General features: G+C 39.8%; 8 protein-coding genes across 11 annotated transcripts in view; 5 read left to right on the forward strand and 3 right to left on the reverse strand.

Moving 5' to 3' along the window:
• The first annotated feature begins 809 nt into the window (after positions 1-809).
• phc2b (polyhomeotic homolog 2b (Drosophila)) lies at positions 810-47,086 on the forward strand. Of its 2 annotated transcripts, none has more exons than XM_051948290.1 (15): positions 810-976; positions 11,102-11,444; positions 13,215-13,376; positions 13,522-13,599; positions 13,905-14,066; positions 15,086-15,220; positions 15,531-15,825; positions 27,171-27,472; positions 28,932-29,127; positions 35,061-35,269; positions 37,169-37,298; positions 42,032-42,134; positions 42,237-42,351; positions 43,485-43,803; positions 44,289-47,086. In XM_051948290.1, exons 2-15 carry the CDS (start codon positions 11,160-11,162, stop codon positions 44,441-44,443), a joined length of 2,646 nt encoding a protein of 881 aa, XP_051804250.1. In that variant the 5' UTR covers positions 810-976; positions 11,102-11,159; the 3' UTR covers positions 44,444-47,086. The 2 variants fall into 2 exon arrangements, with proteins under 2 accessions (XP_051804250.1, XP_051804249.1); XM_051948289.1 differs by lacking the exon at positions 810-976 and adding an exon at positions 6,945-7,147.
• Positions 47,087-47,213: 127 nt separating this feature from the next.
• On the forward strand, positions 47,214-58,654 carry LOC110962063 (T-complex protein 11-like protein 1). The gene is made up of 10 exons (XM_022209926.2): positions 47,214-48,318; positions 49,995-50,085; positions 50,210-50,339; positions 50,447-50,567; positions 51,431-51,651; positions 52,655-52,791; positions 54,728-54,909; positions 55,873-56,054; positions 56,498-56,670; positions 58,110-58,654. The coding sequence occupies exons 2-10, from the start codon at positions 50,007-50,009 to the stop codon at positions 58,340-58,342; spliced, it is 1,458 nt and encodes a 485-aa protein (XP_022065618.2). The 5' UTR covers positions 47,214-48,318; positions 49,995-50,006; the 3' UTR covers positions 58,343-58,654.
• A 3,413-nt stretch (positions 58,655-62,067) lies between these two features.
• Positions 62,068-143,189, reverse strand: anks1ab (ankyrin repeat and sterile alpha motif domain containing 1Ab). 2 transcript variants are annotated; one of them, XM_022209922.2, is made up of 14 exons: positions 142,658-143,189; positions 107,501-107,573; positions 99,171-99,286; positions 93,129-93,227; positions 89,558-89,704; positions 86,994-87,101; positions 86,045-86,215; positions 80,788-80,925; positions 78,258-78,329; positions 77,900-77,983; positions 77,686-77,823; positions 71,233-71,409; positions 66,813-66,911; positions 62,068-62,718 (listed from the first exon to the last, which is right to left on the reverse strand). In XM_022209922.2, exons 1-14 carry the CDS (start codon positions 142,949-142,951, stop codon positions 62,680-62,682), a joined length of 1,755 nt encoding a protein of 584 aa, XP_022065614.1. In that variant the 5' UTR covers positions 142,952-143,189; the 3' UTR covers positions 62,068-62,679. The 2 variants fall into 2 exon arrangements, with proteins under 2 accessions (XP_022065614.1, XP_051804269.1); XM_051948309.1 differs by lacking the exons at positions 107,501-107,573; positions 142,658-143,189 and adding an exon at positions 99,976-101,229.
• Positions 143,190-165,427: 22,238 nt separating this feature from the next.
• snrpc (small nuclear ribonucleoprotein polypeptide C) lies at positions 165,428-171,557 on the reverse strand. The gene is made up of 6 exons (XM_022209930.2): positions 171,458-171,557; positions 170,202-170,244; positions 169,990-170,098; positions 168,946-169,005; positions 167,805-167,909; positions 165,428-165,937 (listed from the first exon to the last, which is right to left on the reverse strand). The coding sequence occupies exons 1-6, from the start codon at positions 171,463-171,465 to the stop codon at positions 165,816-165,818; spliced, it is 447 nt and encodes a 148-aa protein (XP_022065622.1). The 5' UTR covers positions 171,466-171,557; the 3' UTR covers positions 165,428-165,815.
• A 3,452-nt stretch (positions 171,558-175,009) lies between these two features.
• On the forward strand, positions 175,010-188,807 carry ilrun (inflammation and lipid regulator with UBA-like and NBR1-like domains). Its single transcript, XM_022209919.2, has 5 exons — positions 175,010-175,316; positions 180,531-180,685; positions 180,815-181,012; positions 181,258-181,562; positions 185,599-188,807. The coding sequence occupies exons 1-5, from the start codon at positions 175,159-175,161 to the stop codon at positions 185,632-185,634; spliced, it is 852 nt and encodes a 283-aa protein (XP_022065611.1). The 5' UTR covers positions 175,010-175,158; the 3' UTR covers positions 185,635-188,807.
• Positions 188,808-218,660: 29,853 nt separating this feature from the next.
• LOC110954540 (SAM pointed domain-containing Ets transcription factor) lies at positions 218,661-223,933 on the forward strand. Its single transcript, XM_022199124.2, has 6 exons — positions 218,661-218,784; positions 219,000-219,444; positions 220,165-220,362; positions 220,549-220,596; positions 220,909-221,043; positions 222,293-223,933. Exons 1-6 carry the CDS (start codon positions 218,782-218,784, stop codon positions 222,469-222,471), a joined length of 1,008 nt encoding a protein of 335 aa, XP_022054816.1. The 5' UTR covers positions 218,661-218,781; the 3' UTR covers positions 222,472-223,933.
• Positions 223,934-227,188: 3,255 nt separating this feature from the next.
• Positions 227,189-281,102, reverse strand: pacsin1b (protein kinase C and casein kinase substrate in neurons 1b). 2 transcript variants are annotated; one of them, XM_022199132.2, is made up of 10 exons: positions 280,960-281,102; positions 244,125-244,254; positions 235,973-236,129; positions 235,320-235,555; positions 233,854-234,009; positions 232,578-232,753; positions 232,378-232,498; positions 231,105-231,226; positions 230,601-230,797; positions 227,189-230,203 (listed from the first exon to the last, which is right to left on the reverse strand). In XM_022199132.2, the coding sequence occupies exons 2-10, from the start codon at positions 244,182-244,184 to the stop codon at positions 230,094-230,096; spliced, it is 1,335 nt and encodes a 444-aa protein (XP_022054824.1). In that variant the 5' UTR covers positions 244,185-244,254; positions 280,960-281,102; the 3' UTR covers positions 227,189-230,093. The 2 variants fall into 2 exon arrangements, with proteins under 2 accessions (XP_022054824.1, XP_022054823.1); XM_022199131.2 differs by lacking the exon at positions 280,960-281,102 and adding an exon at positions 251,106-251,300.
• Positions 281,103-286,575: 5,473 nt separating this feature from the next.
• Positions 286,576-288,358, forward strand: part of rps10 (ribosomal protein S10) — a 4,739-nt gene continuing 2,956 nt past the window's right edge. Inside the window, 2 exon segments of the mRNA XM_022199133.2 lie at positions 286,576-286,689; positions 287,138-287,287. Coding sequence (XP_022054825.2) covers positions 287,138-287,287 — 150 coding nt within the window. The 5' untranslated portion in view covers positions 286,576-286,689.

Here is a 288,358-nt window from a genome sequence, read left to right on the forward strand (position 1 = left end):
AACAATTCTGCAAAAAAGGGTGAGCCAAAACCTTTCCACAGAGATGTGAAAGATTTATTGCCAATTACAGAAAACGACTGATTTCAGTTGTTGCTGCTAAGGGTGGAATATCCAGTTATTAGGTTTAGGGGGCAATTACTTTTGATACAGGGCCAGGTAGCTTTGAATACTAATTTTTTCCATAATAAATAAAATCATCATTTATAAAATGCATTTTGTGTTGACTTTATGTATTGCAAATTTCCTGCCTGTGGGATAAAAAAGGCTTATCTTAATTTTTTTTCACAGAAATACCAGAGAAATGTTAACTTTGGGCAACATACTACTTCAGAATGCTGAGCGAAAATGCTCCACACTTACAAGTGAGACAGTATGAAAGCTGCTAAAGTTGCAATCAGTTGAAGGACACTTGAACAAAACCCTGAATTTCTACTCTCCAGGGCTCCAGGGGCTTCAGGGGCTCCAGGACTGCTGCTTTCTGGGTCCTGAACTCTGATTTTGAAGTGATGCACAATATTTTTAAAGCTCTGCCCTGGAGTCTTTGTAATTTGTAATTTGTATTAATGTCTCTGAGCTGCACTGTGAAAAGCACAGTTTTAGTGGAGCTACAGAGCAAACAGCACAGAGCAAGGGTTAAAGGCTGCTGTTGTTACCATGGAGATCAGGACAGTGGTCACCACTTGACAGGCGCATGGAGGAGGGAGGAGTGGGGGCTGTTGATTGACAGGGAAAGGGGCGGGGCCATACAATCACACTGGCTTCTCATTGGCCAGCTTTGCGTCACGTTGTCAGTTTGGAATGCAAATGAAAAAGAGTGGCTTCGGCCCACCTCGACTGCGCTCCGCCGCCGCCGCCGCTCTGCTCCGAGCCTGTTGGGCGCAGCGAGCCACCGTCCAGAAATGGTGTAGGATATCAGGAGCAACACCGAGGAAGAGCGGCTAGAAAGAGGAGCAAGACTTCGAGCTTCACGAAGACGGTAAGGCGACGTATACTTTGCTTATCGAGGTGTCACGGTCGGTAAGAGGGTCATGTTGATGTTTGTGTGCGTCGGAACGCGTGAGGTTCATCGGTCGCACAAGCTAACGTTTCCACGGGGCCCCAAAGCAGCAGCAAGCAGCAGCATTTGTTTCTAGCTTGCTTGCTAACATTGGTGTTAGTTTAACGACTAAGTTTAGTTTGCAAAGCCTGTAAACATATAGAGTTACAAAATAGCATAATGGTGAAGGACAACAACCCTAAAGGAACTAACATTAGCCGCTTTTGTAATGGAATTCAGTGCCTGCAGGAGTGGTAAAAACTAGCCATCTTCAATGAAAATTAGCCCAAGAACGAAACGTTTAAATGTAACCCTCTGGGCCGCAGTAACGTCCTCTCTTGTTAGCTTTGCGTCATTACTTCAAAAATGTTGGCTAAAGTTAACTAGGAGCTTACTTGAGGAACTTTAGCACCATTGGTCATGACCAATGAACTTTGGCACAGAGGAGGAGCTAGTTATTTTGACAAGTGAAGGTCATCACTGAGAATGGCCCCTCGAAGTAGTACCACCCAGAGATGGGTAAACTACTTGCTTAATCCCAAAGGGAAATGGCAGTGATACAGCAGCCACTCCACGTGAATCACAAAACCAGTAGGGCAATAAATAAACAATGCATATAAATGCTAAATACAGTATCTGTTGAGTTTCTATATATACAAAATCTGTGTATTCAGATAACTTTTTTCTTTTATGACTAAGCAGATTTTTACCTCAGAGTTGCTCTAAATGGAAATCTACCCAAAACAAAACAACCACCATGATCTGTCCAAAAAATCACAAGTGAGTGGGTTTCACCAAACATCTGCAAAGCCAGGGAACTTTCCTCACTGCAGTTGTAGCTGCTAGTTTTCAGCTATTGTTATTAGTCAATTTAACTGGACACAGTTTTCACATGTGTCGATTTTCTATTTAACTATGTTAATCATTTTTCAAAAGGTCAGGCAGTTAATGAAAAGAGTATGTTGTCATTAACTTACTTTGGTTTAAAGGTTATTGTGTGCTTAATTAGGAAGCATTCTGTAAAGCTAATTAGATAAGACAGTGACTTCATAAGGTGGTATACAATAGGGTGAAACAAATGAGTGGTCTAAACCTGTAAGGGACTGCACGGCAACACCAGGAATTTCAAAATGTAGCAAATGTTTAGCTTGCAATGAATCTTGTGTTTATCTTTCCTTGCCTATGTTACTATTCTTCAGATAAAGCCAGTTTTGCCCATAGATACCTCTGCTCCCGAGCACTTAATGGTTGGCTATGGTGCACACCTCCTCTTCATGATCTGCACTTAGGAGGGTCGGATTATACTCAGTAATTTGCTTATTTTAAGAATATAAAGCAGCAGCTGGCTCAGCATAGAAGCTCGTAGATTTTCTTTAAGGCTACTGAGGTTAATTGCAGAGAGATGGATGGTTTATCTGCTTAAAAGCATGGAAAGCTGTTATTATGGAATAGAATGATTCCTTTTAAAACCTGAGATCCCATACCCAGAAAAAATCTGCCAGGTGTAATTGCTTCCATTCTTAGTCCTGACACTTGATCTGATGCAGTAAGCGGTTATTCAAATTTATTGTTCTGTGCTATTTATGCAAGTGTTATGAAAAGGCTGATTTGTTTATTTCACAAGAGAAGGAGAGCCACACATCGTTCCCATGTTTTGTTTAGACGTGATCATTTACATGTGAGATGGCCCCAGTGCTACCTCAGCTAGACCCACTTTACAGTCACTTGCTTCTTGTACCATCTTCAAGTGGAGATAATCATGATTACTCTAGCTGATGTATTTAATCTGCATGAAATTTAACTGAACAAAATTCAACTTATCTTTTTCTGATGCAAAAATGGTATACCTAGGTTTGACTCACCAGATGTGTTTAAGGTGCTTCTGACAGCAACAGCTAGTCTCTTCCATTTGTAGTCACAAACATTTTAGCAGTAAGTGTGCATTATATCAGAAACTACTTACTGAAAATTAGTAATGTCATCCATATGAAGATCATAGTTGAAATGATAGGCTGATTTCATAGGTAGTTCTTTAATTTTGTGAGTATTTTAGTCTTTTTAGAAATGGCATTTATGCTTAGATGTCTTGAAGTTGTTTCTCCACATCTATCTACGCCCTTGGAGCATAAAAAGCTTGGTGTTAATCACTGATGGTCAGCACGATACATAGACAATCTTTTTAAATGTCCACCTGATGAAATACAAGAACAGATGTTTAAAAAAAAATCACATTTTCTACTCACAAGGCAAAGTAGTTTGCTTATGTCCATGAGTGATTGTAGGGACTTGGAAACTGTAGTATAGTTTTTCAGTACAGGCATATTTAAAGCAGGGATTTTTAGACATATTTATCTGCACCAACCTGCACCTGGCAGTGCTAAGAATGTATCTGTGAGTCTGATGATCTGAGTCATTTTACTTTTAGATTGAAATAGTAACTGTCAAAAATCTGCCAACACATCTCACAACATATCAGAGAAGGTCAAAGGCTGCTGCAATTCAGCATCTATTTAAGGGACCAGACTTACATTATTAGGTTGACATTTGTGTCCTATTTAATATGTTTCACAGTGTAAGAATGTATCATTGCTTTGTGTCAGAGTGTAGCATCCTTGTTTTGAGAATGCAATGTACAAATAAAAAGAGAGATTTTCATATTTTTTTAAGCTCATAAAATCACAAGTCTGTGTCATTCTGGCCACAGTAATCTAGTCCATAAAGGTAATAAAGGAAAAACACGCGGTTAAGCTCCCCAAACTACGTGAAAATTATGAGTTCAGTGAGCAAGGGGCTTCTCCATTATCCTTTGGATAAGTTGTGCTTTTGATGTCTAGCCAGTCCACTGCTGGCGTTGATACAAATTTAAAGAAGTTGTTTCAGATGAAGGCAGTGCAGTACTACATTTCTGTGTGCTGCTGCTCATCCTAGCTCATACCTGACCTATTTTTTTTTTTCTCTTGCTGTAAAAGACGCCTGAGAGCGATACCTTGGAGACTGCTTTGATTGAAAAGTCTGGATTGAAGCATATTGCTAATCTGTAAGCTTTGCCAGAACTATTTAAGTGTGGTATTTATAGATCAGAGGGAGAATCTTTCATTCCTCAGTACTCTGTCTCTGTGCCGTTTGTTCTGCCTCTCTCGGGTTTATTTTGAGAGGTATTAACAATTCAAGCAATTTTACTAGCAACTAATGGAGCATTTTGCACCTTACAGGCTAAGGCCACACTAAATGAGACTAAACAGAAAAAGGGCAGGGGCCCCTCGGGAGAGTCAAGTGAAAGTGTTTTGTATCTTCACAGCATGAGGCTACATGTACTGGAATCTCACACACGCTCAACACACTTAACCTGGAAAGTAGCCAGAGTCTCTTTGTGCTAGTCTACTCAGCTGTGGAAGGCAAGGTCCGACTGAGTCAGATGGCTCAATTACGGGTAGCCGACCAATCTTGCCTCGGGATCAGAGGGTATCTCTGTCTTACACAATGGTATTGCCCTGCTTACTCTGTTTGGACAAGACCTATTGACAATCAGCAGCCTCGGGGGATGATCCAACCATCACCAAAGAGTCCTCTAAGGAAATGCTGCTGTGTAGAGCGCAGGATCTAAAATCTGACTTTAGTATTTGGAATTCATCGGCCAGCCTCTCTCAATATTAGACAGCATGGATTATTGTCTGTTAAGATTTCAATATTTCAGACTGAATAGTTCAACTTATTGAGCACAGTTGAACTGGAATTTATATTTTACATCATTAAATAATCCAATGAAAAATTAGTTCCACAGTTTTTTTCCATGTTCAACAGTTCCGTCTTTAGATTGTTTGTTTTCTCTGGCCAACAAGTCAAATAACCAAAAAAAACTCAGGTTACATTAATGCACAACAGAAAAAAACAGCTAAGGATCCCATTTAAGATGCTTGAACTACAGAGTAAAAGACTTAGAAGAGTATTTACTTGTCAAAATTAAGTAATTCTCTGTTAATCCTTGCATAAATAAAAGATGACAAGCCTTCCCCTCAGAGTGTGTTTTTTCTGAAAACATCTTAACCATCTTGAACTCTGTCCATAAAAATTAATCAGTCTGGTAGGCAGATGCTACATGTCCCTTGTGTGAAATAAGTAGGCACTCCTTACAAAAACATAATTGAAGACGGACATAGACAAGCTCAGTCAATGAATATGTTCAAACCTTTAAGGCATGAGCTGATTTGCTGTTTTAAGGAACTGTTACATTAAATGAATTGTCTGGGGTTTTTTTTGTCCATATCGTTCAGCAGTTCATAACTTGCTGTTTTGTCATTTCAAACTTTAATGATGACTCCTAATAAGTATGGATTCTTTCGAGATGTTCAAACATAATTTTAAGTGCATTGCCTGGTAAAGTCTTTGATGTAAGAATCCTAAAACAAGGCTCATATGATGCTTAGATCATTTATTTTTATACTGCTCCTCAGAAGAGCTTGTTAGGCATCAGTGTTCTTGAAATTGATAATGAGCTTCAATGTCCTTTGAGCAAAAGGCGGGGTTTGTTTGATTGAAGCCCAGAGCTGGACCACCCTTTAACCCTCCCTACCTAGCAAATTCTTTGTTTATGATTGCAGTTTGGAGTCTCTGACTTTCAGATCTTGAGGTCCATCATCAAATGGCTCGTATTAAATTGTGCCACCCCATCCTTGGTCTTTCCTTCTTGGTTTGACACCCCCCCCCCCCCCCCCCCCCCCCCCCCCCCGCTGCATGGCTCTCTTAGCCAAGTGTGAGGCTCTAGGCTTGCATTTCTGGCTGCACCGCCAGCTAATCTATATGCTAATGAGAAGATAATAATCAATGAGGTTCACGCATGGTTGGCCCCAATCAATACCACATTGCGCCAGCAAACGACTCAAATGGCTACATTTCATACAGCCAGACAGTTGGGTGGCGTGTTAATGTGGTGGGGCAGACTTTAAGTATGCTATTATCCTCTGGTTATATCTAGCCTATTCCACATAAATGAATTTTCCTGTCATTAAAGAGAGGTTTGGATTCAGTGGCAAAGCTATCCCATTTCACTTTTATGAGGGCTTTGCAATTTTCTGTTCTTGTTGTTTTGCATTTCATTTCCATAACTGCTTTGAATAGGTGGTTTGTTGCTTTCCTGCTGTGATTTGGGCTGCCATGTCTCTCATTTATTCTGATTTATATCATTACTTGTGTTTGTGATTTTTATGGTGCCATTTTAAGCAAGATTGGGGTAAATTTTGTTAAATATTTTGCTTACCTCATAGAACAGGGTAGTTACCTGATCATGTTTGTTTTTTTTAACTCTCTAACCTTAGTGTCGGTCTTGTCATAAAATTGATGGTGATTACTGTCCTGCTAGTAAGATGATTGGCTAGATATTCAGTCTGAATACAAGCCATTGCTCCAGTCCTTACCCAAATGTTATGATACAAAATGGCCCACGTCAAGCTGCTTGCTATTTGTGGAAATGGCACTTCATATAAATGGTTTAATACCTGTGTTGTGAATCTGCAGTAAAAATTGAGGTGCCGAAATGGAAATGTAGCCTTTAGTTACAAACTGTCAAGATCTAGTCTAAGCAAAATAAAAAGTGCCATTTATGGGCTGTCTTTTTAATATACCTTATTTTCTTGGATTTCTAGCTGTTCAAAAATAATTTAGGTGATAATTATTACATTCTATGTTAAAGGGGTTTATACATCTTTAAAAAATTCAGTATTCAGGCAGCATCAGAGGGGGAGGGGAAAAACAGAGTAAAATCATTACCATCATCTTCATTAGAGAGGATCCTGTTGTCCAATCAGCATGCCGCTCTACACGGGGATTCCATAAGCACCCCGTTGGCTGTCGCTAGGATACCACATAATCAGGAGGCAGGCCGTGGCCTGGTTGGTGGACTCCGGTGTTGATGCTGGGACGACGAGCTCGCTGTGTGTTGGGGGTAGACAAGAGGGTCTGGGGGCTTGGATACAGCACAGAAACACCCTTGTACACGCTCACTCAGTCAGCCAGCCACTCAGTTAGACAAAGAGCAGCAGCATCCTGCAGGAGGACAGCACGCTCCCGGGGGATGGGGCATCATACCCCTGCATCGCGGTGGGGGTGTCGGAAGAGGTAGGAGCACCAGGGTTTGGGGGCTTTGTCTCAGCAGCAGAGTATCCCCCCGCCATACACACACACACACACACACACACACACACACACACACACACACACACACACACGCAAAGACAAACATACACACAGGCACACATTTCTCAGTGGATCTTCTGGCTGTTAAAGCCATTATCACACATCAATCGATTTGTGCAGCGGACAAATGCATTCTTGAGGTATTTTTAATGTGGGTCATGAGAGTTGTCCTATATGCGGACAGCAGGATAGACACTGATGGAAGCTCCTGCACTTCTTTGCTGTGATGTAAGCTCTATAGAGACAGTCAGTCTGTCTGACAGTCTCTTAACAGCTCTCATCGTCCTGCTGGCTATGGAGATCCTCTAGACACAAATCTGACAGTCAGTTCTTGTGTTCTTATAATGCCAACATGGATAGATCAATATGTTGTCTTGTTAGTGGCACAAAGAGTTGAAATTGTGTAGTTATGGTCTTGAGTAGCTCTTTGCAATGTATTGCAGGCTGCTGGTGCTTCTTTGATGTGCTCCTAAACACACTTTTCTACTCTTCATGGATATTTGGCTTTTCCTGAAATCAATTCAAAGCCAGATTGTAGACATGGATGTGGAAGTAGGACTTAGGACTGGAGTGGGGGTGTTCTTCATTGCACCTCTTTACTGATGGATGGGTGACTCCTCTCAGAGAGACAGGGGTTGAAGGCATCATTACCAGAGGGGATTCCCTCCCCTCTCCACACATAGGGAGGCAATGGGAAGCAGACCTTGGGATGTAGGCTAATGACAGCATACAGGCAGGCAGGCTTTGGCAGCAGTGCTGCTTTGTTTACAACCAGAAACCCACTTTGCCTCACTGGATTTGAGCCACAATTCTTCAGATAGACAATTTTAAATAATTTATTTTACAATACTGCTGACTGTAAAATAAATTACTTCACATTAGTTTGTATAACTATTATCGATAAATTTTCTGTCTTTTTAGTCATGTAATGTCACTGAGATTTGGCAGGGTTTGCTTTTCAGTCTAGTTTTATTTGTGCTATTCCTTTATTTGTGTAATTCCATCTAATTATACCTGAGATTTTTACTCTTAGATTTGTCCGGTTTTGTGTTTAACCTTTTTTTTAAAATTTTATTTTCTTTTACTTATTGAAAATTCTATTGCTTAATTTGGCTGTTCTTGCCACTCTTACAGAGACATACATCTTAAGTTTTTATTTGAACTCTTTCAATTCTGCAAACCAAAGTCAAACCTAAATTCCATCTTTGTGCACACTGATTTGTTTACTCAAGCATTTTAGACCTATTTGCGGCTGTTCTGTTTTGCCATTTTAAGGAATAGCATATGGTTTAGTGAGATTGCAGTTTGTTTCCAAGTCTCCTTTGTAGCTAAGTGGGCTATAGAGCTTTTCTTTGGCTGCTAATCCGTTCAAAAGAATAATGAGGAGGAGGAGGAAATAGCTTAAGAATTGTGGCATGGTGGCGGCATTGCTTCTTATTTAATTACTTCCATCACACCCTCTTTCCACTCCAACCCATTTAAAGTCCTCAACCTGCTCACTCAACCTTCACCCCTCACTTGCTCTCTTTCACTTACTGCCACCATAGCTTAATGTGAATTACCTTTTAACCTCAAGGCTAGAAATTCCATACCTTGTTTTGGTCTCTTTTTTTCAGCTCCAGCACACACTGATTAATCCCACCTCCTTATTTATACATTGAGGTTCTTCTCTTGTTCTGTTCAAGCTCAGTTTAATTTAAGTCTTCAGAACTTTATACATCCATCTTCTGAAGCTTTGTCTTTTTGCACCCATCAAGCAATGATGCTTTCTCTCCTCCCATCTTCGTCACATCTTTTCACTTGCCATGCTGAAACCCCCTCCATCTCATCTGCCTGCATATCTCTGAACCTTTTCCCCCTGTGCTAATGGATAGCAGAGCATCAGGGGACCAATCTGAAAAAGGCTTTTACAGAAGAGGCCTAAATCATACGTTCTTATGCTCATGACTGACGAGAAGAAATAGATTTGGAAATGTGAGATACATTACGGGATAGAAATGTGATTTTAAAATTGGCTAAGTACTGCTACAATATAGTGTATTCTAAACAAGTAAGTGTATTTTAGACTCACTTATATTGAAGTTGAATGACAGGGTTTTTTGCTCATGGTTTGGTTTTAATCTTGTTAGCCTTCCCAGTTAACTTTTACCAAATGCGTATTCTTGTTTACATTAAATTTCCATTGGCTTAGATGTAATTTCGTGTGGCCACTAATGTCATCCTGCTCTTGCATTGTTTGTGTGTTTCTCTAACCAAACATATTTCAACACATTATACAACCTTTCAGATCCTGAGTTAGTCTGTGATCTTAAAGCAGCACAAAGATTGTTCATCTGAGCAGACACTTCAGTTTAGATTTGTTATTCCTGTTTTATTTGTTGGTGAAAGAAGAAAAGAATCATTCATTTTCTGTTGTGCAGGATGACGGCATATCTTTCTCTGGGAAAGCAGAGGTGTAATTTAAGCAGGTTGACTTGCGTGAACTCCTGGTTGACGGTATACTTATTTCAGGACTTGTACATATACAGTAATTTCAACTTGGCTCAACTTATAAAATGCATCTAAGTTAGCAGCTTAATTACAACACAAGAAAATGGATTTATTCATGATTTGGAGCAGAAACAACAGACAGCTTTGAAATATACTTTATTATACTTTATTTATTAATATATTTTACATCCTAGCAAAAGACAATATATTAAGGTATTTAAACCAACAATAACAAAATACAAGTAAGTTAAGCTACTGAAACATACCTTAGTGTTCCCATGTTGGTGTGTTTCAAAACGGGCGCTCGGTGTAAGAAACACCAGTTTTGTCTGATTTACCAGACAGATTGATCAGCTTGAAAAGGATCCAGATTTCAGATGCTTTTGTTGTCCATCTTTAAAGCATGCCCTCTGTTATTTCAATTTCAGTTAAATACACCACCAGCTATGATTTTTTTCACTTCAGTGTTTTTACAGCTGCAAATAATGATTACTTTTAAAATGCAATTCTATGCCAGAGTCAGAGACATCTTGAAATGTCCTGTTTATTTTAATAAAAAACACTACTATATGTCCTTAGGAATGATGAATGAATTATCAAAATTGTTTTGCAAATACTTCTTGTCAGGAATCTCTTCCATGATTGTGAAATATATGCAGTTCTTTATTCATTCAAATGCTTTAAGGGTTCAGCTAACAATTAATCACGTTATTAACTAAGATGGAGATTATTTTTGTTGGATGACTGACTAATCATTTGGTCTCTACAATCAGAAAATAGCAACAAACTCCCATTATATTTTCCATAAGTCCAAGTTGAAATGTTGAAATTTGAGGCACTCCTCCAAAAGCATCAAATATTCACATCTAAATAGTTGCTATTGGTCAAACGTTGGCATTTTTGCTAAATTAACACGACATTAAAGTTGATGCCAGTTATTTTGAATTATCAGTTGAAAAAGACTCTGCTTCCCGGCAGTATAAATTACAAATCTGAATCAGCTGTATTTATTTTTGGGTCTTTTCATTTTAGTTACAAAAACTTTGACAGACTGATGGACAACTTTGCATTTGCTCATTTAAAAGGGCCTATGGTACAATATTAGGCCAAAATGATTTATCTCTAATGCTCGCAGTCATTTTTGCTTTCACCAGCTAATTACTTCGTTAATATTTTATGTGCATTACTGGTCCTCCATTTACTTTACTTCTGCTGTTTCTGATCTGCAGTGTTCAGATGTACTTAAGCTTCTTTTACTCAATTCTGCTGCTTTTTTGCTTGTATGTGAGAAACCTGAAACTCATTTCTTCAGTGTCTGTTCAAAGAAAGTTTATGGTGTCCCCTTTTTCTCATGTACTCTACTTTTTTTCTCTCTCTCTCTTCAAGGCACAGGAGAGCTATTCAGAAGAGCCGGGGGTCAAAGGTGAGACGAGCAGAGGGCACCATGGAGAGTGAGCCGGGGGCCCCTGCTTCCACTGCCAGCAGTGCCGGCACCACCACCACCACCACCTCCTCCTCCTCCTCCTCCGGCACCACGGCTGTCATCAGTAGTAGTACCTCTAACACTACTGCTGCTACTACTTCCACCACCTCCACTAGCAATAGTAATAGTAGTAGCAGCAATAGTAGTAACACTAGTAGTAGTTCCAGTAGTACTACTGCAGCAGGAAGACAGGCAGTGCCTCAGATATCTGTTTACAGTGGGATACCTGACCGACAAACGGTGCAGGTGAGTGTCTTAGTCTTGTATTGAAATTGTTCAGAGCCTGATACAAAGTTCAAGCATGTGTGTGTGTGATGTAGTGATGCACATAGGTTAGCATACTTTCTTTGCTCTGCCGCCCTCTGTTGGTGTTTAAAAAGCCACGTGCAACTTTCTAGTGTAAAATTATGTTTGATGGTCTGTCTTACACCTGGAAGTAATTCAGTGAAATAAGAGGCATTTGTCATCCTGATGAAGGAAACTCAAATGGGTCGTCATTTCACAGGATCTGTCCAAGCTGAAGGAAAGAATGCTTTCTGTGCTTTAGTGGTCTTGACCCTTTAACCCCAGGATAAGCCTCTACACAGGCTTAGTCTCTCTGAATAAGGTCCACTCAACTTTTAGTGGTGATGCTTTGACAGCAAGGTTATTGTTATATTGAGCCCTTCTTTTCTTGCACTTGACTCAATAACAATTAAAAGGCAAACACTACTGTCACCAAACAGCCCTCTGAGCATTTATGGTCAGTGAGCACTTAATATATGCAAGTATTCCACCTCTGCTAATTTTACCGTCATTCTGTGAGGTGTGGGTCCGGATGGTTTGTGACACCATGGATCACAGGTCAACATCCTCTCTAGTTACTTGGCAACATGGCAGAGGGCAATTGCAGAGGTGAAGGGTGAGAAGAGCTGTTAGTAATTGCAGCGGTTTAGCTTAAAGTTTTCTGGTTGACACTGAGCGACTCTGTTCTATTATCTGTGTGTTTGTGCTGATCACAGGTTTAAAACACTAACTAGTTGTTTATATTCTGGATCCGATGATCGTGACACTTAATTTGCAATGATGTAATAGACTCATACTTAATACAAAGTGATTCCACTGCAGTTAACTGGTACTGGATATGTTTTGCAGCTGACAACGTTTTTTTTTATTATGGATTAATTAAGAAAACAGTCAATTGGTTCTGTGAAACACCAGGACATGACAAGTTCACATTTTCAACCACAAGGTCTTCAAATGTCTTTTTTTGGTCCCAACAAACACTTCATCATTTTTCAGTTCGTCATGATAAGAGAAAAGGAAATAATACGGTAATAATTTTTAATAATCAAAAAGCTTGCATTATTAAAGTGTCACATTGTGCTCGGAACATTGCAGATCCATTTTTCTTTCGACTAGCTATATGATCAGCCAGCTGAAGTTTATCACCTATTTAAGCTTTAAATAAAATTGAAACTGAAGAATACAAAATATAGTAAAGTTTTTTTTGTCAGTTTTATTTATTCTGCCACACAAATGGTAGTAACCATGATGACAAAGAATAAAATGCTGCTCATTATGTATGGTTTTCAAAGTTTCTGGGTTAGTCTGTGTTTGGTGTTTTCGGATTAATTTTGTGGAAACATGCCCAAGTAACTGAAACTACGCATGACCTCAGTAACAACTTTTCCTTCATCCTAAAGTGTTAGTGCTGATGCTAGCTTCATTTGCCTTCAATTGCCTCTTCTCTTTCTCCTGGCAGCTTCTTTGACAACACGTTTTATACTTGTTATTTTTTATTGTTATTATTTTATTGAGTGGTAAAGTCTGAGGTAGCACTGGCATTTTAAAATGTGCGGATATATTATATGTGTAATTTCAGGCAGCATTGTAGAATGTAGTTTGACATTTATTTTAGTGTAAATGATGTGGATGGCTTCAAGCAAATGTGCAATGGGAGAATGGAGCAGAGAAATGAATCACCCACTCATTTAAATTTAAAACTTAACTCTCAACCATCTTTTAAATTTGCAGGTATTTCAGCAGGCGTTACACAGACAGCCTAACACAGCAGCACAGTACCTGCAGCAGATGTATGCTGCTCAGCAGCAGCATTTGATGTTACAAACTGCAGCCCTCCAGCAGCAGCACAGCCTCAGCACAGCTCAGCTCCAGAGCCTGGCTGCTGTACAGCAGGTCAGCAAACAATCAACACGTGTAATTCATTCTCACAGTTTACAAATAAGGATTTCCATCATTGTTGACCTGCTACAAGACATGTTTCAGAATTTGTACATTACTCTCTCTCGTACCTTCCTGTCTCTCTTCTGACTTGTGATAGGCCAGTATTGCTGCTGGACGACAAAGCTCTTCACAAAATGGCACTTCATCTCAGCAAACAGGATCTACTCAGGCTACGGTAAGTTCAGTTTTGAGTGTTGAGTCTGCCTCCTTGAAAGCCTGTTTAAGTTATCTTTTCCCAATTAGAATGTCCAGGAATTAAGCTGATTTTAGCACCAGGATCCTAGCAGCTCTGTCCGCTTTGCTCTTTCTCTATTACATAATTTGGAGAGATTGTACTTTGTCATGATAACACATTTAGTAGTAAAAATGTTAGGAAATGAAGGGTGTTTTACATCTGATGTTAAGAAGAATCTGGTGTATAAATATCCTTGGAGGTTTAGAAATGTATAAGCTAGTTTTGCTGTTCATTTCTTCCCATAGATTAATCTGACCACCTCTCCAGCAGCAGCTCAGCTGATCAGCCGGGCCCAGAACATCAGTTCCACTCCCACAAGTATTTCCCAGCAGGCTGTTCTACTGGGTAGCCCATCCAACCCCACTCTCACAGCCAGCCAGGCACAGATGTACCTGCGTGCACAGATGGTGAGACTGCAGACACAAGAAGTATAGCTACTGGCACATTAACATGAGTGTGCATGTATGCATAAACACAGGCACACTCATATGCTGCTTGAATAAATAAGTGCAGTCCAACACAAATTCTGTCCCCTGAAGGCTTAGTGTGTGTTTTGGGCTTGGTGTGTGTGCATGCCATAGTAAATGGTTGCTTTATTTTCATCTTGTCCCCAGAGTAGGTGGTCAGGATAATCTGTCAAGCCCCAGAGGATTCATTACCAGCACAGAATGCCATGTCTTGAATGTGCATGAATGCTCAGAGAACATTTTTGGAGGTCACGGGTGTTCACTCTCCTAAGGTCCAGTTGTTTTAAAAAAAGAGTTGCTGGAGGAATACAAGGGGCCTATTTGGTACAGCTGGTTGTGGGTAACTTTTCGCTTTAAATTTGCTGTCATTTGTGCAGCTGGCATACAGACTGTTCCTGCCATCTCATTTTGACAAAGTACATAGCATTGTCACATGTCAGTAGTGATTGTAGCAGGCAGAAAAACACATTTGTCAGTTTACAGTAAATTGCCATGGACTAACCTTTGGTATCGTTTTCTGAGGGTATATTTGTGAATATTATTAGCAATATTTCCACAGATGTACAGCTTATTTCTATGCATTAATTTTAATTTACAGTTTTTTTACACGTACATTTATTGCAGGTTAAAAACATTGTAAATATATAATTACACTATAACTGTTGTCAGTATTTTCATTTGTATAGATACTTAAAAAATAAAAATTGAACATAACTGTATGTTACTCTGTTGTGACACAAATGCAAGACCTTTTTTAAAAGCTTTTTTAATACACCAGTTCACTTTATCCCATGTCTGTCTAAATGATATTGTGATATGTTATGTTTTGATTTTTTGGCCTTTGTACTATTATTTTCTTCACCTGCGATATTGGGGATCAGAGAAGACTCCAATCCAAGAAGCATTTGTCTTGCTCATTCAGTTCTCCTTTTTAATCTTTCCTATGTGGTACTTTCTAGGCACAGCAAAGTAACCTGGTGCAGGTGGCCAGGAGCCTGGGTCGGGCTGTTCCTCTGTCCCCACAGCTCATCTTCACTCCAGCCGCCACAGTGACAGCTGTCCAATCAGAGAGCTCTACGCAGGCCTCCTCACAGGTCGGTTCAGCAACATTTAACACTAAAAATATCATGACAATCTTTCATCTAACATTAGCAGCCTTGTCTGGATCTCTCTGGTAAATAAAAATTTCAACATGAAGTGGCATTCAGTATGCCAATAATGAAGTAAAAAATAAAAACATAACTGCCATATAATAACAGCTTTAAAAAACTTTATTGGTTTTCCATTTAAAGCATTGTGAAGTTCAACTTTGTTAATTTTGTAATGAACACGGTTTTGACAAACCTATATAAATGTACTTGCGAATCGGTCTGTGTCAACATCCGTATTTTTGTCTCCCTGAAGAATCAGGTCCAGAATCTGGCTATCCGCGGCCAGCAGGGGGCAACCACGTCCTCCTCACAGACTCAGACCCTGCAGGCTCTCAGTCTGAAGCAGAACCCTGTGCCCATTCAGCCTGCCTCACTGATGAAGAATCCCAGCCAAGGGACCCAGGCCACCACAGTGGGGAAGGCCAGCTCCTCCGAAAGCCCCTCTGAAGGAGGGAAGAAAGGAGACAGTGCAGCAGTCACAGAAGTCCGCGCTATCAACATGAGCCGCAGTGTCACAGCTGTCAGCGCTCAGCCTCTGATTGCTCCAGGTAGGTGGAGCTTGCATTTCCACAATGTCAAACCATCTAACAGATTCAGTGACCTCTGTCAGACAAAGATTATGTATTGGTAATCGGAATATGAAATCTGAAAGAAGTAGCTACTTAATAGGTTAGTGATTTGACAGGAATGTGCAAATATCTTGATAAATAGTTCCAACCAAAGTAATAAGGGTTTTGACTTTTCTTCCTATTTTATAGTACACTGGATGTTTATAGTATTATTTTTTTCATCACCAGTGAATTAATATAGAAAACAATCTTCCATCTAGTCAGTAATGATAATTTTTATTTGCAGACCTAATGAGTGTCAGATTTAGTCTCTCACCAAATTTGAATGCAACACCAAATTACCATTCCCAGACTTATTGAGCTTTGTTGAATGTACAGGTTGTCATAAAACAAGGTTGCTTGATAATTCAATATCTACAGTGAGTCTTGAAAATGCTGTAAAATCAAAAAATTGCTGATAAGAATTGGTAACTTTAAGCCTTTGATATGGTGCTATGCATTGTATTGTCAGTTGGTTGGTGCACTGCTTTGGCTCAGACGGAAATATCTCAACAGCTGGATGACATAAAATTTTGTACAAACATTCATGGCCCCTAGAGGATCAAAGTTCATGACTTTGGTGAACCTCTGACTTGCCCTCTAATACCACTTAAGACACATGTCTTCGTTGCCTGTTAAACGTCTTCTTCTCTGTTTTCAAATCTGTTTCTCAACACTTTCTGTGTAAGCACAGATGGAGCGCTGTTCGGTTCTTGAGCTGCTCTGGTAACATGTGGCTCATGCTATAATGTCTGTGTGGACGCTGTGTTTTCCACCACACGGGTTGCAGAGAAAGTGGTCTGTATGTCAAATGTAAACAGTCCACATTTTTAGAGGGTTTGTATTATTTCTGTGCAGACACTGACACTCAGTGTTCCATAGGATGTTTGTTTTATTTTTGTGGGCAGATAAGTTAAACAGCCAAATTGCCAGCCAGCTGCTGCATGCTTCGTTTTTTTTTGACAGATGTACATTTCAAACTTTAAAATAGATTTGGGGTTTCAGGCAGCAGACATGTATACAGTAGAAATGTGCTCTTGTCTTTTATAGTGAGATTAGATGAGAAAAACTTTAACAGTTTGCACTTTTAATAGCTTTTTTCCTAGGTGTTGCTGTGACATGTCAAGGCCTGAATCATGAATCCATTCACTCACTAAAGGGGTGAAACCAGCCGTATTAAGGACAGTGTGTGTGGATTGTCTGGAACAGTGTAGTTGCTCTGTGAGCTAGAAGCTGTGAAGTGTACATTGCCATGCAAGAGTGTTTTCAAGCCACTTACTGCGTAATTGAAAATCAGCAGCTGTTTTTCTTCCTTTTTGTTTGAATGATTATGAATGAGCCAGCAGTACAAGATGATTACATTGAATTTTGTCTAGTTTGTTTGCAGGATAAGCCTCTTCAAATGTATTTCCTCGGTCTGCAGAGGTTCCTGATAAAACATCACATTTCACAAAATAATTTCTGTGTTTACATATACCATATCCTCGTATATGTGCATTACTATAAACCTTTTATACATACAATGCTGTATTAATGAATGGTGTTGTCTGCTTATTCGTGTGTGTATGTGTATGTGTGTATGTGTGTGTTTGGGCTTGTGTGTATGTGAAGGAGGGGAGTAAGGATTATTTCAGCGTGTCAGTGCACAACTGTGTTTTGCTTTGTTTCAGTAATGGATTCACATAAAATGAAAGGGAGGATAGAAGCTGAAAATCTGGCAGCATGCTGTCTGGCAAAAAATTAACATGGGTTGCCATAGCAGCAGGCCACGAGGGACAGGTGTGCACATGAAATGCTAGGGAGTTAATACACTGTGGATCAGGAGGAGGAGAGACTGTATGGCTGGCTGATGGGATTCTGATTAGGATAAAAGCTTCAGTTCAGCTTGACTGAGACTGGGTCATTATGCACTTTCATTTCCGGGCTGAAATCACAAAACCTTATATGTTGACAAGTCATTGTGTTTTGTAAATCCTACATTTGATGAGCTACTTTGATGCTTAATAATGTGTTATGGCTAATAGAAAAGACAAAATTATTTTTATAGCTGCAGGAAAATGAAAATTTTGCTTGTGGTTTGTGTTGGTTTGTGATTTTACACCCTTTTTATGTCCTTGTTTTTATAGCAGAATGCTTTAGATATAGGCTCTAGATTCCTGACTGATTTGCGCATGTCTGATAGTTTTGGTGTTGCTAAAATATTGAATTTTTCATTTTGATAATTGTGCTTGCAGTAAAATCTAATGACAAAACATTTTTAAATTGCACTCTGAGTCAGATTTACCACATTATTGACTCATTCATTTGCTCACACCGTTTATACTGCTGTCACAGACAAGTGTAATTTAGAGGCACTTGAGTATTTCCACTTTATGAAACTTAATACTTTAATCCTGGTGCATGTGAGAGTAAAATGTCAAGAGGTTGTTGATTGTTTTTTCACTCTGCTATATTTATCTCACGCCTTTGTTTGCTGTGTCAGAATAGGATTTTTACATAGCAAAACATTTTACATTATAGAATATTTACAGTTCTAATCAGCTCCAGAACTGGCTACAACAACAAATACTGATAGAATTAATCAATGGTAACTTTATGTTAATACTGTATGGACTATTAAAAGGCATTTTAATTTTTCTACTCAATGTACATTTTTTGCTGCAAAGACTGTGCTTTTTGTATTTCCACAGTGAAGCATAACTTCCTGGGCTTAAGCTAAAGGTCTTAATACTTCTACCACAGTTTGAAGACCTGATAAAATTTAGGTTTTCCTTCCACAAGCCACAAACTCAATCACTATATAATTAGGATGAAATAATGAATCTTGTGTGTGTTTTTAATCCAACTCCCCTTATTCTTGTTGTAATTACTCAACAGAAACTAGTCGGACCCAAGCGAAGGACAAAAATGGCGGAGGAGTGATTTTTTTTTTGTGCTTGCTATTTTTGGCCGTCGTGTTTCATCTGATCGAGCTACGTTTCTGTTTCTGTGAATATCACAAACAGCAGCACTTTCACTTGAATAGGAATAGGGCAGGAAATAAATTTTTAGCCTTCTGGCTTTGTCTACTGAGTGTCTGTCATCACTAGAGCCAGCACTTTACTATGAAACCACAGCAGGGAACCCCCAAAAGCACCACGCTCACAGATTCAAAGAACAGATCTGCGCATGATGTCTTTGTCTTGGAATAGTCATGTAGCTACTAGCAACAGTATCAGCTGCCAGCTTCACTTGGAGAAAATGACACCAAACCTTGGAAACACAACTTCTATACATTAGTAGTTTTAATAGTTCACTACACGTCTCTTTTTAATTGTTTATTAAAAATTACACTCAGTATTTTACTTAATCTCCTTAAGTTGATCTGAAAACATAACAGCACTGTGTATTGTACCACTATCAGAGTCTTGAGATTTGGTTTTCTCCCTGAGGGTCTGTCATTGTGTTTAGACTGAGGAACAAGAGATAGATCTTTATTTTAACAAAACCAACCAAGAACTGTATCTACTATTTTTCTAATTTCCTCACTTTGAAGTGAAGAAAGACGGCATAAGGCCGGCTGTTGCTGTGTTGTTGTAGATTGGAATGTGCTTCATAAAAGTAAGCCAAAGTGGCAGCCAGTGTGAATGTGGAAACTCTGGGATTTTCCAGGGCCTGGTGCTTCAAACGCTGAGAGAAATGTACACTGTCCTCAATCTCAAGACATTGCACAACAATTCACAGATAACATAAGAGGCCTTCGAACACTCAGGGGGAGTGGAGGCCACTGCCACATGCTGAATTGTATGATTTGCATGTGTATATATGTGCGTGGGCATGGATTCTGAGTCATTCCAGTCCTTAATCTCTAAGCCTTGAGGGGGAATAGCTTTTAAATGAATTTCCCTGTCTTCCTCCTCTTCCAAGACTTCTCTCTGTTCCTCATTAGGGCCTTGAGAAAGTTGTCAAGAATCACGGGGAGGGTTGGTCATATCCGGTGTGTACTGATTCAGAAATCCCCCTCCTTTGCTCGTACTGGGGTTGGGAATCTAATGTTTTAGTGAGCTTTTGCTTAAACGTGGTGTTAGTCAATTACAGAATAATTCTTGATGCATGTTGACCCCCAGAAAGCACGCATACAACACCAAAATCATCATCATCCACTGTGGAAAAACATTAAAAAGGTCAAGTGGATTTATTTTACCTACACTGTGTATGCAAAAAGGTTACACTCAGGACCTTAGACACAAAAATGGCCTAGTGAAACAGATTGAAACTGCTATTTTTGATCCCCCTGCTATTACATTATGAAATCTATGCATTCTGTGCTATTAGTCTTTCATGCTGGAGCTTAGGCCTCAGAATTTTCATTTGTACAAATTTCTACCATGTTGTCATTTTTTTTTCATATTTGGCAAATTAAGCAAATACAGCCTTTGTTTGTTTTTTGCTTCCTGCTATATTATAGAGCACTGCAGGCCAATGGAATAATTATTTACAACTAAAATGGTGTGGGGATGTTGCAGGGATGTGTGTACTGCAAAATTTGTGTGTTTATGTGTACATTTGGAGAGGTGAAATTCTAATGTATTGAAGATCACAAATCATACCCTGCTGTCTTTGTCTTCTGTCTCTCTGTCACACACATTTATATACCCCTTTATCACCTTATCCACTCACACACACGTATTAACATGCACATGCACACTCAGTTCTCACTCAGGGAAATTCAAGACTATTTGTACTACTTCTGGTAGTCGACTACTTCTATTCATGTGCTAACATAACTGCACAACGGTTTTCTAATCATCAATGAGCCTTTCAACACCATTAGCTAACACAATGTAGCATCAGAACACAGGAGTGATGGTTGCTGGAAATGAGCTTCTGTAACCCTATGGAGATGTTCCATTAGAATCAGCCATTTACAGCTAGAATAATCATTTGCTACATTGACAATGTCCAGATTGTATTTGTGATTAATTTAATGTTATCTTCATTGAAAAAAATTAGGACATTTCCAAGTGGCCCCTTTTGAATGGTAGTGTGTAGGGTGAGGGTGTGATGGGGGTTTGTACATCTTTGTGGGTGCTTTTGTGCCCATATGCAGATGTTTGTGGCCACATGTCCATATGAGCTGATAGCTAGTGGTTACAGCTGTGTGTTTTTTTAGTCGCTCTGCTTTGTACAGAGATTATGTTTGAGCTTGACCTTGATAAGGATCTGAACAATTTCTCCATAAGATATGCACACATACAAAGGTCCATACATGCCCACAAATGCTCTCCTTCAAGTAATAAAACTGGGGTTTCTTGCAACGCTTCAAAGATACACCTGCTGTGAACTTTTTTTTATAGAAAGTATGGTAATTCATGTTTGTGTGTGTTTTAGAGGGTCAAATATTAGTTTTTTTTTTTTTGGATTAAGACTGATAGTAGTTAAAGATAAATCAATCACTTAAAGTGAGAAATATTTGTATATGACATGTTTTCTTGACATTTTTGTCTTAAATGTCTTGAATGTGAGTCTTTATAAAATCTGATCCAACGTAGAAAATAATATTGCATCAGAATTAATGTTGGTGCTAATCATTGGCACATCCCAGACAGTGTATAGATAATTAATCATTTCTTTTCTTTTTTTAAATTAAGAACAGCAATGTTGTCATGCACACAACTTGTGTTTAAAGGGTTAAAATCCTGTAATAAATAAATAAATAAAAATTAATAGTTGCGATCAGGGCTGACAGAATGAAAGAAATAAGTAATTAAAAATTTAAAAACAAACATTATTTAAATAACCTTTTTTGACAGTATTCTTGACGTGGATTTTTGTCCTTAAGGACCTCTGCGTGGCATTTTTAAATTGATGCCTAAAGGTTAACCATGCTTAGTGAAATAAATGTGCATGTATGCAATTGATGGAACACCTCTTTAACCAACATCATCCTCAAGCATCCTTCTTCCATTTTAATGTTACTTGTGTTCCTTGAAAAAATCAAACTGAGTTTCCACTTTTCAGCTTTCAGTTATTTTACTCTGTCATGTAGATGGATATCTGGTGAGGTGTAATAGTTCACTTAAGTGTATTCTTAATAGCTAAGCTTGCAAATACATTATTGAGCATGGAAATATAAGTTTGAAAAAACAATTTCAAGTTCCAATCCAGGGCATTTTGCCAAATTAGCAAGGTAGATCTGGCTGTGATGATGTTGACCACTTTGGTCCCAACTGCTCCTCCAGAGCCACCATGAGGCTGATATTTACCTCCGCCAAAGAGGTTATGTGACACCCGGCGTTTGTCTGTCTTTTAGCAAGATAACTCAAAAACGCCTGGGCAGATTCACATGAAATTTTGAGGGGATGTAGACTATGGTAAGAGGAAGAGCTGATTTAATTTTGGTGGCAATCCGGAAAGGATCCTGGATTCTGGATCACTTTGAATTTTTTAGAATGTTTTAGTATGTGGTCCAAAATATGACAAAAACATCATAGGTTAGTATGTCGTCCAACGAATTGTAACAAGGTGTCCAGATAGCTCAACTGGTTAAGAAGGTGATTTGTAAACAGAACTGTGTCAGAGATGCAGGTTCAATTCCAGCTCATGATCCTTTACTGCATGGGTTTCCTGTTTTCCTCTCTATCCTTGGCGGAGGTCTGCACTCTCTGAGTGCTTTTCTAGTTGTGGTTTTGAGTCCGCTCAACAAATATTAAATAGATTGCCATGGAATTAGGTGCACACATTCATGTTTGCCGTCAGATGAGTTGTAATATTTTGGGGAAACTTAACTTTCTTACGAAGTTTGCCCAGTAATTTGATGTGCCCCAAAACTAAAGACTTTCTTATTAGCTATAGCTTTACTTTGTGCTGTGCTTAGTGCTAATGGCCATGGTAAACGTTAAACCTGCTACACATCACCATGTGAGAATAACGTCAGCATTTTGCTAGTACAGACTCACTGAGCTGAGAACATGGCAGAAGAGCCTCAGCCTTGTTCTTTCATGGATATTTTTATCCATCACACATGGGGGACAACTGAGCAAAGCACATTTCCTAAAGAAGACCGCACGATTCGATTTCCAGTTTTGGAAAAATTTATTGTGGAACATAATGTTGGATTGTTTTAGCACTGCTTGCCAAATTAACTAACGGTATGACGTTGTTAGCTCTCTTCATCTGTAATTTTGTGGTCACTCTGCTCAAGCATAGATACTCTTCAATTTTAAAAACACATGACTGCTGACTAAAATTCAGATTTACCCTCTAAGACCCAAATATTGAAAAAAATTGCAATAAATAAATAAAACTTAAAAAATATAAGTTGTATTTATTTATTGCAATTTTTTCAATATTTGGGTCTTAGAGGGTAAATCTGAATTTTAGTCAGCAGTCATGTGTTTTTAAAATTGAAGAGTGTGTGTGCATATGTATATTTATATATAAGTACGCTGATGTATTTTTGCAACATTGGGTTTTACAGGGTTAAAGAGTTTTGTGGCATGATTGATGATAGATGTTATTGTCTTTTGTATGGCTTGTTTGAAATCCTTTCCAAGTCTGAATCATCATGTAGGCTAGCACTGTTAAATTATCATTCAACTGGCTGTATCCATCCATCTTTGGTTCATATTTATTCTACTCTGAATATTGTAAATATTAACTAAAGGTCTTCTTGCCACTGTGCCACAGCTAACCAAAGTTTCACTCAGAGGGTTCCACTGTGTCTCACCATGTGAGAAAGAAAACACTTTTCAGCAGATTCTGTAGCATTAAAGGTACTAATGACATGTGAACTCTGCTGGATAGATACATCTATATTTTCAACGGCAGCGCACAGACTGTGGTTAGAGCCTCGCAGGGAAACTCTGAAACCAGATGGAGCCTATTCCACACAAAACATCATGAAAAGAACTGGAGGAGGAGGGTGTGATGAGGGGGATTTGAGACAAACGCTGATGCACTTGGCAGTTTTCCATTCTGGGATTTTGGTTTATTACCATCACCAAATGCACTTCAATGTTCACATGGGTCATACAGCAGGAGTACTTGGGGGTAACTCTTCTCTTGACTGGATTTTTGTAAGGTTGAGTCTGTGCTCTTATTATTGAAGTTGTTAGAGATCAGTGAGGTGGGAGAAAGGCTGGAACCGACTGACTCAACATTAACTCTATAAAGGGTGTCATGGACAGTTGGCTCTGCATGCTTGTTCTTGGGGCATTTCTAACATTAGCCTAGCCTCTGGCTACTTCTGCTGAACACTCTCCCACTCACACGCTCCCACAATACAAGATTGATGTGCTGTGTCTTTGGTTTCAGGGAAAGTTATGACCTCAGGATGTCTTTTTACCCAGAGCAGCCCTGACAGGTGGTGACAGGCCATTTTGAAACGATTTGTGAGTAATGGTACAGCCAAAACTGCCACAGTGTGCCTTTTTCTGTGCACCTTTCAACAAGCTCTTCATATTACATCCTGTCAACAAGGAACACACAGGTGAAGGCAATGCTACAAAACAAGCTCTTTTGTGCAGATGTCTACAATTTCATTGTTTATGAGCTGGCTGGTGCAGTAGACATGATATCCAGAGTTTGGACAGTTGTGAGATCACATGAAAAAAATTGTGTTTTTTATTTGTAGCAAGTTGTAGTTCACTTTGTAAAGAAATATCCGAATTATCTTACAGAAGATGGTAATGATAGATTTGTGGCATAAAATGTTAAACATCTAATTTTTGTGTACACAAGAACAGCAAATAATGATTGCTTTTCTTATCAGGTTGTGTGACATATATATATATATATATATATATATATATATATATGTATATGTATGTATGTATGTGTATACACACGTGGACAAAATTGTTGGTACCCCTCAGTTAAAGAAGGAAAAACCCACAATTCTCACTGAAATCACTTGAAACTCACAAAAGTAACAATAAATAGAAATTTATTGAAAATTAAATAATCAAAAACAGCCATTACTTTTGAATTGTTGATTAACATAATTATTTAAAAAAACAAACTAATGAAATAGGGCTGGACAAAAATGATGGTACCCATAACTTAATATTTTGTTGCACAACCTTTTGAGGCAATCACTGCAATTAAACGATTTCTGTATTTGTCAATGAGCGTTCTGCAGCTGTCAACAGGTATTTTGGCCCACTCCTCATGAGCAAACAGCTCCAGTTGTCTCAGGTTTGATGGGTGTCTTCTCCAAATGGCATGTTTCAGCTCCTTCCACATATGTTCAATGGGATTCAGATCTGGGCTCATAGAAGGCCACTTTAGAATAGTCCAACGCTTTTCTCTCAGCCATTCTTGGGTGTTTTTGGCTGTGTGTTTTGGATCGTTGTCCTGTTGGAAGACCCATGACCTGCGACTGAGACCAAGCTTTCTGACACTAGGCAGCACATTTCTCTCCAGAATGCCTTGATAGTCTTCAGATTTCATCGTACCTTGCACACTTTCAAGACACCCTGTGCCAGATGCAGCAAAGCAGCCCCAAAACATTACTGAGCCTCCTCCATGTTTCACCGTAGGGACAGTGTTCTTTTCTTCGTATGCTTGGTTTTTGAGTCTATGAACATAGAGTTGATGTGCCTTACCAAAAAGCTCCAGTTTGGTCTCATCTGTCCAAAGGACATTCTCCCAGAAGCTTTGTGGCTTGTCAACATGCATTTTTGCAAATTCCAGTCTGGCTTTTTTATGAGTTTTTTTCAGCAGTGGTGTCCTCCTTGGTCGTCTCCCATGAAGTCCACTTTGGCTCAAACAACGACGAATGGTGCGATCTGACACTGATGTACCTTGGCCTTGGAGTTCACCTTTAATTTCTTTGGAGGTTGCTCTGGGCTCTTTGGATACAATTCCAACGATCCGTCTCTTCAATTTGTCATCAATTTTCCTCTTGCGGCCACGTCCAGGGAGGTTGGCTACTGTCCCGTGGGTCTTGAACTTCTGAATAATATGAGCCACTGTTGTCACAGGAACTTCAAGCTGTTTAGAGATGGTCTTATAGCCTTTACCTTTAAGATGTTTGTCTATAATTTTTTTTCGGATGTCCTGGGACAATTCTCTCCTTCGCTTTCTGTTGTCCATGTTCAGTGTGGTACACACCTTTTCACCAAACAGCAGGGTGACTACTTGTCTCCCTTTAAATAGGCAGACTGACTGATTATGAGTTTGGAAACACCTGTGATGTCAATTAAATGACACACCTGAGTTAATCATGTCACTCTGGTCAAATAGTTTTCAATCTTTTATAGAGGTACCATCATTTTTGTCCAGGCCTGTTTCATTAGTTTGTTTTTTTAAATAATTATGTTAATCAACAATTCAAAAGTAATGGCTGTTTTTGATTATTTAATTTTCAATAAATTTTTATTTATTGTTACTTTTGTGAGTTTCAAGTGATTTCAGTGAGAATTGTGGGTTTTTCCTTCTTTAACTGAGGGGTACCAACAATTTTGTCCACGTGTGTATATCATGGTAGAGACTGCGATTTCGTAGAATTGGAGTTTCTACTGGTAGAGATTGCGATCGCAATCTCTACCAGTAGAAACTCCAATCCTACCAGTAGAGATTTGTCAGGGCTAAGGTTAGACTTTTAAGGTTAGGGTCAGGGCAGGGGTCAGATTTAAAGGTCAGGGTTAGTTAAGGTTAGGGTCAGGGGTCAGATTTAAAGACTCCAATCGCAATCTCTACTGGTAGAAACTCCAATTCTATCAAATCGCAGTCTCTACCCTGACATATATATATATATATATATATATATATATATATATATATATATATGTGTATATATATTCCAATGATTTTAGTTTTTATCTTTGCAAAGAAAGGTGAAAAACTTCTTTACAATTTTTCAGGAGCTCAAGGTGCTGTCAAATACACTGGTGAATGAAGAAATAATCTATTTGTATTGCAGAAGCTGGAACAGAGTTTTCTCTCAGACAAAGCAAGTTGCACATTTAGCCAATAGTATCCCCACTAGTGACTTCAGTATCAGAGGTGGCTAAAATTGGCTGTTACCAAACTTTAGTTCCAACTAAAGTAAAATCAAATAATACCTGTTTTACATTGCAGACATTCAAGAATTAAATAGTACTTAATGTCAGTCTGACACATTGGTTTCCTCTTTTTACCTACAAACATCTGTGGTTGCAGTAACAACAATGAGCAGAGATTTGCACACCATAGTGTACTGGCAGCCACCTCGATGTTTGGCCTTGATGAGTTGCTACTGAAGTGTTGAGGTTAGTGGACACCACAGTTGATTGATTTCGTCTCTGTTGTTCTCATTACAGCATACGCGCAGATTCAGCCTCATTCATTGGTTCAGCAGCACAAGCAGCAGCAGTTTGTGGTCCAGCAGAGCCAAGGTTCCCAAAGGACAACGGGCCAGTTGCTGCAGACGGCCTCCATTCAGCCGTCACAGCACCCTATCCCTGTGCTGCCCAAACCTGGTCCACACCAGCCTCACACACCCAGCCAGCAGGCCACTATCTTCCACTCCACCATCAGCCCTCACGCCCTACACTCCTCCCTCAACCATGCCAAAGCTCAGCCCGTCCAGCTCACTGCCATCAACCTACAAATACAGCCAACGGTATGTACAGATGCACACAACAATGTCTTAAACAAAAGGCCTTGATCAGCAATGGAACATTTTCAAAGCTTCTTTTATCTGCATTGTTTGCATCCATGACATGGTAGATAGCAGTCTTTTAGCTTTTGGCGGCTCTTGCTACGTTTCTTCTGCCTGTGGATTAGTAATGAAACCATTTCAGGGCTCTATCATGTCTCTCACACATGTGCTTGCAAATTCAAAGATCATGTAAATAGCTCAGAAACATTTAGAGGTCGAACAGTCCACACTCGCCATTATTTAAAAGCAGAATTATTTGTTTTAATACTTAGCTGATTTAGATCATTCACATTTATTCTGATAAAGGAAAATATTTGACCATTCTCTTGAATATACTTTCCACCTTTCTCATACCACTATACTACAGCTATAGAGAGATATCCCTCTTACAGTATCGTGCTGCACATTATCCATTGTAGATGTTTCAAAATGATGTAATACATGTGAGTACCGTAATTTCTGGACTATTGAGCGCACCTGAATATAAGCTGCACCCACTCAATTTAAAAAGAAAAGATTTTGTACATATATAAGCCGCACCTGTCTATAAGCTGCAGGTGTCCACATTGTAACATGAGATATTTGCACAGAGGTTTTTTTTTAAACTTTGAATTAAATATATGCTTTTTTCCGAACAGTGCCTGTAACACGGCAGTAAAACGCAGTGAGTCAGTTCTTCACTCTGCCGACTCCAATGTCTCACCATTGATTCATTGATGCCAAGCTTCCATGCAGCAGCTCTATTTTCTTCTTCAACAGGCAGATCGATTGCCTTTAATTTGAAAGCTGTGTCATATGCATTTCTTTGTGTGGCCTTGATGATGAAGGTGTGTGCATGAAATGCAAAATGACTGATCTGAAGAATTTGAACAGTTTCATTGGTTCACTGTGACCTGTTTGGTAATTTTATTGGTCTGATGTGACGAGGCTAAATGTATTGACAGTATGAAGCTCGCCCGAAAAAAATCTGTACATTAGCCGCATCATTGTATAAGCCGCAGGGTTCAAAGCATGAGAAAAAAGTAGCAGCTTATAGTCTGGAAAGTATGGCAATTTGTTGTCTTCTCGTGTCTAAAGTAACAGATTTCTGTTGTCTCTGACATCCTGACTTTTTCTGTTCTTGTACACATCCTTAATTTTAAAGAACAGCAAAAAAAAAAACCTCTGTCTCAAGAACACCCACAGTCTGCGTTTCTCCTCCAAGACATACATGGGAAAAAAACACAGGAATCTTCTGAGTTTGGGATTATTGGTGTAATATTTTCCCACTGGTGTGATATTTTCCAAGCCTAATGGTTTTCACTTTTGGAGTCACTGACATTAAAAACACTAACAGTCCCTGATGGGTGTTTTCATTTCTGTATCAAATATGCTTTCTTATGTCTGCCCTTCTGTCTTTTGTTCCTGATGCATATATTAGGCCTCTCGAATGATTCAGGACAGTAAAGATAAGCCAACCTCACTTGTGGTCAGAGAGACAGGCCAGACTCCCTCCACACAGCAGCAGCAGCAGCAGCAGCAGCAGCAACAGCAACCCACACCTTCTCCATCACAACCCTCCAAGCCTGTAGAGCAGCCCAAGGTCGACCCAGCCACACCAGCTGTTCAGCCACAAGGTAATGACTTGGCAGGAATTTCCAAGCTCCTAAACTGCTCTCTGCGAGATACTCACTTTTTGGGACAAGGGGATTGGTAGCAGTTAAAAATTGTATTAGTTACAACTTGTCACCTCCACAAAATTTAACTTCTCTCCTTAGGTTGGCTTCCACCTGTGTAAATCTTAGGTGGAGGAAAAGAAAACTTAATGCCTACTCTAATTTGTATTTCAGCACATGCTGTGTCAGCACCTTATTTAGTACTACTGTACTTTGTCAATTATCACTTTGTTGTTGTGTCTATGATTCCCTTGTGTTGGGCTCTAGACCCTCAACTGATACCCACAACTTAGGAAAACATTGGAGACATAGTATTATTTAAATATTATTGAATTTATAGGAACGTTTACAGAGCGACTGCTGTAATACGGCACGCCACTGGCTACCCCAGGCATGAAAGATGCACGTAAATGATGCGTATTTGCTGATTAGATCCATGCTGCAAACGTAAAAATAGATTGGTGTTGTATTTATAACTTTTCTATAAGTTGTGCTTGGCCTTTTGACATGGAAATGACTTATGAAGTGCATGTTTTTTAAACGAAACTAACAATATATAGGTAATGACAATTTTTTTCAAACAAAGCCTCCACTTTGGTGTTTTTATGACCCTGGTAGCATTTATTCTGCCAGTATCAGACATCGGCCACTTTATTCCTTCTGTCTTCTGTGGCTATCAAGTTAGCTTACATTACAGTCATTGAAAAAACGTTTCACAGCGCTGTGCTAGAACCAGAAACTATAGATAGTGATCTTAAAATGAAAGCTCAGCGTCTTTTTTTTTTTTTTTTTTTCCACAGCCTTTTGGCTTATGTGCACTGCAGGTGTAATGCAGTAAATTCATTGTTCAATGTAGCCAAAGCAATAGATAGGAAATGTAGAGAGAAAGGGCAGCAATGACAGAAGTCCTGGGAGTGACGTGGGTATGCTAGGGGCATTTTAGCCTACATGGTAAACACCCTTACCACTTAGCCATTAGGTTGCTGGGGGCGGGAGGTTTCTATCTGACATTCTAGCCTGCAGTTTGAACAGACCATAAATCCAGCTTTACTTCTATTCACAACAATCAAAAAGACATTCATTGTTTAAATATGTATAAGCGGTTACCTCCAGAAGACAGTGGACCCATTTGGCACATGTTGTAGTTCTGTTGGAGTTTGTAACATTGACCTGGCCAACATATGTTTTGTCCACTCCTGTTCTACATACATTAAGTGGGCAAAAAAGTAGAATAAGGTCACATCCCACAATTCATGGTCTTTTAATTGTCAAACTTGAGAAATATGACAGAAGAATTTATTACGTGGCTGTTCTATTTGATTGCATGAAATTGCACAATAGTACGAGCTCATAAATGGGTAATTCATTGTTTTAGCACTAAGCTGGCACACAGGTGTGCTGCCTTTCACATTTATGTTTGAACTTGGGGCATTTTACACCAAAAGGATTTGGAGTCATTTACAGAGGCAGCTGTGAGTGTTTCAGTTTTATAAACACACATGACTGTTTATTGACATTTCCCATTTAATGAGGATGAGACCGGTGACCTTTACAGTCCAATAAACAATGTCTGAGGCTTTCTTGTGTAATAAACCTTTATGACAGCTGATTGGAAGAATCCGAGTTTGTAGACCTTACAAACCTAATTTTCATATTTAAGTAACAAAATGTGGATAGACTCTGAAGTCTTACATGTATAATCCAGTCAAGATGCTTTAGCTGTATGTATTAAGAAAAGCCCAGAAATGTTGCAGTGTCAGTAAAATGTATTTTAGCATGGCTATATTTTATGCTTAATGTGCAAATTTTGTCAGCTAGGTGATTAAGCTAGGTGATTTTTCCTTGCTTTCTCACCCCTCCCTCTTCTCCCATCCCTCCCCCTTGCCCTCTTCTGTCCTTCTCAACCCGCCCGGCCAGCAGGCAGATGGGTCCCCCCTATTTAGAGCCGGGTTCTGCTCGAGGTTTCTTCCCTGTTAAAAGGGTGTTTTTCCTTGCCACTGTCGCCTTTGGGCTTGCTCTGGGGGTCAGGCATATGGGTTCTGTAAAGCGTCTTGAGACGATTTGACTGTAATTGACGCTATATAAATAAAATTGAATTGAATTGAATTAAGATAAAAGGTTGACAGTTTTAAGATACTTGGAGAGGATGAGTATCCAGCAGCTATACTCTGAATCCATTTCTGTGCTCACATTTCCTCTTTTAGGGTTGGTAATAGTCCTAATAATATGCATCTAATGAAATGAGCTGTTATGTAAACCACAAATGGGGCAGTGAGTTGGGTGTGATCTGCAGAGCAAAGAACTCTTTTGGTAATCTCCTGGCTACAGGGTCTGCTAAAGATATGCCCCTAATTTCATTTTGTGTATTTCAGAAACATCTCATTTCAGGAGGACGCATCCAGACAACAGCTACTTTACATGTTGCTTATTGTGCATTTAAAGTTAAAAGCTACAAATATTATCTACACTGCATTTATAAAACAAGCTTTCTGTTCGCTCTGTACTAAGAGATATACAGAAAAACTGTATGCTGCCTTAAAAGTGTTTTAAAAGTGTATAAAAAGAGGAGTGGGCGTTGTACAGTGGGTACGGAAATAAATTTGCAAAAATTTCTACATTTCTGTTTTTTTCTGTCAAGATGGGGTGCTGAGTGTACATTAATGAGAAATAAAATGAACTTTTTTGATTTTGGCAAATGGCTGCAATGACACAGAGAGTGAAAAATTTCAAGGGGTCTGAATACTTTGCGTACCCACTGTATTGATGGCACACTGGAGCTGCAGCTTACCTGTGTTTTTTGAAATAATTTAAAGAATATATGCAAAACTCTATGTTCTTTTAAGGTTTTTTGGAGTGTCGGGAAATTCAACATATACAATCGAAACCCTTTTTGAAATAAATGTCATTTTTTTGTATCTTGTAGAGGGAGTGGTTTTATGGAGGCATACATGTCTTGGAGATCCACACCTATCACCCAATAGGAAAAGCCATGCAATTTGTAGGATCAATTAATGAAAGTAACATGTTATAGATAACATGTTTGGGGGGAAAAAACACTTAATATGTAGTATACATTTGGTGTATTTGTCTGGCATAGTCTCATTGAACTGATTTAGCTTTACATCAGTTACGTATGTTGGCATCAGCCAGTTATAATGAATTAATCTGAGGCGCTCGTGTATTGTCTGAAGATGAGTTGCAGCACTGGTGGATTTCCACTTCTCTGCCAAAATTGCGGTTTCCAGATCTTTGTTCCAAAGCGGGTAGCTTATATTGTGAGCTCTCAGATGAGCAAGATGTGAGTGTATTGTAGAATTCAGATATGATGCTCTCTAAAAACTGTCCTTGTTATCAGTGTTTCAATGAAGTGACTTTCAGGGTTTAGTATGTATTTTGTTTTGATTTGCTTTTACAAAGCTTCTAAGTGTAGGAATTTTTAGAAAAGTATTTTCTGTTCAGATTAAACTTGTGCTCCAGTTGTTCAAAATACATCATAATATCATAATTTCAAAGCTAAAATTCCAGCAGGTTTTAAATGTAACATCGTCTCTCTTGGTGTAAAAAAAAAATCCATACTGGGCTGTATTGTGATAAGAGAATCTGGTTCTTCTAGATGTTTTCTTACATCATATGAGCTTTTAATAATCGTGTCTAATTATTGGGTTGCTGGTCTGTCTTTGTAGATTTTTCACTGTGTCTGAGTACTGGTACCTGTGAAGAGGGAGTCTCAGTTTCCATTTCTGTCCAGTAAGGACTATCTTTTGTTGAGAAGTAAAACATGACGAGACATTTTAAGTTAAAATTGCATCAGAGAATGTAACCAGTCACAGAATAGCTGCAAATTATGTTTCCAACAAATATGGCAAAGTCTGAAGTTTTGCTTTGCAGCTTAAGTTATGAGATGATGGCATAACAAATGTAGCGATGGATAGACGGACTGGAGAGTAGTTTGTTTGCAACATTACTCAAAAAAAGACTAATGGATTTGGATGAAATTTTCAAGGAAGGTCAAAAATGACACAAGGACCAATTGATTAGATCTTAGCAGTGATGCGCCTTATAATCTGGATCCCCAGCTTTATTGAAGATTTCTGTGTGAGATAGCGGCACAGCATCACTGTAACCATGACAACAAGTGAACACTACATCACCTGATTCTGATTCTGCTACAAATCCACAGCTGCAGCTTATCAGGACTTATCCTTCAGAAATGATACTACGACTGAGCAGCCTTGACGGAGTACTGTGCTGTCTGAGTGCTTTTCTTGATTATTTTACTTTTTTTGGTGGATTGTTTCTTTTAATGACAGCACATCTACTTGAATGAAAATATTGTACAAAAACAATTCCACCCATCACTAGTTTGAGGGAACACTGAAGCCTGTTTTTTCATGACGATTGTTAGTTTGAGGAAACAAAAATCAGAACCAGAAAATCCATGTAATATACAGACGTTGTGCATAAGTTGAGAGCACTGAGGGGCTCCTGTCTGGTCGAGGTCCCTCTTAAATCCCATTTACAGCCCTGCTGAAAACATGCCTGCTGGTGATGTGAATTAATATTGTGTCATGGCTAAACTGGCCGCGGTCGCTGGGAGTAAAATACGACATTTCGGTAGCTGACTTAAAGCTGTAGGCTCTGTTCACTTCAGTGTGACTCTGGCTTGAGGCTAATGGTCGAAACATGTTGATGAGCTGCGGCAGCCTGAGGAGGATCAGGGCTGTGGGAGGAAACAGGGAGGCGGACCTTGTTGAAAGCTTTTCATTTAGGGCTGTGAAGCGGCGCTGCAGCCTGAAGCAGCTCAGAGCAGCAGCAGATCGGTGCGTGTCCGTCTGTTTGTCTGTGCGTGTGTGTGTGTGTGTGTCTGTGTGTGTCGGATCATTAGAACAACAAACAAAACGCACATGTTTTCTTTGTGAACACAGCGAAAGTTGCGCGGTAAGAAAACTCTTCTTTTTAACATTCACGGCTTTAAGATGACAAAGCATGGCGGCTTATTGTTTACTTTCGCTTTTGAGGGTTTGTAGTAGCATAGCCGAGGCGTACTTATGATGGTAGAATCGATCACACACAGATTTGGGTGTGTTGTGTGTTGTTGGCCATCACTGTGTGGGTTTGTCACTTACCTTGTTCAGGTGTTGTTGCACCGTCGACAGCTTAAACGTTTTTAAATGAGCGACAGGCAAATGGATGACCTAGTAAGAAGGTTTACATGGAGATAGCAATAATGTGACAATTATGTGTTTAGTTTACATAATATAACGGAATATGCACATATTTCTTAATATCTGACACTTTTTCAAACCTTTATTGTCTCGCAAATAAAAACAAAAGATAAAGATTTGCCTTCGAGATATATGGCTTTAATCATTAGTTGATCTATGTATACACAGAATTTCAGCAAATGTATTGATTCATCCACTGCAGACTCCAAAGTATAGCTGATATCTTTAAATGTTTTGTTTTTGTCACCTTAATGTCTCACCTCTCTAAATATTGTTTTTTTTTTAAATCCGATACAACAAAGAAAAGATGTTTGTCATTTCTACTTCAAAATGTACTTAAACAGTGAATGTGGAGCTGCTGTTTATTTTTATTCACTGATAATTTTTCTTAGTCTGTAAGTCAGCAATAGTTTTCCTATAATATGTTACTAAATAGCAGGAAGAAACACTTACTATATGTTGCTGGAATTGGCCTATTCAAACTGCAACTATCCAGAAGTATTCAGCTTGCCATCACATATACCAAGGGATGCATCAAATATTCAGTTTTGACAAGCTGAAACCAGAGAATATGCTTCCTTTTTGTCTTTAAATATGACTGAAATGATTTATGAATTCCAGTTCTGACAGCCCCTTGTATATTAACTGGATTCATTTCTTGGTTTGAAGGGGGCTCAGCCAAGAGGCCAAGTGCGGCACAGGGGACCCCACCTCCAGCCATGACCTCAGGAAATGAGAGTGAGACGCCCACTGTGACGGGGAGCACACCACAAAATGGTGAGAACAAACCGCCCCAGGCCATCGTCAAGCCCCAGGTCCTCACACATGTCATCGAAGGCTTTGTCATCCAGGAGGGCGCTGAGCCGTTCCCTGTGTGCGTAAGTACCCCATCTCTGCTGTGCAGGCAGAGTAACATGATAAACAACCGAGCGCCGCCACACTCTCCAGTGTACACGTCTGCAGGGAGCTGTCAGCAGGCAAACACAAACTTTCTGGTACTGCTAGTAGTGACAGCTTGCAGCCTCTGTTTGATTCAGTCATTAATTACAGGTAGATCCGACTCCAGCAGTGAAAGAATACAGATGGATGAATGTATGTGTGTAATGAGCATAACGATGCTTCTTTAATCTGAGCCATCTCCTTTTAAAGTTGATGCCCTATTATCTGATTTTGTTCAAAGAGTAGATCTGTAAGCCTGACTTAACATTTATGTCTTCCCATCTGTATTAATCATTGGAAAAAAAAAGTGTTAAGACTGAACAACACAATGACATGTGCTTGTTGTCAATTCTCCACTTTGAGCTCTCTGCCTCCTACTGGACATATGGTGTAAATACTCGCTGTTATTGCATACATAAAGAGCTGAACAAGCACACAGCATTGGATGCTGACAAACATAATCTAAGAATGCAGTGTTTGTATTTTAAAGATGTCAGAATGATTCACTGAGTTAAGGACGATTGTTATTCATTAAACATTACAGTTCTTCTAGTAATTGCTTAGGTCTTCTTCTTATGAAACACTAAACATTTTAGGTACTATTTTCTTGATTTTCTTAAACAATCCAGAGTTTTTAAAATTTTTATAGTTCCAAATGTTTGCCTAATTTAATAGTTGACTAATTGTTACAGCACTATTAAAGGGGAACTTCGTTTTTTTTCAACCTGGGGTCTGTTCTCATATGTCATTTCATACATGTGAGTGATGGAGAAACTAATTTTCGACATAGCTCCAGTATTTAGCCAGGCAGTCAGCTTAGCAGCTCAGCTAGCGAAAAGTATGGGGCAAGTGGGCCCCCCCGTGTCAAAGTCCACCCTAACGTGCTTTTTTTCCCACACTGACCGGCTCAGATAGTCTCAACAAGTGTCCCACAACATACTAGAGATGAGAAGTGAACGAAAACCTCCGCATTACCTGGCGATCGCTCTTTGTTGTGGTCTGTATCCAAAGCTCAGGACACTAGAAAGCAAATCTCGTTCTGAAATCGCGCGATAGCTCGCGCCAAAGCCGGTGTTTTTTTCTGGTGTTTTTTTGTGTCAATTATGGGAAAAAAAGCACGTTAGGGTGGACTTTGGCGCGGGGGTTCCACTTGCCCCATATTTTTCGCTAGCTGAGCTGTCACTCAGCTTGTACACAAAATAGCGTGAAGCTAAAACAGAACACCAAGCAGCAGTGACTCAGTATTTTGGGGCATCTTCAGACAATACAAGCATCTCTGGGTGAGGTTAACGGAGTAGCCTGCAGGAGCTCACAGCACCCAGAGCAGCATAAAGCATTGAAGGTATTGACATCAAGCACTTGCTGAGCAGACTATCACTAATGATAATCTGTGACCGTTCTTGACTGGCCCAGCAAGAGCCCTGACCTAAGTGTGCCGTTTTTTCTCCACCACCTGCATTGTACAATACATGGCAGATCCATGTATTGTACAATGCAGGTGGTGGAGAAAAAACGGCACACACCGAGATACACCTGCTAAATGTGCAACCAGTGTACATGAACAGTTTCACTTGACAGATTTTTAGTGGCATGTGTGACCAAAATGGTCGCACTCAGGACCCCTGCTTTGTTTAAGCCTGTAAATGGATACTAAATTATCCAGGATATGTAGTCGTAGTAGTTATGCTCTTTGCTTTGTTGTTGTTGCTGCTGTTATTTTTAATTGTAGCTATTCAAATACAGTCAATTATGTTGTCTTTATTCACATTCTTTCTTATTCCTGGAGGTCGTAGCCCTTCATTTTGGTACATAAGGTAATATTTTGTACCTCACACCAGGTGGAGCGTCTGCCCATTCTCATTGACAGCCCAAAGAAGCTGGATCATCAGCTCTCCTCAGACCCCGACAAAACGCCGGTCAGCAATGCAGCAAACACAGACTCTGAGCCCGAGGACATAACCCAGCCAGGTGAGACAAACCAGACTCAAGTGCAACTAGACGAGCCCCCAGTAGATGGCAGAACCATGCCTATGCATGATACTCTGTATCAATTTTGATCATCCTATGTATATCCCTTCCTACTTGATCTGCTGACCTGTAACTCCACAACTGAGCAGGGGACCTTAGACTGATCTTCAGTGCCAAGTTTGATTATCCTGACTTCAGCACTTGCAGAGATATCTGACCAGACATACGTACATGCCCACATACATACTTACCCAGCCAGATACTGCACCGAATGCAGTAACCCCGCTGATGTACGTCAGGCGTGGTTAATAAGTTGTATATACTTGTTTGTTTAGCTTTGTCCTGTTCAGAAAGCACATTGCCGCGCTTTCTCTCCACATTCTTTTTCTCCATCGCCAATGAATTGATAGTGTATGAAACTGCGACATAGCCATGAATCAGTCTCATAATGTGGATAGGTCCGTTTACAAATTCATGGTTGCTGCACAGAGCCTCTGTGATAAATGATGACCAGAGCCAGTTCTGCTCACACCAAGGATGCTCTCAGTGTAACGAAATTGGACTGCATATCTTAACCAAACCACTAAAAATGTGTATCGCTTTGTTTTTTTCTCCTTAATTTAAAGGCAGCCTGCTGAATAGTGTTAACGTCATTGTTTTTGTTTTCCTAAACTTTTATTTAGAACGGTGGGGTATAAATATAATATATTGGTACAGTAAGACGAAAAAAAAAATAAATATATATATATATATATATATACTATGCTTGCACTAGGAATTTGAAATGAAGAGCCACTGTGGCTCACTCATAAGAATAACAATGAGCCACAACGGGGCGGCATGGCTCAGTGGGTAGAGTGGCCGTCTTGCAACCGGAGGGTTGCCGGTTCGATCCTCGGCCCGTCCTGCTCATGTCGAGGTGTCCCTGAGCAAGACACCTAACCCCTAATTGCTCCTGATGGGTCGTGGTTAGCACCTTGCATGGCAGCTTCCGCCATCAGTGTGTGAATGGGTGAATGTGACGTATAATGTAAAGTGCTTTGGGTACCTTGCAGGTATAGTAAAGCGCTATATAAATACAGACCATTTACAAAAAGCCACAAATTTCTGTGTCAGTGATAGTGGAAAAAATGGAGTCTTGTAGGCTGGTTTGCTTCATGCTGCAATTAAAGTATTTAAAAACATATATGTGAATGTTCGGGATGGGGTGGGGGGTTTGCCCCACACACAACGTGAAATGTTTAAGTCTCAGTCCTGAATATAAATATCATCACTGTGAGTCTATATCATTTTTGCTAAACTTTCAGATCCAAATTTAATGTTATTTTTGTAAAAACAGGCAGTCAGGGGTGAAGACACATTCCCATGTATATATGCATTTGGCCATTTAACAACCTGTAACTGAAACATGTTCATGATCAAAACTTTTTGACCCATAAGAATATTAATTTCATGTCCAATTTACCTTCTTTTCCTCCTATGTCCAATTCTTCAACCCTCACTATGTACCGTATCTCACAACTGTAGCATAAACTCAACAAAAACCTCCTCTTTCTCGCTTTTCCTGATTGCAAATGACTCGCCTTGTGGCACACTGTTCAGAGATTTCATGCAGTAAAAATAGCATGCTTTTCTGTGATTGGCCGAGAGCGGGTCATGACCCGGGCACGTGATCAAGATTCGGGTGGCTCCGACCATTTCCGACGCCTGCCGAGAGAAAAAGTTTGTTTTTCTTATATTATCGCTCGGCCGTTTCGAAGAAAAGTAAGTCATTATTTGCTTTTTACAAGAAAAATAGAGCGCCACTGTGGCTCACATGGTTCAGAATGACTGCGCCATCCAGCAAAACGGTGCGCCAATGGCACTGTGGCAGTCGGCTAGCCCAAGCCTATATATATATATATATATATATATATATATATATATATATACACACACACACACACATAGTGGGTACGGAAAGTATTCAGACCCCTTGGAATTTTTCACTCTCTGTGTCATTGCAGCCATTTGCCAAAATCAAAAAAGTTAATTTTATTTCTCATTAATGTACACTCAGCACCCCATCTTGACAGAAAAAAACTGAAATGTAGATTTTTTTTTGCAAATTTATTAAAAAAGAAAAACTGAAATATCACATGGGCATAAGTATTCAGACCCTGTGCTCAGTATTGAGTAGAAGCACACTTTTCAGCTAGTACAGCCATGAGTCTTCTTGGGAATGACGCAACAAGTTTTTCACACCTGGATTTGGGGATCCTCTGCCATTCTTCCTTTCAGATCCTCTCCAGTTCTGTCAGGTTGGATGGTGAACGTTGGTGGACAGCCATTTTGAGGTCTCTCCAGAGATGCTCAATTGGGTTTAGGTCAGGGCTCTTGCTGGGCCAGTCAAGAACGGTCACAGAGTTGTTCTGAAGCCACTCCTTTGTTATTTTAGCTGTGTGCTTAGGGTCATTGTCCTGTTGAAAGCTGAACCTTCAGCCCAGTCTGAGGTCCTGAGCACTCTGGAAGAGGTTTTCCTCCAGGATATCTCTGTACTTGGCCGCATTCATCCTTCCTTCAATTGCAACCAGTCGTCCTGTCCCTGCAGCTGAAAAACACCCCCACAACATGATGCTCCCACCACCATGTTTCACTGTAGGGATTGTATTGGGCAGGGGATGAGCAGTGCCTGGTTTTCTCCACACATACCGCTTAGAATTAACACCAAAAAGTTCAATCTTGGTCTCATCAGACCCGAGAATCTTATTTCTCATAGTCTGGGAGTCCTTCATGTGTTTTTTGGCAAACTCTATGCGGGCTTTCATGTGTCTTGCACTGAGGAGAGGCTTCCGTCGGGCCACTCTGCCATAAAGCCCCGACTGGTGGAGGGCTGCAGTGATAGTTGACTTTGTGGAACTTTCTCCTATCTCCCGACTGCATCTCTGGAGCTCAGCCACAGTGATCTTTGGGTTCTTCTTTACCTCTCTCACCAAGGCTCTTCTCCCACCATTGCTCAGTTTGGCTGGACGGCCAGGTCTAGGAAGAGTTGTGGTCGTCCCAAACTTCTTCCATTTGAGGATTATGGAGCACAGTGGCCTTTTTGATTTTGGCAAATGGCTGCAATGACACAGAGAGTGAAAAATTTCAAGGGGTCTGAATACTTTCCGTAGTGTGTGTGTGTGTGTGTGTGTGTGTGTGTGTACCAGTGCACATTCTATATTTGACTGTATTGACAAATTGTATTTTAAAACAAACAGAAATAGTACCAGATAACCTCAGGCCTAAAGATGGTACATTATAAGCACTGGAAGCACCCACCTAAACCCAAAGCACACACACACACTCTATGCCTCACTTTGAAGGGGCAGATGCCATTAGATATATATATTTCTGCATGGAATTTGCATGTTCTCCCAGTGCATGCATGGGTTTTCTCCGGCTTCCTCCCACAGTCCAAAAACATATTGAGGTTAATTAGTGATTCTAAATTGTCCATAGGTGTGAGTGTGATTGTTTTTCTGTATATGTATCCCTGTGATAGACTGGTGACCTCTCCAGGGTGTCCCCTGCCTTCGCCCTAACTCAACTGGGATAGACTCCAGCCCTTCAACGTCCCTAAATGAGGATTATGCTGTGTATAGATAACACTGGGGAACACTCATTTTGTTGCATTTAAAAAAAGACTTTTCTATAGTCCATTTGAGTGTGCTGATTTCAAATCTGACGTCGGTTTTTGTCCGCAAGCTACAGATTTTATGCAATTTGACATTTTTATTTATTTTTTAATGTAAATGAACACACTTTAGACTGCGTTTTGAACTGTCTAAAAAGAGTCTCCATTCAGCAGTAAGGTACACCCAGTTCTTTGAGAAGCCCTGGGATGTCATGGCAGTAAACAAACTGTCTGTCTTCTGAAAAGAAGGTCACAAAAAGCTGGTCACGCTTTCTGAAATATGATTCTTTAACAGAGTGATCAACAAGATTTCTGCCTTGTAATCTTGATGCCAAAAGCTCTGCTGCTTTCTTTGAAAGACCTAAATCCCACACTAAATCATTCAGTTCAGCCTAGGGAAGAGGTTTACGCAAGTTCACATTTGTACCATTTCATTAACCTCAAATTGCATACAAACTAGAGCTTGTAGAGAAAAACTAATTTCAGATTTGAAATCGGCGCCTAAAACTCCTTCAGAATCAGTTAAAAATAACCAATGCAACTCAGAGTTACTGAAAAAGTGTTCCCCTGTGTAATGAATGGATGCTTTTACATACATTGGCTTGCTGCTGTCAAAAAATGTACACACACACAGTGGAACAGACCAAGAGTATTCTTTAGTGTCTCTGATAGTTGGTTGATACATGTTCTGCTAAATAAGGCCATTTTTGTGCCTATTCTAAAAAAACATTTCAAAAACAGGTTAAAAAGGTAGAACACAAAAATTTGTGAGTGTTTGTGTTTGACTACTTGGTGCACAAAAAAACAGACTTTGTGAAGAAGATCTACACACTGAGTCTCAACCCCTTCCATCTCCGGAGCAGATATGACAATTTAAAACTGCGTAATAAATCAGTTAGATGATCTACAGCTTAATTTTATGGATATTAACGATATTGAATATACAGATTATTACATGTCCTTCTATTTCAGTCATTTGGTCAGAGGGGATGTCAGTTTTCAAAGAATGAGGGTGTCATTTCAGAAGAAAATCTCATGTTTAGAGTGTCTCGTGTTTACGTTTCTTCCTCTCTCACAGAAAAAGAAGAACCCAAGCTGACGTGCGAATACTGCGGCTGGGTCGACTTTGCCTACACGTTCAAGGGCACTAAAAGGTTCTGCTCAATGGTTTGTGCAAAGCGGTGAGTCACCTTGTTTGTTTTTTATTCCCTTTCATGTGAAAAAATTTGCAGTTGATCGTAATAAAAAGGAAAGCTCTAAAAATAGTGGACGTTTCTGAACAGATACAACGTGGGCTGTACGAAGCGGATAGGACTCTTTCGTCCAGAGAGGAACAAACCAGCAAGTCGCTGGCGTCGAAAATCTCAGGGCCGCTCGAATATAGAGGCGAAAAAGCAGGTACAGAAACGCACTCACACTGCTTCACTGGTGTAAAAGTTCCTCAAACATTTTACCTCTCATCAGATAGTGCTTCCGCTGCACATTTTATACCTCACACTTTTCACGCCTCATGCTTTTTAATGAAGTTGAGCATAATTTGTGTGAGGCTGATCATCTCCCTCTGTCTTTAAAGGGTCATTAAGTGCTTTATGATCTCTGTCAACCTTTATTGGCGACCAGTAGGAAAGCAAAAACCATTAGAGGAGAGTTTCTGCCAGCTGCAGATGCTATATAGATATTAAAAGCAACTGGATTAACTGTTTTTAACTATTTTTTTCCCAAATCAAAGACAACTTTTACTTTTTTTAATCGATATTGTGTAGTTAACAGAAATCTGTGGAAAAATGTCTATTACGCCTGAGTAAATAAGACGTCAAACTATCTATTGAGCCTTTTTGAAAAAATGTCAAGATATGCATGTTTAAGTTGCTTTTAGCTGCTTCTACGGAGTTCCTATGTTTTAAATTATATTTTAAAAATTGATCTTGCAAGCTGGTATCCTGTTTTGTGTTGGTTTTTAAAATATTTTATATTTCTTTTGTTCTAAAATCTGTGTTGCCTGTTTTAAGTCTATCCTTTTTTGCTCACATTTTGTTGTTGCTTGTCTTACAAAATGTACATCACTTTGGTCCACTTTAGTCTTTGGAAAATGAGCTTTAAAAACAAACTTCCTTTTATTCAATATATCGCAATAATGAATACATAATGATGATGATGATGACATAATGAATACGTTGTGCAAACATTTTTTCTCGGTATCTGCAGGTATGTAATATTTTAATGGATGGGTCTGGAACCTCCAGTGGGGGGTGCTTTTGTCTCATGTTTGTATCAATAAGTGAGTTTTATAATTCGGTGGGTTCAGCACCTGACAAAGTAATCTTCAAGGCATTGGTATCGATCCAATAACCCTATCAACTCCCTACAGGTGTATTAGAGTCATTTGAAGCTATTGTACAGTATAAATCTTATTTATTGCCCCTTTAATCTTTGCTATGACGAATACAATGTCCCAGCAGTGTTTTACTGATGAACCATCACTTTCTCAAATACCATGTCTTGACGTCATTCCTGAATATTTTGCTTTCCAGAAGCTGTCCCCTTCACCACAGCAGACTCAAGGCGGTTCAGTATCGTCGCCACATCCCTCACAGCCCAGTCAGGAGGAGTCCAGCCCCTGCTCAGACATGTCCAGCTATGAGGAGGCACCATCTCCCCTGTCAGCAGCCAGTTCAGGACCCCTGGCTCCTGCTCCGGCTCCAGCTCCTGTCCACCGTCAGCCGAGCAGAGCCTCAGACCAGGAGAGCTGCAGTGGGAGAGACGCACCATCACTCTGTCAGCGCTTCTTACCCAATGACCCCACCAAGTGGAATGTGGAAGAAGTTTATGGGTTCATCCGTTCACTGCCAGGTCAGCAGGGTTTTTTAAGGAAGCCTAATAAAGCTCTACATCGACGCTACCATTAACAAGTTTGAGGTCACTTAGAAATGTCCTTATTTTTGAAAGAAAAGCAGTTTTGTTCAATTAAGATAACATTAAATAAATCAGAAATACAGTCTAGACATTGTTCATGTGGTAAATGACTATTCTAGCTGGAAACAGATGATTTTTGATGGAATATCTCCATAGGGGTACAGAGGAACATTTCCAGCAACCATCACTCCTGTGTTCTAATGCTACATTGTGTTAGCTCATGGTGTTGAAAGGCTCATTGATGATTAGAAAACCCTTGTGCAATTATTTTGGCACATTATTATTTTGGCACAAGAGTGAATTTTCATGGAAAAACTTGCCTGGGTGACCCCAAACTTTTTGAACGGTAGTGTACATCTGTTTATTGCACGAGTACTGCTTCACTGTGATTCACTGCATTGGTTCCTCTGCTCCTCACGTAGGCTGTCAGGGGATAGCAGATGAGTTTCGCTCTCAGGAGATCGATGGACAGGCCCTGCTCCTGTTAAAGGAGGACCACCTGATGAGCACCATGAACATTAAGCTGGGACCTGCACTCAAGATCTTTGCACGCATCAACATGCTCAAAGATTCTTAGCAGGAAAGTGTGTGCATGTGTGTGTGTGTGTGTGTGTGTGTGTAGAGCATAGCGCTGACAGCACAGGATACTGACTGCACTATGACCCAGCCTTATCCGCACTACTGTACCGATTCCTTTGATACAGAATTTCTCTCAAGCTTGTCTTGATCCTATAAACACATCATACTTGCCTGCATCAGTCCAGTCACTGTTTGACCAGTCATACACTACCAGTCAGAAGTTTGGACACACCTTCTCATTCAATTTAATTATTTTCTACATTGTAGATTATTACTGAAAACATCCAAACTATAAAGGAATACATATGGAATTATGTTGTAAACAAAAAAGTGTTCATCTTCAGTATTCATCTACAATGTAACACAAATAACTAAATAAAAAGCATTGAATGAGAAGGTGTGTCCAAACTTTTGACTGGTAGTGTATGTAGGGCTCTTGGTTATTTCTTTCTAATTGCCCTTCAAGCACTTTGGTCATACTGGCCTGCAAAGTGATCAGGAAGCTGTTAGTTTGTGTTTACATGCACCCACAGGTGTTTATCAGAAACAATAGCTGTGTTTCCATAGCGTAAATTTATGCACATTTGAATGTATCATATTAGAAAAGGTTCACTTAAACAATGCTTCCTTAGAGTGATGTTTGTCTTCTTCAAAAAAGACTAACACACTTCACAGGAGATGGAAACACCTTTTTTTGAATCATTTCAGACACAGCAAACATTTAATTCATAGGACTAATGTTCTATGTTATATAAACTGAGATGAAAGAATTGCACCTTGCACAATTTAACAAAATTCCAGAAGAATTCTCTCCGTTTGTCTGTTATGGATGACTGAAGTGACGGGTTTTGTTTGTTTCTTCTTTAAGGTATTTTAGTGGTTGGTAAATGGAGCCTATACCACTGCTTTCGATGACACTATACAGCCAAGTTCATTCACGTCAAAGCACTTAATAGAAACAAGTCTAAACTGCTTCAAATTTGCACACCAATTCTGTGGAAACATGCCAAATGAAATATGTAAAAGAACTTCTACAAAAGCCATGCAAAAGTTACACTCAGTATCAACCAGTTGAGCTGTATGTCTTATGTGGATAAGAAATGATGCACGTTGATGCCGTTGTACATGCATGCAGAACATGCATGAAACTGCTGTTGGATCCGCCAGACTGTCTCGTTAAATGCTTTTCAGTGGGGAATAGAAAGTAAAGAGATAAAAGGAAATGAAGGGAGAGGGATGGGACCAACATGATGCAAAAAGGTTGTGATTTATGGGTAGGCCTTGCTTTATTATAACTCCACATTGTTAAATAATAATGAATCTGACCAACAAGTGAAAAGGTCACCTTATTTTTGCTCCTCCTGCCATCTCAAGCTTACTGTCAGAAAGATACAAGTTGCCCTTTTATCTGCAAGGGAAAAGCCCTACACAACGGCATTGCTTTCCTTGACCTGAGACATTATCATCATCCATTATCTGTTTTATCTGTTCGGATCTGATCGCATTGCGGCAGAATTGAGATAACAAGATTGCTTATTAATACCAGATGTAGACGCCAAAGGCCCTTATCAAATGTCATTGTTGAGATAACACATCTAGGTGCCAATTCTGGGATAACATAATTCCACATGTTAAGGGGCTCTTGGATTCAGTCTGAGGAAAAAGAAAATCTCTGTAAGAAGTTATTCTGACAAAGTGTAGAAAATGCTGGTGAGAGAACAAACTGTACTGAGTTCTCTACCTGTTCAGTGGTGCAAGGTTGGGTCACACTGCAACCGTCGGTGCTGAATTGAGGCATTACAACAACCTGAGTGAAGTCTGAATCTAGTATATTATTAGACATGTTTTTTGTACAGTTTTGTTAGCGTGTGAATGAGAGAGAGATTGCCGTGTGTGTGCCTGGGAACAGAAGATTGCATTCATTAATTTTGCTCATTTTTATTCAGAAGATGTTCCTTTTTCCTTTTCTCTGAAGAAGGCTCTCGCAGCTCTGGAATACAAAGCTGAAATGCAGAGAAACAGTCAAAGCAGCTTCTTTTGGGACATTGATTTTTTCCTTTCACTTGCCAGTTTTCTCCTATACATTTAAACTGCTTCCAAATGATTTTTTGGTGGCGTTTTCAGAATGATTTACTAAAATATGACATTGATTTCTTGTGTCTGTGTCATAAGAGGACACCAAGTTATCTGAGGAACAATTTGGATCTGCTGCTCTCTCTACACAGCCCTGTTCTGAGCACTAATTTTCTTTTTGCTTTAATGTTATGAAACGCCCCAGCTAAACTGAAAAATGTATGTGGCATTTGTGAAGCAATGCAAAAAAGTTTGTATGTAAATAGCAACAACCAACAAGAGAGGAAAAACCGCAGTGAGTCTGTCATTTCTTTAAGTTATCCCTGTTATTTTAAAACAGAAGTTTAATGGTGTTCGATATTTTGAAATATGCAAATGTATAAAATATCATTGGCCTGGGAGTTGCTTTTGTTAATGTCTTTGTTTTCTAATGGAAAGATGATCTTATCTATTTGTGTTTTGTGGGTGTCATGGAAAGTCGACTTTTTTAGATGATGGTTTGTTAAATGCTTGTATTTATCAGAACAGTTTGTTACACATTTTGCAGTTATAAATAATTTGCAATACAGTCCTGTCTTGAGATATCTTTTATGTGTCTGTGTGGGGTGGGAAAGTTATTTTAATTGTTTATAGGAGATATTTAGAATTGATTACAATCATGGATTGTGCCAAATCGCAATGTGACGCAAACCTTCAACGAACAAGAGCTTTGTAAGCTTTCAGGATTGTGGTGCAGATTACGCTGTATATTTTTTATGGCCACTGTTCACTATTTGAAATTGCTATAATCTCCACCACTGTGCCTTCTTTAAGGTTTGTAGGGAAATAAAAATCCCAAACCTAAAGATAAGTTTATAAAAGTATACAAGAAAAAACTACAGCAGATTTGAGAATCAGTGTTTGACATTATTATTGACATATGGCTGACCAATAAAGGAAATCCAGACTGAATGTGGAAAGGGGAATATAAATTCAAACAAAACTACAGAAATGTAACAATTTTAAAAATGACAAAGTTGAAATTTTTCAATGTACAAAGTTATCAACGTACAAACCAGAATACATCTGTTCCACAATAGTTTCTGAAAGGGTAGATCTTTATAAAGCAATTTTGTTATCCAACATCACAGGCAATTATTTAAAGTAAAAAAAAAAAAAACACAATGTAAGAGATTAACTAGTTCAACTAACAATTATGAGCAGTGACTCCCAGTAAACAACAGTGTGACATTGAAAAATGCGCTTCAGTTCAGTATATCCGGAATATCGGTGCCATCTCGAAGTCTCTGCTTTTTAGGAAGCGAGACATTTCCAGCTGCCACGTATAATTCTGTTTTACACAATGGATTTTGTATAGAAACGCACTGGCTACTTTCCTTTTTTTTTTCTTTTTAACAATGAAAACAAGGAACAGGTGGAGTGAGTTTTGTTTCTAACGACAAGCGGAGAGCTGCAGAAAGTCACAGTAGGTACACGCCCATTGTTTTGATTTGAGAACGGGCCTAACCAAACTAATCACCGCCCCTTTCTTTACTTAATTTTAAAAAATGAATAAAATTTCACCATTTATTGCATTTATAGGTACATTTCGTGTCATAACACAGCTGGATATTGAAGTTTGTAATCGTGTTCACATGTTAAAGTTTGTAGTTTTTAAAGCCCCCCCCCCATATCTCAGTAGGAATGGTTTAGCCCAGGTTTGAACTTTTGAAGGTGGTTTTTAAACGGCAGAAACAAACCGACGACTTAAATGTTTCGTCTGTTGTAGTCAAAACAAAGTAATTTCAATACCAGCACAAAGTAAGTTCAATTTTTTTCAATTTTCATTATATTGCACGTTTACGCTTCTGTTAAAAAATATGTATATATTATGTGAGCATTTTTTTTGTGCTAATTTTACGCGTTGTAAATATATGTATGTTAGCTTCTTTTTTTTTTTTTTAGCGGTGGAAAGTATTCCAGTACTACACTAAAGTATAATTTAGATACACTAACGTTCAAAAGTTTGGGCTCACCTTCACAATTCCATGTTTGCCGTGAAAACTCACATTTTTATTCGTGTGCAAGCATAATTGCACAAGGGTTTTGTAATCATCAATTATCCTTTTAACACCATTAGCTAACACAATGTAGCATTGGAACACAGGACAGGAGTGATGGTTACTGGAAATGTTCCTCTGTAGACATGCCTTTAAAATCAGCTGTTTCCAGCTAGAATAGTCATTCACCACACTGACAATGTCGAGACTGTATTTCTGATTCATTCAATGTTATTTTCTTTGAAAATACTGCTTTTCTTGAAAAAAAAATCTTTCTAAGTGACTCCAAACTTTTAAACTACAATTTCCATTTTCAGTTACTCCAGGTCAACTCAGTTACAAATAGGTGTAGCATTTGTTTTCTCTGTATCAATTTTTATTAAAAAGAAAAGTTACTTTGCAAATTCAAATATGCACCAAATTAATAAGCTGATTCGTGGGTTAAAATGAGCTTTATTGTTCCAGGAGGATCTAACCATCATCATTTACAGTCATTGAAATAATATTATAACCCAGTAATACACAGTATTCTGACATTGGCTGTTCTGCATAATGAGTAATTTGACTTTTAATTCTTTAAATGTTTATTTTGATCAGTTGTAACATTATTTATATATTTTAAATAGCATAATGTTATGTTAAATTTTGTTGTACTTGTATAATGACAAAGGCTTTTTATTGTAATATATAGCCGGTAGACGGTTATTTTAGATGGTAAAATTCATCTTTTCTGGTCACTTTAACAAACTCAAATAGAGTGCTGGTTAATTCAGATTCCCTTCAAGGCTGCAAGTAATTATTTTCAATTTGTATTAAAAATTACCAAAATAACTGATTATCGTTTGACAAACAGTCTCTTCTGTAAATTGAATGTATTAATTGAATTTTTAATTTTAATTTTTTTGTACTTGTACTGTAAATGCATTGTGACATCAATCAGAATCAGAATCAGAATCACTTTATTCATCCCCGAAGGGAAATTCAGTTGTCAGGGTTCTTGTCTGTTTAGTTTTGAATTGAATAGCCTGACTGCTGATGGCAAGAAAGATTTCCTAAATCTTTCGGTCTTGCAGCGCAGGGATAGGAGCCGTCCACTGATGTTTCGTTGTTCATTGAGGCAGATGTGAAGTGGATGATCCATGTTTGTCAGAATGGCCTCCATCTTGCTCAGTGTCCGTCTCTCCACCTCATCCTCCAATGTGTTCAATCTGATTCCAACCACAGAGCCAGCTTTTTTATTCAGTTTGTTCAGACGCCTTGCATCCTTCTGTTTTATGCTGCCTCCCCAGCAGACTGCAGCATAAACAGGACACTTGCTACCACAGACTGATAAAACATCTGCAGCATCTTACTGCAGATGTCTAGTGATTGAAGAATCAAGATCAAGAAATAAAGTTCCCAGGTTTACCACTTTAATGTGTGATTTAACTATTGTAGACTGTTGCTGAAATGTCAAATCAGAGAGAGGAGGCCGCTGATGACTCCCTCACTGACCTTCCCTGTCTGGAAAAACTCAACTCTCCTACAGGTATGGAGCTTCATTATGGCCGTTATTGTTTTCAGGCACGTTCAGGGACCATTTGTAATTGAATTATTACCATGGTGGCAGTTTTAATTATCTGTGGGTGTGTGTGTCCTGTCTGTGGTGTCAGGGAGCCCACCCACTGCCTCATTATCCAGTCTGATGGAGCTGGAAAATTGTGTTTCCAACCTGAGCCTTGCACATGAGATACTAGTGAACCGAGACTTCTGCTTCAAACCCAGGAGCCCTCCCACAGGCAGGCAAGAGAAACACTTCGGCACAGCTTAAAGTGACCTTGGTTATTCCTCAATTAAGTGAGAGTCTAGACTCTTTTGAGCTGTCTTTTAAAATGTTTGTCCTCATTTAGCCTGGAAGGCAGAGTGACAGAGGTCGTTCACCGGGCGTTTTGGGACAGTCTTCAGGAGCAGCTGAGCAGTGATCCTCCAAACTACAGTCATGCTACCATACTGCTGCAGGAGGTCAAAACTGTAAGTACTGACCCCATACCTCCACTTTGAAGATCAAAACCGAATAACAGTCGAAAATAACCAGTCAAAAGCTTGGACACACCTTCTCATTCAATGCTTTTTATTTATTTGTACTATTTTCTACATTGTAGGTTATTACTGAAGATTTACACATTTTTGTTTACAACATAATCCCATATGTATTCTTTTAGTTTTAATAGTTTTTTTTATAGTTTTAATGTCTTCAGTATGAATCTACAATGTAGAAAATTATGAAATATAAAGCATTGATGTTGTTTTCGAATTATTGACTAGTAGTGTATTTTTTTAATTTACTACTTTAAGAATTAGTCCTTAATTTGTCAGAAAATCTAAAATCCCAAATTCAGTTCTTCAAATACCTTTTATTCTACCAAAACAAAACTCGAAGATAACTTTTTTTTTACAGCAATATCATACTGAGAAAAATCAGCACAACCTAAGATTTGATTTTGGTTTTTTTGTTGGATATGTGACTCAAATATTTTTTAAATCATCAACATATTATCTAACTCTCTATTTCAAAAATAATAATAAACCAAATCTCTAAGTGAGAGACAGAAAAATAAATAAATTTAACATTTTTTGTGTATGGTTGTGGTAACTGGTCAAACTAGCCCAAATCCAGTGATTGAACTGCCAGTGGAGAAAACTATGTGGTAAAAACATCAAGGTTTTTCTTTTTCAACATAAGGTCGAGTTTTTCCTGATGCTGATAATAAGATGTGTCAAACATTATGGGACTGAGCTTCTATATATTTTTCAAAGCATGTAGATAAAAGAAAGGATGAAATAGAAATTTCCAAACACAAACTACAATAAAAACAGCTTTTGTTTCCCGTTAGATGCTTCAATCCCTGCTCATGCCCGGTCATGTCCAACTACGGTCTCAGCTGGATGAGGTGCTGGACATGGAGCTGATCCAGCAGGAGGTCGATCACGGAGCTCTGGACCTCCACAGGCTGGCAGGATTCATCATCAACACCATGGCGTCTTTATGTGCTCCTGTGCGTGACCCAGAGGTCCGAGCACTGCGGGACCTTAAGGAACCTGTGGAGCTCCTGAGGTAGCACGGCTTTTACAGATTAGGCTTATGTCCAACATGGGCTCAGTAAACCCAAGTGATTTGACCCATGTATTTCATCCTGCATTTAAACAAGTCCAGAGTATGCAGCCAGCTGCATTTCTCTATTGGTATCACTGCTTACCAACATTATTGCAACAAATCTCATGTAAATCAAATCTACATTTGAGGAGTGACCAAGAAGTTCCAATACTGTGCCTATAAAAAAGGACATAATATGGCCACCTTAGACAGAGGTTTCCTTGTGCACTCATACACTGCTCCCAGTGCCCTCAGTCTCTTGGACTGCAGGAAGGTGCATCAGGTCAGTAGTGTGACAAAAAGCATGTTTGTTATTTAGTTTGAATTTCATTTGATTGTGAATTCATCTACCAGGGTGTACAGTTCATGTTCTTCTGTAACTTCTTGAAGTGCACTAATACAAGCATTGCTCTCTACCCGTTCTACTCACCAAATGTGGCTGCCCTCTCTGATTTCGTTCCTCTTCTTCAAAATCAAATTAAAGTTGAAGGGCCGCCCCTTTGACACAATAGAGGAGATTGAGTGCACTTTTCACACTGTGCTGGACATGCTAACAGAAGGAGGCTTCTCGGGAGCAATCCAGATGTAGCAGCTGTGCTTGGGGTGGTGTATCACTGCAGAAGAAGACTAGTTTGAAGGAGATGGCTGTGAAATACCAGTTATATTTAGTTTTTCCTTGTTATAGGCAAGGAATCTGACCTTTTTGTTTGCACCTCGTATACATTTGCTCATCAATTTTCTACTGAGAAGTGAAGTTTTAATCAAAGTTCAATGCATCTTTTGTTAGCGTGAAAATGTTCACTTTCACATTCATACCTGCAGTTACCTCTGATTAAAACTGAAGTAAGTGATCATGCTTTTCTTATCGTTGCTGCTCAACTTCTGCAAAAACTCATAAAGGCTAAATTAGTGCATGTTTCCTGAAACTTTTTAGGCAATATTATAATAAAAGCTCTTCCCTCAGGGAGATCTTCCAGGTCCTGGGGCTCATGAAGACCGACATGGTTAACTTCACTATCCAAAGTCTGAGGCCTCATCTCATGCAGCAGGCTGTGCAGTACGAGAGAGCCAAATTCCAGCAGATCCTGGAGAACCAGCCAGGTGAGGAGGGGTTTAATTCCAGAGTGCTTCAATCTCCAACCTTTCTTACAGCGTGAGCGCGATCAATGATAAAAGTGACTTTGAGAGTGTATCATTTATGTTCAGTGGATATTTCAGTTTTCAATTAAATAAATTCTGACCCTTGTCACTCGAAAGCGCCATCCAACCATTTTTCAGCCTCTCGTAAATGAGGTAAGGAGCAGAACAACCAATCACTGAACTCTGGCTTTTTTGGCTCAGATATTCTTTCTAAGTAGAGCTGACTAATCATAGTTACTGGCACAGTGACAGGCCACTGGTGCTGACGTAGTCATGTTAAGTGGGGACACTAAATATCCTCATGAGAACTTCAGATAGTATTTTTTTCTGAAAAGTCACTGTCCTGAAGCATGTATTTTGTTATCGAAATAATTAAGGAAATTAGTAGAGTTGGAAAGGCTGAAACCATTAATTACTTTTGTTACCAATTAATCTAAGTATTTATTTGCTTCATTGTTTTGTCTGTTAAAAATTTCTCGTTATTTTTTCAATCATGAGTCCAGAGCATAGAGACGTTCAATTTATAAATACTGACAATTTAAGAAGCTGAAACCAGAGAAGTTTCTGCTAAAGGAAACTGTAGAATATTAGGCATTTTGTTAAAAAAATTACTTAAACATAATCAAATATCCAACCTGTTGCGGATAATTGTCTGTCACTGACTTATTGATTAACCATGTCTCCTAAGTTATTTGTCTTAACTTTGAACAGAAACTTTTAATTGCTGGAGTTAGAATCAATAAAGTATGCTGCAAACACCATTTAACTGGTTTTCTTCCTATACTCTACCATCAGACTCTTAAATCCTCATTACTTATCTCTGTTGAAGAAAACATAGTGTTGACACTGTGGCTCCTCTGGTAAATCCAGTGACACTACTTCTATCTTGTGTATTTGTAAGGAAAAAATGTCAAACAGTATTTTTATTTTAAATACGTTAAGCACATATTAGATTTTAGGACAATGAGGACACTGTATTGTGCACTTATATTGCCCTGTATTAGTTACTGTGTGGAAGTTTGGGGAAACACTTATAAAAGTAACATAAAACTACTGTACCTCCTACAGAAGAGAGCAATCAGGATTATTAATAGAGCAGATTATCGGGAGCACACAAATACGCAATTTTTTGACTCTAGATTATTGAAGTGGCAGGAATTACTTCAGTTACATACATTATTAGTTATGTTCAAAGTCAAAAGCAAAGCTTTACCAATAGCAATACAAAACTTATTTGTCTGTACTTCAGAGGAGATTGACCATAGAAGGAAAGGTCACTTTAAAAAGCCATATGCACGAACCACATTAAAACGGATGTGTGTCAGTAGTGGGTGTTAAACTCTGGAACTCTCTTTATGATGAATTTAAGGATCGTACAAATATATTTTATCTAAAGAAAGTCTTTAAAGACAGAACAATGAGATTATATGCAAGAGCATAGGTGTTATGTTTGATTTGTTTTTTTATTTTGTGCCTAAATTTGGACTGTTCATTCAGGTACCTATGATTTAGAAAAGAAAAGATGTCCTGTACAGTTTTGTAAGCTGACAGTTGTAAGTGTTGTTTGTTTTGTATTTCGTGGAAGGGTAATTTTGCTTGTTTGTGTTTTCTTCTTTTTTTTTTTAAATTATCTTTGAATGTATTTTGTGTGGATTGCTTGAATATATTTACTTAGTCATGTGAGCCATCCAGCAAGGCTATCTTTAGTTGATAAGGGGCAGGAAATATAAGATTTTCTTCAGCCTGCTCCTTTTCGAGCAGGGGTGTGTATGGCATATCATGTGTGTATGACTGGTCATCTGATGATCATAAAATGTGTATTTCTGTGCTACACATCCTTGACGAAATAAATTTGAATTGAATTGAATATTTCTTGTATTTTGTGTATTTTCCTCAGCTTCTCTGGACAATACTGCCGCTTGGCTTCAGGCAGCAGTGTCAGAAGAGGCGTCGGCATTCACAGTTCAGTCTGATTCCTCCGGTCCTGACAGCCGAGGTCCTCTCAGTGCCACCGCTGTCCTCAACCGGGCCTACATGCATCTGCTCCACTGGGACCCACAGGACCAGAAATATCCCGAGGTCAGCGGCAGCCTTAAAAATTACTTCTCACTGAGCCTTTCATTACGCCAAGTGATATTTTATTGATTATGAGGGAATATTTAGTTTCCCTACGCACTCCTGCTCACTCTGCTGCATGTTAAAGCATCTGACAACACATTAGAGCTCTTGTAAAACAGCGGCTCCAAACCTTTTTTTATCAGATGTACCCACCCAGGCTTGTCGAATGAACTCAAATACTCATTAATCAACATGTGGAAACGCTTCAAACGTCTTCAGTTTAAGTGATTTTAAGCCTCACAGTACAGCAGTGTTTTAACACCAGTGATTTGGTCAAGTTTGTATTTGTGTGCAGCCCTTTGAAATAACTGAAGCTACATTTTTCGACCATTTAGCATTACTATAGCTGTCTATTTTAACGTTTTATCAACTCTGCTCTTTTGAGACATTGATTCAACAGTTTATGTATGCATTTTGGCGAACTAAATACCAAATATCAATTGATTTAGAAAAAAAGTTCAACAATTTAGCCATTAGGTTCAGCTAAATATTTGAATGATTTATCCATTTAATTTAACAACAAAAACACAGATTTATCCATTAGTATTAACTGACTAGATAAGCCTTTTTTCCATTAGGTCTAGCATATTATTTTAGTGACTTTTGTAGGGAGAATGTCTTTTACACATTGTTTTTAGCATGTTTTACCCTTTTATCCATTACTTTTAGCTAACTGGCTTCAACTGACCATATAAATTTTACTTTCTTTTTTTAATTCATAGAGCAAACTATAACTTGTATTTTTTCTGTTTGGTCGAACTTCTCTGCCGTCTTTCACATACCTTGTGCTACCTGCAGAATCATCCCGTTTGCGAGTCACACATACAGTATCAGCTGCTGGTTTTCTTTGGAAAGGTTCATTTTTCGGCTTTGAATTCCTGGTGATTATCTGCATGACATATGACCCTGACCTGCCCTCCACAGACTGTGCTGATGGACCAAGCCCGCCTGGACGCTCTGGGCCAGCGGCTCCAGATGCTGGTTCTGGAGGCGTCCGTGCTGCTCCTGACCAACGCTCAGTGTGGGGGCGTCGTTTTCACCCTGCAGGGGTTTGTAGGTAAACTCAGGCAGTCCGTCACTGCTCTGCTGGAGGGCAGTCACACCAGGTAAGAGGAGGATGTGGTGAAGCATGTACTGGCTGTCATGGGGAACAGGTATTGTATGAGAAGGAACCCAATGGAGGTGACAGCTGGCAACTAGCTTGTCAGAACAGATCCAGCTAACCTCATTCTTTCTGTTCAAGAGAAGCCCCATCATGATTAGTGCATAAATGTGGAACAGCAGCTTGTGATATTCAAGGCCTGCTCACACTGTGGCCAAAGCTGCAATAAAATGTAGCACAGGCTGTTTCTTGCTTTTAATCACTGTTATTAAAATGTCATTTTAAGCTAAATGCCTATTGAGAGAACTACATGTCATTCCTCCAGCGAGTTCCATGACTCTTTACTGGGCACTCTGTGGAAATGGATAAATTCACAGGACTGTGACTCAGTACACATCCAATGAAGCCTGTTGTTAACTGGTGCATTTCTGGTTTCTGGTATTGCAGTGAAGCTGACCTGAAAGAGGCCCTGTCAGGTGTTGGGGAGACGGTAGTGCAGCAGGTGACCGAAGCTCTGAGCGCCCAGGGAGCAGCAGCACTGCCTCAGGAGAACCAGGACCTGCTGAAGGGACAAATATCCGACCTGTGGAAGCACAACAACTCTGTTCGCACGCTTACAGGTCAGCTATGAACCTAAGAGTAGAACAGAAGAACAAATAGGGAGGAATGACACAAATCCACACATTAGATTCAGGTTTTCAAGTCTTTATTTGTGGATGCTGATGACTTTTTGTTTTAGGTGTGGTTTTAAAAAAAAAAAAACAACAGACATTTATGGTTGACAGAAAAAGCTACTTGGAAAAAAGTGTATAGCCTGGGTTTAGCCTGTAAAAATGTCTCATTTGGAGATCCACCATTTTCAGTGGATAAATGAAACATGACTTTCTACGGATTGTTTTCATTATCAATTCATTTCACCCTTTTTTCTTGAATAGAATATTTTATCATAGCTTCACAAAGGTTGTATTTAAACCCTTATATAGCCCATTTTTCTAACCAGCTCAAAATCAATAAAATGTTCTCCTATCAAATGTGACATCAAGGATGCAGATCATAGATTTGATGATTTGGGGGGACACAATGTAATGCATTCAATTTGAAAAAATACTTCAATAACTGGTTAGCAAAATCACACTATATATATTTGTATTTCTGTACAACTGCTTCAACTGCTTATATTGTAATATTTATAATAGGGGTCAACTAATTATTGGGCAGGCTGATTATCAGAGCTGACATTCTGCATTTTTACGATTATTGTTACTGTTATTTTGCTTTAGCCAATTCCCAACAAAATAAATTTATGTAACCCTTTGATTCACAACATGGGTCAAGAGATACCTATTTTTCATTGAATATGGGTCACTGTTGGCCCATGTTATGCATCAAAGGGTGAACAAAAAGTTACTCTGGCCCTGATGTAGCCGCCTCTCTATCTATAATCACCACTCTGTGGTGTCGAACAATGTCCCACCCACAGCGTTATCTATTATCTGATTAGTCATAAGTCACAAGTAACAGTTTATCAGCACTGAAGGATAAATGTTGAAAAGTCCTCTTTTAATTAAATGCATGTAAATAAAGATTTGTTTTGGAGTTTTTGTCATTCCAAATTCTGACAAACAGGAATTTCACTTTTTAATAGCACATATCGGCCTTGAAAAGTAATACTGGTTGACCCCTTATTTATAACGTAATTTATGAACTGTTTAAGCTGTAAAGCACAAATGGGACAACGATTTTATGATTGTGTTTTAGAGAATTTATTGCTGCATGATGTCGCGTGCAACAGCTAACCAAATCAGATAACATCAGGCAGATAAAAACAAATACCTTTCGAGTACAACCCGGAAAAATCTGTCTATTAAGAAAGGTTAGTATATTTTACTCTGTAAAAGGGTGACATTTGGAGCACACCACATTTCTATCCAACAGGAGAAAGGTGCATTCTGATGCCAATGAGTTTGGGTTATCTTTGTCCATGTGGATGCTTTTAAACTTGGATGTGTGCTGGTGCAGAGCGCTGACTTCTCTCCCTCCCTCTCTTCATCAAACATAGGAGAAAGAGTACAGGGCTTCCTTCGGGCCATGCTGCAGGGCGGCCCCGCTAAAAGGAGTCCAGAGCTGTCTGCTCCCCTCAGGCTGGTGAGTGCTGAGCTAGCTGAGCTGGGGACGGCCTTTGGGCGAATCGTCCATTTCAACCGAACAGTCTTTGGTCCCTTCTATGCACCCATCCTCAGGAAACTGCTGTTCCCACCAGGAGAGGCTGAGGCTGAGGAGGACTCACGCTGAGGGGGATCTAGACAGCCAATGGTCACCTGAACATCAGCTGCAATTTTATTTTAAATGGGTAGCTTTAAAATGTAAATACAGTGGATTAAAATGTTTAAGGGAAACTTAGAAATTGACGTTTACAGTCTCCAAAAAAAGGATTTTTTTTTAGAAGTTAGGACAAAAAATCCAAATCAAAGCATTAGGCATGAATAATTATTAAAGTGCATTCTAACTGCAAACACGTGTATGCAAAACATTGAAAGTAGCCATGTGGAAAAAACAAATAATAGTTTCCACCTTTAATGAGAAAATCCAATATCAGTCCCATTTACTCCTAACAAGAGACTGACTGTGATTCTGAAATGTTTTTCATAAACCAAAGAAAATATGCTAACAATTTGTAAATAATGCTTAAGCTTTAATAAGTTGGTTATGTTTATGTTGATAGATGTTTATGTGTGACTTACCAAAGACAGTGAGCACTTTTATATTGATTGCTTTGCCTTTTTTGTTGTTTTTTTTTTTTGCACCTTTGATTATAAACCAAAAATATACTCCAGCGTTTCCCTGCAGCTGTTGGTGTTAGTGGGGAGGATAGGGCAGTATGCAGAACTCTATTTGTAAAGCAATCCCTAAGTGGTTCATTTTCACTGTTCTCCAGCCACTAAAACATTACAGACCAAATCAAGACAAATAGATGGATTCAAAATTCTAAAAGAAATCACCTCTGTGAATTTCAGTAATTTGACTTTGTTAAAAAATCGAATTTTAGTTTGTTTTAAAAATTATTATTACAATGAATAATAGGGTTCAGATGATGTAGTTAACGTGTGTTAAGCATCACGTTATATTACTGAAAAAAAGAAGAACCTATTTGGTTTTGGAGAAGAAATAGTTTTCAGTTTATTTACAAGCTGGGCTGTAGCTGCAGCTATGAAATGCCAGCGCTGTGTTACATTTGGATTATTGCTCGTACAGTTTCAGGAAGCCATTTGTATCTATTTATTTTCCACACATTATGAACATCATTTATCAGAGTCTTGCTCATATTGTCTAATTTACTGCAGCGAACATCACATTTTGTCAGTGTTGCGTGGTAATAACTGCATTACAAAAATAATTGAGAGTTATGCAAATGAGACGTTCACTGTGGTGGATCGCTCAACACAAAGTTTCAAGAGTCAAGACTTGCATTTGTCAAGCAAGTTTCAAGAGTCAGTTGGCATACTGTCATGTATGGAAATAGTGGGGCGGCACAATGCTGGAAAACAAATTACCGTAATATTTAGCTTTTCTGTGATCACAATGTTTTTTACAAGACAAGTTAAATAATTTGAAAAAATAATGAATTACTCTACAATGATTGGGGAGATTTTGTAAGGCAGTGTATCTCCATAGAAAATAATCCATAATTTTTTAAAAAGCTGAAAAATGATTTTCATGTTGTGATACAATCCTGTTAATGTACAGATATGTCTTTAAGTAAGACTAAAGGTTCTTCTTTACCTGAACTCGAAGCGTTTTCTAAATGCAATATTTGAATAAAATTGTGCCCGGAGCACCTCACTTGCTAAACATCTGCTTATCTGTGGATATTACAATGTAATGTAGCACCTCACATGCAGACTGTGGTAGCAGTTAGCTAGGTAGCTGTACAGAGGGAAGCCTCAAGTCTCCACTCAGTTGCTCAGACAGGTGTGCAACCAAAGTTGACAAAGACAAATCTAAATAGGGTGTTCTAATAGCAGATTTACCAACATTGAAACCCAGAGAATTTATCTGGACTGTTTTCTAAAGCAGTGCATGCATTTTAATATCACAACTGATCGTGTTATTTTATTTGTCTGAAACTAAAATTGTGATTATGATGATTATTCGAGTACTTGTGCAGCCCCACATGTGATGTTGCATCTCCTTTTTGCACCCAAATCTTCCTTTCTGATGTATCTCTCCTTTTCCTCGGTCATTTTACTGCGTACCTGCTGCAGTCTTCATGCCAACTAACTCCATGTCTTGTAATAAAGTAAAAATATCTGTATCCAAGGGCCCTCAAATCGGATTAAATAATGCGCTACCAGACAGACTTCTCCTTTGGAGCACTCATGGAAAATAAGACCTGTGCATGTTTTCTTTGTGTCAGGCAGCACAAACAAGTCTTAGAATGAAGTGTTAAATTTTCTTACTTTACATCAGACTTCCCGCAGTGTGACTAGTGTACATACTGACACTGCAGTGTCTGTGTTGAAACAATATACCGTGCTGCTCTAATGAATAGACACAAATCGTTACCTGGAATGTAGCTAAAAGACCACATTTCTAAAATGCTGTAACATAATTACTCTGCCAGGGAACACGGCAGAGTTATGTGACGATCGCCGTTGGTTTGTCTGTCTGTTCACAACATTACTCAAAAACAAATTAACAGATTGACATGAAATTATCAGGGAAGGTCAGAAATGATACAAGGATCAAGTGATTAGATTTTGGCAGTGATGCGGCTTATAGTCTGGATGCACGGATTTGTTAAAGATTTCTGTATTGCCAGATAGTAGCACGACATCACTGTAACTATGACAAGTGAACAACAGCTGAATGCTGACAATCACATGATTGTGATCCTACTACAGATTGACCACTGCAGACTTATCAAGACTTATCCATTGGAAATGATACAAGGAGCAACTGATTAAATTGTGGGGGTGTTTCCAAGTCCCATCAATTCCTGCCACCCGCTACATATTTAGGTCACACAATTCGGTATCTGTACACATGCATAACACACATCTGTGCTCAGTGCAATGTCAGTTTGTTTGTGGGTTCATTTATATTAACCGGCCACATTCTATGTTGCTGTGATTTCTGATCATCAATAACTAATAAAAAAAATGCTGCATTTCTGACAATGCCATATGGGGGAATGAACAGCCTTGGCAGAGTACTGCGCTCTCTGAATGCTTTTCTAGTTTTAAAATTTTTATTCATTAATGCTAAACCATGCAAAAACATATGTGATGCTCCTTGAACTTTTAGTGGCTTTGCTACAGGTCCAAGGAGAACAGATGAGAAGTAACAGAGCTGCACATTTTGTAAAAGATCAATGTCCTGTGAGTTTAGCAGCATACCAGCTGATGTCCTGATGTTTCCAGACACAAAGAAACTATAAAGATTTCAACTTGTTTTCCAAACTGCTGCTTAATCTAGGAGTCAAAAATGTCTTTTTACACTTAGTAGGGCACAAGAGAAATAACAACATGCCCCTGTGTATACAAGTGTAACATAATGTAAAGTATTCTTCTAAACAAAGGGGCATTAATTAAGCGAGACTTGTCAGTTCCCGTTACCCTTTTTGTTTGTTTAGAAGAGCTGCAGTTTGCAAAATGTGTTAAAAATCAGTTTTTAATCACAGATTAAACCAATGTTTCCTTTGTAGGCCCCTGGGAAATATCAACAATTACAGCACAGTAACAGCAATGTGTGATTTTCAAACATCAACAGGCACTCAAATGTTCAGCTCTGTGACTTAAAATGAATAAAATACATGAGAGGCACAAACTGGCGCTGATCGTTTGTTTAGATTAGAAGTTGAACCACCCACTAATCTCTTCAGCTGGGGAAACACTGAAAGTATAATTGTACAATAATTACCATGTTGTTATATTTGTCACTTTAAATTTTAAACAGCTGGTGTAACATTTGTGTTTTTAACTACTCAGCCATATAAAAAATCAATGCTGACAACAGACTTGAGAGGGATTCTTTAGTCTTTGTATTATTTAATTTCATTAATATAATATTGCTTTGAAATTTGAAACAGTATCACATTTTCATTGACAAACCATACTCTGTCCACAAACATGGGCAAAGCATTGTATGCTGGTACAGTTTTTCTTTTTTCTCTACATTTTGTTGCCCTTTAATAATTCCCACAGTTACTATCTTCAGTAGACCTGAATCAATAGAAATGCTCATTAATGGTCTATATCATTAATGGTCTACAGTGCTATAACATTACAGTACCTACATGACAAGATCAGAAAGTCACATGGAAGCCAGGAAATAGACTTGACCTTTCTGACTGACCTTTCTCAAGACAGGAGTGATACACAGGTCCTGTGTAGCCAGTGATGTGGGTCCACAGGTTACCTTTTCGTCTGTGTGTTGGGATTCATCTCAGGGGCAGTGGAGGAGCAAGGGGATATACAGAGTGAGATCTAAATGTCAGAATAGCGCTGGTTGGCCCTGCACATTGCGTCAGGCTTACCTCTCAGTTTCTCTCTCTACCTCTTTTCCACTGCTCTGCCCACTAACTCAACACACGCAAATAAAGCCACTCACATCAGCTGCTCCCCTTCAACTCACAGCTTGGTATCCGGAAACTTGAACGCTGGGGCGAGCTACACAAGGAAAACACCAATGTTAAAAAGACCGGTACATGCACAGCCATATCATGCCACCAAAACTTGCTTTAAATAGCTGCTGCTCATTAAAGTGTAATGCTTTTATATTATGCATCCATTCTAGAGCAGGTTGTCTTGGTGACACACAAAATGGAAGAACATACGTGACAAAAATGTTGGAGGAATGACGACAATGGCAAAATGTCGGGATGGGGATGAATCGCTTGTATTGGCGTGTAACGAAGAGGGGAGGGAACATAAAAAGCGAATGGCAGATGAGTGAGAGGAGACGAGACACTGCTACAGTACATACAAAGACTGCTCAGGCCAAGTGCATCAAAGGGTACAGAACACAAAAAACACTGCCAACATGCATCATCAGTGGAAGCTAACAGTTAACAGTCAGAACAGAGTGGCAACGACACAGCCACGGTACCGCACACAGACCAGTTACATCTTAACAGTCTCCAGACACACTGTCTTCTGGAGAGGAGCTCAATCCCTCACTTCTCCTGCAGCACACAGAAACAAGGACAGTGGCCAGTGATGTAACGGTAACACTCCAAACTCCCATGAGGACAGACAGAAACAAGGCGTACAGCACGCACGGTAGGCAGTGCACACAGGGGGAGAACCCACAGGTATGTGTCGACTCCACGGCGAGCATTTTTTTAATCACAGTGCAGAAGGAAAATCCTTTACAAAAAAAATGGTGTCATGTTCTCAGCATAACAAATCCATTCGCATTAACACGACACCAGAGCAACGTTTAGATTTGGCTCTTTTAATGGAGTGGAATTAAATCTTTTCACTGCTGTTTACTTTCAAGTGACATACTTTGCGTGTACTGTACCTAATTCTCAATTGGTGTGGAACAGCGTGGAAACCTACCCATGTAATCATGATAATAAGATGCTATGTAGGGAAAGGTGCACTAAATTGTGCTCGGGGCTCATTAAAACACTCGCTAAATTAAATCTCTTTGAAAGTGTTTTTTTTAGTTTTAGATTACCAAAATTGTGAAATGTGAAACCAATGACAGTACACCTTTTTTTTTGTTGTTGTTTTTTTTGCCTCTGGTTGTAATAATGTCGGGATACTGCTTGATCCCTTCTCATTGTGTCCCAAAGTGTTTCAGTTTGCCCCGTCTATCAAAAAGTATCACAAAATGCACTAATGTCCCGTTTGCACCATAAGAAAAGAAAACAAGGTTTTAAAAGGGATAGTGCCATGTTTTTTTAACACAGTGTTTCTTTTTTTTCTTTAAATTGACAAGAAGATGTTGTGATTTACAGGCTCTCAGTGCTACCATGAATGCTGAGAGGCACTGGGCAGTACAAGGCCAGAGCAAAGACTCATCCTGACAAACCTGTACCATCTTTAGAACAACGTCATTCAGCCAGTCACAGTCAATTTAATACACCAGGAAATCAAAAGTGTTTTTTTTTAAGTCTTTTAGAAGCAGGGTGGAGGCGTGCAGTTGTTGGGTGTTTGTGTTCAGAGGAGGTCAGGGGAAGGTGTTTTTTTTTCTTCTTTTTTTAGTTGATTACAGATAACCGAAATATAGTAGGGCTGTTGTCCTCCCATGTGTGAGTGTACGAGGTCTCAGTTCTTGGTCCGTTTAGAGTTCAGACATCAATGATAAGATTTGTGACCGATCCATTGTGGTCTTACTATGAGTACTGTACAAATGCGTAGAAAAAAAAGGTTGTTTGCTGCATGTTGCTGTTTGTCTTTCATTGATTAATTGTCCTTCTTGCATCCCATGCTAGCAAAGCAGCCTCCTCATAGTGCCTCACAGTGGTAGATGCCTGGTAAGACAGGACAGGCTACAGATGGAGAAAGAAAAAAATTAAAACTGTCTTGATGCAAAACAAACAAACAATTAAGTAAATTAAGAATAAAAAAGAAGCTAAAAAAAACAAACAAAAAAATCCTAGTTTTGTATTTTACAGATTTGGAATCTTAAATTTGTTAAAGGTGAAGTTAAACATTTTGGGGAATAGGCATATTTGGTTTCTAGCTGAAAATTATGTGAGAAGATTAATAGCAAACTCACATCTGTGTAATTATGAAGCCGCTGGCTGGTCTGGCTCCATCTGAAGGCAACAAAACCAGCACCTTTAAAGCTCTCTGACTGACATGTCTTGTTTGCTTAATCCACAGAAAACCGAAACATAAAAATGACAAATCGCACTTCAAGACATGGTTGTGTGCCAGACTAATCCAAACTTGTCAATTTTAAGAAATGGCCAGTAACCAGAAAAATAATGAAGATGCAACTCTGGGAAACAGTGTAACAGTGATTTGATGGTTTTAGACTTGTTTAAGAGATGCCGCTTGTCATATTTTGTCATTTTCACATTTATTACACAGACATGAGAGTGGTATCAACATTATGTAATATATGATATCTATCTATCTCTCCGCAAGAAATTTGACAATCATATTTCCCAAAATGTCAAACTGGTCATTTAACATTTAACACACTGACACCTTCAGTATTACATAAAACTGTCGTTTACTCAATATAACATAAATTTAACATTTCTGGAAGTACTTCAACTTGCTGTTAGGTCAAACCAGTGTGGAGTCTAGATAAAGAGCAAAATATAAAAAAAAAATAAACATGCTTGTTTGCCTGTGGAGAATCAATTTTACAAAATGGCTTGAAAGAGGAAGAATAATAAGATGTAACCTCTGGGAGCTATCGGGGATTTGGAGGCAGATGCAAGTTGTCAGGATGAGGAGGATGAGGAGGAAGAGGCAGTTTGGTTGAGAGAGCAGGGCCACTGTAAAATGAGATCAGTCCGGGATCATCCGTTCCAGGGCTCCGCCATTGGCTGCAGCAGCAACAGGCGAGGGAGGCTGCCGGGGGATGTTGGGGGAGGCACGGGGGAGCCGCAGGAGTGTTTGTCATGGCAGGTAGGAAGTTGGTGTGGGTCGCTGGGGCAGGGCAAAGGAGGGTGCAGGAGTAGGCAGCCCTGAGGGATGCTATACCATCACAGTGAGAAGGCACGGGGCTCACATGTATATATGTGTGAGTGTTTGTGTGTGAGAGAGATAAATAGAGAACCAGATGCAGAGTAGGGGAGGGGGGGGGGGGCGGCTGTGGGGATCCGGCCTCAGAATATGGTGGTCTCGTACTTGGTGCTGACGGGGCGCCTGTTGGAGTCCCGCTGGTCCAAGAGCCAGGTGGTGCTGCCCAGGGAGTGCATGTCGGCGTCCATCTCCAGGGGTCGATCTGCCGAGGGGGAGGGAGGGAGGAGGGACGAGAGGAGGGCGTGAGACGTGCGGCAGTGGAGGCCATTGCGCCACACTGACAAGTCCTCAGCTCACACACGTGCATGTGGATTAGAGGTACAGTCCAGTGATCATGTTATAATCACAGACACTCAGGGCTCAATCCACAGAATGGATGATGTCTGACAGAAAACACACTCTGAAAGCCGCAGCAGTAAACCAAAGATACCAACCTCTGGGAGTTAAAAGATAAGCTGATTAGAAGTTCAACAGCAGCGTACGTGCTCTACACCCGTGGCTAGTTTCATAGCATGAACAGTCAAGACACACAGTTCTACTTACATTATCCTAAATAATTTACTTACAAATACAAAATATGAATGTTAAGTAGCTAAAAAGGTGTTTGATTTTAAAATTCCCTACTTATGGATGACCCCTTCAGTTCAATATGTCTCAAAAGTATACAAAAACATGAGAAGCTGTTGAAAACCATCCAACAGAGACAACCTCAACCATCATGTTAATGCCGCGATGGAATAAACCCTCACTGGCACAATTTAGCCAACAGTCTTCATATAGAGAAGGTAGATCCCATCAAGAAACCTTCTTCCTTAAATGAACTGGAGCTAGTTGCATTTTAAACTCTGAAATGAAAGATGACGATGCGCGATGGGAAAGTAAAAAGGGATGAGGAGAACGTTGATGTCTGAATATTAAGAACCACAAAACGAGGAGACCAAGTGCACTGCGGCACGCCGGCAACAGGGAAAAAGAAACTGGGGAGGGATCGGTGTGTAAGCAGATGTATGATGATTGAGGATTAAATAGAGGAAAGGAAAGAGAAGGACCTGGACTCCAGGGCTAACAGAGTGCAACGGGAGGAAGGAAGGACGGTGGGTGGTACAGGTGTGACAGTGACAGCAGCGGCATTCGAGCAGAGGGGCACCCTGTGAAGCAGGAGGACCAAGAAGACAAGAACAAAGATATGTTAAAAAAAGAAGAGAGGAGAGGGACAGAGCATTTCAGTGCACTGAATGGACAGTGAGGAATTCCAGTAGGCAGTTCATTACCTGGTTTTAAAATTCAACACATTCTTTCACTTGTGTTGACTATTTACGAACCTTTTCCCCAGATAGTGACAGATCATGACGCAGCAGCTGCAGCTACGTAGGTATTTCTACGTATGTTTGAAGTAGTGCTTGCAGTAAGCATTTTTTAGGGTGAAGTGTGTAAAGAACTGGTTACACAGTGTGTTAATTTGTGGTTAGCATGGCTGGTTAACTAGGTTATTAGCTACAATAACAACATAACCTAATTCCAAACCAAGGAGCATAGTGTACATAATCGTGAGGCTGCAGGTTCCAAACAGTTCATGCATTTAAACATATTTACTCAGACAAAGAACGCAGCGGAGTTATGTGATGATTGGCTTACATTTGTCTGTATGCAACGTTACTCAAAACGGATTTAGATTAAATTTTAAGGGAAGGTCAGAAATTAACACAAGTAGGGCCCGACGGACATGATTTTTTTGAGGCAATGTGGATTCTAGTATTTGGCAGAAAAAAATTCTGATAACCGATTAATTTAAAAATCAGCTGACGGAGTGATGACTAGTGGGGGCGGCATAGCTCAATGGGTAGAGTGGCTGTCTTATAACCGGAGGGTTTCCGGTTCGATCCTCGACCCATTCTGCTCATGTTGAGGTGTCCCTGAGCAAGACACCTAACCCCTAATTGCTCCTGATGGGGTCGTGGTTAGTGCCTTGCATGGCAGCTTCCGCCATCAGTGTGTGAACGTGACATATCATTTAAAGCGCTTTGGGTACCTTGCAGGTATAGTAAAGCGCTATATAAATACAGACCAGACTCTCAAATATTTTGTACACTTATGTTATTTCTGCAATTACTACAGGCTTTTAAGCTGTTAGCTAATGCTATGGCAAGGTTGACTTAACCACAGCGATGTTATTGCTAACATAGACAGGGAGTAACTGAAGCTAGGTTAGCATAACTGTAGCAATGCAACATAAATGAAAAGCATGACCGATGCAACGAAGCACACGTCACTTGTCATGACACATGGCAAAGAAAGTTAAACTGAAACGGGAGACATGTTGAGCCATTGTTAATTTCACAACGTCGTTATAAACGTACCTGTCGGCAAGCTCCGCTCAGCCCACTCCTGTAATGGTGCCTGATTGTAACTGCTGCTATACCTTAGGACTGAACAGAGTCAGAGCTCCATGTATTGGACAAATGGGGTGTGGACATCATTCTGCGCGACTCCACACTTAACAGAATTTACTGTTTTATGAGAAATTAAAAATATATCAGCGTTTAATCATGATGATTATTTTGAAAAGGGCTATAATCGGTCAATTTAATCGGCTGGCCGATAAATTGGTTGGGCCCTAGACACAAGAACCAATTGATTAGATTTTGGCAGTGATGCAGCTTATAGTCTGAATCCATGAATTTGTTAAAGATTTCTGTATCATTGCCAGATAGTGGCACGGGTGTCACTGTGACTATGACTACAAGTGAACACTACGTCAGTTGATGAGTAAATGATTGCAAATCCTACTCCAAATCGCCTGCTGCGGACTTATCAGGAATTATCCGTCGGAAATTATACAACAACGGAGCAGCCTTGGTGGAGTACTCTCTGAGTGCTTTTCTTGTTAAATATAGTAACCAAGAAGTGCATTTAGGTCTGACACTGTACCAAAACAAAGAAAGCCCTTAGTCGTAGTTACAGTGAACACCGTGCTGTGCTATCTTGCAATGATACAGAAATCTGTAACAAATGCGTGGATCCAGACTATAAGCCGCATAACAGCCAAAATCTAATCACTTGGTCTTTGTGTCATTTCTGACCTTTCCTGAAAGTTTCATTCAAATCTGTTATTCCATTTTTGAATAATGTTGTGCACGGACAAACGGACAAACAAAAGTACGCCGATCGTCACATAACTCCTCCACGTTCCTTGGCGGAAGTAATAAGGCATACATGGAAAATATTTAGTTGTTGATCAAAGTAAAATCCAGAGAATTAATTCCACATACTCTGTGATAAATCAGTCAGTTCTCTATTGGATACATTACCAACAATCTAAACCAGACTTTGCAGCGAATAAGAACAAAGTGTCCAAACATATTTATGCATTTTCTGCCTTAGCAACTGAATACATTTAGGTAAATGATAGTTTGCCTTCTGATACTGTGCAACTCTGTTCAGTAGGACTACCATGTGCTGCTCATGTTTGCAGGTACACATTCCCTCAGCTGAAAATCTACATCGCTCATCAAGAAAATCATCCAGGACCAGAATTGTTGAAACAGTGGCGCTCTTACAGTCGACCAGAACCTCCTCGAGAGTCGGTTAGCTGTGCAGCATAAGATACCATGGTGATCTAGCAGATTACTGAAAATTCGTTTTAAGCCTCACTTAAATAATGATTAATATTTTTAAATCAATTCAGGGTTACAGAGCCTATTGTAAATGAGTACTCATGTTATACATCTACATGGCAGACATGATTGTGTTTATAACTCTAGCCAAGAATTCATGACAGTATTGAGTTAAAAAAAACACGACAATTAGTCATCAACATAAAAGCTTTTTCTCATTACGTTAAACTGCAGTGTGGGATGTAGTCTCCCCCTTCTGACAGAGTAATTGCACAAACACTGTCAACACATGCTTGGAACATGTCTTTTTTTAAAAACGTCTTCCTCTAAATGCTGAGTTTCTTTTTAAAACTGCTGCTACAGTTGGGCCGTTCTTCGCTTAGGCAAATTGATGATAAATTCCGACCGGTGCAGGAATGTCACAGGCGCAGCAGATTTACCTGATGCTGCTCAGCTTAATTAACATTGCTGAAACTCATTTGGTAAGGGCCTAATGTAATGACATTTATTTATATGTGAAAGGCCTGCTCTCTAGTTTTTAAACAAAAGTCTGATTCTATTTTTCGTATTCCTACTTATGCTGTGCAATGTATTGATTCGTGCTACACTGTTAGGAATATCGGTTTTCTTCATTTCCACATCTTGTACATGCATCATCAGTTCGTGAAGCAGCTCACTTCTCCCGTTCTGTCAGCACAGCCTCATGTATGTAGCCATCAGTGCATAATTAAAGACCCCATTGCAGTTTTTTTGTTGTTTAAAACGAGTCAGTGCACCAATTATAAAGTCAGCCAGAGAAGCTTTTAAAAAATACAACTCTGGGGCCTAACATTCGCTTAATTAACTCGATAGTTACAGTTGATAAAATCTGCCCCAGTTGGCAAAATGGACCGTCGGTGGCTATAAATGGAACGCCCGCATTTGTCTACTTCTGTCTGAAAGCAAGGACAATTGGTTTTGTTTTTTTTGTTTTTTTTTTAATGGCACAAATCTGTCACTGCTATCCCTGTAAACTGCATATGGGCCCTGAAAGAAGGGAAATTTGACAGATATAACAACTGTAACTACAGCGGACGGGCTTAGCAACTGTCAATCGCTCCTTGGGGAAAATGTATTTAAAAAAAACTGTATGGCTGTCACTGTTCCTGTTTAAACCAACATTTTTCTGGCAATGAACAGCATTAAAACAAATTGCAGTTGACAGAAATAACCCCCCTCTCATCTAAAACTTAAACAAGCAGCCAGGAACTCATTATGCAGCTCTGTGATTACTCCATATATTATCCGTACAGGCAGGTAGTAAAACAAAGTGATTTGTGTCTATGTAAGCATGTGGTCCAGCAGTGGTGTGTGTGTGCTGCCAGCTGTGCAGCTCTCTCAGGTGACAGTGATCACTGAATGCTTATTATACGCTTGCCTGAGAGGTCAACGCATCGCTCAGGGTGAACATTTACGCAACACACTCAATCAGAAGTGAGGAGGCAGCGGGTGGGTCTAACTGAGGCCTCAGAAACGTCCCAGAGGAAATCACACACACCCGTCTGGAAGCAACAAATAAAACTACTATGTTTCAAATATGCACAAATGGAAAATCTCTCCTTTACCAGAGTGACTCACAGAGTTGAGGGGGCGGGCGAGATTAAATTGGAAGCAAAGTAATGACTCATCACTTTCTACTACACACAGCAAATCTTCCTTTCGTAGGTGGTCCGCTGGGGCTTCAGCGGCGGAGAAAAAGTTGGTCACGAGGTCTGCGTACGTTTTCTGAATTATGACTCCACAACAGCGTGTTTCGGCCCTCCCCGCACACTCACATTCACCATGTCATTCTGAGGGTTTGTAAGGTGGTACTCACTGCTGATCTTCGCATGCTGCTCCACGACTGAGACACAGGGCGGCTGGTTTTGGTTTCTATGACCTCTGAGGGAAGAGATGAAGCGGGGATATATTGTCTCGCCCTGGACTGAATCGCCATCTGATAAGCCACCTCAAACGCCTGTCCCAGTGTGAGGATGATCTCATACGTCTGTGTCTGTGTGGATTTGAAAACAAAGAAAGAAAAGGTTTAAAAAGTGTTGATCAAATCAGTAGATACTAAGTAGATCTTAGCAATAAAAACAAGTGACACAAAAAACATCTCCTCAGGGGGCGCTAGTGAGCAGGCAAATGGAGTAGGCTTTGTTTTGTCAAGCTCTGCTGAAACGTACTTTTTAAAGTCATAATTAGGCACTTTATGACCACAATAGACTTTCTTATACTGTTCTGAGTTTTATGTCTGTCATCCGGTTGCATTACCGCTCCATATTTTGCTGCTCTAATGGCCAACAACTTACGGAAATACAAATTCACCAGAGGATCCTCTTCCACTGGGCCTAAAGCCTCGGCCTCGAGTACCTCATCTGATGCTAGCGGACCGGCATCTCCCCAACCTGACCAACAGGTGAATATGGCAGACGTGAAAGCTGAAATACTTGACTCGTTGAAAAAAGACATTAATGTGCTGCTCAGGTCGGAGTTGAAAACCGTACTTGTTGAGGAACTTGAAGCAGTTAGACACGACCTACAAGCAGTGAAATCAGAGGTTGCTAACAGCACCGCTACAATTCGCTCTGACCTGGACACACGATGAAAACAACCATATCTGAAATGGAGCGGGGTCTGTCATCATGCTCGGACGATGTGACCTCACTGCAAACTAAAGTGGGTAAGCTCGAGACCGAAGTAACACTCTTAAAGAAAATGCCTCGACATTGAAGGAAGGATGAGACGCTCTAATATTCGGATCCTGAACGTCCCGGAGACCCCCAGTTCAAGCACCCCCATCTGCTGTTTCCAGCCTGCTGAAAAAAGTACTGAATATCGACAAAAACATTCTGGTCAACAGTTCTCAAAGGTGGTCCCAGGCGAAGAGATCAGATAACCCCGCGTCATAGTGGCGAAGTTACACTATCATCAGGACTGTGTGGAGGTTCTTTGTCATGCTCGAGAAGCTGAGCCTCTTCAGCTCAACGGGGCTCCCATCTACATCTTTCCGGATTACCCCCTGAGCGTAGTGCAAGCCAGGTCTGCATTTACGGAGGTCAGACGACTGCTTCGAGGACGGGCAACATCCGCTATGGGCTCTCTACCCGGCGAGACTACGAGTCACACACAATGGTCTGAGAGGCAAGTTTCTAAACCGGAGGAAGCCCTGACTTATGTGAAAACTAAAATTCTGACAGAGTCAACATAAATCTGAACCAAGTGTGAGTAAGAGGGACCTGTTCATCATGTAATCCCTGTTGATGCTGTTATTATTCCTGGTAAGTAGTAAATACACACAGCAACTGATGTGACAGGGACTCGGGACGACGATGCTGTTATGTCTTGGTTGGCATAGATTATTGCTAACTTAGATAATGCCAGAAAATATTAAAATATCAAAAGGAACAGTATAAGATACTTACAGGTAACACTATGAGGCTTGAGTATAGATTTTTCTGTGAATTACTTTACTATTGTCTCCAATATCTCAGGATACTTGATTATAAACTTTTGGATACATTACTTGACTTATCATTGGTATCTGATTTTTGTTTACATTAACCTAAGATATACATTTTTTTTTATTTTAGGATTCTCACAATAATGCTCTATGTAAATAGTGTAAATCTCAGTTTAAATTTACACAGCTCTTTAGGTTATAACTGCCTCAAATCCTTAAAGGAGTTTGTTGATTCTTGGAACTGAAAAAATGTTCCTTAAGTGGATATGTTCATATGTATTCATATTAATGTGTTATTCAATGTGCCTTTAATAAGACATTCAGGGTTCTCACCAGGATTTTTTTCAGCGTAACGGCAGGTCCTCCCGCACGAGCATGCACGCACGCAATAGACGGGAACGGGTCAATCGACAGGAAAGTACGGCTGAGGTGGGGGAGACATAAATTAACCTAGATAGGCACCCAGTCGATAAAAACAACACACATGGTGTTATCTGTCAAAATAACAGCGCAGCGGTCCTAATCACAGTGTTAACCCTTCCCTGTTCGGCCCCGACCGTGGTCAGGAAGCCCGGGTTAACCCCCTTCACTTCCTCAGAGGGTAGAGGCAAAGACACAGGAACCCAGCCGTATCGAAGAACACTGCAGCCTTTATTGTCTATCAACAGTGGCTGAACCGCACAGTACCGCCAACCCAGCAACTACATCTTCTCTCTCCTCTACCGAACGACTGCCATCTGTCTCGCTCGCGCTGCATTCAAGGTCACTGGCACAGCGCTTAGAAACTGTCCCTTCTTACCATTATATCCACGATCAAACAGGGTTCAAAATCGTCAGTCCTACTCTAACATACGCCACTTACTTGATCCCACTCCAGCTGACACCCAGAGATATTAATAACTCTTGACGCGAGAAAGCATTTGATCGAGTGAGTGGGATTATTCTTTCTACACCCTCAAACAATTCGGCTTCGGTCCAAAATTTATCTCCTGGATAAGAGTGTTATACTCCTCTCCAACAGCAGCGTCCTTACAAATAATAGCCTCTCTGCTTATTTTCCACTTCTGCGCGGTACAAGACAGGGTTGTCCGCTGTCGCCTCTGTTATTTGCTCTAGCAGTTTGAGCCACTGGCAGTTGCAATACGGGGTGAAATGGGCATAAAGGGAATATGGCGAAATGGTTCTGAACATAGGATATCCCTTTATGCTGACGATATACTTTTATTTTTATCTGATCCTTTGAATAGTCTGCCAACTACACTTCATAACATGGGAGAGTTTGGTAAAATATCGGGGTTCAAAGTTAATTTTCAAAAAAGTGAGATTATGCGAGTCAATGCCGCCGCTAAATCACTTAATCTCGACCATTTTTCCCTCAAAGTAAATACACATAAGTTCAAATATTTTAGGAATTTGGGTAACACATAAATTCAAAGACATTTTTTAAAGCTAATTTTCCCCCATTATTATGCCAATTAAGACAAGATTTGAATCGCTGGAGCCTGTTACCTTATCGCTAGGAGGTAAAATTAATGCAATCAAATGAATGTGCTGCCCAAATTTTGTACGTTTTCAGAGTATCTCTGTATTTTTATCAAAATCTTTTTTCACGGCAATAGATAAATCAATATCAGAGTTTATCTGGAGCATAAAAACCCTAGGATACGTAAAAAATATGCTACAGCGCAATCGCCAAAATGGCAGATTTTCCCTTCCCAACTTTCAATATTATTATTGGGCCGCCAATATAAGGAACATACTTTACTGGAAAGAATCCCCAGAGGCGACCAAGTTCCCCTAAATGGTTACAATTAGAAAACTTGTCCTGTGACTCTACTTCTTTAAGAGCCTTGCTCAATACAAAACTTCCCTCATCTGAACCTATAGTTAAACACTCTTCAAACCCAATAGTAAAGAACTTTTTCAAGATATGGGCTCAATTTAGGAGATTTTTCTCACTGAGACATATTTCAATCTATACACCCATAACGAAAAACCATCTATTTCCACCATCAACCATGGACAGAGCATTTGATATCTGGGTTAAAGCAGGAATTATTACATTAGAAAATCTGTTTATCAACAATACTTTTATGTCTTTTGAAAAAATTTATATCTAAGTTTAAGCTCCCCCACCCACATTTCTATAGATATCTTCAGATTCGTAACTTCATATCATCTTCCATCTCTTCTTTTCCATACAAACCGTCTAGCTCTCTCCTAGACTCTATTCTGAAACTCAATCCATCCTCAAAAGGGTCCATTGGGCTAATCTATTCCTTAATTACTTCTCATGACTTGAAACCTCTGACTCAGCTAAAAAGTTGTTGGGAAGAAGAACTGGGAATGAAGTTTTCTGAAAAAGTCTGGGAAGAAGCTTTAGGAAAAGTACATTCCTCTTCTGTTTGCTTAAGACACGCTGTGATTCAATTCAAGGTTTTGCATCGCCTCCACTGGTCCAAAGTCAGGTTATGTAAAATGCTTCCTGATCTCGATCCCATATGTGACAGATGTCGACAGGCACCAGGCACCCTCTCACATATGTTCTGGTTTTGCCCAAAACTAGACAACTTTTGGAAATTGATATTTACAACGTTTGCAGATGTCTTGAAAATCTCCTTAAAACTTTCTCCTATAATTGCAATTTTTGGAGTTACACCCCCTGACTTACATCTGAGCCGTCAGGCAAAAATTACAATAGCCTTTGGTTCTCTCCTTGCACGTCGACTGATATTGTTTAAATGGAAAGAGAAATATCCTCCAACTTTCAAATCCTGGATAAATGATATGGTTCAACATTTGACGTTTGAAAAAATACGTTTCACTATGAGAGGCAGTGCCCAGAACTTTTATGCCATCTGGAAACCTTTCTTATCATATATAGAAAAAATGGAAGCTAAGGATATTATAAATTAGATCTGACGACCCCACAAATACTGATACTGTAGGCTCTTATTTACTACTTATCTATTTATTTTTAAATTTTTAAAACATTTTTAATTTTTTTATTATTTATTTTTTATTTTTATCTATTTTTTTTATTTATTTATTTTCTAAATCCCCTTTTTGATTATTTTATTTTTTATATGTATATGGGTGTACATGTGTATATATATATATATATATATATATATATATATATATATATATATATATATATATATATATATATATATAGATTAATTGACTCATAATCTGTGAACCCCCCTTTTTTTCCCCCCACTAAATGTAACGGTACAATTGGAAATGGGCTCTGCTGGAGCTAAGGAGGGTGGGGACTGTGGCTGGGTGGGGATTGTCATTGTTCAATGTTGAGACATTACTGATGTCTATGTCTGTTATTGTATAACTGTTTAAAAAAACAATAAAAAACCCCATCTCCTCAGAGGCTGTCTGTCTTTTACAGTTGACTTGAACAAACACAATTACTGTTTATTGTGTGCCTAACAAACCATTTCATTTCTCCAACAAGCTTTAGGAAGAGCTTAATGCTTGCACAAACATGACTAAACACCTGGTGTCAGTTGGATTACGTTGCTTGGACTATAAAAATCAATTGCACACAGTCACTTTAATGACTTTTGAATCGGTTACAGTATTTGTTTTCAACAATCTGTTGCGCATCACATGGAAAGCATTTTCTAGTGTGCAAAAGTGCTGCTCTTCACATTTTGAGGATAATTACTTTGTGTAATTATCCACTGGCTCTTGTTTGAACATAACACATTTCCTGACAAAGGGAATATTAACTGACATTCTGTGGATGGAGCAGCTGTGTTAAACACAAATCACTGAGGATTAAATTGTTGTGCTCTGGCCTTGTCATTGCCTTTATCAATGGAGTTCAGTTAAAATTGTTAATTCCCTGCAGTCAAATGCGGCGCCACAGTGGTCCATCCACCCAATAGAAGACATTGTCGTTGACCTTTGTGCACATGGTGCGACACAAATGACAATATAATCTGTGCCTGTACATGGAAATGCCACACATAGCGGGAGGGAGACTTCAATCAGGCCATCTGATGAGCCAATCAAGACAATAATGGCCACAGGATGCTGCATGCTGCTTTAACTGCCAGATGCATGACATCCCACAAAGGACACTGCTGAAAAATCTGCAGAAGTTGTCGATGAATTTTTGTTAAAAAGCACATGGTGTAAGCTTTTTTTGTTGAGACTTTTTACGATAGACTTGCATTAGTTATTTCATTTATTTATTAATTTATTAAATCAGGGACCATGCAATTATCATGGGACTCATAGAAGCAATGCATTACATATAGACTGTGTAGCATAGAGCCAATTTGCAACTCCCGTCCCTGGTTGGGCTTTTAAGTAAAAGTAGTCAAAGGACCAACAACACAAATAAAAACAGCACAGACAACATAAAAAACCTATAACCCCCACCCACGCACACACAAACACACACAATGACACAATCCACAGACAGTCTTATAGAAGTCATAGGTGGGAACATTCTTGGTTTTCTTTCAGCCAAAACTTCACTTTTGCTGTAAAAGTTTTTAAATCTGCTATCCTGTTAATGTCATTTGGTAATGTGTTCCAGATGTGACAGCCTTTAATTGAAAAGGCTGTCTGTCCAAATGTAGTTTTGCGGTAAGCTATTTTGCAATTGTTGTTGGTGGATCTTCTGGTGACCCCCCGTCCTGTCTTTGGATGAATCCACAGAGTGGCTGTGGCACTGATTTATTGAGGCATTTAAAGATTAGTTTGATGAAGCAAAGATCTATGAAGCTTTCAAATTTCAAAAAATAGTATTTTTTTAAAAGCAAGACAATGACGCCACCGAACTGGTTTACTCACCACTTCCACAGTGCTGAAGACGTGACAGAAGTGGTGGCCACTCTTCAGATCCTTGGTGATGTACGCAAACGTGCAGAGGTCATCTGGGTCTTGTGCGGCACATGAGATGTTCCTGATCTCGTGCTCTGCAACTATAGTCTGATGGAGGCAGAAATAAAGTGAGCGTAAACTGGAAATCAACCACAAATGCAGAATGAAAATGTGAACAGATTACCTTCGTGGCTGCATCAATGAACTTGACTCCTCTATAGGTAATGGAAAGTATGACAACTGGGCCCTTTCTTGAATCCTTTGATTTCTAGAATGGATGTAATTTATTTGTTTTTAATGAGAGGTACATATAAAAAAAAACCCACAATGGTTCATTTACTATCAATGTGACAGTGACTCTACTGATTGTCAGGTGTGTATTACAGATAAGTGTTTCTTCTGTCGCTGTGTTATTTAATGTCTGACATTTATTTGCTGAGATTTATTAATTTCTACAATCAACAAAACAGTTTTCAACTGTTCCTTTAAAGGTCAGAGCAAATAACATTAGAAAAAAAGAAAGGTTTTTCAGTAATGCTTACTCTAATTTTAGCACAGGCATCTTGTGTGGACTCAATCCCTCGTAGATCCCTGATTATCATTGATCCTAGGTACTAGGAGAAAGAATCAAAACACAATTTATAGCACAATTTCAACATTAGTATTGACGGAACTGAAGAGAACAGAAACACAAAATACTGTAAATAAAATGTCTTCGTTGTTGTATTTCTTGGTAAGTAGACATGCTTAATATTGTTGTATTTCAGTCCATCTGTATCGTACACTACCATTCAAAAGTTTGGGGTCACTTAGAAATGTCCGTGTTTTTGAAAGAAAAGCAGTTTTTTTCTATGAAGATAACATTACATTAATCAGAAATACAGTCTAGACATTTTTTAATGTGGTAAATGACTATTCTAGCTGGAAATGGCTGATTTTTCAGTCCCTCCAGGAATTCGCGATGTTGCGATCGCGCAAATTCACGCGAAATCAACCAATCTTCGCGAATTTTGCGCGGCCTTGCAATTTTGTCCAATCACTGCAACTTTCCTGCAATTTTGGGCCACCTCCCGTGAGTTCCACCAATCAGAGCAGTCCCCAGCGCAAACCTAATGCACGTACGTCACCGAATTCACTTCCTTGTTTATGGTTTGAAGATGCAGACATGTGCGATACAATCTCTCAATTACCAACAAAAATTACTGCTGAAGGCCATGATAAACAATTAATTCACTGATGTTCTTCACCAAAGCGGAGCGAAACTGTTTTACACCCGTGCAATACTGTGGTGGAATACAAAAAAGAAAAAAAAATTATCGACTGATACACTTAAAAAAACACGAAACATATTAGAACGGCTGAAATGATCATAAAACGGACCACATAAATCACCATGATGGAAACTGTTGCATCCAGATCCGTTAGAGCACTGAAAGAATAAAGGTAAATTAGATTATTTATTCTCCCTAAGAACACGGCGGAGTTATGTGACGATCAGCGCCTGTGAATCCTTCCTCTGTTACCACCATCACTCAAAAACAGACTCAGGGATTTAAATGAAGTTTTCAGGGTCGGTCCGAAATGACACAAGGACCAAGTAATTAGACTTCGGCAGTAATACGGCTTAAAGTTTGGATCCACGGATTTGTTAAGGATTTCCCATTGAGGTAGCGGCACAGCGTCTCATAGCGGCACGGTAACCATGGCAACAAGTGAACGCTACACAGTGGCCCGCTGACGATCACATGATTGTTATCCTACAACAAATCTACCGCTGTGGACGTATTGGAAATGATACAAGGAACAACTGATTAAATTGTGGGGGTGTCTCTGAGTCCCATCAATTCCCGTCGCCGGCTACATATTTAGGCCACATGATTCGGTATGTACACATGCAGAAGGAGGACTGCCCTCTCTCAGTGCTGTTCGTGTTAGTTGACATGACAAGCCGTGAGCGTGTGTGTGTGAACACGTGTGTGCCAGGATGTGAAATTAACTTTTTAAGCCACTGACAGATATGTCCGAATATGATTCATTCAATAGTAAATTACCATTTTGTGCCACAAATCTACCAACCACGTCATGTTAAACCAGTATCTGGCTGCTGCTAATTTCCCACCGTGGTGTGCCAGCTTTTGTGGAAATGGGTTGGAACGCAAAATAATTAATTTCAGAATAAATATTGTCAATTACAGTGTTGAAACATGTTCTACAAGCTGGAAAAAATGCAGCTTTTTAGCAGTTGTCACTGTCTCCCGCAATTTCATCACAATAAATAAGCTTAAAACATCGCAACTTTCATCACAATTTTTTAGAAAAGCTGCTGCGAATTCAGGCATTTTCAGCCGCAACAATCACGAACAATGCCTGTGAAATCCTGGAAGGACTGATTTTTAATGGAATATCTCCATAGGGGTAAAGAGGAACATTTCCAGCAACCATCACTCCTGTGTTCTAATGCTACATTGTGTTAGCTAATGGTGCTGTGAAAGGCTCATTGATGACTGGAAAACCCTTGTGCAATTATGTTAGCACATGAATAAAAGTGTGAGCTTTCACGGAAAACAGGAAATTGCCTAGGTGACCCCAAACTTTTGAATGATAGTGTTTGTAAACAGTGAGAGACTGAGGACACCTTCATCGCTGACCTTGTAGTTGGCCTCTGCACTGGACAGATCAAGACAGGTGCACCCTGCCGATCTGAGCGTCTGGCCAAGTACAACCAGCTTCTCAGGATTGAGGAGGAGCTCGGCGCCATGGCCCATTTTGCCGGCCTGAACTTCAGGCACCCCATCTGAGCGGATTCTTCCTGTTTGGGTCTCGGTGTTGTTCATTGCTCATAAATAATACTCCTTCATCTGTCATCTGTTTTTATGTGGCATTGTTTGTTATGTTCTCTGTTTTTGTTTTACTTTCTTCTGTACTGCTGCTGTTTTTTAGATGTTGACAGTGCACTTTGAGCTCTTGCACCTTTTTTTCCGATGTGTTTTTATACTGCAAATGGCAAATAAACTTGAACTTGAACTTGAGTATATTTCTGCAGATGTGTAGAGGACGGTGGAAGTGACTTACTGTGGCCTCGTACCCGCAGGAGTCCAGGATCAGTTTCTCAGGCTGGTGATGCCAGGCGGACACCGTGGCATAGGTAGCAGATTGGCTTGGTGGCCGGAGGTTCAATCGAGAATCTTTGTGTCGTTCACTGTGTCTGTCCTGCAGAGATACAAAAAGAAGAGACTAAACTAAGATGTGTGGCATGAAACAAATAAAATCCTTCTGTACCGCAGTAAACTCCCACCTTCTGTTTGGCTCTTGTTTTTCCTACAAATCTACATTTCACTCAGTATATACAATCAAGGTAAAACACTGGTGTTTCATGCTACAATTTATAACTACACAGACTCTAAGGACTAATTTGTGGTTTCTTAGTCAGGCTGCTGAGTTAGAAGACTACTGACTGCATTATTAAGAAGTTAACCAAAGTCTGTCTGGTCAGCAATTTAATGTAAGTCCTTTTTGATATGCTGGTAGGCTTATAAATATTCATGCATGCCTTTCGGTCAACATATGCCAGCCTCAGCTCTTTCAATAAATCATCTGTTGAAGGAAAATATCCTTATGATAAGGATTCATAAGGTTTTAGGGAAATGACAAGTATTGATTTTACATATCACGGTCCCTCAGCGGTGCAATGTTTTCCTTCTCTGCGGACGCTCCTCGGCATTTTCTCTTTGACCTCAGTGAGTCAGAAACCAGGCACGCCAGCTTGACTGTTTGTGTCGTAGTTTGACCTTTAATAAATGCTACAATTTGATCACTGAGTTATTCTTAGTCCATCCCCTTGCAGAAAAAAAAAAAAGAAATTCAAGGAGACCGAACTGAATTCATGAGAGTCGACAACAATCAAAAACAGCTGCAGGGCAGGGCAATAATTCAATAGGGTCATGTTTTGACTTTTCAGTCCAAATAAATGATTCTATTGGGGGGGGGGGGTTGTTTAAAAAATAACCATTCATGAACATATTTGCAATTTTCATTATTGTCACCAAATTTTCCCTGATGTTATGCATAGAAAATCTGTCTCACTGTTTTGCATGTATTTTCCATATTCTACAATGGAGCAATGGAGAGTGCTCCATTCTACAAGTTTGAAACTTGAATGAATTCATCCAAATCAAGCTGCCCTCATGGGTGTTTAGCTGAGCTTAGCTGGCCAAACTTGAGAAAATCTTAATTATATGTAATACACTGGGGTTTTCCATCCTGAAGAAGCAGTGCTCGGCTTTAAAATATTATTTTTCCACACAGCATCTGAGAGACAAAATATTTTCTGCAAACTCAATTAAATAGTTCAGAAGAAACAGAGAAAACGCCTCAGAGAAATTTGTTTTTTTGGCAGACAATATGAAAATCCAATATTCCTATCACTCAATCTTAAATACTGCTTTTCTTCTTCTTTTATTTCGGCTTCTCCCTTCAGGGGTCGCCACAGCGAATCACTTGCCTCCATCTAACCCTGTCTTCTGCATCCTCTTCTCTCACACCAACTACCTTCATGTCCTCTTTAACCACATCCATAAACCTCCTCTTTGGTCTTCCTGTAGCCCTCCTGCCTGGCAGTGGGAAACTCAGCATCCTTCTACCAATATATTCACTCTCTCTCCTCTGGACATGTCCGAACCATCTCAGTCTGGCCTCTCTGACTTTATCTCCAAAGCCTCCAACATGTGCTGTCCCTCTGATGTACTCATTCCTGATCCTATCCATCCTGGTCACTCCCAAAGAGAACCTCAGCATCTTCAGTTCTGCTACCTCCAGCTCTGTCTCCTGTCTTTTCCTCAGGGACACTGTCTCCAGACCAAACAACATGGCTGGTCTCACCACAGTTTTGTAAACCTTTCCTTTCATTTTAGCTGAAACTCTTCTATCACACATCACACCTGACACTTTTCTCCAGGCGTTCCAGCCTGCCTGTAAACGCTTCTTCACCTCTTTTCCACACTCTCCATTGCTCTGAACTGTTGACCCTAAGTACTTAAAATCCTCCACCTTCTTGATCTCTTCTCCCTGTAACCTCACTCTTCCACTTGGGTCCCTCTCATTCACACACAGATACTCCGTCTTGCTGCGGCTAACCTTCATTCCTCTCCTTTCCAGGGCAAACCTCCACGCCTCTAGCTTCTCCTCCACCTGTTCCCTGCTCTCATTACAGATCACAATGTCATCTGAAAACATCATGGAGACTCCTGTCTAACCTCGTCTGTCATCCTGTCCATCACCATAGCAAACAAGAAGGGGCTCAGAGCTGATCCCTGATATAGTCCCATTTCCACCTTGAACTCCTCTGTCACACCTACAGCACACCTCACCACTGTCTTACAGTCCTCATGCATGTCTTGCACCACTCTAACATACTTCTCTGCCACTCCAGGTGGCCAGTCAGAAATTCTACTGCTACCTCTCCGAGACACTTCCATACCTCCACAGGTATATCATCAGGACCAAGTGCCTTTCCACTCTTCATCCTCTTCAATGCCCTCCTCACTTCATCCTTACTAATCTTTGCTACTTCCTGGTCCACAACACTCACCTCTTCTACTCTTCGTTCTCTCTCATTTTCCTCATTCATCAACTCTTCAAAGTACTCTTTCCATCTTCCCATCACACTATTGGCACCTGTCAACACACTTCCATCATTATCCTTTATCACCCTAACCTGCTGCACGTCCTTCCCATCTCTGTCCCTCTGCCTTGCCAACCTATACAGGTCAGTCTCTCCCTCCTTACTGTCCAACCTAGCATACAAGTCATCGTAAGCCCCTTGTTTGGCCTTTGCCACCTCTACTTTCACCTTACGCTGCATCTCCCTGTACTCCTGTCTACTCTCTTCAGTCCTCTCAGCGTCCCACTTCTTCTTAGCTAACCTCTTTCTCTGGATCCACTCCTGCACCTCCTCATTCCACCACCAAGTCTCCTTATCTCCTTTCCTACCAGATGACACACCAAGTACTCTCCGACCTGTCTCCCTGATCACATTTGCTGTAGTTGTCCAGTCATCTGGAAGCACCTCCTGACCATCCAAAGCCTTTCTCAACTCTTTCCTGAAAGTTACACAACACTCTTCCTTTTTCAGCTTCCACCATTTGGTCCTCTGCTCTGCCTTTGCCCTCTTCATCTTCTTCACCACCAGGTTCATCCTACACACCACCATCCTATGCTGTCTGGCTACACTCACCTACCACTACTTTGCAGTCACTGATCTCCTTCAGATTACACCGTCTACACAAGATGTAGTCTACCTGTGTGCTCCTACCTCCACTCTTATAGGTCACCCTATGTTCCTGCCTCTTCTGGAAGAAAGTATTCACTACAGCCATTTCCATCCTTTTTTGCAAAGTTAACCACCATCTGTCCTTCTGCGTTCCTCTCCTGGATACCAAACCTGCCCATGACCTCCTCATCATCTCTGTTTCCTGCACCAACATGTCCATTGAAGTCTGCACCAATGACAACTCTCTCACTTCTAGGGATGCTCTGCATCACTTCATCAAGGTCCAACCAGAATTTCTTCTTCTCCTCCAGCTCACATCCTACCTGTGGAGCCTACCCACTAACAACATTGAACATCACACCTTCGATTTCTTCAGGCTCATCACTTGATCTGGCACTCTTTTTTACCTCCAGGACATTCCTAACAAACTCCTCCTTCAAGATAACTCCTACTCCATTTCGCTTCCTATCTACACCATGATAGAACAACTTGAACCCTGCTCCTAAACTTCTAGCTTTACTACCTTTCCACCTGGTCTCCTGGACACACAGTATGTCCACCTTCCTTCTCTGCATCATGTCAACCAGCTCTCTACCTGTTCCTGTCATAGTTCCAACATTCAAAGTCCCTAACAGTGAAAAGCCTTTCAGGTCGCGCAGGGTGCGATGCTGAGACTCATCTTTTTGGCCGCTCTCGCGGGGCTCAGTCGGGCCAGTGATGTGCTTGACTACACGGATGACGATTTCGAAAGCAAAATTGGAGACCATGACCTCGCACTTGTGGAATTTTTTGCCCCTTGGTGTGGCATCGTACCTGGGTTAGAGTTCAGATGTATTTAAGAAGCCAGAAAAGATAAAAAGAAAAAAAAAAGTACATCGATTCTTCAGTCATTTCAGTTTCTTCGTCGAATTCAGACCAATTGTTGAAAGCTTCTGATGAATAAGAAGACTCCCAGTCGGTCCTCTGAGCGTTCTCCTCGTCTTCGCAGTGACTCTCAGCTGAATCCTCAATAACATCTTTATGTTTTTTCATAAAATGGTTCCTCCACAGGCTTGGTGTTCCTCTTCTCTCTCTTCCTACGAACACACCTTCCTCCCCTCCTTCTTCGACCAACAGTCGTCCATTTTCCACCAGCACCCTGTAGGTCAACAGCACCGATGGCAGTCATTGTTAACCCGGGCCTCGACCGATCCGGTATGGAAGTCATACATTTGATTGGCGTGTTTGATTTGGCCAAAGTTTTACGTTGGATGCCCTTCCTGACACAACCCTCTGTATTTATCCGGGCTTACGACCGGCACAATAAGACACTGGCTTGTGTCCCCTTGCGGCTACATTTTAAATACTGCTTTTCTATTTCTGCCCTTTTTTGGGGATCAAATCAGATTCAACTGTCGTCAATTGACTCTGCACACTTCAATTTAATTCAGACTGCAGTTTTTCATCCAGATCAGCTCTGCATCTGAAAAACCAGATATCCTAAGGCAGTGGTGTCAAACTCATTTTAGTTCAGGGGCCACATACACCTCAATTTGATCTCAACTGGGTCAGACTAGTAAAATCAAAGCACAATAACCTATAAATAACCAACACTCCAAATTTTTCCCTTTAAGTGCAAAAAAGTACAATTCTGAAAATGTTCACATTTAATCAACTTTTATTACCAAACATTGTGAATAACCTGAAATTGTAATCTAATTAATGATAATATAATTATAAAATAAAATAAGTGAAATTTCAACAACATTATATCTCAGTTATCATTTACACATTACAGCTTTCATATCACAGTTTATCTACAATAGCACAAAACATTTAGCATCAGGTATTTGAAGCTGAGCGATACAGTATTATGCTGATCAAAAAACTTATCAAGATCTAGAAATGATTTAAAATATATCTTCTCTGTCTTCTCTGTAATTTTTAGACTGTGCAAAGTTGTCCAACATTCCAGATTGGAGCCTGTGGCGGGCCGATTTTGGCCCATGGGCTGTATGTTTGCACCACTGTCCTAAGGCATCTAAGTTTTTGCAGCATCAAGTAAAAGCAGGTGGAACTTACTACAGAGCGTGGCCTCTCGCTATAAGAACGCAGAGATACGCTACAGTCTTGGTCGACTCCTCTCCGCCTTCGGTCCGACTCTGTCAGGGGCAGGAGCATATCCATGGAGCGACTGGTGTAGGGATCCATCTGACTGAGAGGAGATGTGGTCTGGGACAGGAGGTCATGGAACTGACACACACACACACACACACACACACACACACACACACACACACACACACACACACACACACACACACACACACACACACACACACAGTCACAAACACAGAGAAACATGCCACAGATTAATGATTTGACAGCACTGTCTACACGGGCTGGCTTCCCCTGATCTACATCCAAGCCTAATCCTCGACAAAAGGGCCTCTTCCGTGGAGATTCTCCATTCTTTTTAGCCCAGTTTAATCTGCCTGGGAAATCAGCCCTGAGTATTTAACTGTTGTGAACATAATGATATTGAAGAATCTCATTCCAAAATTAGACATCCGCTGCTGAAAGAAAAGGATCCATTTTCTCACATAATGATGTTGGCATAGAAGTGCGGCTCACCGGTCATGCTGGTTAACTTTGCCCTTAAGCTCTGTTTTGACTGTTCAGTTAAAAAAATAACGGAGTAATCGTGAAGCTCGGCTAAAATATAACAACACATACAAACAAATATGAAGTTTAAAAAAACACACACACATTGTGTTAAAGGGCATTAGTGAAACTAAATCTGTGTTATATTAAGGGCATGTGCAGAGCCATCGTAATTGTGCACATTAAGCATATCTCATCTACAACCCAGATTAGCACTGACAGTATAGTACACTTCAGTGGTTAAACAGTAGCTTTTAAAAACAACGTCCTTGGATTTTAGTGTATTTTACACACTGCTACTGTCACAAAACACTAAAGATCTTATAATGAATGTGAACTTTATCAGTTTCTACACTTCCAGTCTTACCATAATTGGGGACAGACGCCGGGACTTAGATGGAGCCTCTTCATAGGGTCTCTCTGCTAATGAGGCAATGATCCTCTTCCGGTGGCCCAGAGGACCAATCTTAATAACCTAGAGAGGACAACGTCAGAGCACAAGTTTGAGACTTTCCACCGCAGCCTCAAATCTGAATCTCATGCACAAGGACGTATCTGGACTAAGCTAATAGAGATACATCCAAAATACACTGACACAGAGTTGGTGGCATTGCACCCCCTCACTGGCAAGCATTCACAGGCAAACAGAAATGACTCTCGTCAATAATTCAGCCTCAATCTGTTTTGCCGTAAGCTTCAAGTACAGCACTGTCTCCTTCTTGGGACACTCTATAATTCACAATCCATTTTTGGACATAGTGCTTAAGAAACACAGATGACTTTACCAATTTATGAGGCAATGAGATGTAATATGCAAACAAGCAAATGACTTTCAGGTAACTGTGCAGCATAAATCCATTTCATTTGTCAAAATTTAAATGTGTTTGAAATTTACAGTACAGTAACACTGCAACAGGACCATCCAAACTGTCTCTGTGTCTGTTTACAAAGGATATTTCAGCTAATGTGTCAAAATCCTCACAGGAAGAACCATAGGTTAATTGTATGTAGGTAAAACTCATTATCTTAATACTGTACATTTGCATAATTGGCTATTAACATTCTTGCTCATCCAGTAAAGGTGGATGTTGAGTGATTAATGATACATCTGCAATTATGTTGCCGGCACAAAATATTCCATAATAGGCTCATATGATTCTCTGTCTGAGGGCTTTAATTATTTATTCAGTGAGAGTCAGAGGCAGAAGAGGCAACTGGTCTGTACGCTGGATTTCTGGTGCTGTTTAAATGATCGTTTTGCCCAGAATCCCAGTGAGACCAGTATGCATGAGGCATGTAAAATCAGAAAAAAATTTAAATAGTAACAAAGGACCTTGGAATTTTATGGGAATGTAAACCAGCTCATTGATCATCAAGATGCTGCTTTCTATAAGAGGATGTAGGAAACACAGATATAATGGGCAGTGAGTCCTGCTAAGATGCTCAGAGGCGATTCTGCTACTCTGCACACGGAGAGGAATGCTTCCTGCACTCACAACCTTCTTTCTGCATCGCAGTCTTGTGGACACCGTCCCTCACACTGCTGTAGACAGGCAGCTTGGCTGCTGCTTTTCTGTTGCTGCCGCTACTGCAGCTGTTGCTGGTTTCCGCTGTTTAACCACCACTGCCTTCATATTTATCGCAACCAGCAGTCACGCAGTAATAATTGGGAAAAATATGAAGCGCGCTCAACCTCAGCTCCCACAGTGCTCGCCATTATTTCTTATAAGTTATGTTGGATGCTCTACTGCTGTTTTTTAACAGTCTGTTGGAACTCTTCCACCAAGACTGATGAGATCTGCATTTAGTCAAAAACAGCAAATATGTGCACCATGAATTAACCACGGGCTGCATAGTAGTGGTTAGCACTTTCGCCTTGCAGCAAGAAGAACCCCGGTTCAAATCCCGGCCTGGGCCTGGGATCTTTCTGCATGGAGTTTGCATGTTCTCCAGTGCATGCGTGGGTTTTCTCCGGGTACTCCGGCTTCCTCCCACAGTTCGAAAATATGCTGAGGTTAATTGATTACTCTAAATTGCCCGTAGGTGTGAATGTGAGTGTGATTATTTGTCTGTATATGTAGCCCTGTGACAGACTGGTGACCTGTCCAGGGTGTCCCCTTGCCTTCGCCCGAGTCAGCTGGGATAGACTCCAGCACCCCCCGCGACCCTAGTGAGGATAAAGCGGTGTATAGATAATGGATGGATGGATGGAATTAACCACGTATAAACATCAAATGGATGCTTGTGAAGTTACTGTTGCTCAGTACTTTCAGCCTAGTTTAAACTTGTGACTCTTAGAAACTACATCACTGGTCAATCACAGCGAGATTTTCCTTCTCAGATTGCTCCATATTTTTCATGTTTAGCAGCCAGATGAACCTACTTGATCAAATATTTCACACTAAATTTAAAAAAATAGTTTAAAAAAAGCCAAAGAAACAATATAATAATGTGTTTTTCTTCCCTGTTCTGTGCATGTTAGGAACCTACTGGGAAAACATCACAGCACACATCACCAGATCAACACCTGCACATATGTTGAAGAAGACCGGGAGATGCATGTAACCTCAGCAGTTTTTTGTTTAATTTATGACTAATTATCATAACATTTTACACTATTTCCATAATTATAAAAACAAATTACATATTTCCCTGTCATTAGTCACCAAGCCTTATCTGTCAGTTTTCTACTAATTACGGAGTGATTTTCAAAATGTTTCTGCTATAGTTTTATGCAAATGCTTCCAGCACTTCTCTGACATTTCAGCACTGCATTGTTAAGTGCTTCTTAACCTCAAACCCGAGCCACAAATCAAGGTGGCCTTGTCATAGAGGAGAGCAGTCTGTGAGTTCCGGTTAACAATGTAACTGAATTCAAAGCTGATGACTACACATATCCACACTAGATAGTAGCAATCAATGGCTTCTTACATTGACAATCTCCAGCTCCCACAGGTTTTTAACACACTCCAGTGTGCGGTAGCCACTTGAGAGGAAGTTGGGCAGATATTCGTGCAGGCCGAGGACGTCCAGCCAGGAGGCGAGAGATGTGCTGCCATCACAGCCCAGCGCTTTTACCTGCAGAGACACACATATGTAAGTAGGCAAGGACTCTACCTTAAACCTTAAAATCTCTGAACTCCAAAACAGCAGGTTTATAAGGCATGTAATCTTTAAAAAAAAAATTACAAAACTGCACCAATTATCAGTCAGAAATAGGGATGTAACGGTACATGTATTCGTACCGAAACGTTTGGTACAGGCCCGTTCGGCCGTTCGGCAGTTTCCAGTGAACAACAGGATGTGATGGACCGTTATTCTCCTGCCGGCGCTTCATGGCTAATGCTAGCAACAACGAGAAGAAGCTAGAGCTGGAAGACGCTCTGATGTCATTAAAATCACCCGTTTGGGATCACTTCGGTTTCCCGGTGAAGTACGAAAAAGTAAAAAAACAAGTGGACAAGACAAAAGCCGTATGCCGACACTGTGAAGCAGTCCTCAACTATGCATCCAGCAACACGTCAAACTTAAGACACACATTTGAAAAAGTACCATCCAAGCGTAACTATCCCCGCTGCTAGGAAAAAACAGCAAACTGTACGAACAATGCTCCCAACATCATTTCATCAAACCCTGCCTAGCAATTCAGAACGGAATAAAGCAATAACCAAGTCTTGGTGTTTTCATAGCAGCAGATCTACGGCCATACTCCGTTGTTGAGAATCGAGGTTTAAAACTTAAGATGAATGTCAGCTTACGCTATCTTTACATTACTGCTGTGCTCTTTGCTATAGATAAATGACTATATTGTGTGTGTTTTTTTTTAGCCTACTAGTATATTTATGCTGGTAAACAAGAGCCTAAACTAAATGGTGTTGTTTTTTTTAAAAAAAAGCAGTTACATTAAAATATATTTCCTATTTTAGGCATAGACTGTATACGACTGTGGACGTAGCATCTGGCTCCAGAATTGAAGTCCACCCGGAAGTGTCAAAAACTTGCAATATCCTGCCGTCCGCTAGGGTTGGCTCCAAAAAGCTTTTGCTCCATCGACCCCAATTCATTTTTGGAAAAAATAAAATATGATAGACTGATTTTCTACAGCTCAGGATTTTTTTCCTGTTAGTTTTCATGGTCAAAATGAGAGATCAGGTGGCCGATCTTAAAATAAATCAATACTGAATTTTAAATACAGTGAACCCTGGCTATAACGCGGTTCACCTTTCACGGCTTCGCTGTTTCACGGATTTTTTTAGTGCAGTTTTTTAAGCTTTTTTAAACAGTTCGTTGTGTTCTGCATCCTGATTGGCTAAGGGACACTGACCAATGTGAACAGTCTCCGCGCCTCGTCTCCTCTTTCATACACGCCAGCGCTGCCTGCTTTGGAGCGCTGGATAATTTCTCTCCTTGGTCTCCATGTAGTGAGACACCCTGAAAGACGGAGCCGACGGAGCAGCCTTATTCTTTTCCCCCGCCGTCAACCGGACAGTGGACGTGGTCCCCAGCCGTCTCTGGCCACCGCAGCCGCGCTCCCCAGGAGAAGAGCGCCGGTGCGAGCCTTTCCCACCCCCGACTGCTCCAATTGATTCAGCCGGCCCGCTCTCTGAGGCAAGAGTACCGCCGCGGCGTCCACCTGGCTGCAGCTGCAGCGCTCCCCCAAGTGCAGTATTGTATAATAACTGTTAAAAAAATAAAGCTGACTACTTCACGGATTTCGCCTATCACGGGTTCTTTTTGGAACGTAACCCCCGCGATAAACGAGGGTTCACTGTAAATCGTTAAAGTTGGCGGAGCCAGGGGGCGTGGCTATACTTGATAGACAGCAACAGAAGCCTCTGCGGTAAAACGTGGGCGGGATAAGAGAGTTCTCAGCCAATCCTGCCCCTAGTTGCTCTCCGGTCCAGTCTGTTTGATGACGCTTTTTACGTCACTGGCTCCAAAAAATCCAAAACGGCGACCAGGAAATAGCAAAATCCGGGCTTCATTTTCTCGCCGTTGAAACCAATGGGTGACGTCACGGTTAGTTTACGCCTGATTTTAGGTGATAGAGCCCCGTTAAGAAGTTCCTTCTCATCCACACTTCAGCCAGACAGTCATACCAGCTCTTGTACCAGCTCAGGTTATTCTTTTTTTCATTTTCCCCTTAGCTGAGAACTGAACCGTGACTTCCGTACCGAAATATGTACTGAACTGTGATTTTTGTGTACCATTACACCCCTAGTCAGAAACTATAAAAACAGAGAAATCTAAACTTGACAGTAACAATATTCGATCAGAATCCCATTGTTTTCTATATGCCTCATTTACAAATTCTCCTAAATGAAATAATTTGCAATAGACTCTGTGTTTCTCAGTTCAACCAAGTAGCTATGACACACTCAGCTGCAACCAACAGTCACATGATAAAAATGTACTATGTGGCTGAACTGCAGGCAGAAAACAGAGAGAGACGACAGGAGAGAGTATGAGGAAAGTGAAACATGATCGAAAAATAAATGCAGCATGGCTCAAAAATGATAAACAGAGGAACAAGCTGTCAGTAAGTTGTTGAACGATACATTCCACAACATGAAATATCTTACTGGAGCTAATGTGCAGAGTCATGTAGAAAACATCAAGTAGTTCTAAAAATGTAAAACAAGCATAATATGAGCATAATTTTTCTTCCCAGTCATGGTAACACCTGGGGGCCCTTGGAAACATTTTGTACTTTTAATTTCAGTTTTTATTTTTGGTGGGAAAAAAAATCTAAGAAATTCAACTTTTTTTTCTGACTTTTTTCTAATTCATGGCATCATAACTTTGTTACACTGCACAGAAGCCATTTCTCAGTTCCCTCTCCTTCTGGCCATGGTTCAGTTGTTTCCACTGAGCTGCAGGACTTTCACTGCAGTAAAAAATGAGCCCACAGTGGGTTGAATGTGACAGGGAAAAACACAAAACAAACAGAAAAATAAGTGTGTGGAGATCAGAGGGTTAAAATAGGAATGTATACATTAATTTCCGTTTTAATTCTGCCTCACTGAAGCTCATGTCAGTCAATGTCTTTTTAATTAAGAATAATCAATAAATGTTTTCCTTACTCCTGCTACACTTTCCACGGCTACAACACAAATTCAGACTTTACATTGACAATTAAGTTAGACCAATCTATATTTACCCATTTTACATAAAGTATTAATGTTTTACTTCTATTTTTAAATAAACCAGTTTTATTACTTTCATGCAATTTTGATTTTCTTTTATTTCAGTTCACTTTGTGGCCTCAAAGCATTTACTGTGTTTCATATGAGGAGGGATTTTATTTCGGCTCTAATGAACCATAGTTCAGGCGAGTAATATGGCATTTGTATTTAGCAATCCAAAGCACTTTTCGCTTTATTCATCAATTTTTAGCTCACCTGTCATTGTTTGTAAAGAACTTGGATTCATGCTTTGTTTATGAGATGCTGTCAGTCACTGTTCTTTCTCGGTGCTGAGGATAACTTATGACGATAATTACCTTGGGCAAGCTGCGTGCTGCGTGGAGGATTTTCTTTCGGTGTCCTGGGTCAGTGATCCCGATGTCTCTGAGATCCTGGTCCTCCATCACGTTACTTCCCTGCATGGGCACAGACACAAGAGAGACACACAAATAAACACATTCACACACAGGCACACACACAGACATGGTCATCAGACAGGCATGCGTGCGAACAACCACATGCACGGAGACAAAGCACAATATGGGCATAGAGCACAAGAGCTTGGAATACAGAAAAAGCTCATTCACACGCTCACAAAAGACTCAGTCGGGTCAATAAAAGTATCATGACTTGTTCTACTACAATCTAACTGCCCAGCTGAAATTGTAGCTGTACAAATACACACTTGCTTTTATCACACACAACATGCGCACACACACAGAATACGCACATCTCTGACACAAGCAGTAACAACAGAGTGGGAGGACAATAGAGTCAAATAAATTGTGCATGCCAAGAGTAATCAATCTGATCTGGTGCGACTCAGAGGGAACAAAGCCTTCATAGCTGCAGCAGCATCTACGTGATCACTTTGCTGCTGTTGTTTCATTGAGGGGCACTAAAGAAATTAAACTATTTCATCACAATTTGCAGCTATTCTGCCATTTCGGACAAAGAAACGACTAACAATTACTGGTGCCTACATCCTGATATCTTGGCCGAAAACTCGATCCTTTCCTATTTCATGTCGATGTTCATACTCATTCACGGCTCCAGTTGCTTTGTCATCTTATTCAGGTTTACGGGCAGGAATAAAGACACGAGGAGAGCCACGAAAATGTTGAGCTAAGCGTTTTCCCCTGTGGACTGCTGCAGATTGATTCTTCCTGGCCAAGAATGTTAAAATGTTCTGTAGTCTTTACTCAATCTGCTCTCACTGGAGCAGTTTCAGAGCACAATGCAGCAGTATTCTCAGGCCTGTATCAGGGTGCAGCTGGGAGATTACTCACTGATCGCTAGAATAAAGGTCAAAATGAAGCATGGTCTGATGTAAGGGAGGCCCAAAATAGATTCTCCACGTTTATTAACACAGTCTGAAGTTTGATGATGCCTCGGGAGACTCTGCAAACTTATTATTTCATGCTGCATTTGAAACATGTGACGGGAATGTATGGTTCAGTTCTTACATAGCTTATGAGCTATGGTAGTTTGATTTAATCTGATACGACTTGCAGATGTAGCCATGGTAGAAGTCCTTCATCTCACTAAATGCACTCAGTTAAGGCAACAGTGAATTAGAATTGCTCTATTGCTCTGCCCTCAGAGGAATTGTTTATAAAAAATCTAATTTTGTTACTTTTTTCAAAAGTCAGTGGGCATAATAATGAACTTGCGGAGAGGAGAGTGGAAAAAAAAGGTTCATGTGTTTCAATATGTATGTTCGGCTCCACATTATAACACATGAAAAAGAAGGGGCTGCAGAGTCTGATGCAATATTAATGCAGGGGAGATGCAATGTAAATGCATGATGGGAAATTTGTAAGATATTCTGCACTAGACAATTTGCATCATTTCCACATTACTTTGGACATCAAAGCAACAAAGCAGAATGCGATTAAAAAAGAAAAATAAATTGTGTGGAATTTTTGACTGTAATAAAATGTGTGGGCATGAAGGCCAAAGAGAATGAAAGCTACGGGCGCCCCACTTCTGGTAGCATGAAAGAAGCACAAATGATAATCGTCGTGTAAAAATTATGAGAATGGGCACACAGCTGTTCATAATTTATGATCCCTCAAAAGCTGCATCTCAGAGCAATCATCACATGGGGAGAGGCCTGCCGACTCATGTGAGTGCCTGCTCTCTTGCTCTGGTGGGCGGGCCTGAGGAAACTTTCCAAGCAGCACTGTATGTCTTCAGCCATGACAGCGGTGGTTTGTAGGTACAGTATGGCTCACATGCTGCCACTGGCAGAATTAGACTGAGGAGGGTTTTCTGCCAATCTTACAAAGGACACAACCTGCTTTGGGTTTGCTCCGATCTTGTTTCATGTGGAGTAAGTCGCCGACATGGCTAACTCCTCCGTATGCTCTTACATAAATGTATGCAGACATGACACTGAACTCGCAATGAGTCACAGCGCTGCCCTCTGTTGATCAGTTTACTCGTCTTCGCAATGAATCCCACAATGAGTCGTGATATTCAAGTTCAGTCAGACTGATCACATGTGAAGCGAATCTGGCACAATCTAAAAGGGCACAGTATTAAACATTCACAAAGTCTGCCTGACTACGCTGACCTTTCCCTTGTTTGCAACCTCCACATCCTTGTAAATATCCAAGGGTAATTTGCCTTGTGAAGCTAATGATTTATTTCCCTGATGTGTCAAGTCCAACAGACACATCAGCTGTGGCATGAAAATGAGCATCAGAATGCCTAATGACCCACAGTCGTTACCACATACATTCGCAAAGCTTGATCAAAACATGGGTCTTTAAACCCAGTCAGACAAGAAGCTGCTTTACTGTCTTTATCACTACTCGAGATAACTGTACAGTTTGGGGCCATATAAATTTATCATGAGGGAAGAGAAACTGAGTATAGTAGCCCATTCTTTAATATCGCTAGATGTATCAGGCTGCCTGCTGATCATGTAACACATCAACAGGAAGGACTGACTCATGGCAACATTTGATTTATAGGATTCTTTCATCAATTTAATGAAGCACTCTTTAAATCACACATTAATTTACTAGATTTGCAAAAAAAAAAAAACATAATTCCAATTCCATCTATGAATCTAATTCTTCGTTACAATTAATTAAAATTGTATGTGTCCGATATATATCATTATTGCAATATACTTTGATATTCACATACAACGATAAATGAATTTTGAAAGATATAAGAAATGTTGGTTTTTTAGATTAATTACATAGCCACACATTTTCATAACTTTGCAATTTTTTAGAATAGTAACCACGATATGTACCATGGATCGGTTGGTTGTTCCAATAGTGGCCCTACACAATGAGTCAGGTGTTGCTTGTGGTGTGACTACTCACATTAAATCCAGTTTCTTTCAGTATAACTATAAAATTCAGGTTTCAGCTTTGGACTAGCTTCACTGAGTCATGGTGGACCACCAGCTAAGTTTTAGAGCCACACATCTGATGTTACTTTACATAAAAAGTTTATCTATGAGTCACATGCAGTAACGCACAGGGATTTAAAATTTGTAAAATCCGAGAACTACTTAAGAACAGGAATTGACTTTCAACTGATACCTAAGTTGAGGTATTTGAGGGAATAATTTTATCAACACTCCTAATATTTGATGGGCAGAACCCTTTATAGTTGAGAAATAACTTTCCCATAATTGGACAAATAGCATTTTTAAATCTCTATGTTTCTAATGATCTCAAATTTATCTTGAGATTATCTGCTCACTGCATTTTCAATACAAGAATACTATTGTATCGGCATTAATACTGGTAAATACATTCTAAGCGACTTATGGTCTAGTGATAATCCATATCACCCACTTTCTACTGTCCTCCGTGCTCTAAGCACATACATTACGACTCTTGTAGCCTCGGTGTCATCTCATGCACTAATATAAATCTGAGTCTAAAGCTTGTATCTGCAGACATCTCATCATAGGAGCATCAATGCTCTTAAGTACTCCCATTATATTGTGACTCATGCCATCCAGAAAGAAAACAAACTGAGAGCAGCACTTCTCAACTGGAACGCATTGTGAATACAATCACTTCTTCTGAGCGTACTGGTCTCACTTAACTGAGCTCAGCTATCACAAACAGATGTAACACACCACTGATCAGCCACAACATTAAACCACTGACTGGTGAACTGAATAACGTTGATTATTCGTTACAATGCACATTTCAAGGGTGAGCTATAACAGGCAAGCAAGTGAGCAGTAAATTCTGATGTTCATGTGTTGGAAGCAGGGAAACTGGGCAATTGTGGTGATCTGTGTGACTTTGACAAGGGTCAAATTATGATGGATAGACAGCTGGAGATGCTGCATCTCCATAAAGGCAGATCTGCTGAAGTATTCCCAGTATGCAGTGGTTAGTACACACCAAAGTATCAAAGGAAGGACAACTGTGACCAGTAAACGGGGTCATAACTCCTAAGGCTCACTGATGTGCATGGGGAGCGAAGGCTGGCACGTGTTTGGATTCCACAAAAAGCTACTATAGCTAAATTGCTTAAAAAATATAGAATGATAGAAAGACATCAGATCACACAGGGCATGACAGCTGGCTGCGTACGGCGCTGAGGAGCCATTAGAACAGTCAGCGTTCCGCTAAGCAATGTCCTCTGCTGAAAGCCCTTATAATATGCAGACGAGTATCAGCATGCCATGAAGCAACTGAGAAGGTGGCCTAGTCTGAATAATCACATTTCTTTACATCTCTAGGACATATGTGTCATTTACCTGGGAAAAGATGGCAGGGACTGTGGGAAGAAAGCACATCTGTGGAGCAGTGGGTTGCTCTGGGTTGATTTTCTTGTGCTCCTTACATCAATAAGCATTTTACTTTAACACGTCTGCCTTCCTAAATCGTTGCGGACCATATGTACCACTTCATGACAACAGTATTCCATAATAGCAGTATCCTCTCTTGGCAGCATAATGCTCCCTGCCACTGCAGAAATTGTTCAGTAATGGTTTTAGGAGATGGCAAACAGCTTCAAGGTGTTGGACTTGGCATCCAAATTCCCAGATCTCAATCTGATCAAGCATTTGTGGGATTGCTGTGAAAACAAGCCTGATCCAAGGAGGTCCCACCTGGCAACTCAGTTCAATTCTATTTATATAGCACCAATTCACAACATGAGGTCATCTCAGGACAGGATCTGCTGCTAACGTCTTGGTGCCTGATCCACACGACACTTTCAGTGGTCTGTGGAGTCCAGACATCGCAGGTCAGAATGAAACTACACAGTTTTATTCTGTGGTTTAATGTTGTGGCTGACTGCTGTATAACCCATTGTGTAATGCAGTTCAGTGGTCTGAAAATGTCCACATTTACCCTTTGGCCTACTTATTTACCAGTGCACAGCCATGTTTCAGAGAAACATGACCAGTGGATGGAAAATGTAATGTTCTACAATCACTGCCAAATGCAACATCGAGTTCCTTGCAATGTTCTTTACAAAGATACATGATAATGCTTTAGTCAGATTGTGGACGTCTATCGAGCTGCAGTTAAATTAATTTATTAATGTGCAATCAGACTGAGGCAATTCAAAAATGCAAAACACTGATTCGCTGAGATCATGTTTTTTTAAACTCCATGATGGGAAATTATGTGGATATATACTTACTGGCTAAATAATAAATTTAGAACCAAAATAACATCTGCATGCAAACATGTGTTATTAAATTTTATATCCACGAGCATGCGTATATAAATGCAGCATTAGAGCATGTTGCTGCAGTGTAATCATACATGGTAGTTATTGCAAGACTGTCTCATAAGTACCACAAGCACAGTGCAGAGCATAACGGGAGAGGGATTTCGTGAGATTCTGCAAGCAACCATGCAAAGAGTATTTGAGTAAACCACAGAGTGCTTAAATTGAGGGATGTTTTTTTGGGTCATCTGACTAAACCTACACAGAGGTTAAAGTCCCAGGATCTGTAAATCAGGAGGATCAATACCAGGGGAGAGGAGGTAACTGCAGGAATGTACAGTAAATGAGATAGCATATTGGGAATACTGGGAAAAAGTTAATGGGTTTTGGTTGGCATTTGTCTTGCTACTGGTGACAGGCCATACTCTTTAAAAGGATCCAGCGAGTGCTCATAAATCTTAGCGGGCCATGCACTGCACCTAGGTGAAGAGCGTTATGAAGGGAGAAGAAAGTGAGGAAGCAAAATAGGGGAATGAGGGTGGGGGAGGTGGAGCTATAAAGAGACAAGCAGAGGGTGAGAGAGCAGAGTGGTGACACAAAAAGACAAATGTAGCTAGGCTGACACAAGGAGAGACAGGGTGATGTAAAGTGGAAGCGACCCCTGAGATGACATGCTGCAGGTGACTCACCATGAATCGTAGGTCGTCAAAACCATTGAGCAGGAACTTGCTCTCGTACTGCGGCAGCCCCACGTGCTCCAGCCACTCTCCCACCGGCTGGTCCAGGGCTTTACCACAGGCCCCATCTGCCGAGAGAGGAAGCGCTTCAGCAGGGAGAAGCCGTTCAGCCGGTAGCAGCGGCACTCAGAGGACGACACATGGCATTGCCACATCATCCTCGGCCAGCAGAGGCAGAGCGAGTGCAGCAGCACCAGGCAGGGTGGGGGGGAGACAGGGTCCAGGCGGGGGTGAGGGGCTCCCACATACAGGCGGGGGCCCGGCTAAACTCAAAACACAGGAGGAGGGTAGGAAGTGCTGCAGGCACCACTCGAGCCCTGCAGGGGACTGACTAGGCTAATATACACCCACTGGTGTTAGTGTGACTGACTGGAAATGTCAGGCGAGGTGGAGGTAGTGCAGGGAAAGAAGCCCATCCTGAAGCTTGGTATTGTTAGTTATGTTGGACTGAGCCACTATGGCATCTTCCAACAAACAGGGCTCACTAAACATTCCTTTAGTGAGCAGATGAGCAAGTGTAAAAGCAAGTGTCTAGCTAATCCAAATAAACATAACAATACTGAACACTAATTTTTCAGGTTGAGGGAAAATGGAAATTATTTATCACTAAATTAGACATTTTCATAAATCACACATTATTTACTCTGCTAAAAAATATCCCCGTCATTTATTCTAAAATCAGTAATTACTCCATCAGACGTAACACAGAAATATTCAGTTCCCCCAAAATGAATTTGTCAGGGTTTTCACCACATACTTGTAAAGCTCTGGCTGAGTCCCATGGCTTCATTGGTCAACCTCTTGAGAGCTAGGACAAGGCTCATACAATGAAGGTAGCAGCATTCTAAAGTACTGTTGAGGTACTCATGTTATTTTTGATCAAGGAATACACATTGCTTAAATCATATTTCGTCCTTACTCCAGAGCCACACGGAGTACGGTCAGGTAGACATATTGTAAATCCTACATCAAAGAAACGTTGGCTTAGGATTTCCACAGTGTGCTGATTCCAAACTCCTCAATTCATAATCAAATCCAAGTATATATTCCTTGATAAAGCTCCAGGTAAGCTGTCTGCCAGTGGAAAAAGGCTCTGTGTCCTTGGTGGTGCCAGCGCTCCCGGTGCTGCCCAGCATTCACACTCTTCAGCAGGCTGCTGGCTGTGCGGCTCCGTCAGAGAACGTGCTTCTCATCTCTCAAAGCAGTAAAATCCAGGTTCAGATCCAGCAGACGGGCAGGTGAGCCTCTTGACTCTGAGAGCAAGGATCACTGCAAGACCTCAGCGCAGGTTAAGCTAGCTCCCTCCTAATGCAGACGCCCCCTGCTCCCACCCCAGCCCACCTGGCTCTTCTCCTCGCTGGGTACAGCTAGCAGCTCCTGTGCTCAGGGCAGAGGTTTGCTGCATCCCCTGCCTGTCTGAGACATGCAGGCAGCGCAGATGCAGTCACAGCAGCTGCTCCTGGCTCACACGCGCTACCCCTCACTGCACACAGGGCATAACGTCCTGACGCCGGCTACTTCAACACAGCAGACCACGGATGTGCCTCAGCCTCAGCCACTGCTGCCACATCCTTCCTGCATCCACGACAGGCAACAGACTCAGTGATCATCCCCCCCCCCCTTTCATCTGAGCAAATCCCTCAAGCTCTTCTTTTTAACTCCCCCCCACCCCTCTCCTTGCTCTCTCTGCTTTTCTTTCTCTCGCTCTCGATCTCATAGCCACATTCCCGTACAGTTTGATCGCACTGCAGGGCTGCCGTATGCTGCCTGATGAAGTGGGGTGCTGCTCCACGTAACCACCTCTCCCTCTCTCTCCCACTATATCAATTCCCCTCCCTCTGCTGCTCTTTCTCTCTCTCCCTCCCTGGCTTGCACTCTCCCTCACTCTGTCTCGCTCCTTTGCCTCTCAAACACACAGAAAAATGCAAACACTCCTTCTCCCTCTTCGTCTGCCTCTCTTTCCCCTTTTCCTCTCCTATCTCGCCCCCCTTTATTTCTGATACAAACGCACACACGCTCACCAGTTTGGTGTCTCCTTAACCTACCTCTCCCCTTCTCTCCCTCCACTGCACTGATTAGAATTGCACAGAAACACTCTGATCTTGCCAGCGCAGAAAGGACACTACCATCAGACGAGAGGAACTGAGAGCCCAAAATCACAGTCTTTTTTTCTATATGTGTGTGTGCAAAGAATGATTTGAGGGTAAAGGAATAACGGAACCTCCATCATGTTCTGCAGGAGCAACTGCAGGTTTTTTTTTAGTTTTATTTTGGCTAACAAAGAATCTCCTCAAACCTCTGCTTATTACCAGAAGGCTTTAATTCATTTACATCTTACTTTGATGATAGGACAAGGGGGGGCAGCATTGATTCAAGTCAGCAGAGTCTGTAATACACTTGTACAGGAGGACAGAGAAGAGAAGAGAAAAGAGAAGAGAAGAGAAGAGAAGAGAAGAGAAGAGAAGAGAAGAGAAGAGAAGAGAAGAGAAGAGAAGAGAAGAGAAGTCTTCCAGGCCTGTCTCATCTCCATCTCGTCCAGTTATGCAGCATGACAGAAAAGAGGCAAATTCCATTATGTAGTTCCAGATGCTCATGTCACGTCAACCATTTTCAGCGCACAACAGAGGCTACTTACAGGAAAAGCCTGGATAAGCACGTGAGATGATATAAAATTCAGATAGTCTCAGGGTAAAAGAAAAAGAACACTACACAGCACCATTTTACTCTTGCACCCACCTATGCAGTTCTGCTGCCTACTGCGTCCAACACTGGTGTTATCTGGGTACAGCTGCAGGCAGAGTGTAATTATGCAGCCTTTTCAAGTTGCTTGCAATCACCTCACATATTCCCAAACGGGTAGTCAGCTAGTCAGTGAGGCAGTCAGGGCAAGGAGAAGCGGTGACAACAGAAAAGAGGTAAAGTGAAGGGCTATTGATTGAACCCCCTCTGTAATTGGCCACCTATACCCCTGTTGCTCTGACGTTAACAATCAGGTAAAGGCCAGGTCAGATCTCTATGAGCCGTCAATCATCCGCAAGGACCGGCGCTCATCATTCGTTATCAGGAGGAGAGGCTGCTATCAGATTTGCTCTGACTGAGGAGAAGAATGATGGAAAGGGGGAAGGAGAGAATGAGCAAGAGGCAGATAAGACACAGAAGAAGACTAATAGAGGAGGAGGCGATGAAACATATGGGCGAGATAAGATGGTAATAGGAAGTAAGAAGGATTGAAGTGGACTAATTATGATTCACTACAAGATCCCACAACTCCTCCTCCTCCTTCTTTATTCTTTCCTCCTGAGCCTCATACCAAACTCAGCTTTTACACCACAAGATTCAGACAAAGAGTGTTAAAAATACCAGCCACCCCACCCAATTACTTCCATTCATTTGGTACAAACAGTAACACCTCCCACGATAGCAGGACCTAATTACAGACTGACAGACAGTATCCAATGCTCCTTCGTTCGTGGGGCTGGGGGGGGGACTGGGTCACTGTCTTATCCCCTGTTAAATAGGCCAAGCTGTCAAATCTATCCATGTGGGTTTCTGTTCTGTGTGAGCACTGCAAGGTCTAGACTTGGCTCCATGATGTGCCCAGAAAGGCCTATTTATTAAGGAGCAAGGTTGAGGTTGTGCCCAGATAAAGTCGTACCTCTTTATCAGAGCAGAAGGAGAAGCAGTAGCTCCTTGTCAACACACCCAAGCACTGGAGAAAATGAGTCGCAAAGCTGAATTAATTCAGGGAAACTGAAGGCGGACTCTTTTCCTTTGAACGTCAGCGTGCCTGTACACAAACCGAGTCGATGCCTCCTGTGTGCTGCTAGCTGGGCTCGTTCTCTCTGCTCCCTCTCTTGTTTTAAGCTCATTTACTCAGTTGCTCTCGTAGCACACAATCGACACACGTTTGATGGACACACAACACCAACAACCTCATCCTTGAGCAGGTGCAAAATTGCATGAAAATGTTTTTGATAGCCACCAACGTCTGATGTTCTGAAATCTGAACCAGAAGATGAACTGACCACTCCTGACTTTCAATACGAGAGGGACAGTGGGGCTATACAAGGAAAACTCAAAATACACAAAACAGGGATAGAGATAAGGTTTTCCTGGTTCTGTCACAATAAAAATATAAAAGTAGGATGAAGATTTACAATTTAGGTTTCCATCTTTGTGTAATCCCTCTTCTCCTGTGCATCTCCCCTCCTCTCTCAGTCTCCCTCCCTCTCCTGGTGATTATTCTGAAGGGTACCTGTTTGTTCCCTTTTATCACATTGTGGGAATGAAAAGAAATATGACCTCTTTACTGAGAGACACATACAAAAACAGCAACAAAAGCATCCTCACAACCTCCAGAACTACTTGTGCACAATCTCTGATTAAAATCGGAGCAGCAACTGCATGACTCAGCTGAATCTGGGACACTTTCAGCATGCCATCCCTCAAACGGGGACTATAAATAGCACACACCTATAAGTGTGGAAAAAAAGGAAAACAAACACCATGTTTCCTCTTACGTAATGTGGAATAACTTCAGGTCTTAATTGTTTGGATAGCAATTAATCTAAGAATGCTCAGTGAGCTGGAAGTCCACTTACAATTAAAATCATAAATTAACGCTGCAGTGGACACCAGCTTTGTTTAAAATGTGGCTCCATTTGGTCTAAAACAGCATCAGTGAATATATTATTATGTAATATGGTGAATGAGGTAATGATAGCTGACAATTCTTTTAATTTTTTTCATGATTTTTTCATAATTTCTCAATTTAGATATGTTCCCTCCTTAAATGTATTTTAGTATTTTGAGTGTCTCTATAAATTTGTAGGGTGATGTGCATTTTGTTTCTGAAAGGTGATATAATTAAAATTCTTTCTTTTTATTGTTACTATGTACTTCTATGATACAACCTTTTATTCTTGAGGCCAAAAGACATCAGTTTTCTTCAGGCTTCTTCTCTGCATGAAACTTGGTGACAAAAACAGAAATGTAGATTCAGATGACCTTTGGAAATAAAGAGCTACTAAAATATCAAACATGGCCATATAATTACATTTTTTTAACATTGTCAGTCTTTGAATTTAAAAAAAGATGAGAAGATGTGATGTCAGAAATTATACAGTGTCCCTGGTCCCAGAGCTGGATGCTTCAGATCTGCGGTCGATGTTCCACCAGCTGGTCCAGTCTCCACCATGTCCACTGTGGGATGCTGCTGCTGACCATCCTCCAGCCCTCTGCTTCCAACTCCCCTTTTTCCACCACTCAACTCTGCATCACCTTCACTATACTTGTTATGCTAACTTACATACTATTTGAATTTTACTGCTAGCTATATATGGAGTATGTTTAATATCAGAGCCGTACATCATAAGAGTAAACTATGAGTCAGTTTTCAATGTTAGCTTATACTTTGTTTGTGTCACATATCTTGTCATATATGTATCCAAATGTGTGTTGTACTTTCCTTGCTTTCCCACCCCTCCCTCTCCTCCCATCCCTCTCCCTTGCCCTCCTCTGTCCTTCTCAACCCGCCTGACCAGCAGGCAGATGGGTCCCCCCTATATACACACGTGGACAAAATTGTTGGTACCCCTCAGTTAAAGAAGGAAAAACCCACAATTCTCACTGAAATCACTTGAAACTCACAAAAGTAACAATAAATAAAAATTTATTGAAAATTAAATAATCAATAACAGCCATTACTTTTGAATTGTTGATTAACATAATTATTTAAAAAAACAAACTAATGAAACAGGCCTGGACAAAAATGATGGTACCTCTATAAAAGATTGAAAACTATTTGACCAGAGTGACATGATTAACTCAGGTGTGTCATTTAATTGACATCACAGGTGTTTCCAAACTCATAATCAGTCAGTCTGCCTATTTAAAGGGAGACAAGTAGTCACCCTGCTGTTTGGTGAAAAGGTGTGTACCACACTGAACATGGACAACAGAAAGCGAAGGAGAGAATTGTCCCAGGACATCCGAAAAAAAATTATAGACAAACATCTTAAAGGTAAAGGCTATAAGACCATCTCTAAACAGCTTGAAGTTCCTGTGACAACAGTGGCTCATATTATTCAGAAGTTCAAGACCCACGGGACAGTAGCCAACCTCCCTGGACGTGGCCGCAAGAGGAAAATTGATGACAAATTGAAGAGACGGATCGTTGGAATTGTATCCAAAGAGCCCAGAGCAACCTCCAAAGAAATTAAAGGTGAACTCCAAGGCCAAGGTACATCAGTGTCAGATCGCACCATTCGTCGTTGTTTGAGCCAAAGTGGACTTCGTGGGAGACGACCAAGGAGGACACCACTGCTGAAAAAAAGTCATAAAAAAGCCAGACTGGAATTTGCAAAAATGCATGTTGACAAGCCACAAAGCTTCTGGGAGAATGTCCTTTGGACAGATGAGACCAAACTGGAGCTTTTTGGTAAGGCACATCAACTCTATGTTCATAGACTCAAAAACCAAGCATACGAAGAAAAGAACACTGTCCCTACGGTGAAACATGGAGGAGGCTCAGTAATGTTTTGGGGCTGCTTTGCTGCATCTGGCACAGGGTGTCTTGAAAGTGTGCAAGGTACGATGAAATCTGAAGACTATCAAGGCATTCTGGAGAGAAATGTGCTGCCTAGTGTCAGAAAGCTTGGTCTCAGTCGCAGGTCATGGGTCTTCCAACAGGACAACGATCCAAAACACACAGCCAAAAACACCCAAGAATGGCTGAGAGAAAAGCGTTGGACTATTCTAAAGTGGCCTTCTATGAGCCCAGATCTGAATCCCATTGAACATATGTGGAAGGAGCTGAAACATGCCATTTGGAGAAGACACCCATCAAACCTGAGACAACTGGAGCTGTTTGCTCATGAGGAGTGGGCCAAAATACCTGTTGACAGCTGCAGAACGCTCATTGACAAATACAGAAATCGTTTAATTGCAGTGATTGCCTCAAAAGGTTGTGCAACAAAATATTAAGTTATGGGTACCATCGTTTTTGTCCAGCCCTATTTCATTAGTTTGTTTTTTTTAAATAATTATGTTAATCAACAATTCAAAAGTGATGGCTGATTTTGATTATTTAATTTTCAATAAATTTTTATTTATTGTTACTTTTGTGAGTTTCAAGTGATTTCAGTGAGAATTGTGGGTTTTTCCTTCTTTAACTGAGGGGTACCAACAATTTTGTCCACGTGTGTAGAGCCGGGTTCTGCTCGAGGTTTCTTCCCTGTTAAAAGGGTGTTTTCCATGTCACTGTCGCCTTTGGGCTTGATCTGGGGGCCAGGCATATGGGTTCTGTAAAGCGTCTTGAGATGATTTGACTGTAATTGACGCTATATAAATAAAACTGAATTGAATTGAATTGAATACAGTAATTACCTGATGACACATGAAAAGTTAAATTGAGCTACAGCATTAAGTCCTAATTCATGTAAAGTCCAATGTCTTTTTTTTAACCTCCAGCACCCATCCTAACATTTTATCAATCACAATTATTTTACTGTTTCTGCACTGGTTGGTGATACACCGTGCTGTGGTCAGCAGATGCGGGTAGCCTACAAAGCATGCTGCGCATAAGTAATGAAAATTTTATCTAAATAAATGTGATGAGACATGTAAAAAGCAGCCCTTTGCTTTGAAAAGCTATTCCACAGTCCTCTATGATGAACCTCCTTATGGCAGAGTATCTAATGGAGGTAGGTTTACACTGTATCAGCTCAGGAGTGTTATCTAAACAAACTGAGCTGATGCCAGCTGGCTTCTCCCTCTGCACTGCCTGAAGGACACTTGATGAAGCGTACTATCAATTGAAGCCCTATTGAGATATACAGTAGCTCGAGTAAAAAATACGACAGCACGGGGAATTTAGAATCAGATTTCCCTTAAAGTAGAAACCTTGTGCGCAACAAATAGCAACGCATGTGCCAAACAAATGTCAGCTTGAATTTCTGGGAAGTTTCTGTAAGAACAGTAAGACTAACCGCTAGATAGCAGCTCTTAGAAAACAGTTGCATGTTTGGTTGCTGCAAATGTTACATATAATTCCTGTTCAATAAACTCTAAAGGAGTGTCATCAATGCAGCACCAAGGGCAATTTAGAGTTAGATGAATGGATAATGAATGAAGACTCACTTAATCCCCTGAGCCAGTTGTCACTTTAAATTATCCAAATAATAAATTACACACCACATAGTTACATCTTCGGGGGGAAAAAAAACCATAGTCCACAAATAAAGTCTGTTACCATGACTTCAAAACAGATTTTGAAGTATTACCTGCACTTGGTGTGGGCTGTCTGTTTTTGGATGTTTCAATCCCTGCTCCAATCAAGTTCATAATCTTCTCAATCTGTGAAAGAGAACAAGCATGAAAAATCACCTTGCATTTTATTAACATATCAACACATTTTGCATTAAAGTAAAGCATCCATTAAACTCCCATCTAACCCTCCTCCATGCTGCCAAACCAATTGTAAAACAGGACGACTGAATGAGTGGAACTGGACGAGAAGCTTGGAGTGTGTGCTGCTGCTGCTGCTGCTGCTGCTGGGAGTGTTGGGAAGAAGGCGGGCTGCTTTGCAGTGATGGATTACAAGCAACAGTCCAACGTGGACAGCAATTCAATGACTAATCCACCACTCAGCGAAAACACAGCTGGCTGATAAGGTGAATTACAATCTAGAATCTCCAGAAACTCTAAATTATTGTTGCCCACAGGGCATCCTATAACCGTGTCGAAGCTATACAAACTGCACCTCAGGAGATTGAGATCTGCTTCAGACTGTTTCACAGGGAGTATTAGATTTGTCCTCTCAGAACTGTATTATTTAGGCTTCACAGAATACAGCAATAGCTTACTGCAAGGTTAACTGTGCACAATGCTGCATGCAGGAGATTACAGAGCAGCTCGGAGAAGAGTTGTTTTGGGGCTTAGAGCCAAAAATGTTTATTTAAGAAAAACTGTGACATTCCAGAGCCAAAATACATCTCTTGGTTGTTTGTTTGCTTTGGTTTATTTTGCTGAATAACTGAACAGCAGCTGAAAATTGCAATAAAGTGCTTTTGTGGGCTAGATGTGCTATGTGCCATCAGATTCTCATAGGTGATACATGAAATGCAAGCAGAACCAGCTATAAGCATAATAATATGTTTTTCATTCCAGTAGGAATGGATATACACAGACAGATTAGATCGGTATCTGCCCCAGTGTTGACCTTATTATTATCTGAGTGGATTGGATGCTGGCAGGGGCATGACTGGTCCACAAGCTGGACTTCCACAATCTCACAAAAGTTACAATAAAATTCAAAATTAAAGCAACTGAGGGCAAAATATCCTGCCTTGCAATGTTTCTCACAATGCATAATACTAGGTAATGCCTGAGTCTTCTAAACACTACACCCAGAGTTTGTAACGCAGGGTTTCTGCTACATACCAATCAGCCAAAACATTAAAACACTACTTCGACGCTGTGTAGGAGCTCCTGGTACTACCAAAACAGCTCATCCCAACAGATCACCACAAATGGCCTTTGTGCCAGACGTTTCCTTATCCTAAAAGAGAGATTTTTCTTCCCCCAGTCACTCAGTAATTGTTGGATTCCTCTCTATAATATAATATTGTAAAGTCTTTGGTGTACGCCATTGATCTCAGAGTTGTCCCCTCGCATATATAGCGTGATAGGCAGCTGGGGACAGATCGCAGCCACACTACAACATCCCTGGAGCAAAAAACATAAGGACCTTGCTCAAGGGCCCAACAGTTGTGGTGCTGGGGCTTGAACCCCCAACCTTTGGTAGCCAATCAGTCTGTGGGCCAAGGCCTTATCTGCTGAACTGCTACTATCTGCTTCTTACTATGTGAAACACCCTGAGATGACTTGTAGGGGGCCTCCACAGATCAGACTTGTTTTTCCAGCACATCCCATAGATGCTTAAATTGGACTGAGATCTGGGGAATTTGGAGGCCAAGTCAACATTCTGTGAGAGCATTATCCTGCTAAGAGACACCACTGCCATTAGGGAATACAATTACCATGAAGATGTGTACGTAGTCTGCAACATTGTTTATGTAGGGAGTACAAGTCAAACTGGCGTGCACATGAACATCAGGACCCAAGGTTTCCCAGCAGAACTTTACCCAGAGCATCACACTGCCTCTGCCAGCTTGCCTTCTTCCCAGAGTGCATCCATCACCTGCAGGATGAACTATGGGACAACGACGCTGTGGACACACATGATCCCAGTCACCAACATGATGTAAAACAAAACCAGGCCATCTTCAGCCATTGCACCATGGTCCAGTCTTGACATTTGGATTCACTGTAGGTGCCGTTGAAGATGGACAGGGATAACTATGGCCCCTCCATCTCTAGCTCCTGCTCTAGCTACAGTCGCTCTGCTGTGGAATCAAACCACAAAGGTCAGCTACATGCATCAGTGAGCCTTCAGCACCTATGGCCCCTGTTTACCATTTACTACTAACTACTGTGTACTGGGAACACTCAGGAAGAACTACCATTTTGCTGCCTAAAATATCCCAACCCTTTGACATATGTCATTGTAACCAAAATAATCAATGTTTTTCACTGCATCCCTAAGTGGTTATAATACAGTGGCTGATTGGTCCATGTCAGACCTGTTTGTCACAGCTGAGCTCAGTTATAAGTGACACCAGTGAGCTCATAGACAAAGTGGTTGTTTTGGAATTTTAATATAGTGTATTTGCCATTTTTTTTATTTTATAAAATTAATTAAATAAATAAATAAATACATTTCAGAGTGTGCCAGTCTGTGTTTTTTCGTACTGACAGTATGCAGGATTTTGAATGCCTTAACTGAACTACAGACAATTAGTCCTGGTAGGGACAAATCTGATTTAATTCATCCCCTTTCAAAGCCACAATTTATTACAAACAAAAGCCAGAAATACAACAGAGTTGAGATGGTCTCTAATGTTTTCTCTTTTCTCAAACATTCAAAAAGAAGAACTGCACTTATTGATTTTATTCAGTGCAGTGGGGACAGACATTTTATGTGTGGAGCCAATGTCATATTTCTTCAGTATAAAAATACACAGTGGTGTATTTATAGGTCATGATTTTCCTACTCAACCAAACAGTCTGGGACTTAAATGTACTGGATATTTGAATAATAATCACTCTCATCACTGGCTAAGTGTTGGCATTTGTCTACAGAGAGCCACGCTATTTGCTGACACTTCATGCTTCAAGGACAATAAAACCTAATGTACAGAACAAATGAACCATTCACTCCATTGTACAGAAAACAGACTATACATATTAAAAGCAATCAGTATTCTTTGGCTACAGAGCTGGGCCTGACCTCCCTGAGACTCTGACCAAAATTCTGCTAAGGGCCCTACCTGATCAGTGAGACATGTAAACCATTTCTCATTGCCACAACTTCACACCTGACTCCCCAGTAGTCCCACTACAAACCTCTCTCCTTTGAAACAGCTTGCTCCATGTCTTGGTTAAAGAACAAGTATACCTATATAGGACACAATGAGCTTCCCACTAACAATATGTAGTGTGTATAATATTTGTTTTATAGAATCTTTGGATACAGTTATTATAAAATGTATCCATAATTCTTGAAAAATTTTCCTCCCTTGTTGCTTTTATCTACTGCATTGAATCATGATCTATTTAATTTGGCTTTTTTGATGAGAATTTACAGAAAGAGTCTTTCATGTCAAAGTGAAAACAGATTCACTTAATTCTATACAGGTGCAGCCAATTGGTGTTGCAAATTACATAGCTAGTCAAAAGGGGATCATCTGAGTCCAGTAAATGTGTCTCTAGTGCTTGTAGTATAAAGACAATAACTTGAGACAGTCACTGATGAGTTGGTACTCTTGGCTGCAGCAACACCATAAAGACAAAAGAACACTCCTAGCATCTAGGTGAAAAGAATACTGAAAAGCACAAATGAGAGGATGAATACATGAAAATTTTGAAGTCACTGAACATCCTGTCGTATGTTCATAATAAATCTTAACTAGTCTTTGGCAGAAGGCATGTGGGTGACACTGCAGTCAATTGGAAGGGGGTTCTTTGGTCTGACGAGACCAAAACTAAGTTTTTTTTGTCCATTACACTAGATGCTTAGTTTGTTTTTCACCAAACATTGCGCATCATTACAAACACACCATTCCCACCTTGAAGCAAGGTGGTGGCAGCACCACAATGTGAAAAAATATTCTCGGCATCAGGCTCGAGAGGGCTTGCAAAGGTAGAGGGTAAAATGAATATATAGAAATATCCTGGTGGACAACTGATACTGCAAATGAGCTGCTACTTGGTAGAAGATCTGCATTCCAGCAAGACAATTAGCTGAAGCATACATGAAAGCCACACAGAAAGGGTTATATACAACAACTTGAATGTTCTGGAGTGGCCGAGTCAGAGACTAGACCTCAGCCTGACTGAAGATCTGTGGCTGAACTTGAAAAGGGCTGTTCACTTATAATAATCCCTTTGCAACCTGACAGTAGTGCAAAGAAGACTGAGGTAAAACTGCAGTGTCTGGATGTACTAGGCTGACTGAGACCTATCAGCTCAATGCTTTAATTTCGACCAAAGGTGCATCAGCTAAACACTAGACCAAAGCAGGTCTAGTGTAATCACTGTAATCACAATGTAATGTAATCACTTATTTTAATTAATTGACATCACTTTATAGAAATCTTTTTTCATTTTGATGTGAAAGAATCTTTTTTAAAGGCAAATTAAATGGACCTCGATTCAATGTTTCACAGCAACAAAATGGAAAAACTTCAGATAAGACTGAATACATTTAATGGTAACTCTAGGTGAATGTTTGCATTAACATAAATAGGAAATTATAGAAAACATTTTTTGTACTATAGCTTGGCTGAATATTTAAAAAGGTATTATTTACTGAGAGGTGGGCATCCACATTGTGCACAATCATTGCATTGTTTTAAAACTATGCATATCTACAAGGAGAGCTTCACAGTCATACATTGTCTGAACTGGTGCCCACAGCGGTTGATGCACATACATTTAAATGCCTGTTTACCAACAGAGCCGTTATCTTTTCCGATCTGCATTTTATAAACACCATTGCCCGTTGGCGTTGTTGTGTTTCACTCTGACTTTTGTCAAGCGCAAAGTCACAGAACACAGCCCCAGAAGTGGCTGGCAAGCAAGACAGACACAGATAGACCAAGAGATGCAGAGCCCAGCTAGTTTAGGAGACAGACAGATTAGTGAGAGATGCACTGCAAGCTTGCACATCAACTTAATACTGCTATTATTTGCTGACATCAAAGTTGGAGAGGAGAGTTGTAAACACTGACATGCCTCCCATTTTGACATGAGTGGGAGTCAAGGTCCTTGCATAATTGTCTGGGGCCTACGCAACTTGCCAAGCGAGTGTATGGAGCCACCCAGCTCTGTTCAGATACTGTAGAGAAAAGTGTAGCTCTAAGTACGTGTTTTGACAACTTTAAGCAAGCCAATTAGCAAACGAGGGTCACCAAACTATTGCAGACCTAAATTTAGAATCACTGGATTAGTGTATTCAAAATCAGCAATGAAAATTTTTGCAAGCCTGAAAAACTGATTCTGCTTTCACCAGTGACACCAGAGACACAGTCAGGCTTATTTGATGTAATATTTAGTGTTTGAAAAAGCCCTATGCACTTTGCTAGTGGCATCAACACTGTGGAAAAGCCTTGATTCGTTTGGAAGTCAGGCACATGGGATGCATGGCATATGCCTCCAGCAATACAGACCTCACATTACTCTTTGAATTAACCCAGTTACATTCTATATCACATACACACACACACACACACACACACACACACACACACACACACACACACACACACACACACACACACACACACACACACACACACACACACACACACACACACACACACATACACACACACAAAGAGGGACAGCATCACGTCTAAGCTTAAGTGCACCTTTAATAAAACCTGTCTTCAAAAATGCTTCTTCCGAGAAAAACAGCTTCATCATAGGCAAACTGCTGTAATGTTACACAACTTCATGCACATATTTCTTTATAAAAAAAGAAAAGTTGCCATCAAAGATGTCAACGTACAGAACTGTGCAAAAGTTGTAGGCGCTAAGAGAATAGAGAGAATAGTTTCTAAATCAGCAGTAGTTTATCAATTAATTTCACAAAAAGTGAGCTAAAAAAAGAAATCTATATTTGCTATGATTACACATTGACTTGAAAATCGCATTCATTCTCCTAGGTACATTTGTACACAGTGCTGTTAAGCAGGCAGGTTGTTCCAAGATTCTTGGAGAACTTGCCTCAGTTCTGTTGTGGCTTTAGTCTGACTCAGTTACTCCTGTCTCTTCATGTAATCCTAGACTGACTCACTGATAAGATCAGGACTTTATTTTTTTGACTCCAGTTCAGTATTTGGTGTTGGAATGAATTTGGAATTGATTATACTCCTCTCTGATGATGCTGCGTGAAGCACTAGTCTCACATAGCCAGACTGATTCAGCACAGCCTTTGCATAATAAAGATGCCTTTAATGAACAGAATCACCATTTGAAAATCTTTTATCTCTTGGTGATATAAAATGGTAAGCCTACATAATTCTTAAAGCCTGCATCAGATTTAATGTTTAAGTGTTTTTACATGATTTATCTTGCATCATGTCTTTCTTTCAAGTTTATTTGAAAAAGGACAGCTTGCAGTTACATTAAAAAGATGGCTGCACCAGATTTAGCATCATGCTAATTTCCATCTGTAGCCATTGGTCCATAAAAAACAAGTGTAAAGGAAAAAAATCAATTCTTTTTCTTTTTTTTTTTGTCTGTATATCCGCTCACAAATGACACCAACCACCCATGGTGTCATTACTTACGCTTCATGCAATTTCTTTCTTCTTTGTGACTGTGACCATCACCTGCCCTCATGGCAAATTAACCTATCATGTTTATTTCAAACTGTTTCCTACATTATGCCATTGAGGGTTGTGCACACCCAAGTGAAACGTAAAACAAACAGGACAGACAGAAAAGTGAGGCATAGACAGTGTTCTGAGAGAAAAGGTACATTCTATTTATTTGTGCTCTTTAATTCACACCTTGAAACCAGTTACAAATCTAAGACCCTTCACAAACCCCAGATACGACAAAATCCCAACAGGCTCAATCATGAAGATGTCAGGAGGCCACAGGAAGGATAGATGAAGCAGAGTGAGATCCACAGACACTAACCCAGCAACCTCCACTGACTCAGCGCCCGGAGGAACAAACTCTATTGAGTTTTGGTAGGTGCCGGTGTGGTGGGTCTGGCATGCATGAAAACCTCCACCAAAAGGAGGGAGCTGTCTCCTCCAGCCGAAGGAGGCCCACACCGCCCCCCCCCCGCAGGAGCTACCGAGTGGACAGCCAGCCCAGGAACCCGGAGCGACCCCCCCCCCCCCCCAACACAGCCAGAGCCCCAAGGCCCGCGCAGCAGAACGGGCCATAGCAGACCCCCACGGCGCCCAAACGGGCCCACAGCCCCACCTCCCCCACGACCACCCGCCCCCCACCACCCACCACCCGACCCCCCCCGGCCCCCAGACCCCCGCCAACCGCCAACCGTTGGATTGGAAGGCGGCGTCAATTTGGCCTTTATGACCAGCTTATGGTTGAATTGAGAAATGAATTTTATACCCCCCGCTGTGTACGCTCCTCATACGTTAGGCTGACGTTCCGCATACATTTCTCATACGTCGGAGGTACGCTGATATACATTACTCATACGTCGGTATACGTCCAACTCAAATACACATCACATCACATACACTGACATATGCTATGCATACGCTACTCATACGCTACTCATACGCTGACGGTAGGCTTGGCTCACGTTACTCTAACGGTCATTAACCGAAAATCGACCTCATATGCTGAAAAGTTGTGTGTATAAACAATTTTTCGAAATATTCGATACGTTCCTCATACGCTGGCTCTGTACTCTAGAGTGTGACAGGGCCTTAACATAGGCTGTCACTGTTTTTTGGTTGTGCTACTGACTCCCACAGTTTTCCCCCCTTGCCTCCTAAACTGTAAATTTAAAAGTTTTTCAATAGTAGTTGTATGAGGTACTTGGCCATAGAGTCCTGCTAATGAATGTCAGATGGGATCAGGAGTAAAATACACAGATTTTAGCTGCATTAAAGCATCACTTTAAGTGTATGCCATGTTGAGAGCACTTTCACCACTTAACCTCGACAGCAGACGACTCTTTCTGTTGGAGAACTGATACTGTGCCAGCGCTCTCTACACAGCCACCAGACTCCATTGACAAAAACTGTAATTTTACCTTCCAGAACGCAGAACTTGTTAGTCTACTTCTACCCCAAGTTAAGTTGTTTATGTTACGTACGTGATTTTGGTATTTTAACACATTAGTTAAAGCATCTAAGTCAGAAATACTGTGTTCTGTATGGTTAAATAACTGTTTTTGTAAGTAGAGTCTGGTGGCTTTGAAGAGCGCGAGGTAGTGGTTTGCCAACTGTGATCTACAGCAAGTAATACGCTAACGATGGATAAGTACCTCATACAGCCCCACTTTAAATATTCCCACCTAACACTTTGACTGTTGGTTAAGAAGAAAATGGCTGAAGTTCACACATTTCGAAACCTGCTGACCAATCAGAGCAGATTGGGCTTTCTGAGAGAGAGACGACTAGTTACCATGTTTCTTTAATCTAAACCACAAAATAATGTACCAAGGAGCAAATCCACTAAACTATACTTTGGTTGTTGTACCAAACAACATCAAACAAACAAGATACAATACATCAGCTGGTGAGCTTTAGACATACTGGTAGGCAGATTTTATGGAGATTGCGTTAAGTGGCTTTGGGCTCTAGCTTCAGACTGAATGTGTATCTACACATTGAGAGTAGCATAAATTTAAACACAGAGGGGAAAAATGAACAGGCTCATTTAAAAAAGTGCCAAACTATTCACTGACATCTGTTTAGTACTTGCTGTTCACATCACTGCACTTCTGTAACAATAGGGAGCTACACAGATGTGCACAAACTAAAGCAAATGGGTAAACAGTAACTGTACTTTCACTATATATCTATGAAAATGAGTTAAGCATTGTTCTGTCCTTACTGGTATTGCATTAAAAATGAAAAGGTCCAGCTACCCTGACCTGGTAGTCTGCACTCAGTGAGAATTCATTTGATTCAAAGTGCACTTTTTAGAAAATGTCTGAGAGCAGGATAGAAATAATCATGTAAGAAGATCTATTCACACAGAGATGTAATTGATAATGCTGCTATGAAGTGCATGGGGCTCTGAGTGGACTGTATCATTAAATCAGTAGTGCTCAACTGAGGACTTAGTATTACATCCTGCAGTGATTTACATGTTAATACAGGTTGATCTGCTTCTCAATTCCTGCACATGCTGCAAAACTTATCCAATTGATGTCACCTTTTCATGCTCAAGTGTTGCAGTGAAAAAGATCTGACAGTGAAAGTGAAATTGTTTTGCTTCTTTCCCATGCAAATCAACCAGCTGACAGAATTTTTGTGATCCGTTCATGTCCTTGGCACTTGTCTTATTCTGCGTTGCCTCTAGACATTATTGCTTGATCCTCTCAAACTTGAAACAAGCATGTATCTAAAGAAACACCACATTCCTTTAAATATGAATTATTTAAAAGTGGCAAGTTAAGCCTTTTGACATTCCCTGGAGTTCTTATGTTTTGTCCAGGAGCCTGACAACAGCTCTTCTAAAGTCTGGACTTCATTTAATCTTAGAGCACAGGTCAGATCATTTCATTTAAATCATTCATACTCTCCTCTAACTTCCTCTCTGATATTAGGAAAGGGAATTTGTGTTCATTTGTAGATTGATAGTAAAAAATCATATGACCACACCTGTGAGTGCAGAGGAGGCAGAGCAAACAGTCACACATTTCTCCAAGTTTATCTTCTGTTTGTTCAAGGAGTGTGTAAAACTCAACTTGAGAAAGATATTGAGTAAAAATAATCTAAAATCTGTGGCAGTCTCTTGGTTATATGTCCTCTGCTATGCTTGTGTGTGCATGCATGTGTGCGTGCGTGCGTGTTTGTGCATGTGTGTGTGCGTGTGTGTGTGTGTGTGTGTGTGTCTGTGTCTGTATGTGCACGCGTGTGTGGCAGGAGGAATCCATAAAAATCACTATAAAATCAAGATTTATGCAGCGTCCCTGCTCTGCATCATGCTCCACATAATTAGATGTAATTGTTTTCTGAGATTATCAAAACATAGGCAATAATTTTGCGTGGCTTATCAGCAAAAGGGATATATTGTGCATCCCTGTGACTTTTATCATTTTGCAGACAAACTATAAGACCGAATCGCTGACTTGAATCAATGTGGCATCGACATGTTGGAGACTGTCCTTGTTAGTTTTGAGAGAGCTCCATATTAGCCAGGAGTCAGCCAATTTTATCCAGAATGAGTCAGCCGGAGTGAGTTCCTCTACAATCCTTATTATACCTACACTTACACACGTGGACAAAATTGTTGGTACCCCTCAGTTAAAGAAGGAAAAACCCACAATTCTCACTGAAATCACTTGAAACTCACAAAAGTAACAATAAATAAAAATTTATTGAAAATTAAATAATCAAAAACAGCCATTACTTTTGAATTGTTGATTAACATAATTATTTAAAAAAACAAACTAATGAAACAGGCCTGGACAAAAATGATGGTACCTCTATAAAAGATTGAAAACTATTTGACCAGAGTGACATGATTAACTCAGGTGTGTCATTTAATTGACATCACAGGTGTTTCCAAACTCATAATCAGTCAGTCTGCCTATTTAAAGGGAGACAAGTAGTCACCCTGCTGTTTGGTGAAAAGGTGTGTACCACACTGAACATGGACAACAGAAAGCGAAGGAGAGAATTGTCCCAGGACATCCGAAAAAAAATGATAGACAAACATCTTAAAGGTAAAGGCTATAAGACCATCTCTAAACAGCTTGAAGTTCCTGTGACAACAGTGGCTCATATTATTCAGAAGTTCAAGACCCACGGGACAGTAGCCAACCTCCCTGGACGTGGCCGCAAGAGGAAAATTGATGACAAATTGAAGAGACGGATCGTTGGAATTGTATCCAAAGAGCCCAGAGCAACCTCCAAAGAAATTAAAGGTGAACTCCAAGGCCAAGGTACATCAGTGTCAGATCGCACCATTCGTCGTTGTTTGAGCCAAAGTGGACTTCGTGGGAGACGACCAAGGAGGACACCACTGCTGAAAAAAACTCATAAAAAAGCCAGACTGGAATTTGCAAAAATGCATGTTGACAAGCCACAAAGCTTCTGGGAGAATGTCCTTTGGACAGATGAGACCAAACTGGAGCTTTTTGGTAAGGCACATCAACTCTATGTTCATAGACTCAAAAACCAAGCATACGAAGAAAAGAACACTGTCCCTACGGTGAAACATGGAGGAGGCTCAGTAATGTTTTGGGGCTGCTTTGCTGCATCTGGCACAGGGTGTCTTGAAAGTGTGCAAGGTACGATGAAATCTGAAGACTATCAAGGCATTCTGGAGAGAAATGTGCTGCCTAGTGTCAGAAAGCTTGGTCTCAGTCGCAGATCATGGGTCTTCCAACAGGACAACGATCCAAAACACACAGCCGAAAACACCCAAGAATGGCTGAGAGAAAAGCGTTGGACTATTCTAAAGTGGCCTTCTATGAGCCCAGATCTGAATCCCATTGAACATATGTGGAAGGAGCTGAAACATGCCATTTGGAGAAGACACCCATCAAACCTGAGACAACTGGAGCTGTTTGCTCATGAGGAGTGGGCCAAAATACCTGTTGACAGCTGCAGAACGCTCATTGACAAATACAGAAATGGTTTAATTGCAGTGATTGCCTCAAAAGGTTGTGCAACAAAATATTAAGTTATGGGTACCATCATTTTTGTCCAGCCCTATTTCATTAGTTTGTTTTTTTAAAATAATTATGTTAATCAACAATTCAAAAGTGATGGCTGATTTTGATTATTTAATTTTCAATAAATTTTTATTTATTGTTACTTTTGTGAGTTTCAAGTGATTTCAGTGAGAATTGTGGGTTTTTCCTTCTTTAACTGAGGGGTAACAACAATTTTGTCCACGTGTGTATTTTGTGCATCACTGCCCCTGAAAAATATACAGAATGTTTGCATATGTGGGATCATTCCAGGAGAAAAAAAATTAAATCCTCAAATACTGACTACAAAGCAGGAGATAGAATATTTTAATGTAATTAGAATTAATTGGGCTTATAGCTTTTGCCCATAAGGGTCTGGTTGCTGTTAAGTTGAATTGCTGTCGGACCTGCTCAGCTTTTGGTTCTGAGGATTTACTCATCAGTTCTACACATATAATTTAATTTAAACCCCAAAATTTCCCTGTAAGGTGAAATGTTTGCTGCTATGAAACAGCCCAGAGAAGAAATCAAGTCTTATGATTCCAACACAATTATACATTAAAATAACTGCAAAAGACAGTCAATAGAACAAATTCCAGTGTACGGTATCAACAAGTGACTTATGGGGCTAAAACTTGTAGAACAGCTCCCTCAGCTATAGGCTTTGAAGAACACAACTGCAAAACAGATCAATAAAATAAACAAATACAGTAGAATGCTGTGGTAAAGAGGATGAGGTAGCCATATAATGCTCTGAGGTACTCCACAGTGGGTAACTCCAATGCATGTGTAGAAACTATTCCATAATAAATACTAATATACACCCCCTGTCAAAAGTTTTAGGACACTTTCTCATTCAAATAAAGTAGAACCTGTCCTACAACTTTTGACAGGGGGTGTATTTCATCACATGAATGTGATCAGGGCAGGACTCTGATCATACGTGTAAAGTTTCAGGCAGATTGGAGCATGTTCAGGGCATTTACACAGCATTTTAAATTTCATGGCGAAGGATCAAAATTCCAGAGGCCGCCATGGACACACCCTTTGACTTTTGAAAAAGATTTTAATAACTTTGAATCATTAAGGCCTCCTGTATATACTGGCTGGATTTGAGGTGAATTGAAGTTTCCCCCCAGGAGGAGTTCGCTCTAGAAAAAAATGAAAAATGGGCAAAATCTGACATTCAACGCAAAATAGCTCACTTCCTGTTGGGTTTGAAATGTGGCTGTCACTGACTTTTTTGTTCAGTCTGATGTGCTGCATATGTGTAGCAAATTTGGTAGATACACCCCCTGTTAAAAGTTGTAGGACAGGTTCTACTTTATTTGAATGAGAAAGTGTCCTAAAATTTTTGACGGGGTGTATACAGTAGAGACGTCCTACGAATGTGGTGTGCTTGGTTCTCTGTCTCTCTCTGTGGCACTGTGCTAGACTGGTAATCTGTCCAGGGTGTCCCCTGCCTTCTCCCAGAGTCAGCTGGGATAGACTACAGCCCCTACAGCCCCTACAGAGGATACACTTGTCAATAGAAAATGGATGGATGGAGATGTTCTAATCCCATCTAAAAGACTGGTATTGGATCATCTAAAACAAAGCTTTCATGTGCAGTGTTCACCTCAGCTCTATAGCTGTGCTCTACAGTGTATGTGATTGAATATTGTAGTATGTGAATCGGAAGAACTATTTGGTCACACTGGTTAGTCCTCCTCTGTTCCTCATTAGCAAAATATTCAGGTTCTGTCGGGAGGTCACATCAGCTGCTAAATTTGCAGCAAATCCATGAATAACATGAAGCAAACTATTGTTGTAGCAACTCTGTTTGTTTTGGGGCCGAGCAACAAAATAATGACAATATGCACCGGAAACAGTAACTTGAACAATAGCTAGTTTTACTTAGATGCATTAAAGGTAAATAGTCCACAGCTATGTAGCACTTTTTTAAAAAAAATCTTAGGCTCCAAAGAGATGTATTTCTTATTTACTCACATAAAGAGGTGGTAAGGTGCTTGTCTTAATTATAGCCTTAATATACAGTAAGTGTAGTAATTGGCATCTTGCCCAAGGATCCTTCAACACTTGGAGAACCCTGGGGCGGAACTGTTAACATTGGACCACCTGCTCTACCAGCTGAGCACCAGCCACCACATTATTTGCCAATTGCTAAGACAGCACAGCACATGACAGTATATAACGAAAATGCTTATTTGAATGAACAAACCCCTGGCATGATCCCTTCTTGGCTCATGACTGTCTATCATATCTCTTGATGATGCAGTTCCCTGTGGCTGCCATGCAGGTCTCCTGAGGTACATTATTCTGTACCCAAAGACCTCCTCTTATTACAGCCCTGTGTTTGTCACTACCTCCACCTAAGCAACGTCCGCACAAACCTCAGCAAGATCCTGGTACCTCTTCCGGCCGTTCACTCAGAGGCTTTATCCCAACACAATGCAGCAACTTTACTTGCTTTCTTTATGTAACATGAATGAAAGAGAGACCATTCCTTTATCCTTATTTCTTTTCATTTATGTGTGAAAATTTAAATACTATCGTGTTGAATGTGTCTTTTGTTACTGTGTTGACAGCAGTCTGACTTGCCGGATGCAGGATGCAGGTATAAGCCCACCATTGGCAGCTCATGTCGCTTTATCCCTCTCCTGCTGCTATCTGCATCCAGCAACCTATCGCACTGAAAATGAAAGTTATGCCAAGGATTTGGATCATGCAGTAAGGCAGCTCTCCTAGTTTGTTTGTTTTTTTCCGGTGGATTATCTATTTTAATCACTGTGCCCTATCTGCATGAAATTCCATCATCACTATTTTTAAGCAAGCACCAAACCTGGATCCTTTGATTAGTCTCCACGAAGAATGTGATTGTTTTAAAGAAATACAAACAAGCCAGAGCGTTTATCTTCTTATAGCAAAATGATAGCGAGGTGCAGCCAGACCATTATGTTCTGCAGAATATACTGGCAATGTGAGACTATGATAACATTAAAAGCATTGAACGTGTACCTTGATAAATATGCTTAAGTAGTTAACTTCAAATTAAACCTTTTTTTCTCTGGGTCTGTATGAAAAATAGGTCATTATGCATGATCAATAATTAGCAATATTGATGGAGGTGAAGCGTTTTATTCTGATAAATTTTTCATCGTCCAGCCCTTGTTTGCATGCTCTCTGCCATCTCGACTCTACCAAAGACTGTGTTTGTGGTAAAAGAAACATGACTGTAACATGTCTGTACAACTGGGAACAGACTGTGAGATGAGCGTGTCTATAGTCACAACGACCACAACAAAATGATAAATGCTCTTCACATTATGTCATTTTCCAAAGTCAAATTCTTCTTGTACAACTTCAATCATAACTTATCAATTTTAATTAGGTCTATAAATTTAACAGTTTTGAACCAAGTCATCAAAGTAGTTTGAATAAGTGGCCTATAAAAAATATATATATGTCAAATTTAGACTATTACAGTTTACTTTTAGCATTTGTATGAATGTAAGTATCAAATCAGTCTGTGTATAGGAGATACCAAACATTAAAAAAAAGTTTGATAGAGACATCGCTACCATTCTGTTTGCTTGTCTTTGTCATTTTTGGACAGTTAGAATATACTCAGTGGCTATACATTGTGGACAAACATGACTCCATTAAGTTTCACAGACACACGGCAAACAATTTAGGTTCTTTTCTGTTTTACAGTTTTTTTTCTGACACTGTTAGCTTCCATAAATTTCCAAGCTTTGAGCTGTTTTTATAATTCATTGCGGGCTGCATGGTGGGGCAACAGTCTTTATCAGTGCACAAATGAAAATCTAAGCAATGTTAGTACTAGTATATGTGACAATATTGAATTTTATCACTCTTCCAGTGTGGAAAAAGCAGTAACGTATGAAATTAGGACACAGGATATGTTTTTGGGATGTTTACTAATTCAGCAAATATGTGATAAATTCATGTTGTGTGTGTGTTTTTAATTCAGCTTGTAATCTTTTTTTTGCATATCATTGCTTCTCTTCATCCCTTTCCTGTCTAGTAAACTACATACTAGCTAATACGATAGAGATAATTTGAAATAATCTTAAACAACATGCTTTAGAGATACAGAATACATTATTGTTCATTGAGCCAGCGAGTACTGCGCATAAATGATGGCTGCGAGCCCAAAACAGAAGAGATAATGGAAATGATGGCTGGGTATAATAGACTAACCAAAAAGGCGCTGCTGCTTCACTGGCGCTGGTCTGGAAACAGGATTACCGCCTCAGTATCACTGTCAATAAAGACAGATGGGCCAGTAGCTCCACAGTATACAAGACCCAGATCACATAATTCTATCCAGCAGTGCTTGTGATTTGGATTGATTTTTATTTATTTGACAGCTTTGGAGCCACATAGCATAAATAAAGCCGGCAAGAATCGTACCAGACAAGTCAGGAGGGCCTTCAAGGAGTAGGCTATTTGAAATGAAGGGAGGTATTCTGACATGTGAACAGCTTTCTTTCGTGCATGATTTTGTCAACGTTACAGGAAGCTCTGTGGAACAAATTTAGAATTTTTGTTATCATGCAAAGAAGTGTATAAGATCCAAAAGTTAATCTGAGAAAGACAGCATTTATTTAGTATTTCTATAAAGACTTTGTTATTGAGTCATGGTGTAGTCATGGATATTGGTCACGATGTGACAGTCATGCATTCCAGTATCCATACTACTGTACTATATAGTATGTCAGAAAAATATTTAGTATGTCCAAACACATAGTTTGTCAAATGCAGAATGAGAAAAATACCAGGATGTTACATCCCGTTGAATTTTGTAGCGTCCAGTTTGCATGTTTTTCTGGCCATTCTCTTACATTGTCTCACTTGAGTAAAGCTTGAGTAACTGAGAGCCTGCGGACAGATGACGTCTCATTTTGCACTACAGACTGCAGCAGTCAAAGGTTAGGTCACAATAATATGATGAAATAACATGCCCCAAGTGTACACATACTGCATCAGTACAGTACGTTGTATGGTTTGCTGTAGTACGCACTGGTGTGTAATTTTCTGGGTACTCTGTCCATGACCACATAAAGGATAAAACTGGCCTTAATATTGACATTACATTTTGAAATGTCAATCTATGTTTTTTTGTTACCTATCTAAAAATATGTAGCACGCAACTGATTTCATTGGCAGAACATTCAAACTGTATGCATCTAAAATATAAAAGAACTGAGGAAGGTTAAACAACCAGAGGTAGCCATTCCTAGTTAATAAAAACGTCGACACCATCTCATATGAGTATTGTCATGGTCTATGGGTTTTGGTTTGTAGTTTTGTTTTGTTTGATTCATTCCTGTGTTTTCTTCATCTGTGTCTCCTGTAATTCCTTGTTTGTGTTTCCCTTTTTTTGTCTCTTTGTTTCATGTCCCTTTTCACTTAATTCCTATTTAATTTTGAAATAGCCATTTCTTCTTTTGATCATTCTAATGAGTTTCACCTCTGTCTCGTGAGCCACCTGTGTCTTGTCTCCCCAATCAGTTATGAATGTATAAATAGTGTTGTCTTTTCCTTCCTGTTTAGTCACTGGTTTGCTACCCTTGTGTTGCCAGGTTTTCCTCATGTTCCTCGTCTGACTGTGGTTTCTGCATTTCCTTTTCTGAAACCTGATGTGTTATTTTATTTCTTGCTTCAGTGTGCTCCTGTGCCTTAGTTGCTTTTGATGTTTGCCAGCTCATTGTACTTTTTGATTAATTTGAATTTTAGTTACCATTTGTGCCATTTTTGGGATTAAAGCTCCCCTTCTGATTTCTACATCCTGTTTCTGTTGTCTGCATTTGATTCCTCCGCCAGCATCCTCCCTGAAAGCTATATTTTATTTAAAGTAATGTTACAATACCTCAGTTGCATACACCAAAGCAGACCAAACCTCTTGTTTTCTGATTAACTAAATAAGCCAAACTTCTAAAATATATCAGTTTAATGAGCCAAAACATATTTTTTCTACCAAGACTACACAAATGACTAGATTTGTGACTCATAATAGGAAATATTTGACCAAGAAAGTAGCAAGAAAGTCAAAATATCTTTCCAAGCATTTGATGACAGTACTTGACAGTGGTACAGATGCATTTAATCATCACTCTAGGTTCAGTATTCAGCCCCAGACATTAACCTAGGGCACCAATGTTTAAACTTGAATATCCTCTATTTATTGTCAAAACAATACAAGGCTGCCAATAACTGCTGTTTCGCAAATGTGTTCCATCTCAAAAAATGTTCAGTGACCAGTGATTTCCAAATGCAAAGCAGCTAACATTTCATAATAATTCACAAAAGAAAAGCAGCTGCTATTTTATCGCGAAGTTACTTATTAACTGCAATTTACTTAATGAAAAGCATCAGTCAGTCTGACAACAGCTGGTGATTACCAAAAAAACAGATATCTCTGAAATTAAACAAACATTTAAAAATGTCCTCCTTCCCTGAGAAACACACACACAATCATTTATAAGTGATGAAACTACAAAACCACCAAGACTGTCCCTTAAAATTTAATCCCCCAAATTGCCATTTTTAAACAGGCAAGCCCACATTTTCCCCAGAACACAACAGATTTAGTTCTTGGACATTTGGAATAAAGCAGTAAACAGTGGGTTTAAACCACTAAGGAGTCTCTTGTGTTCCACCTGTTGAGAAATTTTACAGAACACACGGCAGGTGAAGTAGGCCTGTGCCTCCTCCACCCAGCCCCCACCAGCACCCCCACTCTCATATTCATGTACCACATCTGTCTAACCAGATCTTGGGATGTGTTCACTCTGCTGTAGCTTTCTATATGAATTATGAACCAGCTTACACATACTTTAAAAATAGTCCCTTTTCATCAGGTGAAATAACCAAAAAGAAAATGCTTTTGTACGTTAATTCTTTTCCATTTTAAGTGTGGCCAATTGAATTTCACAATCATATTATTTATCAATTATATTAGGTGCTACTTTATATCTTTTTCCACACTGTAAGTACATACACACGTGGACAAAATTGTTGGTACCCCTCAGTTAAAGAAGGAAAAACCCACAATTCTCACTGAAATCACTTGAAACTCACAAAAGTAACAATAAATACAAATTTATTGAAAATTAAATAATCAAAATCAGCCATCACTTTTGAATTGTTGATTAACATAATTATTTAAAAAAACAAACTAATGAAATAGGGCTGGACAAAAATGATGGTACCCATAACTTAATATTTTGTTGCACAACCTTTTGAGGCAATCACTGCAATTAAACCATTTCTGTATTTGTCAATGAGCGTTCTGCAGCTGTCAACAGGTATTTTGGCCCACTCCTCATGAGCAAACAGCTCCAGTTGTCTCAGGTTTGATGGGTGTCTTCTCCAAATGCCATGTTTCAGCTCCTTCCACATATGTTCAATGGGATTCAGATCTGGGCTCATAGAAGGCCACTTTAGAATAGTCCAACGCTTTTCTCTCAGCCATTCTTGGGTGTTTTTGGCTGTGTGTTTTGGATGGTTGTCCTGTTGGAAGACCCATGACCTGCGACTGAGACCAAGCTTTCTGACACTAGGCAGCACATTTCTCTCCAGAATGCCTCGATAGTCTTCAGATTTCATCGTACCTTGCACGCTTTCAAGACACCCTGTGCCAGATGCAGCAAAGCAGCCCCAAAACATTACTGAGCCTCCTCCATGTTTCACCGTAGGGACAGTGTTCTTTTCTTCGTATGCTTGGTTTTTGAGTCTATGAACATAGAGTTGATGTGCCTTACCAAAAAGCTCCAGTTTGGTCTCATCTGTCCAAAGGACATTCTCCCAGAAGCTTTGTGGCTTGTCAACATGCATTTTTGCAAATTCCAGTCTGGCTTTTTTATGAGTTTTTTTCAGCAGTGGTGTCCTCCTTGGTCGTCTCCCATGAAGTCCACTTTGGCTCAAACAACAACGAATGGTGCGATCTGACACTGATGTACCTTGGCCTTGGAGTTCACCTTTAATTTCTTTGGAGGTTGCTCTGGGCTCTTTGGATACAATTCCAACGATCCGTCTCTTCAATTTGTCATCAATTTTCCTCTTGCGGCCACGTCCAGGGAGGTTGGCTACTGTCCCGTGGGTCTTGAACTTCTGAATAATATGAGCCACTGTTGTCACAGGAACTTCAAGCTGTTTAGAGATGGTCTTATAGCCTTTACCTTTAAGATGTTTGTCTATAATTTTTTTTGGATGTCCTGGGACAATTCTCTCCTTCGCTTTCTGTTGTCCATGTTCAGTGTGGTACACACCTTTTCACCAAACAGCAGGGTGACTACTTGTCTCCCTTTAAATAGGCAGACTGACTGATTATGAGTTTGGAAACACCTGTGATGTCAATTAAATGACACACCTGAGTTAATCATGTCACTCTGGTCAAATAGTTTTCAATCTTTTATAGAGGTACCATCATTTTTGTCCAGGCCTGTTTCATTAGTTTGTTTTTTTAAATAATTATGTTAATCAACAATTCAAAAGTAATGGCTGTTTTTGATTATTTAATTTTCAATAAATTTTTATTTATTGTTACTTTTGTGAGTTTCAAGTGATTTCAGTGAGAAATGTGGGTTTTTCCTTCTTTAACTGAGGGGTACCAACAATTTTGTCCACGTGTGTATGTACAAATACTCACATAAATAAGGATTTCAATAGATCAGAAAAGTAATTAAAATATAGGTATTTTAACTCAACATCAAAATCTACCTGTTATGTAAAACCACAGCCATTAGCAAATGGAGAAGAGCTGAAAATCTTGCATGTGTAAAGACCTAAAGAGTACCGCTGGGAAATTCAGAGTACGCACACAAATCAAGCCACTCAAGCATCTGTAACATGTGGCTGTGTTAACCTTTGCCTTTTCAGTACTGAACAGATGCAGTGAAGACGTCAATCACCTTTATTATAAATGCCATTTCTGTCCTGAGTAACACATGGAATGGCCACCGAAATGAAAATTCTTATATAATGTAAAGCTATTTCTGGCACTGCTCTAAGAGGAAAAGGAGGAATCCACATTAAAATACATGAACTTACATGTGAAGTGAGAATAGTGCTGGTGTAACTTCCATCCATGGATCCACTTTGTTGTTTGGTGCTAGCATATAGACCCTTTAATGACCCACGTCACGAATGACGTCACAGCTTTAGCTGGAGGCAAAAGAGGAAGCCCGCGGCCGTGACCGAAAGGCGAAAGACTGAGGGACTAGGCTCTATCAACTTTTCTAAAATGTCGTCCTGCTGTGTTTTTGGATGCCAGAATAGGAGGAATGACATTGGCGAACGCAAATTAAAGTTTTATAGAATTCCACCGAACACTCGTGCTCAGAGGGAACGAAGACAGTTGTGGTTAAATGCACTGAGGCGAAAAGACTGGACAGAGACAATCAGCTGCAGTCAATTCCAGCCATTTTCAGTACAAAAAAATCGCTAATATTCTATTTGTAAATAAAAAAATATTCAATTCAATTCAATTCAGTTCAGCTTTATTCCAGACACTGGGTCCAAATACACACACCATAAGAACAAGGACACAACAAGACACAGAAAAAATACAATCAAAAACAATAACCCGTTAAATATGACGAGAAATACAGGGAATATTGGACGAGCATCGTGAGGTGCATTTCCTTGAAAATGACCGATTCGTGGATTATATACCGACTTCAAGACATGTTTTGGACAAAATAGTTTACTGGCTTGTGTCGTCTGGATGTCCAAGGTTGGATTATGGCCGTTTTTTGTGGAATATTTTCATCTGTGTGTAGTAATGAACCCGGAAATGTGAGTCGCGCTGTGTACGTTGAAGCCGTGTACAGAGAACGGATGGATGGATATTAGTTGTTTGTCGGACAAATGTGTTTATATTACCCGCTGTGGTAATCACATCTGAAAGTGGTTTATACCAGCGGATTCATGAGACTCTAAGCTTTCCATCGGCGTATAGTGTTTATATAATCGCGTTTGCAGCCTTCGGACATTCTTTAAATTCCTATGCAAATTAGTAGGTGTACCGCCGGTGGTACACTTAAGTTTAACGGGTTAAAAATGCTCGAGTTTGCAGCGTAAACTCCCAGCGCAAACTATATACTCCCAGTCCCGCTTGACTTCTCCCTCCGCTTTTGCCTCCAGCATAAGCCCCGCCCACAAAAAACGTCACAATGTTTGTAAACAAATAAAGGGTCTATAGTGTATGGGTCCTATTTCTGTAGTTAACTGCCCAAATGTTGATGGCCGCAACAAAATATTTCAATAGGGGAAATGAAATAGCTACATTTATAAGTCTACTATTGATAATAACGTTTTGATTTAAAGGCAAAATTGAGAATTTGGCTTAATATTAGGGCTGCAACAACGAATCAATAAAATTGATAATAATCGATTATTAAAAGCGTTGGCAACGAACTGCATTATTGATTCGTTGTGTCGCGCGATTCATACGTCACTCGCCATGTCGGGGGGTCGTCTACCTCACCTGCAGAACGAGTTGAACAGAACGAGGTGGAGGCAGAGCGGAGGAGGTATTTTCAAAGGAAGAGTAAATTCAACAAATGAAACATGACCAGCACGGAGAAAACAGTTTGACCGAAGTCCTCAAAAGTGTGGGAGCATTTCACGCTTCACAAATCAAAGACATGCTGCGTGTCCACTACATGCGAATGCACGCATCTGAAAATCGCACTGCTGACGGGTGGTCACGAGCGGGCCACTACGTGGTCACGTGACCGCGCTTTCAGCTTGACCGTCCGGTAGACGAGTCTGATAAACACAGCGGCTCGGCCGCAAACTCTCTCTATTATTTCGAAAACACTTCAGGGAAAAGTATTTCTAAAGCATTTGAGGCGAGAAATAATCTGTGCAGCAGCTGAACCTGTCCTGGTTTTAGTTCACCGATGATTAGTTTAGATGTTGAAGGACAAGTCGAGTCTACTTTATGCAAATGAGCTGCAGGTAAACACACCGGATTGCAGCTGGAAACGCACTAACCGGACCAGCATGCCACATGCAGTGTGTCGCATCTAGTGGACACGCACCTTAAGTCACTGCATTATCCTACATTTGATCCATTTTAAAGTGAGGAAACGTAATATCAGTCTCTCTGGTAGCTTGTCTGATGGGTTTGCTTATTAACTGATTAATGACAGATGGGGCGTGTGTGACTGTGAGAGATACGTTTTATTTCACTTTCATCAGCTTAAGCAGGGTTTGAATATGCATTACAAATAAATGTAACTTGCACACTATAGTGGTAATAATTTGAAGATTAACCCTCAAGTTTTAATTTTCTGACACTATCTGAGTGAAGACACTGGTCTGTGTTGGAGTGAGGCAGGATGAATTGCATTGATAGGCTTCATGATGAGAAAGATATCATGTACACCACAGCAAGCAGCTGTCTGACGGAGCATCCTCACTAAGATGGTCACTGACGTGAGGCCTCTGTTGATGGTTGAAGACGAAGACTTCACTACAATGATCTTATTTTCTCTGTCATTCCAAATCTTCTTTTTCTGAATAAAGAGGCGGAAATTAAAAATGTTTTTTTTTATCCGAGTCATCGATTAATCTAAAAAAACTAACCAGCCGATTAATCGATTATTAAAATAATCGTTAGTTGCAGCCCTACTTAATATTTCTAGATGTGTGCTACTGTAACATTAAATAGTTAATGGTGTGGTGGAGTCACAGTCTTTGAATGGAATGCATTAATGTCTGCAAGATGCAGTGAGTGTTTCAATTTCCAGGTTATCTGCTATGATGTATGGCGTGTCATTTATTTTCTAGATGCTCTGATAAGTTCATTGACATTAACCCTTTTAAAAGCACAATTTAAAACAGAAAAACATAGCTAGTCTGGCTGCTTCCAAGCAGGGGCAAAGGTATTGCAGAGAACAACTGATTTTACCAACTGTGGCCTCGAGAGTCCATAATTCAACGCAGGTGTTGTGTTTCATTTCATGCAATGTATGCATGTTTTAATGAGGTCATACTTGGTACTGATTGTCCTATATTTCTGACCTTCACAATATGCAGAGGCATAAAGGTGCATGCCCACGAGATCTGTTTGTTCCCGCATGTAAACGTATCGCATCTGAAAATCGCACTTATAGTGGGTGGTCACTAGCAGGCCACAACATTGTCACATGACAGCGCTGGAGCTTCAGCGGGGCGCTACATGGTCATGTGACCATGCTTTCAGCCTGACAGTCCAGCAGACGTCTACAAACTTTCCCTTTTATTTTGAAACATCCATCCATCCATCCATCCATTTTCTATACCTCGCTTTATCCTCACTAGGGTCACGGTGGGGCTGGAGCCTATCCCAGCTGACTCGGGCGAAGGCAGGGGACACCCTGGACAGGTCGCCAGTCTGTCACAGGGCTACATATACAGACAATCACTCTCGCATTCACACCTACGGGCAATTTAGAGTAATCAATTAACCTCAGCATATTTTTGGACTGTGGGAGGAAGCTAGAGTACCCGGAGAAAACCCACACATGCACAGGGAGAACATGCAAACTCCATGCAGAAAGATCCCGGGAAAGCTGGGACACGAACCAGGGATCTTCTTGCTGCAAGGCGAAAGTGCTAACCACTACATCACTGTGCAGCCCTATTTTGAAACACTGCAGCAAAAAGTATTTCTAAAAGCATTTGAGGCAAGAAATAAGCTGTGCAGTAGCTGAATCTGTCTTTGTTTTAATTCACAGAAGGCTAGTTTAGACATTTGAGGAAAGTTTCGCGATGTGTGGGATCTCCACATGCCACACTGAATTTGCACAAAGTAGAAGTCAAGTCTACTTTATGCAAATTAGCTGTGGCCCGCTCCAGGTAAACGCACCGGATCGCAGCTGGACACGCACCACAACTGGACCACCATGCAACATGCGGTGCATTTCCAGCTGTGATCCGGTGTGTTGAAGAAGGCATTAGTTAATAAAAATGCCTCATCTCCTTTGTGACAGTAGGTCAACTTATTTCAGCAAAGTCTGCATTTGGGGGTAAAGCTTTGAGAATTGCCTTCAGATTTCAATGAGGTGAGTTTGATTGTTTTGATTGTTTAACCAGCTGTCGTGGCTCCGCCCCTCTCCATATTCATACTTTAGTGGCCGTGCATTTCACATGGGGCCTTTCTTGGCATCCTCCCTGAATCAAACAGGATCTTACTTAATACACTCATTATGACGCCTCGGCTATGGAAACGATAAATTAAAATGCATGAAATTATACAGAAAGGAAGTACAACAGGACGTTGTATTGCAGACAGGTATCTCATGTCATGAGAAAGAATTCCTTCAGTAAACCAAGAAATCCATCCATCCATTCTCTATACACCGCTTTATCCTCACTAGGGTTGGGGGGGTGCTGGACCCTATCTCAGCTGACTCGGGCAAAGGCAGGGGACACCCTGGACAGGTCGCCAGTCTGTCACAGGGCTACATATACAGACGAACAGTCACATTCACATTCACACCTACGGGCAATTTAACATCAATTAACCTCAGCATATTTTTGGACTGTGGGAGGAAGCCGGAGTGCCCAGAGAAAACCCACGCAAGCACAGGGAGAACATGCAAACTCCATGCAGAAAGATCCCGGCCCAGGCTGGGATTTGAACTGGGGATCTTCTTGCTGCAAGGCAAAAGTGCTAACCACTATACCACTGTGCAGTCCCCCGAAAAATGTCCTAATGCTGAAATTAATATATTCTAATATCCTTTTTTTATATCCTCTTCACTGCTACCACAGCTACGCACCTTTGCCATATACATCACATCTAGCAGGAGCGTCAATATTCATCCAATACATATATAATTCATTTAACTCACCAAAACTTGTGAATAATTTAACACAAAATCCATCCTCCTGTCCTTCATCATGAAGAGTTTAATGCGTTTCAGTTCCAACAATAAGTCCCGATAAGGTCTTTTTGCCATCGAGGCTAATGGTGAAAATCGAGTCTGTCCAGTCTATTTCTGGCGTAAGTTGAGCCAAGGGAAGCGCTCATAGTTACTAAGCTGAAAGTGACAGACAAAGCCTTTTCCTGGCTGGTGGCTTGCTAGCTTTGAGGTTGGCCGGCCTTTAATCACAATGCCGAGGTTTTCTTGGAAAGTACGCCTTGAAAATTGCTTTCTAAGTATATCTGCAACCAAATCAATATCTTCTCCTCCTGCAGCCATTGTGGGTTAAAAAAAACAGCCATTAATACTTTTATGATAAAGTTTTTGCTTGTGCAGGCTACAGACAGGAATTGCTAGCTTAGACTAAGCTCTTTGACCATCCAATCAGAGGACGCGAAGATGCTGACATAATCGTACGTCTGCTAGGTGGCATCAAAGTCATCAGCTCGAAATGTGATTAATTAAAGCAACAGCTTTATTACAAACTATTTTGTTCTGAAGGCCTCCAGACAGATTTCTTTGACCCTGGCAACGTATGATGGCTGAAATATGGTTGGAGAAGAGCATTAATATGCTGGAAGCGCCACAGCCCAGAGACACACTGTGAAATGCAGACAATAGACTATTGGGAATAATGTAAATAGATAAATGGGAAAATATTAAAATGTAAGTTATTGATTCTGATAGCACTTAGGCTGGCGGAGAAGGCCCTGCTGGCCATGACAGCCCACCACTGAAACTTACAAAACTGGTACATCTAGGTTTCCTTCATGCATTTGAAACATTTATCTAATTTATATACAAAACACATGTATTTAAATGTATTTTTTTCAATGTTAGCTTATACTTTGTTTGTGTCACATATCCTGTCATGCATGTATCCAAATGTGTGTTGTGTTTTCCTTGCTTTCCCACCCCTCTCCCTCTTCTCCCATCCCTCCCCCTTGCCCTCCTCTGTCCCTCTCAACCCGCCCGGCCAGCAGGCAGATGGGTCCCCCCTATATAGAGCCGGGTTCTGCTCGAGGTTTCTTCCCTGTTAAAAGGGTGTTTTCCTTGCCACTGTCGCCTTTGGGCTTGCTCTGGGGGTCAGGCATATGGGTTCTGTAAAGCGTCTTGAGACAATCTGACTGTAATTGACGCTATATAAATAAAATTGAATTGAATTGAATTGAATTAAATCATTGTGCTAATGCATTAATTTTGCACTAATTAGGTATGTGATTGTTTGTTTATCATCATGTTACCTCCAAAATCTTCCAGACATGTTAATATTAAACTTACTTTAGAAAGTAGGTGCTCAAACTACATTTAAAGAATTATATTCTAATAGATAATAGATGTGGCCCCAGGGACAAACAGTTTTCAGTGAGTCCCTAATGACCTCACTTAAACATGTCAGTTTCATCATTTCTTTAGAAAACCTGCCAGTACTCTAATTGAAATATTCTGATAATGAAATATACTCCACTGACAGAAAATAATTTAGCAAAAATTTTTTTAGAATATTGTGTCAGTGCTAGTTCCTGAAAATTTACTCAGTAATGTAAACTAATTTCCCAACTTTTTGATGGTAAACTACATGTCTTTTTGGTTGGACAAAAAAGAAAAAAAAAAGGATATTAGAATATATTAATTTCAGCATTAGGAAATTTTTCGGGGGGCTGCACAGTGGTGTACTGGTTAGTACTTTCGCCTTGCAGCAAGAAGATCTCCGGTTCAAATCCCAGCCTGGGCCTGGGATCTTTCTGCATGGAGTTTGCATGTTCTCCCTGTGCATGCGTGGGTTTTCTCCAGGTACTCCGGCTTCCTCCCACAGTCCAAAAACATGCTGAGGTTAATTGATTACTCTAAAATGCCCGTAGGTGTGAATGTGATTGTGTGTCTGCATATGTAGCCCTGCGACAGACTGGTGACCTGTCCAGGGTGTCCCCTGCCTTCGCCCGAGTCAGCTGGGATAGGGTCCAGCACCCCCCCCCCCCCCCCAATAAATGTGTGATTAATCAAATTACCCTGATGTCATATCTCAGCTGGAAATCCAGCTTTGCTTTCACGAGCCTACATTAAACGGTAATGCAGGAGGCGCATCCAGGTCCCAGTCACATGTCAAAAGAATGATTTACTAATCCAACAAAAGCTGACAGGACAGATAGAGGACATCATAATGCACCATCATAAATTTGAACCAGCAGACAGGCATCAGCACTCATCATGCAGACATGCTGAGGGTGAATGTGGTATAACTCTTTAAGGTTTCCTACTGAGCATTTTCCTAAATTAAAGTTTTATTTAATTAAACCAAAGATAAATCCAGAAGGAGTCAAACAAGTTCAAGCAACCCATAGTAATGTTCCATATTCACTCCTTTTTACAGCAAACACATTTAATAATATAAAGTCCTGCCCAAATAGTCCATCAGACCATTTTTGCTCTGCATTCAGTAGTGTCATAAAAAAAAAAAAAACAATAGAGGCTGTCTCTTCACATCAGCCAGCTCTTCTCTAAGTTTTAAATAGTTTTAAATAGAATACCAAGTGCTTTCACTGCAATAGGAAACTAAAACACGGTGAGCAGTTGCATAAGCTGTCACAAGTAATAAAACCAAAAATGTATACGTACCACTGTTAATGTCAATGGAGTTTAAAGGTTATGCTTCAACTCATACATTCCTTTTCATAATAACATCATCTGAATGCCAGCATTTGCACTGAGTAGTTGGGCTGTCTGTGTGTTCATGTCCTGGCATAGGAGTGTTTTTATGTATTTGACCTGAAGCCCAGACTCCCTCCGAGCCTCGTGTGTCATTTTACTGTTTTAATGTTTAATGTTGGGGTTGAATGCTGCAGGAGATACAGTGGCTCCAAAAAGTATTTGGACAGTTAAAGAGGCATAAAACGAGCCTGAGGTGTTTGAGGTTATTTCAAAAAATCTTATGCGAACATATGGGTAACTGATTTTATACCTTTTGGAAGTTAGTTGAAAGACGGATGAAATGAGTTCAGTGAAAAGGCCAAGCATTGCCACTCAGTTCAATAAAAGAGCAAAAACTCAATCCTTCATTCTTCACAGTAGGATGTATAGTCAAAAACTAGAATAAGACCTAAAACAAATTGGACTACATGATTGTGAATGAAACTAAGAAAAACAGATAAGAAACAGCAGCAAAACTGGCGAGAACTGCGAAATGCAACTCAAAACAGCTGAGGGACAGTAATATGACAGAACTTATTGGTCTTCAAGAAAGAGACAGCTTGGATTAAATATTCAAAAGAATGTGTAAAGAAAGACAGAAGCTTTTGGAAACATGTTATTTTCATAACATCAGCCTATATGGATCTAATAGCAGAAAGCCAAAGGAAAAATTTCAGTCAGACTGCGCTAAGAGTACAATAAAGCAGCAAAGTGACTGCAGGACAGGACTATTTTTCTAAAAATGGTGAAAGTCAACTCATATTTACTGGTAAAAACATAAACCTTGAAGTGTACAAGAAAGACATTTGCATTGAGAAAGGTCTAAGCATTCTCAATGCAAAACTTTCTCATTTTGCACCGAGAAAGCTTTGGATGCAACTTTCAGCAGGGTGATGATTCAAAGCATAGTTGACCCTTCAGAACCAAGGTCTAAATAGCATAGAGCACCTAGAGGGTGCTATGGAGAAGTGATGGTCTGGTCTGAACAAACTGAAAGCTCTGCAATGAGAAAGCTTAAGATCACAGCACTCACAGAAAGTGGTGAATTTCATGTCCAGATGTCATCAGGTAATTTTGGAAACTAACAGACAGTAGAAATAGTGTTGAAAAACTGTGAATATGAACCTTATAGTGAAGCCTCAACTGGATATCCAAAAGACAGCAGAAGCCCCAGGACATTTCCTGGTGTCCTGAGGGTCTGTTTGATAGTCCGCTGATGACATTCTCACTAGGTGAAAGTCAGTAGAAAAGTAAAGGTGGAGCAGAGAGGAGGAGTCTTAAAATAAGTGGCATGTTTGCCAGTAAAGAATCGGGTTAGTCTACAGTGCAATTGGCTATCAATATAAAACACTACATATCGGCTACCACTGCAATCTTCCTACCTACCTAGTTGGCTAAGGTAACATTTACAGCTTATATTAAGCTTTGTATTATACTTAGTGAGGTAAGTTAAATTTTATTGTCTCATTTTTCCACTTTGGTGCGGTGTGATTTATGGAGACAGAAATAAACATGTGTGTTATACTAAGACTGCTGTGGTGTATCGTGTTTACTGAAAGTGAAGTGCAGAATCACAGACACAGTCAAGACTCAAATTTCTGGCCTTAACTCTCATCCCAGTCCACCCCTGATGTCCAAATATATATTTGTGTTTATGCTGAACCATCTAATTTTTGTTTTACCATTTAAAACTTATCAAACTTCTTTTTGTTAAGTGTTTTTCCTTCTGATAGTGCTGCTTTTCTTTAATATAAATTCCACATGCTTTGACATTGCATTGATTTTCAGTCATCCAGGTCATAGTAGTCCTAAGTGCTTCATTAGAAGGCAAATGGAATTCTCATTTTGGTTCTTGAAAGCCTTTCCCCTCTCACTCAAGAAACTTCCTCAGAAGTGAAACCTTTCCTCAGTTTCCTGAGCTCTGAGAAAAATTCCTCGATTAGATTTCATTTTGACAACTTGTTTTCTAATGCAAAAAGATTATATGCATTTTCAAGTATGGCTTATGGGTCTAAATATGCTTTGAGGCCACTGGATACACACAAGTGGAGTCAGTTTTTGCCTTCACCCACATCCCCATACCCACATCCCCAACCCAAACAAATCCCTTGAAATGTGGAAGACAAACAGACAATCAGGAACAGCTGCAAAACAGGATGCCCTTGAGAACAGGACACCCCACCCAACATGGCCTGAATAAACAGTCCTGTCAGAGAGCAGAGGGTGGAGCAAAGAGCAGCCACAGGGCACTGAGAAGTGAAAAAACACAGCTACGCAAATCCCAAGTACAAGTTCAAGATGTCTGTGTTCTTTGAGGTGACACACTGATGCCCCTGTTGTAAGTGAACATGCTCATAACATACTGTATGAGCCTCTTATGTGAGCGTACACTGAGAAGGGCTATGGACAAGATTACATAAGTGTAGTCCTGTATAAGTCCAAATTTTGAGATGCACACTATCAGTCAAAAGTTTGGACACACCTTCTCATTTAATGGTTTTCCTTTATTTGCATGACTATTTACATTGTAGATTCTCACTGAAGGCATCAAAACTAGGAATGAACACACATGGAATTATGTAGTAAACAAAAAAGTGTGAAATAAGTCAAAGCGGATGGGATGGCATGTTGCTGCAGGATGCTGTGGCAGCCATGCTGATTCAGTGTGCCTTCATTTTTGAATAAATCCCAAACAGAGTCACCAGCAAAGTAACGCCACACCATCACACCTCCTCCTCCATGCTTCACGCCGGGAACCATTCATGTAGAGACCATCCCTTCACCTCTTCTCGGATGCACCAAGACTCGGCGGGTGGAACCAAATATCTCAAATTTGGACTCATCAGACCAAACCACAGAGAATGTACAAGGTAAAGAGTCATGAAAATAAAGAAAAAACATTAAATAGAAGATGTCCCCAAACTTTTTACTGGTAGTGTCGTTGAGTCCACGCAGGCTTGAAGCTGAATCAAGATCATGACAAATAAAGCAAAGTAATGTCGTCCTACTGTCAGACGCAGTTAATGAACCTGGATAGAATTTCTTTTTCTGCTCCTTGCATAGAACCAAGATATAAAAGGGACAAAAATCAAAGCACATGTTGAAGTACAAAAAGTTAAAAAAAAAACCTTCAGTATTGAGCTCAGTTGACATGCTGTGAACTTTTTCTGAGTTAGGTATCCATAACTATAAAGGCTTTTGAACTTTGAGGAAGTAGTGGGGATTTTTGGTTGCTTGTTTGTTTTATGGAGGAGGGGTAGGATTGACTTCATTTTTAATTAATTAATTAATCGGTAAGGGGCCATGTACAACATTAAACATACATGTTACGGTTTGATGCATTGTACCTGAGTGAGCCTAAGGCTAATTCTAATCTGCTGTCCGCTGGGAAGTCACAATTAAAACAACACTGAGAAAACTAGACAGACAAGACGAAACACACTGTGCAAATTATACATAGTCATACGTCAAACACACAGATGCACGCGTGCACACATATAAACACACACATGCACTTTGTCAGCACCATGAGTATGTTAGAGAAATGAAACACCACGATATCTAAGAATAGAGCAAAAATAAACAGTTACGAGTCAAGTAAAACATATAGATTAAACTCTATGTATATTCGACAAGAAACCAGAAGATCAGTGTCACTGTAATGTCCTAAAAAATACAATTTTCTTAATTTGGGCAAATTTCTCTTTTGCTCGTATGCTTGTCTGATGTTTAAAGGAATTCATCATTTTGCCTGCCCTCCTCTTAGAGGGTGTCTGGTCCACCCAGGCAGTGGCAATGCAAGTGGGACTGGAGCATCTAATAGAGGTGACTGGATACCACAGTTCACAAAGACTACTTTTGGTCAATACGCATTCTCAGCTCAAGCTGTGATGAAATGGAATTCATAACCACAAACATCAGAGTCTCAGGAAGCTTTGCCTCAGAATTTGGCTGAAGTCAGCACAAAATTCTCACCACCAATGATATACCAACACTAGCTGTCACGGCTCCCTTCTCACCCCCGTCCTTCCCACCTGACCTCCCCAATACCCTTTTCCCATCTGGTTCTTCCTCCCTCTCCTGTTCCTCTGCCCTGTCTGTCTTGCCTGTCTCCCATCCGCTCCTCTGCCCTGTCTCTCCCCCTACAGCTCGGTGCCTGAGTGGAGTCGAGCTTCCCAGCTGACTCCACTCAGGCAATCAACCACCTCCACGGCTCCCGGACAGCTGAGAGACATCACGCTGATTAATCACCCCTGCAATAAGAACCGGCTCATCCTTCCGCTCCTGGCCAGATTGTTGAACAAGAACCATGCAGTTCAGTTTGCTCTCTAGCCTCTTACAAGATCTGTTTTGAGTTCCTGCCTTGTTTTCTCACATTGTTTTCTCCTGCCTCCACACAGTCAGCTGTCCGGGATCCCCACCGTCCTCCTTCCCCTCCGGCTCTCCCCAGACCAGTCATCACCGGTTTCCCCTTCCTGGACCCCCCGTTTCTGCCTGGACCCCCACTCCTGCCTGGACCCCCACTCCTGCCTGGACCCCCACTCCTACTTGGACCCCTTCTGTCCCTGCCTGGAACCGCCCGCTCCTGCACCCTGGTTTTCCCCCACTGAGCCACCATTTCACCCCCAGCAATAAAACACTTTCATTCCAACCAGCCTTGGTAGTGTGCCTCTCTGCTCGGGTCCAACCAGCTCAGTTCGTGACACTAGCTGTATTTACTGTCTTAACTGATGGACTTCTGGCTTTTTTGTTGTTGTTTTATGTTGTGTATTTATGGTTCAGTGGGTGGTTATTGTGTCCTGCCCAGTGACAACAGATGTGAATTAGCTGCTAGCTAGCAATTACTTTTAGTTGTGTGCTGTCACTATAAACACTAAAATGAGAGACAAATGTACAGTCCCTGACAAAAGTCTTGTCGCATAAGGATATAGTAACCTAAATTGGCATATAACTTTATGTCTAATCAATCAGTTCTCACAAAAATGGTTCATTTTAATGTCAAGGGCTTTCACATTAATAAGTGGGTGCAAATTGAACCCGTCATAAAGTGTCCTGATGTTCACGTCTTGGTAAAGCCCAAAACAACGGTTTTTGCAAGGACAAAAGTCTTGTCATGTCTTTAAATGATTCAACTAATCACATATAAGAAGTTCACCTGTGACAAATACTGTAACTGACACATTCCCAGGTGTGTAAAAAAAAGAAACACAAGACACAAGACCCAAATATAATCTAGAGGGCTTTGTCATTCATATGAGCCATTTCTGATTCCAATTGATCAAGTACAAGTCCAGTTGTTATTTGTTGTTCCTACAACTTAAGAGAAGCGACAAGACTTTTGTCAGGGACTGTAGAGTCACTAGGAACCCAGTTGCATTTAGTGTATCACACATATATCTCAGCACTTGGCTTGTGCTACTTTGTTTTATGACTGAAGTAGTGTTTCATTGCTTGCTTGCTGTATTGCAAGAATTAGCATAAATTTGCCCTGAACTTGCATTATTTACTACCTTGTGAAACAGAATATTTATGTACATCTATGAAAACAATGAAAACAAATTGTCCACATATTTGTGCATGTTGCAACTTCCGAAGCAGCCAGTGTCACTCTGTTGGCCTCAGTTGAAGCCAACAGAGCCAAAGCCAGGATTTTAGAAAGACTAAGATCATTAGTCCACTTTCAACACTAGCTGTATTTATCTATCATCAACATACTTTCCTAAAATGCATGAAACAAGTGATGGCACTGACCAGTCATGTTCTTGGCTTGAGGGAGTCAAGCTGAATAATGAATGAATACAAGAATAGATGATCTTTGGTTGCACTGGCAGCTAAATATTCATTCAGGTACAAAGTTAAAATAAATCGGATCATTTTTTTTATTTCCACAGAAATCAGCTGCAAGCAAAAATGTCTGTTGGGTCTGGCGAGATATTGCATTGTGCCAAAGTTTAGCCTGATATGTGAAGAAGATCCTATAAATATTATGATTGGGATTGGGATTAGCACTAGGCACAAAGTGTCAGAAATGTTTCATGTGGCTGTGGGCATTTTAAATAAAACGGCATTGTTTTGCTTTCAAGCTGTATAATTTAATATGTTATCAACCATTGTCTCCATTGTCTCCAACTATTTAAGTTGTGGTAGCAAAGGATTATTCATTTCAGTGTCTTTGCAGCGCTTTAGGGTGTAGGCTACTGCACTGACACTCCAAAATGCTCAGAAATCACAAGTTAAAGCTTTTGGGGATAATGGAGAGAGTGAGGGGTGGAGAATTGCTCATAGTGGTAGATGGCGCAAGATGGAGCAAAGGAGCCAGAAGAGTGCAGGAGGAGACAGTATAAGCGTGGGTTGGCCCCAGAGACATGTACTGAGTGGATGTGGAATGACAGCACAAGCCCAATTAGTCTTGGATGCCAGGACTGCTACAGGGAGGTCGGTGCAAGTGATCAAGCCATTCATGCATTCAAGCACTCGCCCGGAGGCATTCTCAGCCGACAGCCTGGATAAAGTTACTCTATCACTGCTTCTGCTGGACTCCTGATCACTCTCATACTGCTGCCTCTACCCCCCCCCCCCCCCCCTCCTGAAATGTGCTGCCTCGCCCGCTCCCATTAATCTTTTTCTCACACATCCTGAGTTGCTTCTCTTATCCGTCTGCCTTTCTTTTTCTCGCATATTCACACTCGCTAGCACACTCTCTCTTAAGGATATTAACACACTCCACCTAAAAGCCTGCCCATGCTTTAACAGTGACAGTGCACTCCCTCCGTCCTCCACACCCTCCCACTTGTTTCCCATCCCCAGAGTTTGAGTATTACCTCATCCCACTCAGAGGCAAAGGAAGGCATGCGCTCCATGGATGGTTGCCCAGAGCTGCAGTTAGACATAGACCCACTGCGGCCAGCCAGACTTCCATCCTCCTCCCCAAGTGGTGACGCCAACAAGTCAGAGTCCGACTTGGACAAGCTTCGAATCAGTCCAAGGTCTATAGGTCTAACTTTGACCACTGCTGCTGATGCAGGCTCAGCTGAAACTCCGCTCGAGTCCGTCGTGTCAGGATTTGGATTCTGGATCACCTTGGCAGGGTCGGCATCCGGCGTGCACTCTGCCATTGTTTTGGAGCTGCCAAATGCAGCTCAGAGTCCTCAGTCTCCTGCAGTGTTCTGACTTGTTCAGTCAGTCAGTCCAAAGAGCGATCCAGAGTCTTTGTGGAGCTTTTAAACTTGTAGTTGTGGAACAGTAGTACTGAAAGATACAGATTTATGAAATATGAATACGGTAGACTCACAGAATCTTTCTACGCAGCAACTAACTCAAAGTCACACAGAGGTCTCTTGTTTGGGTGTGAAATGCAGCATGTAAGTGAGAGGCTTGGTGTGCATAGAAACAATCATCATGGTCCACCCACTAGTTGTATCCTGTTGCCCTCCCCTTAGTGACTGGCTGCCTTCTTTGAAACTCCTACACTTTCTCCTGTCCACAGAGGGGTTTTGTCGTCAGGTCAAGTATGACGTGTTCTCATTCAAAGTCTAATAAAGAATATTCCCAGAGGAATCTGAGAGTGTAAACCACGATTTGATGGAGCAAGAAAATGAATGCTTGTATGCATGTGCACATACACACTCACAGATACATTGAATTTTATCTTAAGATTGCCTGATGCTAAAGAAAATTGAGAAATTCATCACTATTAGCCAAAAAAAGTCTTCATCACTGCATGCTCTTACCTGCTGCCATGGTTCTTTCCTTCCTTCCTTCCCTGTGTTTCTGTCTGTCCTGCTCTGAGGTTGTTTTCAGAGTCTTCAGGAGGACTGGTTTATCCCGTAGTGAGGATCAGAGGACGGGAGGATCCCAAACCCTGGCCTTATTCAGACTGACAGCTGGGGTAATCAGGTTACTGACGCACTGGGTGGCTGCTCCATTTTAAAGGAGGGAGAGTCGGGATTCCTCCTTTGCTGGCTGTGTCTATGATGTGTGTATGTATGTGTGTGTGAGAGCAAGAGTCATACTAAGTTGAGCTTACTTTTGTTATTGCAAAGCAGACAAGGCACCAATTTTATTTTTAGACCTTTATGGAGCCGGTTTGAACTCCCAGTGAAATTTCTGTCATCAATTCGATCAGTGTGACTTTGGATGATACAGTGATTTATATGCACTTATACCTAAAACAGTCTTGGCCGGACTTTGCATAGTGACCATGAAGATGTTGCTATGGATGCCTATTTTTCTTATTAGAGAAATCTCCTTGTCTCTACTAGACTTCATAGGGGACACCATGGACAGGTCACCAGTCTATCAGAGGGATACATACAGAGACAAACAAGCACATTCACATTCACACCTACCATCGATTAAGAATTACCTAATAAAAGCATGTTGTTTGACTGTGGGAGGGAGCTGGAGTACCAGGAGATAACCCATGCATGCACAGGGAGAACATGCAAACTCCATGCAGAAAGATCCCTGGTTTGGGCCGGGGATGCGAAACAGGAATCTTCTGTCTGCTTGGTGACAGTGCTAACCACCAATTCACAGTGCAGGCCTTCTGGGATACATTTGAGTACAAATATCCTAATGAATTCATTTACCAAAAAATAAATACCACTGTGTTTTTATTTTGGTCTGTGACTTAAGCCACATGTACCAGAGGTTAAAAAAAAAATCAAGATAAGAAATGCTGATGATATGGCAGGTATGTAGAAAAGATCTCATACACTCTATGCTATTTATGTCTCCTCTCAAAGGGAGCTGACAAAAGAGTCTCTTGTGAGGCATCCTTAGTATTCACAGGCAACTGTAGCCGTGCACACCACCTCTGTGCTCTGCGCCCTGCACCCTCAATCAGCCAAGTTCCTTGCATGCTCACCTCTTCCCTGTGGGCAGTGCTGGTATATGTGCATGACAGAAAAGATAACATCCTTGGCTCACCAAGTAGGGCTCATACCGCCACACACTGCTTAGGCTGGCAATAACAAAGCCACATCTAATGAAACATGCTGAATTGCACATTTAATGATCTCTATGATGGTGATGAGGATATAACAGTTTAAGTTATCCCCATTTTCTCTGCCATTTTAAACAATGGAGGCTCTGGAATACAACATGTTTCAAGATAATGATGTCTTCATGGCATATTAGAGCGACTAAAATAAAACATGCATCCCCTCCTTCAGCTGGCTGGATGCTGAGCCTCAGGCTGAAGACAGTGGTGACTCATGAACACTCTTCTCTAACAAAGACATGCACACTGTGCAAGTCACAGAGAGACAGCACATACAGTAAACACACATGCTGGGGTGCAATGATTTCCTGCACACAGAGTTTGTGCGCACAGGCTTTGTGCCACTAAATTGTTTAGGCTCCATGACACATGAACGTTTTTTCAGGATTTTTCTGTCTGTGACGTCCACTCCACCTGCCGTATGTGTCTCCAGGTAACTGACATTTTAATAACACTGCACAAGTCCCAATAACACTTTTCTCACCACTCCAGCTTATAAATCATCGTTCTTCTCTGCAATTTGGTGCCCTGCAGTTCCCACCTAATCAACCAACATTACAGAGACAGAGAATGAGGCCACTGGGTAAAGATCTAACAAAGTTAATCAACCTCGGAAGCGATTACCTTCAGATTGGCTTCAAAACAAGTAGTGCAAATCAGCCTCTCATGAACGGCATAAAATATGCTGTACAGTTGTCTATATGTCTGAGAATCTACAGACCCAAGTGACAGATCCTTCAGTGAAATCTCACTGCACTCTGATTAGCTTGTTCTCCTTGGAGAGTTTCACAGGGCATTAACCCGAGAGTCACGGACAAAAATGCTCTGAGGCTGACCTTTGAGGTCATCTGTTCCCCGAGCCAGCAGGGGTGTCATTCATCCATTTTCAGAGCCCCAAAATGTGGAAATACATACTATTTATCACTGGACTAGCAGAGCAACCAAAGAAATAATACTAGATCAAGTTCTGTACAGGCCAACACAACAACATATTGCATATACACTTGAAAATAAACCCCTAATTTAGATCTTTACCAAGGGAGTTACAGTAATGTTTTTGGCCGTTATTGTAGAGCTATCAAGAACAGGTGTCTCCCTTTGAAACAACGCTGTTCAAATATTTCTTCACTGTAAAAGACACTTCAAAGTCAAGGGATGAGATGAATCACTTCAAATAAAGGCAACAGCAAAACTACCTGCTGTTAGCTCAGAATGGCTAAAGATGTGGCTTCTGTGAAAGCTTTCCAGCAGACAAGAACAGAGCTGACCTCTCAGCAGGGAAATGGGAGGGCAAGTGTGCATGGCTGAGTGAAGACGTAGTGCTGGATATCCGTCAGCATTAGGGAAGGAGAGGGAGCAAAAGAGACACTGGAGGGTAGAGACACAATCTTTTCTCAGCGTCTAACTGGGTTTAGTCGGTAATCTCATTGGGTTATTCTGAGAATTTCCTCAAATACTCACATATCAGTAGCACCTGAAACATCTGTAGACTATGGGAAAATTGACAAGAGGTTCCCCACAGTAAAATGATCCAACAATTTTCTACTGGTGTACAGTGGTTTACTGACATTTTAGCGAGAGTAACTGCATGGCTCAGCAAAAAGAGTTTATATTATCATAAAATCTGATACAGATTCAACCATGATTGACATTTATCAGCAGGACAAGCCAGTTTTCTCTTGTTATCTCAATACATACAATAAGGTAACGAGCAAGAACATCTGCAAACATGACACTCACTGATAGAACTCATTCTACATCTGGAGACCAGAAATACACAACTCAGGGAATAAGTGGACAGGATCAATCTGAACTGAAAATATTTCACTGCAGCGACTATAATTTGAAGGACTTGGATCATGAAATAGACCCAGACAACAATTTCTTCTCCACCTGCAGCAACAATTACCACTACTACACTGAAGAACAGTACAACCAGAACATTAAATCCAAGGACAAATTATCAATTATCCATTTCAACAGCAGAACCCTGTATGCAAACTTCAATAACATAAAGGAATTTTTACAGAAATTTTCACACCCATTTAACATAATTGCTGTATCTGAAACTGGATAAACACGGAAAAAGGCATTGACTTTGAGCTTGAGGGTTATGAACTGAAGTACAACAATAGACAAACTAAAAGTGGAGGAGGTGTGGCAATACATGTGGATAAAATGCTGGATTTTAAAGTTCTGGACAGCATGATGACTGTGGTAGAGAACCTATTAGAATGCATAACAATCAAGATCAGCAATGGAAGGAATAAGAATATTTGCATTAGCTGTATATACAGGACACCAGGATCAAGGATTGACATTTTCAAGGACTGGATGGAGGGCATGTTTTCAAATAAGGGTAACAAAACTGTATTCATATGTGGAGACTTCAATATTGATCTGTTAAATCCCAACAGCCATAAAATCATAGATGAATTTGTCAATACAATGTACAGTTTGAGCCTGTTTCCAAAAATCACCAGACCCAGCAGAATTACATCCCATTGTGCCACTCTAATAGACAATATCTTCACCAATGACATTGACAATAACACAGTGGGTGGACTTTTAATCAGTGATATCAGTGATCACCTGCCTGTTTTCACAGTATACGATAATATTTTCAGAAAAAACAAACCAAACAAACAAATACAGTACAGACGAGTAAGGACACAGGAATCCATCAGTGCACTAAAGAACGACCTACTGGCACAGAACTGGGGGATGATATACCAACAGAAAGACACTGATAGTGCATATGAAATATTCTTGGAAACTTTTAGGTACTATACGATAAACACTGTCGAATCAAAGAATATAATAGAAATTTTAAATATACTAACTGTCCATGGATCACAAAGGGATTACAAAATGCCTGCAAAAAGAAAAATAAACTATACAGGGATTTCATAAGACAAAGAAATAAAGAGGCAGAAAATAAATACAAAACGTATAAAAATAAGTTAACTCATATTATAAGGAAAAGTAAAAAAGAGTATTTTGGGAAAATACTTGAAGATAACAAAATAATATTAAAGGAATATGGAATATACTGAACAGTATTATAAGAAATAGCACTAGGCTAACACTGTTTCCTCGGTATTTTATTGATAAAGATAACGAACTTGATAATACGGAGGACATAGCAAACAAATTTAACAATTTCTTTGTAAATGTTGGACCTGGGCTGCTCAGTGGTGTACTGGTTAGCACTTTCGCCTTGCAGCAAGAACATCCCTGGTTCGAATCCCGGGGTGGGCCTGGGATCTTTCTGCATGGAGTTTGCATGTTCTCCCTGTGCATGTGTGGGTTTTCTCTGGGCACTCCGGCTTCCTCCCACAGTCCAAAAATATGCTGAGGTTAATTGAGTACTCTAAATTGCCCGTAGGTGTGATTGTTCGTCTATTTATGTAGCCCTGCGACAGACTGGCGACCTGTCCTGGGTGTCCCCTGCCTTCACTCGAGTCAGCTGGGATAGGCTCCAGCACCCCCTGTGACCCTAGTGAGGATAAAGGGGTGTATAGAGGATGGATGGATGTTGGACCTCACTTAGCAGCAAGCATCTCAGATCCAGGAACAGCTGGGGAAAAACCTGAAAGAATGCTAGAGGGAAATTCCAGCTCAATGTTTCTTACACCAGTGGATGAGAAATAAATATTGGATATTGTTAAAGAATGTAAAAATAAAAAATCTACTGATGTGAATGACATTGATATGACATTAGTGAAAAAAGTCATTGAGGGGATTTCAAAACCTTTAGCATACATCTGTAACTTATCATTCCAAACTGGTTCATTTCCAAACAAAATGAAAAGAGCAAAGGTAATACCTCTATACAAAACTGGGAACAAACACCACTTCACAAACTACAGGCCTGTCTCACTACTTCCACAATTCTCCAAAATATTAGAAAAACTATTTAACAACAGATTGGATTCATTTTTAGAGAAGCACAATTTATTCAGTGACAGCCAGTATGGATTCAGATCTAACAGATCAACATCATTAGCAATCTTAGAATCAATCGAGGAGATCACAAATGCTATAAACAAACAAACAAAAAATGCAGTGGGGTTATTCATTGATCTGAAAAAAGCTTTTGACACAATAAATCATGATATGTTAATCAATAAACTGGAAAGGTATGGTATCAAGGGTGTTGCATTAAAATGGATTACAAGCTACTTGAGACAGAGACAGCAGTTTGTGAAGTTGGGTAATGTTAGTTCAGCATGTTTGGACATTTTTTGTGGCGTCCCCCAGGGGTCAGTGTTAGGACCAAAACTTTTCATACTATATATAAATGATATCTGTAAAGTTTCCAAGTGGTTTAAGTTAATCCTATTTGCAGATGATGCAAATATTTTCTGCTCTGGTGAAAATTTAGATAAATTATTAGAAGATATTACTGCAGAAATGAGAATATTGAAAATATGGTTTGATAGAAACAAATTATCACTAAATTTAAATACGACAAAAGTAATGATATTTGGTAACTGCAGAATAAATTCACATGTACAAATCGAGATAGATGGAGTGCAAATAGAAAGAGTTTCTCAGCATAAATTCCTTGGGGTAACAATAGATGAAAAGATTAACTGGAAATCACATATTAAACATGTACACAACAAAATGTCGAAAAGTATCTCAGTGTTATATAAAGCAAAACAGGTACTGGATCAGAAGTCACTCCACATTCTTTACTGTTCACTAGTCTTACCGTACTTAAACTACTGTGTAGAGGTTTGGGGCAATAATTACAAGAGTTCGTTACATTCATTATTCATTCTCCAAAAAAGGGCAATAAGGATAATTCACAAGGTCGGGTATCTGGAGCACACCAACTTATTATTCTTACAGTCAAAATTATTCAAAATCACAGATTTGGTGGGATATCACACAGCACAAATAATGCACAAGGCCCAAAATAAAATACTACCAGGAAATATTTTAAATTTTTTTAGTAGTCGAGATGTGAGATATGATTTAAGAAGAAAATGCAACTTCAAAACGTGTAGTGCCCGAACCACCAGGAAAAGATTTTGTGTTTCAGTCTGTGGAGTCAGACTGTGGAATAGTATGAATGTGGAGTTGAAGAAATGTACAAGTATAAACCAGTTTAAAATACGGTATAAAAACATGATTTTTGCACGATATAAAGAGGAAGAGGGGCTTGACTTATGCCAGGTGTTTACAGGAGTTATGGTTTATGTTGTTAATTAGTTAATTGGTAACTAAGGATGAATTGCTGATTGGTTTCTAGTTCATTTCTCTTTAGTATGAGGTTATGTGTATGTGCATGTATGTATGTACACACACACACACACACACACACATATATATATATATATGTGTGTGTGTGTGTGTGTGTGTGTGTATGAATGCTTATATGTACATAGGTGTATGTAGGTGTTGATGTGTGTGTGTGTGTGTGTGTATGTATGACTATATATAAACGTGTGTATATGTGTATTTATTTAAACATGGATATGGGTGTATATATTTATAGAGATAAATATAAATAGATAGTATTATATTACTTTATTGTATCTTACATGTGTAAATATAAATTGAATGTTGTATTATTAAATTTTAGGAAGCTGGAAATTATCAATCAATAGTTTATGGAAAAGGGGTGGGATTAAATAAGTGTTTGCTCACTTCTTCTCACTCCTTTTCGAATATGTAGATCTAGTCCAGAAGTGTGGCAAAATTTTTCTTCTTCATGAAATTGTTTTGTATGCCTGTGTATGGATATGTATGTATAGGAGTCTTGGGTATGCATGTCTATATGTATTTGTATGTATGTGTATGCATATGCAGTATATATATGGACATATAATATCCATTCTTTGCTCACCTGATACTCGTGTTTACATATTCGAAATAAATATCTCAATCAAAAAACTCAATCAATAATAGAAGACATTCATTGTCCTGTGGTGATGAACCAAAAAAAAATTGATCTTTCCAACGATTATACTTGCACAAACATTAGGTTCATTTGTGCGGTTGTAAGTTGACAGCTTTTGAAAGTGACAGCTTTGTTTATCTGTTTTTTTATTGTATTTTGCCCAGTATCTTGGTATATGTTCCATTTTTTGCAAAACTAGTGATATTCCCATTAACATCAGTTGTAGATATAGGCCTATGCAATGCTAAACTAAAATTGTAAACATGTTGCCGTTGTCATGCTAGCATACCAAACATGCAACTCTATGCATGTTCTTCTGCTTATACAAGGATGGGTCATAGACACACCCTTGCTACCAAGTTTCTCCTGGTGGATCCCGAGGCTTTCCCAGGCCAGATGAGATATATAATCCCACCAGGGATTTCCGGGAGTGCCCAGAAGTCCCAACTGGATGTGCCCAGGAAAATGCTAAAGGAAGTCACCCAGGAGGCTTCCCAATCAGACATCCAAAAGACTTTAAATGGCTCCTTTCGATGCAAAGGAGCAGTGACTCTACTCTAAGCTCCCTCTGGATGTCTGAGCTCCTCACCCGATCTCTGAGGCTAAGCCCAGCCACCCGATGGAGGAAACTAAATTTGGCTGCTAATATCTGCAATGTCAGTCTTTTGGTCATTACCCAGAGCTCATGATCAACAGCCATGTAATCCGAAACTACAAGCTCAGAAATATATCGATAGGCATCAAATGCCTTTGAATAAGGTGCATTGTTGTGACAAAGTAAAACACTGAGAGAAATCCATCCTCAGCAGGATAGTCTTCCTGCCATGAATTCTCACTTCCACAAAATTCACTGATGTTATTACAGCATTCATATGGCATCCTTTTCAAAGGCAAAAGTATATTTTTGGTCTGGTGCGATAAGGGATTCGTTCTTTTCCATTACACTGCACAGCATCACGTGCCACAACAAATGCTGCCAGCCACATAAGGACAAAGATAAAATTAACAGATAAATTTAACATGCTTGGAAAGATCAGAATCAAAGCGCACCACAGAGTCCAACTGTAGTTCCTTCATTCGTATATAAGATGAGAAATGATGGCATGATACCCTGGGTGAAAGGGGGAGGGGTGTGTGGATGCAGATGTGTGTTCACCTGCAGTGCATTCACGTATGGATGCATGCACATGTGTTTATGGCTGCACATGTGAATGTGAGTGTGTGTGTGTGTGTGTGTGTGTGTGTGTGTGTGTGTGTGTGTGTGTGTGTGTGTGTGTGTGTGTGTGTGTGTGTGTGTTTGCATGCAGGAATAGATGTTTGTGTTGAAGCCAGAGGCATGCAGAGCTTCCTGTGTTAGGTGAATGCTCTCAGTGAAAACAATGGGCACAGCTCCATGTTTCTGAATCTCCCATCAGGGGGTTCATGATGACAATGGTCACTGACAGATTAAACACATTCCCTTTTTTATTGCAGTTGACTCAGAATACCGTAGTTAAAAAAGAAAAATAGAAAAGAAACACCGCAAATTTTCAATTATATCCAGTGGCTAGCAATCCACAATGTCTTATGAATGGTGAGAGAATGAAAGAAAGACATTCAAATTCAGAGGGAACAAAGGACAAGGGGAAAATTGAGGATGTAGGAGGGATGCAGAGAGACACAGAGGAGAGCAGGTCGAGCAAAAATGAGAAGCAGGGTAATTAATCCACAGATAATGCTGACGGTTCACAGCCAGGTCACTTTCAGTGTAACACCACCATAATAGCTGCCCTTGACAAGTTCAATATCCTACGAGCACCGGAGATGTATGTCCAAATGATAGTAATGATATTGGCAGTCATGAATCAATCAGACATGCTCAATATATTCAACTCGGCGTCAAGACATTTATTCTCAGGGAAGCAATAATGTAAGACAATCCGCTTCCATTATGAGCCGGCTCACACAGCACTTTAAGAAAGATTAAGAATGTAAGTTCAGAATAGAGACATTAATCACTGTTGATAGTTGAAGAAAAATCCATTTATAAAATAAAAGTTTGCACATGCTCAAGGCACAAAATAATACAGGAACATCTTTCTGCTGTCGCATCCCTTCTTGATGAACCCTAGTCTAGACCGGCTTGAAAAACTATAGTGCTATTGCTAAATCTGCCCTCATCTTTAGATACACAGTGCTCACCCAAAGGCTTTTAGCCATTTTTAACTTCTGAACATCAAAGATTTTTTAGAGAGTAGAAGAATTTTCCCCTTCCTTAAAAATAGACTCTGCCCTTGACTCTATATTGAGCACATTTTTAGAAGCAATTTTACTTGTTGCTGAAGTAAAAGGCAACACAGCACTTCAGTATTCAGCCCTAGCTTTCTGTCATGTTTTTTTGGCAGATTTTAAAGATAACATTATAGGATTTTTTTTGCCTAAACCTTGATTCACCTCGTTGTACTTATTTTTAGAAAGAGAAAATGCTCTTATTGTATTGTGCTCATGAAATCCGTTGTCCTCTTGGAAAGCTTACTCGGTAATAACTGCAAATGCAGAAATTAACAACTCCTCAGAGAAGCCTGTCTCAACAACAAGAACACTGTAATGGCAGTAAAAACTCAGCAATTCCCACAAAATGAATAAAGCTGTATCTAGAAATCATTCGACTTTTCTTCAAAAGCATAGAATATGTTCATTTAGCAGTGAGCTGATTATCCAACTCAAATCGTCAGCAAAAGACAGAAGGAAGCAAAGCAAGAACAATACTCCAGAGTGCAGAGCGGTCTCTCATCTACTTTGATAAAGACAGGTTTAGCTCATTTCTAACAAGAGCCGAGTCCTTGTATTAAACACCATTACATGCATGAGTGAGATGGCAACAGATGATGGGTTTTTCAATTCCACCTTGGGCGCGTATTGACTGACAGAAGGAAACAACAGAAATTTCTATAGCAGAGATAAGCAGACAGACACTAGATTGCAAAGACAGCTTCCCGATAGAAACCATTTAGGATACTTCAGGGAGCTGTGTGTGCGCCTCCAAGGCTGGAAAAAAAGCGATTTGTGAAATTTCTCTCTTCTTTGCTGGTAATCTTCCATAATCACTGTGGGGAAAAAGTGCAGATTTGGCACCTTCACTTTTCATCTTGTGCGTTCATGTACAAGTGAAAAGGACTGTACTGGAGGGCCTTAAGATTGTTCATGCTCCAGATGAGAAAGAAGATGAGCAGGAGGGCCTTTACGTGTGCACAGTGCACACGCACGACTGTTGAAACTCACAAGTCCATGCTATGACTCTTTCTATTGCTCATTGTTATTTCCAGCATGTTGGCAGAAAGGAGTAGCTGCACAGGAAAAAGGGTTTTGAGATTTCAGGCGGGCTGGCAGAATGCATAACAGATAAAACATTTGTAAGGGCATTATTTTGTGCATTTGACAGCTATTTTATGACTTCTCTCTCTCTCCCTCTCTCTCTCTCTTTATTAGCTTAAATACACAATAAATAACAGTTTTGTTGGGACAGTTGCATCACAACTTGCTACATTAGCTTACCCAGAAACGTGTTGACAGAATTTAGGTACTGTCTCATTTAGCAATATGAAATAACAAAAATATCACCAAAATGTAATCTCATCGACACTGATGTTTTTTCAATCACTTCATTACAGATAACACCACCAAACAAGTTTGACCTTTAGCTAAGGCTAGCGGGTAAAGCTAATTTTCACATGATGAAGCCAGAGTACAGCAGATTTGTTTTGTTTATAGCTTTGATTTTGCAGCTATTGCAAATCTTACACAATATTTTCACAAAAAGTAACCATTTGCATGAAGCAGTATATTTTAGAAGGGAAAAAAGCAATTTTACCAAATATATAGCTAATGCTTTTTGACTTTTTAGGGCCCACAACATGCTATAGCAAGTTTTTATTATCTTTTTTTTTTTTTAAATAATGCATAATTTTCATTTATTGCTCAAACAAATAATCAACTTTCAGTCAGTGGTATTTTCCATCTTAAAAAAATTGTACATGGGTGAATGTGACATATCATGTAAAGCGCTTTGGATAAAAGCGCTATATAAATACAACCATTTACCATTTTAACCATTTACCATTTACATGCTTATTTTTTTTTGTATACACTACCATTCAAGAGTTAGGTTCACCCAGACAATTTCATGTTTTCCATGACAATGCACTTTCATTCATGTGCTAACATAACTGCACATGGGTTTTCTAATCATCTATTAGCCTTTCAACACCATTAGCTAACACAATGTAGCATTAGAACACAGGAGTGATGGTTGCTGGAAATGGGCCTCTGTACCCCTATGTACATGTCTCCCTACAGTCCGTGTGTGTGTGTGTGTGTGTGTGAGAGTGTGTGTATGTAGGTGTATATGTATGTACATACCCAGGGTGGGAGGGAAAGATTTTCTTGTTTTTATGTCAGTGTTTTTAATTCAATGTTTTTAATGTTGTAAAGCACTTTGTGGTGCAATTTCATTGTACGAAAAGTGCGGATGGATGGATGATTGATTGATGTAGATATTCCATTAAAAATCAGCCGTTTCCAGTCAGAATAGTCATTTGCCACACTAACGATGTATAGAATATATTTCTGATTAATTTAATGGTTTCTTCATTGAAAAAAAAAATTTCTTTCAAAAATAAGGACATTTCTAAGTGACCCCAAACTTTTGAACAGTAATATAAAGCCAAGACAACTGGGCCAAGACAAAAGCGTGATAGCACAAAATAAGGTGAGATAAACGAGAACATCATATGAACACAGGGGCAGATTGTGCTTTAGACCAAAAAAAAGAAAAGCAAAATTTAAAAAAAAAGAAGCCAGGAAATAAGATTTTCTTGCAGCAAAGATGATAAGAGTGGCAAAAAATAATCTTGTGATGGCACTCACGGACACTCTTCAGAGGCAGACATTTGCCACTACTTTTACACACGTGGACAAAATTGTTGGTACCCCTCAGTTAAAGAAGGAAAAACCCACAATTCTCACTGAAATCACTTGAAACTCACAAAAGTAACAATAAATAAAAATTTCTTGAAAATTAAATAATCGAAAACAGCCATTACTTTTGAATTGTTGATTAACATAATTATTTAAAAAAACAAACTAATGAAACAGGCCTGGACAAAAATGATGGTACCTCTATAAAAGATTGAAAACTATTTGACCAGAGTGACATGATTAACTCAGGTGTGTCATTTAATTGACATCACAGGTGTTTCCAAACTCATAATCAGTCAGTCTGCCTATTTAAAGGGAGACAAGTAGTCACCCTGCTGTTTGGTGAAAAGGTGTGTACCACACTGAACATGGACAACAGAAAGCGAAGGAGAGAATTGTCCCAGGACATCCGAAAAAAAATGATAGACAAACATCTTAAAGGTAAAGGCTATAAGACCATCTCTAAACAGCTTGAAGTTCCTGTGACAACAGTGGCTCATATTATTCAGAAGTTCAAGACCCACGGGACAGTAGCCAACCTCCCTGGACGTGGCCGCAAGAGGAAAATTGATGACAAATTGAAGAGACGGATCGTTGGAATTGTATCCAAAGAGCCCAGAGCAACCTCCAAAGAAATTAAAGGTGAACTCCAAGGCCAAGGTACATCAGTGTCAGATCGCACCATTCGTCGTTGTTTGAGCCAAAGTGGACTTCATGGGAGACGACCAAGGAGGACACCACTGCTGAAAAAAACTCATAAAAAAGCCAGACTGGAATTTGCAAAAATGCATGTTGACAAGCCACAAAGCTTCTGGGAGAATGTCCTTTGGACAGATGAGACCAAACTGGAGCTTTTTGGTAAGGCACATCAACTCTATGTTCATAGACTCAAAAACCAAGCATACGAAGAAAAGAACACTGTCCCTACGGTGAAACATGGAGGAGGCTCAGTAATGTTTTGGGGCTGCTTTGCTGCATCTGGCACAGGGTGTCTTGAAAGTGTGCAAGGTACGATGAAATCTGAAGACTATCAAGGCATTCTGGAGAGAAATGTGCTGCCTAGTGTCAGAAAGCTTGGTCTCAGTCGCAGGTCATGGGTCTTCCAACAGGACAACGATCCAAAACACACAGCCAAAAACACCCGGGGGGGGGGGACCTGGGTGCCGGTGCCTCCGGCGGGCATAGCCTGGAGCTCCTCCCAGTGTGGACGACCCAAAGGAAGCGTTTCCCACAATCGTCAGTGTCTTGCCATGTCTCCCCATAGCCAGTGATAAGAGTGGGTGTGTGTCTGTTTGTGTGCTTGTGCAGTTGTGCGCCTATATGGAGGAGGGTGTCTTTTTGTTTTTAATGTTTTTAAATGTTGTACAGCACTTTGCATTACATTCTTTGTATGAAAAGTGCTCTATAAATAAAGTTTGATTGATTGATTGATTGATTGATTGATTGATTGATTGATTGATTGATTGAAACAATGAGGCAAAACTATTATTACCTACAATAAAAACAATGGCTAATTTAGATGGTAATCATTTTGTAAATCAAGCATTTGATCAACAAATAATCTAACCTCAAGCTCCATTTAGTAGCCGCTTTCGACTCCATCTAAAGTATTGTTATCTGCTGCAGATACGTATTTGTAGATGTTTACATCCCATGTTTTATAAGAACTTAGTACAACAGTTACTTAAAACTGAGCATCAAAGTTTAGCCAAGGACACAGAGACTGGCTGACAGAGATCAGGTGATGTAATCAAAAGCCCCAGGACAGCTTTTGCTGCCATTTGTGGAAGTACTTTAAAGCTCACACGATTTGTGTATAGAAATCTTAAGAGGCTAGTCATGCCAGCCACCTGCAGATGTGATGAAGCTGGAGACCGGAAACAAGACAGAGCGCAAGGTCTAGTTTCAGTGTAATTATAATTTTAACATTGACCGATGTAGGTAAAAGTTATTTTAGTTATGCTGCTAAATAATAGTTTCCTTTGGGTCTGACATAATTGAGTGAAATCAAAAATGTCTGACAGATCAGCTGGGTGGTTTTCCATGCATTCAAAGTTTAAAATCCTTTAAAATTAATTTTGACTTATTAGTAATGTCCCTTTATTCTCACTAATAGTTGTAACTGTATCAATGCATTGTTGAGTGTCCAGCAGTGGCCTGTCCTTTTGACTTTACGAAACTCAACTTTAAAATACAAAATACTCTGTATGCAAATGGGAGCAGATGAATATTTAACATGGTTATTTATAAAAACATGGCAATGGTCAGCACAGTGGAGCAGGTGAAGGAGAATCACTGTCATTGTCCGCAGAGTGTACAGCTGGCCGGTGGCAGAGCTGCTGTGGGGCTGGCTAAAGACAGTTCATACTGAAGTATGGCAGCTAACAATGTTATCTGCGCACAAAATGTTCACCCAATGGCAGCCAGTGACTAGTTCTTACAGTCACATTTAGATATTTAATTGAATGTTTGCTGTCATTTTGCCCAAGGACACCTTGGCAGGACACACAGGCTGTTAGGAGTTATTGAATATTTTCAATACAGTGGAGTAAAACTCACCACTCTTCATCTGCCACCCAAGTGTGCTACATTGTGCCATCAGTTAATCAATCCTGGAGGGAAAAGAAATAATAATTCCATCTTTCTTCCTGCTCACTGACAAGACCCACTAATCAAATTAGTCATAATTGAATCTGATTTGATGTCATTCATTTGCTAACCACCCAGGCGTTGCATTTCAACATCTCTGTGGAATGGAAGAATTCACTGTGATCTGGAAGTGAGTCTTCATTTTAAGGGTGAAAATTGCAACAAAAAGTTGGCAGAAAATGTGACCGCACACTTTAAGGTAAAACAGCTGTGTTTTCTACAACAGGTTAGTGAGAAATCTCTACGCAGGCATTGCTTTGTTTTCTCGGGTGCTGTGGTGTAATACGTCTGTATCAGTCCGTAGGCCCATGGGAGCCCCTGCTGGCCAACACAACCACTGTTTGAAACAAGCAGACTCAAGAGGCTCTCCCTACGGCCAAGGAAAATGGATATTGATCTGGAGCCATGACTAAATGGATTAAATTACAGAGTAGTGGTGGTAGCAGGGAAGCAGAGAGAAAGAGACAAGAAGGAGGAAGAGGAGAGGACATAGAAGAGATGGGAGGGAGAGACAAAAGGAAAGAGGAAAGGAAGAGACGGGATATTGAGAGAGTCAACCAAAATCTTTTCCTTGCAGACTGCTTTTCTTTCTTCCCGATTCTTTTAATCAGTAGGCCACCCAGCAGCTCTGTGCAATCATCCGCTGCATGCCATACACCCGAGCACCCTCCTGGTCTTCATGCAGTTATGAGCCAATTGGCTTTGGAGGAATTGCTAGTCAGGGGATTATCATTTTCCATTCAACCAAGGCTGTTGAGTGGTAAGAATGCCAACTGCATGCTGGGAGCAAAAGAAGATGCATCATCATGAATACAGAACTCAAATGATCCTGCAGAGAGTCTGGGCGGATCCAGCCAGCCGTCAGTCACAGTCAGACCAGTTTGGTCTAAACAGTTAATCAATCATCAGTCTTTCCTGAACCCCTCTGCTTCGCGGCCTTGCTGGTGGGTCTTGGGTGAGGTGGGGTTGTTTGTGTGTGTGTGTGTGTGTGTGTGTGTGTGTGGTCAGGTGCTGGCTATACTTGTGGGGACCAAATGTCCCCACAACTGGAGGAAAACCGAAAACAATGTCACTTGTGGGGACCTCATTTCGGTCCCCACAAGTTCAAACAGTGTTTTCTTGACCATGTTGTTGTTACTGAAAAAAGTAAAAGTGCAAAAACGTTTCTTTAGGGTTAGCCATTGTTTTGGTCTGGGTTAAGGTTAGGGTTAGGGTAAGGGTTAGGGGTTAGGTATGAATGGGAGTCAATGGTATGTCCCCACAATGATAGAAAAACATAGTGTGTGTGTGTGTGTGTGTGTGTGTGTGTGTGTGTGTGTGTGTGTGTGTGTGTGTGTGTGTGTGTGCGCACGCATGTTCGTGTGTGTGGGGGATTTCTAAGTGAATCTCCTGTGAGCTCTGTGTGTTGATATTCATGACATTAATGCATCCACTTGACAGGAATATCAAAGAGGTGAGTGGGAACTGCACAGTACAAATGAAAAAGTTCGGAAAACCTGTAATTTTGCTGTGACGAATTTCAATTGAATATTACATCTCAAAATTTTTACTCTACCAAGGAATGCAGCGAAGTTATGTGACGATAGGCGTATGTTTGTCCTTCTGTGAATCTATCTGTCTGTGCACATTACTCAAATACGGATTAACGGATTTGGATGAAATTTCCATTGAAGGTAAGACATTATGCAAGGACCACCATATTAGATTTTGGCAGTGATGCGGCTTATGGTCTAGATCCATGGCTTTGTTAAGGATTTCTGTATCATTGCGAGATCAACTTAACTATGACTACAAGTGAAAACTACGTGATCTGTGTTCAGTGCAAAGTCATTTTTTATTAAAGATTTCATCTGTCTGAAATGATGCAAAGACCGAGCAGCCTTGGCGGAGTCAATTTACTGTCCGGGGTCAAATCAGGCCAGCGATAAGGTGCTGGCGGACCCACTAACCGCTACAGGCCTTTAAAGTTCATTCAGTATCTGATGAATATTACTGTTCGTTTATTAACTGGCCCCTGACTGTCCGTCTTTTTGCAAAAGTGGACCCTAAGCAAAATGAACTGAGTATCCCTGGCTTAGTGACTTGAAGAAACTAGAATAAATATCCTCATATTAACCAGCCTCTAGTAATGAATCCACAGAGATTTTAAACCCTGACTCTACACCTCCCCTCAGCTCTACAGAGCTTCATAGCAGCTTTACCTCATCGTTTTCAGCTGCTTTCAGCTTTAAAAAGCTTTATAAACCCATTGTGAACTACTACTGCTTAGCACCAAATGGCAAATTTAATAAGGAAAATCTTCATTTATACACATGAAGCATTCACCCTGAAGGTAATTTCTTGGTTATCAGTGATGTTCAACATGCCATGCAGATGTTAAATATCAGAGACGGCTGGTATAAATGGGCTAACAGGGCTAAGCCCTCCCAGGCCAACACAAAAAAGATGAGAAAATTATTTTTTAAATAACTTACAACAGATAGTTTTAAGTTTAGGTGAAACCAAAGGTAGCAACAGCACCAATCAGTCAAAAGAAAAACATAGAATATCTCTAAATGGGCTTATTTTTTACAGCCCCAGCAGATACAGTCTGCTTTCATTCATTTCGTTCTTGTAAGTGATTGACAGGTGTCATGTCACGCCACCGTGATTTACTGATCATTTGGGCTAACTTCAGTCAGTCCACAGGCCACTGATTTTTGACCAATAGCAGCGAGTTGACGCAGCAGTGCTGCTATTTGTGCCAGAGTTGGGAAGGAGGGAGAAAAGTTTAAGCTATGGCGGGCGTTAGCATGAAGGAGGTGGATTATTTGCTTTCTTGTCCATTTACCTCAATGTCTTTGGAGAAAAAGCTGGAAGTTAAGAGACTGGGATCACATCGGCCAAACAATGTTCAAGTAACTCAACGGGACAAATGACAAAATCGTAAGTTTTGCATTTCTCAGAAAGGACTGGCTCACGGCAAGTGTAGCTAAGAATTCACTTTTCTGTTTCCCATGCTTACTTTTAGGAGGAGATACCGCATGGACTCAACAAGGAATTGTGGATTTGAAACATTTGTCGGACAAAATTAGAAAACATGAATGCAGCACAAGTCACATCGGAAACAGCGTCAAGCTGTCCATGTTAGGAAAAGTTAACATCGCCTGTCAGCTGGATGAGGGCCACCGCATGGCAGTACAGAGGCACAATGAGCTGATGAAAAAAATAGACATTCACTATCAAGGATTGTGGACTGTATTAAATTTTGTGGAGCACACGAGCTAGCTTTACAGGGGTCTGACAAATCCCTCACTTCAACCCAACGCAGCGTATTTCTGGACCTGGTTGACCAATTTTCTCTTTTAGACAGCCAGTTAGCAGATCACCTGTCAAACACACAAGTTGCAAAGCACACGTCCAAGACTAGCCAAAACGAGTTGCTTGATTGTATGTTAGCTGTTTATGAACAAAAAGTGACTGATGAAATATCGCAGATGGCATTTGTGGCTGTGCAAGCTGATGAGACAACCGATGTGGCACGTGTATCTCTCTCTCTCTCTCTCTCTCTCTCTCTGTGTGTGTGTGTGTGTGTGTGTGTGTGTGTGTGTGTGTGTGTGTGTGAGTGAGTGAGTGAGTGAGTGAGAGAGTATTGATGTAGAGCACTAAAAAAGTATAGTGTACCTGTAATTGATGTAACTGTGTGGATCATAGGTGATGTTGCTTTTGCAGCTGTGTTAACCATTTAATCAGTATTATGCATTTGTTAGCCCACCCAACAAATTTCACCACCAGCCACCACTGTTAAATATGTAAGATCAGGCATGTAAGGAGCTTCACTTCATGACAGATACAGTATTGCTGTGTATTCTACATTCTAAATATGACTACTACAATTGTTTTCATTGTTTTGTACCATTTCCATTGTACTGTATATTACATAATTTGATGTTGCAGGTTTAATGTCAAGCAATTCAATAATAATATATAATGTGATGTCATAACATCAGTGTAATGCCTGTATTGTCAATTCAACATTTCCTTTGAGACAATAAAATATCTTACCTTATCATACAATTTACTTAAAGATAACTGAACACACTGTTAAACAAGAAAACGACTTGAAATCCTGAACTCTTAGTTAAGAAACATGCAGTTATCAAGTCAATTTCATGAGGTTACTTTAACTTGAATTTAGTTTTAAATCAACAAACACATGAATTAAGCTCAAATCAAATACTAAGTTGATTCAACCATGCATTTAAGTCAGTCGAATGACCTTTAGAGAACAATCAGCTGGAAATTTGCAAATTCCTCGTTTCATTCACTGAACTCGCGATTATAATGCAGAATCAGAGAAATTAAACAGATAATCTAATTAGACTTGGTTTTAAACGGAAAACCCAGAAAATTAATCATAAAAGCTGAGTTGTCTTAATATTACTGATTTTCATCAAGCAGACACGTCTGAAATAACATAAACATGAACTTCAAAAGCTTGTGTTTGACAAATACCAAGTGCCAAACACAAGTAAACAGATATTTCTGACTTGTAATGAATTCCAGCTAAAGACTGTATGTCATCAGATTTTTACTCACTTGTGTTGCAGCAGGAGGTCCATTTGAAATTGCAGCTCAAGCTCTTATTCATCATACAACACTATAAGTCAGCGATTTCACTGTGTATGAAATAGTGCCAGTAATGGAACCAGCATGCTGTTTCCCCCAAAGGTTACTTCTTATGCAATTGTTGAAAATATCTGAGAATAACAGTTTTTGTAGATTCTAATCTTACTCATTTAACTTTTAAAATCTCTCTCTAAACCCTGTAGTGGATGTTCACGAGCGGTTTCCCCTCCTGTAAGATTCATTAGAATACAGATTTCTCATGATTTCCTCAACTCCTGAGCTCTAATCATAAACACTTTTCACCACTCCACTTCATTCCCTTCAGGGCAATGCTCCACTTCACGGCGAGATTGAATATTCATAAAGACTCTTCAGATTTCAGATGACACACGGGCATCCGCCTATGCTCAACATATGCATAAAATGTGCATTAACATGGTTTTATTTCTGTCTCACTGATGTGGACAGTGGATGTTTATAGGACCTTTAATGGAATCCATCCCTTAGAGTGGCCAACAGATTGCATGTAATCTACCAAAGTCTCTTTGAAGATCATAGTTTACAGCATGCATGACTGACAGCTCCCAAAACTTATCTGATGTGGTGCACAGCACTGTAACAGTTTGTATCGTCTTTGCAGTGCTTTCCCTCCCATACGCAAATATATAAATTGGCAAACACAGCGTGAAGCATATGGCTATTGCCCCCAACAAATTTGTTTCTTTTTTATATGTGGCCTAGAAATTTCCTAAACCATAAAGCTACAAATATGTCCTCTGGGAGCAGGAGATACAAAGAAATTTGACAGTCCAGGGAAGCACATAATCAGTCACTGCACATCATTCCAGTGTCTTGGTTCTAATTGCGAAGCATTCTAACTCTCTAGCTCCATCTGTTGAGACGTTTTCATAACTATCGGCAGATTCTTGTGATTACAGACACAGAAGTTACAGGGCAGAGGAGAGGCAGTGAATTCTTGCAAGGCACTGTAGATACAAACGTCAGCTAAGATAATGATTCACGAGCTGCTGCAGATTCTTATGTAAGAGCTGCACTTCTTCAACCATGCTTGACCGAGTAAACTAATTAGGGCCGGGTCAACTTTCTCATTTGTCTAGTGGAACAAGATTAGAAATCTCCATCTGGTTTCTGTACCTGCTTGTAATATATAGGGTCATACCAGATGAAGTTACACGCTGCACAAGTCATACATCTATCACAGGGCACCTCACACTCCTAACAAACACATTACCACCTGCGGGCTGAGAGGACATGTCACTTCCACTCAGGGACACTCCGGATGGCAGGGTTGGGTTCAAACCAAGGACCTTTATGCCATTCTGTGACAGTGCCAACTCCAAAACACTCAACTTGTTTCACAGTTTCAGTCCTGTGTTTTACTCATTCTGTTTAAAACTATCAGGGAACATTTTGTGGATTTCATAGCAGGACTTAATTCTGAATTTCAAAAGCAGAACGGGTACAATTCCGGGCGCATTTTGTTCACATAGATTGTATTCCACTTATGAATATAGTGTTTTTTTTCTCCTTCTTGGGGCTCAGATATATTTTTGCGTGATGCGTGTAGGTTTAAAGACATATCCCACATGCTAGAATATAGTCAACAGCATTGAGCTACCAGCTACAAGCTTTAATTTCAAAACTGCAGCAGCCAAATCACTTCCAGAAATCCATGTCTAAGCAGATACGCTGTCACTTAATAGAGCTATGTAAAATCTGGCAGCAGAAAGTTGCATTTAACAACATTAACATTAATGTGGATCCGTGTTGTTTGCCAGTCACTATTTTTCTAGCTCCTCTAACTCCTAGTGGAAATACTGGGCTATTAAGCTACTAAATGCTCTACTCGGGTCAACAGCTAGTTGCTAAATTTGCTGCACAGTGAAGTTTTCAAGCTTTTACATACAAAAAAAACCCCCAACCAGCTGAAGACATTAAAATGCTGTGTAGAGCTGATAGAATCTGTAGTGAAGTAATGTAGTGTGCCTGTGAGTTTGTCACTGCTTTGCCTTGTTAAATGTATTTTAAAGGGATTAAGGAACATTACGGTTACAAACTGCATTTATTAACATAGAAAAATATAATACAATTCTATGGAAAAATTAGGAAGACTGAAACAACAGAATTCTCCAATGATTTTGTCAACCCACACAGATGTTTTCACTTCCACTGCCTGATTAGAGCTCTTCTCAGGACTGTGTGCATGCGTGTACATACTGGGTTGGATTAACATCATCTTCTCTTTGCAAGTGATAGCTTACCCTGTAATCACTGTTATTGGTACATTAGGTTTATGACTTCACATCATTTAAAGCTGTGCTCCAGAGAGCTTCAGTCTGACTAGAGGTCTAATCAGCCAGAATAATTAAAAACACCACTGTTAGTGCAGAGCCTGAAACCTTAAATAAGCCGTTGATACGAACTGAAATCCAAATTAAACCAGTTTAAATCACCGTTTTATTTTTTCAAACCAATGCAAAAAAAAACATTTGGAACCTAAAAACACAGGAAAAATATAGTAACAAATATCGTCAAATCAAACACACTCTTTCAGTGTGTGGGCTGAACAGTATGCTAGAGAAGACATAAGGGATATGAAATTAATTCAAATGAGGTGAAGAGTAATAAATACCAGAACATACAAGCAATTATACAAAAGTGGCATAATTACAATCAGGGACTTATGTTCCAGGTTGGACAGAAGTTGACTAGATGTTAAAAATTTGCACTGATAAATCCAAGACTTTAACCAATTGTCTTCACTAGACAGTGTCTGTTCATGGCAATAAAAAAAAAAAAAAAACATATGCAGAGAATCCACTTCGCCTTATCTGTCCGGTCGCATCATGCCCGGCCTCACTGGCATCATCATTGGTCGAGGGTGACGCATCATGTGTGGCGGTCCTGGCATCATCTGCATGGGTCCTCCCATTGGTGGCCTCATGCCTCCTAAATGTCACAGTGATGGGAGACGCAGGCTAGGTACTGATTTCTGACAACAGCCTTACATCAAGAAACACATCGGTATATTTAAAACATTAAATCTGGGTGGGAACTTACATTGTTATCAGATATTAACTGTTCCAGTGTAACATGGAGATACCTGTGCACTCTGACTTGTTTTCTTATGGTAATTAGGGTTTCAACTAACAATGAGCAGCAGGTAACAGTAAATACTATACTTTTTCTTGAATGGATTTCAACAATCTGCTAAACCATATTCTATTTATTACTCCACCAAGGAATGGCAGAGTTATGTGATGATTGGCTTACGTTTGTCCGTCTCTTTAAAACATTACTCTGAACGGATCAATGTTCTACCAGCTGGTCCCGTCTCCATCATGTCCACTGTGGGATGCTGCTGCTGGCCTTCCTCCAGCCCTCTGCTTCCAATTCCCTTTTTCCACCACTCAACTCTGCATCGCCTTCACTATACTTGTTATGCTAACTTACATACTGTTTTAATTTTACTGCTAGCTATATATGGAGTATGTTTAATGTCAGAGCCGTACATCATAAGAGTAAATTATGAGTCAGTTTTCAATGTTAGCTTATACTTTGTCTGTGTCACATATCCTGTCATGCATGTATCCAAATGTGTGTTGTGTTTTCCTTGCTTTCCCACCCCTCCCTCTTCTCCCATCCCTCTCCCTTGCCCTCCTCTGTCCCTCTCAACCCGCCCGGCCAGCAGGCAGATGGGTCCTCCCTATATAGAGCCGGTTTCTGCTCGAGGTTTCTTCCCTGTTAAAAGGGTGTTTTCCTTGCCACTGTCGCCTTTGGGCTTGCTCTGGGGGTCAGGCATATGGGTTTTGTAAAGCGTCTTGAGACGATTTGACTGTAATTGACGCTATATAAATAAAATTGAATTGAATTGAATTGAATCAATGGCTTGAATAAAATTTTCAGAAAAGGTCAGAAATGGCACAAGGACCAAGTGATTAGATTTTGGCAGTGATGCAGCTTATAGTCTGGATCCATGGACTTGTTAAAGATTTCTGTATCATTGTGAGATAGCGGCATGGCATTACTGTAACTATGACAACAAGTGAACACTACATCAGCTGCCTGCTGACGATCACATGATTGTGATCCTACTACAAATCCACCACTGTGGACTTATCAGGACATATCCATCGGAAATGAGACAAGGAACAATTGCTTAAATTGTGGGGGTGTTTCCGAGTCCCATCAATTCCCACCGCCTGCTACATATTTAGGTGACGCGATTCGGTATCCGTACATCACGTACACACACCTGTGCTCAGTGCAAGGTCATTCTGTTTGTGGGTACATCTATAATAAATGGGCACATTCTATGCCTTGATTTCAGCCACAATTTCTTTCAAGATTGCAGCCGTCGGAAATGATACGACTGAGCCTGGCAGAGTACTGTGCTCTCCGAGTGCTTTTCTTGTCGACTAATAGTGTCACAACAAGAGCACAATATGATATAAACAAAAAATATATTACTTTAAGAAACCTTAGGAAATGAAGGTGGCAACTACTATCGCTGTCTAGACTATTTCATTCATGAGAAAAACAAATGGGGAACAGAAATATTCTTTTAATCACATTATTACGGATAGGAAGGAGAATTAAAGGACATCACAAACTGCATACAAACAAATCAAAACCCTGAGGTCAACAGCCTGCTTTCTACATGTGACTACTGCTGACTGAATTAACACAAACTTGTCTGATGTGAGGCTATATATCTGAAATGTCTAAAAAACTAAAAACATTCAGTTTCTACAACCAATTTCATTCATGTTCCAGTTACACAAAATAGGCATCAGCGAGGCCTTATGTGTCTTACCAGGCCCACCGGGCATCATCCCATGAGGTGGAGGTCCCATCATGGGCATCATTGGAGGACCTCCCATGGGGGGTGTTGGCAGCATACCTGGACGAGGAGGACCACCTGTAGTACAAACAGCAAATATTAGTGTGCAGGTCAAACTATGTACATTAATTATCAGGTTCATGTTCATTTACAGTGAATTACAATATTTTGAGAGCTCAATAAGCAGTTATTTCTGACAGAACTAACTGTGTAAATTGTCAGGTGTCAACAAAAATCACATAAACACCAAGTAGGCGACCTTTGCTAACACTAGCACAGCCTCTTGGGAGTGTGGCTCAGCATGCATGTCCACTCTGTTCCTGTGGGTTAGCTTTGTGGTTGTAATTTGACATATGAAATATTTTAGCATTTTTTGCCCAATATATCTCAGTGCTCTATTTGTTGTCTAACTTAGAAATTCAAAGTACCAGAAGCAAGGACTCTTACAAAACTTAGAAATGCTACTAATTTGCATCCAGTGGACATGCTGAATACAACTTAAATCTCTTCTTTGCTTTAGTTAATGACATATTACAGCACAGATGGTTGCTACATATCGTCCTGCAGGAATGTTCAGTTTCACATTTTTATTGGCTGCTTATTCTAATGAATTGCACTTCAATAGAGCTTTAAATACGGAAGTAGTCTGACTGTATTTCCTATATACACTACCATTCAAAAGTCTGGAGTCACTTAGAAATGTTTTTATTTCTGAAAGAAAAGCAGTTTTTTTCAGTGAAGATAACGTTAAATGAATCACAAATGCAGTCTAGACATTGTTAATGTGGTAAATGACTATTCTAGCTGGAAACGGCTGATTTTTAATGGGATATCTCCATAGGGGTACAGAGGAACATTTCCAGTAACCATCACTTCTGTGTTCTAATGCTACATTGTGCTAGCTAACAGAGTTGAATGGCTAATTTATAACTAGAAAACACTTGTGCAGTTATGTTAGCACATGAAAAAGTCTGAGTTCTCATGGAAAACATGAAACTGTCTGGATGACTCCAAACTTTATAAACCAAAGTGTAAAAATAAATGTAACTATAAAAAGCCAGGACTTATGGTTGGTTAATTAAATTGCTACAGAGCTGAAAGACGATGGACTCACCTGGGGGAGGGCCACCAGGGAACGGTGTGGGAGGAATCTTTCCCTGCTGAAACGCGGCCGCTGTTGGGAGAAAAGACGACACATTAACAAACACAAAATCAAGCAAATATTTCGCGTAGAGTATGAATCACGTACAGAACACAATCTTGTCATTGCCGTTTTGTGTTTGTTAAGAATTAACTGAAGTGTGTTTCATATTCAGTATATGAAATGCAAACAACACATTGGGTCTTTCTAACCTTTCACAACATTGTATAAAATGTGGGATGCAATGCTCTTGTCTGCTGCAGCTCTAGGTTTTGAAACAGGGTGCAAAAGGAATGTGATTGACAATAAGCAAGGACAGTGTAGGATAATTTACACTGTAATACAACACATGCCTACACAGTGGACAACACTACACATTAGCTTTGCATCTTGTGTGGATTAGTGGTTTGTAATCTCAGAGGGGGCCAAGTAAGCTGGTGTATAAAGTGCACTGTTTAAGCAGAGAGCTTGGGTATCCCACACACGTGCAAAAGCATGCCTTGTGTGGGATATGCAACTGGCTTTTACTGTCCACATCTAACAGGCTACTAAAAATGGAAAAGAAAAAAAGCTTGTAGTGCCCACATTCAGAGTGTGAACGGTTGACTGCACAACCAAACAAATCATCATCAGTATGATACTGCCACTACAGATTGCATTCATGAAAGGGTGGGCGATCTGGTGATCTTTGAATCTTTCAATCTAGCACATGATTTGCTTTTCAGAGGAATCGAGCAGATCATTTCATTAAATAAATAACAGCACTGTCCAAACTTCACTACTCCCCATGAAGTAAGCAGAAGCTTTATTGGTTGTGACACAATTAGGACGATGCTCATTGGATGCACTTTGCATCTTTGATGTGCAATTTATTTTGTAAACAGAAGGGAGCAAAGCAGACAAAGAGTAGCAGTGAGCAGCTCAACATCCCCAAAGATGTAGGGCTAAGACATCCCTACACCAAACCAAGCAGTAATTTTAGTCTTTACACAGGACACCAAGACGGATTTTGCTTACTTGTTTTATCAATCAGGCTCTGAGCCTGCTCCTCCATCCATTTCTGGTAGTAATCTTTCACATTTTCTTTGTGTTTTCGGCCACTGCAGTGGGTCTTCCTCACCGACGGCTGAAACAGAAACAGAATAAAATTACAGATATTTAACAGAAGCAAATAAAACAGAATTTTTTCATGCTTTTAAATAATTTGATTTGATACAAACACAACTTACCGAATCATGTGTGAGATAGGTGTCACAGTAGTCACAGTAAAACCTGTGAAATGTGAAGACCGAGGTTAACACAAAAAAATCCTGATCCACAGCAGCAGAGGTTTTCAAACAACAACACTTTAAAACAAGCAAAATATAATACAAATGAGTGAAGCCATCATTACCTCCTGACTAAATATTCTCTTCAAAATACTCATAGAAATGCATTTTAGTTAGGAATGAGTTCTGTGCAAGTATGCCTACATTGTGCCAAAAGTCCAGCAAGACAATTCATTGTCTGACTTGAAAGGTTGATATCTCATACAGAAAAGTTTACTCTTCTGCAGAAAATATTTACCCACGACAATTCACAATCCTGTAAGTTTTAGTTGCACATCTGTTTAATTGTAATTAATTTTCTGTAAAATGTCACTTGTGATTTTTTGACTTACAGTTAACAACTAGTGAAAAGTAATAATTAAATGACTACATTTTATATTTAAAAAAAACAAAGCAACTCATGATGTTGTTGGTATCATGTCTCTGATCTTCTCACTTTATTTACTACTTATTTTATTGGGATGCGTTGATCTTGGCAGCTGCAGTCACTTAATAACATTTTGGTCCCAGTTAGGACGTTGAACCTGGAGGTAAAAATGGTGTTACTGTGCGTTAAGAAACAAAACTGCTTATGCATTTATCACTAAGTACCACTAAAATACAATCTTGTCTTAATCAGGGAAAATGCTGAGCGCACACTTAGCAATTTCTTCAAACCAAAAAGGGTGACAATGTTGGTTAAACGTGGATAAGGTCTTAAAATATTGAAATAAAAGATATTTTCAACAAACTAACGGAGAAAGCTCAATCTGCTGAAAAAGACCATGAGTTACGGTCGAAAACTCCCTAACAAACGATCACTTTAAATTAGAATTTAAGATGTTTTATCAACCACATTATAATTCAAATCATAAAATGTTACATTACTCCTGGCTCATTAACTCTAGATAACAAAAACTGTGAATATCAAAGAGCTACGATTGCCCTGTGCGCCAATTTGACGTGGTAAACGTTTAAATCGAGGTTCACTCCAGTGAATAGACAGAGCCCAAACAAAGCTCCCGGCGTACATTTGAAAACGACTCGGTTTAATACATTTTTTTCCAGATTTTGACCTTCCGCCCGTCGCAACTTAATACAACTATAAACGATTATTAACGTTATTGAAATAACAGAGTGAAAGATTTAGCAATATCAATAAATACATCTAAACTTACTTAGGCATGTTTCACAGCGACCCCAGCCGAGAGAGCGCGATTCCGGTGTTCCCAATGAAGGTTCCGACCAGATATGAAGACGAACTCACAGATGGTTCCGCCTCACCGTCAGCTTACTGAAAATTGGACGAAGAAAAAACATGGTCTCAAATGACAGTTTAAAGTGAAATTTTGCTCTTGTCAAATTAAAAACATCAACTATTTTAGGTAAATCTTTCATGATTACTTAATTTGTTGTTTAAACAGTCCAAAATTTTAAGTAAAACGGTGCAGTTTGCAATACCTCAGTACAACAATAATTAATCAACAACTACCGTATATGACATCTTTAGATATTATTTTTAAAAGCAATCTATCTTTGCAACTTTTGTGCTCCAGCGTTTTTGTCAAAATGTACTGAAAGTAAATACAAAAGCACTATTTGGTCAGCAGAGAGGTCTTTTGTTGGATTAATATATTACTGAGCTGTTATTACTGTTCTATTATTAAGAAAACATCATTTTAATGTTGTAGTTAGTTGAAGTGAACTGTATTTTAATTTAGTTTTATATATTGTATAACCATATATAGTGTTTATTCATTTCTCAAAGTCACCAAATATGTCAATACAAGTACAATGTCTCATACTATTAGGTAGTAAATATACATCACCTTCTACCACTGCATCACACATGGTTATTAAATCATGCAAATCGACAATTATCCAATTCAGCAACATGAAGATCCCGGTTCAATAATAAACAAATATGTACTTGTATTTGAATACAAGTCTTCATTTATGCATATCCATCGCAAAAAAAAAAAAAAAACTGACAAAAAGTATCCTTGACCAGTTCGTGTTTAATTCCTTTGACAGTAAATTACTGTAAATAGAAAATGCATCAAAAATGGTTGTCATAAACCCACAGTTGATAATTCCAACAGTAGTGTACATTTCTTTGAAAAAAAAACCAACAAAAACACGATTCATTCAGGTCTGCTTATACAATAATAAAAAAAACAGATGAAAATGAAAGATACAGTTTTAATTCTTTTTTTTCTGTTATATACACATTTTAAAACAGACATCTTCAAACATGACATTAACCAGTTGCAATAATTTAGTTATTTTGAGAATATGAATGATTTTTTAAAGTTAATTACATCAAGTAACTGTGAGAAAGCATTAATCATGACTGAAATGTTTCTTTTTTCCCTGTAGCTATAAAGCCTTTTATTTTCAGTTATAGTCATGGGAGCATAGTAGTCCAAAAAAGCGCAACATATATAAAAATGCATTTTAGTAATTCAGTATCAGGTTTACAAGTTGTGCAAATAATACATTCAATATTGTATATTAGCAAATCCATATAATAGTAAGCTGCAAAATGCAACTTGGATGTCATTCATGAACAAAAACATTAATTATCTGAACCCGAGGCTGAAGGCTGTGAATCTGCAACACATTATATATCTTATATCTTAAGAAGATCATCGTGAGCATACTAACATACAGTACATATGCATGTCATGTGCAGTTGTCAATTTGTTAGGTAGAGTGTAATAAATAAGCTTGCAAAGAAATTTTACCTTCATAAGGAACATATTTGGTAGTTCTTTTTGGTTTGTTTTTAAGATCATAGCAAATCTAACAAATCAACAACTTGATTTGTTAGGTTTGTTACTCACTGTTTAAGTGACACAAGTTCAGGGACTATCAGACTGTGAGTACATCCATCCAACCCTCCATCTGTTAGGAAAAATACGGACAAGTTTATATATTAATACATTTATACTTTATAATTCATGATTTATTAACATGAAATTTTATTTTAGCCTGATCTGTTAAACTGTGTGATAATTGTTGTTGTGGCCTTTATATACTGGATAAAGAGTGAAGTGTTTAAGATGTATCAGGCTGAGCTAGCGTTTCAGACATATAGAGGACCTTGAAATGAAAGTGGAGATGAACGAGACCATGCTTCCCTCACAATCTGAAGGAGAGAAATGAGGAGTGCAACAGGGTGGGGGTGTGCTGGGGAGGAAGATTTCTTGTATATTTATTTGTGAAGACACTGAGACTGCCTCAGTGCAGATGTAATCCATTGTCTGTACTCCTTGCTGCAAGTAAACGATTAGAAAGACTTCAAAGCCTCACTGAGTTTTGATTTTGTGTCGGGAAATTATGTGGTACGAACTAACAGCGAAAATACAGTCTTTGTCTTACAGAAATAATTTCCTGACACTATCCATCCATTGTCTATACACCACTTGGTCCTCATCAGGGTCATGAGGAGCTGGAGTCTATCCCAGCTGACTTAAGGCGAAGGCAGGGGATACCCTAGAGAGGTCACCATTTTATCACAGGGCTACATATACAGAAACAATCACACTCACATTCACACTTACGGACAATTTAGAATCACTGTGAGTACAATCATATTTACTGAAGGAGAATGCCAATTTAACAGAAAAATCAACAGTGGTCGGCCAGTTGATTAAAATTGGCAAATTTTTTAAAACAGTTTCTACTCCGACCATCTCTGATTTGAATATTTTGTAGCCGAAAATATGTATATTTATAAAGACATTTGTGATGTTAGCTTGATATATCAAATACTTTCTGAAATGCACATTTTTTCAAATTACCCTTCAACATGCTTTGAGCAAATTACAATTAGTTGGAATGAGAATATCTCAGAAACTATTAAAGATAAAATCCTCAAATTTTCGCTGTAATTTCTCATCATGTGGCTGAATTAGAATCTACAGTTTTTGACAAGTAAACAAAATAATCTTTGATTATGAGTTGAAATCTCTGAAAGTTCTTGACATACTGATCTAAAATTTTACAGATATCATTTTTAATATTCATAGTTTAGGATTCAAATGTTTCAAGGAAATCAGAGATGGCTGAGGAGAATAATAATAATAATAATAATAATAATAATAATAATAATAATTTGAGATTTAAGAACCTTGCTGTGTCACTGAAACATTTCAATAATATTGTATGGTTTGGATTAAACTGGCATAATTCAAAAGGTGTAGTTTATGCTACTGGTGATTCATTTTTTATGTTTACTGTGAGGCAATATAATAGTCTATTTGAACAGTGTGTAATGATATAAATTTACAGAATATCTGAAACGCTATTTCCTTGCAGTCGCTCGGTGATTATAACCACGGACAACTGCATTCATCACTGTAGTGCTTTCTGTTCTAAATAATACAACATGGTTCAAATACCGATAAATGAATTTCAGGATGAGACTGATAGTTTTGTTGGTTAAATATTGTTTATAAATAATGAATAATTATTGGATAGGCTCCAGCTCCCCCCGCGACCCTAGTGAGGATAAAGCGGTGTATAGAGAATGGATGGATGGATGGATGGAATAATTATTGGATCCGATGTCAGTATTGTGATTTATGTGTTGGTACTGGGCTGAAATCTGAGCAACATGAACCTCAATGATAAACCAATGAAAAAGGGGCTACAAATAGCAACAGATGACGTCGACGCCCACTAAGTGATTGGCGAAGGTGACGCGCGCGCTGTTGCAACGTCAAACATCGTCCCCCTGGTTGTGCCATGCGCACTGGCGCTTGTTGTTGTTGAGCTGGTTGTTATGGCTGGACAAGGCCTCGGACTCAACTGAGAGAGGACCCCCCTCCCCTCCCCAGACCACCCCGTCTCCGCTACGGGACACCCGCCATCCATGGAGGGCACAGACATGGACGTGGACGCGGAGCTCATGCAGAAGTTCAGCTGCATGGGCACCACGGACAAGGACGTCCTCATTTCGGAGTTCCAGAGGCTGCTGGGTTTCCAGCTCAACCCAGCCGGCTGCGCCTTCTTCCTGGACATGACCAACTGGTGAGTGCGGGGACTGGAGGGCCTGTTGTCCGGCAGCAACATGACGCGGAGCTAGCTTTATAATTAGCTAGTTAGCATACATGAAACTGCTAAGAAACGTGGAAGCAGACACACACGGTGCTAAGTTGGTGGTGTTAACAGCCGAGGCGATTATTTCATCATTCCCACACGGGAAATGGTAGTTAACTCCTAACGATCTCTCGGTGGCAAACGGAAGTGAAACGGTGAAGTTTTTCCTGACCGTTAGTTATAATAAGGTGGTAGAACTGATATAAAAACAAAGAGCATGCTAGCTAACGAGCTAGCAGGCTAATTTAAGCGCAGGAAACTCTCGGTGTAGATTATCTGCCATGTTATATAATAGTGAACACAGCCAGTTAAACAGCGCTCCTCGGGAAGCCACAACTCAAGGCAGCGCCAGTCACTTCACGTTAGTCTCATGACGTAACCAGTCGTGATCTATCAACAGCCGACAACAAGTGGTCCCGATCAAAACATATTTGTGGTGCTGATTTACCGGACTCATGCTTTTAGTTCATCTACGACCGGTGGGTTTGATTGCCTTGCATTTAAAATCAAAATCCGCCGCGTCCCTTCGGAAATTAAAAGCGGTTTCTGTTTTGGAGGATGAAATCAAGTCTGTGAATCTGCATGTCAAACTGGATAGATAACACTATCACGTGGCAGATGCTGGAATTTGCCCACTACAAGGAGTTATTTAGGAATCCAGAGGTTACAGCAATAAATGAGCAATATTGTGGAAGTACTTGTGCACCTATATGTGTTATGTTTCTTGATAACATAGGTAGCAGATTGGTCATATTTATGCAAGGATGACTCCACTGTATTTCCACATAAATATCAGCCTGACTGTCAGGTACAGTCATGATAATGATGCTCTGTCTGATAAAACAAATAAATGTGGAGACCTGAGGCTATGCCAGTAATATCATCACAGGTACCTCAACTCATAGAGTAGCAATGTATATGAAAATGTCTTTGTTACAAACTAGAGGTGTGCAGTGACGCAGTTGTAAACCAGCCAGTAGTCTGACTTACTGGATGATCGGTCACACATTTCAGGCAGTCCCCCCCGAAATACCTACACGTCTTCATTTTCAAAATCCCTTTCCCTTCAGGAAACAACCTCTAGAGCTAATACACTAACACAATGACATTTTAAAGTTTTATAGAGGATTTGATTGGTGCAGTAAGGCAGCCGTGCAAGTTTTTTTTAGAGGGGTCGGGGGTTAGCCATTGTACTGATAATTGGTAGGGGTGCAAATGCTCCACCAATACAATTTGTCCATCACCATTTAAAGCATTTTTCCCCTTAGCAGAGTGATAATGAAATTATGTGCTTTACAGAATGGTCAGGCTAAGTGAAACTAACTAGACTAAGCGTTATAAAAGGTGTTATAAAGTGCAGTGTGGGAGGTGTAAACATAGACTTGATGAGCCATCCAACAGTGAAATGGGAGTGGGTGATGTAGCTAGAAAGTTTTGCATCGCATTTAAAAAAATTCAGTCAGAATCGATAGTTATTGATAATAGTAATGATTATTATTACTATTGATAACAGATTTTTCACAGAGATCAGCAGAAAAACATATTTCATTTGAATTCAAATATCTTAGGTTATTTTGGATTAGGTGACTTCCTCCTGTTTGTTAAGATAGACAAGTAATAATTTTAATATTACCACAGTAATGCCAAAATGCATAAGTACATGTGTACACAAATAAATAAAAATAAACAAGGATCAAGAAATAATCTCTTCTTGATCCACATTAAATTAAAAAAAAAAACAATCAGACCTGGAGGTGAGTCGAGGGTGACCAGGAAGAAGCCACTTCATGCTGAGGTCATGATTTCAGGTGGCTGGCCTAAACTTGGTATCGCCAGTGGAGACCTATCCGTCCCATCTGTACCCTGATGTCAAATCTGTCTGATTTTGGAGCCAGCCACTTAGAGTAGGTTTCTTAGGTGTGGAGTACAGTGGAGTTCTGCATAGGAGACACAGCGAGAACAGTAGAGGGGAAGGGACTCCAATATCAAAGTATATGATGGACTGTCGGGACCCAGAGAGGAAGCATGCTTAGCATTTATTCATGCAACCGAAGTCGCGTTGTTTTTTGGGTGTTTGCATCTGATGCATTTAAATGAAACTGTTAAACTTTCTGTTGAGCAGTTTTCTGATTTGTATTGTTGAAGTATCTATTATGTTGGATATTGTTATTGTTAAGGCCAATTTATTTTTTTTGCAGCTGCAAGGGTACATGTGATGTAAATATTGTCATCCTTAAGAGACACGTTTAAAGATGTCTGTATGCAGCCCAAAATTTGTGACAGTGCAGTTGCAGATTGTCTACACCATAAGCACCCCAACTGCATATGTGCAAGTAAAATAAATGGTGGTCAAAGCAAAGCCTTGTTTGTAGGAGAGACTGTGTGATGAGATTCTCTGGTATGCACAGCTTTATAATTCATCACTGAAACAGTTGTGCTGCAAGTAGTCTCTGTAAGGCTTTTGAGAAGCTTTGATTTGTACATGCTTTCCATCAAACTAGCCCAAACACAGTGAGAAGTCTGAAATTCTCTAGAAATTCTGTGTTATGTCCGTCTACTGTGTTCAACATACCTCAGGAATAATCACTGACACAGTGCTACAGTCTGTAAGTAGCTGCTATATCCTGTAAGAATTGCCATATGTTTCTTGTGTTCGATATGAGGGGCAATACAACTGTTAGCTCAGGCCTATGCAAACTATGAAAGTATGAACAGAACTGCATGTGTATGAGCAGTCAGTTTTAAAAGTCTACATTTGTCTGTAGGGGTGCAACAGATCAAAAAACTCATGGTTTGGATTGTTTCACGGTTTTGAGTCATGGATCGTATCAATTTTCGAAACAGCTGTTAAATGCCGTGTTGATAAGCGGTTGTAGAGCAGCCTTCGTCTTGGCTCCTGTCACTGACAGATCCGGGTGATGTAGCTTCATATAGGTGGTCATGCTCGATGTATTTCCACTCTTATACAGCTTTCTCATGCCACAGTGCCTACACACAGTTATAGTTTTGTCCACAACCTTTCTTCCATCATCACTGTATTTTACAGGAAAGCCAAAATGCTCATGTACGGACAACTTAAATGACAGCAGTCCAAACTCCAATCATTTTTAATCTTTTAGAAATAGGACTGGGCAATATGGCCAAAAAATAAAATCTCGATTTTTTTTTTTTTTTTTTTTTTTTAGTCATCTTGGACGATTAAGATTTTAATCGATTTTTGTTGTTTCTTTGCGGTCTGTTTGCTATGGCTAGTGCTAGCCATGCCGCACTCCCATAGCTGCGACCACTTTTCCCCATTCTGTAGGGTGCCTCTGACGGAGGTGCTGAAAGAGGTTAGTTGTGCTGCTACTCTTCGTTTTCACAGTACTTTTGCAAACCTTGCACATGACTGCAGTGTTGCCAACTCCTCAGTAAGGAAAGTAGCTATTGACTGTCCTAAAAGTCGCTAGAAGTCGCTAAATGACGTCATCTCCTAATTTGCATATTTCCCAGTTTGCCTGTAATTGTAATCAGTGTTGTAAGAAAGAGGAATAACGCTTTGGAAGAGACCAAAAAGTGAGTATAAAACACCCAAAATATGTTTTTGAACTAGAAGCTAAATGCTGTGGTTTATTTTAGTATGACAGTGAAGAAAACATTTTCATTTATATCCTGCTCCGTAAGTCTGGATGGGATCTGTAGTGACTTTACACATGCGCGATTCATCTGCCGTCTGGCCGCGGAGTGATCAGACACTGGGACTGCTGCGGGGTTATTGGACTGACAGCCTGTGCTTTGGGAGGGGGAGAAGCTCACAGCAGCACCTGCTGCTTGTTGAAAACAGTAACTGCAGAATGATCCCAGTTTTCCTGTCAGTCTCCAAAACGGCAGAAAAAGTCGCTAGATTTGTTGCTAGTTGCTTTTGACAAAAAAAAAAGTCGCTAGGACGCTTTGGAAAGTTGCTAGATTTAGCGAGAAAGTCGCTAAGTTGGTAACACTGCATGACTGTAGTTTGCTCTGTGTCAGTCTTGTCAAAGCCGAACCACTTCCATATAATCGATGTAACATGAGGTCCTTTTCTCGCGACCAACTCTTCGTCTGCTGTTGTGTCCACCGTGACGTGGGTGTGAGTGTTTTGGCGGAAGGAGATGAGAGGCGGAAGCAAACGCCAGTGCACAAGTCGTAAAAGGCAGAAGAAGATTCTGTATTGTCATATAATTTAAGCTCGCCTCGATTTTACGATTTGGCAAATTTTCAAATCATCAGGTTTTAAAAATGCGAATTAATCGAATTAATTTGATTTATCGCCCAGCCCTATTTAGAAGTATAACAAAAATCACTATAGTAATACATTTCAGAAGCTCCAACTAATGAAAATTGGCATTTTCGCTTGCCAAGTTACACAATAGTGCAGACAAACACAAAAAACTATTTTTTTTATCCTCATTGAAATATGAACATGCAGAATGAAACTGTTGTAATACACTGTCTGCAGTGAGACAGAAAAATGATTTTATTTTCACGTGCCACTCGTTCACACTCAGCATTCACACCATTTGGCCAATCAGATCAAGTCCCGGGTGGCCGTCTGCTACCTTCGGATTAATTGGTGTCGATTTAGTGGCAACTGTGAGGACAGCAAGAGTAATGGCTGAGGAAGAGCAAGGGAAGGGTCAACAGATGTTTTGGTTGAGTTTTGAAGAAAAGATTTTAAAGGGATCAGGGAAAATTCAACTTCAATTTCTTGTAGTTTTAAAGTTTTATTTAAATGGATGTTTTGTTTGATTTGTTTGGTATTCAGATGCAATTTGTTTAATGAAAAATGTTTAAAATGATTTTATTTCATTATTGAGTGTGCATAACCTATTCATTGTTTGTGGTTAATGTTAGCAATGTTTACGTAAAGACAGATAAGGGAACTGTACAGCTAATGTCACTCAAGTATTTGTTGATTTATCACCGGTTGTATCATCGTTGCAGTACTAAACAGTGTTATTGTACACTGCAGATTTTCCTCATATCATGCAGGCCAATTACATAATTACAGATTTATTTTTTTGTTGATCAGTGTCTTGACCTCTTATTTGAATATACTGCACATATAGATGGGAAATACTATCAATAAACAATTAACAACAACATGCCCTTTGTTTTATATTGGAACAGGAATCTACAGGCTGCTATTGGTGCATATTATGACTTTGAAAGTCCTAGTGTCAACACGCCATCCATGTCCTTTGTCGAAGATGTGACGATTGGCGAAGGAGAGTCTGTCCCTCCAGATACACCGTTCACAAAGACCTGGAGGATACAAAACACAGGTGCATGTCTCTATATTTGAACTCTTGGCTTATATAGGCAGCCTTTCTCAATCTGTATGTAACAGGCATCAAATCACTGTCCTGTCTTTGTAGTTGAACTGTGACTGAAATCATATCTGAATTTTGTAGGTGCAGAGTCATGGCCACCTGGGGTTTGTCTCAAGTATATTGGTGGGGATCAGTTTGGTCATGTTAACACAGTAATGGTGAAGTCTCTAGATCCCCAGGAAATATCAGATGTGAGTGTGCAGATGCGAAGTCCCACAAATCCTGGCATGTATCAAGGCCAGTGGAGGATGTGTACAGCCACCGGATTATTCTACGGAGGTAGGAAAGCAAGATGATTTGATTCATTTCTAACATGTCAATTTATGAGACCTACAACTAACTTTTATGTTTATGATATATTCCACTGAATTTTCTGTAAGCCTAAGGTTGCTTTGTTTGACCCACCAAACCAAAATTATTCAGACTAAAGCTGTATAACATAGAGAACATTAGTAAATTGGTACTGTATCTTGACTCAGTCATCTATAGTGAACTCACATCAGTGCATAATTCTTTTCCCACAGATGTAATCTGGGTGATTCTTAGTGTAGAAGTTGGAGGTCTCCTCGGTGTGACCCAACAGCTGTCCTCCTTTGAGACAGAGTTCAACACCCAACCCCAGCGCAATGTCCAGGGAGACTTCAACCCCTTTGCCTCGCCACAGAAGAACAAGCATGATGCCACTGACAACAGCTTCAGAGATCCTGGTGGAGCCTGGGAACGCACACAAGAGCCAATCCAGCAAGATCAGAATGGACTGTCTCATAATGCTGTAAATAGGGCATCAAATGGTCTCCAAACCAATCTTTCCGTGATGACTTATGGCCAGGTATGCGTACCTAAAACCATACATTTATAATATTACAAATACTTTCTCAACTTTGAACCTACATCACCACATTCACTTCATATATGCTTAGTACTTGACAGCCGCTTTGTAATGTTATTTATAGTAATGCTATCATAAAGACATTGAAATTCACCAAAGTGACTTTCTTTCAGAACCACGTTGCTCATCAAATCTGCGTGTCTATCCGTTAATGCGACAACATGCTGTTCAGACTTCTGTTGTGTTGAAAGTGATATCTAAATGTTGCTGAGTTCCATGCAGTATGATTGTATATGACCAGGGAGCTCACACAGACATGATGAAGACACACTGAGATGTAATCAGATTGACAGGAAGGAGTGCATGTCTGAAAGTGGTTTTAGATTTAGAATGATGTAGCACAACCAATAGGATAAATGTTCCATTATTTCCCACACTAGTCATAAGAAGAAAAAGACCAAAGACATTTCCTCATTTCTTGTGAGTGCCTTTGTTTTGTTTTGAGTGTAGTTAGTGCTAGTATGGCTGAAAGTCTTGATAAAATCAATATCAGCGATGACAGGTGCTGTGACCATCATGTGAGTATTGTTACAATTTAGCTCATTGCTAATTCTTTGTAATATGTGTAACAAATTTTACCTACAGCTTATTTAACCTAAGTTTATATTTGTTGAGGAGAAGTTGTGACTGAATTTATCTGTCAATGTGGTTACTCAGCTGTGCGACTCAATCACCTGAATCCCTCAGATGGATTTTTGGTATCGTCTCCTACTTTCATAGCTGAGACCTTATGTACGGTTTGACCTCAGAAGCTCTTCTGGGCCGGTTAAAGTGGACTCTAGAGAAGCATTTGACTTTGTTTGCCAGTTGGAGCATTTAAATGAGCCATTAATTCAAAACCAGATTGACAGAGTGGCTTCCTACACACGTGGACAAAATTGTTGGTACCCCTCAGTTAAAGAAGGAAAAACCCACAATTCTCACTGAAATCACTTGAAACTCACAAAAGTAACAATAAATAAAAATTTATTGAAAATTAAATAATCAAAAACAGCCATTACTTTTGAATTGTTGATTAACATAATTATTTAAAAAAACAAACTAATGAAACAGGCCTGGACAAAAATGATGGTACCTCTATAAAAGATTGAAAACTATTTGACCAGAGTGACATGATTAACTCAGGTGTGTCATTTAATTGACATCACAGGTGTTTCCAAACTCATAATCAGTCAGTCTGCCTATTTACACACGTGGACAAAATTGTTGGTACCCCTCAGTTAAAGAAGGAAAAACCCACAATTCTCACTGAAATCACTTGAAACTCACAAAAGTAACAATAAATAAAAATTTATTGAAAATTAAATAATCAAAATCAGCCATCACTTTTGAATTGTTGATTAACATAATTATTTAAAAAAACAAACTAATGAAATAGGGCTGGACAAAAATGATGGTACCCATAACTTAATATTTTGTTGCACAACCTTTTGAGGCAATCACTGCAATTAAACGATTTCTGTATTTTGTCAATGAGCGTTCTGCAGCTGTCAACAGGTATTTTGGCCCACTCCTCATGAGCAAACAGCTCCAGTTGTCTCAGGTTTGATGGGTGTCTTCTCCAAATGCCATGTTTCAGCTCCTTCCACATATGTTCAATGGGATTCAGATCTGGGCTCATAGAAGGCCACTTTAGAATAGTCCAACGCTTTTCTCTCAGCCATTCTTGGGTGTTTTTGGCTGTGTGTTTTGGATCGTTGTCCTGTTGGAAGACCCATGACCTGCGACTGAGACCAAGCTTTCTGACACTAGGCAGCACATTTCTCTCCAGAATGCCTTGATAGTCTTCAGATTTCATCGTACCTTGCACACTTTCAAGACACCCTGTGCCAGATGCAGCAAAGCAGCCCCAAAACATTACTGAGCCTCCTCCATGTTTCACCGCAGGGACAGTGTTCTTTTCTTCGTATGCTTGGTTTTTGAGTCTATGAACATAGAGTTGATGTGCCTTACCAAAAAGCTCCAGTTTGGTCTCATCTGTCCAAAGGACATTCTCCCAGAAGCTTTGTGGCTTGTCAACATGCATTTTTGCAAATTCCAGTCTCGCTTTTTTATGAGTTTTTTTCAGCAGTGGTGTCCTCCTTGGTCATCTCCCATGAAGTCCACTTTGGCTCAAACAACGACGAATGGTGCGATCTGACACTGATGTACCTTGGCCTTGGAGTTCACCTTTAATTTCTTTGGAGGTTGCTCTGGGCTCTTTGGATACAATTCCAACGATCCGTCTCTTCAATTTGTCATCAATTTTCCTCTTGCGGCCACGTCCAGGGAGGTTGGCTACTGTCCCGTGGGTCTTGAACTTCTGAATAATATGAGCCACTGTTGTCACAGGAACTTCAAGCTGTTTAGAGATGGTCTTATAGCCTTTACCTTTAAGATGTTTGTCTATAATTTTTTTTTCGGATGTCCTGGGACAATTCTCTCCTTCGCTTTCTGTTGTCCATGTTCAGTGTGGTACACACCTTTTCACCAAACAGCAGGGTGACTACTTGTCTCCCTTTAAATAGGCAGACTGACTGATTATGAGTGAAAAGGTGTGTACCACACTGAACATGGACAACAGAAAGCGAAGGAGAGAATTGTCCCAGGACATCCGAAAAAAAATGATAGACAAACATCTTAAAGGTAAAGGCTATAAGACCATCTCTAAACAGCTTGAAGTTCCTGTGACAACAGTGGCTCATATTATTCAGAAGTTCAAGACCCACGGGACAGTAGCCAACCTCCCTGGACGTGGCCGCAAGAGGAAAATTGATGACAAATTGAAGAGACGGATCGTTGGAATTGTATCCAAAGAGCCCAGAGCAACCTCCAAAGAAATTAAAGGTGAACTCCAAGGCCAAGGTACATCAGTGTCAGATCGCACCATTCGTCGTTGTTTGAGCCAAAGTGGACTTCATGGGAGACGACCAAGGAGGACACCACTGCTGAAAAAAACTCATAAAAAAGCCAGACTGGAATTTGCAAAAATGCATGTTGACAAGCCACAAAGCTTCTGGGAGAATGTCCTTTGGACAGATGAGACCAAACTGGAGCTTTTTGGTAAGGCACATCAACTCTATGTTCATAGACTCAAAAACCAAGCATACGAAGAAAAGAACACTGTCCCTGCGGTGAAACATGGAGGAGGCTCAGTAATGTTTTGGGGCTGCTTTGCTGCATCTGGCACAGGGTGTCTTGAAAGTGTGCAAGGTACGATGAAATCTGAAGACTATCAAGGCATTCTGGAGAGAAATGTGCTGCCTAGTGTCAGAAAGCTTGGTCTCAGTCGCAGGTCATGGGTCTTCCAACAGGACAACGATCCAAAACACACAGCCAAAAACACCCAAGAATGGCTGAGAGAAAAGCGTTGGACTATTCTAAAGTGACCTTCTATGAGCCCAGATCTGAATCCCATTGAACATATGTGGAAGGAGCTGAAACATGCCATTTGGAGAAGACACCCATCAAACCTGAGACAACTGGAGCTGTTTGCTCATGAGGAGTGGGCCAAAATACCTGTTGACAGCTGCAGAACGCTCATTGACAAAATACAGAAATCGTTTAATTGCAGTGATTGCCTCAAAAGGTTGTGCAACAAAATATTAAGTTATGGGTACCATCATTTTTGTCCAGCCCTATTTCATTAGTTTGTTTTTTTAAATAATTATGTTAATCAACAATTCAAAAGTGATGGCTGATTTTGATTATTTAATTTTCAATAAATTTTTATTTATTGTTACTTTTGTGAGTTTCAAGTGATTTCAGTGAGAATTGTGGGTTTTTCCTTCTTTAACTGAGGGGTACCAACAATTTTGTCCACGTGTGTATAAGTACTGCAGGTTCTATTACTGCCCTAAAACTAAATACAACAATTCAGAGGTGCTGCGCTCGCATATGTGTCACGTTCTGAATTTTTTACATCTATCATCAGTGTTGGATTGAAAAAACAATTCAGAAACTACGGACTTATAACATTTCTTCATTTTTTTTACAGGGTATTCACGGACCCTATCCATTTGGACAGAGCTAGAATGACAAAGACACCCCCCCTCCCCCCCATGGTGTAGACGAGTTTAACACCCTGGGAGTCCTTAAATGCAGAGGAGTCTGAGGGGGGTGGAGGAACAGTTGTTTTATACTGACTCATGAGAACCCTCTCTCCAAGAAACCCATGGCCCTTTTCACAGAAACACAAATGACAGTGAGGTGATGGATTACATCTGCTACAGTGAAATGTCCCACCTGACATCATCACCCGGATTCGCATGTGTGAATGCTTCATTTAAGAGTGCTATAAACCCTTAAAAACATACATACACAGCTATTTTTATTTCCAATGTAAAACACGCCTAATTAAAGGGAAAATCACCCTAAACAATGTGCATACTATTTGGTAATCCCATGGGCAATTGAATACTTTCTCTCTTTGGGGTTCCTACCAAGGTCTGACATTTTGAAAAACACATAGCTGTACAAAAATGAATGGTGGTTATTGATCATTTTGAGGCCTTGATAAATGTTTAAAAGAAGACAAAAACTGAACCGAATTGTGATTTTTTTTTTTTTTTTTTTTGTCACCATGCCAAACTGTTTTTATTTTAGGCACGTGGAGAAGTTCCACACTCCTTTAGATGATAGCCTTGCCCTAGTTTCACCACAAACCAGGGGAATGATGAGATGGTTAAAACAAGTATGACCTGTTGTACCAGACGACTCTTCATGGATAAATTCCAAAGATTGGCAGACATCAAAGACAGTTATTCAGTTCTTGAAATCTGCCTTTGAGTTGTATTCACATGTATGATGGCAGGTGGATTATGGGAAAGATTTCTAAGAACACATCTTGTTCAAATCAGCAGACAAACATAAATGGATGATTTTGTTTACAGTATGGCACCTCATCTATTAAGTTTGTCTTAATTTGAATGTGTGACTTGGCTGAAATGAGGCATCCACATTTGTTTATTTTCAGACAGTTCTGTAATCAAATGCTGGGTGAGAAATATCAAAGTTTTCAGAGAAGTCAACTTTCCACTTGTGGTTCCGATTTGGATTGTAATGAGGTTTACAAGTTGAAAATTGGGAATTCTGAAAAAACAAAAACAAATGGATATGGCTGAAAATGGAATTTTCCTTTTTACCGTTTCAGGTTCTCCAGTCTGGTTTAATAGACTTAATTGTCTTCATTCTGTCTTTTTCACAGTTCTTAGCATCAAACTGGGTGCAATCTCAAACAGTTGTTTGAGTTGTTGGCTGAGATGACATGGAAATTGACACAAATATCTACTGTATTACACATTAAACTCTAAAATTATCAGTGTTCATGTTTTCAGACTCAAACTGAGCAGTGTTGGACTTGTCTGGAGTCCTGGTGTTTGAGCCAGGTCAGATAACACATTGAAACACCAATACGTTGAATAAGTTGCAACATTTACATTTTGTCACACAACCACATTACATGTAGGAACACTCCATTTTTGTCCAGAAAAATCACATCTGAAGAAGTCTATACATTCAAGACTGATCAGATAGATGTTCCTGAGCACCAAGATGAGGAGAGAAATTCCTGCACCTTTGCATAGAAAATGTTGATTCTTGTGTAGGAGCCCCATTTTTCTCCCAAAGATAAAACCCAGAGAGCCAAGACACTAATCTGTGCTGTCATCAAGCCACACAGTCTGCAGGTGCCTGGTTCAGACTGCATGGGACAATGTGTGTGTTTTGTAGGGTGGGTTTTTGCTTTAAATAGATGCTGAAGCGCAAAAAGGATGCGAGTGAGTTTGAGTAAGTGAGGTGTGAGGAAGGGTTGAAAAAGCCATTTAAATCTATTTTGCCTGGTGAGTGACTGTAGTTTCTGAGTCTACGTCTACAGTATGTGTACTAAATGTATATATATGTGTGCGTGCCTGTTAGGTGTGCATGTATGTTAATGGTTTCTATTTGGATTTAACTGACGTTAAATAGTGTATACTACTTGGGCAAAGGATGACTTGACATGTACACATCAATATGGAGAGAGCTTTAATAAGCATGTACCTCAGAAATATTTTTGAGTGGTTCTTCTATGCTTGGATGAACTGATTCAATAATTACCCTGTTATTTATTTGCTGTCTTTATGTGCACTGCAGATTCAAAAGGTTCCATTTGTAGCCAGCAGGTGGTGCTAAAAATCAGTCGACCAACTCAAACTTTACTTGACACCATGCTACACTGTAAAAACAAATGAAGAGGTAATGAGCTTGTAGTTTGACCCTGGTAGATGATCTAGATCTGAAATTTGATGGTTTGCATCTGCCTTATTAGCACCGGTGTTCTGTTACTGCTATTTGCACAGCGCTGCCCACCACCTCCAATGAGGAAAAGGAGAGATTTTTGGCTTATTGTGGATTGTGACACCAGCATTTTCATTTGTTTCATGACAGCTTCAGGTTTTGTTTTCAAACTATTGAACGTACACATTTTCACCCGTTTCATCACTGCACTAGTGTCTGATGTTTAAAATATGTTATTTTGATGACATGAATGAGTTTGACTGCTGTTACCCCTGAATTTTTTTCAGCTTCAGTCATTATGTCCAAAAGTGGTTTTCATGTATTTTTGGCTTAAAAAATAAAATGGAAAAAATTTGTTAAGAGAAATCTGTGATACCGGTACGGTTTATTTCACAAGGAGGAATTCAAACAGATTTTTTTGTATTTGTTTTGATACTTTGATTGATCAAAGTTACTCGAAGTTGTTTCTATGAACATCTGAATGCCATTCAAAATATTTAAAGTTTGTTGTTATAACCTGTACCATTTGTAAATTCACCAGCATTCTGTGTTGCAGCTCTGCTTTTTCTGTATTCATGAATCATCTGAGAGTCCTCCTCCCAAACAGTATACACTGTTGAATCTGTTAGTCACATCAGGTTTTTTTTCTTTTACGTGTGCGTGCACTTTCTTCTTGTGGGGTTGCTTGTGTGTGTTTGTGAGTGTGAGAGACAGATGGTGAGGAGGTCTGAAATTTGCTGGATTTATTCTCTAGTTTTAGTTTACGACTATGTATGAACTTGAGGGTGGCATGGTGAGTGGATGGGATGAAAGTTTACATAGTCCTAAGATAGCACATTTATCTGAAGAGAAATTGTCAAAATAAAGTTTTTTTTCCCCCTGTATCTATAATTAAGCATTTGTATGATTAAATTAACACTGAAACAGTGACTAATCGTCTTCTTTGATGGAGTCAAACACCAACTGATTATTTTACACTACCGTTCAAAGGTTTGGGGTTCCCCAAAAAATGTCATGTGTTCCAGGAAAACTCACACTTTTATTCATGTGCTAACATAATTGCACAAGGGTTTTCTACCCATAAATTATCCTTTCAAAACGATTAACTAACACAATGTACCTTTAGAACACAGGAGTGATGGATGATGGAAATGTTCCTCTGTACCACTATGTAGATATTCCATTAAATATCAGCCATTTCCAGCTAGAATAGTCATTTCCTACATTAACTGTGTCTAGAGTGTATTTCTGATCCATTTAATGTTAGCTTCATTGGAAAAAAAGCTTTTCATTAAAAATAAAATATGGACATTTCTACGTTCACACTGCAGGCTAAAGTGACCCAAATCCGATTTTTTTTTTTTTTTGCCCCTATGCGACCTGATCTTTTCATGACAGTCTGAACGACACAGATCCGATTTTTTCAAATGCAACCCAGGCCGCTTGGATATGTGGTCCTAATTCCGATACGTATCGGGTCTTTTGCCATGCGACTTCAGTCTGAACGGCCAAGTCACATTTATCCGACCTATACGTCATTGGTACACAACAAACGTCACTATTCTGCTTTCAAGCAAAACACGTCTTCGGGCTGCCGAAGACGTGTTGTGCCAAAAGAGGCGCTCACATATGTACGTAAAGGTCGCCCTTGTCATTCGAAGATTCTGAATGAAGTCCACATCTGAAAAGCCTCTCACATCACTATCCCACCACTCCTGGCTGCGACTCCGCACCCACACAGTTCTCCGGACAGACGCTGCCACTGCCCCACAAAACACCAGGGCCAAAATCCTGTCTCTCTTCCTTCTTGACCTTCTCCTTAAAACGATTAAGTTATAAATATGCTGGCTCCGGCTGGACAACAACTTTAAAATGGCCAGACATGCTCTACTGTTAGCGTCCATGTTTACTTCCGTAAACACTGAACACTCTGCATGTCGTTGTTGTGTCCTCTTCTGCACATGCGGGACACTTTTGAGTCATGTGAGGTTCACACAGGAGATCACATACAAGTCGCATTTAATTGGAAATGTGAACGAACTCACAAAAAAATCGGAATTGAGCATTAAGCCCTGCAGTGTGAATGTAAGTGACCCCAAACTTTTGGATGGTAGTGTACGTTACACTTCCTCTCCATTTTCACCTTAAACTCCCTCACCAGTCATTTATTAAACTGCTAAATGCTCATTTCTGTGTATCAAACTAAATATTCAGAAGGTTTAAAAAAATGTAACTTTCTATTTATTGATTTAGAATGTTTTTTTTTTAAATCTTGAAAATAATGTTTTCCATTCTTACTCCTTGCATCCATCTCCACTCACTGCAGTTGGAGCACACCAGCTCAAAAACTAAAACACTAAAATCACTCCATGCTACATAATGGCAAGTTGTAATATTGGAGTGATTCAGCCATACTCATCTGAACTGAAACTGATTCTGAGGAGGAGTAATCATATGGAGAGCGTCAAACAAGTTGATTTGGAGCGTGGCGGAGTTACGTGATCATCAGCGTTGGTTTGTCTGTCATCTGTTAGCAACATTACTCAAAATGCACAAACAGATTTAAATGAAATTTTCAGGGAAGGTCAGAAATGGCACATGGATCGATTGATTAGATTTTGGCAGTGATGCGGCTTACAGTCTGGATCCAGGGATTTGTTTAAGATTTCTGTGTCATTGCGAGATAGCTGCATGGCGTCACTGTAACTATGACTACAAGTGAACACTCCATCAATTGCCTGTTTGTGATCACATGATTGCGATTCTACTACAAATCCGGTGCTGCGTACCACAAATTGTTTGAAGATTTCATCCGTTGGAAATCATAGGACTGAGCAGCCTTGGTGGAGTACTGCGCTCTCTCAGCACTTTTCTTGTTGTATATGAAATGCTCAGCTGTGGCATTAACTGCTTATTTTGCTCATAGTGTATCTTCCAAGCACATAAAAAAACACTGAATGCATGTGTCAAAAACTAAGGAAACTGGATTTTTCACTGGAAGGCATCTTCAAATTCCATCAGGGTTTGACAGTATCATGTAACTAAAGTTGAGTCCCAGCAGTTACAGACTTGCACTTCGGTCAAACATATGCTTCACTCCATATCAACAAGAAAATTTACAGCAGGAGAAGTTCAGACCTGCAGGTGTAATATGCTGAGTGTTCCATCTCCAGACAGAACATAAGCTTATGCCATTTAGGGACCTTAGACACCTTATGGAAACAGTCAAACATGCTGGTCATGATCCCATTTTTGTCCAGACTGTATTATCCAAATAACTGTTTCACTGAGTGACATGAAGTGTAGTGCTCAGTCCTCTTAGAGCAAACCATATTGTCCTGTAGCCACACCAAAAGGCTGACATCCCACAAATCTTTGTTGAAATCAAAGTTTTGAAGTTATAACAGCTATTGGATGACAGGTATTCTCTCTGTCTCTTTGTTTTGACAGGTCTGAGGTCTTAATTTGCCTAAAAAATACAAAATAAAGAATAAGAAAAATGAATGCAAAAGCCTGGAAAACATCCATCCATCCATCCATCCATCCATCCATTATCTATGCACCGCTTAATCCTTATCAGGGTTGCAGGGATGCTGGAGTCTATCTCAGCTGATTTAAGGTGAATGGAGGGGACACCCTGGACAGCTCACCAGTCTGTCACAGGGCTACATATACAGACAAATAATCACACTCATGTTCACACCTATGGACAACAGCCCAGGTGTAGAGTCAGTGCTAACCATCAAGCCACTGTGAAGACCTCGAACAAACACTTACAAAACCCCAAACAACAACTTTAATTGGCATATCCACATGGAACCGTGAGGCCAAAATGCATGTCTAGCATTGTATTTGAAAGGTAGCATGTCCGAGTTCCTAAATTTTGCCGTGATGATGGCAACAGATCAAAGGTTATTTTATAACATTTCTCTAAAAATCACAAATGTGAATAATAACTGATGATGACATTTGTTATAGGGTTCATATTCAGGGGAGCATTCATGGCACCACATACAATATTTATTGATATAATTCAGTCTGGATCAACCTGGTGGACTGACAGACTGACTTAGCATCTATGTAATGTTAGTCTGTAAGACAATCATGAGCTAAGCCATAATTCCAACACAAGCAGATTAATTTATATCTAAAAATAAAGTTTACTTGAAAAGCAAAATACACAAAAGCAATTTACAAACTAGTACAAGCGTAGAGAACAAGCTATAGATCAACGGTCTTATACACAAACACACATGCATGAATTAATGAAAAGGTGAATTAAATGTCTTAAGCTTGTTTTGGAAAGATGAGGTGTGCACACACGCTTGCTGATATTCAAAAACAAATGAAGAGTTCATTTGCAAAAACAGATAACTCCGTTTTGATAAATTTTCAGAAAACTTTTTTTATTGTTTTACTTGAGAGAATATCAATCAAACTGAAGTTGAGTAGATTTGACTCAGTAGAAAATACATGACAAAATAGAGAAAAAATAAATTATTAGTATTATTATTATCTCAAGTAAACAATAAAAAAATGAGTTTTCTGAAAACGGAGTTACCTGTTTTTGCAAATGAACTCTCAAATAGTGTTCGATATCACTCTGGCATCCTTCTTCAGAAACAAACCATTTCCACAGAAATGTCACATGTCTAAAGATTCAAATGTCTCTGTCTGTCTTAATGAATGGGAGATTGGCTCTTACTTTTATATTCCCTTGAAATCCTGCCACCATTCACGAAGTACATCAGTTATCTGTCCAGCCTGAGTTCCCAGGGAAACTTCTGCCTTGGCAGTTTTTGAAAGACTTCTGCAGCATACAGGTTTAGTAGTCATCTTGGGTAGATAAAAATCACTGACTTTATATATTGAAGTTAATTCAAATGAGTTAGATAATATTTTAGCCTTTTTGCTTTCTTAACTTCAGATCACAGTGCTATAACGGATGAGAGGATACAGGTGCACTGTACCTGTGTGATCTTGAAAGGCACCCAGTGTGCGTTTTTTGTGAGTGGGGCTACAGCAAGCACTGAGGCAATTATTTGAATGAGGCTTATGCAGACATCGTGTGACAGAGTAACTGAGGACAAATATTGACTTTTGTTTGAGCGTGAATTCTGCCAACCTCCTATCATATCTGCCATCTCCCTCAGCACTTAGGTCAATAGGTTTTGTTTTGTTGATAACCCTGCCCATCATTTCTGGTCAAGTGGAACGGGCCTGAAGCTCGAGGCTACAAGTGAAGGAATGAAACACAGGTGTCACAGACAGATGGTGCTTTAATCTTGGAAAATATACTACACTGTTGTTACATTATACTACTTACATTACCAGTCAAAGTTTTGGACACAACTTCTCACTAATGTTTTTTCTTTCTTTTCATGAGTATATACATTTTAGATTCTCGCTGAAGGCATCAAAACTAGGAATGAACAAATATGGAATTATGTAGTAAACAAAGAAGTGTGAAATACGTAGAAACATGTTTTATATTTTAGATTCTTCAAAATACCCACCCTTTACATTGATTCCTGCTTTGCACCTTCTTTGCATTCTCTCCATGAGTTTCATGACGTAGTTACCTGAAATGGTTTTCACTTCACAGGTGTGCCTTGTCAAGGTTCATTTGTGGAATTTCTTGCCTTCTTAATGGGGTTGGGACCATCAGTTGCAGAAGTCAGGTTGGTAAACAGTTGGTAGCCCTATCTGACAACTGTTAAAATCCATTCTATGGCAAGAACTAATCTGCTAAGTAAAGAGAAACGACAGTCCATCATTACTTTAAGAAGGTCAGTCAGTCCAGAAAATTGCAAAACCTTTGAATGTATCCTCAAGTGCAGTCACAAAAACCATCAAGAGCTACGATGAAACTGGTTCACATGAGGACCGTCCCAGGAAAGGAAGACCAAGAGTCACGTCTGCTGCTGAGGATAAGTTCACCTGAGTCACCAGCCTCAGAAATGGCAAGTTAACAGCACCTCATATTAGAGATCAGATGAATGCCACACAGAGTTCTAGTAGCAACATATCTCTACATTCAACTGTTCAGAGGAAACTACACCAATCAGGCCTTTAAGGTCAAATAGCCTGCTAAGAAACCATTACTAAGGACTACAACAAGCAGAAGACATTTGTTTGGGCCAAGAAACACAAGGAATGGGCATTAGAGCCAGTGGAAATCTGTGATTTCATCTGATGAGTCAAAATTTGAGAATTTTGGTTGTCTTTGTGCATGCAGAAAGGTGAATGGATCGTCTCTACTGCATGGTTCCCACTGTGGAAGCATGGAGGAGGAGGTTATGATGTGTGGGGGTGCCCTTGCTGGTGACACTGTTGGGAGATTTATTCAAATTGAATTCACACTGAACCAGCCATGGCTACCATAGCGTCCTGCAGTGATACATCATCCTAACCAGTTTGCGTTTAGTTGGACCATCATATATTTTTCAAACAGGACAATGACCTCAAGCACACCATCCAGTCTCATTTCAACACTTTTTTCTTTGTTTACTATATAATTCCAATGTTCATTCATAGTTTTGATGCTTTCCAGTGAAAATCTACAATGTAAATAATCATAAAATAAAGAAAAACATTAAATGAGAAGGTTGTTCAAACTTTTCGATCTGTAGTATACACCGGCTCATTAATTTTGTTCCTATAACTGTTTTTCATATCTTGTTTCTGGCTTTTTCAGCTTAGCTCCTTAGCCATGCTACACCCATGTTTCTGACGGCACAAGGGTCTAGGGAAGCTCGACAGGGAGGGAGGCGGGCTAAAAGGTTGTCTATCAAATCCCTTTGCAGCAATTGGGTAGGTATACAACCAATCAACGCAACGAATAGGCTGACGTAGTTCCGAGAGCACCGGCAGATTGTGGCTAAGTCCCATTAGCTTCCCAACCAGTGGAGCCGCGGAGCCAACTGGTATATTAAGGATTTGCCATATCTCGTCGGCATAAGTCCAAATACGTCTTTCTTCTCAATGAAACACTTAAGTGCCGTCCTTTGTTTATCTTTCAAGTTGAATTTTAGCTTCAAATCTTTAAGGGCTGTGGCCAAAGCCGAGTCGAAAGATAACTGTTTATTGTGCGCCGGTTGTTTCTGTCAGAATCGTCACGCCTCTGTCGTCACTTCGTTACGCCCGCCTTCTGACTCTACACTTCATGGTGATTGGTCCGGCCAGTTTTAGGAGAATCCAGCCTCGAGCCTTATGGAGGGTAACTAGACCCACCCTGGCAGAGAATTAAATTCGTTGCCATGGGTTGTCTAGCGCGGCTAGGCTACTTTTCAGCAAATTCAATGTGCAAAAAAAGTTCATGCATACGATAAAAATACATGTTTTTGATTCATCTTATTCATATTTGGGATCCTAGAGTGTTTGCAACTCAAATTTAAATCCAATATTTAATGAGAATGTGGTTGCTACAAGACTCTTAGGGAATGTTTAATTTAAGAATCTCTGTCTGTTTTGCCCCCAGCCACACACACCACTCAGTAAATACATGGATCATGACCCAGCAGTGATATAAGATTTTACTTTTCAAAATCAAACATTTCAGCTAAAATATTAAGTGCTTAAAACATGACTGCTGCATTTAGTCATTCAAGATAATTTAAAAACTGCTCAGTCGTGGTTAGAGACGGGAAGCAGCCGTGTGTTTTCATACACCATCTGGTTAATAGAGGACCGTCTGCCTTGAAAGTATCAATGTGATTAGATTAGGGATTTTATTTGTCTGGGTTGGGAACACTGCTGGGATCATAAATGACGAACAACGTGAGCCAAATTTTTTGTGACGGGATGTCTGAGATCATCAAGAACTCAGAGGAGAGTAAACAGTAAATGATCATTTCCTCAAGTTACAGCAGCAATGTGACCATAAAAGCAATTCTCCTTCACAAGCAAATTTACTCCCTTGCAAACTGTAAAGTAAACTCTTTATCTCCTGCAAGTTTTGCATAGTAGTGGATTTCAATGCATATTACTCTTATCACAGACGAAGGAAGTTGCACAAGTTAGAAATACCAAACTGAGGTCATTTAAGCACCAAAGATATTGATCAAATCAGTAATTTTTGAACAATATATTTGTTCAAAAAAATCCATTGTCTTGATTTTGTGACTCAGAACTGTACTGTTTGTCACCTCGCAGTCATTAGTGTAATTTTTCAGCTACAACTAGGAACTGGTTTCAGCAACAACCAAAAAAAAACAAAAAAAACCCAACTCTGATAAATCAATTGTCACTACCTGCTTTGCCAAACAACACAAAGATACTGTTAGCAGCTCTCTGGTGAACACAGTGGAACAATGTGACATTAAAAGTCAAAAATGTCCCTCAGAAGTTGGTGGAGACCAAAATAGAACTGAAAGTAGAGATACTGGTGGGTTTATTTTTTTCAGATAGACAGAAACAAGACCTAGCCTAGCTGCGCTAGACAACCCACAGCAACGAATTTAATTCTCTGCCAGGGTGGGTCTAGTTACCCTCCATAAGGCTCGAGGTTGGATGCTCCTAAAACTGGCTGGACCAATCACCATGAAGTGCAGAGTCAGAAGGCGGGCGTAACTAAGTGACGACAGAGGCGTGACGATTCTGACAGAAACAACCGGCGCACAATAAACAGTTATCTTTTGACTCGGCTTTGGCCACAGCCCTTAAAGATTTGAAGCTAAAATTCAACTTGAAAGATAAACAAAGGACGACACTGAAGTGTTTCATTGAGAAGAAAGACGTATTTGGACTTATGCCGACGGGATATGGCAAATCCTTAATATACCAGTTAGCTCTGCTGGTTGGGAAGCTAATGGGACTTAGCCACAATCCGGCGCTCTAGGAACTACGTCAGCCTATTCGTTGCACTGATTGGTTGTATACCTACCCAATTGCTGCAGAGGGATTTGAAAGACAACCTTTTAGCCCGCCTCCCTCCCTGTCAAGCGTTCCTAGACCCTTATGTCTTAACCCTTAGGGCCCTAGGGGGGTTTAGGTCCGTTTTTGACAAATTCTGATTTTACCTTTATATTTCACCTTAAAAGCTGTTGATCTTGCTTTGCTTGGTATCTTTTTTTTCAGCACAACCTCACCTGTGTCATTCTATAATTATTTAGACATTTTGATATAATGTATGGACACACTTGACCTAAAATAGCAGAAAAAATACAAAATCCGAGTAGAAAAAAGTTAGATTTTTTTGCTGTGGACACCATAAACATGTGTAACGAATCTTTTTCAGAACTTATAATGTAAATATAAATTGTTTGTCATAAAATAATGTACAAATTTAGCAGTTAACACAGTTCTATACCACTATTTGCACTAAAATGGAGGAATTTTTTTAGGCGTTTTTGCACAACTATTTACAAATCATAGGAGTCACAATAAATTTTACATAAATGAATTTGTACCATTCCAAAAAGCTTTTTCTGTCCACCACAATCTCTACAATGAACAAAAACAATAGAAACAGTCTTTAGGACCACAGGGAGAATCCAGAGTCCTGGTGTTCTCCATTGCTAGAATATGTTTATTATGAATGTTATTATTATTGTTGTTTTATTAATTATTATTTTATTTTTATAATATTGTTATTATTATTTTATTATTATTATTATTAGTAGTAGTAGTAGCAGTAATATATTACATCTGAACAAATCTTCATTTTCTGTGCATCTTTGGTGTCTAGCAGAGAGAGTGATCTGTGGCCAAAGCCAGTGAAGGACGTGCTGCTCTCCCAAGAGTTATAACTATCACCTGACTAAAAAAAATTAAAAAATGATAGAAAGTTCCAAATCCGCACTTTGGCCATCTCTCCTCTGTGTATTTCTAGAATATTCCACTCTCTTACAATGAACACAGAGACTGGGGGCGTGTCTGTGCGGCCGCTCCCGTCAGAGCGTTTCTGTCACTCAGCTCCAAGTTTCTCAGTCACCTTTGGGGAAATCCAGTTCGTTTTTACTCCAGAGAACGCCAGGTTTGTGAAAATCTGCGTCCACATTTTCCTTCCTACACCAAGCAAAACTCCAAAGGTCTGTGTTTCTCACCAGATGCTTTCAGCAGAGAGGACTCTCTGCAGAGTCCAAAGTTCAAAATTTCGCGGCGCATAAAAGACGCTGGAAATAGCTCCGGTGAAGTTCGGTAAAAAATGTGGCGTTTATTATTGATCATATCTCTGGTTTTACTTGGCCGATCAACTTGATTCAAAAACTGGTAGAAAGTTCAGAATGTGTACTTTCAGCACACGTTTAAAGGGAGACTCGCCGACGCTTCATTTTCCTGCTTTGTTTTGATTACCGCGGCGCAACAAGAAACGCTCCAGAGCGTCTTTCGGGTGGCAAGGGTTAAGAGCTGGGTCTAGCGCGGCTAGGCAAAACAAGACGAGGAGGACAACAGAACTCCACATTGTCATCCACAGTTAACATGTTCAGAATTCCTACTTTGCGTTTGAATGTGACAACGTTATGTTAGAGTTTGTGATCCACACTACCGTTCAAAAGTGTGGAGTCACTTAGAAATGTCCTTATTTTTGAAAGAAAAGCATTTTTTTCTATGAAGTTAACATTAAATTAATCAGAAATATAGTCTAGACATTGTTAATGTGGTAAATGAGTACTCTCGCTGGAAAGATTTTTAATGGAATATCTACATAGGAGTACAGAGGCTCATTTCCAGCAACCACCACTCTTGTGGCACAGTAGGCCCACACCTACAGGGCAGGAAGTCGGGGTCGGGGGCTATGTTCACCGGGCAGTAGGCAGGAGCAGGCACCTGGGCATCCCGCCCCCTGGTGGCGTAAACTAGCTCTGGGGACGTGGCACGTCACCTCACTGGCGGGGAAGGAACCTGAGCTGGTGCGGGAGGTGGAGACATACCAGCTAGATATAGATGGGCTCACCTCCACGCACAGCGAGGGTTCTGGAACCAGAATCCTGGAGAGGGGTTGGACTCTCTCCTACTCCGGAGCTGCCCAAAGTGAGAGGCGCCGGGCGGGTATGGGGATACTCACAAGCCCCTGGCTGAGCACCGCTTTGGTGGAGTTCTCCCCGGAGAACGAGAGGGTCGCCTCTCTGCGACTTCATGTTGCAGAGGGGAAAACTCTGACTGCTGTCTGTGGTATGCGCCGAACAGCAGTTCAGAGTATTCGGCCTTCTTGGAGTCTGTGGGTGGTGTCCTGGAAGGGGTACCGCCCGGAGATTCCATAGTTCTCCTGGGAGACTTCAACGCTCACGTGGGCAACGATGGAGAAACCTGGAGGTGGTGATTGGGAGGAACGGCTTGCCCGATCTGAACCCGAGTGGTATTTTGTTATTGGACTTCTGTGCTAGTCATAGTTTGGCCATAACAAACACCATGTTCGAGCAAAAGGTTGCTCATAAGTGTGCTTGGTACCAGAGCACCTTAGGCCAAAGGTCGATGATCGACTTTATAGTTATATCGTCAGACATGCGGCCGTATGTTTTGGACACTCGGGTGAAGAGAGGTGCAGAGCTGTCAACTGATCACCACCTGGTGGTGAGTTGGATCCGATGGCGGGGAAGACTGCTGGACAGACCTGGTAAACCCAAACGTGTAGTGCGGGTGAACTGGGAACGTCTGCCGGAGGACCCTGTCCATAGGATTTTCAACTCCCACCTCCGGAAGAGTTTCTCCTGCATCCCGGGGGAGGTTGGGGACATGGTTTCTGAGTGGTCCATGTTCAAAGCCTCCATTGCAGAAGCAGCTGCTAGGAGCTGTAGTCTGAAGGACACTGGTGCCTGTCGCGGCTGCAATCCAAAGACCCGCTGGTGGACACTAGCGGTGAGGGAGGCCATCAGGCTGAAAAAGGAGACTTTTCGAGCCTGGTTCGCTCGGGGGTCTCCCGAAGCAGCTGACAGGGTACCGGCTGGCCAAAAGGGCGGCAGCTGTGGCGGTTGTGGAAGCTAAAACTCGGGTGTGGGAGGAGTTCGGGGAGGCCATGGAGAAGGACTTTCGGTCGGCCTCGGGGAAGTTCTGGCAAACCGTTCGATGCCTCAGGAAGGGGAGGCAGGGTTTCGCTCAGGCTGTGTACAGTCGGGGTGGAGAACTGTTGACCCGTACTGGGGATATCGTCGAACGGTGGAAAGAGCATTTCGAGGAACTCCTGAACCCGGTAAACACATCCTCTATGGAGGAGGCAGAGCCTGAAGACTTGGGGGGATCTTCGTCCATATCCATGGCAGAGGTCGCCGAGGTAGTTAAGAAGCTCCTCGGTGGCAAGGCGCCAGGTGTGGATGAGATTCGCCCTGAGATGCTAAAGGCTCTGGACATTATTGGACTGTCTTGGTTGACACGTCTATACAGTGTCGCGTGGGCATCGGGTACAGTACATGTGGAGTGGCAGACCGGGGTGGTGGTCCCTATTTTCAAAAAGGGGACCGGAGAGTGTGTGCCAACTACCGCGGTATCACACTTCTCAGCCTCCCCGGGAAAGTTTACTCTAGGTTGCTTGAAGGGAGGATCCGACCGATAGTCGAACCTCAGATTCAGGAGCAGCAATGCGGATTCCGTCCCAGTCTTGGAACAGCGGACCAGCTCTTTACCCTTGCGGAGCTGCTGAGGGGGTCATGGGAGTATGACCTACCAGTCCACATGTGTTTTGTAGATCTGGAGAAGGCCTATGACGGTGTCCCCCGAGGGGCTTTGTGGGGGCACTGCGGGAGTATGGGGTCCTGGGCTTGTTGCTACGAGCCGTTCGGTCCCTGTACGACCAAATGAGAGCTGTGTCGCATACCTCGGCACTAAGTCAGACACGTTTCTGGTGGGGTTGGACTCCGTCAGGGCTGCCCCTTGTCTTCAATCCTGTTCAGAATCAGAATCAGCATCACTTTTATTTGCCAAGTATGTGAGCACATACAAGGAATATGACTCCGGTATTTTACAGTACCCTCTTGTACTAGACAAATAGAAAATTAAATAATAAACATAAGTTATGTAACAAAAAAATATATATAAAAAATAGTAACATAACTTTAACATTACGTAATAAGAAAAATTAACATAACATAACGTACAATAACAGGACATAACATAACATGACATAAACATGACATGACATAACATAACATAAGAACAAAAAATAACTGAGTTTAAAGTGATCAGTGGAAATGGTGCATTTCTAGTTATAATTTTATTGTTTATAGGACTGTTTGTTGAGGTTATGGATGTTTATGTTCATGATTCAGACTGTGACTGGTTTCAAATGTTCATCAGAGCAACAGCCTGTGGAAAGAAACTGTTCGTGTATCTGGTGGTTTTGGCGTACAGAGCTCTGTAGTGCCTGCAGGAGGGGAGGAGGTGAAACAGGTTATGTCCAGGGTGTGACTGATCTGCAGTGATGTTGCCCTTTTCTTGACTCTGGACATGTACAAGTCTTGAATAGAGGGCAGGCTGGCACCGATGATTTTTTCTGCAGTCCTGACTGTCCATTGCAGTCTGTGCCTGTCCTGCTTGGTGGCTGATCCAAACCACACAGTGATGGAAGTGCAGAGGACAGACTGGATGATGGCAGTGTAGAACTGGATCAGCAGCTCCTGTGGCAGGTTAAACTTCCTTAGTTGGCGCAGGAAGTACATCCTCTGCTGGACCTATTTCTTGATGGTGTCCATGTTGGACTCCCACTTCAGGTCCTGGGAGATTGTGGAACCCAGGAACCTGAAACTTTCTTTGGTTTTCATGGACAGGATTTCAAGGCGCAGTTGTGGTGGGGAGGGTTTTCGGTTTGGGAGCCTCAGGATCGCATCTCTGCTTTTGCGGATGATGTGGTTTTGTTGGCGTCCTCAGACCGTGACCTCCAGCACACACTGGAGCGGTTTGCAGCCGAGTGTGAAGCGACAGGGATGCGGATCGGCACCTCCAAGTCCGAGGCCATGGTTCTCTGCCGGAAACCAGTGGATTGCTCCCTCCGGGTTGGGGCGGAGTTGCTTCCCCAAGCGAAGGAGTTTAAGTATGTCAGGATCTTGTTCACAAGTGATGGGAAAATGGAGCAAGAGATGGACAGGTGGATTGGTGCGGTGTCAGCAGTAATGCGGGCGTTGTACCGAACCGTCGTGGTGAAGAGGGAGCTGAGCCGTAAGGCAAAGCTCTTGATTTACCAGTCCATCTACGTTCCAATCCTCACCTATGGTCATGAGCTTTGGGTAGTGACTGAAAGAACAAGATCGCGGATACAAGTGGCCGAAATGAGCTTCCTCCGTAGGGTGGCTGGACTCAGCCTTAGAGATAGGGTGAGGAGCTCAGACATCCGGAGGGAGCTCGGAGTAGAGCCGCTGCTCCTTCGCATCGAAAGGAGCCAGTTGAGGTAGTTTGGCCATCTGATTCGGATGCCTCCAGAGAGACTTCCTTTGGAGGTTTTCCAAGCATGTCCATCTGGTAGGAGACCCCGGGGTAGACCCAGAACTCGCTGGAGGGATTATATATCTCGTCTGGCCTGGGAACGCCTCGGGATCCCCCAGGAAGAGCTGGAAAGCGTGGCTGGGGGGAGGGACGTCTGGAACGACCTGCTTCGCCAGCTGCCTCTGCAACCCGGCCCCGGATAAGCGGAAGAAAATGGATGGATGGATGGACCACTTTTGTGTTCTAATAGTACATTGTGCCAGCTAATGGTGCTGAAAGACTGCTTGATGATTAGAAAACCCTTGTGTAATTATGTTAGCATGTGAATAAAAGTGTGAATTTTCATGGAAAACATGAAATTGTATGGGTGACCCCAAACTTTTGAACGGTAATGTATGTATGTTTATGTATACATGTGTTATTGCGTAGGCACTGGCTGCCTGCATTGGAAAAGCCGGCCGAGTTGGCCGGAAAAATGCAACATATTAAATTTGAGAAACATTGCCTAACTCACCAGTAATATTATTCAGAGCATTTTGCATGTAAAAGCAATCTGAGGGAGTCAGACACAGCGACTAACATAAGTCTGTCCGTTCTGTCTCTTCCACACTTAGACATTCTGAACAAATATTACTTCCAACCCTTTCGAGGGTTTTTTTGTGATTTAGTTTCTATCTTCTCATATCTCTGCTTGTATTATGATCCACTACAAATTAACTTTCTTTGGATTTACACTACCGTTCCAAAGTTTGGGGTTGCCTATAGAATCCCCCCCATAAAGGTGTGAAGCTCTGGAACTTGATTTTCCAGTTTCATGTCCAACTAAAAAAAAAAACAACAGTTGTTCATTCCAAAAAGTATTATCTTGGGCATTCATCACCTGCAGAGACAGCTAAAACATGAATAAAAGATCTTTTTACCCTGAGACAGTTTATGTGTTGCTCCCTCCTATTCATCTGTTGGTGAACGCAGCTTTAAGGTTCATTTTCTCTAGGTAGACTTCTCTAATCTGAGCCTCTCTTAGTGGCAATAGCCCCATGTTTATTTTAGTAATTTACGTAACCACACACAAGATTGTCTCATCATGTCTATTGTCAGTTTCTCTCAGAATGTTATCAAAACTTCAATCTCCAGGTTGATTAGCCTGTTGATTGGTGGCATGTGTCTCCAGTTCTTGTGGCATTTTAACTGGCAATTTGGAAAAACAATTATGACTGTGTCTCTTGGATGTGTTTTTTTACGGAATGCAAAGTCAAAATCACATCATCGACTGTTTCATTTGTTCCAGCTTTGCTCTACCACCACATTCCTTCATCTTATGACTTGAAAAGTTGCATCTAGAAAAGGTTCATTTACTGAAATAGAAACAAATAAGTACGCAGACAAGCTTGAACAAATGCAATTTTGGAATGAAGCAGACTGTGCAGATTTAAAGATGATTGATTGTCCAATTGTCTGACTGCAGTGCTACTGGTTTGAAGAGGAAAATATCCACAAACCACATGATGTAAAACAGAATAAATAGTAAAGGTTTACAGTGAACAAACTTGATTAACATTTTCATAAATGCTATAGAACTATGTGACACACAGCAAATGAATGTAAAAGATGTAACAACTATACGCAAAGCACTGGACAACTGATATGAAATAAAAATGAGTTAAACGTAGCAGAAAAGACCGCTGTTTTCTAGCTCTAGGTTTCACTGTGTGATTCTGCCTTGTGCACATGTAAAGGCTGGAATACTATAAGACCTAAGAACATTGGGAACTATTTATCTTTAGGCTATTATCACTTATCTTATCGATACAATGAAAGTGGCTTTGGCTAATATTTGTGTATTAACAATGGATCACGTGACATCATCACAATTTCACTTGAAGTGATGAATCCACAGAGAATAATGATGTGACCACACTTTACCTGGAGTTGCTTTAGCATCTTTCAGCAGATTGTTTTGGTTTTAGAGACTACTAATGTACCATATTGGTTAACCCTGGCTGCTCTTATGGGTTTCCTTTTGCCTGCAGTCAGCCACTGTTTTTAGTGAAATAGCCGGAGAATTACCACCTCAGCTCCAAACAGAAGACAGAGATGACAAGGTGCTGAACACAACGGAACATTTTCTTTTTGCGAAAGAGAAACACATTTTCAGCAGTTTGTAAAGAGCAGATTAAGAACTAAAAATGTCTTCTTATTGGACTTACATTCATCAGGTGGCCACAAACATACACTAAAGTTCAGACGTTTGTGATTACCCAGACAATTTCAGGTTTTCCATAACAAATTAACATTAATTTAATGTTATCTTTACATAGTACATATAGCATAAGCAAAGAATTGTCGATATTTGGTTGTGGTACTTCATCTAACTCATTTGATTCACTAATTCTCCATTGCTTTGTTGCCTTGAGTGTAATTAGTGTCTTCAGGGTCTTCACACAAGCTACCTCATTAAATTTGCTGATGACACAGCAGTGGTGAGTCTGATCAACAACAACAAGGAGGACTATTTGATGGAGATCACCCACCTGGAGCACTGGTGCAGAGACAACAGCCTCCTCCTGAACATCAGCAAGACCATGAACTTGATTGTGGACTACAGCAAGAAGCAGCAGAGGGCATACCATCCACTCAGGATCAGTGGGACAGAGGTGGAGAGAGTAGAGAGCTTCAAGTACCTGGGTGTTAACATGACGCAGGACCTGATGTGGTCCTGTCACATCAACACTCAGGTGAAGAAAGCTCGACAGCGTCTCTACCACCTCAGACGAATGAGGGCCTTTAAGCTCCCTCTCAAGGTGCTCAGGAACTTTTACACCTGCACCACTGAGAGTGTTCTGACTGGGAGTATCACCACTGGGATGGACAGCAGCACCCAGAAGGACTTCGTGGCACAGAGGAGGGTGGTCCGCTCGGCTGAGTGCACCATCAGAACCACCCTCCCCAACCTGCAGGACATTTACAACAAACACTGCAGATTAAGAGCCATGTAGATTGCTAGTGAGCCCACCCACCCCAGCCACAGAATGTTCTCTCTGCTGCCATCAGGTCGGCATTACTGCTGCCTGAAGGCAAACACAGAGGGGATGAAGAGGAGCTTCTTCCCACAGGCTGTCCACCTGCTGAACCTGAAACAGTAATCTCAATAGATAATCAACCTGCTACCTCTGTTCAATATCCATTCACTTTCACCTTGTATATATATCATTTGCATTATTTTCACGTTTGATCTTTATTTTGCTAATGTATGTATTCATTATTCATATATATATATATATATATATATATATATATATATATATATATATATATATATATATATATATATATATATACACACACATATATATATATATGGATGTATACATATACAGTGGGTATAGAAAGTATTCAGACCCCTTGAAATTTTTCACTCTCTGTGTCATTGCAGCCATTTGCCAAAATCAAAAAAGTTCATTTTATTTCTCATTAATGTACACTCAGCACCCCATCTTGACAGAAAAAAACAGAAATGTAGACATTTTTGCAAATTTATTAAAAAAGAAAAACTGAAATATCACATGGTCATAAATATTCAGACCCTTTGCAGCGACATTCATATTTAACTCACATGCTGTCCATTTCTTCTGATCCTCCTCGAGATGGTTCTGCTTCTTTATTGGAGTCCAGCTGTGTTTAATTAAACTGATTGGACTTGATTAGGAAAGGCGCACACCTGTCTATATAAGACCTTACAGCTCACAGTGCATGTCAGAGCAAATGAGAATCATGAGGTCCAAGGAACTGCCCAAGGAGCTCAGAGACAGAATTATGGCAAGGCACAGATCTGGCCAAGGTTACAAAAGAATTTCTGCAGCACTCAAGGTTCCTCAGAGCACAGTGGCCTCCATAATCCTCAAATGGAAGAAGTTTGGGACGACCACAACTCTGCCTAGACCTGGCCGTCCAGCCAAACTGAGCAATGGTGGGAGAAGAGCCTTGGTGAGAGAGGTAAAGAAGAACCCAAAGATCACTGTGGCTGAGCTCCAGAGATGCAGTCGGGAGATAGGAGAAAGTTCCACAAAGTCAACTATCACTGCAGCCCTCCACCAGTCGGGGCTTTATGGCAGAGTGGCCCGATGGAAGCCTCTCCTCAGTGCAAGACACACGAAAGCCCGCATAGAGTTTGCCAAAAAAACACATGAAGGACTCCCAGACTATGAGAAATAAGATTCTCTGGTCTGATGAGACCAAGATTGAACTTTTTGGTGTTAATTCTAAGTGGTATGTGTGGAGAAAAGCAGGCACTGCTCATCACCTGCCCAATACAATCCCTACAGTGAAACATGGTGGTGGGAGCATCATGTTGTGGGGGTGTTTTTCAGCTGCAGGGACAGGACGACTGGTCGCAATTGAAGGAAGGATGAATGTGGCCAAGTACAGAGATATCCTGGAGGAAAACCTCTTCCAGAGTGCTCAGGACCTCAGACTGGGCCGAAGGTTCACCTTTCAACAGTACAATGACCCTAAGATAAAAGTACCACCTAATATGATTGATAAATAATATGATTGTGAAATTCAATTAGCCACACTGAAAATGGAAAAGAATTAACGTACGAAAGCATTTTCTTTTGGTTATTTCACCTGATGAAAAGGGACTATTTTTAAAGTATGTGTAAGCTGGTTCATAATTCATATAGAAAGCTACAGCAGAGTGAACACATCCCAAGATTTGGTTAGACATGAATATGAGAGTGGGGGTGCTGGTGGGGGCTGGGTGGAGGAGGCACAAGAGACTCCTTAGTGGTTTAAACCCACTGTTTACTGCTTTATTCCAAATGTGCAAGGACTAAATCTATTGTGTTCTAGGAAAAATGTGGGTTTGCCTGTTTAAAAATAGCAATTTGGGGGATTAAATTTTAAGGGACAGTCTTGGTGTTTTTGTAGTTTCATCACTTATAAATGATTGTGTGTGTGTTTCTCAGTGAAGGAGCACATTTTATAAATGTTTGTTTAATTTCAGTGATATCTTTTTTTATGGTAATCACCAGCTGTTGTCGGACTGACATATATATATATATATATATATATATATATATATATATACACATATATATATTTCTGGTGTGCTTTTGTTCTTTTATTCGTGCACAATGCATTTCACTGCACATTATAATATGTATAATTGTGTTCATGATAAATATGATAAATAAAGGTCTTGAATCTTGAATCTTTAATCTTCAATAACCTGACATCCAAAACACTGACACGCTGGACATTTTCAAATCCCATCACCAAACCCACCTGTTCAAACAAGCATAACTTTCTTTGACTTCCCTTCCTCTATTTTCTTCTGTTTTTCTATCTTTTTCCATCTTTAAATTTTATTTTGTTAATGTGAATGTGTTTTCATTTGTTTACTTTGTACACTGTCTTTGGGTGTTTTGAAAGGTGCCTATAAATAAAATGTATTGTTCTTGTTTTTCTTATTATTATTATTATTATCATTGTCTACAGTTGCAATGAGAAACTGCACATACATGAATGTCATTAGGGATATTGAAACTCATTGTTTAGTTTTGTCTAGTTATTAAATGTTAAAAAGGTTTGTCATTTGACACTTTTATGTAGAATCAGGCTACCTGCCACATGAACATCCCTGATGTACATTGACTGGTGCAAATAGGAACAGGTATTTGTCCAGTTTGTCAGAACCTCATCAGAGAGAAAGCATAGCAAGGATTAAAACACCACAGCACACTCAATCATCACACTCCACATCATCTTTTGACCTCATATCAGCTCGTTTTTGCATATCTGCTTGATCAGGCATGTCTCTGCAGCACCAACAGTTTTACAAGCAGTGTAATGCTATGGCATGCTGCCCGACTGTTGGAGTAGATCACCAAGTAATGAATCCTAACTAGGAGAGTAATGTTACAGGTGAATGCATCACTGACGAGAGGAAATAATTTAACGAAGCTCCGTGACTAATGATGTGATGATAAATGTATTCATCTGAATTTCAGATGAATACCCCGGCTGAAATGTGGTTCACATGATGACAGATAAAAGCAGCTTGTAATTCACATTTTTCCTTGTTTACCTTATTATCAACCCTACCAGTTAGAACTGTCAAAACCACAAAAAAGAGAATATAACTGACTTCATATTCATCCTGATATTAAAAAACATTTTCACTCAACAAAGCTAACACTAAGGCCCAAATGCACGAGTTTATTGACACTGCTAAGACAACTTAGGTGGGACAATGACACCTGAACAGCAGAGACACCTGCACAGTCATAACTCATATCAAGATTACTTGATATTTGTCTGTTAACTTCTTTCAGCTCATTGCCTTTCAGCCATGAAATGTTGTTCTAGAGCCAAGAAAAGGTCAAATGCTATGTCAAGAAACTGCCATGCAAATTTTGTTGATGGAATGGATGTGTTGCAAGCCAAAAGCAAACAGACATTTTCTCCTCATTGAAATCTTTAATCATTTCTTTTTGCTTGAAGGCATTGAAAAAAAAATTGTAATATACATGCAATTTTAATTACGAGCCAATTCAATTGTGTGCAGTATCATAAAGTACACATTTTTGTGTGTACAAATGTATCTACGTTTATGCACATGCACAAATGCACACGTTTATAATTTCATAACAAACTGTCCAATGAAAGGAGGCTGTCATTCATTCACAGTTTGATTTGGTGTGTCCACAAACACTCAGTTGCTAAGGATTCTTGACGCAATTTGCGCACACCCTTTCCATATCTCACAATCAATCCATTCACACAGTGTGGTTTACCATATCAAACTCACAGCTCTTGCATTGGAAATAAAAGAATAGAAAATATGTCCTGGAACTGAAAAAAAAAAACTTTAAGAATTGGCAAGTGCTATCAAGGGACAGGCCATTTAGCGGCTTACCCGATGAATTAAAAGTGAGATTAGAAGCAAAAGATAAGATATACAGAAGTCTTGAAGTACTTCCATTGTTGTGGGTGACCACTGTTGTGGTAACAACAAGCTTCTCTTTAAAAGCCTTTTCACAAATGCCTGTTAATTTTATGCTTTTGGCAGGGCCACTTTGTTTAAAGAGGTTTAAATTACGCAACACACTCTTGTAAAGGAAACCATTTTTTTATTACATGGCATCACTTCACAGTTAAAGCAAACAGAGTTACAAAGACAGTTTTTTAACTTCTTGGTGGGTAACTACTAATTCTAAACAAAGAAAAATACTTACCAGTTTCAAGCAGAGTTGTGGGTGTCAACAGATTATTTGTCTATGCATGGCCGATAATTTGAAGTACTGGCCGGTGATAGAGACATTGATACATGCTTTTTCTGTGCTTTATTTGCTCGTGAAATCACCCATGTAATCTAAACAAATGTACTTTGCTGTATCCTATATGTGCTGCTTGGAAATCACCTTAAATGAGGTAAAACCTGTACTCCTTATTTTTAAAAATAAATCTGAATTGTAACCTTTGTGACATGTCGGCTTTTATGACATTATCAGACTGACAATAGTGTGGGTGCTTCAGTTTTGTAGAATATGTGTGGAAAGTGGAATAATATGTTAAGCTCATGTTTTGCACCATTAGAAATTATAAAAATGCTGCAAATAATAAAAAATTAGCATCTAAAGTTATTAAATGAAACCTGTTCAACAAGGCTGCAATATGGTTTAAAGAACAAGTGAGTTTCAAAAATGTTCAGTTAAGTTTGTTTTATTTTATTTATATAGTCCCAATTCACAACATGTCATCTCATAACACTTAAGATGTTAAACATGTTAAGATGTTAAAAATGCTGTCAATTAATGCCATGATAAAGAAATTTTGATTATTTTAGGTTCAGGTTCAGGCTACCTTATTTATACCCATAGGTAGATTTGTTTTGCAGTCCATGAGATAACACCGCCCATACATAAAACAATAAAAACAAAATTTAAAAATTGAGACAAACATTTGACAATAAACATTAAATATGAGATATTAAAGTATTAAAGTTATTAAAGTGCTCCAGGTTGTATCATTGCAGCAATCATAGGCATAAAAAAACATAAAAAGCATAAAAAAATTTTTGGGGTTGTTGTACTAAATGATTTTTATGTATCGAATTTCAAAGTTCTCTGTGCCAATAACCAGTTAATCGATTTTTGTGTAGAATTTATACACAATGTTGTTGATTCAACTCGTTGATTCAACTTTGCCAAATCCCTCCTTTTACTTTTACTTTATTAATACATTATACTAAACATGTATTAATTTATTTATCAGAAGCTAGTTGTTTACAACTGAATCAGTTGCTTTGTAATGCTGATACTTTGTCAGGTTACCACCACTAGCCACAGTTAGCAGCTTGGTTAGCAACCACAAGCATAACACAGCTAACCCTAAATGATCATTATTAACGTTAGGGTGACTGAATCTAAAAATGAGTGTAAATCATGCTGTGTATGTAAAAGCAGCCACAGTGATGAGCTAACTGAAACAGCTAGCTGCTCGTAATAAGGTAGCAGCAAATGCCACAGACAGAAGCAATGTAGTGAAGTGTTTTGTTTTACTTTCTGAATATATCAACCACATGGCTAAACAGTAGATATGCAGGTTAAGCATTACAGAGTTTTAGATGTTCATATGTGCATTTTATGGAAATTTGTTGCTTATTGTTTCATTTTATTCTATAAGGAATTAAAGTGTTGCTTAAATTTTTATTTAACCTAATATTTCAGTCTGCAGGAGGAATAACTTTAACTCTTATGAGTACAATTTTGAGATACTTGTACAGTTCAGTACTTGTTATTTTCAATTCAATTCAATTCAATTTTATTTATATAGCGTCAATTACAGTCAAATCGTCTCAAGACGCTTTACAGAACCCATATGCCTGACCCCCAGAGCAAGCCCAAAGGCGACAGTGGCAAGGAAAAACACCCTTTTAACAGGGAAGAAACCTTATCACTTAACCTTACTACATTTAAAAGCGGATGCTGTATTGTTTACTGTGCTATCTACTTTGCAGATTGCAGATAGGATAGCTACAGACAAATTATAAACTGAAAATGACTGCAGATACACAATAAAAAAGTACTTAAAATAATCTCTACCAACAGGTGTTTTAACCTTTTCTGTCTGATCAGTCTACAAGTAATAAATAAATAAATAAATAAATAAGTATGGCTACATTTGGTTGGAAATTACATCAAGTCAACAAACTTTATTTAGAAAAAAGCATGATTAAAAAGAAAGTGCCTTAAAAGTAATTTGGGTGTAAAATGTCACACCCACACAGTTCTGAGAAGACGTTTAATCAGGCTAAATAAATGAAAATATCAGCACAACCATTATGTGCTGGATCTTAACACAGCCTCTTATATTAATGCTTCAACAATGGGTCTAGCTTATAATAATACAGGGTTGTACAGTGGTTTGGTGGATTTTCAATATTTGTTCCAGTCCCTCACATGTCACCTAACTCAGTGGAGATGAAATTGTTGGGTTGCTATATGCATCTCTCTACAATAGTACTGTAATTTCCCATTCTTGTGTGGTGGAGAAAGGAGATTGTGAGTATGATCATGTACATTTCATCTCACTCTGTGTATTTACATTTGAAATTTACCAGTTGCTCTTCCATTTGTTATTTGCTGCTAGAAAAAAGTTCATTTTATGACTTTTACTAGTCATTCTCATGAGTTCCAAAAAGGCCTGGGTGACTGATCAGTAATTAGTTAGCATCTGTGTTAATAATTCATCAATTATTCAAGTTCATCTGTTAAGTATACACTGAAAACAACTGCCTGTTTCAGCTTCCAAATATAACATTTGATGCTTTCTTTGTTCTGTTATTGCTAATTTATTTATTATTGCACATTTAGACTCAGCATTGTAAGTTGGATAAAACACACAATTAGAATACATCAGGATCTGGCAAACTGTGAAACTAAGTAGGTAGGCTGCACACTGGCTCAGTGGTCAGTGCTGGCATTTCACAGCAAGAAGATCCCTGTTCGTGTCCTAGCCTGGGCCTGGGATCTTTCTACATGGAGTTTCCATGTTGTTTCATGGCTGATTCATGACTTAAGAAAAAATAACGCACATAAAAATTGGTCTTTGACGATATCATACATAACATTATTACATTTATAAGCATAAACGGCAGCTGTTTCGAAATGTCAGCAAAAGTGCAAAAAGTTGAACATTGCCAATCTAATATCATTGTTTCTTCAAAATTGTCAATAGTTTTCTTCCAGGATTCCAAATGAAAAAAACAACAACAAAAAAAAACAACTTTGAGTGTAATATCAAAATCATGTTCAGCTAAACTGAATACATAAGTTGGAAGTTGACTTGTAAAATGAAGTTGCAGCAATACTTATTCTGGAGTAACCACATCATTTCGGTACATCTAACTTAAATCATTGCCAATTAACAATTGCTTTTTAACTTAATTTTGGATAAGCTGAACTAATTTGCATATTACATGTAGCAATCCATTAAGGTTGAAGTTGGTCCAACAATTCTTTTTTCTAAGTCTAAGTAAATTACCAAGTAATGCAAAGTTTTGTATTTCAGTGTGTGCCCTCATGAGCTTTCTGCCGTGTCACCTAGAAGCATTTAGCTGCAAAGTTTAGAAAGTTTTCTCTATATTCTATATCTTATCACTTTGAATTGTCTCTCACCTAAGTACTGAGGTCAAGTAGCAGTGTTTGAGGAGGTTTTCTCTTTTGCTAATCTGCAAACACACACACACACACACACACACACACACACACACACACACACACACACACACACACACACACACACACACACACACACACACACACACACACACACACACACACACAGGGTTGTGCATGCGTAAGTAAATACAACTGCCCTATAAATACAAATTGTAGTCAATGGTGCTGGAATTCCTTTGCACTCACTCAGCCAGTCACTTGCCTCCTTCTCACTCTGTCCACACCCCCAGCAGGTACTTTCGCTTGAGGTTTAGTTTGCAGTTGTGCTTTAGGCTGTGACTTTCAGGTTAACCGTAATTTTGCCAACAAAAAAAAAAAGGAAAAAAAAGCAAAGGAGAAAGCCTGGGAAGGTCTGAGGCCTCAGGCTGTTCGCTCAGCAACAGTCATCAGGAGTTTGTAAACTGAAGGCTGTCCACTGCCTGTTGCACCTCTTTAATCAGGTGGCACCCAGTTGTCCCATCTGAGGCGAGTATTAATTGGAAACTGTGCTTCATCTTCTACCAACCTTTTCCTACGGCCATCAGAGCATCTCTGCCGTGGTAAGAAGCCATTGCTTACACAAGATCTTGAATGTTTGGTATGTGTCTATTTGTTTTTTCACAGTATTAATGTTGTTATTTAAAGCTGTAACATTTGTTGTATTCATGCTGTGATTTTCTGGGATTCAACCGTATTTCCTCTTGAATATTTAAATAGCATACATGTACAGTGTGCAGCTTCCTGTTACTGCTGTTGATACATGATGGTTATCATCATTTCATCTTGCAGAGTCAATACTGGGGGTCTTCTGAGCAGCAAAGAGATAACAATGGTAGCAGAATTTTTGTCATTATTATTAACTTAAATACAGGCTTAAAGCTTTTGCAGTAGGTTAAAATAATACAAATAATCAGATATTTGGTCAACAAGAAATTGTACTATCTGAAAAAAAAATTGTCTCCACAAAACGGGGAAAAAAAACAATATATGGGAATTGATGCGGCCAGACATCAAGAACATGAAATCAACAATTCAGACATGTACAACAAGACAGTATTAATTGTTTAATGACAGCTATGAAGACACATGAACCAAATGTTACCACACAATCACATATGAAATGATCTATAGAACGGTTAGGAATTCACTGATTCATTTCTAGTTGCTTTTTTTGTGTTTTCTCTGTGTCTTATCCACACTTAGCAGTGTTGCTTTTCTCTGTATACTTGCAATTGCATGTCAGATTTTAGTCAGACAGGTGAAATACAACATGTGATTGGATTAAAGGTGTATGAGAGGTTGTTGGCAGTTAGATGCCAAAAACCACAGCAATAAATTAACACAATCAAAGCAGGTTTGTCACTGCTGTTCAAGATAAGACAGGGGACTTCATTTTGATTTTTAATTAAAGGTGGAATTTAAATACAACGGCTGTTTCCCAAGACTGCAAGAGTAATTATAAACAGAAATAACAGAACTGGACCTTCAGCTCTGATCTTTCTGCGGCTGCAGGTGCATTATTATCCTCTCATTCACATCCAGCTAATCTACACCATTACTCTACATCATGACTCTGTTGCATTAGCTGCACCTGACTCCATAAGCAACTTGCATTAGCTGCTTGTTTTTACAGGGCGATCATTTGTCCTCTCTCTTAAAATGTAAAACAATGTTAATCAGATTATTTTCAACACGTCAAAGCACAACTTTAGGATTCACTTTATAATATGGGCTAAAAATACCACTTCTCTCAAAAAAATGAACTACTTACCCTTAAAAAACAAACAAAAAAACATAGATTGCATGTAGAAGGAGAACATAGCCTCTGGATCTGAAAAGTAAGGGCACTGCAGATGTGCTTCAAACCTGCTTTATTTCTACTGGTCAGCAGGGGTCGACTCCTCTGATTGTAAAAACAAGTCTCGATTGTTTGGAAGTCTATGACAAAATGACTCTGTTACATCAGTAAACATTTTCCTAATGAATTTATGGTCTCAACTGATAGTTTCTCAGTCTCAATCAAGATGGCAATTTCCAAATTTCAAACTCAAGGTTTCAAAATCATTGTAAACCAACGACTGAGTGACGTCATGGTTGCTATGTTTTTATGAGGATTCATGGGAAAAAAACTATTACCATCACACAAGCCAAGTTGCAATCTAAGTCCATATCTGTCCAGCCCTGATCTTTGATCAGTTAAACATTATCACTTCCTTATTGTATCATTTACAAATTTTGACATAATTAGCGTATGAATTCTTGAGATATGGTCAAAAATGTGATTTATGATGTCATGGCTTTTGATCACCTAATTCTAATGAATTCATCTTTGTGTCCAAGTGAACGTTTGTACCAAATTCAATTAAATTCTCTCAAGTTGGTCCCCATAAATGGTGTTTAAGGCAGTGGAATCAATAGAAAGACGAGAAAACCTAATAATTCTGGCTTTAGGGTTACCACAATCAGGATTTGACCAGAATTCAGGTTGTCTGACCAGAAATCAGAAATTGTTTTTAGTTGTGCCAAACGTCCACGCTGAACAATATAATTTAAATATGATGATAATTTAAAAATGCCTCCTACGTATTATTCATAGAGTTGCACTCTTTTGTGCTTTTATTTGTACTGTGAAAAGTCACCACATTGTTTATGTAGAGAGTGAAAAAGAAAGTTTGGCTCCTTTGTCATGTAGTTTCATCACTAAAATGATGTGGTCAAATACAGGGTTGGCTGAAACTTTTCAAAGATACGATCATCACTTTTTAAGAAACATACTTCCAGCTTAACTCTGTTGTCAAATTTCCATCCAGATTTGGCTCATATTTCACCAGCAAATATGCAAATTATCAGATCAGCAGTGGAATTCACCTATTTCACTTATCTATAATATCACACTGCTGCTGATTATATTGAGGTTTTAATGGCACTTTCTCACACAGCTGCTGTGTTAGTTACACATTATTTTGTGTAACTAACAAAAAGTTCTCATAAATACCAGTTCTTTCTGATGTCCTGCCGATTAAAACCAGAACTACATGCCTCAGGCCAAATAGCGACGGGCCTCATATTTTAAAATAAAAGCAAATGACAGGTTCATCTCTTTGTCTGCCTTTGATATGCCTACAATCTCCAGGTCCAATCTTAGTTGTATTAAGTTTACCATCAGCATCTTTAACTGTAACTCCAGACCTTTGTCATATTTCATTTTCATTTCTACCAATGCAGTGTTGTAGTTTCCTAGGATATTGGCCTAATGCCAGCACACCTGACTAACCGCAGAAATATATTGCCGAGAACACCAACATCCCCCACTGGCAGTTAATACAAGCTGCCCAGGGGTGGTAAAAAAAAAAAAAAAGGAAGAATATTACACATTGTAAGTTAGACAGATAGAAAACGGGGATTTGTGAAGGTCTGTAAGCTACAAATATTGTAAGACACTGCAGTCACAAGAGCATAAAATGAACCTTTATTTGCAATTCATTAAACAAGCAAATAGGTATAAGCAGACTGCTGTCACACCTGATTCTAATTTATGATGTGAACCGCACACCTGCACATGTCACCATTGCCATAAAAAAATGAGCAACAGCAGTAATCCACAGATCCACATCACTTTCCCCAAAGCAGCAGACTTTCTTTAGAGCAATAGTCATATTGAGCGAGGAGAAGCTCGACGCAAAGATGAAGCTCCTTCCTTTATCCTTGTTCTCGGAACAATGACCTCCTTAGTTGGTCCAAGTTTCCCATGAGAAACAATAACAAGGAAGAAAAAGATCTCCCTCACATGGCAAACAGTCACGCCTGGCTGTACACACTCCTTTAACTCCAGACTCAAACAACACCAGCGAAGCACTCGCTCAACATAGTGGTCAACATTAGATTGATGATTTCAAATCGTATCTATGACCTTTTCTTTTTCAACTCAGACTGAATCATCTAAGACAAACAAGCCTAGACTCTGTGGTTGTTTTAATCACTACTCATTAACTTTAATTGAAACACTTTATTGACTTCTGTCACACAACTGCTCAGTGACAATGATGGACTGGCCTGCGAGTTTATTTTAAGCAATTGCATTGGTCTCTAACTTTTACTGCTTTACACTCCATTTTGTACTTTTTCCCCAATAAAAATATGCACAAATTGCTCTTTCGTCTATTTGTTTCAGGTATTTGTAGAAACAAATAAATAAGAAAATAAAAATCATATGCAATGTATGGAAATAATACAAACTCTGCTTCAAATAATCATCTTCTTTATGCTAATTGAGACCAAGCATGTAGAAAAAATATGGTTCCCAGGGTGGACGCCTGCATGGAGGCAGTTCTTTTTGGTTCTGTGTCAAAGGCTGACTTTGCTGAGTAAATGGAGCAATCTCTAATGCTCCTGAAATGAATATCAGCGTCTTGACCAAACTCATTTAGAAATCAGTCAGGGTCTTAATCCCTCTCTCCAGGGGTGTGTGTTTGTGTCTTTTTCTTGTGCCCCCTCTTCCTTTTGGAAGAAGGTAATATGGCTAAATTTGCTTTGCTAATGGGCTTAGTGCAAGCTGTTACAGAGCACAGTTGACACGCAGCAGCAGGCTGGGATGCCAGTGGCTTTTAATCTGACTCCTGATGGAGTGAAAGGGAGGTTGGGTTATAGTTTAGGAAAAGTTTAGAGATAAAAGGAGGAATGGGGAGAAGGTTTTACAATGGGGGGTTGAGGACCAAAAAGACGATTCTTGTTGTGGGTGCAGGGGGACAATTTCATTTAACTTTAAGCCAGTTTAGTAACAGTGAAAATATGTGGAAAAATGCAAAGACACATGTAAAGGGTTTTGTTTGCAAATCTGAATTCAAATATTTCAGAACGTAGTGCCAATTGTAAAAGTCTAAATTAACAGGTCAGTCAACATATTGAGGAAAAAGTACAAGAGAATGCAGATGCAAAAACATCAACCATCATCAGCATGACATGACTGGAATGTTTAATTTTGTCACATTTATCGTATGGAGTAAATCATCCAAGTCATGCCACCAGCCACCTTCATTCATTTCAAACTTACGCTAACACTTGGTTTGGGCCTGACAGCTGGAGTTGATCATTTTGCAAATTTTATGAGACTTTAATTGTTTGTCTTTTCACAAATTAAGCCATAACTCTCCTTGAACATGTGCTCTGTGGGAGCACACATCCTTTACTGTGTCATCAGTCGCCAGCTCTGATAACCTCATGTGTGACAGCAGTGTGTCTTCCCATATGCCAGCTGTGACAGGTAACCATTATAAGCGCCATATGTGCAATTACCCTTGTGCTACAGAGTGTACGTCTATAAATGAGCACTTTTAATGGTAATCTCCTGTTAAAAAGACTGTCGCTCATATGAGTCTAGTCTTCATAAAATAGGCATTTTGGTTGTTTTAAAACGTGGCTTTGGGGAGATCTTGAGCATGCTCTTCTCCACATTATCTAACTTCTATTTGATTAAAATCTCCAGCTGACAGTGGAGACAGAGGGCTGCAGAGACGGCACCTTGAAAGCTGAGGCAGACGACAGAACTACTTCAGGTCTTAATACAAGTCACCCACCCCCAGGACATGGACCATTCTGGGCCACTGACCCACAAATAAGAGACTCAGTCAAATCCATTTTGCCCCATGCCCGTCATCGCTGTGTGTGTTTCAACTCTCTTGAGGGTCATTTCCCCAGCATCCCCGTGAGACTCAGAGGTTCTTATAGAGCATCAAGCAGCACAGTTGTACCACTGCAGCCACTGATGGAGCATCTTTCATAACTACAAGAGTTGCTTGTTTAGCAGACAGAGATTTGCATGAGAGGAATTAATGGTAAAGGTATTATTGTAATTATGACTGACTTATCAAATAATTTTAACTAAGATACTTGAATGTTGCAAAGATTTGTCAGAAAACTTTTTTGACTTTGCACTGTTTGGAATAATTTAAAATACCTTTTCCAATATTTTGCACTATTTTTATAAGTTTCAGTTAATGTGCAGATCACTGGTTAGAAGTTGAATGTCTCTTCTCTCCTTTATCTTCAGGTATCCGTTATGTCAAACCCAGTGGGCAGTTTATCAGGAGAAACAGTGTATGGATCCCGAATTGGGATGACAGAGGATTTCCTGGAACGAAACCGGTGCTCTGCAGAACCCTGGGACATGGGGGATACCAAGCTGAGTGTGGAAACCTCGGAACGTGGAGTGCCAGGCCTCTACCTCTCCTGCTTTGACATGCTTCTCACTGAAGATGCTACGTGGTTGGTGAAGGTTTCAGAAGCTTCTTCAACGCTGTCTGTACCCCCGACTCGCATGGAGCCTCAAGAGGAACCAGAGCAGTGTCCGGTCATCGACAGCCAGGAACAAGGACTCTCTCCTGGGCTGGAGGGGCAGGAGGAGGAGCAGTCTCTGGAGCAAGTGCAAAGCATGGTTGTGGGAGAAGTGCTGAAGGACATTGAAACAGCTTGCAAACTGCTCAACATCACCCCAGGTAGGTTGCTTTTCCACCACACCTGCCATTACACTTTGTCATCCTCAGGAGTGGTGTTATAGTACTGAGGCATATAACTGACAATGAAACTAAACTTACAAGCAAACAAGGCATTTTTCATGACCAAAAATCCCAAAGTGTTGCTCAGTATTTGCAAATAAAGGCTTATTGATTCAAAGATACTTACCGTAAGCTACTGGGTCTTACTCCCAAAATCAACATATATTTGAGTGAATAGCGCAGGCAAGATGACAGATCATCTGAATCATATCCTTACTGATGCAAAGTTGTGTTTGCCTGCTCCAGGATCTGTTTAATCCTGACCTTTACATGAGTTCTTCTGGTCTGTGACAGTGATGGGTCTTTCCTGCCAGCAGACGTGTACACAGTCTTAAGGGCGAGGTCTCGCTATGCTCATAAAACAAACAGAGAAAGCGTTTTTTTAAAATGCATTATACAGCTTCTGGCTGTCATAAACCAATACGATCCCCAGTCATCTGTTCTACCGATTAGAACTGTAGTGGCATAAAAGAATGATTGCCTTGTAGTTTCAGTTGATTTATTCTGTTTAAATTGATGAAGAAAATAAACACAGTGCAAAGCTGAAAAAATAGAAATTTAACTGACTTGACTTCATATGACTTTATCTCACAAAAAACAATTTGCTGTGGTGGCAGCTGGAGGTTTTCTCACTATTTTCATACCTCTATCTGCCTTTAGACCCCATAGAATGGAACACAGGGAATGTCCAGAAATGGTTGCTGTGGACTGAACATCTGTACAGGTTGCCTCATGCAGGAAAGGCCTTCCAGGATCTAACAGGAAAAGATCTATGTGCCATGAGTGAGGAGGAATTTCGGCAGCGCTCCCCCCAGTGTGGAGACACGCTGCACGCACACCTGGACATATGGAAGTCAGGTACGTGCGTCATGTTTATTCAACAAATTCATTGTTGCCTGCTGCACCTCCTCTGATAAGTTTATGATCTGATGTTTGGCTGCTGTGAACTTTGTGAGTGTGTGCATACTGTGGTATTTATGTAAAGTTTGGGAAGGATTAAAAATTGAATTGAATTTGAATGTCTGTTTTATTTTTATTCTCCAGCTGCCTGGATGAAAGAGAGGTGTTCAGTTGGAGATCCTAAAACGACAGGTAGGATTGTTTTCAATGCAAAAACCCCTGCAATTTAAAGATATTAACTACTCACAATAATTGTTGCAAAAATGTATGTGCAATTTTTACACAGTTTTGTCCCGTAAAAACACTATTAAAATTTAATTTCTAGAAACTTCTGCTGAATAGTGGTCAGAAACTCGTGCTGTACTGTACTTGTACATCAAGCTTTTATATTGTCTATTTTCTGTGGCCTTAAGGACCTCTGTAATGTTTTGGATCTCAGGGTGCATATCATGGACTCACTACATACTGACATGAAGGACCACATGTTTTTGTTTTGTTGTGCAGGCAGCGATGAGTTGTGGTCTGAGGCAGATTCATCTTGTTCCGGTCAGCCCATTCATCTGTGGCAGTTCCTCAGAGAGCTTCTGCTCAAACCTCACAACTACGGACGCTGCATCCGCTGGCTCAATAAAGAGAAAGGTAATTTTGCTCTTTAAAAAAAAGCAAAAAAAAAAAAGCAATACATTGTAGGTATTTAGCCATCCAACTGTGCTGTTAAACTCTATTTTGGGGGGAAATTTATTGCTCCTTAGTTTTCAGAAGACAAATATTTTGATGAAATGATAATTTATTTTGCCATTTTATTCAAACTTTTGTCATCTCTTACCCTTCCGTTTTTCCACAATTTTTTTTCTTCACATTTCGTCCACATTAAGAGAACAAACTTAATTTTTACATCTAAAATTTAAGTGAATTCATCATTAGACAGTGACTGCTTCTTCACGTGCTTCTACACGTCAACTTAACTGCTCTTTCCCTTCAGCTGATGTGTAACATCTTGTTAGTGCTTGTATGTCAGCTGATACTTACAATGCTGCCATTGTTTCAGCTGACACTTTGACTCCTTTGGTGATGCAGTTTATTTTACCCTCAACTCACAGTTTAACTACTTTTAATGTTTACACTTCAACTGACATTTAAACTCCGTAAGAGCTGCTATTAGAAGTCACATGCAACAAATTATTATTCATCCATTTCATTTTCTATGCATCACTTAATCCTCTTTGGGTCATGGGGTGGCTAGAGTCTATCCTAGCTGAGTTAGAGTGAAGACAGTGGACAGCACTACATATACAGACAGACAAGCACACTCACATTCACATCTATTGACATTTTAGAATTATCAGCATGTTTTGGACTCTGAGAGGAAGCTAGAGTACCCTGAGAAAACCCATGCATGCACAGGGAGAACATGCAAACTCCATGCAGACACTCCATGCATCCCAGGCCCAGGCCGTGATGCAAACCGGGGATCTTTTAGCTGCAAAGCGATCGTGCTAACCACTGATCACTGTGCAATTCCAAGAATTATTATTTTAAAATATTTGACTGTAGCTTCAAATAGAATTATTTGAAACAGGGGAAACACTGATACAATTTAAAAAGGGAAACTGGTACAACAGTACAATTATAAAGGGCATATTTTGAAGCAAAAAAAAAAAAAAACAAACAGATATTTTAAAATCATTTTGTCTCTCTAACTTATGAAATTACTTCTTGGCTTGCTGGTTTCAACAAGAAGCTAAACAAATCAAAGAACACAGACATAAGTGGAGGACAACTTTCTATATTTCTCTTTAAATGAACATATATTAAAGCAGTCACACTCTGTTTTGCACGTTTTCTGGCATGTTGTTAAAAATGTCAAACCTCTTGTGATTCCCACCAGGTATCTTTAAAATCGAAGACTCAGCTCATGTTGCGAGACTGTGGGGACTCAGAAAGAATCGACCTGCTATGAACTATGACAAGCTGAGCCGCTCCATACGCCAATACTACAAGAAAGGCATCATCCGTAAGCCTGACGTGTCTCAGAGACTGGTCTATCAGTTTGTTCACCCAGTATGAGGCTGCAGCAGGAAGGGAGGCCAAAGGGGAGGAGATAAAAACCTACAACATTAAAAGGACGCACTATCTCATGATGCACTTGGAACACCCAAGCCCAAGATGAAAATTGACATGCAACATGTGCACTGACCATCCCCAATAGTACACACTTTCAGTGCCAACACTGAAGCAACAGCTGGCAGCTGCTCCATGAAGGCTTATCTGTGCAGAAAGCGGAGAGGAAGCGATATAACAGTGTGGCTGTTGAGGCGTTTTCTTGCTGCACAATGAAACAAACACTAATTATAACAACAAAAACTGAAAACAATAAATGAACTGCCTTGTCATTTGCATGATCTGCCTGTTTGTTTTTCCACAACGTGATTCCCAGTTATCATTATATTACATCGAAGAGTTACAACTGACTGCTCTTAAGCTTCAGGAAAACGCCTCTCGTCTACAGCTACACTTGCTTTGTCTTTTCATTTTGCTCAGCCTCACTGACAGTTTAAAATGTGGTTAGTTGTTTTTTCTGAACCCAGTCAACCACAGGGCAGGGCTGTCTCTCCATATCTCACCTAGACGATACAAAGGAGCAGATTTCAGTAGTTGATGAATTTGGATCCTAGAGTGGAATCCTCAACCCTCCACTGCCACTTGTATGTGTTTTTGTTTCCTAAGATGTAACTTGGTTAAGAGTGACGCATTCCGCAATATCATAGCACTGCTGTGAAGTGTTTGCTTTGTCTTGCCAGCTCTAGTTGATACAGCTGTAGATTGCATTTTATTTTATAAGACCTAAAGTGTTCAAAACAAAGTAGATAGAAGAGACTTGAAATGAAAAATCATTTTATGTTCATGGTCCCTGGAAGATTAATCCTGATGAGTTTTTTATATTTTTCCTTTTACGACTATCCTGAAGTTGATATATTTTCAGTGAATGCTTCAACAGTGGTGAGCGACACATTCTTGTTTCACTCAGGCAGAACTGTAAAAGCTATCCTGATCACTTCAATTTTTAAGTTGCACAATCATTAAGAGAGAACTTAAATTAGTCTGATTCATAAACAAATATATACAAAACTCATGATATTTCCATCAAGCTCAGCTGTACTTTGTGTTTTGTACTAATTAAAAAGTATTAACATCATAAAACACTAAATGAACTGTTGACCTTGTGGAAAATTATCTGCTTAATATGAACAAGTTAGCAGCGCTGTGCTTGGCTTCACACACAACTCCATTATTACACAAAGAAACTTGATTAAAGGATATTTTACTGTTCCATAGTCAAATATGTTGTCCAGATCTGTTCATATGAGTTTTTATTATTATTTTTTAAGTACATATTTAATTTTTAATGCTTTGGGTGTCTATATTTCACACCAGTTTGCCTCTTGCAACACTGCTTACTAATTTCATCTGTCTAAATAAAAATCTGAGTACGGACACATTAACCAATAAACTTTGCATTTGGACTGTATCTGTGTGCTGTCTCTAAATCATAAAAAGTTTGCAGTGCATTTAAAACGAGCTATATGCCCTTTGAAAAGTTACTGGAAGGCTCAGCAACCATTACATAATGACTTAATACTGTGTGTTCTTTTCTAAATTCAGGTCTTTATTGATGTTTCATGTTTTCCCATCACTAAGTGTTCTGTCTTTTAAATAGTCCAACAGGTTTTAAAATGTGTCATAATTGGTTTCGCTCTATGTCAAGTCAGATGGTGAAGATGTGTCAAGACAAGGTGGCCTTAAGCAATCTGGAGCAAATTCAGATAAAGGAGCTTCAGTTTTTTATTTTTTTATTTTTGCCCCTAATGGCCATGTACCGTACAGGCTTCAAATGTCGCTGACAGAATCCTGCATCAAAAGGATCAAGTGGCGTTAAGATGTCAGTCTTTAGGTGAAAGGATATGATACGATATTTCAGTCGTCAGCACCAACATGAAATGATAATACAGTGGCAAAGATGTGAAGACTAAGGGGATGACAGTACTTACAGGCATGCAGGGTCCAAAGACTGTAGGAAGCCGCAGCACTGCCCAAAGCAATTTAATTCACCATATCCAGCTTTCTGAAAAAGACCAACACACAGACTTACAAACTACAGATATTATTATTGTCTTTTCCCCTGACTTGTCTTATCCTTAATTGCAGCTGAATGAATTCCCCGTGTCCCAAAGTTTCCTGTGAAAACAGCTGTACAAAGTGAAGTTTTGCAAAACTTCAGAGGATACTTACTTCTACTATTTTCAGAATAAATCTTAACAAATGACATATCCAGAATGAAATGTTTTAACTTACATTTTGAAGGGCTTTGATTTTTTGCTTAAGAAAGTAAAAAGGTTAAATTTGCAAAGTAGGGTAATTAGTTGGTCAGGTGTCAAAGGATAAAATATACACTAGTGTTCAAAAGTTTGGGGTCACATAGACATGTCCATATATTTGAAACAAAAGCAGTATTGTTCAAAGAAGACAACATTAAATTAATCAGAAATATAGCCTAGACATTGTTAATGTGTTAAATGACTATTCTAGCTGGAAATGGCTGATTTTTAATGGAATATCTCCATAGGGGTACAGAGGAACATTTCCAGCAACCATCACTCCTGTGTTCTAATGCTACATTGTGTTAGCTAATGGTGTTGAAAGGTTCATTGATGATTAAATAACCCTTGCACAATTATGTTAGCACATTAATAAAGTGTGAGTTTTCATGGAAGACATGAAATTGTCTCGGTGACCGCAAGCTTTTGAATGATAGTGTATAAATACAACACCACTTAACCATACTTCACAAAGTAAACTCCAGTTTATTTCCACTGTAGACTTCCTCTACGAGTCATGTGCAGTCTGTAAAAGAAACGAAACCCTAACAAATTCTAAAATATCAGCAGATAATCACAAATTTCATTACTAATTTTGATGTCTGTTAGAAGAACTGGGACTGATTTGTGGGAATCTCACTCCTGATCTGACAAAATGAAACATGTTTTGAAATGGTTGGTGACTAATGACCTCTAGTGGCAGCATCTGTTATTAGCTTTAAAATAAAACCCAGCATTGCCTCAGTTATCCATCCATCACTGATTTATCTCAGCATGTTTTTGGACTGTGGGAGGAAGCCCAAAAACCAGAAAAAGGAGAAAATCCACACAGGCAAAGGGAGAATATGCAAACTCCACACAGAAAAATCCCACTGTGCAGAAGAATGCCACAGTTAGTCGTTATCAAATCTTGCTTTTCAACATTTTTAGCTTTGAAGCCTTTGATTCATACTGACCCTTTTGTGGGGGGCTGACCTGAAGTATCCAGTTGGGTTGATACCTGATAACTGTGACGACTGTAGCATGTCATTCTACATAATTTCATACACATCAAACTATTCAGTGACTGTTTGTGACCACCTTAGAGACCACTTCTATTAGATTAAGAATGCTCCATCACTGAATAAAGGTGATCACTCAGAACCCTTTGTAGTGATTTGCAATGACTCTTCCTCCTAGAGGAGAACATGGACAAATCATGTCAACAAAATGGTGAAGGATGACTCATCTGACCATATCACTTTTCTGTAGAACATTATCTTTTGCACCACTGAACTCTAAAATGTCCATTCACCTTTGTAATGAGGAATTCATGCACTGCAACCCCACTACAAAACCATTCTTTGTCTAATGGTTGACAAACTCTTCTTGCTGACAGTCTGATCATGTCTTACAGTGACATTCTCAGCAACCTGAAAAAGAGTTGTTCCTCGATTTTTTTTCCCATGTTGCTCTAATGTGCGAGCATCATCAAATGTGTGTACAATTTCAGATCCTATTGAAGGATGACTCTCTCATAGGTTTAAATGCAACTGCCACTTAAACACTTGCCAGTTGAGCAATCTTTGTCTTAATGTCTTAACGCCTTTTCAGAGTCACATTGGTATCTTCTTCCTGCTACTCTTGTACATGATTGGATGTTAATGCTTAATTATACCATATAATACACAACATTTTAAACATCTTCATTTGTTGCATTTCCCCATTGTTTTATTCATTTTTTAAAATTCAAGTTGTCCCCCACCTGTTTAAAAACGTAGCTCAGACCAGTAAAATTCTCATGCATCAAGATAACTAAATTAATACCAGGATAATGTAATCAGTTTGATGGGTCATTTTTCTCAAGGAAAACCTCTAGAGATATTTACTACTAGTTAGTTTAACATAGTACTCGGAATGGTTAAATGGTTTTAGTTGAATGTACTACTAGGAATGGTTAAATGGTTTTAGTTGAATGTACTACTGGTTAAATGGTTTTAGTTGAATGTACTACTGGTTAAATGGTTTTAGTTGAATGTACTACTGGTTAAATGGTTTTCTGAAGCAAGTTAGTTTGTATTGTGTGCTCGCTGAACTACACAGTAATTTGGGAAATAGTTATAACAGGCACTTCAACCAACTACAGGTTAAATTTTGTACCTAAACATAATAATAATAATAATAATAATAATAATAATAATAATAGAGCAATATTTATTACTGTAACTGTCATGGGGATTATTTTTCTACATTTACTGCATTGCTAAAAATATCATTGCTCTGCTAAGTAACTAAGATTTTAAATACAGGATCTTTGAATACTTCGCTCCATGCTAATTTTAACAAAGTTACACCGGTTAATGTGACTCGACACATCTTTATATTCTACTCCATGTTTTTAATCTCAACCCCAGACTCTCATGTGTGTCTCAGTTTTCTGATGACATCTTTTATTTTTGCTTATGCAGATGAACAGGCACTACAGTTCGGAAATGACAGCACTATGCTAGAAAAAGAAAAGAGAGAGAGAGAGAGTAAGAGAGAAAGAGCGAGAGAAAGCCCTCCAGTTCTCAAAGTCTTCCATGACATTGCAGATAAATGTTTCCAGCAAGAGCAAGACAGAAAAGAAAGGAGCGTTTGAACATTTTTAAATACGATTTTCCGTCCTTTAGGAGGTTCACAGTGGATGCAGCACTTTTACAGTACACTTGTAAACAATCCAATTCTGTTTCAGATACAGTCAAAGATACATTAAGACAGTTAAGATGCTGAAGTCTTTAAATTCATACTAAATTCAATCAGTCAAAGAGGGTCTGCGTGTCGAGTCAGTGTAAAGTGATCTGGATAAGCTGGAGTCAGATTCTGTGGAGGCGAGTCCTGTTTCGTGTCTTCAGAGGTGGTGGTTGAGAGTCTTTGGGGAGAAAGGCTGGTAGAAGTTTGGTAAGGCAATATACATTTCACCACAATGAATCCAGTGCTAACGAAAGTGACACTTTTTAAAAGAAGCATACCGAAGCATAAACACTGCAACAAGAAACATTTCCCTCCCAGATCCTGTGAAAATAAATTTTGTTCTTGTAGCAGAAAAAGCAACCGTCTCATCAATATTTCAGAGACAGATCCTCTTTCTGCTTTTCTCATTGTAGCTGTCTCTGTCTGCACCAGTAAGAGAACACCTGCCTGCTTCAGACAAAAGAGCAGCATGTGCAGTTACCAGGAGTAACCCACCAGTCTCATATAACACATACTGCACTGCCACATGCAGCCCTAATCTGTTTGTGTGAAGTTTGAGTTTGATCTTTAAAGCAGAAATACACCATTATAATAGTGCACAGTGAAACAGATCATCACCCTGATAGCAGCTTTAATTCAATCAAGACTAAGTCATTAATTAATCAAGGCCATGTGCTGGATCAGTTCAGCTCAAAGCAGTAAACAGTGTGTGGGAGCATCAGCATGCAGAAAATCACAGAGAGAAGCTGAGAGCTGATAATGTCAAATCACTGACATTCACTCATATGAAACAAGCCTCATTATTTGCAGGAGAAATCAAATCAGTTAAAACGCTGGATGTGAAACAAAGCTCCTCGTACAAAACAGCTGCAGGCGTGTATTTCTAGGCAGGTTTTGTTCATGGCGTCTGCATTATTAACATGTGTAGAGAAGGAGAAACTAAATGGAAGATAAATGTTACAACAGGCACAGTGTTGTAGAGGGGTGGGACAGAAGAGGTTAATGTAAACAGTCCTTTCAGTTTCTGCTAGAGTACGGATTTCCATTTCAAAGACGAGCTCGGCGGAGAGAGACTGTTTTATCTCATTTCAAAACGCTAATTCAGTGACATGCTATGGAGTGGAGCACAAAAAGAACTTGACACACAAAGGAATATTTCAACATCCTGGGAAAATATGCTCTTTTTTGCTTTCTTGTAAAGAGTTAGATGAGAAAATTGTTTATATGTGTATATTAAATAAGACACAGTGACTAGATAGTTAGTTTAATTTAAGTTGAATGCAAAATGGTCTCTAACATCAACCTCATTAAATCAGGGTGACCTGATAGTTGAGTCATGAGAGTGCAGACCACATGGGTGCTAAAGTCCCAAGCAGCAACTCAACAGCTCAATTCTCTTAATAATGCGCAAAAGTCCTACAAGCTGAGGCTTGACGGGGCCTTTGTGCTGTTACTTGATACACTCCAAATACAAACAGCTTTGGGTGCGTTTTTATATTTCCATTTACATGTTGCTTAGTTTAGCTCCTGCTGTTAATTTTAAAAGTGCTTTTTCAAAGCACCTTTAATTTTATTCATGACCTGTGTGTTCAGCATACCTTGTGCACACAATACCATTCAAAAGTTTGGGGTCATCCAAATAATATCATGTTTTCACACTTTTATTCAAGTGCTAACATAATTGCACAAGGGTTTTCTCATCATCAATGAGCCTTTCAACACCATTAGCTAACACAATGTAGCATTAGAACACAGGAGTGATGGTTGCTGGAAATGTTCCTCTGTATCCCTATGGAGATATTCCATTAAAAATCTGTTGTTTCCAGCTAGAATAGTCATTTACCACATGAACAATGTGTAGACTGTATTTCCAATTAATTTAATGGTATCTTCACTGAAAAAAATGCTTTTGTTTCAAAAATAAAGACATTTCTAAGTACAAGAAACTTTTGAAGCGTAGTGTATGCAAGCTTTAAAAGGTGCAGGAAGATGGTATTTGTCCACAAAGCCTGGCTTGCATTTCATATGTAATGCCAAGGTAAGCTAACTAGCTGCCCAGTGTAGCTTTACATTTCTCTCCAGATGATAAAAATCTTGTCATCTAACTCTCAGGCAAAAGCAATTTATTTCCAACATGTCAAAGAATTTCTTTACAGATAAATATGTAAATACTAAGGAAGAAAACACTGTATTCAATGAGGAAAAAACTGTACAAGCATCCAGACTGTAAAAAATGATTAAAATATATACATGAAATGCACAATGCATAGCTCATTCTTGCTATCCAGGCACAACTGACGATACCATATCAATATCATGATGAGCGATGTACTGTATGGCATGTTAGCATCACAACTGATATCACGGCTACACACAAAGGAGAGTAAAATATTTTGCTTCAGTTGCAGTGTCTGGAGGTGATGAGATCCTAAACAGATCTTCTTTCAGTGAAGTCTGATGAGGCTGAGATAAACAAAGCTCGCTGTGCCTGACAAGAGAAGGAAGCTTTGCTTTGAAGTCTCTGGCAATGTGCAGTTATGACTGGATGGTTCAGTCTGGATTTGTCCTCCGATGAGGAAGAAGCGTTCTCAGCTGGAACAGCTAGATTTGCTCCACATAATTGGCTGGGTAAAGACCCAGCTGGCCGTTGTCGAGGCGACCTTTACACCAGCCCTGTTCGTCCTCATCCTCCAGCTTCGTCAGCTCATCCCCTTTATCAATAAGCAGAGACAGGAATGTGCAGCAGGAGGAGATTATGTCAAACAGTGCCAACATCAATCCTGTAAGTTATCAACAAGAGCAATAAAGGAATAATCCATCCAAAATTATGGATTTGAGTATTTAAAGGCTTATTCTGGTATATCTCAACCTGCTGTATTTCCTACTATTGTTGCTATGCAAGCTATTGCTCTTTGGGTGATGCTAACTGTACACTCTAAGAATCAAAGAGTCACACAAAGCAGTACATAGACAGAAAGTCAGCCTCACATATGTGAACAGCGTTCGTGGTGATGAGGTCAGAAGGTAAGTTTCACTGACATTAAGATGCTTCGGCAAAAACATAACCTTTTAAAGTTTGATGATGACATCATCTACCGTCACACTCACCTGTTTTGAAGCTGAGCTCATCATGATCTTGGCCTTCATAGTCGTACAGCGCTCTCACTCTCACACCTTTGCCCACGTCTTCATCAAAGGGGTTCGTCCCTCCATTGGTGTCGTTGCCTGAGTTTGGAGCTGTCTGGTCCTCGTCTGACCACTCTGTGGAGGCCGTGTACACCTGGTTCTTCTCGTAGCTGCTTAAACTTGGCACGACACATTTCAGAAGCACATTAAATACGCCATGATGCACTGATCCTATCACTGCTGCCCCTGTGATGTTTTAGGTGTATAATTTGCAGAAGTTTTTGGTTTTGTTGTATCCTTCTATTACTATTTATGTAGCTTTCAGTTCAGTGTATGTCTAGTAGCAGCTGTGATAAAAGATTATAATGGCACTGGAGACTTCAGATATAGCTTGTAAATATAGAAGTCAGCTTTGTGTGTAAAGAAGATGAGTTGGATACGATGATTAACACTAATTAAAAAAACAGCAAATTGATTATATTTTACCTCCCCCGGTCTCCAGCTTGAGCATTGTCTCCTGCTGTCGAGACATGGGTCAGCATGACTCCATCAGCTTTCTTTGACTTGTCTTTCTTAATGATGCTATGTGCAAGGTCTGGGTTGTACTCCTGCAAAAAAAGAGACAAAACATGTATAGACTGAAATTTTTAAGCGCTGCACTGCTGTAATCTACCAGGCATCATTCACTATGTTGCTTTCCAGTACCAAATGATAATCAAAACTACCTTCTTGCAAAATACTTCATGATGTTCATTTAGCATGATCAACATAAATGAGAGTTCTCTGTTCTCTAGTTTCACATAGAAAATGCATTGTTAAAGGAACAGTTCAGGAAATGCACTTATTGGCAGTTTTGTAGAGTGTTAGACAAGAGGAGATAAGGTAATGGAGTCACCGTGTGGCATGTAGGCTACTGTCCAAACAGAATGTTCAATATACATCACATGCAAAACTATTACATGCCGTTCCGGCCAAGCTAGGTCCTTTCATCTGCTTTCAGTTCTTGTGCTAAGCTATGCTAACTGGCTACAGTCTATAGCTTCATATTTACCATACAAACATGAAAGTGGTATCAATCTTCTCTCAGGACAAGCAGGTAATATAGTATTTCCTTGAGGTCAAGCTATTGCGCTAATGTTTGGACAGTATGTAACAGTACTGCACAGGTATCCAGTGATGATTTACAGGGGAACTTCGGTTTTTTTCAACCTGAGGTCTGTTTTCATATGTCATTTCATACATGTGAGTGATGGAGAAATGAATTTTCGACATAGCCAGTATTTAGCCAGGCAGGCAGCTTAGCAGCTCAGCTTAGCAGCTCAGCTGGCAGCTCAGCTGGCAGCTCAGCTAGCGAAAAGTATGGGGCAACTTGCCCCCCCGCGTCAAAGTCCGCCCTAATGTGCTTTTTTCCCCACACTGACCGGCTCGGATAGTCTCAACGAGTGTCCCACAACATACTAGAGATGAGAAGTGAACGAAAACCTCCACATTACTTGGCGATCGCTATTTGTTGTGGTCTGTATCCAAATCTCAGGACGCTAGAAAGCAAATGTCGTTCCGAAATCGCGCAATAGCTCGCGCCAAAACACCGGTTTTGGCGCGAGCTATCGCGCGATTTCGGAATGTGGAGGTTTTCGAAAATTCATTTCTCCATCACTCACATGTATGAAATGACATATGAAAACAGACCCCAGGTTGAAAAAAACCGAAGTTCCCCTTTAAGGTCTTCACATTGCAGCCTGTAATGGGACTTTGTTACCTCAAACTGTGGCCAGTTCATGTGCATGCCAGGACCATGGGTGTTGCTAAACCACTTCAGATCTTCTTGTGGACTAGCTGATGTGATGGTGCGTTCAAGTTCTCTGTATACTGTAGCGTAACTGTGAACAGACAGTAAGGATTTAGTGTGCTGCTCATGATTAGCTGATGACTCTCTGGTCAGATTCAAACGTGTCAAACCTTTGGTTCTCTGTGAGGTTAAGGTGGCGCTTGACATCCAGCAGCACTTCCCTGAGGAAGCTCAGCCTCTTCTCTTCAAACTGCTGGCACTGCTCAAACACCAGCTCCATGCTTTCCATGTACTGAGGGGTGCACTTACTGAGCTCATCCAGAGCCTTCTCATACTTCTCCTTTGCCTAGCACACACACAAGTAACACATTCTTAGAGAATCAAAGCCAAAAAATAACCTTAAACAAAAAAAGAAAAGCGTGCTTATTAGTTGTTCCTCTGTCTTGTTGGGGAAAAGAAATGCTGAGGCAAATGGAGTTTGTTTTCTTTTGGTAAACACGGATATGTCACGTCCACTCCCTGTCCAATCAGAATCATTTCCAACGGTCAAGCATTACAGCGGAATTAAGGAAGGGGAAAAAACGTGCGGTCCATGTAAACCGTAATTCGGAATTAATATTGCCATGTATACTCGAAGAACAAAACTTTAATTCCGAATGAGTTCATTCCGAATAAAAAACTCCATGTAACTGTGGCAATTCTGGAACATCATTTACTTATCACTGAAAAATCTCAAAAAAGACTAAAATCAACAAAGGATCTGACTAACTGCTGCTTTCTGAGAGGTTTAGGTGTGTTAAAGCTTATTGTCTGTCATTCAGCTCCACTAGTGTCCAGAAAGTGTCAAAAACCCATCACTGAGCCACGCTGCATTTGTCCCTTCACTGTGAGCACCATGCTTAGTATAATTTAATTCTAAGTTGAATCAACATGCATAGTCCTGACGCCAGTTGATCCATATCTGCAAAACAATTCACTGATTTACTCCCATTTGAAGTGCATTTCTATAAAGCTTTAGAAAAAGACTAAACCATTTCCTAAAGTAAAAGTATATCTATACAACCTATTTATGTCTAAATCTTGAGTAAGAACCAATGGGTGTATCTTGACTGTTTTAATGACACATGATCCTCTGTTATTATTTTTGTGGTCAAATGTGAATCCCATTAACTTTGAAAGAACAGTATAAATGTCTTATTTAGTCACAATAAGATCCAGAGTTCAGGAATGTGAAGGTCGAGGCAGTAAAAGATGACCAGAGTCAACTTGTGGAACAGAGAAGAAGAGATACAGATGGGAAGGTGTAGCATTCAGTCACACATTAACAATGCTACCTTGAAACCAGCCATGCTGCCTTTAAATATTCTGAGAACTGATTTGACTTTGGCTTGATTGGAGAAAATAGCCTTTGCATAATGATGATCCTGCAGTAGTTGATTTTCTCACCTTCTGTGAATCCTGTTTGCATTTGTCCACTTTCTCGTGGAGTTTCTTCTGCTGGTCGGCGGTCACAGAGTTCTCTCCTTTACTGTTGGCCTCTCTGGTGGTAGCCAGCTTCTCCTCTTTGCAGGCCATGTGGTACGACTTCTTGGCGGCCTCAAGCTGAACAGGAAAGATAACGGAGAAATGACAAAGGATACGGTATCAACTTGCCATATGAGTCATTCCAGAATTGGAAGACATTGTACGCCCCACCCATCAAATTTCAAACAATCCATGCACAATATACTAAAACATGCAGTTGTGCAAATTTACTTGTCCTAAGACCAAATCGAAAAAAAATAGAAGAATGTTTGAAAATATTTTTTAAAATACCAAGGTAGGTCTGGAGCTCCCCCTAAAATACCTTTTTTCTCTTGTCCCACCCACCTGATAACCACATTGAATCTCAAATAAAACAGTTCAGATGTCATGTAAATCTCATTTTTTGGTATTATTTTCTTTATTGATGTCAAATTTCTTTTAATCAACGTAAAATTTTAAATATTTATTATTATGCATAGAACATATGTCCCATAACAACCCTGTTAGCATAACCTTTTCAGCTGTCGAAGAAGAAGAAACAGTGAATCACATGATACGCTGGAATAAACATCATTAAACAGTTTTCCAAAAGAATGGGTAGAGCAAAGCTATGTCCTCTCTTCTATCTTTCATATTTTCATAACACTGCCAGCCTTAATTGAATATCTCCCTCTACCTTATGCAACTCTTATGGATATTATCAGGAAAAGACAACTTGTTTCTATTATTTTCTTGACTGTTTTCCATCATACATTAACAGCCAGCTAAATATCTAGCTTCTACTCCTGAGAAAAAGTTAACATTAGCATGGGTTAATAACCTTGTTACTGTGATTAGAGTAGGGTTAGCAAACAACAAATAAAACATGAAATAAAATGGTACCATTGATGTGTAAGCTGAGCTAATCAAGCCTTTGATAGTTTATTACCTACTACTGATGAATATGTCGCAGAAATTTGTAAAGGAGAAGGTTTACTTTTCAAAAATTTTGAAGCCCAAACAACCCAATTTTGGAATGACTCATAAACAGGGAGCATCAGCAATAATAAAAGAATAAAAGGCATAAAAGGTCAGTTTTCTCAAATGTATTTTACTTTGTTATGATGTCAAACTCTTGTCATGCAGATAGTTATGGTTTTATATGTGAAACATCTGCTGCCACTTCAGCAAAGCATTCAACAACGGTGACTATCCTAGTAACACAATCTTAATTTTATCTCAGAGTTGGAGTTTTCAAAGCCTCTGCAAGCAAAACTTATTTTCTACATGGCTCAATTAGAAACTTATTTTTTTGGTAGTTTGGGTGAGCTGATTTTTAAAATTAGTCTTTGCACAGCCCAACAATGTGCTCACTCTGTACATTGTAAGTAAAAACCACATGACCTCACCTCTTTCAGCTTTTTAGCCCAAGGTTTCTGAGCCTTTTTAAAGCCTTCCTCTGCCTCTTTGGTTTCTTTAAATCCTCCCATCATCTGCTTGTGGTATGAGTCCTTCTGCCAGTTCTTCACCTTCTCAAAGTCCTCGTTGATCAGGTTGTTCTTCACGTCCTGGTGAAGCTCGCTCACCTTCTCTGCCTCTGTCATCACCGACATCCAGGCTCGCTCGACTGTGCCATACTGAGGCCCTGGAGGAGAAGAAGGTACTCAAGCTTTATTTAAAGACAAAAAAATTGTTTTCTTCTCAATCCCAACTTAATTTTACAACATGGCAATGAGTTCACACTTAGAATCGAATTAATATAGAGCTATTTTTACCCACAAGAAGAACAAGGAGTGCTACAGCAAACTGAGTTCTGATCTCAAAATCATCGACTGAGTCTGAGATTATCTGATGAAACAGAAAACACTGAGGCAGACCTAATCTCCTCAGAGAACTGGTACTGTTTTAGAGGTGATGACTAAAAATATTGATTTGATTTTAATTTTTTCCTGCTTACTGCAAAAAATAAATGACTTCACTTGAAGTGCCTGAAACTTTTGCACCATACTGCATGTTATGGGAAAAGCAGATGTACATGATTTGAGAGTGAAACACATCTTACCTTTGTCTACCAGCTGCCTCCATCTCTTGGACCACTCAGTCAGCTGCTGTGCATAGGCCTTCTCGATTTTGGCACGCTCTTGGATGCAGTTCATCAGGTCATTGCAGAGACGATGGCCATCGTCAATCCGCTTCACTGTCCGTTTGTAGTTCCCAACCTTACATAAAAACAATGGAAAATAACATTACATTCACTGCGGGTATGAGAAAGGTGTGATATTCACATAATTTAACAAGAAAAGCACTCAGAGACCGCAGTACTCCGTCAACGCTGCTCAGTCTTTGTATCATTTCCGACGGATGAAATCCAGCCATCCATTCTCTATATACCGCTTTATCCTCACTAGGGTCGTGGGGGGTGCTGGAGCCTATCCCAGCTGACTCGGGCGAAGGCAGGGGATACCCTGGACAGGTCGCCAGTCTGTCACAGGGCTACATATACAGACAAACAATCACACTCACATTCACACCTACGGGCAATTTAGAGTCATCAATTAACCCCAGCATGTTTTTGGACTGTGGGAGGAAGCCGGAGTGCCCAGAGAAAACCCACACAAGCACAGGGAGAACATGCAAACTCCATGCAGAAAGATCCCAGGCCCAACCCGGGATTTGAACTGGGATCTTCTTGCTGCAAGGCAAAAGTGCTAACCACTACTCTAAATCTACTAAATCTTTAATAAAAAATGACCTTGCGCTGAGCACAGCCGTGTGTCATGCATGTGTACGTTAAGTACGGACACTGAATTGTGTGACCAAAATATGTAGTGGGCACTGGGAATTAATGAGAGTTGGAAACACCCCCACAATTTAGCCAATTGTTCCCTGTATTATTTCTGACAGATACAGTGGGTACAGAAAGTATTTAGACCCCTTGAAATTTTTCACTCTCTGTGTCATTGCAGCCATTTGCCAAAATCAAAAAAGTTCATTTTATTTCTCATTAATGTACACTCAGCACCCCATCTTGACAGAAAAAAACAGAAATGTAGACATTTTTGCAAATTCATTAAAAAAGAAAAACTGAAATATCACATGGTCATAAATATTCAGACCCTTTGCAGCGTCTGAATACAGAACTCGATGTGCTACTTTTACTCTATTTGTTACATCAGCTTGCTATCACAATCTAGTTGAAAACGTCCTGCGTGTACAGCTGGAGGAAGTACTTGCGAATGTCAGCTTGCACCTCATATTTAACTCACATGCTGTCCATTTCTTCTGATCCTCCTCGAGATGGTTCTGCTTCTTTATTGGAGTCCAGCTGTGTTTAATTAAACTGATTGGACTTGATTAGGAAAGGCACACACCTGTCTATATAAGACCTTACAGCTCACAGTGCATGTCAGAGCAAATGAGAATCATGAGGTCCAAGGAACTGCCCAAGGAGCTCAGAGACAGAATTGTGGCAAGGCACAGATCTGGCCAAGGTTACAAAAGAATTTCTGCAGCACTCAAGGTTCCTCAGAGCACAGTGATCTCCATAATCCTCAAATGGAAGAAGTTTGGGACGACCACAACTCTTCCTAGACCTGGCCGTCCAGCCAAACTGAGCAATGGTGGGAGAAGAGCCTTGGTGAGAGAGGTAAAGAAGAACCCAAAGATCACTGTGGCTGAGCTCCAGAGATGCAGTCGGGAGATAGGAGAAAGTTCCACAAAGTCAACTATCACTGCAGCCCTCCACCAGTCGGGGCTTTATGGCAGAGTGGCCCGACGGAAGCCTCTCCTCAGTGCAAGACACATGAAAGCCCGCATAGAGTTTGCCAAAAAACACATGAAGGACTCCCAGACTATGAGAAATAAGATTCTCTGGTCTGATGAGACCAAGATTGAACTTTTTGGTGTTAATTCTAAGTGGTATGTGTGGAGAAAACCAGGCACTGCTCATCACCTGCCCAATACAATCCCTACAGTGAAACATGGTGGTGGGAGCATCATGTTGTGGGGGTGTTTTTCAGCTGCAGGGACAGGACGACTGGTCGCAATTGAAGGAAGGATGAATGCGGCCAAGTACAGAGATATCCTGGAGAAAAACCTCTTCCAGAGTGCTCAGGACCTCAGACTGGGCTGAAGGTTCACCTTTCAACAGGACAATGACCCTAAGCACACAGCTAAAATAACAATGGAGTGGCTTCAGAACAACTCTGTGACCGTTCTTGACTGGCCCAGCCAGAGCCCTGACCTAAACCCAATTGAGCATCTCTGGAGAGACCTCAAAATGGCTGTCCACCAACGTTCACCATCCAACCTGACAGAACTGGAGAGGATCTGCAAGGAAGAATGGCAGAGAATCCCCAAATCCAGGTGTGAAAAACTTGTTGCGTCATTCCCAAGAAGACTCATGGCTGTACTAGCTGAAAAGGTTTCTTCTACTCAATACTGAGCACAGGGTCTGAATACTTATGACCATGTGATATTTCAGTTTTTCTTTTTTAATAAATGTGCAAAAATTTCTATATTTCTGTTTTTTTTCTGTCAAGATGGGGTGCTGAGTGTACATTAATGAGAAATAAAATGAACTTTTTTGATTTTGGCAAATGGCTGCAATGACACAGAGAGTGAAAAATTTCAAGGGGTCTGAATACTTTCCGTACCCACTGTAAGTCCCGATAAGTCTGCAGCAGCTGATTTGTAGTAGGATCACAATCATGTGATCGTCAGCAGGCAGCTGACCTGGTGCCCACTTGTTGTCATAGTTACAGTGATGCTGTGCTGCTGTCAGTGATACATAAATCTTTAACAAATCTGTGGATCCAGACTACAAGCTGTATCACTGTCAAACTTAGTCCTTGTGTCATTTCTGACCTTCCTTCAAAATTTCATCCAAATCTGTTATTCCGTTTTTGAGTAATGTAACACACAGACAAACATATGCCGATCATCATAAAACTCCACTGTGTTCTTTGGCAGAGTAAAAATCCTTAGATCTTTCATTTTCAGCATAGAGACTGTGGGCTCCAATGCGAGTCATGATTAAAGGACGCAAACCGCTGATATCAAACCAGTTGCATTATATGTGCGTAAGCTTAGAAAGTTTGCTAATTTAAAAGATGTTCTCAACATCAGCATTTTGTTTAGGGCAGCAAAATACGTAAGGTCTTTGTTAGCAGGATATTAGGAGCTGTGCTGTGGACATCTCTGCAGATATTTGCAAAGATTTGCTCCCTTTGTTACTTGTGGCTAAAAATTATCTGCTTACAGTTAATACACTGCAATAACAAAGTCCCCGAACCCACTTCCAATCAGTAACCTCTGCTGCATGTCATTAACACCGTCCACTGTCCACAAAGAATAAATTATACTCAATACAAAAATAAGAAACATTTCTTACTCTGACGTATAGATTATCTCACTGAAGTAAGAAAAGATTCAGGTTAAAACTCCAGCTATCTGCAGATTTTGAATTAAATTACTGAAGGACTGCTGTGTGCTACAAAGATCATTGTGTGTGACATTACTTTAAAACAAACTCCCTTTAGCCTGCAGGTGATGCACTGAATAGATAGGAAGGATCAGCAGGGAAGTGGCCGCTGAGTATGGTGTTATGCAATGGAAGTACTGGGTGGGGTAATGTCATATAGTTTACAACTCTCAATGAACACAGGAGCAGCAGCCTCCCAGAGAGCTGATAGCTTGGCCCAGAGACAGAACCACAGAGAAGAAAAGAGAGAGAGGGATAGTCTGAAACCCAGCTCACTGCATTCATTATACACCTCTGTGACAGCAAACCAAGGACTGAGTTTTCACTGAATGTGTGATAAATGTTAACTCATGACTCACTCTGAAAGCGACACTCAACAAACCTCAAATTTGAACTCAATATATGCAGCTGAGGAGAGAGGGAACAAATGATTGTATTCCACACCAGGCCTCTGCTTCAGCGGCAGCCAGCCGAGTCAGCAGGAAGCACTGCAGCAGCTCTCCAGTAACGCAGTGACTGACTGTGATGAAGTGACTGTGTTCTGCAAACCAACCACCTCTGCTGCTCCAGCTGATTCCTGAGCACACTGCCAGGCTGAAGGGACATGATGAGGATGAAACTCAACAGAGTCTGATAGGAAATCGATCACAAAACCTGAATGTGTGAAGTGACAATATTTGTCTTCTGTCTAACGTACCCGCAGAGCAAGCTTTTCCTACACACCACTGCATCTGAATATAAAGTAAAATGACTACTTGCATCCTCTGCTGCTTCAGATGAGCTGGATGTTTTTCTGGTTTGAACACTGAAGAGTCAACAGCTCTCATTTATAATGAATAGGCTTCTGGGAACTTGTTGCTCAAATTACTTACCAAAGGTTGTTGGTGATGTAATCTTGTGGGAGAAATCCAGTACACATAGGGTTATGTGAAAAATTGCATCAGTATTTTGACAAGGCATTAATAATTTATTATTGAGTTATTATTGAGTTTGCTATTACGAAGGAATTGCCAAGCAAAAGCTTCTCAGGTGTTATAACATCTTGCTTTTCTTTGCCTCATGGAGTGGTACACTGAATATTTGGGGGGCTGACTATTGCTCAGATAAAAAAGGCCACAGAGGCTAAACAAGAAAAGCATTCAGAGCACAGCTCTCTGCCAAGACTGCTCAGCTGTATGATTTCAGACAGATGAAATCTTTACAAAATTTGTGGTCCGCAGTGGTTGATTTGTAATAGGATTACAATCATGTGTTCTTCTGTTGTCATAGTTACAGTGACAACGTGCCGCTATCTCGCAATGATACAGAAATCTTTAACAAATCCGTGCATCCAGACTATAAGCCCCATCACTGCCAAAATCTAATCACTTGGTCCTTATGTCATTTCTGACGTTCCCTGAAAATTTCAGCTAAATCTGTTATTCCATTTTTGAGTAATGATGCTAACAGACAGACAGACAAACCAACACCAATCGTCACATAACTGTCTTGTTCCTTGGCTGAGTACTTACCAAGCATTCAAGAAAAATTATTGTCTGATTGATCAGTAATGGATAACTTGTCATCACTGTTGGTTTGTTGAAAACATATCTAGCACAAAACAGTGTGCAGCAGCAATATTTTCTGTAACTACAGGATAGCATTACCAATAACTGTTTTCATTGACATGATGGAGACCTATCTGAAGGGTGTCACAGTTTACGTACCATTTTCATTATTTTGAGGTTCAAACCACATAATAATTTGATCACTATTCATAAATCCTGGATCTGACTTGGACAAAAAGACAATTGATGTCTTTCATGACCTGTTTATAATTAAAAACACTGTAAAAAAAATGCAGAATATATAAAAAAAAAAAATCCTGAATATTGCTCAACTATTGTAATCAATGCTCCTTTTTGGTCTGAAATGCCATATATCTTTATAGTTAGCCTTTATCGTGTCAACTTTGGCCTGACCCTTATTGAAACTGGCATTCTTAGAAAATTAGCCTTTTCAAGGGTAAATTCTGTCCACACAAAAACAGTTCTATAGCACTAAAAAGTGAGCTTTTGGGGAACTCTTTCCAGTGTGGGGATTTTCAGAAACTCTGAACAGTGTTCACATGTAGACGGACAAACTGACACATGTCACTTTGTGATTGGGTCTTATCAGTCACTATGTGCCCCATGTGTTCAAGCCTCTGTTATGTGACCCAACCTCCTGCTTCCAGTTTATACATGCATGTGCAGTGAAGAACCAAGCCAGAGGAATTTTCAGGATGAAGAATATTTCTGAAAAAATTTGAAAACACTCATTTGGTTGGGGATCATTTTCATTCTAAAATCAAACCGTACTCGTATGTCGATTTAGTGTAGTCTGTACCAGCCATAACTCTCTTTTCGTTTTCAACCCTGCAGCAGCTCAGTCCTGCACATCTTCTGCAGTGGCTTCATTCCCCACATTCACCTGTTCACCTGTTCTGCATTCTCTCATCAGCATCTTAGTCCACACACTCATTCAAATCCACTGGCCAGATTGTAACAACCAAAAGCTGTTGAACCTTTCTGTTTTTGACCTCCCGCATGTTCTTGGACTTTTGCCTGCTTGATGACTTTACCCCTTGTCTAACCCCTTATCTACTTGAACTGTTTTCTTTTTATCTTCTTTTTATCACTGTTCCTGAGCTCTGACAGATGCAGTAAATTTCAGCTATTTTTACTGCAAGTAGTTGCTACCTTTAAACAGGACTACTTGTGTGAAAGCTAAGGAGTGTGTTGGAGAACCTGTACAATGTGTCTGTCACCGTGATGGGTGAAGACAAATATCATGACTTTAATTAACACAAGACCTTAATTACGGAGAAGTCAGTGCAACCTTAATCTCAAAAGCTCAGCCCCCAACTAGGTAAGCTTATCACGGTTCCAAAAGTCTGCTTGGACAGGACAGTCCCACCTGTTTCTCCATCTACTAATGATAAATAAACCTCTTAACAAAAATAAGCAACCCTAAAACAGAGCCTTAAAGTGTCCATCTTTCTAAATTCTTACTAAGTAGCAGCAAAAAAAAAAAGAAAAAGAAAAAGAAAAAAATATTGCTATGATGGAAAAACGAGCAAGAAAAAGGAGGACAAACTTCACAGACAATAAGGAGAGGTGAGGTTTGGTAAAAGAAGTTTAACTAAACACCGAATCAAGTGCCATGCCATTTAGCGTAGGCGATCATTTCAGTGCATCTAATCCGATTTTTGCTTTCTGAATTATGACTGTTGCCATTCCATGTGTAGCCATGATGTCAGTCCATCTATCATCTTCATTCTCTATCTGCCTCGTTCTCTCTTCCCATCAGTTTTTCCAGTTGTGACAATATATTCCAAGGTCTCTTTCCTTATGATGTGCCCAAACAATGATGATTCAAATTTCCTAATTTTGCTCAATAGTATATAATTTGTGTTTAGTCATTTTAAAACATCTTCACTGCTAATCTGTCCATATAAAATATACGTAGCATGTATCTGTAAAACCACATATCTGCAGCCATGATTTTGTTTGTCACTATATTATGTTCCAAAATTCACATCTATACATCAGAACTAGACTATACCAGCTCAGAGTCCTCACATGGATTCTAATTGCTATTTTCTTTTGTCAGCATATTTTTCATTTTTATAAATGCTGTTCTTGCCATTGCTACTCTACATCTGATATCTGTTTCATACCTTCCATCTGATGTCATCTGTGAACCGAGATATTTGAAATGATGAACCTGCATCAGTATTTCTATTTTTCTTTGAAATTACCATTACTTCTGCATGCTTTGTTTAAAGACAGACCAAGTTTTTGGCTCTCTGTATTAAATATCAATACTATGGTTTGCAAGTTTTCTTTACTGTTCACTATCAGCACTGTGTCATCTGCATAACTAATGTTATTCATGTTACAACCTCTGATGGCTACTCCTGGTAAGCCTTGTATATTCCTCATGATGTTTTCACTATGCAAGCAGAACAGGTCAGGTGACAGCACACATCCCTGTCTGAATCCTTGTTTTACTGGTTGTTCTTCACCATCCCATCACCATCACCACGTTCTTCTTCCATCTATGTTTATGTCCCTTAGCATCTGGATTACTGCTTGATGTTTTACTGTGTCGAATGCTTTGGTGTAATCGATGAAATACATGCATAAGTCTTGTTGCACTTCTATTGACCTTTCCATATTAGTTCTTAAAATGTATGTTGCGCACTTAAGTAAACATAAGTGTTAAATATCAGTACTTGTGTGACTTGTCAATGAAGAAAGAAGACAGCATGAAGGCAGTATGTGATAACTGTCACCTCCAATATGAAATGTGTCCAAGGCGGACAAAATGACCAGTAGATCATAAACAGACAACAGTGACACGGGTACCATCAGAGTGCCGCTGCAGCCTCATTAGTTTCTAAATCTTGCTTTTATTTTACTTGTTTATGTTTCAGCAGCTTCAAAAAAGGAGATTTTTGTTGACATGGTCAACTTGTCTATAAATAATGGCACTCCTCCATCTGGTGAGCATCCAGAGCTCTAAATCCCATGCTATGCATACTGACGGGTTAATGCCTGATTTCGTGGCTACACGCTGCTGAAGGAATGAGGCCCCACATCTTTCTTCTCACCTCCCAGACAAAGCAGGTCCACTGAGAATTTATCACTAAGAAGCGTCACTTCCTAGTTAGGTTTAATTTGTCAGAGACGGTTCCCTGCTGTCTCACCTCCCAGAAACTGTCTGTAGTCTCCTCCTGGCTGGCATATTCATCGTACCCTCCAGACATGGTCCCAGATTTGAGTAGGGTGGCTTCAGGCGTCTGTGGCGGTCTGCAGTAGAGTAATGCTCCTCATGCACTGTAGGAGAAGACAAGCACAGAGGAACACTGAGACTGTAAGCTGTGAGATACGTGAGAGGCATTAAAACTCCCCGTGAACATACAAATCTGGTTATAAACTGCAGGTAAAGCAGCTACAGATACAGTGTCCACAGATATATTCAGGAAAATAACTGTTTCTAGATAAACATTGTGCCATTGTGATGCGATCATTTAAAACAAGCTCATGAATTCCTCAGTTTCAGTCCCATCAATGCAGCTTATCTGATTACAATATTATATCCCTCATCTAAATGCTTTGTTCAAGCTTTTATAATACCCACAACTGTAATGCAACATGATGTGGATGCAAAATACTGTAAGCACCCAGTGAACATGTATTATTTACACATGATGATTGAGTAAAATTGAACCAGAGAGCACTTATACAAGGAAAGCACCTGACGGCTAAGATGATGCATTTACATTACTTATTTGAAGTCTCCAACCATCCACAAATCAAATATATTCAGTTTATATTCATACAATTCACAGAACAGCAAATACTCACAACTGAAGAGCTACAACTAATGAATGTAACATTTTTGCAAGGAAGAAAATGCCTGAAAAGTTTCATCGCTTATTAAAATAGCTGCTTTAATTCTACAAGTGAACTCAATCGAGAATTTGTTTGTCTTTGACAGGGTAGTGAAGAGGTAGACAGAAAAGCAGGGAGAAGGCTGCAGCAAAGGGCCGTGAGCTGGAATCGAACCCAGGCCGCTACGTCGGGGACTATAGCCCCTGTTCATAGGTTAGCTGCTCAACTTATTGACTTTTAAACTTTTAAACATGCCACCTGTTTTCATTTGTGGTAGAACAGTATTCATGAAACACTTTTAGAACATAAATTAATGACACCCATTCTCTCCGATGTACATTTCTATGTGCAGATGCATAAAGTGAGTCAGGTTCGCTTCCACCCTTGATTCGACTTTCTTCTCCTCTTTACATGTGGATCGTTGAAATAGTTCTACAAATGTTGTATAGTGTCAAGTGTTGTATAATGACTGGCTATTCATTTTCACTGGCAGAACTCAGAAAGCTTTTACTGGGACACTGTTGCCTAATTGCAGAGTAATATTCACTCATTCTAGTAGCTAGAAAATCCCCGGTTCACATCTCTGCCTACCCAGGATCTTTCTGCATGGAGTTTGCATGTTCTCCCTGTGCATGTGTGGGTTTTCTCCAGGTACTCCAGTTTCCTCAAACAGTTCAAAAAACATGCTCAGGCTAATTGGTAACTCTAAACTGTCGGTAGGTGTGAATGTGAGAGTGATTGTTTGTCTGTATATGTAGCCCTGCGACAGACTGGCGACCTGTGCAGAGTGGCCCCTGCCTTCACCCTAAGTCTGCTGTGAAACACTCCAGCTCCTCTGTGACCCGAATGAGGACTAAGCTGTGTCTAGAGTTCGGGATTGTGACGTCACGTCGCAAAGCATCTTGGGATTTGTGGCCTGCTCACTAGCGGCCTCATTAAAACCTACACATTTTTACATGTTTTTACCGTGCAAACTTTCTGGTCATCAGCAACAATGGGGCGCAGATGTGGTGTGGTGGGTTGTGACAGTAAGTCTCACCACTGGTCTGGGAGAAAATTGACCAGCAGGCTAAAATATTTCAGTTTTCCCGCTTGGAAAAGACATCAGAGGAGCGACATCTCTGAAATGACAAAAAGACGCTGAATGGCTTGGATTGCTGCCATTAAACTAAAGTTAATCTCTTTTGGCAATATTCCCAAGAGGATGTTCGTTTGTTCCAGGCATTTCCATAAGGGTGAGTTGCCTTTTTATTCTTGTTTCTGCCTGTCAATCGTGATATCCTTAGCCCACTATGGTAGCTAAACATCTGTCAGTCCCTCTCGTTTGGTTGTCACTGGATCAGCTTTTGTGCTCGTATGGATCTATCCCATCAATAAGTCCTATTTTCTCCATCTGTCTTTGCTTCGCTTCGTTGTTCAATTTTTCCCGGTAGATAATAGTGCATTTGCCTCTGTTTCAGTCCTTTTTTAAACGAAAATGATCTACTCCACCAGATGATGCTATTCGGTTGTTTACTATTGCAGGCCACAAACATGGCGGGCGCATCCCATAATCCATCGCGGTATGATGTCCATTCCCGAACTCTATAGACAATGCATAGATAGATACCACTTGTTGCTGCTGGAATGTTTCTACATTCCATGATATTATAACATATTGAATATTGCATAACATGTTATAGATATATGCAAAATCATAGAATCACTCTGTAAAAAAATGTTAAAGGTTTTCAATAGAAAACCAATGTCATATCATGTTTGTAACATTTTAGGAGATGTACAACTTATTGAGCTTTAAACATTTTTTAATTTTTAATTTGCTTGTTTGATCTACGAGGTGTTCCATGGACTCGCCCCACTCCTGATGTCTGACTTCCTTAAAAGAAGGGCTCACAGCGGGTCTCAGGACCAGGCCGTCCTGTAGAGGCGACTGTTAAGTCCCACACAGAAAAACAGTCTTGGGACAAAATGCTCCTTCTGTGAAGACCAGTAAGCTCTGGAACAGTCTTCTACTCTCCATAAGGGAGTGTCCCATGTTACCAACCTTCAAAACTCACCTTAAACAGTAGCTGAAAGTGAACCAGTCTTGGGGCCATTGACCTTTAACTTCTTTGTGTACTTGTTGTAATGTGCTTTTATTGTGACCTATTGTGCTACGTTTCACTGTTTTTTTTTGTTTTTTTTTACCTGCCTAGGGACTGCAAATGTAAATTAGTATTGTTGCTATAATCTGGCATATTCACGTCTATTGCTGTCTGAGTATACGTTCTTTAATGTGCACTGTCCCACAAATAAAATGGTATAAGAAAGCAGTGATTTCTATCTAACTGATTACAAAGCTTCAGTGTAATAACTGAGCAAAGACACAGACAGACTAATAATACCAACATCATTGTGATGCTGCTGCAGCCTCACGCCTAACTCCACCAGTTCAGTCACAGCTCATAGTCCACACTGCAATTTTAAAAGGGACTGTGGTGTTAAACTGCCACAGAGAGTACTGAAACTTTGATGGACTCTCACTAAGGGCCAACTAGCTGTCACCAGTGCTTTACACTGTTACACTCTGTGTAACACTGTGTTATATACAGTCTACTATTACTCAAGCCTACTTACAGAGAAGCACAGTTTTTGGCACGATCTTTTGCAGTCTCGAGTTCCTAACTTTGACATTATCACAACAACGCAAACTAAACATTTAAGAGCGGAAACAGACCAAATAATTGTAACCTGCAATAGCACACTACTTACTTGCAAGTGCAAAAAGTGAGTAAAAATTCACAAAAAAAATTGAAGGGGAAGTACTTTGAGTTATTTCACAAAATGAGTTTATCTGATTTTGATTTTGCATAGTGACAATTTACGATGGACTTAGAGTAAAGCACCATACTAGCCATGTTGGAGCTCGATCAGTACGGATTCATTAGAGTTGATGCTGATATAAATATTTCATTCAATAAAATTAATTACAATTATATTTATATACTACCAATTCACATCATTTGTTTTACAAATGTATACAGAGAATCCCAGCAAATCCAAAGTTTCCGTTGGAGTCCTGCTTTTTAAAGAACTATTTTAGAGCGTTAAGAATTTCAATCCTGAGATATCGACTGATTACGTACTACTATATTATTATTTAGATCTAAACAGACATGGGGCAGCACTAAGATAAGAAAATAATAGGGTCATTTTCCAGTGATGTATTTCACAAACTAATTAGCAGCTTCCCATGTGGACACCATTTGACTCTGCACCACTGTAGGTGATTCGCACCGCTACACGTGCTGCAAACAACACTATTTCTTAATTACCATCTTTTTCTGCAATACATTCTTTACCAAAACACCAAAAGTTTCATTTAGCATTTTTAATTTTATAAAACATTCCAAATTTTTATGCCGCCAAGGAGGTTCAGCCTCAGCAGAGTTATATAACGACTGTCGTTGGTTTGTCTGTCTGTACTCAAAAACGGACTAATGGATTTGGATGAAATTTCCGGGAAGATCAGAAATGACACAAAGATTAATTGATTAGATTTTGGCAGTGATGTGGCTTATAGTTTGGATCCATGATTTTTTTTTTTGAAAGATTTCAGCTGTAAGAAATGGTACAACAACTGAACAGCCTTGGCGGAGTACTGAGCTCTCTGAGTGCTTTTCTAGTATATTAAATATAATTATCTATTTGAGTGAGATTCAAAGGGTGAAATCTGTAAGGTTGTCTAGTTGACTTTTGTCATAGTAAAATAATACTAAAGTGCAGGTTCAGTAAATATGAAACCCTATTTATCTTCTTGGTTAATGTCCAGGCTAATTTTCATAACCTTTTTATAGGAAGTAGGCCCTAAATTCAAATGACCTTACTGACTACAAGGTTAGACTAACCAGTAACACAGCTCACTAACACTGGTTGGTGCTCAGAAAGGAAAATTCCAGTATTTTCAAACCACATTCCGGTATTTGGGGAGCTTCTGTGTTGTGCTAACTTTAAACTTACCATCTTTAATACAGAGATTTGGGAAATGCAGAGTCTAATAAAACAATGTATAAAGTAAATTGATTCTAATTTCACAGAAGTAATTTTAAAAAACGTGTCTCTGAATCTGACCACAAGGAAACAAACAAAAAACAAACAAACAAACAAAAAACATATAAAATAGCTATTGGTTAGCTATTGTAGGAAATAAGCGTGCTGCTATGGAGGAAACCAGGTAACTTGATACAACATACATTTGCACCACTACTTTAGATATTTTCACAAGCATAAATTATAGACATGCTGACTTCTAATCTAATTAAAATAAGAAGTAAGATACAAACGCAGGTGAGACACAAGCTACAAACCAAAAACAAAAGACACATGTAAACCACTGAACAGAAATGTTGCACATGAACTTCATGAAGGTGAAATGCAAAGAGAAGATGCAAATGAACAGAATGACAAACATGGGATAACAAGACTGGTTATTTGAAAAAAATTGTTGTCAGTGCAGTAAAATGCCAGCTGCAGCCATGACAGGTTTCATCGAGATCCTGCTGAAATAGAAAATATCAATAGAAACAAGATGTGCCTGTGAGAGCGTTTGATAAGGATTTGCTCTGTGATGATGTACTGATGCACTGACTGAAAAAATGTGGGATAATTTCTGCTGCCGGTCTTTGTTAAATACCCAAGAATCCTGAGAAATGAACCTTCTAAGCTGTGATGAATGAACAAGTTTGCATGTTTGATTAAATAGTTCGCCATTTTGAGAAATATGCTAATTTACTTTCTTGTCAGGGGTTGAACACGAAGATCAATACTGCTCTCCTGGCAGCTGCTTAACATGAAGCTAATAGGTTAGCTTTGCAAAAAGAGGGGAGACGGAGGGGAAACAGTTAGCATGGCCAAAGGGAACAATTGATCCATCAGCATATCGAAAGCTCACTCTGACTCTGTCTGAAACATACTCTCCGTTTAATCTGCAGAGGAGATAGAAATGCAAAATTTGTTTTGCATGGGACTATGTGAGGCTGTCCAAGAACAACACTATAAAATACTATGACATGTAACTCTCCATGAAACCACAGCTTTTCATGTTCAATTCTGTTGTAAATGTGGATTAAATAAACCTGATATATTGTGGATAGTTAATGCGTGTTGAACAGAGCCAGGTTAACTATCTAGCCCTGTTTATAATATATTATATTAAGCTGTCCATTTGTTTACCATAAAATACCAATCCAGAGGCAATCTTCTCATTTAACCCTCAGTGAGAAAGTGAACAAACACATTTCTTCCACATATACACTACCGTTCAAAAAACATAATTAGTGAAGCAGCTTGTTCAGCAGTTTACAAATATTCTACATTTCTGTTTCTTTCTCAAAGAGTAAATCTGAGACCAGCGGTGGATTAGAAATTAGAAGTCAGTTCAATTGTCTAATAAATAACAAAAAATTACTAACAAAGCCAAAGCTTGATGCAGAAGAGCTAAATATGAAACAATAGAAATACAAGCAGCAGTGGTGTGTTGTGACAGGAGGTCAGGGGGAGGGACCTGCATGAGTATTTGGGTCAATCATGGACCAAAGGATGAAACATTTCTCACAATGAAAAGCAGAGATGAAATCAAGAAGTGTGGACTCCAAAAGAATTAAAAATCTGGTTAGTTGATGGGAAGTTCTACAGCCGGTCTAACCCAACAATTCTGGGCAAAACAAATCAGCAACGAAGTGTGGAGAGTGGGCTCGAGAAGTGGGTGTTTATCAAGCTAGGTGAATCCATTATCTACATGCCGAGAGGGGGCTTTTGTTCAGGGTAGCTCTTTGCTCGGCTCGAATAAAGCCACATCGCAGTGAAGGAAAACAACTGCTCACAAGCTTTCTCCATTTTTCTGTTCAGCCAACAAGTAGAGATAAAATTGAGACAGAAATCATGGTACAGATCTGACAGTAATCCCAATTTAGAGTACACATTCTCTAAAATAGCAAAACAACACACCAGTGTCTGCCCACACACACACATCAAAGCTCAAACACTGGCAGCACCCTCCAAAGGTTTAGTCACCATCACACCACTCAGACATTTTTCACTCTTCCTTCTCTTTCGTTTCAGTCTCAGCACAAACCAGCATCAGGAGACCCCATCCCTCTAAAGCAAGTGAACAGGCATCAAAAAGGCACCACAGCTCCCAGCACGCCAAGCCAACAGCATCAACACGTCAAGAGAGGAAAAGCCCTGAGACAAAGGCCGTGCAGGCTACCCGAGAAAGGGAGACCACAGCCCCCACAAAAACAACAAAAGCTTACCCCCAGTCGTCCATTAACAGCGGCTAAGGCTACAGCTAGGAGAAAAGAGACACGTGGGCTCCTCCAGCAGCAGCAGCCCCTCTCCTCCTCCTCGCCTCCCCTCCTGTCTGTTTGTTTCCTCTCTGACTGACTGAGCGGCGGTCCATCAGCGTGCAGGGCAGAGGAAGAGGAGCACTCTAATCTGTGATCTGAGATCTTCCTGCCTGGAGCGCTGTGCAAAGTTTTTACGTGTGTGTGTGTGTGCTTGTGTGTGTGATCAGGTGGTGGCTATAGTTGTGGGGACCTAATGTCCCCACAACCATAGGAAAACCAAAAGAAATGTCATTTGTGGGGACCTCATTTGGGTCCACATGAGGGGAAACAGTGTTTTCTTGGCCATGCTGTTGTTACTGAAAAAAGTAAACGTGCAAAAACGTTTCTTTAGGGTTAGGCATTGTTTTGGTCTGGATTAAGGTTAGGGTTAGGGTAAGGGTTAGGGGTTAGATATGAATGGGAGTCAATGGTATGTCCTCACAATGATAGGAATACACAGTATGTGTGTGTGTGTGTGTGTGTGTGTGGTTCTGAATGAGTGAAGGATAATCCTGTGTTGTGCTTGAATGGCTCAGACAGAGCACCAGGCTAGAGGGAGGAGATGGGGGTGGGGTGGGTGGGCTTCTGCTTGTGTGCAGCGCTGAAGATACTCCGGTGTGGATACATGAGACGTCCAAAGACCGGACTTTGGTAGAACTGGTGATGAATATGAACATTTTAGCTCAATGTTAACCTTCAACTGGCTGAAATAATATTATGCACCAGGAAACTGTTAGGTCTGAATGCCCTGATAAATGCAGCATCCAACAGGTGCCCTATGACGACTGAATTACTGCTGAAATCAATAAGCAAGGATTTTCTGAAAATGCAGGGAAACAGAGGCACTTTGAGAAAGTTCAGGCCTTCATCTTTAGTCACACATTCTTTTCTGTCCATTAATTGCTTCTGCATCAGACTACAGAACTGCAATTCATCTCACCAACTTCCCCATCCTCCTACTGCTTCAGCAACTGTTTTCATTGTTAATTTTATATTCAATTATTCACATGTTGTGAATCTAAAGCCCTGTGACCTCAGAAATTGTCTGTCATTCTTGTTCAGATTGTTCCAGAGCACCAGTCAGAGTCACCAATAGATGCCATGCGGAAACTACAAAAGCACTTAGAGAGTACAGTACTCCACCAAGGCTGTTCATTCCCCCATATGGCATTGTCAGAAATACAGCATATTTATTTTGTAAATGCAGCATTTGTTTAGTAGTTACTGATGATCAGAAATCATGGCAACATAGAATCTTGTCATTTAATATAGACGTACCCACAAACGAAATGACCTTGCCCTGAGCACAGGCGTGTGTTATGCATGTGTACGTCATGTACGGAGATGTAGCGGGCAGTGGAAATTGATGGGACTCGGAAACACCCACGCAATTTCATCAATTGTTCCTTGTATCATTTCCGACAGATAAGTCCTGAAGTCCACAGCAGTTGATTTGTAGTAGGATAGCAATAATTTGATTGTCAGCAGGCAGCTGACGTAGTGTTCAGCTGCAGTCATAGCTACAGTGATGCCGTGCCGCTGACTCGCAGTGATACAGAAATCTTAAACAAATCTGTGAATCCAGACTATAAGCCACATCACTGCCAAAATCACTTGGTCTTTGTGTCATTTCTGATATTCCCTGAAAATGTCATCCAAATCCGTTTTTTTTTACATTTTTTAAGTAATGTAGCAAACAGACAGACTCCAATCATCCCATAACTGCTGCGTTCTTTGGCAGAGTAATAAATGCATAAATCTGAAGAAAGTGTCCTGTCTGAAGGAATGGGTTCATTCACAAGGTGTCAAATAGTGCCGTTTGATCAAAGCCGCTGGTGTCTAAGAAACACGTGCAAACTGTCATTTGGTATTGATGCCACCTGTAGCTATTTGAGGCACCAATAAACTGTTTCCAGTTTGAGCTGACCATTTATGGAGGTTGGAGTAATAGTGGAGTGAGTCATTGGAGAATTGAGTTTAGTTCCATGAACTATTTGACACTTTGATTTCTCACTTTGATTTAAATTCTCAAAGCACCTGTGAGTGAGAATGCAGAGGTGTGGGTGAATACATGGGAGAGGAATTAGGCTACAAAACAAACAGTATGAACAGCTTGGGGAGCTGTTAACAAAATGTTCACAGCATGTAAACACTAAGCTACTGGGGACCGAAGAGATGAAATGGGAATGAGTATATGCGTTGGTGACATTATCATGGGCCGTGTGGGTTACTGTGTGTGAGTGTGTGCAAGACACTTTGTTTCCTTTTATTTTTTTGACTAAATTTAATGTCCAGTTGCAATTTATTTTTGCTTTCACCAAAACTGCTTGGCTAACTTAAGGACTAACAATCGTTTGGTCTAAAACACACCATTTCACAAAATTAAGTGCATACTTGAAAAAGCAGCACAGAATATTTGGTTTACGTCTCATGGTGTTTATTTTAAACATCCTGGGGTTTTTATAGGCCACACTGTATGTAGTGTTTTAAAAAGTGCTGTCATTGGGCACTGATAAAGCATGCATATGTGACGAGTTTGGAGAATGACTGAGCTCATCTGAACTGAGCGTAGTATCAATTAAAATAAGAACACCACTCTGATTTTTTCAGTTTCATGTGAAAAGCAGTTGTTTCTTCTAGTTTGGTTTGCACAGTTGAACATTGCATATTCTGGAGCAGGGCTACACAGTGGCTCAGTGGTTGTTGCCTCACAGCTAGAATATCCCTGGTTCAGGAGGTTAAATGGTGATCCTAAGTTGTTTGTAGACGTGAACCAGAGGGTGCTTGGTTGTCTTTCTCTATGTGTAACTCTGCAATAGACTGGCGACGTGTCCAGGGAGTTTCCTGCCCTGAGATAGACTCCAGTTCTGTTCAGAGGTGAATAGATAATGGATGGATATTCTGGAGTATCTTGTGAAGTGCATATGCAGCCTGGTTGGCTAAGAGATAGGTAGTTTGCGTAAAGAAAAACCTATAATTTAGTCATTATTGTTTCAATATTTTTCACTTTCTGAATGAACTCAATGTATATAAACAATGATTTATTCATAAGAAATATTGGTATTCCTGAGCTGGGTGAGAGACATTTATCATCAGTTGTCGGCGTGACATGTTGTTGACAGTTAAAATGAGTCATAACAGTGGATGTCAGAGGTGACAGAAGGTTGTTATCTTAATTGTGCTCCTCCAAAGACTGTAGCCAGGCTTTTACAAAAGCTGTTTTTAAACCACAAAATACAGAAGAAAATGTCAAAGTAAATTTCACTTAATTGAGAAGAAGAAAGTAAATATTAAAGGAGAAAAAACACAAAAACAAAGAAAAACAGTCGAGGCCAGAACCAGAAATTGTTTCATAATTACAGTTCAATCGTTCAGACGATAAAAGGTGCTCCATTATACTGCATCACAGATTCCTTCAGTAAAGAGCAGGTATCGTTTAAGCAATAGGAGATTACGACAATATCAACTTGACAGATATGCATCAGCTGTTTGGAATGTATGTGTTGTTACCATGGCAGCCATAAAATGATTAATAATTAACTTAACAGCGGAACAAAAGTTAGGCCATACAAATGGACTTTCAACTATGAGCCAAGTGAAGATACAATTAATACATTTGTAGAACACATCGAAATTATCAAAGTCCTGCTTACTAACACTGATATCTGCTACTGTGAGAATATTTGATCAGAACAATTTAAAGCACAGTCTTTATCCCCCACATCCTCTGACAAAGACGGTCTATCAGTCTCAGCTGCATCTCGATCACTCCTGCAACCAGATCAACATGAATCAGTCTGATGTCCACTGACCATCATAGATCTGTCACAGGCAACAGAGAGGACGACCTCGATATCACTAACAGGAGAGGCAGACGTACACAGAAGAGACTGGTGGGGTCTTCTTTTATATCTAAATCCCAAGAGCAAATTGATCAGTTCTTAGCTAACATTGAAGTGCCCAAATTGTGCTCAGAAGATGCAGATAAATTAGAATTCTCAATAACAGAGGGAGAAATAAGAAAGGCAGTTTCATCAATGGCAAATGGGAAATCACCTGGTTATGATGGCCTTCCAGTTGAGTATTATAAAGTGTTTATAGATATACTTGCACCAATATTGCAAGGGGTTTTTCAAGAAATGTTTGACAAAGGTCGACTATCTTCTACATTCAATGAGGCTCTGATCTCATTGATTCCTAAGACAGGGAGGGACGTGACGGATCCATCTAATTATAGACCAATCAGTCTGACCAATCTTGATTGTAAAATTTTAACCAAAATTTTGGCTACCAGGTTACAATTGGTTTTGCCAAATATCATCCATCCTAGTCAAGTGGGTTTTATGAAGAACAGGACTTCAACAGATAATGTCAGACTTCTATTGCACTTGATGTGGCTCAGTCAGTCACAAGATACTCCAGTAGCCGCTCTTTCTCTAGGTGCGGAAAAAGCCTTTGACAGGGTGGAGTGGCAATATTTGTTCTCCACCCTGTCTCATTTCGGCTTTAATGTAAATTTTATTAAATGGATAAAAATGTTGTATACTGAACCTAGAGCTGCAGTGATGACTAATGGAATGGTTTCCCCCTTTTTCAGTTTGACACATGGGACACGTCAGGGTTGTCCTCTCAGCCCTTTACTATTTATAATTTTCTTGGAAATTCTTGCAATATCTATTAGAAAACACTCCGGTATTAAAGGAGTCAAAGGTGGTGCGATTGAACACAAATTACTCTTTTATGCAGATGATATCCTGGCAGTAGTGTCAGATCCCTTGGACTCTTTACCCTATTTAATGGAAACAATTCAGACCTTTTATAAATTTTCAGGTTATTCTGTTAACTGGAGTAAGTCGGAAGCCATGCCTCTCTTTAGAACTTGCTCAGCGTTTATGGTGGAGAAATTTAATTTTAGATGGATACGTAAGGGAATGAAATATGTGGGTGTTCGATTGTCTGAGGATATTGATGACATAGTTGGGTCTAATTTTAATCCACTACTAATAAAGACCAAAACAAACTTTGAAAAATGGGACAAGTTGAAACTCTCCTTGTGGGGAAAGGTCAATGTAATAAAAATGATAATTATTCCACAATTTAATTACATCACTATGATGCTACTCCTCAGATTGCCATCCAGTATATTCAGACAATTTGATAATATCATAAAGCATTTTTTTAAAATCAGATTTTATTAAATTTTCAGAATTAACATAACACAAATACATATATGTATATATCATTATGTGGTGGTCTGCGCTACAGGAAGAAAAGAAAAATAGAAAAATAGAAAAATAAATAAATAAATAAATAAAAAAGAGGGGTGGTGGTGGTGGGGATTAAACACACAGGTGTCCCTGTACCTACACAAGAAGTATTGTTTAACATCGAAAACTTATTCGGGGACCTTCCACTACAGTGCTTCCCCTCTGGATAATTTCACTTAGATCCTTAGGCAAGAAATCTATTAGAGGCTGCCATATGTCCATAAACGTGGTGTCATTTCCTTTTAATTTGGCACTTAGTCTTTCCATATACCACTGAGTCACCGTGGGAGTTTTTTCACTGATCTAATTAAGTAATATACATTTTCTGGCCAAAAATAGAAGTTTATTGAGTAGCTTAGATCTTTTCCCATCCATAACTCTGTTTAGAGGTGGCAGCCCCAATAAAAACTGACCCGGATCCTTACATATCCTATGTTTAAATATTGCTGTCAATTCCTTGGATATACATGACCAGAACTTTGATATTCTTGGGCAGCTCCAGAAGCAGTGTATATAAGTCCCATTAGTTAACTTACATTTAAGGCACATTGGTGATCTGTTAGGATCAATTTTGTTCATAACATGAGGTGTTCTGTGCTGTCTATGGAGTATTCTATATTGTAATTCTTTACATTTATTACTGAGAAACAGAGAGTGAGTGGCCGGAATACATCCCTCCCAAGCGACATCATCGTATACACTTTGAAGGTCTTCCTCCCATCGCTTACAAAGCCCATGAACATTGTGTTGGTTACAACTCTGAAAGCTATTATAAAAGTATGTGATATGACCTTTGTTTAATGTAAAATCCATTAGGAACTCATCAACTGGACTCTTCAGTGTTTCAGTTTGAGTCGGCCCATGATTGGTATTGATAAAATGACGGACTTGAAGATAAGCAAAAAAGTCTTTTTGTGGGAGACCATATCCATTTTGAGCTTTTGAAAAAGACAATAGGACATTGTTATCATCAAACAAATCCCCAACAACTCTCACTTCTCTCTCCTGCCAGGAGCGGAAAACAGCATATTCAACTCCAGGTAAAATGTCCCTGTTACCCATAAGTGGGGTCAGATAGGAAAAGGTACCTTTTCTACCCACAAACCTATGCATGTCCTGCCAAGTCTTAATGGCACTATGAAGTATTGGGTTGTCCCTTACTTTAGGGGGGGCAGTATTTTTACTAGTGAGTTCCCCTAGCAATCTAAATGGGTTACAAGCCCAGGATTCAAGTGGGTCTACCATTTCCCTTTAAATAACAGTGAACCCAATCATGTATGAATCTGCTATGACAGGCCCAATTATATAATATAATATCAGGAAATGCTAGACCACCCCTGTCTTTTGGGAGCTGTAAAGTTTTCATACTTAACCTGGGTTTTTTCTTTTGCCAGATAAACTTTGAGAAATCTCTTTCAACCTCTTTTGCTAACTTTTTAGAAATAAACAGTGGTAACATCTGCATGGGATAAAGCAGCCGAGGTAGAACATTCATTTCTACTCGTCCATGAAATTGGCAAATCCATCCACCTATTAAGATCACTCTTGATATCTTTATGTACAGTGTTGAAATGTTGTCTTAATAAACTCTTAATATTCTGGGATACCGAGATACCCAAGTATGAGAATCCTGAGGTAGACCATGAGAATGGAAAGTTTGGTATTTTTGGCACATTATGACCGTATCCAATTAGCATGGCCATTGATTTACTAAAATTAATCTTGTAACCCGAGAAGGATCCAAAGGTCTGAATGACAGACATTAAAACAGGTATAGAATCGACTGGACTGGTGAGAAAAAGAAGAATGTCATCTGCATATAACACAATCTTATAAGATATGGATTTTATTTTAAAACCAGTTATGCTGTAGTGACTTCTAATAGTCTCCGCCAGTGGTTCAATGGCCAGTGCAAAAATAAGTGGGGATAAAGGGTCCCCTTGCCGAGTGGATCTCCCCAGTTTAAACTCTGATGACTTTAAACTGTTTACAAGTACACTTGCTCTGGGGGATAAATATATCAACTTAATGAGGTTAATAAACTCCTCCCCAAGTCCAAATTTATCCATGACAAAGAATAAGTAATGCCACTCCACCCGGTCAAATGCCTTTTCAGCATTGAGTGAAATAACCAGGCCCTGTGCTTGATTAGTATTTGCATATTGAATAGTGTTAAGTAATTTCCTCATATTGGTATAAGAGTTCCTGTTTTTAATAAAGCCAGTCTGGTCATGACCGATTAAGAGAGGGAGGTAATTCTCAAGTCTTTTCGCTAATATTTTCGAAAAGATTTTACTGTCCACATTCATCAGGCTGATAGGGTGGTATGAACTGCACTCTTCGGGGGGTTTTCCTTTTTTCAAAATCAAAGACATATTGGCCGCATATAAAAAACATGGTAGGGAGCCTTTCTCTATTGAATGAAGGTACATATTTAGCAGAGATCTATCTACTGATTTTAGTAATTTTTTATAAAATTCTGGACCATAACCATCTGGCCCTGGGGCTTTTCCGGTCTGCAGGGAATTAATTACATTTTTTATCTCATCAGCGGTGATTGGTCTTCCCAATGCAGATTCATCTGCTTCTGATAAGGAGGGGAGTTTAAGCTTTCCCAAAAAACTCTGCATACATGTTCTGGTGTATCAGATTCTGAGGTATAAAGTTTTTCATAGAAATTTTTCATTATTTCCACCAACATTTTGGTCTCATAATGATTTTTCCCCGTTTCGTCCATTAAGGAGGAGATAGCCCTAGCATCCTGCCTACCCGCTGCTAAGCGTGCAAGTAAATGCCCTGGCTTGTCGCCCATTTCAAACAGTCTGTGTTTTGCATAGAAAATACTTGCTTCTGCCTTTTGCATTAGAAGTTGGTTAAGAGCTGACCGTGTGGCTTCTACTTTTTTCATCAGTGTTGCAGAGTAATTAGCCTTTAGTTGTTTATCGCGCTCAGCTAATTGGATCTCTAAATTCAACTGCTCTTTCAAAGCTTCCCTTTTTCTAGCTGTGCTATATGAAATTATAACTCCCCTCAAGAAAGCTTTGAGCGTATCCCAAAGTATCGACGGGTTGGTATCCTCGTTATCATTAGTTGACAGGAAAATGTTAATTTGTTCTTCCATAAAAGTTACAAATGCGGGGCTATTAAAAAGCGAGGGGTTTAGTCACCAGTAACGTGGTACAGATTGGGGGGAGGGAGGAGAGACTATAATGGACGTATTTGCATGGTCTGATAGCAGACGGGTACCTATAGCACATTCCTCTACTCTATCTAACACCGTCCTCGAGACAAGGAAATAATCTATTCGGGAAAAACTTTGGTGTGGATGTGAAAAAAAGGTATAATCTCTCCCTCTTGGGTGGAGAATTCTCCAAGCATCAACTGTAAGTCTACACATATCTCTCTTGTTGCTTCCCTCAGTTTAGACATGACTTTAGTCAGGGGGTTTTGGTCCACCTCAGGGTTCATAACACAGTTGAAGTCTCCTACAAGTATACTGAATGTTGTAGATATTGCAGAGGCATCAGCTAATAATTTAGAGTAAAAGTTTTCTTGGTGCACATTTGGGGCATATACGCATCCAATCACTACATGTTCCCCATATAAGAATCCTGTAATAATCACATAACGACCTTCACAATCTTTAACACATTTTTCCAGAGTAAACGGAGTGTTTTTATTTATCAGGATGGCCACCCCTCTCTTACTTGTGGAAAAAGAGGAGTAATAAATTTGACCTACCCATTCTCTCTTAAGTTTTTCATGTTCCTTGTCATCCAAATGGGTTTCTTGTAACAGAACTATATTAGCTTTGCTTTTTTTTCAACCAACATAATAGTTTCTTATGTTTAACAGCACTATTTATCCCTTTTATGTTAAATGAAACATATTTAGTGGCGTTCATTTTTCTACCCAGTTAGATGAATAACCATAAATGTATCTAATATTGGGGCACGGCACATTACAGAAATAGTACAAGGGCACCAACATGGGGGGGGATACCAAAGATATCTAGATACCAAATGTATCTAAAAAAATTCTCTGTGATTTCTATGAGTATGATAACATGCCGTATTATCTTGAGACATTGGAAAACCCCCACTGTCCCAGGTGTTTGGGAGTGGGCTTTTGCTTTGAGTGAAATTGTGTCATATGAATGTATGCTTAGAAGATTGTCTGATATTTCAAGGTTGGAGGACAAATCGCTGTGGGAAGGATTTTGGAACCATGTAAACATGGACTGAATATAACAGTTTTCTGCCTTAGACCATGTTTTCATTTTTTGGAAAGTAGGGTCTTTTATAGTAGGCTATGCTGGTTCTTGTGGAAGCAATGTACCGTGTTTGTGAAATGACAATAAAAATTTGAAATACAAAATAAAAAAGAGACTGGTGGGGTGAGGAAGACGATAATAATGAGAAAAAATATTTAAAAAATTGTAATAAAATCCAGCGTTATGGAAAGGTTATATACAACTATAATCACCTCTGCTACACTAGTGATTTCACACTATGTAAAAAATAACTTCTCCACCAAGGAACGTGGTGGAGTCATGTGATGATCAGCATTGGTTTGTCTGTCTGTTAACAACAGATTTGGATGAAATTTTCAGGGAAGGTCAGAAATTTCACAAGGACTAAGTGATTAGATTTTGGCAGTGATGCAGCTTATAGTCTGGATCCACAAGATTTCTGTATCATTGTGAGATTGCGGCACGGCATCACTGTAACCATGACAACAAGTGAACACTACATCAACTGCCTGCTGAAGGTCACATGATTGCGATCCTACTACAAATCAACTGCTGCGAACCAAATTTTTTTTTAAGATTTCATCCGTCGGAAATCACACGACTGAGCAGCATTGGCGGAGTATTGTGTTCTCTGAGTGCTTTTCTTGTTGGAGGTTAAATTCAAGAGTGAAGAAACATGCTCTGATAAAAACAAGTGATGTGCACTTATTGGTACATATTCTTGGGAACAATGTAACTTCTATATATTTAGTCATACGAAACCAACTTGACCAAAAGTAGCAGTGTTTTCATATGTCAAGCCAATTTGAAATTAACTTTGAAATTTTCCATTTTTTTTCTTTAAAGAAATTGTTCTGGGGGGAATAAATGAGGCTGCAAAGTGTTGTCCAATGGTGACTGTATAGGCTGCACTACTTAAACTGAAAACTAGTAGTGTGCCAAGGAAACAAATACATTTTGGCCATGGGTCAACAAAAAACATTAGAAAAAGTGTTAAAAATTATTTTGGATTTGGAAATTTGTCAGTATTCTTTCATGTAAGCTGGCCATGTTTCATGCTGTTATGAGATAAAGTCAATAAAAGAAACAGGAAAAGTTGATCAGCAATGTGAGTGAAATCTTCACTACATCATTCAAGAAATGTGCTTCCATCTCCCATCAAGCACACTGACATTTTTCTGAACATGTCTAAAAGCATGTTAAGCCAGCACAGAATTTTTTTTGAGAATCTTTTTTTACACTTCTGCCATTTAACAAAAAAATACATAATGGAAAACAGCTAGTGATGGCTTTGCCTTCGTTGAGTATTCAATACAAAATCTCTCTTTTCTTCCCATGGTATCAAGTGTCTGGGACTCATTTACGACCAAAGAATCTGCATTTTGTAACATTTCCAACTTCACACACAATTGAGAATAAAATTTAGATCACAATGAAACTAACAGCACAGTCCTTGGTCCGACTCCTGGCCGGTTTTGCCTTTATTGCACATCCTTCCTCACTCCCACTACTCACATTGTCTGTCTGTTCAATGTTCACCTCAGAATAAAGGCAAAAAGGACAAAAGAAAGATAATTCTAAACTAAACTGTCTTTTTCAACAGTCTCTGTTCATGTTGCATCCCACTCCAATATCTTCTTAATACCAGCAATGCCCCACAAATTTGAGCAGAAATCAGTCCCAGCAGAACAAAGCCAACAGTTGAGGTGATTCACATTCTTTCAAACATAGCATTCCTCACTTCTTCTTCAAAAGCTTTGGCGCAGTGTGAAATCAAAATAATACAGGACAACAAAGCTACACACCACATATAACTGAGGAAATTTCACAACCTCCTGAATAAAAACACTTTTGAGCACAATCTTTTTCTGTTTCATGGGCTATTTTACTATTGAGAATTCCTCCTCAACCTCTCAGAGGAAAATGAGGAGAAACAGATTCAAAGTCAGCTATTCATACCGAATTTCTCTGTAAAAGAAGCAGAAGCTAAAAAAAGGCTGATTTAACTTAGTCACTAAGTTTCAGGAAAATATTCAGTCTCAGCAGGTGGAACTGAATAAACTGATGAAACTTGTATGCGTGTTTTCAATTCTAGTGAGAACAAAACCTTGATCAAAAATCTGTCTTTTCCCACAGGAAATAGTCCAAACTGTTCTGTACTTTCATTCTTGATCAACGGAATCCTGGTTCCTAATGATCACTAAACACAGCCTTTCTTGGCTGTAACTGATTATATGTAGTGTCACAGCAATGTCAAGCAGACGTGTGCTAATCAGTGATAATCTGTGCATTAACACAAGCTCAAAATGACATTTTGATCATTTAATCGACACTACTGTTCAAATGTTTGGGGTCACAAAAAATAATGATAATAAACAAAACAACTGACTCTGCTTCACTTCATTCATTGCACTCGATCTCAGGTAAAAACTGCAAAAACAACAAAGCGTAACAAAGGCTGCTGACATTTTTTTTAGAGAACAATGAGGTGATGCATCCAAGTTTTGTTCTATGCAAGGATCCAGGTAATTGGACAGAGAGCTATAAAAGATGTCCACTATCTACGACATCTTCAGTGGATCTGCCCTCTGACCACAAACACCTCCCGTACAGTGAGATCTTGGACACGTTTTTCAAATGCAGCCTTTTCCTTTTCTTTCCCCTCAGGACAAAGTTGCTGCTGCTGCCCTCATCACATTCAAGTCCTATATATAGAGCCCCATTCATCAATAATTCACAGTGCTGTGTAAACAGATAGAAGAGACGGCTAACCTGACTCACGTGGAGAAACTCTTTAAGGTTGATGTAATCTCACATCACTGTCAGAAATAAATATAGTAGATGGACACACATGAACAAGAATTTATAACATAATGTGTTTGACACCTTAAGCACAGTTAAGGATGTTTCAGCTTACCCCAACAGCACACTACACAAAATCATAAGTAAATAATTGCAGGTAAATAAAATGTGAATAAGGAAAGAGAACCTGTAGGGTTCTCCCCTCCTGAGATAGCTCCTATCGTTACCAAATACACCTTGATGAGAGGCATTGAACCCTCAGCCGCTCTCATGATCTAGTTATTGTGTCTTTTGCTGGCATAAATGTGTAACTGTATAAATGGAGGGTTTGTTCTTTTCTCAGAAGATTCTCCTCAATTCAACAACTGCAGAACAGAGTGCTGATGCTATAACAAAACTATACTATTACAAGAGAATGCACTTACCAGCTGGAAATGATTTGTCAAAGCAAAGCAGGCTGACAGTTAAAACTCCTGTGTCTCTTTAAAATTCATGTTTTTTTTAATAAAAGACAAAAACAGGCTAAAATACATGCGCCACAGGCCCATTTCTGCAGCTACATCCTTTATACACTACAATCAATGATTAATCAGTGGGAGCTAAAAGTGATTGCAAACTTGGAGGCCAGTTATCCACACAGGAAATATGGTTTTACATGATCAACAATAGAACCAGAAAATAATTAAAAAAGGACTTCACAGTTTAAGTATGCACCAAGCTTGTTCGTATTAGCCTGTGCAACTGCTGCTTATATACTGAAGCTGTCCAAGTTTACACCACTCATATATCATTGGTAATACTTAAAGGGGAGCTGCTCTGACTTGGCACATGGAAGTCTGGTTCCAGGTCCTGGGGATAAACTTGTATAGAGGCTTATGTGACTCCAGAGGGAGCTGTGTGAAGTCTGGTAAAAATCTCCTGATGGTTGGAGCTGAAGATTGTAGAGATGTGAATGTCGGAAAGAAGAAAGCTTTCTGCTTCTCAACTCTGCTTTAGGCTACATCAACTGCAACTAGCATAGCAAGAATAACAGACTCAGGATTCTGACTGAAGTGTTGACAGTCAAAACAGCATCTTTAGTTCTGTTGCATTAATTTTGATACATTTTTAAAAAATATGCAACTAGATAAGTAAAGTTCAATGTCCATGTGTACTTAGGATTATTTTCTTGGTTCTTTTGGACTGCATCCTCTCACTTGAATACACACACATGCACACACACACACGCACGCACGCACGCACGCACACGCACACGCACACACACACAAAAAAAACCCTCATTCAATCATTTGAGTCAGAACTCTACAATTCTACAAGGTGTCCCTAAAATCTGGACACTGAGGAAATGTCATTAACTATATATTTTTTGCCTCCACAGATTAAATATGGCTTTGTCGAAAGAAGAAAGAGTTGAACTGGTACTTCTCAGTGCACGTGAATGATGGACATATCAAAAGATAGCCAAGTAGAATACAAGGAGGATTGTACTTGGCTTTTCCACAGTGGCGAAGGTGGTTAAAAAGTTTAAAGAAACAGGCAGTGCCATGGACAAACCCCATTCTGGATGACCAAATATATCAGCCAAAACTAAAGCATTGGTCACGGCTAGCATTCATGCTAGCTCCAAAAAAATCACTTCCCTAACCCTAACCCTATCATCTATCGATATGTCCATCCTTCACGTCCACTGAGAAGTACCAGTTCAACTCTTTCTTCTTTCGACAAAGTCATGTTTAATTTGTGTAGGCAAAAAATATAGTTAATGAGATTTCCTATGTGTCCAGATTTTAGGGACACCCTGTATAACTTTAGCAGACGTTTTTATCCAAAGCGATGTACGTCTGAGAGTGGATACAACACAAGCAAGGATCTATTTAGGAGAACAGAGTTTGGTAACATGTTCCACCACCGAGGAACCACAGAAGAGAAGGGTGTACCTGTTGACCGGCACTGCTGTGGTGGTTGTATCAGGAGCCTTTTTTTTTTAGCCGAGCATAATTTCTCATTTCAGCTAACACAAAATCCATTGGAGGAAGCGTCCAACTACAATTTCAGATTAAATACAACTGTGGTCCAAAAGGAGACATTCAGACACATTACAACAGATCAGAGCTGTTACTCAACCTGCTTCGTCCTCTTTGTGGCAGCTCAGTTCTCGACAGCGAAACTCCGAGTAATTTCTGACAGTCTTCAAGAGCACTGACACCTGAGACTGAAAGTCAAAGAGCGTCTCCATTCACCTGCAACCATGACACATCCTGCAAGTCTAACACACCCACATGGACACACACTGCAAGAATGATCTTTGACATTTCCTTGAGAAGACATATTAGGCTATCAATAATTAGCCAGACATGAGGGAGGGAGGAGACTGAGGCCACTCTCCTGTCATTCCTGTGAGAAATGCTTTGCCACCGGGCAAAAGAGATATATAAAGAGAAAGACGTACTAATGGAGTGATAGAGAGGGAAGAAAGAGACAGAAAGTTGCTCATCACAAATATTGGGATAGACAGGAAGGACACGGAGGGGACGCAGACACACAGGTGGTCAGATAAAGCCTGTTATGTGGAAAGGATGAGTCAACATCAGGGTATCAGTTCAGCCGTGCTGCATCCACTCAGTCAATACAAATTTGCTGATGTACAACGTACACCGTGTGTGAAAGCCAAACAGTCTGAGCCATTTTTATTTATTTATCTAATAATGCAGGAAAAAATAAGCAAAAATAATCTTAGGATCACAGTTTTTGTGAGCATAATGAATGCTGCATCACATTTGAGGAAAGACACACAAAGCTCTTTTGTTGTTTAGTATGATGCTGTGAATACGAAGAATTAGAGCAGGCAGGTGTGCATGTTTCCTCTGATAATAGACTGAGCAGCTTCACGACATCAGATAATGACATGCAGGGATGCTGATCAGGACCGGTACCTAAAATCCTTGTGAGTCATTGTAGAGCCAAAGAAAACCATACAGACAGATGCTCGTCTCCACAGTATGTGCCATCTGTGTATCATCCAATCATGTTTCTCCCTGCGGGGCTCTCTCCATTTGACCCTGGTGTTATATCTCATTACTGCAGGAAGTAATTTACGATCACTGTGCATCCCCCCACACGCCCCCATATAGGAATCACAATCTTATAACTGAGTCTGTTTTCCTGCTGTGATTTGACAACATCCTTTTTATTGCTGTGGTGGAGCATGTCACTGAGTAATTGAACAGAGTCGCATATCACTGGTGGAGGTGGCCAAGAAATATTTGGATTTAATTTATTTATTTAGTGAATTTGTAAATTTTTTGAAACTGGAAATAAACAAGTGCTTGTACTTTAATTCCCCACGGCTTGCTGAAGTTGGAGTAAAATAATCGCCACAGAAATGTGTTTCTACTTTTACCATGAGGAATGAGGAATAATATGTTAATTACTGGGTTATTGTTTTTGAGCTTCATATTTGATGGACAGGTGTGAGATTGTTTTTTTTACCTTCTCATTTCACTCTCTGCATGAGACCAAATAAGCATATTTCTCAAAAATGTCAAACCAATTTTTTACCTTTGCTGAATCAGGAAATATTAGACTCCTTCAGTACCATTGTTGTGACGCCCTTGAGCAAGGTGCTATAGCCCAAATTGCATCTATGATGTTGAAGCGTCAACCTACGTGGAGTCTCACTTCGCCAGCACATTCTGTAGAACATGATGATATGGCTGCAGCTCAGTAACATTCTGCTATAGGGGGAAAAACACTCTGGCTTGTTTGTATTCCCTGAAATCAATCACAGTTATCATGGACAGGGCTAAACAAAGAATGTGGGGATGGTGTTTCCTTAAAATAGTGAAAGCTGAAATTGTTGTGATGGAACATCTGTACAAGGATGAGCATTGTGGATAACACAAAAAACAAGAAAAGCACTCAGAGAGTGCAGTACTCCACCAAGGCTGGTCAGCCATTGTTTGATTTCCAGTGGATGAAATCTTGAAAACATTTGTGGTCTGCAGCAGTCGATTTGTAGTACGATTGCAATCATGAGATTCTCAGCAGGCAGCTGACGAAGTGCTCACTTGTCATAGTTACAGTGCCGCCGTGCCGCTATCTCGCAATGACACAGAAATCTCTAATAAATCTGTGGAGCCACATGACTGTCAAAATCTAATCAATTGGTCCTTGTGTCAATTTTGACCATCTCTGAAAATTTGATTCAAATCCGTCTGTCCATTTTTGAGTAATGTTCCTAACAGACAGACAAACGGACGGATAAACATACGCCAGTCATCACATAACTCTGTCATTTCTGGCCAAGGAAACAAATACATTTTGGCCATGGATCAACAAAAAACATTAGAAAAAGTGTTAAAAATTATTTTGGATTCGGAAATTTGTCAGTATTCTTTCATGTAAGCTGGCCATGTTTCATGCTGTTATGAGATAAAGTCAATAAAAGAAATAGGAAAAGTTGATCAGCAACGTGAGTGAAATCTTCACTACATCATTCAAGAAATGTGCTTCCATCTCCCATCAAGCACACTGACGTTTTTCTGAACATGTCTAAAAGCATGTTAAGACAGCACAGAATTTTTTTTGAGAATCTTTTTTTAGACTTCTGCCATTTAACAAAAAAATACATAATGGAAAACAGCTAGTGATGGCTTTGCCTCCGTTGAGTATTCAATACAAAATCTCTCTTTTCTTCCCATGGCATCAAGTGTCTGGGACTCATTTACGACCAAAGAATCTGCATTTTGTAACATTTCCAACTTCACACACAATTGAGAATAAAATTGAGATCACAATGAAACTAACAGCACAGTCCTTGGTCCGACTCCTGGCCGGTTTTGCCTTTATTGCACATCCTTCCTCACTCCCACTACTCACACTGTCTGTCTGTTCAATGTTCACCTCAGAATAAAGGCAAAAAGGACAAAAGAAGGATAATTCTTCGCCATCCCTGAAAATTTCATCAACATACACTCGTCTGTTTTTCAATAATGTTGTAAACAGACAAACAGACAAACAAACCAATGCCGATCATCATATAACTCCACCACGTTCCTGGAATAAATAGCAGAGCTGCCTGATTGCGGCATGATTCAAATCCTCTGCAAAGCTTTTAGTTTCAGTTTTGTTTTCAGTGAGGTATATTGCTTGTTGTTACTCCTTCAAGGAGCGCGGCAGAGTACAAGATCCCCGGTTGACACATCTTCCCACATGGAGTTTGCATGTTCTGCCTGTGTATGTGTGCGTTTACTCCGGGTTCTCCAGCTTCCTCCCACAGTCCAAAATCATGCTGCCGGTTAAGTGTAATTATAAACTGATTTTGGTATGAATGTGATTGTGATTGTTTGTCTCTATTTATAGCCCTGTAATAGACTGAGGACCTGTCCAGGGCGTACCCTTCCTTCACCTTAAGTCAGATGGGATAGACTCCAGTGCCCCCGTGACTCTAATGAGGATTATAGAGAATAGATAATGGCTGGATGGATGGATGGATGGATGGATGGATGGATGGATGGATGGATGGATGAATGGATGGATGGATGGATGGATATACAGTAAGGGAACGAAACACAAACTATGACTTTCTGGGTAATTTCAGGTAATCATCAGGAGGTATGGAAACTTTTTTGTATGGACGTGATGTTTCAACCACAAATGGTAAACAAAAAATCCTATGCTTGCGTGTGGTTGAAATGGAAACACCATTTAGCAATCAGTGCAAAGCCCATTTCTCATACTCCAAAGTTTTAAGAATCCAATCAATATTCTAGGGCGTGTGGAGAACCTCAACACTCTCCATCCTTGTTTGTTTGCAATCAATAACCTTTTTTTCCCTCACTGCCCAATGCAGAGAGGCAGCATGGACAAGGCATTTATTGAAGCCTCTGGTTCAGCTGTTGGATTCAAAGTGTTCACACACTCTGTGAACCCAGTGCAGCTGTGCAAGAATCTCAGTGAGCAATAATGGAAGTGACTCCTTCAGCTGCTAAAAGCTATGAGAAATACGCAAACAGACACATACATACAAAAGCTTCTGTTCTCATGAATGAAAACTCATCAGGCTGTTAGAATCGAGATCCACGCTGAGGATAAATATCTATAACCACGCAGGTCATAAATAACATTTGTGATATCGTGAGCATCACTATTTCTGCATTTCACTGTAGAGACAAGATTGCTGGTTTTTAAAGCAAAAGCAAGAAACATCGACAATATTTGCTGACACACATTGTTGTGTGTTCACACTACAGCAGACAGAGGAGGAACCGAGGAGCCATTCAGACTTTCAGCTTGAGTTGAAATTATCAACCAAACATGCAACTATTTTGAAAATCAATATATAATTTTAGTTATCTGAGGAAAATGTTAAACATTCACTTGCTTGAACTTTTTGAATATGACAATGACAATTTGCTCTACTTTTTTGGTTGTATACAGCTGCAAACTGTATATAATAATAATAATAATAATAATAATAATAATAATAATAATAATAATAATAATAATAATAGGGTCTGCTGCAACTTTAGATTTTCACATGATAAATATCTAACTATGTTACTTTGGGCTCTAAGAGATTGAAGTAAATTTAATATTTGTCAACATTTTTACACAAGACAATCAATAAACAAGGAAAATAATCAGCAAATGAACGCATGATGACAATCACTGTTGGTTGAAAGTCAACAAATCTGACAGCAGTTTTCACAATCTGAGTTGAAAGTTCATTCTCTGCCTCAGTATAATCTGACCTTAAGGTCCATTTCTGAGCAGTTCTTCAGCTTTGCCAACATTACATTATGTTCATTAACCTACGGAGCTCTGCTTGTTCTTAGAAATAAAGCCTGAAACTCAGCTTTTAAGCTGATGTGGATGAGAAGAGAATCTAATTTTGAATTCATCTATGGATGACTGAACATGTTTTCTGTTTTGTAAGTGTTACATTAAAGTAAAATGTATATTTTTCTTACTGTTGGTTGAACTCATTCTTGGCTCTGGACTTATGATGTGTGACTGATTATTTTCACACAATTTACACTACCATTCAAAAGTTTGGGATCACTTAGAAATGTCCTTGTTTTTCAAAGAATTTTTTTTTCAATGAGGAGAACATTAAATTAATCAGAAATACAGTATAGACATTGTTAATGTAATAAATGACTATGATTCCAAACTATTAAACGGTAGTGTATGTCTCAACAGTTTCTCAGAACTGACTGTGAAAGCAATTGCCAGTTTCAGCTATAACCCATACAAACATATATGTGCATTTGTAAACACCACACACAGTCACTATGACAACATCAAACCCTCTTGCTTCCTCCTCGCCTGGCTCTAAAGCTCTTCACTGACACTATAAATTTGATGTGCTGAAGTCTTCGAGTAGAAAAACAAACCTCCAGCCTATAACCTCTAACAGCCTCTTCTTGTTCTTCTTAAGCTGTGACATGGTTTCAGTAATGTTCCATCTACAGCAGACACACTGTGGAGATCTACACTCACTTAATACACTCTGGAACATGGAAAAACGCATGCCACATGTTGGTGATTCACTTCAACTTATCCCACAGCATTTACTCAATCTAGCCCTCAACAGTGCATGTACAATGCTCACTTACATTTAACAAGTCTATAAATGTCTCATGAGCAGTTCTGCTGCCATGCAAGATGCAACAGTGATTTTTGTCTTGTGTCTCCTCCTTAAAACAAAGCCGCATCTGCCTGTGACATCCTCATCACAGCTCGGGGACTTAAGATTTTTTTCCTTCTCAGATTGCTTGATTTAAAGGGATTTTTAGAGCCTTTAAGAGTAAAAAGATCTTGTATTTCATTTAAAAAAGAATCAATGAATTTGAGGAAAAAGTAAATCCATCAAAAATGTAGATTTTAGATGAATCCTGGAACCTCTTGGGAGACTCTGATCCTGTAGATAGATACTGATTTCATTAAGGCTGCAGATTATATTACATTATTGATTAATCTGAAAATTTGCCCTTAAGTCATTGATTCATCTTGGGCCTTTCTCTATTAATTATTTACTCAGTAGCACATTAGAAAACTAAGAAATTCCTGTCATATAGCAAAAAATAGCAACTTTTCAGCACCTGTAACTATCAATTTTTTAAATTTTTGCTTAAAATAACAATGAAGCATCAAAAAAGTTGTCTGTTAGGTTTCAGGTGACAATCAACTGATCGGCTCTGCTCTAGGTTCATATTTTCAGCAATAAAGTGTGAAAATAACAGCAGATGTCCAGATTCCCTAAAGCCTGAGGTGATTCTTTATACGGACTACAAAAGACGAATAAAAGTAGTTAGAAAGAGGTAGTGTTTGGCAATTTTCACCAGAATGATGACAAAATGATAAAAATATTGTAGATTAATTTAGTTATCAGCTTTAATTTTTTTTTGATCTGAACAATATAAGAGACTTTCAAGATGTTCATTCCACGTTTGAAAGTTACAAGAGCTGCACATCTGAGTTGTTTTTACTGCTGAGCTGTATTGTCTAGTTTGCTGGGTAGATTTTGCTGATTCAGTCTATACTCACAGACAGTATGGACAAAATCAGTGTCTGGGAGGATGGTTACAAAATGGCTTATACTTGTAAATAATACAGCAGCCCTGGACACCAACACAGTAGATTTGTGTTTCATGACTAATCTGCTAAATCAGCTTTCATTTTTGAGGGATTTTTTCACCTTCAAGCCAGAACAGATTGCTATAGCCATGGTAAAAGGGACACATATGCACAGATACAGGCAGATGGTGTGGAAATTGAGAGAGTTCATGAAAGTAGGTTTCTTGGTGTTCCAATTGATGAGAAAGTAAACCAGACATCTCACATAAAACGTGTTCAAACTAAATATCAAGAAGCATTTCAGTACTCAATAAAGTAAAAGACATTTCTGACCAGAAGTCATGCCACTTTCTATACTGTTCACTGGTTTTGACCATATCTAAATTACTGCACCGAGGTTTGGGGCACTACATATAAATGTTCACTACAGTCACTAGCAATAGTACAATAAAGAGCAAGAAGGGTAATTCATAAAATTGGTTAAAGATATCCCACCAATTTACTCTTCTTAAAATCAAAAATACTAAAATTCACTAACCTGGTTAATTTTCAAACAGCACAAATAATGTACAAAGCAATAAACAATCAACTTCCTGTCCATATTCAGAATTTCTTTTCCTTCGACAGGGATGAGGGTTGTAATTGGAGGGGGGGATTTAAAATTAAAACATGATAGATTTTACACAACTCTAAAGTCATTTTGTCTTTCAATATGTAGAGTAAGGTTAAGGAATGGAGTACGAGCCAGTTTCAAAATCAGTACAAAATAAGTTTTTTACAGAGAGGAGGAGGGGTTTTAACACGGGTACACACGTGGACAAAATTGTTGGTACCCCTCAGTTAAAGAAGGAAAAACCCACAATTCTCACTGAAATCACTTGAAACTCACAAAAGTAACAATAAATAAAAATTTATTGAAAATTAAATAATCAAAAACAGCCATTACTTTTGAATTGTTGATTAACATAATTATTTAAAAAAACAAACTAATGAAACAGGCCTGGACAAAAATGATGGTACCTCTATAAAAGATTGAAAACTATTTGACCAGAGTGACATGATTAACTCAGGTGTGTCATTTAATTGACATCACAGGTGTTTCCAAACTCATAATCAGTCAGTCTGCCTATTTAAAGGGAGACAAGTAGTCACCCTGCTGTTTGGTGAAAAGGTGTGTACCACACTGAACATGGACAACAGAAAGCGAAGGAGAGAATTGTCCCAGGACATCCGAAAAAAAATGATAGACAAACATCTTAAAGGTAAAGGCTATAAGACCATCTCTAAACAGCTTGAAGTTCCTGTGACAACAGTGGCTCATATTATTCAGAAGTTCAAGACCCACGGGACAATAGCCAACCTCCCTGGACGTGGCCGCAAGAGGAAAATTGATGACAAATTGAAGAGACGGATCGTTGGAATTGTATCCAAAGAGCCCAGAGCAACCTCCAAAGAAATTAAAGGTGAACTCCAAGGCCAAGGTACATCAGTGTCAGATCGCACCATTCGTCGTTGTTTGAGCCAAAGTGGACTTCATGGGAGACGACCAAGGAGGACACCACTGCTGAAAAAACTCATAAAAAAGCGAGACTGGAATTTGCAAAAATGCATGTTGACAAGCCACAAAGCTTCTGGGAGAATGTCCTTTGGACAGATGAGACCAAACTGGAGCTTTTTGGTAAGGCACATCAACTCTATGTTCATAGACTCAAAAACCAAGCATACGAAGAAAAGAACACTGTCCCTACGGTGAAACATGGAGGAGGCTCAGTAATGTTTTGGGGCTGCTTTGCTGCATCTGGCACAGGGTGTCTTGAAAGTGTGCAAGGTACGATGAAATCTGAAGACTATCAAGGCATTCTGGAGAGAAATGTGCTGCCTCGTGTCAGAAAGCTTGGTCTCAGTCGCAGGTCATGGGTCTTCCAACAGGACAACCATCCAAAACACACAGCCAAAAACACCCAAGAATGGCTGAGAGAAAAGCGTTGGACTATTCTAAAGTGGCCTTCTATGAGCCCAGATCTGAATCCCATTGAACATATGTGGAAGGAGCTGAAACATGCCATTTGGAGAAGACACCCATCAAACCTGAGACAACTGGAGCTGTTTGCTCATGAGGAGTGGGCCAAAATACCTGTTGACAGCTGCAGAACGCTCATTGACAAATACAGAAATCGTTTAATTGCAGTGATTGCCTCAAAAGGTTGTGCAACAAAATATTAAGTTATGGGTACCATCATTTTTGTCTAGCCCTATTTCATTAGTTTGTTTTTTTAAATAATTATGTTAATCAACAATTCAAAAGTGATGGCTGATTTTGATTATTTAATTTTCAATAAATTTTTATTTATTGTTACTTTTGTGAGTTTCAAGTGATTTCAGTGAGAATTGTGGGTTTTTCCTTCTTTAACTGAGGGGTACCAACAATTTTGTCCACGTGTGTATATCACTGATTTTCTAATATTTGTTTATTGATATCATTTATTTTCTGTTTTGTTTTTTAATATGTACATACATGAACATGAAGCATTTTCAAGTTGTCTCTCCTTCCCTGGTGTATACACATGGAAAATGTGGTGTAAGAGTTTTACAAGAAAAGCAGCATTCAAGCTAACCCCTCCCATTGGTTGCAATCAGGCAAAGTGATTAGTTTACACTTCTTTTGTTTACAATAATAGAGCAATGTATTTTAAGACAGGTGGAGAAGTAATATTTTGTATTTTGCAGTTCTACGATGCTATGAAGTGTAGTGGAGTCAATATCAGTGCAAAGAACCTAAGTCTCATGTGTGATCAATGGGCAGTATTGACACCATGCCGCTATCTCACAATGATACAGAAATATTTAACAAATCAGTGGATCCAGACTATAAGCCGCATCACAGCCAAAATCTAATCACTTGGTCCTTGTGTCATTTCCGACCTTTCCTGAAAATTTCATTCAAATTCATTAGACCGTTTTTGAGCAATGCTGCTAACAGACAGACAGACAAATGTACACCGACCATCACTATACATCACGTTTGGTTTTGAAACAATTAGTACGTCAACACTGTGCACCATACCACAAAGTGCTCAGCTTACCCTTGAAAACATTCTTCGCTGCTAAATGTCTTCTCATTTTCAGTGGCTGTTTCAGTTATATGAGAAAGTACAAAGCAATGAATAAAATCCTGCCTACTGAAGCAGGCAGCAGAACAAACACATACAAAACAGATTACTGAGCACTTTACGATAAACAATCTCATAAAAATGTGTTTTCTCATGTTGGAATTGCCCCTATGCCATGAAACTGTTGCATGATACAGTAACATAACTCAGTATGACCTGACATTTAAAGTCAACTTTGCCCTTTTCCAAGTTTTAGTAAACCCCATCCCGTGCTGGTACAAGTCAAAACCTCTGAATCTTGTCATGTATGACATCAGCTGGATAGAGATGACAGCAGACGCAAACTCTGGGCTTTCAGGAAACACAGCCTGCCATTCTCCCATGATACCTGGTGATGATCCTATCTCAGGCTCCAACTACCTCACACATCCATCCATTCGCTATACACCGCTTTATCCTCACTAGGGTCGCGGGGGGTGCTGGAGTCTATCTCAGCTGACTCGAGCGAAGGCAGGGGACACCCTGGACAGGTCGCCAGTCTGTCGCAGGGCCTACCTCACACAGTCGAGGTCAAATAAAAGATTAAAAAAGCATTAAACCATCTTACTCATTTTTGCAGGAGAGCAACACATAACTCAAAAGCAATTCTAACCTATTTAATGTTGATATAATTCTCTGTGCAAATTAGATAAAGTGAAAATTATAATTGTATTGATCCAAGGCCAGACAGAAAAGGCTGAGAGCCATATCCTTGGTTATGCAGGCTAAAGGGACTAATAGAAAAGAAGAAGCAGGTTTAATTGGCTTCTTTCAATCATTTAACATGGGCAAAACGCTGTGAGCACCAGATGTGACATGCCAAGCTTGTAGCTACAAATGAAAATTGGAAGCAAACTGTTGTGTCCGTCCCTCCTGGGAATAATGTGTCCATAATGGAGAAAAGAGAGAAAAGACGACTCAGGGTTTAGTCTAATTAATTACATTAGCAATGACACTTCTTCTGTCATCCCTCCAACAAAAACGGAGAGGAGTCAAACCGAACGCTGCAAATCAAATGAGTGTCTCTAATTTGTCACATGAATTAATCCAATTATGCACTCAAAATAAAAGCGCTTTAACAGAGGCTCAGAAATCCACTCAGGCTTCTTCCTTCAAATGACCCAAGCCCTGATATTTCCATGAAATCAAACACTAACAATTCATTTTCCTTCTGTGGTTCATGATTAAAACAACTAACTTGCACAACTGTATTCTTCAGGCATAAAATGGTCCCTTTTAAGAGCCGAGTGGTGTTTCAGTCTTGTTATGGCAGCTTGATGACTAGCATGAGCTGAGATGAATTTCTTTATGACAAAAGAAAGCGAAGGCAGAGGACACCCTGGACAGGTCACCAGTCTGTCACAGAGCCTACATATACACACGTGGACAAATGTTGGTACCCCTCAGTTAAGAAGGAAAAACCCACAATTCTCACTGAAATCACTTGAAACTCACAAAAGTAACAATAAATAAAAATTATTGAAAATTAAATAATCAAAATCAGCCATCACTTTTGAATTGTTGATTAACATAATTATTTAAAAAAACAAACTAATGAAATAGGGCTGGACAAAAATGATGGTACCCATAACTTAATATTTTGTTGCACAACCTTTTGAGGCAATCACTGCAATTAAACGATTTTCTGTATTTGTCAATGAGCGTTCTGCAGCTGTCAAACAGGTTTTTTGGCCCACTCCTCATGAGCAAAACAGCTCCAGTTGTCTCAGGTTTGATGGGTGTCTTCTCCAAATGCATGTTTCAGCTCCTTCCACATATGTTCATATGGGATTCAGACTGGGGTCATAGAAGGCCACTTTAGATAGGTCCCAACGCTTCTTCCCCTCAAGCCACTTCCTTGAGTGTTTTTGGCTGTGGTTTTGGATGGTTGTCCTGCTTGGAAGACCCATGACCTGCGACTGAGACCAAGCTTTCTGACACGAGGCAGCACATTTCTTCCAGAATGCCTTGATAGTCTTCCAAGATTTCATCGTACCTTGCACACTTTCAAGACACCCTGTGCCAGATGCAGCAAAGCAGCCCCAAAACATTACTGAGCCTCCTCCATGTTTCACCGTAGGGACAGTGTTCTTTTCTTCGTATGCTTGGTTTTTGAGTCTATGAACATAGAGTTGATGTGCCTTACCAAAAAGCTCCAGTTTGGTCTCATCTGTCCAAAGGACATTCTCCCAGAAGCTTTGTGGCTTGTCAACATGCATTTTTGCAAATTCCAGTCTCGCTTTTTTATGAGTTTTTTCAGCAGTGGTGTCCTCCTTGGTCGTCTCCCATGAAGTCCACTTTGGCTCAAACGACGACGAATGGTGCGATCTGACACTGATGTACCTTGGCCTTGGAGTTCACCTTTAATTTCTTTGGAGGTTGCTCTGGGCTCTTTGGATACAATTCCAACGATCCGTCTCTTCAATTTGTCATCAATTTTCCTCTTGCGGCCACGTCCAGGGAGGTTGGCTATTGTCCCGTGGGTCTTGAACTTCTGAATAATATGAGCCACTGTTGTCACAGGAACTTCAAGCTGTTTAGAGATGGTCTTATAGCCTTTACCTTTAAGATGTTTGTCTATCATTTTTTTTCGGATGTCCTGGGACAATTCTCTCCTTCGCTTTCTGTTGTCCATGTTCAGTGTGGTACACACCTTTTCACCAAACAGCAGGGTGACTACTTGTCTCCCTTTAAATAGGCAGACTGACTGATTATGAGTTTGGAAACACCTGTGATGTCAATTAAATGACACACCTGAGTTAATCATGTCACTCTGGTCAAATAGTTTTCAATCTTTTATAGAGGTACCATCATTTTTGTCCAGGCCTGTTTCATTAGTTTTTTTTTAAATAATTATGTTAATCAACAATTCAAAAGTAATGGCTGTTTTTGATTATTTAATTTTCAATAATTTTTATTTATTGTTACTTTTGTGAGTTTCAAGTGATTTCAGTGAGAATTGTGGGTTTTTCCTTCTTTAACTGAGGGGTACCAACAATTTTGTCCACGTGTGTAGAGACAAACAAGCACACTCCCATTCACACCTATGAAGAATTTAGAGTCACCAATTAACCTTTCGAATGTTTTTAGGACGGTGGGAGGAAGCTGGAAAAAACCTACTCATGCACAGAGGAGAAAATCAAAACTCCATATAGACAGATCCCCGGTCCAGGCTGGGACACGAACGGGGATCTTCTAGCTGTGAGGTGCCAGCACTAACCACGCGATCCAGTGCGCAACCCACTTACGTAGATAAGATTTATTATTTAATCTGCAAAAGTCAGAAAAAATGTGATAAAAGTAATCACAGTTTCACAGATCCTCATGTCTTCTAATTGTGTGTTTTGTCCAATTAAACAGTGCTGAATCCAAATGTGCACAATTAGTAATAATAGAAGCCGAAGCATCAAATTTATGTTTGAGAAGCTGGAACGGGAAATTATTTGCCATTTTTTACTTAACAGATGACTTGAATAATTTATGGAATTATTAACCTCAAATACCGAATGATTTGTGATCAGTCATCCAGACCTTTTGGAAACTTCAGGACTCAGGAACCAGTAAAAGCCATAAATGAATTTTTCTCCAGCAGTACACAACAAATGGAAGATCAGCTTGTAGACTTCAATTGTAAATACACAGAGTGAGTTAAAATGTATGTGGTTAAATTGACAATCCGTTTTCTACACCGAAAATTACAGTCCTGGTGTAGAGAAATGTATACAGTGACTTTAAGGAGTAAACCAAAAATTCACTTCCACCGACATGTTGAAAATCAAAGCAGCAAAGCGAGAAATATCTTGAACATTTAGCTGCAGATACACTTCATCACAGCAGCTTGTCTGAAGGATGGTTCCCTTCTCTTTTCCAACAACTACATTACGTAGGTCCAAGCCATTATCGGCCATCGTGTGTTTGTAACACAACTATTTGTTATCTTTCAACAACTGAGTGCACCACTGTAAATGGCTTCTGGAAACACCAAAAGGCAGCCATAGTGACCCCATTACAGCCACCTCTTCAGCCTGCCTTCCAGTGAGACATGAACCAGTTCTGTCGACCAAACAACAAAGATGTTGGGTTCTGTGTTTTTGTTGAACTTGCCCAACCTTTTGTTTGCCACGTCTCAGTGATTAAACCCTGAAAAACTCATCTCTGTGCATCAAAGTTGCATATTTAGTAACAGTTTTTTCTATGAAAAAAAAAAACCCTCTGTGTCTTAAAATGGTTTAAATGTAACTACATGATTGGACCTACACCTTCCCGGGATCTTTTTGCATGGAGCTTGCATGTTCTCCCTCTGGGTTCTCACCGGGTTCTCTGGCTTCCTCCCACAGTCCAAAAACACTCTGCGATTAATTGGTAACTCTAAATTGTTCATAGATGTAAATGCAAATGTGATTGTTTGTCTGTATATGTAGCCCTGTGATAGACTGGTGACCTGTCCAGGGCGTCTCCCGCCTTCACCCTAAGTCAGCTGGATAGATCCAGCCCCCGGTGACCCTAATGAGGATTAAGAGGTGTATAAATGATGGATGGATGGGATGGGATGGATGGATGATGGATGGATGGATGGATGTTGGAACTGAGAACAGATCCTTAAGAAGAATAACTGACAGGATTGATTTCCTACATATATGAAACCCCACAAGTCTGAATCCACATTGAAGAAGCCGTCATCTTTACACTTTATTTTCTCAGTGGAAATGCTCAGCCATGGTGTTGACAGCTTATTTCACTCATGATGTATATTCTAGGATATAAAAAAACACCACATGTGCAAGTTAACAAGACACTTGATTTTATCTACAGGAGCTGCTGTTTTCTTTCAGTTACAAATATCTAGTTTCCAAAGTCAAACCAAAAGCTCACTGATGAACTGTCTAAATCAAAGTCAAGAGACATTATATAAATGTTCTCATAGGCTGAGTGGCTCTTCTAGTGAAACAAACACTAAACTTGATAACACCAGTTTAGTTGCACTTTTGTTAAACGACTACACACTAAACTGATGTATTTGGAATAATTCAAACTTTTGCAACGGATCTTACACAACCTTTTCCATGAATTTCAGATTCAGAGTGCTGCTGTACTTAATGTACAACAGTCCATCAGCGATCAGTTCAGAACCGTGGACAGAGACGCTCAGAGATGAGAGTCACTGCTCAGATGGAGGTCAGCGGATCTGACCTGATCCACCACCAGCTGCTCTATCCCACGATAAATCAGAGAAATGTGCTGGTGTGGAAGAAGCACGGGCACTCCCCAGAGACAGGCTTTTTACTTTGGACGTCCCTCCATGCCCTCTGCTGCAGCCTGCTGCTACTGCTGCTGCTGGCTCTCTAATCAGCACTGCATGTTCTGAATAGAAACTTCGACAAAATCAGCCCGTTGTGATTTCGTATATCAAACTTTAAGTGAAGCTTGGCTCATTTTTATGACAACTGAGTGTCAGGAAGTAGGAGTCCAGTCTGGCAGTGGTTCAACTCACAGCTGCACAAACTGAAGATTTAAGAAAACTAGGAGGCTGTTGCAAATAAAAATGAACTTTAAATTCTAGGCACTTTACATTTATTCTCAGTGAGACTGCCAGTGGCTCCTCCTCTCAGACAGCAGATGTAACGGTACAGCAGGATTTGGGTATACATTAAAGCTCTTTCCTCAACAAAAAAACCTGCTCTGCTTGCTAATCACAAACTCGCAGCTAAGAAAAATAATCCAGAATAACATACCTGAGTGAAATTATAATCCAGCTTCTTTGAAGGTCTTAATATGTAATCATGGTGTTCATCAGCGGGGACTGACTCCGTTGTATCGCCGGTAAATGAGGCTGTGAAAGGAGCCTCCAGATGGGGGAGGGTCCGAGAACGGAAGTCAAGTTACTGCAAGGGAAGAGTCAAACTTCAGGGAAGCGCTTTCAAAATATAAGCTGCAGAGGTGAATGACCCGAAAAGCTTTTATACACAAATCCAAAGAGGCAATACACTAATATTAATGATGCAGCCTTTCTATACAATATGTTTTACAATAAAGCTACATATTTTTACAGGGTTACAACAACAGTTTATATAATATATATATATATATATATATATATATATATATATATATATATATATAATTTCTTTCTTTTTTAAGTAAGATTATGAATTGCAAAAGAAAGTACTGGGTGCAGGAAAAGATGATGATAAAACATATATCATAATGAGAATCAGAAACTCAATACAGAGTATGTAGCTATCATTAAAATATAATAATAACTTGAGATTCATTAAATCTCCAGAAATATATATTTCAAAGTGGAGCGCAAAATTTTAATATTTAAGAAGGTACCCTCATTTTTTTTTTACTTTACAAATGTCCAATCAACCAATTATTAAAACCATCAATAAGATTTTTTTTCTATCAACTAATCAATTACAGAACAGAATATATTTACATAATTCAGTTTAAGATTTAGCAGCCAAGATTCTGTCAGTTTTTTTTTTAAATAATTACTCGATCAGACTACACTGTACATCTCTGAACTTTTAATACTTTATTCTGCACCTGGACTCCCACAGTCCAGGCCTTTACTGTTTTAGCCAAAACTCCGGGAACTTCCAGTGGCTCAGTCAGTTCCTCAGTTCAAAAAGCTTTTAAAACCCCACTTGTTTTTAGAGACAAGCATGACAAAAAAAAAAAAAAAAATTTAACTTTTTTCCTTGTTTTATTGCCTTGTTTTATTATTTTATTGTAGCTTTCCAAAACGTTGTGTATCTTATAGTTTTGTAAAGCACTTTGTTACTGCAGTTTTGAAAGGGATTATGAAAATAAAGTTCAGTATTTTTCTTCTTCTTTGATATATTATAAATGGACATTTCAGCACTAGTGACAGTGATACAAAATAGTTGATAAAGCTGAAAATCCTTATCTCTAGCTCGGAGCTTGAAAAGGATTAAGATTATTCAGCTATAAAGACTCTGCAGCCTCAACTCTAAGTTTACATGAGAAAAACACAAAACTAGTACATCAGCAATCAACTTATTTTTCTATAAGTTCTTCAGATAAAAAAGTTGTTTTGAACAACCTTGATGACTTAAGTTCATCAGTAAGTCATCAAGGTTGTTCAAAACAATCATGTAGACCTTAATTCTTTAACTTCAGTAAGTCATCAAGGTTGTTCAAAACAAATATGTTAACATTAAACAAACCATTTTAATCCTCATCCCAAACATCCTCTGGTTCCCAGCATGCTAATTCATTTTGGGGACTATATAAGTTATCAGCTAATTCAAAAACAAATACAGCAAAGTAATTTAAAAAAATATACAGAAACTACCAGTTTACACAGATAGCTTCTTTTTTTGGTTACTCAAAAGATAAAATTACTATATAGAGCTATTGTATCAGTGAGACAGGCTTTTGAGGCTGTACAAGTTTAATGTGTGTCTTTGCAGCTGTCTTATGTATTGACTCGTTTTGTGAGTATGAATGTGATGATGGATGTGTTTGGATGCATTCCTGTTATTAAAGTGTTGCTAAAATATTAATGGGGAAGAGCGGCCACTGTTACAATCCAGTAGCTAATGGAAATCTAAATAAATAAAATTATATTGTCATTACAGATGCATTGATGTACACACGTGGACAAAACTTGTTGGTACCCCTCAGTTTAAGAAGGAAAAACCCACAATTCTCACTGAAATCACTTGAAACTCACAAAAGTAACAATAAATAAAAATGTATTGAAAATTAATAATCAAAAACAGCCATTACTTTTGAATTGTTGATTAACATAATTATTTAAAAAAACAAACTAATGAAACAGGCCTGGACAAAAATGATGGTACCTCTATAAAAGATTGAAAACTATTTGACCAGAGTGACATGATTAACTCAGGTGTGTCATTTAATTGACATCACAGGTGTTTCCAAACTCATAATCAGTCAGTCTGCCTATTTAAAGGGAGACAAGTAGTCACCCTGCTGTTTGGTGAAAGGTGTGTACCACACTGAACATGGACAACAGAAAGCGAAGGAGAGAATTGTCCCAGGACATCCGAAAAAAATGATAGACAAACATCTTAAAGGTAAAGGCTATAAGACCATCTCTAAACAGCTTGAAGTTCCTGTGACAACAGTGGCTCATATTATTCAGAAGTTCAAGACCCACGGACAGTAGCCAACCTCCCTGGACGTGGCCGCAAGAGGAAAATTGATGACAAATTGAAGAGACGGATCGTTGGAATTGTATCCAAAGAGCCCAGAGCAACCTCCAAAGAAATTAAAGGTGAACTCCAAGGCCAAGGTACATCAGTGTCAGATCGCACCATTCGTCGTTGTTTGAGCCAAAGTGGACTTCATGGGAGACGACCAAGGAGGACACCACTGCTGAAAAAACTCATAAAAAGCGAGACTGGAATTTGCAAAAATGCATGTTGACAAGCCACAAAGCTTCTGGGAGAATGTCCTTTGGACAGATGAGACCAAACTGGAGCTTTTTGGTAAGGCACATCAACTCTATGTTCATAGACTCAAAAACCAAGCATACGAAGAAAAGAACACTGTCCCTACGGTGAAACATGGAGGAGGCTCAGTAATGTTTGGGGCTGCTTTGCTGCATCTGGCACAGGGTGTCTTGAAGTGTGCAAGGTACGATGAAATCTGAAGACTATCAAGGCATTCTGGAGAGAAATGTGCTGCCTCGTGTCAGAAAGCTTGGTCTCAGTCGCAGGTCATGGGTCTTCCAACAGGACAACCATCCAAAACACACAGCCAAAAACACCCAAGAATGGCTGAGAGAAAAGCGTTGGACTATTCTAAAGTGGCCTTCTATGAGCCAGATCTGAATCCCATTGAACATATGTGGAAGGAGCTGAAACATGCCATTTGGAGAAGACACCCATCAAACCTGAGACAACTGGAGCTGTTTGCTCATGAGGAGTGGGCCAAAATACCTGTTGACAGCTGCAGAACGCTCATTGACAAATACAGAAATCGTTTAATTGCCAGTGATTGCCTCAAAAGGTTGTGCAACAAAATATTAAGTTATGGGTACCATCATTTTTGTCCAGCCCTATTTCATTAGTTTGTTTTTTTAAATAATTATGTTAATCAACAATTCAAAAGTGATGGCTGATTTGATTATTTAATTTCAATAAATTTTTATTTATTGTTACTTTTGTGAGTTTCAAGTGATTTCAGTGAGAATTGTGGGTTTTTCCTTCTTTAACTGAGGGGTACCAACAATTTTGTCCACGTGTGTACATGTTGAATTGACCTGTAATAGTTGATAGAGGTGGGGCTAGAGAGGGGATCATCATTCATATGTCAATCGCACTGTCTTTTGTATGTAATGTCCAGAAAGACCAGTCACAGTATTCCTGTTTTAGTCTCTTTACAATGGCCTATGAATGCTTAGAACAGATTTTAAAAATTTACCGATTGCTTTTACAGCCCTTCAGGACTTCTCTCCCAGCTACATCCTGACGTTTTAAGACTGTCTGCACTGTACACACTTTGAAATCCTCAGGCAGATGTCTTTCTCTATGACAAACTAAAGGGAACTAAGCATTTGCTGTTAGGGCTCCAAGGCTCTGAAATGATCTGCACAAGGAAAACAGGTCAGCTGAGTCAGCGATCTTTTTTCAGTCTTTCTTATAGTTTTATTTTTATACTATTAGATTATTTTATTGAAGAATCTTTTCTAATTTTATCTGACTGTTCTGCATGGTATTATCGCTGTAGCAATGAAGTTGCACACTAATATTTTGTTGGACTGCCTTTAGCTTTGAGTATGACACATTCATTATTGAACCTATTTTTCTTAGTTTATTAAGCCGGAGTACCCGGAGAAAACCACGCATGCACAGGGAGAACATGCAAACTCCATGCAGAAAGATCCCAGGCCATCCTGGGATTTGAACTGGGATCTTCTTGCTGCAAGGCAAAAGTGCTAACCACTACTCCACTGTGCAGCCCTTTTTTCCTTTGAATGGTCTATAATTTCTTTAGATAATTTTTCGTACATGATGTTGCAATTTTATCTGTCTTTAAAATTCAGGCGATTTCATGACTTGTCAGTTTTACTTTGCTGTCTTGTGAAGCGCTTTGAAATATTTTAACAAGTACCCTACACATCATCATTAATATTGCTGTCATTGGTATTATTATTCACAAAGTAACTTGTGAGAAAAAAAATTGTGTTCTCACTTGTAGTCAGATGTGATGTTAGAACCCATACAACGCATAAAGAAAAACACAACATCAACACAGCAGTAATACCACATACAAAACTCTGGCAGCTATTAGTTCATTCGAAACACAAAATAGAATCAGACAATAAATACAACATCATATATGAAATTCTGTGCAAATCATGTGAGAAAAGGAAAAGAAGGAACACCAGACAGAATGTGAAAAGGAAACAATTGGATGACTCACAAGATCACAAAAAGAAAAAGCCGATCAAGAAAACAAAAAATCAACCATCACGGACCAGTTGTAAAAGAAAAAACACATCATGGACTGGGATGGGGGAGGATTTTAACATCGGAGATCAGCTAATAATCTATCAGATCTGTATTGCTGACAGATCTGTCAGATCGGCCACGTGATAAAAGGACGTCGGATGACGCTCTGAAGAAGACTGCAGATGCAGTTGAAAGATGTCAGCAAGGTAAAAGACCATACTTTCCTTTTTCAGTTGTCGGTTTAAAAGTAATGAAATTTATTGTAAATTGTCTAACGTTAATGTTTTATGTAATCTTATAAGACTAATAACATTAGACAGGGAGGAGCAGTGGAACAAAGAGAAGGAGAGCAAAGTACAGCAGGAGAAGAGCCCAGTGATGGAGCAGGAGAGCAAAGTGATGGTGCATCAGAGAGAGATGAGAGTAGAGGAGAAAAACCTAAAGGGAAGCACAGGCTATCAGTCTGGGACCCTAAAGGGGTTGGAAAAATTATTTATTTAATTCTATAGTATTTTTTATTTATTTTTACATTCAGCCTTTAGACAGCCATTTTCAGCTGGCCAATCAATAAATATGGTGTAAAAGTAAAATCTGCAGTCAAGTGTCATTTGTTTATGACATCACGGCACCCCAGAGAGCCTGCTGCTGAAAAAAAAAATCCTAGAGGAAACATTGCATATGATTACAAAAATGCTGGATAAAGTAACCAGTAATCAAAAGGCCCAAAATTTTGATCCACCTCCACGTACTTTGAGATGCATAATAATAATAATAATAATAATGTTATTATTAATATTATTATTATTATTATTATTATTATTATTATTATTATTATTATTATTATTATTATTATTATCTTATATTTATGTGGTACGTCATTGATTGTGCTGCTCTTCCTCTCCACCCCAACAGGCGGCGATATTCTCCGTCAGGCCGCACCGAGACCTTAACACTTCCTGATCAACGTCAGTCGTTCCTTCCAGCTCCGGTTCCTGAACAAGTGGAAAGGTAAAATGAGACCCGGCGATATAATCCGAATATATCTTCAACATCTGTCCATCTGTACAATATTAGAGCTTGACAATCTATTGTTGTTAAAGTCAAAAAATGAAAAATAACCGTATTTTAGCCTTAAACGCGTTTAAAATCAGGGATATTAGGCTTAGAAGCTGGAAAGTAACCCCGGCTCTGGTGTTCACGAATGGCTGCCATGTTTCTCACTTGACGCGAGCCACTTTCGGAAGCTTTAATGTCTTTAAAATAGTCTATTTGGCTATATGTACATTGAAAGAACAACAGCAATTTAGAGCTTTAATAAGGCGTTTGTTTACTGGCTTCCTGCTGCTTTGTTTTACATCACTAGTGATAACTTAGCATGTTAGCCAGTCAGCGTTCCTATTATGGAGGCTAATGGAAGCATCCGCAAAACTGATGTTCAACTTATCTCTGAATACAGATGCTGATGCCCAAGAAGAACCGCATTGCTATCTATGAGCTCCTCTTCAAGGAGGGAGTAATGGTGGCCAAGAAAGACGTCCACCTGGCCAAGCATCCGGAGCTTGCTGACAAGAATGTGCCCAACCTTCATGTGATGAAAGCGATGCAGGTGAGACGCTGGAGGATGAAAGTCTTTAAGATGACTGGAAGTATAGATCGTACATCTGGTCAAAGCAGGGATACCGCCAGTGTTGATGAAATACTAGACAGTTAAGTCGTATGAGGTTATCTTGGTAGTGGTTCATATCCTGGAATGCTAGTGATAATTAAGTATTCTTAAATAGCAAAACTGCAGTTTAGAATGTGTCAGAGTTAACCCTCTGAACCACAGGCGCTTTAAAGGCAGTTTCTTAGTTCCTGTCACATTTGTTTTCACTGTGGGCTCATTTTGCGTTGTTCTGTAAAGTCCTGCACCCCCATGGAAACAACTCACCAAATTGTCTAAAGAGCTGCATAGCAAAGTTGTAATGCCACATCTAAAAAGCAGATGTTGATAAATTACTCAAAATGTCACTGCATATTATATATACTTCGATACTTGCATTTGAATTTTTTTTCGAAGTTGTCTGTTGTCCTTTTCAGATATACATAACCTGCATTTTGGCAGAAAAGTCTCAATATCTGTCTCGTCTTTTGGTCGAAACAATCAGTCATGGCTTCTGAGTTGATCTACGGAGCACTTTTTTCATTTTTACAGAATTTGGCTTAAAAAAGCATCATCTTGGCAATTTTTTAAATGAGATGTATAGAGCAAAGATACTTCAATGGAATATCATGATTTAGTGTGAATTATGGTTATTTTTACGATGTTCCTGAGTTGTCCAAGAACTGCTTGAAAATGGAAACACAGACAACTCCTCCCGTCTACAGTTTTTGATCCTAACGAACTGTGTAATGTTGATTTTATTAAATATACCTTGCTGTAAGTCATTGGTAGGCTTTGTGTTTATGTGAAGCGTGACGTCAGAGTCGGCAGCCACCAGGCCATTCGGGTGGTGGTAAACAAACACAAATGGATGAGCCGAGATGAGCCGAAGTGGGCGAAGGGAAGAGATGAGCTCCGAATATTCCTATTTTCGTCTGGGGGGAGGAGGAGGTGATCTCATAGACATATGTGTATATGTTTATGTGATCACGAGCCGATGTGGGCCGAAGGCGGAGGGAAGACATTAACGCCGCA

This window comes from Acanthochromis polyacanthus, chromosome 5, assembly GCF_021347895.1.
Source record: "Acanthochromis polyacanthus isolate Apoly-LR-REF ecotype Palm Island chromosome 5, KAUST_Apoly_ChrSc, whole genome shotgun sequence".
Classification (NCBI taxonomy): domain Eukaryota; kingdom Metazoa; phylum Chordata; class Actinopteri; family Pomacentridae; genus Acanthochromis; species Acanthochromis polyacanthus.

Bases quoted from the DNA above. Each gene is read 5' to 3' on its own strand.
- phc2b (XM_051948289.1), top strand. From the start codon at position 7,104: ATGGGGCATCATACCCCTGCATCGCGGTGGGGGTGTCGGAAGAG. The intron at 37,299-42,031 runs GTGAGACAAACC...CCTCTCTCACAG, and splicing joins CGAGGACATAACCCAGCCAG to AAAAAGAAGAACCCAAGCTG. The intron at 42,135-42,236 runs GTGAGTCACCTT...GTTTCTGAACAG, and splicing joins TCAATGGTTTGTGCAAAGCG to ATACAACGTGGGCTGTACGA.
- LOC110962063 (XM_022209926.2), top strand. From the start codon at position 50,007: ATGTCAAATCAGAGAGAGGAGGCCGCTGATGACTCCCTCACTGACCTT. The intron at 50,568-51,430 runs GTAAGTACTGAC...GTTTCCCGTTAG, and splicing joins TGCTGCAGGAGGTCAAAACT to ATGCTTCAATCCCTGCTCAT. The intron at 56,055-56,497 runs GTAAGAGGAGGA...CTGGTATTGCAG, and splicing joins CTGGAGGGCAGTCACACCAG to TGAAGCTGACCTGAAAGAGG.
- anks1ab (XM_022209922.2), bottom strand. From the start codon at position 142,951: ATGGCAGAGTGCACGCCGGATGCCGACCCTGCCAAGGTGATCCAGAAT. The intron at 93,228-99,170 runs GTGAGTCACCTG...GTGCCCATGCAG, and splicing joins TTGACGACCTACGATTCATG to GGAAGTAACGTGATGGAGGA. The intron at 80,926-86,044 runs GTAAGTTCCACC...GTATCTCTGCAG, and splicing joins GCGAGAGGCCACGCTCTGTA to GACAGACACAGTGAACGACA.
- snrpc (XM_022209930.2), bottom strand. The intron at 170,099-170,201 runs GTAAGTTGTGTT...TTTCTGTTTCAG, and splicing joins CCTATCTCACACATGATTCG to CCGTCGGTGAGGAAGACCCA. The intron at 167,910-168,945 runs GTGAGTCCATCG...TTTGTACTACAG, and splicing joins CCCTGGTGGCCCTCCCCCAG to GTGGTCCTCCTCGTCCAGGT.
- ilrun (XM_022209919.2), top strand. From the start codon at position 175,159: ATGGAGGGCACAGACATGGACGTGGACGCGGAGCTCATGCAGAAGTTC. The intron at 175,317-180,530 runs GTGAGTGCGGGG...ATATTGGAACAG, and splicing joins TTCCTGGACATGACCAACTG to GAATCTACAGGCTGCTATTG. The intron at 181,563-185,598 runs GTATGCGTACCT...TTTTTTTTACAG, and splicing joins CCGTGATGACTTATGGCCAG to GGTATTCACGGACCCTATCC.
- LOC110954540 (XM_022199124.2), top strand. The intron at 219,445-220,164 runs GTAGGTTGCTTT...ATCTGCCTTTAG, and splicing joins ACTGCTCAACATCACCCCAG to ACCCCATAGAATGGAACACA. The intron at 220,597-220,908 runs GTAGGATTGTTT...TTTGTTGTGCAG, and splicing joins TGGAGATCCTAAAACGACAG to GCAGCGATGAGTTGTGGTCT.
- pacsin1b (XM_022199132.2), bottom strand. From the start codon at position 244,184: ATGTCTGGAGGGTACGATGAATATGCCAGCCAGGAGGAGACTACAGAC. The intron at 234,010-235,319 runs GTGAGGTCATGT...TTTCCTGTTCAG, and splicing joins GGGCTAAAAAGCTGAAAGAG to CTTGAGGCCGCCAAGAAGTC. The intron at 230,204-230,600 runs GTGAGTGTGACG...TTATTGATAAAG, and splicing joins TGAGCTCAGCTTCAAAACAG to GGGATGAGCTGACGAAGCTG.